Source organism: Salvia splendens, chromosome 1 (assembly GCF_004379255.2).
Source record: "Salvia splendens isolate huo1 chromosome 1, SspV2, whole genome shotgun sequence".
Taxonomy (NCBI): Eukaryota; Viridiplantae; Streptophyta; class Magnoliopsida; order Lamiales; family Lamiaceae; genus Salvia; species Salvia splendens.
The window spans coordinates 8,862,881-9,118,335 of NC_056032.1; the positions used below are offsets into that span (position 1 = coordinate 8,862,881).

At 39.1% G+C, this 255,455-nt stretch overlaps 18 protein-coding genes, 1 long non-coding RNA gene, 1 other non-coding gene and 5 pseudogenes across 27 annotated transcripts in view; 14 read left to right on the forward strand and 11 right to left on the reverse strand.

Annotated features, from left to right (window-relative positions):
- The window catches only part of LOC121740876, an 11,495-nt gene extending 9,458 nt beyond the window's left edge, over positions 1-2,037 (reverse strand). The window contains exons 1-6 of the mRNA XM_042133527.1: positions 1,784-2,037; positions 1,599-1,688; positions 1,227-1,331; positions 826-927; positions 623-707; positions 95-164 (exon numbers count right to left, since the gene is read on the reverse strand). Of these exons, the coding sequence (XP_041989461.1) occupies positions 95-164; positions 623-707; positions 826-927; positions 1,227-1,331; positions 1,599-1,688; positions 1,784-1,876 (545 nt within the window). The 5' untranslated portion in view covers positions 1,877-2,037. The remainder of the gene's footprint in view (positions 1-94; positions 165-622; positions 708-825; positions 928-1,226; positions 1,332-1,598; positions 1,689-1,783) is intronic.
- Positions 2,038-10,482: 8,445 nt separating this feature from the next.
- LOC121740883 (transmembrane protein 205-like) lies at positions 10,483-17,271 on the forward strand. Its single transcript, XM_042133536.1, has 3 exons — positions 10,483-10,811; positions 11,322-11,541; positions 16,891-17,271. The coding sequence occupies exons 1-3, from the start codon at positions 10,606-10,608 to the stop codon at positions 17,104-17,106; spliced, it is 642 nt and encodes a 213-aa protein (XP_041989470.1). The 5' UTR covers positions 10,483-10,605; the 3' UTR covers positions 17,107-17,271.
- Positions 17,272-20,100: 2,829 nt separating this feature from the next.
- Positions 20,101-23,328, reverse strand: LOC121795325 (annotated as a pseudogene).
- Positions 23,329-53,373: 30,045 nt separating this feature from the next.
- On the reverse strand, positions 53,374-56,856 carry LOC121798862 (annotated as a pseudogene).
- A 934-nt stretch (positions 56,857-57,790) lies between these two features.
- LOC121770611 lies at positions 57,791-61,830 on the reverse strand. The gene is made up of 4 exons (XM_042167686.1): positions 61,711-61,830; positions 60,889-60,989; positions 60,173-60,502; positions 57,791-58,052 (listed from the first exon to the last, which is right to left on the reverse strand). Exons 1-4 carry the CDS (start codon positions 61,828-61,830, stop codon positions 57,791-57,793), a joined length of 813 nt encoding a protein of 270 aa, XP_042023620.1.
- Positions 61,831-74,840: 13,010 nt separating this feature from the next.
- Positions 74,841-76,425, reverse strand: LOC121795333. The gene has a single exon (XM_042193861.1). It carries the CDS (start codon positions 76,059-76,061, stop codon positions 75,090-75,092), a length of 972 nt encoding a protein of 323 aa, XP_042049795.1. The 5' UTR covers positions 76,062-76,425; the 3' UTR covers positions 74,841-75,089.
- Positions 76,426-83,388: 6,963 nt separating this feature from the next.
- LOC121740894 lies at positions 83,389-89,652 on the forward strand (annotated as a pseudogene).
- A 4,139-nt stretch (positions 89,653-93,791) lies between these two features.
- LOC121771520 lies at positions 93,792-94,238 on the forward strand. The gene has a single exon (XM_042168643.1). The coding sequence runs from the start codon at positions 93,792-93,794 to the stop codon at positions 94,236-94,238; it is 447 nt and encodes a 148-aa protein (XP_042024577.1).
- An 11,684-nt stretch (positions 94,239-105,922) lies between these two features.
- LOC121772299 lies at positions 105,923-108,131 on the reverse strand (annotated as a pseudogene).
- A 2,426-nt stretch (positions 108,132-110,557) lies between these two features.
- Positions 110,558-114,398, forward strand: LOC121740901 (importin subunit alpha-1-like). 3 transcript variants are annotated; one of them, XM_042133558.1, is made up of 11 exons: positions 110,558-111,063; positions 111,336-111,432; positions 111,547-111,638; positions 111,720-111,851; positions 111,980-112,165; positions 112,258-112,421; positions 112,541-112,619; positions 113,044-113,172; positions 113,380-113,507; positions 113,587-113,964; positions 114,076-114,398. In XM_042133558.1, the coding sequence occupies exons 1-10, from the start codon at positions 110,854-110,856 to the stop codon at positions 113,960-113,962; spliced, it is 1,593 nt and encodes a 530-aa protein (XP_041989492.1). In that variant the 5' UTR covers positions 110,558-110,853; the 3' UTR covers positions 113,963-113,964; positions 114,076-114,398. The 3 variants fall into 3 exon arrangements, with proteins under 3 accessions (XP_041989492.1, XP_041989509.1, XP_041989499.1); XM_042133575.1 differs by having other exon boundaries at positions 110,927-111,063; positions 111,283-111,432; XM_042133565.1 differs by having other exon boundaries at positions 110,930-111,063; positions 111,273-111,432.
- A 3,038-nt stretch (positions 114,399-117,436) lies between these two features.
- Positions 117,437-118,424, forward strand: LOC121803295 (GATA transcription factor 15-like). Its single transcript, XM_042202977.1, has 3 exons — positions 117,437-117,685; positions 117,779-117,886; positions 117,972-118,424. The coding sequence occupies exons 1-3, from the start codon at positions 117,665-117,667 to the stop codon at positions 118,227-118,229; spliced, it is 387 nt and encodes a 128-aa protein (XP_042058911.1). The 5' UTR covers positions 117,437-117,664; the 3' UTR covers positions 118,230-118,424.
- A 6,700-nt stretch (positions 118,425-125,124) lies between these two features.
- Positions 125,125-126,442, forward strand: LOC121773313. Its single transcript, XM_042170490.1, has 3 exons — positions 125,125-125,867; positions 125,967-126,147; positions 126,348-126,442. Exons 1-3 carry the CDS (start codon positions 125,817-125,819, stop codon positions 126,440-126,442), a joined length of 327 nt encoding a protein of 108 aa, XP_042026424.1. The 5' UTR covers positions 125,125-125,816.
- A 21,137-nt stretch (positions 126,443-147,579) lies between these two features.
- On the reverse strand, positions 147,580-150,689 carry LOC121740921. The gene is made up of 2 exons (XR_006037701.1): positions 150,503-150,689; positions 147,580-149,511 (listed from the first exon to the last, which is right to left on the reverse strand). It is a non-coding gene; the product is annotated as an uncharacterized LOC121740921 (long non-coding RNA).
- A 7,292-nt stretch (positions 150,690-157,981) lies between these two features.
- Positions 157,982-165,742, forward strand: LOC121740929 (la-related protein 1A-like). 2 transcript variants are annotated; one of them, XM_042133594.1, is made up of 15 exons: positions 157,982-158,435; positions 159,160-159,688; positions 159,848-160,016; positions 160,322-160,412; positions 160,694-160,765; positions 160,919-161,119; positions 161,324-161,454; positions 162,768-162,837; positions 163,243-163,332; positions 163,404-163,732; positions 163,861-164,007; positions 164,141-164,204; positions 164,396-164,541; positions 164,972-165,076; positions 165,255-165,742. In XM_042133594.1, the coding sequence occupies exons 1-15, from the start codon at positions 158,166-158,168 to the stop codon at positions 165,406-165,408; spliced, it is 2,568 nt and encodes an 855-aa protein (XP_041989528.1). In that variant the 5' UTR covers positions 157,982-158,165; the 3' UTR covers positions 165,409-165,742. The 2 variants fall into 2 exon arrangements, with proteins under 2 accessions (XP_041989528.1, XP_041989522.1); XM_042133588.1 differs by having other exon boundaries at positions 160,919-161,454.
- Positions 165,743-190,075: 24,333 nt separating this feature from the next.
- Positions 190,076-194,171, forward strand: LOC121795349 (ABSCISIC ACID-INSENSITIVE 5-like protein 6). Its single transcript, XM_042193877.1, has 3 exons — positions 190,076-191,114; positions 191,213-191,284; positions 193,782-194,171. The coding sequence occupies exons 1-3, from the start codon at positions 190,443-190,445 to the stop codon at positions 193,851-193,853; spliced, it is 816 nt and encodes a 271-aa protein (XP_042049811.1). The 5' UTR covers positions 190,076-190,442; the 3' UTR covers positions 193,854-194,171.
- Positions 194,172-194,425: 254 nt separating this feature from the next.
- On the reverse strand, positions 194,426-196,686 carry LOC121795358 (elongation factor 1-beta 2-like). Its single transcript, XM_042193884.1, has 6 exons — positions 196,509-196,686; positions 196,270-196,386; positions 196,034-196,100; positions 195,480-195,594; positions 194,929-195,042; positions 194,426-194,785 (listed from the first exon to the last, which is right to left on the reverse strand). The coding sequence occupies exons 1-6, from the start codon at positions 196,592-196,594 to the stop codon at positions 194,622-194,624; spliced, it is 663 nt and encodes a 220-aa protein (XP_042049818.1). The 5' UTR covers positions 196,595-196,686; the 3' UTR covers positions 194,426-194,621.
- A 4,150-nt stretch (positions 196,687-200,836) lies between these two features.
- Positions 200,837-202,980, forward strand: LOC121795372 (probable E3 ubiquitin-protein ligase RHC1A). Its single transcript, XM_042193893.1, has 2 exons — positions 200,837-200,962; positions 201,658-202,980. Exon 2 carries the CDS (start codon positions 201,733-201,735, stop codon positions 202,696-202,698), a length of 966 nt encoding a protein of 321 aa, XP_042049827.1. The 5' UTR covers positions 200,837-200,962; positions 201,658-201,732; the 3' UTR covers positions 202,699-202,980.
- Positions 202,981-203,586: 606 nt separating this feature from the next.
- LOC121740942 lies at positions 203,587-207,514 on the reverse strand. 2 transcript variants are annotated; one of them, XM_042133607.1, is made up of 2 exons: positions 207,324-207,514; positions 203,587-205,703 (listed from the first exon to the last, which is right to left on the reverse strand). In XM_042133607.1, the coding sequence occupies exon 2, from the start codon at positions 205,677-205,679 to the stop codon at positions 203,763-203,765; it is 1,917 nt and encodes a 638-aa protein (XP_041989541.1). In that variant the 5' UTR covers positions 205,680-205,703; positions 207,324-207,514; the 3' UTR covers positions 203,587-203,762. The 2 variants fall into 2 exon arrangements, with proteins under 2 accessions (XP_041989541.1, XP_041989546.1); XM_042133612.1 differs by lacking the exon at positions 207,324-207,514 and adding an exon at positions 206,059-207,291.
- A 1,638-nt stretch (positions 207,515-209,152) lies between these two features.
- LOC121798831 (dr1-associated corepressor-like) lies at positions 209,153-211,976 on the forward strand. Of its 2 annotated transcripts, none has more exons than XM_042198044.1 (6): positions 209,153-209,319; positions 210,056-210,128; positions 210,282-210,375; positions 210,490-210,603; positions 210,691-210,748; positions 211,231-211,976. In XM_042198044.1, exons 1-6 carry the CDS (start codon positions 209,287-209,289, stop codon positions 211,705-211,707), a joined length of 849 nt encoding a protein of 282 aa, XP_042053978.1. In that variant the 5' UTR covers positions 209,153-209,286; the 3' UTR covers positions 211,708-211,976. The 2 variants fall into 2 exon arrangements, with proteins under 2 accessions (XP_042053978.1, XP_042053987.1); XM_042198053.1 differs by having other exon boundaries at positions 210,309-210,375.
- A 7,153-nt stretch (positions 211,977-219,129) lies between these two features.
- On the forward strand, positions 219,130-226,623 carry LOC121740955 (protein DGS1, mitochondrial-like). The gene is made up of 14 exons (XM_042133622.1): positions 219,130-219,500; positions 219,877-219,991; positions 220,082-220,285; positions 220,521-220,658; positions 220,778-220,939; positions 221,486-221,680; positions 222,557-222,657; positions 223,661-223,750; positions 224,670-224,742; positions 224,812-224,840; positions 224,928-225,051; positions 225,782-225,892; positions 226,047-226,147; positions 226,229-226,623. The coding sequence occupies exons 1-14, from the start codon at positions 219,247-219,249 to the stop codon at positions 226,347-226,349; spliced, it is 1,818 nt and encodes a 605-aa protein (XP_041989556.1). The 5' UTR covers positions 219,130-219,246; the 3' UTR covers positions 226,350-226,623.
- Positions 226,624-226,757: 134 nt separating this feature from the next.
- Positions 226,758-226,830, reverse strand: TRNAA-UGC. The gene has a single exon. It is a non-coding gene; the product is annotated as a tRNA-Ala (tRNA).
- A 2,561-nt stretch (positions 226,831-229,391) lies between these two features.
- LOC121795379 (G2/mitotic-specific cyclin S13-7-like) lies at positions 229,392-231,892 on the forward strand. Of its 2 annotated transcripts, none has more exons than XM_042193903.1 (7): positions 229,392-229,675; positions 230,055-230,236; positions 230,328-230,552; positions 230,638-230,760; positions 230,848-231,258; positions 231,353-231,534; positions 231,601-231,892. In XM_042193903.1, the coding sequence occupies exons 1-7, from the start codon at positions 229,639-229,641 to the stop codon at positions 231,743-231,745; spliced, it is 1,305 nt and encodes a 434-aa protein (XP_042049837.1). In that variant the 5' UTR covers positions 229,392-229,638; the 3' UTR covers positions 231,746-231,892. The 2 variants fall into 2 exon arrangements, with proteins under 2 accessions (XP_042049837.1, XP_042049845.1); XM_042193911.1 differs by having other exon boundaries at positions 229,393-229,675; positions 230,331-230,552.
- Positions 231,893-232,438: 546 nt separating this feature from the next.
- On the forward strand, positions 232,439-236,233 carry LOC121740964 (cyclin-dependent kinase C-2-like). Of its 2 annotated transcripts, XM_042133635.1 has the most exons (13): positions 232,440-232,640; positions 232,779-232,916; positions 233,236-233,317; positions 233,473-233,563; positions 233,670-233,699; positions 233,839-233,948; positions 234,070-234,142; positions 234,218-234,338; positions 234,428-234,545; positions 234,765-234,904; positions 234,987-235,044; positions 235,305-235,375; positions 235,479-236,233. In XM_042133635.1, exons 2-13 carry the CDS (start codon positions 232,807-232,809, stop codon positions 235,996-235,998), a joined length of 1,524 nt encoding a protein of 507 aa, XP_041989569.1. In that variant the 5' UTR covers positions 232,440-232,640; positions 232,779-232,806; the 3' UTR covers positions 235,999-236,233. The 2 variants fall into 2 exon arrangements, with proteins under 2 accessions (XP_041989575.1, XP_041989569.1); XM_042133641.1 differs by having other exon boundaries at positions 232,439-232,916.
- A 252-nt stretch (positions 236,234-236,485) lies between these two features.
- On the forward strand, positions 236,486-239,120 carry LOC121774194 (annotated as a pseudogene).
- Positions 239,121-239,153: 33 nt separating this feature from the next.
- On the reverse strand, positions 239,154-243,536 carry LOC121740977 (pre-mRNA-splicing factor CWC22 homolog). Its single transcript, XM_042133652.1, has 7 exons — positions 242,370-243,536; positions 242,085-242,274; positions 241,218-241,321; positions 241,002-241,104; positions 240,616-240,926; positions 240,145-240,450; positions 239,154-239,758 (listed from the first exon to the last, which is right to left on the reverse strand). The coding sequence occupies exons 1-7, from the start codon at positions 243,444-243,446 to the stop codon at positions 239,411-239,413; spliced, it is 2,439 nt and encodes an 812-aa protein (XP_041989586.1). The 5' UTR covers positions 243,447-243,536; the 3' UTR covers positions 239,154-239,410.
- Between the last annotated feature and the right edge of the window lie 11,919 nt (positions 243,537-255,455).

Sequence of the window (255,455 nt, forward strand, 5' to 3'; positions counted from 1 at the left end):
ATCAATGTGACAGAGAGCTAAAATTTACTATAGTAAATCAAATATTCAATCTTTATTCTATTTTTGGATTGGTGATTGTCAAATTTGGACATACCAACTTTCTAGCCAGAGCTGGTTAACTAGCTTTGCGAATCCTATCTTCTTGGCAAGCTCATATTTTTCTCCTGAATAATTCAATTTCTAAGTGCTTATGGAAATCACAGAAATACCTGGACTAATCAAATGGAAATACATACAGAAGTATGTAAAATTGCAAACATGTAAGCCTTTGAAGATGCATTTAGTGCAAACATGAAGTACAATGCTATATTCTCGATACAAAAAAAAAACAAATGAAGAACTATACTATGCCATCATGATCATTAACGGAACAAGCACATACAGCAAAGAACTTAGGAAAGGTTAGTTCGATGGGTTTCCAAACATCTGCTATCATAGATTGCATACACTTTTCATAATTATACACATCATTTACTAGATAGTAACTACAAAACAGTCATATGCTAACAAATATGACAGTTTTGAAGATCCATAGATCATAGATGCACATATAAATAAAGTGAAAATAACAGTTGGCACCAATATCTTGAGCAACAAATTAAAAATAAATTACAAAACTTACCTTCACACTTGTAGCATATCAGATGAGTAACCTTGTTAGCTATCAATGGTTTTGAAAAGTTGGCACCCATCAGGGAAACCATATTCTGTGCAAGAAGCCAGTTCAAGATAGAATGAGACGACACAGTTTTAATGGAATTTAAAAGAGTAGAACTTTTGCATTTAGGTTCAAAAGGAAGAAGAGATTAAGTAAAATGTCTGAACCATGATATCATCTCGCTCCTGTCTTTGATATCCAGTCAGGCACACAACCAGAGACTTAGCTCCTGGAATCCCATTCAGATCTCTCATTGGCCAATACAAAACCTGTGAGGAATCAGAATAAGAACTTAGAACAGAAAAATTGAAAGTGTTCGAGATATATTATCTTTCACTATCAGGGAACACAAGAAAGTAGAATTTCCAAGAGTCTCTACACTTTAATGTTCGACATTAATGCATGCAGAAACCAATACACTTGAACATGGATTATGGATACAACGAGCACTAGTACATTGAAGCATGCAACTTGGACTTTAAAAGCCAATTCTAGCCTAACACAATAGATGCATCTCTCAACTAAAATACGCAAGACAACTGAAAGATGATGTACACGAGAAACATACACGGGTAGGATCAACAGGCATTCCCGAATCATAACTGTGTTCCACCCAAAGTCCATTCACCAATACTTTGCCATCTCTTCGTGCAGCAACACATATGGGATCATCCTGCATGACATAAGAAAACAGAATTCATGCAACTATTTCCATTTCCATACAATTAAAGCTATTGGAATCAAAATCAATACTAATATTAATGCTGTTCTATTCCGTAATGAATGAAAGCATATCCATTTCCAACTAAAAGCTTCAACTGAACACTGATCAACGGTATGAAGTGAGAAAGAATCCAAAACTATAGAAACCATAGTTACAATATAACCATACACTAAACTTAATTCATAAAATGCTCAAATTTAAAGATGCAAAACTCACAAAAACAAGCTTATCGACAATCACGTGATTGCAATACGGTCCATAATTCACAGTATCAACTCCCCCTCCTTCTATAAGCATGGACCGCACCTGAAAAAAAAAATGAATCCCAAATTAAAGTAAAAGCTTTGTTCTTCAAGTGACACCCAAATAAATTAAAAAATAAAACTCCATTGAAATGAAACCTCCTCTTCACGAACTGCATCGAACCCGAATAGAACAAATCGAATCCCTACAAATGCTTTGGAGGGGTCATCGTATGCTGAACTTCCCAGCATTGGATACAGTTGTACGCCGATTGTACGAACTTGAGGGTAAAACACCGTAGGGGCTGCAAAATCAGCCTCGAATTATCTGGATAATGGAAATTCGGAGTGGAGAGTGTAAATTTTCTTCATTGATTTTTGGCGTAGTTATTTGGTAAAAGCTTGTCGAGGAAGGAGAAGGGCAAAATGGGGATGGAGAAATAAGGGACCATTGATTTTACGTTTTAATTTTGGTGAAGTGGCGGGAGCTCAAAATCTAGGCGGTAAGAGCATCTCTAAAATTCATAGCTCCGCCACAAACTCCTCCTGCCACATCATCAGCACTAAAACTCTTCTTGTCATATCATCTGGACAAGAAACGGGACAAGCAATAGCTCAGTCATAATAAACAAAATTATAAAAATAACAATCACACAAAATACGAAATTCAACTTACGACACAGATATGGGAAAATGCAATAATTTCATTTAAATTAAAAAATGTACATTAAAAAAATTACAAAATTACAAAAAAAAAAACTAACGTCGTGCAGTCCTCCGCGGCCACAACTCTTCAATTAAATCCTTTTGGAGTCGAATATGAGCTTCCAATTGGCGCATGTCGGCATGTGCTTGGAGGCGATCGGCTTCATCGTGAGGTACCCCACTTTGTACGCTGGGTGTGGCCACGTCGTGGCTAGGATCGGCTTCATTATCGTCGTTGGCCCAACTAGTCAGTTGTACACCTTCATCTTCGACAATCATGTTGTGCATGATAATACAAGCGTACATTATATCAGCAATGCAGTCGACATGCCACAAACGCGTTGGACCCCTAATTTCCGCCCATCGAGACTGGAGCACACCAAATGCGCGCTCCACGTCCTTGCGCTCCGACTCCTGCCGTTCCGCAAAGTAGGCCTTCCTCTCATCTGATGCGCAAATGATCGTCTTCACAAAGACGGGCCACCTAGGATATATCCCATCGGCCAAGTAGTAGCCCATATCATGCTGGTTCCCATTGGCGACAAAACTGATGGCCAGACCGACGCCCTGGCACTGCTCGTTGAAAAGGGGCGACGAGTTGAGGACATTGAGGTCGTTGTTCGACCCGGCTACCCCAAAATATGCATGTCAAATCCACAGCCGGTAATCAGCTACGGCCTCGAGGATCATTGTGGGATTCTTTCCCTTGTAGCCGGTCGTGTAGAACCCTTTCCAGGCAGCGGGGCAGTTCTTCCACTCTCAATGCATACAATCTATGCTGCCTAACATACCCGGAGACCCATGCTTCGCCCCGTGCATCTGCATCAGCTCCTGGCAGTCTTCGGGGGTAGGGCTTCGAAGGTACTGATCACCGAATATTTCAACCACGCCCTGACAGAAATACTTCATACATTCAAGGGCAGTCGACTCGCCGATGTGAAGGTACTCGTCTCACATGTTTGTCGCACCTCCGTAGGTCAACTGTCTGATTGCCGCAGTGCACTTTTGAATAGGTGTGTGGCTGGGTCTGCCAGTGCATCGTGCCTGAAGCGGAAACACAGATATCGACGCTCCAAAGCGTCAACAATACGCATAAACAGTGCCCTGATCATCCTAAAACGCCGCCTGAAAATGTTGGCGTTAAACCGCGGCTCCGATGCGAAGTAGTCGTCAAATAGCCACTGATGTGCAGCTACGTGATCCCGATCAATTACTGCTCGGCAGTGAACAACGGGTCGAGGTCGAGGTACCGCCGGCTGCAAGGCCCGTTGTATCAGCCGGTCGATCTCTCGGGACGTATAGGCCTCTAACTGTTCGTTCAAACGCCGTTCGAACTCCTCAGCATCCCCACCACTACCACCCGTGTTACTCATTTCGCGTTGTTGATCTTGTACAGAAATTAAGATAGAGAGAAAACTCGTTAAAAACAAGTGGTGCAAATGAAAATGACGTGCAGATCGCGTATATATAGTGTTTAAAAAATTAAATAAAAAAAATCTCGTTCGCCGATCGCTCGCCGATTGGAGCTTGCAATGGCGGCCAGGAGATCGACGAGCGCTCGGGAATCGGCGTGCGCTCGCCGTTTTTCTCGCCAATTTGGCGCTCGCCGGCTGCAATGGTTCGGCCAGCGGACAGGTGAGCGCCAAGAATCGGCTAGCCGGTGCGCTCGCCGCTATTGGAGATGCTCTCAAGGACACTTGTTTTTTCGGGCTCTACTCGTTTTCAGATTAACAACAAAATTTTAATTTGGTCTTAAATTCGGTATCAAGTGATCTTTTTAATATAAAATTTAAAAAATAATACTTTATTCAATATCGCGAAGAGATAAATAAGAAGAGAGAGAACAGAGTAAGGGTGGGAGTATTTGTATTTTTGCCCGATCCGATCCGAAATCTATGAAAAATGAATCTAGTCACATTTGAATTGTCGACAAACTGAATCGGAAATATAAAATCTGATCCGATCCGAAATATCTAAAAGTGCATAAAATATAAAAATCCAATATAAGAAATCTAAAAGTTCAGTACCAAAATACGAAAATCAAATACTCCATATTACTATAACATTGTTCACAAATGTTTTTTTGGAGTAATATATTTCGGATTTCGAATTACTTTGAATTTTGAAATATCCGATCCAAGCATCCGAAATTTTTGAAAAACCCAATCCGAACAGTACTTTAAATTTTGATTTAGTTCATATTGAACTTTTGAATTTCGGATATTTTACTCATCCTAACTTTTCAAATTATATAACAAACACAAATTGACAATTCTTTTCCTTGAATAACTAGAATATATAAAGTAATTGAAAACTTTTTAAAAATTTATTAATAATTGAGTGTGTGTATTTATATAGAAGCAGGATACAAACCTCTCTAATCTGAAACTGCTATAATACAATTTGTTCTCATTTCCTATTCATGATGTAGCAAACACAACGTTGGTGATCCATATAAATCCATGTCTTTTTACGCTTCTGTTTGTCTCAATTGCACAATTACTCTATTTTGTCACAACAAAGTCAAAAATACAAAGAAAAAAGTACTCATAGTTTTATTTGGGTTAACCTCACATTATTCATCATTATATAATTGGGCTTACAGTCAAGAATTAGTATATAGAGTATAAAATTAAATTAATAATTTTGTACTCCTTTCGTCCGCCATTAGAAGTCGCATTTTCTGATGGCACGTATTTTAAGAAATGTTAAGAAAAGTGGGTGGAAAAAAGTTAGTGGAATAGGAGTCACACGTGTATATGTTAGTTTTAAATGAAATGTGAGTGGAATGAGTTAGCGGAAGGTGAGACCTATTACCATTTATGGTAAAAGTGAACCGGGACTCCTATTCGCTGACGGAGGAAGTATAAACTATAATACTCCCTCCGTCCCAAGGAAGATGACACCTTCTAGGGACGGCACGGAATTTTATGCATGCTAATTTTAAAGTGTTTATAAAGGGAGAGAGAAAGTTGTTTGGTGTTTAAAAGTAGGAGAGATGAATAAAGTAAGGGGGATAAAAGGTTGTTGATGTTTAAAAGTAGAAGAGATGCAAAAAGTAAGAGAGAGAAAAGGTAGTTGGGTGTTTAGAGCATCCACAGTGGAGAGGACGATAGTCCACCCGATGCATCGGGCGTGCTATCGTCCGCCACTGTAGCAATGCGACGATACCCGATGCATCGTCCGCCACATTGCGGGCGACGCGGACGATGCAATGCGTTTTCTTTTTCTTTTTATTTCATTTATCTATATATACTTCACTTTTCATTCCATTTTTCCACACTTTTCTCTCCCATCTCTCATCAATTATATTTTCCCACACACCAAACTTTCTCTCACTAAAAAAATGAGACCCGACGACGATTGGAGTACATCGGAGGGCATTACTCGGGCCTTGTTCAATTGCGTTCATTAGGCGGCGGCAGAATGCTTGGCCGAAATGGATCGCGAGCGTGAAGCTGCAGAGCAGGCCCAAGCGGAGCAGGTCTAGAGGTCGATTCGCCGTCGGACGTTTGTCCGCCGCGAGCACAACCTAGCTCACCAACGTCTGTTCGCAGACTATTTTTCGGAGAAACCACGGTGGGGCCCAACGGTTTTTCACCGCCGGTTTAGGATAAGGCGAGATTTTTTTCTCAGCATTGTCCATACGTTGGAGGCACGTGATCCTTACTTCCAATATCGGGAAGATGGCATCGGCAGACCCGGACTTACGCCGTTACAGAAGTGCACGGTTGCGCTCTGGCAGTTGGCCTACGGCACCACGGCGAACATGTTCGACGAGTACCTTCACATCGGGAGAGACAACTGGCCGCGAGTGCCTGAAGAAATTTTTTAGGGAAGTTGTGGAGGCTTACAGCGACACATATTTGCGAAGGCCGACTACGGACGATTGCCAGACCCTGATAAAGATGCACGAGACTGTGCACAACTTTCTTGGAATGCTAGGGAACATAGATTATATGCATTGAGAGTGGAAGAATTGTCCAATGGCATGGAGAGGCCAATTTACTAGTGGATACAAGGGCAGCCACCCGACGATGATCCTCGAAGCCATCGCTAACCATCGGCTCTGGATCTGGCATGCTTACTTCGGTAAGACGGGGTCGAATAACGACATCAACGTCCTGAACTCCTCATATCTCTTCACCGAGCAATGCAACGGCAACGACCCAGCCATCGAGTTCATAGCAAACGGACGCCAACATCATATGGGTACTACTTGGCCGATTGCTTATACCCGAGGTGGGCTATAGTGAAGGGTCCGGCGCGGTTCTGGTACAAGGATGTCATCACCGATGTCATGTATGCGTGCATCATCTTGCATAACATGATAGTCGAACACGAAGGTGGGAGAGTCACCGATTGGGGCGATGATGAAGCTGGATCTAGCTCCAGCACAGCGACCCCGCCCCACGTTCGAGGATTACCGGCGGGCTACAATGAGGTTCTAGCTAGACAAGCCTCAATGTGCAACCAACAAGACCATGCTCGGCTCATGTCCGACATGATTGAAGAAATTTGGAATTGTAACGGCCGTTGAATTTGTAGTTTTTTATTTCGTACTGTACTATTTGAACTTTCAATGAAAAGAAGTTTTTTATTCAAATTTTATAGTGTTTATTTATTCAAATAAATAAAATACAATAGGGATGACTATTGATGCACTTCTTATTAGCACTATAAATACCTGCACGTATACAGAGTAGGAATAGTATAACTAAATGTTAGTACCGGATATCGATCACGGAGAAAACAAACACAGACTGTCTATCATCTGCTAAAACTCAATTACTATTTGGAAAATCGAAAGATTTCAGAATTTTTGAAAACAAAGAACAATTTGAGAGCAATAAACAACTAATTGCAAATAAATCACGGAGATAAAAGTATAGAGATAAGGGAATTACAGGGATGTGCGTTCACAGTTATGGTTATACAAATTTCAACTACAACACCCTAGCATAGTTCTTACTTTGATAGAACGAGTCACCTAGCTTATGCTCATGCGATGCAAGCGTTGATTACAAACATTAGGGTTGTCAATCCTAAATACGTAACTCCTAAAAGCTTCTAAGACTCTTGAAAAGTCCTCACTTTCAATTAACAGTGTCGTTTTAAAGTAAGCTAATTGTAGTGTCTATTAAGTGGACCTAACTTGTCAACCTCCTCTCACGATTATATAGCAAGTTATATTAATTTATCACAGAATGTGTCACTCAAACGTGAAGCATTATCCCACAACTTAAGGAAGAAACAAAGTAAGAACAAACAGATATTAAATAGAAAAAGGAATTGTATAACCAAAGTCGTTACTAACACATCCCTAGAATCCTATGAATTTAGTTACACATGATAGAATAATCTAAAAACATAGATTGAAGGGAAGACAATGAAAACATCAAACTAAAGCAAATAAAATCCAAAGGTTGAATCCTTGTCGCTTTGATGATCTTGAATCCTTCTTCAACTCCTTGCACAATGAAGTACTTTAACTTTTAATCTCTGGAAAATATGTTGCAAAAAGAGGATCCTAATGATGAAGCTTGAGGGGGTATATATAGCTGAAAATTCGCCCCCTTCAAATAAGGAAAAGGGTTGCAAAATATGGTAAATCTTGGAGAGAAAGTAGGGCAAATTTTGGTCGCCGCTTTTTCCCAGCTGGCCGTTGCACCTTGGCCAGTGGTCGTTGTGGGTTGTCCGAGGCTTCTGACTCTTGGCTGGCGGGCCGCTGCACTTGTTTCAGCGGTCGCCGGCTATCATCCCGTAACTCTCTAGACTCTTTGTAGCGGTCGCCACACACTGCCCAACGGTCGCTGGGCGTGTTCTTCATTCCATACACAACTTTCCCGGAGCGGACCGATGTTGACTTGGCGGTTGCTGGGCGCCGTGGTGTTGCAGCGGCCGCTGGACGCACCCAGAATCTCCAGATTTCCAATCTTCGCGTTTTGACTTCCTTTTTAGGCTCAAATATGCACATTTCTCACAAAACATGTCAAAATACCAAAATAGATAAAAATATGCAAATAAGGACATGTAGTGCAACTTTGACATTCAAAACGGACCAAATAATGGTCTTAAAACCGTACAAAATCCGAGCGTATCAACTATAGGGCGGACTATAGGGCATCCCACTGCAGGTGAATGGGTAGGAGGATAAAATGCGGATGTGGCGGATGATAGAGCGCCCTATAAGGCGTTCCATTGTGGATGCTCTTAAGTATGAAAGATGAATAAAGTAAGAAAGGGAAAAGATAATTGAGTATTTTAAATATTTCCTAAATAAGAAAGGGGTCATCTTGGTTGGGACAGACGAAAAAGGAAAGCGGATCATCTTCGCTGGGACGGAGGGAGTACTTTCTATTCAAAATTATGATTCAGAATACTATGAGAGCATGTTGGAATCGTGTGCTAGGTTAAAGGGTTTTGACCAAGAATAAATGTGACGAGACATTTAATATTGTGAAATTAAATGACATCACATCGACATTGATCTATCTTGTCTTGCAAAAAAAGAACTCATTCACCGGCATATTACTTCTACAATTTTATTGTTTTGTTTTAGTTCAGTTCCTTTCTAAATATTGTAACTTTTTCATTCTTCTTTTGAGTTTTATTAACGTCCGGCTATTGTTTTTGTATCCTCAACTTCTAACAGAGCATGCAGAGATGTACATGTAATTTGATAGAAATCCATGAGTTCCATCCTAAAACCAATTGGTGATAGGAGGAGGGATCCATGAGACTTATATAGTGATTTCAGTTCTCTTTGTACACCGATGAGGTATAGTTGTATTATATTTTTTTAGTTTCAATTGCCAACACCATCCCTTAAACCCTTCAAGTTGAACCTTGGAGGGGCTGGACTTTTTTAATTGGTTGGACTACTAGCCCATTTTTTCCGATCGGTTGGGCCACTAGCCCAAAGTTTAAGTCAAGATATACTGTTGGGTCAGTCATTTTTTCGGTTTTAGCCCAAATATACTGTTGGATCAATTAAATTTGGCCACAGTCGGCGACCCGCTCTACCATGATAGAAATCCATAGGTTCCATCCTAAAACCAATTGGTGATAGGAGGGGGGGTCTATGTGACTTATATAGTGCTTTTAGTTCTCTTTGTACACCGATGTGGGATAGTTGTATTACATTTTTTTAGTTTCAATTGCCAACATAATTAACATCTAAATGACCTAGTTTAGTTCTTTATACTCATCCGTTCCTGAAAAATATGAACTATTTTTAGTCCGATCCTGAAAAAATATGTATTTTCTAATTTTAGAATAGTTAAACAACATATTACCCCTACATATAATTTTATTTACAACTTATATTATTACACTACACTACTAATGATGTGGGGTCCACTTTCAACTACGTCACTTACACTACCATTTATGCCTTTATTAATTTACCAACCGTCCCATTCAATATGTCCACATTTCCTTTTTAGTTTGTCTCACTCAAGATGTCGATTCATTTTCTATATTTGGAAATAAACCTCTCTCTCCTCTATCCTCAGTAAAATATTGAACTACTTTTTTTTCTCTGCTTACTTCACCATAAAATCCCGTGCGACTAAAAAATATGGACATATAGAATGAAATGGAGAGAGTATTAAAATTTGGGTCAAATTAAATGTTTATATTTTTTATGGACGGAAAGAATAGTATTTCTAAAAAAAGTAACAATACACGAAAAAATTACCAAATGAAATGAAATTATTAATTGATGCAACAAACACTAAATATTTCCTTCTGTTAAGTAAAAATATGCGACTCTTTATTTTTGTCCGTCTCATAAAAATATAGATATTTTTTTATGGAAAGTTATCTCAATTATTATCGATATACACAAGTTATTTACAACTTATATGACCATTAAAATATTAATAATAATGTGGTCACAATATCCACTAATACTATTTTTCCAGTTGTTTCACTTACTTTATCAATTTTATCTTAATTCTTATACCGTATCATATATTTATATTTTTATGGGACGAATGGAGTAGCAAAAGACGAAGAGCGGCGCTCTATTAATTTAATGTGTCGATTTAGCCCTCGACAAACGCTGTAGATTCTAAACCGTGAAAAGAAAATTGGAGTAAATCGAAAGGGCAATCCAGTCAATTAAAGCCGGTTTCTTATTCATTCAGGAATCCAGACTAGAATGGTGAGGTTTCTATAGAGAGGAAGGTGAATAATTTCCAATCAGTAGTGAGCAGCTGCAGATTACACTTCATTTTTACCTGAATTCTGATTCAGTCAACCGGTTAAAGATGGCGTGGCTGACTAGATTTCTCACGGTGGTGGCGTTTTTGGCGATCGGCGTAGTTTTCTCGCCAGAAACCTTCGGATCTAAATCGGACGGCCAGCACTCGCAGTTGCTCCTCTCCTCGCTGAAATTGGCGCACCTGCTCTGCTTCTCCACCGCCTGGGGCGCCGCTCTCTGGGTTACCTTCATCGGCGGCATCATCATGTTCAAGTAACTACTCTGCTTTTCTTTATTTTGCTTTTTCTCATTCGGAAAGAGTCAAATAACCGTTTGTTCGTTGTTAATTGATGCTATTTATAGCAATATGAATTCATTTTGGTAGCTGATTTCAGAACGTATGCGCTCTTGTTTTAGAAATTTTTAACTGCTACGCCTTGTTTTTGTTCATTGAAACGGTGTAGTAATTGAAAGTAATTTTAATCTCTTGAGTGTGTGTAGTATATATACGCCACTCATTTGCGAATATAGTCTTGCACATGTTGTTATGTAGGATTATCAATTATGCTAAGGATAATGCATATAGCTTTTGGTATTATGTTGATTATGCATCTCTCTATTTGGTAAGAGAATCCAATTAGTTTTAATGGTTGATTGTCAGCATGGGGTGAAATTGGCGAGTGGAATTATATGTTATTAACTTAGAAATGAGTTATACTCTTGACTAATGCTTGTGAAATTATTCCTATAAAACTCAATTTTTGGTTTTATCTTTTTTGTAAGGAATCTGCCTAGGCATCAGTTTGGCAACTTGCAGAGTAAGATGTTTCCAGCATACTTTTCCATGGTGGGAGTGTGCTGTGCAGTGGCAGTAGGGTCTTTTGGATACTTGCACCCATGGAAGACGTCGGGGTCGACTGAGAAATACCAGCTCGGATTCCTTCTTGCTGCCTTTGCTTTCAACCTGAGCAATCTTGTTATTTTTACGCCCATGACCATTGAGGTACAAACAATTAGCTTCTAGGACTGTTTGCAATTTGCTTTGCTAGACTTGATTGACCTTTTTTATTTGTGATTTTGTTTATGTCTCAAGTTTCCAATGTTTCTTTTGATAGTGATGTAGTATATGATTGGACTCAAGACCTTAAACATGTTTATTATATCTAGGATTCTAGTTGCATCTAGCCACGGGGGAGTATATGATTAGTGCAAGAATTGCAATTACTGGACTTGATTGACCTTTTTGCTTTCTGATTTTGTTCATGTCTCAGGTTTCTGTTGTTTCTTTGATAGTGAGTATGATTAGTGTCAAATGGTGAACATGATCGGTAAAGAAGGATTTCTCTTATTCATTTATTTATGTATTTTACATTAGGCACTCATATATAGGATTATGGCAGACTATACAAGGAAAAAGATAATTAATTACATTGATTTGGTATCTCCTATATTTGGTAGTATATAATTCTCCCACATCTTCAGTAATTTGGAGAATATCCTCCGTGATCTTCGTGATCTTCTCCAACACTCCCCCTCAAGTCAAGTAATGGGATTTCCGATACTTAACTTGCACAATACTTCTCGAAAGGACTTCGAGTTCACTGCCTTTGTCAATATGTCCGCCAGCTGATCTTCGGACTTGACATAAGGCATCTCAACGATCTTAGCTTCAATGTTGTCTTTATGAAGTGCCTATCAACTTCCACATGTTTTGTACGATCATGTTGAACTGGATTTTCAGAAATGCTTATCGCCGCCTTATTATCACAGAATAGCTTGCACGTTTGAGACGAAAAGAGTTCTAACTCCCTCATAAGCTTCCGCAGCCATAGTAGCTCAGTCAGTCCACTCTTATTACCGCGAAACTCTGCTTCCGTGCTAGAAAGTGCCACCATATTTTGTTTCTTGCTTCTCCATGTCACAAGGTTACCTCCCACAAAGGTGAAGTACCCTGCTGTTGACTTCCTATCATTTGGGTTTCCGGTCCAATCAGCATCAGTAAATCCATGTATCTGTAGGTGCCCATGTTTCTCAAACAGGAGCCCGTGTTCGATGGTACCCTTCAAATATCGAACAATCATCAACATAAGCAATATCTGGTCTTGTATGTGATAGATAAATCAACTTCCCGACCAATTGTTGGTATTTCCCTCTGTCAGCCTGCTTTGCTTCTTTCTTCATCCGCAGTCCGTGGTTTTGTACCATTGGAGTATCTGCGGGTTTACAATCTATCATCCCAACTTCAGCAAGTAAATCCAGCACATATTTCTTCTGATTTATAAAGATTCCCTTCCTTGATCGCAGTACTTCTATACCCAAAAAATACTTCAACGGCCCCAAATCTTTCATTTCGAATTCGCTGAATAGATTTTTCCTCAACTCCGTCATTTCTTTGGTGTCATCCCCGGTAAGAATCATGTCATCCACATATATAATCAGACACGTGATTTTATCCTCTCTTTGCTTTATAAACAACGTATGGTCAGAATTGCTTTGCTTGTACCCATACTTTTTTATCACCTCTGTGAACCTCCCAAACCAGGCTCTCGGGGACTGTTTCAGTCCATATAGGGTCTTCTGTAGTCTACCCACTTCTCCTCCTTGGAACTCGTCAGTGAACCCAGGCGGGGGGTCCATAAAGACTGGTTTCGGCAATTCCCCATGTAGAAAGGCATTTGTCACATCAAATTGATGAAGTGGCTAATCCTCGTTGGCATCGATCGAGAATAGAACCCTTACAGTGTTAATTTTTGCCACGGGCGAAAAAGTTTCAGCGTAGTCGACGCCATAGGTTTGGGTGTATCTCTTTGCCACGAGTCTGGCTTTATATCTCTCTATTGTGCCGTATGACCTTCTCTTTATTGTAAACACCCATCTACAACCAACAGTTCTGACTCCATTGGGCAACTTATCTTTGACCCACGTGTTATTCCTCTTTAGTGCTTGCATCTCAGTAAGCATGGCATCTCTCCAGTGTTTATGCTTCATTGCCTCCTCGGCTGACTGCAGAATCTCTTCTTCGTCATATAGGGCAGCTTCGAATACTCTTGCCATTTTTGCCAGATTTCCTTGCACAAAATTCGCCACTCCGTACCTGCTTTTCTTCCCAATCTTTTCCGGGGAATATCTCTTTGGTGGAATTCCTCTTGTGCTACGGGGAGGAAGAACATATCTCCCAGTGTCACTGTCAACTGTGTTGTCTTCTTCCGATGTTTCTGCATTTGCCGGGTCAGTATCAACCGTATGGATGTTCCGTTAGTAATTACCTCGGATATCGGCGGAGAAGGATCGAGTGATCGCGGTTGAGAAGACTCGCTTGACAAGACATGCTCGGCGGTAGTGACAACTGGTTCTGTTAGGTCCTCAATCGAAGAATTTGGAAGTGACACAACCCAACTTAGATAGTCCACAGAATTATCTGACTCATTCTCCCCCTGACTACTAAACTAAGGTGGGTGTGGTAGAAAAATTCGGTCTCTAAGAAATTACAATTCATGGTAGTGATGATCTTTTTGGTGCTGGGATCAAAGCATCGATAGCCCTTTTGGTTTACCCCGTACCCAACGAAGACACATTTGGTAGCACATGGGGATAATTTGGTTCTCTCTTGTTTGGCAATATGAACATAGACCGTGCAACCGAAGATCTTGGGTTGAAAGTTCAAGTGTTGGGGAATTTTAGACAGAGATGATAGGATATCAAGTGGGGTCTTTTTGTTTAGGATTTTCGTAGGTAGGCGATTCATGAGGTAGACGGATGTAGTTATGGCTTCTGGCCAAAAATGTTGAGGGACTTTGGATTCAATCATTAGGGCTCAGGCTATTTCCAGAATTGTCCTATTTTTCCGTTCGGCTACCCCATTTTGTTCAGATGTATAAGCACAAGAAGTTTGATGGACCATTCCCTTTTCTTGGAAAAATTGTCATAGGACCATTAATAAATTCCCTCCCATTATCGGATCGAAGAGTTTTGATTGAAGTATGAAATTGGGTTTGAACCATTTTAGAAAACAAGACAAACTTATCCATAACTTCAGACTTATGTTTCATGAAATAGATCCAAGTCATCCTAGTGCAATCATCAACAAATCTAATGAAGTATCGAAAGCCATTCCCTCCAGTAAACGGTGCAGGACCCCACACATCAGAATGTACCAAAGAAAAAATAGATTGCACACGAGTGTTTAAGAGTTTAAACAACTGTCGGTGGCTTTTAGCCAAAGTTTAAAGTAACAAGGGGAAGGATGTCCTAGTCTTTGGTGCCACAGCCAAACCTCTTGTTTCGTGGACCCGTGAGCCAGCATCGCACTACCAGTTTGAGCTATCTCGTCCACGTAGTAGAGTCCACAATTCTCAGTGCCACGCCCAAGTATCCTCTTCGTCCGAATATCCTGTAAAATGCAGAAATTTGGGTGCATCAGGAGAGTACAATTCAATTCTCTTGTAACGTGACTGATAGACATCAATCGCTGAGATAAAGTTGGAACATATAAACAGTTCTTGAGACGCAATGTAGGAGATATTTCTACAGTGCCAGATCCTTCAACAGTGATCAATTCCCCACTAGTTGTCTTAATATAAGTCTTGGTAATCTTACTCATATTAATAAAATCATTCCTATCTGGGGTCATAGTATCTGTGGCCCCACAATAAAAAATTCAACCCTTCGTCATATTAGCCTTTTTATTTACATAAAATGCATCAGAAATCTTTTCTAAGGGAGCAAACGGTTTTTTTGACACAAAATCACCTATATGAGGGCTAATATCTGAATTTCTATCAAAAGGAGGGTCAAAAGCTAATTTCAAGTAGTCTGGGGGTTTTCCCTTCAAAGAATGGGGTTGAGTTTTTAATTGGGCATAATTTCGGGGAGGCTGGCATAATTTAGGAGAGATCCTAGGGTATGGTTTAAAACCAAACCTGTTACCTCCTGAGTTCGGCGCCGCTCCTTCCCTTCCGGCAAAATTGCCGGCTCCCCGGGCGTCGAAAGTGTCGGTTGGGCCCCTCCAGATTCACCGCTGGTGCACGACCGGTCGTTCCCCCACGATTTCCATTCTGATTTCGTGGTTGTCCATCCTTCTTTAATTCAATCGGAACCTTTTCATGAGTAAGATTTTCTGTATCTTCACCAAGCTTCCTGGTATTCAACGAGGTACTGCTGGAAGCAGCTCTGTTCGACCCCGCAGTTGCCTTTCTGACGGTTTCGATCTCAGCTCCGGCCCGGCGGGCGGCGTTGACGGCTTTCTCATCCTTGCGAGCAGCGGAGGTCGGCGCCCTCTTGCGGATGACTACCGGCTCCCAATCCTGTGTGAATCCTGACATTTTTTTCAATTCGAAAGCTCTGCTAATCGATGAAGATAGGGGAAGAATTTTTGGGATCTTTCTGCCTATTTCTCTCCCTGCTCCCCACCAGTCGTCGGCCGGAGGTGGTGAAGGTTTGGTGCCGGAATCGGATACTACTTCGGCATAAGACGGCGGTTGGCGACGTGAGACAGCGGTGGTAAGTTCCTTCCCGGCTTAGGCAGCCGCTGGCTCTCTCCTAGCGGCGGCAGCTGCTGCTCTTGTTCGGTGGCTGGTTCAGTTTCAACTTCTGGCTCACCAACTATGTCTGGTGTGGCATCTTCAGGTTCACTCCTCTTCTTCTTGTCCTTGTCATAAAACTCAATCTTCGGTTCTCCTTTTACAGAACCAGCAGACCGACTTAGTTCTTTGTATTGAGCAATCAGCTCTGATATGTATTCAAGGAGTGATTCAGAATCGAGAATCTGGGGTATTTGGATTGTGTTCATGATTTTTGTATTTGTGAAATTTTCTGCTGAAGGTGTCAAATGGTGAACGGGATCGGTAAAGAAGGATTTCTCTTATTCATTTATTTATGTATTTTACATTAGGCACTCATATATAGGATTAGGGTAGACTATACAAGGAAGAAGACAATTAATTACATTGATTTGGTATCTCCTATATTTGGTAGAATATAATTCTCCCACATCTTCGGTAATTTGGAGAATATCCTCCGTGATCTTCGTGATCTTCTCCAACAATTAGAGTCGTGACCTCAAATGTGTTTGTTATATCTAGCATTCTAGTTGCATATTTGTAACCACAAGGAGAAGGCATTGTCGGAGGGAATGGATTTTTTTTAATATATTTTAATTCCCCTTCGGTGCTGTTGGCTGTTGCTCTGCTGCTTCATGTGAAGAAAGTTGAAATTTGTGATTCATTTAGCTATAGTTTTATTTTATTGATGTGAACAATATGATAGGAAAGCACTAGGCATCATTATATCGTGCATCTTCTGGTTAGTGTAGCTACCAGCATGTTGAATGTGATTTCATTTGTGGTGCAAGCAGATGATGAAACAAAGGCACAAGATTGAGAGAGAAGTAAATATTGGGGAAGAAGTTGGTTGGACGAAGAACCAAGAAGTTGCAAAGAAAAGTCCGAAGCTTGCTGCCATGAACAAGAAATTTGGTATGATCCATGGATTATCTTCTCTTGCTAATATCTTCGCATTTGGTAGTCTTGCCCTCCACTCGTGGTATTTAGCTGGTAAACTCAATCTGTAAATATGCTGCATATCCATTTCATTAGGGGAAAAAAATGCTTTGCTGTTGGTGTGACTTGTGAGTGTTGAATTGGTGAAGCCGATATGTTTAAATCTATTAGGAGCAGTTTGGTAGGGAAGATAGATAAACAAAAATCATAAATAAGATCACACAATTTTTAACTTATTATCTACCCTATCGCATTAGATTGTGTGTTTTTGGTGATGATGGATGCGGAATTGGGTAATATTACAAGTGCATAAATTTTCTTGTTTTATATTAATAGTACTATTTGTTTTGACAATATGTTGCTTTATGGTTGATATTGGAAGTTGAGATTTTTGTGATGAATCATGTCATCCACATCCCTCTCTCAATACCGTCTCATCCTTTAACTATTCATGGGTCTCACTGCACTTTTCATCTCATCTTTTAACTAAGAGACAACACCTGCAACCCTCCATCTTTTAACAATCTCATCCCTTAACTATTCATTCAATTTCATTTTTTTATTTTTGTTTCCAACAAATTCAATTAATATTTCATTGAAATATTAAATTAATACTAATAATTCATAAAATCATTAAAAATCATGAAAATTACAACATCCGAAAATACGAAAAATAGATAATTGAAATCCTAATATTACAATTTATTGAAATCTGCATAATCATGTAAAGTGATGCGGTGATCGTCTAACGGTTGCCAAAATTTGCCTAAATGTGCTCCATTAGATCCTCCTGGAGTTGGGCGTGGGCGATAGAATCACGTGTCCTTGCCTGAACACACATTCTCTTTTGCGAAGAATGATGCACTCCACTGCGAGGTGGCTTCCCCTCGGTCACGTACCAACCTTGCGGCAGTTTCCTCTCGGTCATGATGGATGTATTTTCGGGGTCGCTTTTGACGCGCCGCGGCTTCCTCCTCCTCCCTACGTCGATCTGCTTCTAGCGATTCTTCCATCATTCGACTCATTTGCTTAAATGGATCCATGAATGGATTCAATTTGGGAGAAGAATAATGTTTTGAGATGAAGAATGTAGAGTGTTTGAGTGAGAATAGAGAGTTTTTTTATGGTGGATAATTTGTGGGAATGATTTGATATTTATAGAAGTGATTGAGGGCTTAAAAAAATAGAAAAAATTAAAATATTGGGAAAACCGGCTAGTATTTTTGGGGGGATTTTTTTTTTAAAATTTTTTGATTTTTTCGAAATTTTAAAAAAATACTTTTTTCAACGGATATAAACGACGCCCGCTCGCGGGCCGGCGAGTGGGCGTCACGGCCGCACAGGAGCTCGCCACGTGGCCAACGCGACGCGACTGATGTTTGCAGCATTGGCTCGATGCTTGCTCGTCTCGGCGAGACGAGATCGAGATGGCAACGAGCCAGCGCTGCAGATGCTCTCAATAAATGAGGATATGATCAAAACATGTTTTAAGTGAAGGAATGATGGATTGTGGGTGATGTTTCTTGATAAAAAAAAAAGTGGTGGAGCTTATGAGCTATAAATAGTGTACTGAATAAATTGATTTTAAAGAATGGGTTGTAGATGACATGCAACCAACATTAGAAATATGTTTGCTCAGTTTTTAAGTTCGCTGGTGCATAGTGAATTTGAGGTGTCTCTATTAGAGCATCCGCATCGGTGCTTGTGGGGAAGGACGGTGTCTGTGCCATCGGCACGACATGCCCCTGTCCGCCGTTGTGCTCTTGCCAACGACATGGCTCTGCTCGATGAATCGAGCACGTTCGTGTCGCTGAGCAGGGCGACGTGGCGCGTTTCTATTGGCCGTTGGTATTTTTATTTTTTTTAAAATCGAAAATAATACCAAAAATTTTAAAAATATATATTTTTTCGGATTCCCAAAAATATAGCCGTTTTATTACCGTTTTTTTGAAATTTTTTTAAAAAAATTTAATCCCAAAATCATCTATAAATCCACACATTCATCATCCATTTGAGAGAAATTCGGCCACGAGTAGTGGTTTTTTTAATTTTATGAATTTAATTATGTAATTTTTAATTTTTAGGACTTTAATTATGAAATTTTTAATTTTTAGGATTTTAATTATGTAATTTTTAATTTTTTAGTAATTAGTAATAGTACTTTGGGTATTTTTAATTCATTTTAATATTGTGGAAATGTTTTTATTTAAATTGAATAATAGAATGTAGGGACCTTTAAGCATGTCCTTGCGAAAGAGCATGTATGTGGGTATTGTGTTCTTGCCAAAGAGCAATGAGTAAAAAATAAATAAAAGTGAGTCCGGGCCCAAAGAGAATGGATGGGGATGCTCTTACTTTCGCTCCGTGTCTTCTTTTTTTATATCATGACCGGCCCAAAATAAAATGACTGAAATTTTCCTATAGTTAGGTAAGAATTTATTTTCTTGGAAGTATTTAAATAGTCCATTTAATAGACACATTTCTCACGTCAAGTTTGGAAATTGCAGCAACATTCTATTGCCATTCAAATTAGATGTCATTGAGAAACAGTGTTACAACTGTGAGGTTGAAATTTATTTAGGTAGACAACTATTTTTTTGTAAGTTTCTGTTGCATGTAGCGATATTGTCAGTGAAACCTTAAACGTGTATTTTGCCTGCAAACATTGATATCGATGTTTTGACGAGCCTTTTTATCGTTCGGAATATTTCAATCAATAAATATTGGTAAAACTCAAAATAATAGTACTATTTACTAATTACAAAATCGTCATTAACCATCACGTTAACCACTTTTTGTGTGTTTCTATCTTGTACTTCAGTTCTCTTTTTCCCATATACTTCAACTCAATTTCATATAAAAAGGCATGTTGTTCAATATTAATGTTTTTTTTATTCGTAGCAAATTGGTCATGACAATGCCCTATGTGACAACCTCATAATGTTTCTCTTTCTCTCCCATATTTTAACAATTGCATGTGATATCTTACTTCATTCAAAATTCGAGCCAATACACTATCATAAATGCTAATGTAAATTAACACAACAAAGTCATCCAAATCGAAGTACATATACATAAATAGATATTCATATATATAAGACCAATAACCGTGTAGATTTCCATCACGTCTGCAATTTCCCAACTGCAAACCAAATTATTGCCCTTCTATTGATAAATTGAATAAAAAATCATCTACTTCTATTATTATTGCAAACCCTTGTGAAAAATCATCACCAAAAGTTTGTAAAAGGTGTTTTCGATCAATTAAAATTGACCAAACTAAAGGCTCCCAATATCAATAATCTAGCAGGAAACAAGAACACCACCAGCCGATGCATGTGTTGAGAAGCAACTAACCGACTAAACCGTTTCAACGACTCCCGCCAGTATGAACGATGCCGGAGAAGTTCAACTGCCCCTGCCTGACCATGCTGCTCGGCCTAGTAACTATGATGCCGGCATTTATCCCTCCTGGTGCAACGAGCGGCCACCAGGCTTTCCTGCGGCGCTCTCTCCTCACCTTCCTGATGCGTTTCAGCTCAAGCTGGATGACGTTCCTGACAGATTTGTAGTAAGAGTTCATGTTGTGGTCTCGTTGGATGGAGCCACCGGAGCCGTATGCAGCACGGTCGCTCAGGATCTCGAGAGGGTGAGGTGAGTTCAAGAATACGGCCTGTGCAGCTTGGATCTGCTTCTCTGTTTCTTCATCATCGTCTGCTTCCCGACAGGTCAGCAGATAGAGGCCGCTGCCCGAGGGGAGGAGGTCGTGGCTGGGTGAGAATTTGTCGTCTGGTTGGAGAATCAAGAAATCCCCCATTGGAGTGTATAACACCTTCTGTTGATGGAAAATGTGAAGACAAGTTAGTTTCATCATCAAAATGGATCAACATTGTTCGTGTATCGATTAAAATGCTCTTAAACAGTAGTTCGTGCATATATATATACCTGTTTGTTGAGGCATGAAAGATTGCGGAAGTTCTTATTCACAGCCTTGAGAAATTCAGCAACATGGTTGGGGTAGTTGCATGAGAACGCTCGTGGAACGATGTCCCGGTGCATCGTGATCGATTTGACATGATGGCGAGGCAGCCCCAGATTGCGCAGCATGCGATCCCCACCACACATGATTGACGGTGACCCAAAAGTTATCACAGGAAGTAAAGAAGAACGGGGCACTTCGCCCCTTATCAGCAACATGAGATTTACTAGCAACGACAGACTTCCACCGAGTGAGTGACCTGAGAAATGGAATCTGGCATGTGCACCGTGAGATTTGAGATGCTCGCGGATTTCAGGCAGCATTTGCTCATAAATCCCTTTTGCTGCCTCGTAGATACCTCTGTGCACGAGTACGTCCAGACCCTAAAAAGACGCAATGCATCAGATTTTCAATGTCACGAAACACACATCGATGAACAGTGATTATAACTAAGGGCTTACTATAAAGCAAATTCTCAGACATCATCATATACCTTTGAAGGCCAACAACTAGAAATTATAAGAGAAATTTTGCGATATGGTTAGTTTATGTATAAATACCTCAAACTGAATAGGCTCAAACAATAGATTAGCTTTCCACGAAGCCAGCGACTCCGACCCCTGAAAACGACAGGTTTGGAGAGTTCAAGTTAGCAACATTAACATATAACAAGCTAGTCACACCGTGGATAAACCAAGGACAGCATCACACCCCTACCTGTATGATAAAGAATCTCGTGGCATTTTGATCATCATCACAAACTAACCACTCACAAGGTGAGGATTTCGTGGAGTTGAGATCATCTGCAACGGCCTGCTTTATTTCCTCCTTTGCAGCAACAACTGCAGTGACTGAGTCTGTGGTTGCCATCAACGAGGCCACATCCTCATTCATGCTTTCCTCAGCCAAGTCCTCGTCATTCACTGCCGATTTGGATGATTTCAACCGGAGAATGCTTCTGGTGTGTGAGTGCAGATAGGAAGCCGCAGTGGCTGCAATTTGATAGGCAGCATACAGTCTTATTCCATCAGCCTTCGCCTCACCAACATCTCCACTCTCTGTTCCATCGGATTCGTCATCCTGAGCTTCAGATGCAGTCTTTAGTTCTCTTTGCCTCTCTTCAGCTGACATCTTCTCTTTCTCGATTCTCATCGCTTGTTCCTTTTTCTCCAACGATGAAGTCACAAGCCGTAGTCCGTGGTGTCTCAGCAGATGTCCTGGCTGCAACACCATTCCACAGAAACCAATCAGCACGACGGAACTCAACTATGAATCAACAACTCGAACAAAAAACAGAGCTAGGATTCAATCTATGATATAAGTACGTCACAATTATCAACAATAAAACACTTAATTATCACAAAGCTATAAAACTCTACAACCCTAATTTCTACTGGAGAAAGCCTCAAGAATCAAGACTAACTCAATAAAGAAGATCAAGATTAGCCCAAAATCCCCAAAACTGCTGCTTCATGAAATAGTCATCATACAATTCAATCACCATCCTACATTGATAGATACATAACAAATAAGTAACAGATATACCTTAATTTGGGATATTGAATAAGCCAAACTCCCCAAATAAGACATCTGCGAATAAAATCTAGCTTCAGCAAGAGGCACCTTTCGCAGCAATTTCGAGAACGATTCTCTATCAAATTCCTTCTTTTCTTCGTCATCATCATCGTGGTAGCAGCAAACATCGCAGCCTTCATTCTCTCCACCGCAATTTTTGCCATCTTCTTCCAATTTCACCCCCAACTCCTCGACCAGATCACTGTGTTTTTCCTCCTCCTTCCACAGAGACCTCACATGCAAAATCTTAAAAACCCAATTCCTATTCCCATTCCGCTCCTCCTCTTCGATTTCTCCGACGCCATCCCTCTCCTCCACCAAAACGGCGTCGTCGACGGCGATTGCCGGTTCGCACCGGTTTTTTCCGCCGGGCCATAGAGATCTGAGGGGGTGCCGGAAAGTGAATCCCCAGGGCGAATTCTTCGGCTGCACCGCGGAGATCGACGGCCTATAGCTGAGGCGGAGATCGGCGGCGGCGATCGGAGGCGCCGCCATGGCGTGGATCCCCGCCTTGAACCACAAAGCATCCATTATCGAATTTTGTTGGCGTTTGATCTTCTAAATAAATCTTGCTCTGTGAATAGTAGTAGTGTACAAGATTATTTGTGTGTGAGTATGTATATATACGTCGGAGAATGATAACGTCAGCCACAATCTTTCCTCTCAAGAGGTTAGAGAGAGTGCAGCTAAAAGAATACAGATACAGACGACCAAACTAGTATAAACCTCTGTCTCTCTCCCTCCCTCTTTCTTTCTGTAATTTGATTTCTTTAATGCCAGCCTGCAACTATAAATACTCCACTTTTCCTGGAAAAGGGCATAAAATTAATTAAATAATAACTGGAAACTTAGCAATCAAACGACGTCGTGGCTCCACTTATCAATTTTTAATATTTCTATGCCCTTATATTTTTTTTCTCTAATTATGTCTTAACTAGTACGTCCCAAGAAAGATGACCCCTTCCTTTGATGACACGAGATTGCAGCTTTATTTTGTAGATTAGGTGGAGAGAGTAAAGTAAAAGGAGGAAATAAAGTAGAGATAAAATGTGTTTCCAATTTTAGTAAATGGTCATCTTGATTGGGATAATCTAAAAATGAAAGTGAGTCATTTTTAATGGGACGGAGGGAGTACTATACTTTAATGTTATTTAAAATATAGATAATCATACTATAAAAATTAATTTAAATTTATAATTCTTATTCAAAAAGATTATATATTTATCCAACTCTTGATAATTACGATCAAATATTTTGTATAATAGAGATATTTAAATCTCAAGCTGACTTTTATAAGATAGTTAATGTGTAACATGTGAAAATGTTTTGATCGTACACAATCATATTGCTTAGAAGATAGGATCTCAAGACTCAAAACAACATGTTTAACATGCCTACCATGGAAAAATAGGATGTATATTTATTCGATTTTATTAGCTATTATTACTGAGGGTAGTGATTTAGAGACATAATGTCTCTATGCCACCTTAGGTCACTTTGCCATAAGTATAATTTATATTTTGACTTATATAGCCTAATGTTATTTTAGAAAGATAGCATAGATTATGAAAATTAAATTAGCTAGTATTTAATGTATCCATAGTTTTAGTTTTAGTTAGACTATTTAACATCTTAATTATAATTTATGAAATGGTGCGACAATTTGACTTTTTTTATTCTTTAATAACTGTATAAAATTTATTAATTAAATAATAATTTTCAAAATACACATATGTTGTACGAGAAAGATCTCATATAATTTTTAATATATAAAATTAAAATTGATTGCTCTTGAAAATATAATTTACTATTTTATTTATAAAAGTAACTCTATTACTTTTATACATTAAAATTACTCCATATGACTAAAATTATAATTCTTTTGAGTAAAAGTTAATGTTTTTTACTAAAAAGAGTTATTCTTCTTACTAATAAAATATATTATTTTAATATATAATACTATCATTTTGAATAAAAATTATTCTATATTATTTTTGTGAATAAAAATTATTGTTATGATCAATGGAAAGTATTGCTTTTAAAAGATCAATAGTCGTTTATGGTCAATGGAAAGTATTGCTTTTATAAGATCAATAGTTGTTATGCATTTAACATATGATGTTTCAAATTTCAAACCCTTAACCTATTGAATGGGAGTGTGTTACCAATTAAGCTGCACTTTGATACGAGAATATCTCTACGAATATCCTCAAATCTCTCTTATTTAGTTTAATATTGATTCAGCATATATTTCCCATATATTATTAGGATCTTTATTTTCTTGTTCTCTAAGTCAGGGTAGTCTTATAAATAGGAGGCATTGTATTCTTCCCATTCATTCAAGAAATATCAATTATCCATCTATTTTATTTTCTCTTACTCTCTTTTCTTTCAAACGTGCAAAACGCACAAAACCCTAATTTTGACGCCGGATTGATCGACGGGAAAAAGCTCCCGCGTCGTTTGACGCAAAATCTACGAGTTAAGGAACTTCATCCTTAACAATTGGTGCTTTCATCGTGATCTCTTCCTCCGAATCGCTGTCTACATGTCGTACAGCTACACCGGATATCAACTCCGGCAGGCGGATTACCACCCATGGCAGCCCGTCGTATCTCAACCTCTGCTCCATCCGTGCAGAGCGTTAGAGCATCCACAACCGTGCTCTTGCCCGAGGCACGGTTGTGGGCCCGGGCGATACTATTCATGCCTGCTTTCTGGCAAGAGCACAACACCCACAACTGTGCTCTTCCGCAAGGACGAGCACAATTAATTTAAAATTCAATTAAACAATAACATTTCAATAATATTAAAATTCATTTAAAAACCACAATAAATATTACAAATGACAAATAAAATTAAACATTACATAATTAAAATCCTAAAAATGAAAAATTACATAATTAAAATCCTAAAAATAAAAAAAAACACTACTCGTTGCCGAATTTCGCCCATATGTGGTTGATTAGGTCTTCTTGTAGTTGATTGTGGATTCGAGTATCGCGCATTGTGTGTCTTGTCTCGATCCTCTGGCCAACCGTCGTATGCTCGCCTCGGCGTGGGGGAGACCTCGCTGTTGAGCTTCCGGCTTCGTCCTCGTCGTAGAAGCTAGCCGCCCTTGGTGAATTGATGTGATAAATGAGTGATGAATGTGTGTATTTATAGATGATTTTGGGAAAAAAATAAAAAAAAAATCAAAAAAATTCAGAAAAATGGGAAAAAACGGCCATATTTTTGGAATTTGAATTTTATTTTTATTTTTTATCATTATTTATAATTAAATACCGATTTTTTTAAAAAAAATAAAAAAAGTTTAAACACAACGGCTATGCCGTTGACGAATGGGAGCGCGCCACGTGTGCGTCCGCTGGCACGGACGTGCTCGATACATCGAGCAGTGCCGTGCCAGCGGCGCGAGTGCAGCGGCGGCGGATGGTGTCCGTGCCAGCGGCGCGGACGGCGGTGGCGACGGACGCCACCGCTGCGCATGCTCTTAGATCAGCAACCATCATATCCATATCCACAGGATGGGAGACTCCACCCACAACACCATCCCTACCAAGCCCGTCAACCCACTTCCTGGGACCCGCCATGGCTGCGCCAGGAAACTGCGTATCGGCAACCATCGTCCTACGAGCCAAATTCGTACTCGCCACCACCGCCCTCTTGTTGGGACCCGCCAAGGTTGTGCACGCAGCAGGGATACTCTCAGCCTTATCAACTGCCTCAGCAGCCACGCCACACCGCGCTCAGACAGCCCACTTGCTGGGACCCGCCATGGGTGCGCACGCAGCAGAGTTCTTCGACCTATGATCAACCGCCGTTGTTATACCCGCAACCTCCCGATCAACCGGATTGGCAATGTCTCCCAACGACTAATGATGTCGGCCATATGGAGCCTCTCGACATGCCACGTGATCCAGTGACGGCAGAGTCTAAACCGAGCCTAACGGTGGCTGACTTGGCTTCACGTAAACGTTGCCTGGGTGATCCACACGCCGCGATACGACCTCCACCAGACCCTACAACCAGCGTCATGGACACGAAGCCGGTATCGTGTCCCCTACCTCAGATGATGACCGCCGCCCCAGCCGATCTCCATCACGATCCATCTAGAAGCTCGCTGCCTGTTGTCGTTGCTAGCCCACCTCCACCAGCCTCGATATCTCTATCGTGCCACTCCAATTTTGGGTATGACTCAATGGAATTAATTGCCGTTGATAATGATGAAGCAGTAGAATCTTGTCCAAATACTACAATTGATCGACTACCTAAATGTGATCAAGTTGGAGTGGAAGGGGTTTTGTTAGACCATGAGGAAACGAATGGATTTCTAAAAGCTTCATCACGGGGTATGACTATACAGGAGTTTTGTTTCCAAGCTCAACGTGAAGCGCTGGAGTGCATTCCGGTGGGATTGGATTTCTGTGAGACGTTCTGTAGTTATGGCGTTAAGGCAATGGTGATGTATTGTCCACGGCGACCGAGAATGCGTGTGATCGTAGGTATTCACGAAGTTGATGAAGGTGCTATCAATGCTTTAGCGGTGCATCATCATATTTGGATTGATATTGGGTTTATTGAATGCCGAAAGGTGGGCGAGACTTCCCTAGGAATTATTGCTTCGCTTTCTCCTAGTCGAGTAAGTGCAAAGCAACGGTCGTGTACGTTTGATCCAGGAGGGAGTATTTCGCGACACTTTGCTCGTGATTGTAAAAAGATTGAAGCATTTGATGGCTGGGAAACAACAACAATTCTGATGTGTTATCATCCACACAAGTATGTTCTTAAGCTCGGGACTTCTGTGGGTGTCCTTGCACTTCATCAACTTTGTGCGATTCTTGAGGATTTGCATACATTTGATCCGGGTGGGGATACCTCGCCAAAGCTTCTAGTCGCGACACTCTTCGTTTTGTCATGGTTTTCACCTTGAGGACAAGGTGGATTTTAACGGGGGGGGGGGGGGTTGATACGAGAATATCTCTACGAATATCCCCAAATCTCTCTTATTTAGTTTAATATTGATTTAGCATATATTTCCCATATATTATTAGGATCTTTATTTTGTTGTTCTCTAAGTCAGGGTAGTCTTATAAATAGGAGGCATTGTATTCTTCCCATTCATTCAAGAAATATCAATTATCCTTCTATTTTATTTTCTCTTACTCTCTTTTCTTTCAAACGTGCAAAACGCACAAAACCCTAATTTTGACCCCGGATTGATCGACGGGCAAAAGCTCCCGCGACGTTCGACGCAAAATCTACGAGTTAAGGAACTTCATCCTTAACACACTTCAACATAGTATAAAAATTAATCCAAAAATTAATATTTTGTCCCTGGATTAATATTCAATTGCAATGTTCTAAATAATAAGAATTAAAAGAAATTAGAGTTTTAAAAAGTAAATACTCCCTTCGTCTCCAATAATTTGTCACCATTTGACCTGACACGGGTTTTAAGAAATATAATAGAAAGTGGGTTGAAAAAGTTAGTGACATGTAACTCCTACTTTTATATATTAATATTATAATAAAATGTGGGAATGAGTTAGGGACGGAGGGGTCCACTACAAAAAATGGTAAAAGTGAAATGTGACAAATTTTTAGGGACGGATGGAAATGGAATTAAGTGACAAATTTTCAGGGACGGAGGGAGTAGTTAAAATAAAAATTGTGAAATTCTTAAAAACAAATACATAAACTCAGTCTGTATTAATATATCATTTATCAAATTTTAATTTGTTTCATGACATTAAGAATTGACCTAAGAACTCTAATATTTTTATAGCATAAAAAATATTAATTACATAGCTTTAAAATATTAAATAAATGAGTTAAAAATATGTGATTATTTTTTTTTTTATCAAAGTTCAACTGTAACGCTCTAAAAAGACTTTATAGAAATTAAACTTTTAGAATGTAAAGAATTCAAATCAAAATCCTAAACTCAATTAATATAACTAAAGTCATCAATCAAATTTTAATTTGTCTCATAATGCAGTAATTGAGCTAAGAACTCTAATACTCCTCTATAAAGAAAAAGAGAAAATAAAATACTTATAAAATTTTAATATGATAGAGTTATTTTAAAAGATATATCCTGGACTAATTAATTATTTTGATTAAAAAAATTCATATATGACTTTATTAATTTATTTCATTTTGCATGGTATATCTTCAGTTAACTTATTATTAAATGTTTTATTGTTTGTATTTTTTTTTGTTAATATTAGTATTGGTTTTATTAATAATACTAAACCAAAAATTAATCAATTTAACTTATTAACATTTGCGAATTTTAAGTGAATCACAATCAATTTTTAACCCATACAATTATCAAATAAAAATTTGTTGTAACTAATTAGCTAATTAAGAAAGTGTTAGGAGTATGCCATAATTATAGGGATAGCAAATCTCATTCATGTTAATTAAAAGAGAGAAACGGTTGTAGGGACAGAAATGTATATTTACAAAATATTAATTTAATAAAAAATGAAATACTATTTAAAATTACTAACTTAGCCCCATTATGGCATTGCCATTATGTCTCTAAATCATTTCCCTATTACTAAAACGATTCCTTTTCTTTATATATCTGGAGGAAAATTTTAGAATATGAGTTTTTTTAATGATTTGATACTAGTTTAACATTGATTCTTTCCATCTGTTTTCTAGTAGTTTAAACAATTAAGAAGGGACCACACGCAGTGGCGGATCCAAGATTAGAAAATGGAATGAACGGAATTTATATTATTAGTTTGATTTAAGATGGACATGGCTATTTTTTTGGCAAACGGACAGGCAGACATGACAATCTTATCTCCAGATAAGAAAAAATTAGTCGTTTAAATTTCTGCGGTACTAATTTTTAATATGTTCAAATGTCAATAAAAATCAGTTAATAAAGATTTTGAATAAAAAATAATCATAATCTCGGTTAATATAGTAAAAAACAAAATATTCATTATGATATTTATTGCCACGTCATTATGGTACGGATGAACTACCAAGATCGCGTGACGTGTCGGTAAAGTGTCGCGTTAGGTTGCCGGTGGCCGGTAACTCAGTTTTCTTTCGGTGTGGAATTCATTCGGGCACCCACCACCGATCGTTCACACGCAGTGGCGGATCCAAGTCTATTTGTGGTGAATATTCAAATTGTTCGTACTATCCGAAAAATACTTGGATTAGTCATTATGATTAATGCTATCGGAAAAATAACATAAAGTAAAGTAAACCAAACCATGAGGCAAGATCTATGATTAATGTTATTTTATTTTGTATGTGGAAGTTTCTCTTTTTCAACAACAATGCTAAATGTAATTAGACTGTCGTATCATCGTTGTAAATTAAGAAAACGGACAAATTATTCACCATACAAATTCATTTGACATCCACGAAGGGGAGAATCCCACGATTTGAGTGAAACAAATTTGAAATTGGAAATATATTTTGTGAGCACCTATTTTCAAATCATACTTTTCATAAAATTTAAACGATGGGCCATGAGATTTAGTAATATTTAATTGTCCAAACAAATTTCCACATACTATATCAACTAATCACAATTTCTGAAAAATATATTTTGAGATTTCTATACTGATAAATTTTGTTTTATTAGTTAATTGCACATATTTTATTTTTAAAGGAGTTAATATTCTTTAAAAAAAACTGGTGGTCATGTTCAAAATACTATTAGTCAATTTAAGATATGGAGTACAAGAGTAGTAGCTATATATTACCACGTTGTGCACATCGAAAACGAACCCTATTTGAAGTTAAAGTATACAAGACAACTTACACAAAAAGACTTCACCTTATTAAGCACTTGAACTTCTCCAAAATTTCACTCGTAGTGAACGATCGACAACAAGACTATGACTTGCTATCCAAGTGCGAACACAACCCATTCACCATGTGATCCCTCTAGCGTAAAATTGAAATATTGTGAACAATGTGTGATGTATGTTGCTCCAATGGGCTGACAATTTTGACATGGCACGAACACATAAAGTTAATGGGTTTGAGTCCTTATTGGTTTGACCAAATAACAATCTGATGATTTCGGGTTGGTTCAGGTTAGGCTCTGGGTAACCCATAAAAAATAACACTATTATTATTTTAATTATATTTATTGTCTTAAAAATTATTATACTTTAGTTTTATTGTTTTAGATTTAAATCGTGATAAAGTTTTACTCGTTGTGTTTTAATTGTATATCATTTTATAGTGTACAATCAAGTTTTAATTGTTTAATATCAAATTCTGGTTGTTACGTGTTGTGTCAGTTCGAATGTAATGTATCGTTAACGGTAGGGCTGAAAATTTTGTGATACAATACAAAAATTTGACACGAACACACACGAAATTAATGGATTTGGGTCAAGCCTTACTGAGTTTGGGTCCTTATCGGTCGGCCCAATAAGAATCCTAGGATTTCGAGTTGGATTTGAGTTAAGCTTTATTGGGTTAGGTCGATATCAGTTGGCATCCAATAACAACCTAACTCACAAGATTTGCCAACCCTAATATATTAATTTTAATGCCAAAGATCTCGGGTTCGGGTTCGTTGTCACATAGCCTTTAAAAATTTCTATTTTTTTCTTATCTATTGATGAAAAAAATGAAGTTTATGAACATCACTCTTGATGCTTCCTCTAAAACACTAAACATAAATTAAAGTTGCAAGAAACTCTCGCACATGAAAATCACGTAAAATAACGATGTGCGAGTTTTTGAATTGCAAGGAACATAATACTCAAAAGGTGACAACTTGAAATGAAAAGACTTTCTTAATGTGTGTTGGTGCAATTGCAAAGAGTAATTTTTTATGTTAGACAAAGTTCGGATTTATTGGTATCACATAATATATTATTTGTCCGCATTCATTCAAGTAGCTCTTGACAAAATTACGAAATGTAAATAAAAGCACGTTCTGGTAAAGCATAAACCTTGGAAATGAATATTTACAAAACGTGATTCATGCATTTTAAACCTTTAGATATATTTTGTCTAATTTATAACACTGGTAGGGGGCATTTACTTTTTCGGATTAATCTAGATGCTATAAATAATTTATACAGATTAATTCATTGTTTACAAAAATAGGTCTAAATTTTGAGATATCCCAATGCCTATTATAAAATCTACTAGCTAGTATCATTTTTCCTATCCCGTTTAATTAGGATAAAAAAAATTCAATTATATAATGTCATACGTATTATTCATAAATATTTAAACAGCACACCTTAGGGCTTCGAGGATGAAATATAGTGAAAACGACAATTTATCAACATGAAATGTCATTGTAGTATCAGTATATAGTTATGCAATTAAAAATGGCATTCGATGTATACTTTGATACTCCTACTATTATAATAATATTATTACGTGGTGTTCGATTTCCAAGATACAATCTAGGATTGAGTTGTGAGAGCATCCGCAGCGGTGGTCGCTGGGACGGACGGCGTCCGTGCCGCTGGCACGGCGCTGCTCGATGCATCGAGCTCGTCCGTGCCGCTGAGCAGGCGACGTGGCGCGTTTCTATTAGCCAACGGATTATCCGTTGGAATTTTTTAAAATCGAAATAATACCGAAAATAATACTCCCTCCGTTTCATTATAGTTGAGTCATTTTTTCATTTCGGAAAGTTTCTTCATAGTTGAGTCATTTCCATATATGGTAACTTTTTTCTCTTTCTTACTTTACTATGTCTTACTTTATTCTCTCTACTTTATTAACTTTATACTTTATTCTCTCTACCTTTTCCTCTCTTTTTTTAACTATTTATTTAACACACCCAACATCCCTTTCTTAGACTCCGTGCTCAAAAGTTCCGCCTCAACTATAGTGAAACGGAGGGAGTACCAAAAATTAAAAAAATATATTTTCAGATTCCCAAAAATATAGCTGTTTTATTACCGTTTTTTTGAATTTTTTTTGTTTTTTTAATAATTTTTTAAAACCCCAAAATCATCTATGAATTCACATATTCATCATCCACTTTTCACATCAAATTATCTCTCATCCATCCTTTTTCATACAACTCATCTACGTCTTCTTCTACATCTTCCTCTCTCACTCAAACCCTCTCTAAAAATGAATTTCACCGATATCATGGCTGAAGCGGAGCGCGAAGAATAAGAATACTATGAACAATATCGTGTCTCCTATGAAGCCTATGTCGCCTCCACCACCCCCGCCCCTCCTCCTCGACCAACTAGATCAATTCACCGATACATACCTCATGACCGGGAGGGAGCCAACGAAAGGCTCGTTGCCGACTATTTTTCGAACCAGCCGCGGTTTCCGGAAGATTACTTCCGGCGCCGTTTTCGCATGTCAAAATGGTTGTTTATGCGTATTGTCAACACATTGTCCGCTCGTGTTGAATACTTTCAATCAAGTAGAGACGCAACCGGTCGGCAAAGTCTCTCGGTGTTGCAGAAGTGTACTTGTGCCATCCGACAACTTGCTACTGGACAAACGGCTGACCTCTTCGACGAGTATTTGCATGTGGGTGAGTCAACTAGAATCCTATGCCTCAAAAATTTCTGAGACGGCATTCGTTCTGCTTTCGGTGAGGAATTCATTCGGGCACCCACCACCGAAGATTGTCAACGGTTGCTTCATCTTCACAAAATAGTCCACGGTTTTCCCGGTATGATTGGCAGCATTGACTGCATGCATTGGAAGTGGAAGAATTGTCTGACTGCTTCGAGGAGGCAATACTTAAGCGGCCACAAAGGCGGAGGCCCAACGCTTATCCTTGAAGCGGTCGCCGACTACCGCCTATGGATTTTACATGCATATTTTAGTGTTACCGGATCCAACAACGACTTGAACGTGCTCTATTCTTCACCACTCTTCAATGATGTTTTGAATGGTGTAGCACCGGCGATCGACTTCACCGTCAACGGAAATGCATACCACATGGGTTACTGAAGAGAGGTTTTCTGTTTTATATATATCGAGTGTGCACAGAAATAGATCACTGCAAGCGCTTGGTCAAGACACCACGCTCCTTAAATCCACTAGAGCACAAGGTCTAGGAACTTAAGAGAACATAAAGTGCTTGGTCGTTGGACACACATCGACTCCCCTTCAAAAAAATATAAATCCCTCAACCCGAATACTATGAATTAGTATAGGGAAGTGGGGTCGATCCCACAGAGATGGACTCGCAAAGTAGTGCTCAGAGACTTTGGACAGACAAATGGCTGCTGCCACGCAACAAAAGGGTTGAGAATTTTAAACTAACTCTAGACCTAGGCAGAAAATGTAAATGCTAGACCTAGGACATGTTAAACTTGTAAATTCAGACTTCGACAACAAGAAACATAACCACTTCCTAGACAGTGTAAACAACTACCTAATCTAGCTAAACAGAATATGACGGAAGGTGGGGACCATAATTCCAAAAATGGCAAGTACGGAAAGAACTGCAGATTAACAAACTGAGCAAAAAGCGAGATTCGAACAGAATATAGAGATTTGGTCGTCGTTATCTTGCTGCAACTCGGAAACACATCAGATCTGCGTACACTAGACGGAATGAAAGAAAATCACGTAAACTAAGCATGAAAATCAGATCGAAACTACTCAGATTCACGTCAGAATGCTTGATCCACTCCGGATCCAAGACATCCGAACCCAACAACCAACAAATCCAGCAAATCCAACCAAAATTCTTCCACAATCCAACTCCAATCTCCCAGATCTGACCATTAACCTGCAATAACTCAGTAAACAGCTGCGAAACGCATCCAACTCAGACAAATTAAAACTCCAAAATCTCAATAAGCGAAACGATCAAACCAGAAATCAACACAATCGCCATAACGAAAAATCAAACTTGCATTTAAACCAGAAACTATTCGGTGAAAACAGCGAACCGAGCTTCGAACAACGAAGCTCGGCAGAGTAAGCAAAATGCGGAAAGCGGAAAATAAATTGTTTCTTCGCTCCTAACAAGAGCGGTGTTACACCATTTCGGAAGCTAAGATGAAACCCGGACGTGCGAACTGAGATCTCCTCAAAACTAGTATCAAGTGTGTGTGTGGGAAAGTGAACTAAGCAACAGGCTGTGGTGAGGTCTCCCCCGGGAAGATCCCTCCAGCTTGCATGCTTCTGCCTTTTATAGATGCGGAAATAGCCCTTGAGTCTTCGTAGAAATCTCTATTCTACCCTTCAACTCTGGAGCTTCCTCCGTCGAGCAATTCTCTTCATAATTGTTCACTAAATCGCCAGTTCCTCGACCTTGTGATTTTTTGGTCTTCTTTCCTGGACCTGGCGAATTCCTTCACACACCTGGCTTAAAACGTGCGTTAGTCCTAGTAAAATCACGAATTAAATCCCTAGACCCATGCATGAAATTAGCCTTATCAAACTGCTCACACTTAAACCATGCTTGTCCTCAAGTATGAAAGACAAGAAAAAGAAATAAGGCGAATTTCAATGCACGGCCCTCCTCCAAGTACTTTTCTACAAACAAAACAGACTCCTAGACCTAGACAACTACAACACGAAACACATAAAAACCACAAAAGAAAAGAAAACACATAAGCGCATAAACTGGTATTTTCCTAGCAGCCATCCCCACAAGTTTAAGGTCAATCCAAGCGTTTACAGCCTCAGATTCCTTCCCTTCCCTTCTTCTATCTAGTCGAGTTGTCAGTTCGTCAAGATAGCCTTCTGACTTCCCAATTGTTAGATTCACTCGATCACTCATTCCTCACCAGGGATGTTAGGATCGGATCGCTCTTAAGTTAAAGTTACTCCACTGATGCATCGGGTTATGAGAGTTTCTCCTTCCTACCGTCTCCTTTTTATCCCTGGGTCTGGTTACTACTGCTTCCTACCCTAAATTTTTTTTTTTTTTTTTTTCCTGGACTTCGTCCAGCTTATACCTCCGGTTTTATTATTTTAACTCCTCCCCTGGACTTCGTCCAGCTTATACCTCCGGTTCCTGGACTTCGTCCAGCTTATACCTCCTTTTCCTGGACTTTGTCCAGCTTATACCTCCAGAAACCCCTTTTTTTTTCGTCAGACTCTTCTCCCTAAGCATCAAGTGGTAGCCCATTCTTTTTACAAGTTAGCTCAAAGTGTATAGGCTTATAACTCGCTCTTATAGTAGGGCTGCACAACTGGGTTATCTAAGGCATCCTCTATCGTTCTCACTTCATCCAACTGACTTTGATTTATTAAGAGAAAAGGATTCACAATTTAGCATGTATTTTCTCTTCAATTACTCTCCCTAAGGGGCTTTTTGCTATTTATTGTACCAGTTATGCAAACACGAAACCTAAAAAAAACTTCTACAAACTCCTAGACCTAACAGAATATGTACAAGACACTAACTGCACTAACTGCGTCCCCCCTCCCACTTCATTTATGCTTGTCCACAAGCAATCCGTATGAAGTGGAAAGCAGGCCAGTTAGTGGCGACATGAAACGAACTCAACAAAACACAAACTTCTCACACTTAGACCAAGCATTGGGCTAAGTGGGAGAAGGAACAATATACAACACAAAACATGCTATGACATATAACCCCTTCTCACACTTAGACCAATGCCTGGTCTAAGTGGAAGGGTTCAACACATATATACAGAACCTAGCATGCTGACAGGTAAAACAGAAATAAAACGAAAGAACTGTTAAATAAAAGAAAGAAAAAGTTACTTGGGTTTGAGGGGAAATTCAATTCGGTGTCTGGCCCCCGTGGGAGCCAAACTTTGGTGGCACCGTCGGCTGGGTCACCTTTGCTTTCTTCCTGGCCGGCATCTCCGGCTTCACTGGTCTGTCATCAGCAGGTCGGGGTATGGCTGTCCTCAGGACCACGGGTCTAGCGGAAGAGGGGGTGATGTGAGGCCTCGGGCCTTGTGATGGCTTCTGCGCGGATACACTTCCTGGACTTAGCGTTGTAATGTTGCCGCTAGACCCAGGAATAGTTTCTGATGCATCCGGGAACTTTTTGTGCAGCCATTTCAGCATGGTCGTCATCAAAGCAACACCCTCCGCCATCCTGTTGGTTTGCTCTGTTGACGAAGCCACCCAATCGGTGATTCGTCCCCTTAGGACTGCGGCCTCTTCCCTGCTTTTTCCGAATTCCCTTCGGATCTCAGTCATTTCCTTGCGTACCCCGTCGATTCCTTTCCTTACCTCCTCAACCTCTTTCTGAACTCCCTGAACCATCAACCTGACTTCGTCCTCAGTGGCTTGATCCTTTACCTCCACACCATCGGGTTCCTGCTTGACTTGTGCCTCTGACTTACCGACCTCATAAAAACACACCTCCTTCCCTCGGGCGATCAGCAACCCCTTGTTGAAAAAAAAGTCGAAATTGAAGACTTCCGGGGCTGAGCACATCTTTACTACACGGCAGGCCTTGCTGATTTTAATTACAATGTTGCGCTGCAAATAGGCCCCGAGAAGATGGCACGTGTACAGATGCCGGGACGGGTTGGAGGTGACTTGATGGCAGGCTTGGGCTAACCAATAACCCAAATGAACTCGTACTCCTGTGGCCATGCACCACGTAAAGTATAGGTCGGCGGTCGTCAGGGCGTTGTTGGCAGTGCCCATCAAGTTGTAGCTAACAAAAGTTTGGGCGAATCGCAGGACCCGATTTTCTATATGGTGTGCCTTCGACCAACTTGTTTTAAATTGACCCACTCTTGAGTGAGTCAAAAACTCCCACGCACCTTGTGCCTGAAATCCTGGCGTCAACTTCGGCGGACCAACCATTCTGTCGTTCCACAGGCCCTCATCATCTTCTGTTCTCGTTAGCAAGCCCATCCGCAGCGTCCACTCCCGGATACTCATCCTATGTTCTTCATTAAAAAGCCTGAAAGCTATGGAATCCGCATCCAAATCGGCGGTCGATTTGAACCGGAAGGTGGAAAAGAATTCACGGGCCGCGTCGACTGGGACTTCGAAAGTGCTGTGCTTTAGTAACCAATCAAAACCGATTGCATCTATATACCCCCTGAACTCATCGTTAGAGCTAATATGTTTGAGTTCCGCCGGGTGGTACATTTTTCCGGACTTCGCCACCTTTCCCTCAGCACTCTTTTCCTTGTATATGGCCACACGTTTTGGATCGTCAAATCTTCTCATATTGTCTAACAGCTCGTTTTAATCCAAATCTCCGTCGGCTCAAAGTTCAGTACATCCTCGTCTTGCTCCTCCTCGGAATCACTGGACCTGGCAGGATTCTCGGGCTCTGTGGCGTATGGTACCTTGGCGGGTGGAGGAAGTGGAGATTCAGTAGATTTCCCCCTCTCCTTCTTGGTCGAGGAGGAAGCAATTTGTTTCCCTTTCCTCTTCTTAGCCCTCGCGCGGCGCCCCTCTTCGTCACTCTCCCTTCCACTCGGCCTGGGGGAGTCTTCCTGCGCAGACACGGCTGTCGCTAGGTCCAGCGTATCCTTTTCCTTTTGTTGGGCAGAAACGGCAATGTCATCAAGAATACTCCGACGTGTCCGTCTCCTTGTTTCCCTTAGATTAAGCTGCGAATCGGCCTCCTCAGAGACCTCAGTTAAATCCACTATCATGTGGAGTCCTGCATCGACAGTTTCTTGAGCACCCTCAGAATCGAGTGCTCCACTTTCCTCTGCTAACAATGGGGTTGCCCCCGTGATATAAACAGGGGTTTCTAACCCCGTAAGATTTCCTTCAGGTTGGGCTTCAGTGCCCACAGATTTTTCGGGAGTCCTTCCCGCATCAACAACTTCCTCAGTAAATTGGGCTTCATCGCCCCCAACTACGTCTAGGGTTTCCTTTTCTACATCCTTCTCAGAATTTAGGGCTTCTCCGCCCACTTGAACATCATCATCATCAACAACGGCATCCCTCTCAACAGACGCCTCCAGAACAGGGGTTTCCCCCTCAACCCTACTAACAGTAATAGCGGTGTCTTCAACTACCGCAACAAGAGCATCTACCCCCCCAACAACACTCTCCACCAAATTCACAGCAGAAATATCAAGGTTTACTCCCTCTGAAACACCATCACCTCCAAACTTTAAAACAGGGGATTCCTTCTGAGAATCAGAACCTAACCTGGGTTCACTTACGGCCAATAACGTCAGTCCCGCGGCCAGATCTGTCTCTACTTCGCGAATCTCCGCAATGGGTGATCCTGGAACGTCGGGCACTGCATCGTCCTCCGGCCTGGTGGCGGTTTCTGGGACTGTGTCCTGGGCAGAGGTGGTTTCTTCTGGAATAATGGTAGCAGCCTCCGGTGCGGTTTCTTGTACAGCAGTGGGTGGTGTCTCGACAACCTCCGGTTGTGTCACGGTGGTTGTTGGAACGGCTGGCATGGGTTGTCCATTGCAAACATCGCGAACGCTTGCATCGCTTTATCGGCCCCTCCGAACTTCTGAAATAGTTCATTCATGAACTCCGCCGCACTCTTCTCGGCGGATCCAGAAGCGCTGCTGGTTCCTTGTTGGTTATCCATGATATTCTGCAGAAAATTTTGAAAAGAACTTGGGCGAAATTTTCAGATTAGGGTTAGAGAGAGATTGAAATTTGGGGTTTTTGATTTGGGAGAGAGAATATTTGGAGAGAGAATGAGTAATGAAAAAAATAAAAAGGCCAAAACCGATCATAGTGTAGGCATTGGAGAGGACAGTTTCCTTTTGCAGGCGGGTGCAGGTGGTGACGCTAGCGACCGTACGCCTCCCCATAAAGTGCTCTTTGAAATCCGGACCGGTGCCAATTCCCTCCAAAACTCTTTTACCCCACAATTCCTTGCTCAAGTAAATTCCTTCTGCCAAAACGCACTAAAAGAAAACATCAAACTAAAAAAAAAAAAATATGAAACGCCAAACTCCCCGGGTCTAGGATATGACAGCATCAAAAACATTCCCGATGGGTCTGGTGTTTCGAAAATATTTTTGGAAGAATAAAAATTTTTTATTTGTTTGGATTTTTCTTGATTTAAAGAAAGCAATTAAATATTTACAAAATTGTTGTCAAGTGTTCTCAAAATTTCCTGGATCAGGGTATGGTTAAACTTTATATTACTAGACCCAGGAGATATTTAAAAACACTTCCTTCCTAGACTGGTTAGGTGATATCAAAGAGTGCGCGTAGTGGCACTTCGTCCACTACACACAACTCTGAGCTATCCCTAAAGACCTTTATCCTATGTCCATTGACAAGAAAAGGTATGGAATTTGGTGCACTCCCCTGGATTTCAACTGCTCCGTTTGCTCGAAGTCCCATGATGATGTAAGGCCCAATCCATTTAGACTTTAACTTTCCAGGCATCAACTTGAGCTTGGATTGAAACAAAAGGACTTTCTGTCCTACCCTGAGTTCCTTGACCCGGAGATTTTTATCATGCCAAAGCTTAGTTTTTTCCTTATACCACATGGCAGATTCATAAGACTCAAGCCGTAACTCTTCCAGTTCTTGGAGCTGCATCTTCCTCTCTTCCTCACAAGCCTGCGGATTCATGTTGATCTCTTTGACCGCCCAGTATGCTCTGTGTTCGATTCCCACGGGTAAGTGGCACATTTTTCCGAATACCAACCTATATGGTGACATACCAATAGGTGTCTTATAAGCTGTCCTATAAGCCCATAATGCATCATCCAGTCTCTTACTCCAATCCTTCCTAGACGGGTTCACCGTTTTTTCGAGAATGGCCTTTATCTCCCTATTTGATATTTCTGCCTGGCCATTGGACTGAGGATGATAAGGTGTAGACAACCTATGGTGGACTCCGTATTTCTTCATGAGAGCCTCTATTGTACGGTTCTTAAAATGGGTTCCTTGGTCTGAGATGACAGCCCTAGGGATCCCGTACCTGTTGAAAATGTTAGACCGCAGAAATTTGGCTACTTCCACAGCTTCGCAGGAGGTCGTAGCTTTTGCCTCTATCCATTTCGAAACGTAGTCCACCGCCACAAGTATGTATGTATTCCCATATGAAGATGGAAATGGACCCATAAAGTCCATACCCCAAACATCGAAAATCTCACAAACAATCACCGGAACTTGTGGCATTTCGTCCCTTCTAGAAATTCCTCCAATCTGCTGACACCTTTCGCAATTCTGGCAGAATTCGAATGCATCCTTATGTAATGTAGGCCAGTAGAAACCACTGTCTAGAACCTTCCTTGCAGTCTTCCTAGGTCCAAAGTGACCCCCACAAGCCAAAGCATGGCAATGATTCAGCACATCCCTTTGCTCTCACTCCGGAATGCATCTCCTAATTACCTGGTCAGCTCCCATTTTCCACAAATACGGATCGTCCCAAAAGTAGTATTTGGCTTCACTTTTTAATTTCATCTTCTGGGCCCGGGAAATTTCATCGGAACTGGGCACTTCTCTAGTGACCAAGTAATTTGCTAGATCAGCGAACCATGGCTCTGCATTCGCCTGGCATTTCCTTTTTTCAGCATCTCCTGGACCTGTTGCTGCCATTACTTCTTCCCAATTGATAGGTCTAGGAGAATCGTTAAAATAATAAAGATGTTCTTCCGGGAACGCATCAGGTATTGCTTCATCCGTCTCACCTTGGTAAATGCGACTCAGGTGATCAGCCACCTTGTTCTCCGTCCCCTTCTTGTCTCTGACTTCCCAGTTAAACTCCTGTAACAGTAACACCCATCGGATCAACCTTAGCTTAGACTCCTTCTTTGCCAGTAAGTACTTTATCGCAGCGTGATCTGTGAAGACTATCACCCTCGACCCGAGCAGATATGGTCGAAATTTTTCAAAAGAGTACACGACTGCCAACATTTCCTTCTCCGTGGTGTCGTAATTTTTCTGGGCTTGATTTAGCGTTTTTGACGCATAGAAAATCACGTAACTTTTTCCATCAACTCTTTGACCTAGCACCGCCCCTACTGCATAGTCACTCGCATCGCACATGATTTCAAACGGCAAACCCCAATCAGGTGCTCTGATGATGGGGGCAGATACTAATCTGTCCTTCAGCAGCTGAAAAGCCTTAATGCACTCCTCATTAAAAACAAACTCAACATCGTTATGCAACAGATGAGTGAGTGGCTGAGCAATTTTGGCAAAATCTTTTATAAATCTCCTGTAGAATCCTGCGTGACCTAGGAATCCCCTCACTTCCTTTTGATTTGTCGGGTGGGGCAGTTTCGATATCACGTCCACTTTTGCTTGGTCCATCTGTATGCCCCTTTCCGATACTACATGCCCCAGGACAATTCCTTCAGGGACCATGAAGTGGCATTTCTCGAAATTCAAAACCAAGTGCTTCTCTTGACATCTTCTCAGCACTACATCCAAGCTCGCCAGACATGAATCAAATGAGTCCCCGTATACAGTGAAGTCGTCCATAAAGATCTCGATGCAATCTTCCAGCAGGTCTGAGAAAATACTCATCATACATCGTTGAAAAGTGCCTGGTGCATTGCAAAGGCCAAACGGCATTCTCCGATATGCATACGTTCCGAACGGACACGTGAAAGTTGTCTTCTCCTGGTCCTCGGGGTCCACGTAAATTTGGAAATACCCACTATATCCGTCCAAGAAACAGAAATATTGCTTGCCTGCTAATCTCTCCAGCATCTGGTCAATGAACGGAAGGGGAAAATGGTCTTTCTTGGTTGCCTCATTCAATTTTCTGTAGTCAATGCACATCCTCCAACCGGTGACTAGCCTGGTCGGTACCAACTCATTCTTGTCGTTCTTGACAACCTGGATTCCCGACTTTTTGGGTACCATGTGTACTGGGCTAACCCATTCACTGTCTGGTATGGAATAAATGATTCCTAGGGATAACAACTTCAATACCTCCTTCAATACCTCCTCCCTCATATTGGGATTCAATTTGCGTTGAGGGTCTCTGCAGGGTTTCGCTCCTTCATTTAATCGAATGTGATGCATGCACAGATCAGGGCTAATCCCTACCAAGTCAGAAAGTGTCCAACCAATAGCGTTCTTGTTCCTTCGGATGACTTTCAGCAGCTCCTCTTCCTGTTCCTTGATCAAGTTGCTGTTGATAATCACCGGAAAAGTCTCATTCGCCTCAAGGTAAGCATACTTTAGGCCTGGCGGAAGTGTTTTCAACTCCTTCTTGGGAACATCTTTTTCCTGGGGCAGGGGGTTCTTTTCTGCAGCTCCAGTCGTCATCCCCTTAGTCGATCCAGGAAGATCTTCCTTGCTTGCCCCATAAAGTGTCTCCCTCGATCTGGCTAGCTCGGGCTTGGTGCAAAATTCCAGAATTGCTTCTGCTAGCTCTTCATCTGACAACTTGCTCGTATTCATTGCTTGGCACCAACTGGCCACCTCCTTATCAACAGCATGACTCATCTCTGAGTTCTCAATCTGTCCCTGCATTAATTCAGTCTCGAGGTATTCCTGGACCAAGGGGTTAATGATATCTACAGAATGCATATTTTCAACATCAAGTGGCTTCTTCATTGCCTCATCTATGCTGAATGTATATTTATCCCCATTGTAATCGAGACAGATAGTACCATCAAAGACATCAATGATAGTCTTAGCAGTTCGTAGGAAAGGTCTCCCCAATAATACTCCGCCAGACTCTACAGACTCATTATCGCTCATCTTAATCACATGGAAGTCAGCCGGGTACAGGAAGTCGTGTACCTTGACTATTACGTTCTCGAGCACTCCTTCAGGGCAGATGCATGACCTGTCCGCCAATTGGATCACAACCTTCGTATCCACCATACCTACTCCCACTAACCTCTTGTATATGGACAGGGGTAACACATTTATGGATGCTCCCAAGTCACACATAGCATGCTCAATTTTTACATCGCCGATGGAAATAGGCAAGGTGAACATACCTGGGTCATTGCATTTCGAAGGCATCCTCCGCTTCTGAATTACCGCGGACACATTCTCGCCTATCAAGATTTTTCCACTAGGTCTAGCCTTCCCAGCTATAAACTCTTTGATGAACTTGCTGAAAACTGGCATTTTCAAAGCCTGTAAGAAGGGTAGATTTATCTCCAGTTTCCCGAAAATATCCATAAGATCCACTGGCTCATCCTTCTTTTTCTTTGCCTCTCCTCGGTTTGGGAAAGGTTTTGGTCGTTTCCCGGTTCCGGAACATTCACCTGCTGAAGATTCATCGACTCCTTTTTTCTCTACCAATTCCGGTTCTGGATCTAGGAAAAATGGTTCGATTGTCCTGGGCAGCCGTTTCTCTAAATCTCCTGCCTGAAGTTCATCTCTAACTGCAGGGTTGCTTTCAACCGAGTTTCTTGATTCAGTGGTTTTTTCCTCTGTTTCCTTATCCTTAATGGGGGTCGTGACCTCTCTGTACCTCATGACCGGCCCTTCGTACTCCTTCCCAGATCTCAGCGTGATCTGGCTAATATTGGCTTTGTCAGGTGGTCTGACCGATGCAGGAATCTTGCCCTCGTTTCCCCGCATATCACTCAAGGAAGTAGCTATTTGAGACAACTGTTTGGCCAACATATCCATTGCCGCCTTCTGTTCTTGCTGCGCATCCTGAAGCTTATGGACCACATCATTGTTCGACTGTATATTGTTCTGAATGTGCTGCTGGGAACTAACGAGGTCGTGAACCATCTCATCAAGGTTCCTTGGTCTAGAGCTTGGCTGACTAGGGCCTGGCCCTATATTTTGGTTTGTTCCACTTCCTTGGCCTGGGCGAATGTGCCCTTGACCTCCTGGATTGTTGTTGAAATTACTTCCTTGACCTGGGTAAGGTGCTTGGAAATTCCTTTGATGTGGTGGTACATAAGAATTCCCTTGATAATTTTGATTCTTGTTTCCCCAGGTCGAGTGATCTCCTTAATTACGGTTGTTCCAATTTCCTTGCCCCTCATGATTTCTCCAGTTACCCTGCCTCTCGGGCTGCGGTGCGGACTGTATACTCAGTTGGGGTGCTGGCTGGCTTTGCTCGTTTTCAGACCATCTAAAGTTCGGGTGATTCCTCCAGGGTGCATCTCTTTGTCTTCCTTGGTTCCAACTTCCATCAGGATTCCAACTTCCCATCGCGTTCGCCTGGGCCTGGTAATCACCTTCCTGAGGTCCGTAATATTGCTGGGGTTGATTATCTACTGGACCTAACAACTTAGCCGTTTCCCTGGGTGCGGCTGTATTAGTTTTTTCGATAGCATTCAGCAAGGCTTTCTCCAGCCTATCAATCCTTGCTTCAACTTTGTCATCCTCCTGCTCCCTTAATGCATTCACAGAGCCTTTTCTCACAGCATTCCTCGTACTGTCATACGCCTTCTTGGCGTCGATTAATCTTCCCAAAATCTCTCTTGCCTCACTTCCTCTCTTTCTTGTAAAATTCCCCCCGCTCGAGGAGTTCATCAAGTCCTTAGACTCGGGAGTTGCCCCTTCATAAAACAGAGAGTAGGTCTCTGCCTCTATCATCCGATGATTCGGGCATGCGTCCAGCAATCCCTTGAACCTTGACCAGTATTGGCTCAATGACTCATCGTAATCCTGCTTGCATTCCACTATCTCCTTCTTCAGAGCGTTCGTCTTGTTGGATGGAAACAAGTAATCTAGGAACTCCAATTTAAAGTCCCTCCAGGTGCGGATAGAATCCGGGGGTAATCTCAACAACCATGTATTTGCCTCCCCCTTTAGAGTGAAAGGAATCGCGCGCAAGCGATAGTCCTCCTCTGTCGCATCATTAGGCCTCCTTTGAATGCCACATAACTTGCTAAACTCGTTCAAAAACTCGTACGGGCATTCACTCATTCGCCCAGAAAACGTTGGCAAGACACCTAACACATTCGTTTTGATCTCAATAGATCTCTGACGTGGGTTCATCACTATTGCGTGTGCTGGTTCTCCATCGAGATGAGCCGTTAGTGACCCTATTTCTGGATCTGGGTCCGCTACGTGTGCCATCTCAACTTCCTCTTCCTCCCCTGTTTCTGACTCTGTTTCCGATTCTGGTGGGGACTCCGGATCTGTTCGTCCTGAAGATTCCCAAGATTCGTCACTCAAAAACTCAGTCGGGAACGGATCTCCCGTCGTGAACCCTGATCTGGTAGTCACAGTGGAGGCTGTATCCTTGATCTTCCAAACGAACTGACCGTATTTCCAACCAGACGAGTTACTCCGGTGGAAGCTCCTGCTCATGTACTACAAAGAAAACAGAAAGAAAAAGTAAATTAAAATTATTCACACCAAAAACTCTAGGCACTAACACAAAGTACGCCATCCATCCCCGGCAGCGGCGCCATTTGAAGAGAGGTTTTCTGTTTTATATATATCGAGTGTGCACAGAAATAGATCACTGCAAGCGCTTGGTCAAGACACCACGCTCCTTAAATCCACTAGAGCACAAGGTCTAGGAACTTAAGAGAACATAAAGTGCTTGGTCGTTGGACACACATCGACTCCCCTTCAAAAAAATATAAATCCCTCAACCCGAATACTATGAATTAGTATAGGGAAGTGGGGTCGATCCCACAGAGATGGACTCGCAAAGTAGTGCTCAGAGACTTTGGACAGACAAATGGCTGCTGCCACGCAACAAAAGGGTTGAGAATTTTAAACTAACTCTAGACCTAGGCAGAAAATGTAAATGCTAGACCTAGGACATGTTAAACTTGTAAATTCAGACTTCGACAACAAGAAACATAACCACTTCCTAGACAGTGTAAACAACTACCTAATCTAGCTAAACAGAATATGACGGAAGGTGGGGACCATAATTCCAAAAATGGCAAGTACGGAAAGAACTGCAGATTAACAAACTGAGCAAAAAGCGAGATTCGAACAGAATATAGAGATTTGGTCGTCGTTATCTTGCTGCAACTCGGAAACACATCAGATCTGCGTACACTAGACGGAATGAAAGAAAATCACGTAAACTAAGCATGAAAATCAGATCGAAACTACTCAGATTCACGTCAGAATGCTTGATCCACTCCGGATCCAAGACATCCGAACCCAACAACCAACAAATCCAGCAAATCCAACCAAAATTCTTCCACAATCCAACTCCAATCTCCCAGATCTGACCATTAACCTGCAATAACTCAGTAAACAGCTGCGAAACGCATCCAACTCAGACAAATTAAAACTCCAAAATCTCAATAAGCGAAACGATCAAACCAGAAATCAACACAATCGCCATAACGAAAAATCAAACTTGCATTTAAACCAGAAACTATTCGGTGAAAACAGCGAACCGAGCTTCGAACAACGAAGCTCGGCAGAGTAAGCAAAATGCGGAAAGCGGAAAATAAATTGTTTCTTCGCTCCTAACAAGAGCGGTGTTACACCATTTCGGAAGCTAAGATGAAACCCGGACGTGCGAACTGAGATCTCCTCAAAACTAGTATCAAGTGTGTGTGTGGGAAAGTGAACTAAGCAACAGGCTGTGGTGAGGTCTCCCCCGGGAAGATCCCTCCAGCTTGCATGCTTCTGCCTTTTATAGATGCGGAAATAGCCCTTGAGTCTTCGTAGAAATCTCTATTCTACCCTTCAACTCTGGAGCTTCCTCCGTCGAGCAATTCTCTTCATAATTGTTCACTAAATCGCCAGTTCCTCGACCTTGTGATTTTTTGGTCTTCTTTCCTGGACCTGGCGAATTCCTTCACACACCTGGCTTAAAACGTGCGTTAGTCCTAGTAAAATCACGAATTAAATCCCTAGACCCATGCATGAAATTAGCCTTATCAAACTGCTCACACTTAAACCATGCTTGTCCTCAAGTATGAAAGACAAGAAAAAGAAATAAGGCGAATTTCAATGCACGGCCCTCCTCCAAGTACTTTTCTACAAACAAAACAGACTCCTAGACCTAGACAACTACAACACGAAACACATAAAAACCACAAAAGAAAAGAAAACACATAAGCGCATAAACTGGTATTTTCCTAGCAGCCATCCCCACAAGTTTAAGGTCAATCCAAGCGTTTACAGCCTCAGATTCCTTCCCTTCCCTTCTTCTATCTAGTCGAGTTGTCAGTTCGTCAAGATAGCCTTCTGACTTCCCAATTGTTAGATTCACTCGATCACTCATTCCTCACCAGGGATGTTAGGATCGGATCGCTCTTAAGTTAAAGTTACTCCACTGATGCATCGGGTTATGAGAGTTTCTCCTTCCTACCGTCTCCTTTTTATCCCTGGGTCTGGTTACTACTGCTTCCTACCCTAAATTTTTTTTTTTTTTTTTTTCCTGGACTTCGTCCAGCTTATACCTCCGGTTTTATTATTTTAACTCCTCCCCTGGACTTCGTCCAGCTTATACCTCCGGTTCCTGGACTTCGTCCAGCTTATACCTCCTTTTCCTGGACTTTGTCCAGCTTATACCTCCAGAAACCCCTTTTTTTTTCGTCAGACTCTTCTCCCTAAGCATCAAGTGGTAGCCCATTCTTTTTACAAGTTAGCTCAAAGTGTATAGGCTTATAACTCGCTCTTATAGTAGGGCTGCACAACTGGGTTATCTAAGGCATCCTCTATCGTTCTCACTTCATCCAACTGACTTTGATTTATTAAGAGAAAAGGATTCACAATTTAGCATGTATTTTCTCTTCAATTACTCTCCCTAAGGGGCTTTTTGCTATTTATTGTACCAGTTATGCAAACACGAAACCTAAAAAAAACTTCTACAAACTCCTAGACCTAACAGAATATGTACAAGACACTAACTGCACTAACTGCGTCCCCCCTCCCACTTCATTTATGCTTGTCCACAAGCAATCCGTATGAAGTGGAAAGCAGGCCAGTTAGTGGCGACATGAAACGAACTCAACAAAACACAAACTTCTCACACTTAGACCAAGCATTGGGCTAAGTGGGAGAAGGAACAATATACAACACAAAACATGCTATGACATATAACCCCTTCTCACACTTAGACCAATGCCTGGTCTAAGTGGAAGGGTTCAACACATATATACAGAACCTAGCATGCTGACAGGTAAAACAGAAATAAAACGAAAGAACTGTTAAATAAAAGAAAGAAAAAGTTACTTGGGTTTGAGGGGAAATTCAATTCGGTGTCTGGCCCCCGTGGGAGCCAAACTTTGGTGGCACCGTCGGCTGGGTCACCTTTGCTTTCTTCCTGGCCGGCATCTCCGGCTTCACTGGTCTGTCATCAGCAGGTCGGGGTATGGCTGTCCTCAGGACCACGGGTCTAGCGGAAGAGGGGGTGATGTGAGGCCTCGGGCCTTGTGATGGCTTCTGCGCGGATACACTTCCTGGACTTAGCGTTGTAATGTTGCCGCTAGACCCAGGAATAGTTTCTGATGCATCCGGGAACTTTTTGTGCAGCCATTTCAGCATGGTCGTCATCAAAGCAACACCCTCCGCCATCCTGTTGGTTTGCTCTGTTGACGAAGCCACCCAATCGGTGATTCGTCCCCTTAGGACTGCGGCCTCTTCCCTGCTTTTTCCGAATTCCCTTCGGATCTCAGTCATTTCCTTGCGTACCCCGTCGATTCCTTTCCTTACCTCCTCAACCTCTTTCTGAACTCCCTGAACCATCAACCTGACTTCGTCCTCAGTGGCTTGATCCTTTACCTCCACACCATCGGGTTCCTGCTTGACTTGTGCCTCTGACTTACCGACCTCATAAAAACACACCTCCTTCCCTCGGGCGATCAGCAACCCCTTGTTGAAAAAAAAGTCGAAATTGAAGACTTCCGGGGCTGAGCACATCTTTACTACACGGCAGGCCTTGCTGATTTTAATTACAATGTTGCGCTGCAAATAGGCCCCGAGAAGATGGCACGTGTACAGATGCCGGGACGGGTTGGAGGTGACTTGATGGCAGGCTTGGGCTAACCAATAACCCAAATGAACTCGTACTCCTGTGGCCATGCACCACGTAAAGTATAGGTCGGCGGTCGTCAGGGCGTTGTTGGCAGTGCCCATCAAGTTGTAGCTAACAAAAGTTTGGGCGAATCGCAGTGCCCATCAAGTTGTAGCTAACAAAAACTCAGTCGGGAACGGATCTCCCGTCGTGAACCCTGATCTGGTAGTCACAGTGGAGGCTGTATCCTTGATCTTCCAAACGAACTGACCGTATTTCCAACCAGACGAGTTACTCCGGTGGAAGCTCCTGCTCATGTACTACAAAGAAAACAGAAAGAAAAAGTAAATTAAAATTATTCACACCAAAAACTCTAGGCACTAACACAAAGTACGCCATCCATCCCCGGCAGCGGCGCCATTTGAAGAGAGGTTTTCTGTTTTATATATATCGAGTGTGCACAGAAATAGATCACTGCAAGCGCTTGGTCAAGACACCACGCTCCTTAAATCCACTAGAGCACAAGGTCTAGGAACTTAAGAGAACATAAAGTGCTTGGTCGTTGGACACACATCGACTCCCCTTCAAAAAAATATAAATCCCTCAACCCGAATACTATGAATTAGTATAGGGAAGTGGGGTCGATCCCACAGAGATGGACTCGCAAAGTAGTGCTCAGAGACTTTGGACAGACAAATGGCTGCTGCCACGCAACAAAAGGGTTGAGAATTTTAAACTAACTCTAGACCTAGGCAGAAAATGTAAATGCTAGACCTAGGACATGTTAAACTTGTAAATTCAGACTTCGACAACAAGAAACATAACCACTTCCTAGACAGTGTAAACAACTACCTAATCTAGCTAAACAGAATATGACGGAAGGTGGGGACCATAATTCCAAAAATGGCAAGTACGGAAAGAACTGCAGATTAACAAACTGAGAAAAAAGCGAGATTCGAACAGAATATAGAGATTTGGTCGTCGTTATCTTGCTGCAACTCGGAAACACATCAGATCTGCGTACACTAGACGGAATGAAAGAAAATCACGTAAACTAAGAATGAAAATCAGATCGAAACTACTCAGATTCACGTCAGAATGCTTGATCCACTCCAGATCCAAGACATCCGAACCCAACAACCAACAAATCCAGCAAATCCAACCAAAATTCTTCCACAATCCAACTCCAATCTCCCAGATCTGACCATTAACCTGCAATAACTCAGTAAACAGCTGCGAAACGCATCCAACTCAGACAAATTAAAACTCCAAAATCTCAATAAGCGAAACGATCAAACCAGAAATCAACACAATCGCCATAACGAAAAATCAAACTTGCATTTAAACCAGAAACTATTCGGTGAAAACAGCGAACCGAGCTTCGAACAACGAAGCTCGGCAGAGTAAGCAAAATGCGGAAAGCGGAAAATAAATTGTTTCTTCGCTCCTAACAAGAGCGGTGTTACACCATTTCGGAAGCTAAGATGAAACCCGGACGTGCGAACTGAGATCTCCTCAAAACTAGTATCAAGTGTGTGTGTGGGAAAGTGAACTAAGCAACAGGCTGTGGTGAGGTCTCCCCCGGGAAGATCCCTCCAGCTTGCATGCTTCTGCCTTTTATAGATGCGGAAATAGCCCTTGAGTCTTCGTAGAAATCTCTATTCTACCCTTCAACTCTGGAGCTTCCTCCGTCGAGCAATTCTCTTCATAATCGTTCACTAAATCGCCAGTTCCTCGACCTTGTGATTTTTTGGTCTTCTTTCCTGGACCTGGCGAATTCCTTCACACACCTGGCTTAAAACGTGCGTTAGTCCTAGTAAAATCACGAATTAAATCCCTAGACCCATGCATGAAATTAGCCTTATCAGTTACTATCTCGCCGATGGTATCTACCCAAGGTGATTTACTTTCGTGAAGACGTTCAGCAATCCGCAAGACCCGAGATGGGTTCTTTTTGCGCAGCGTCAAGAGTCTGCTCGAAAAGACGTCGAAAGAGCTTTTGGGGTCCTTCAAGCTCGATTCAACATTGTGAAGGCCCCGTCTCGGCTGTGGTACGTTAAGAATATTGCTGACATCATGTACACGTTCATTATCTTGCACAACATGATTATAACTGATGAATGACCAAGGGCGGCTAACTTTTACGATGAGGATGAAGTCGGAAGCTCAACCGCGAAGTCTCCCCCACGCCGAGGTGTGCATACGACGGTGGGCGAGAGGATCGAAACAAGACACACAATGCGCGATACCAGAACCCACACTGAGCTACAAGAAGACCTAATCAAACACATTTGGGCGAAATTCGGCCACGAGTAGTGAGTTTTTTAATTTTATGAATTTAACTATGTAATTTTTAATTTTTAGGATTTTAATTATGTAATTTTTTATTTTTATGATTTTAATTTTTTGTAATTTGTAATGGTATCGGATATTTTTAATGCATTTTAATATTGTGGAAATGTTTTTTATTTAAATTGAATATTAGAATGGTGGGATCCTTGAGCATGTCTCTGCGGAAGAGCATGAATGTGAGTGTTGTGCTCTTGGGGAAGAGCATGGAGTAAAAAAGTAATAAAAGTGGGTCCGGGCCCACATCCGTGCTATTTGGAAAGAGCACGGATGTGGATGCTCTGAGATTATTTTAGTCATAGGAGGTTAGCTATGACTAGTTATCCCATGATTATCCATCTAGGATTGAGTTGTGTGATTGAATCTCTTGAACCAAATACACCAAAGAGCACGTATGTGGATTCTCTAAGATTATTTTAGTCACATGAGATTAGCTATGACTAGTTATCCCATGATTATCCATCTAAAATTGAGTTGTAAGATTGAATCTCTTGAACCAAACACACTACAAAATTAATCCCGGATATAATCTTGCAAACCGAACACTAGTATATAAAATGGATTGATTGTTCATTTACCACATCTACTTAGTACTCCCTCCGTCCCGGGCTACTCGCTCTTTTCTTTTCCGGCACGGAGATTAAGGAATGAGTGTATAGGAAAGTAAAAAATGACGGCTGTATGTGAAAATTTTTACTAAAAATGGAAAGAGTGCAAGTAACTTGGGACGCCCAAAAAGGAAATAAGTGCGAATAGTGCGGGACGGAGGGAGTACAAAATAAATAGCACATATCATTACCATGTACTATTAGATCTCATAGAAAGCTAAAAAAGTTAAACTAGGCCCCCATCTACTAGTACTATAGTAGACGCTATAAGCATTTGATTTCCTCCGCAAATTTATGCAGGCATTTGTCAAAACTTGACTATACATACATCTAAGTCTACGATAAAAATCTAGCGATAATAGTTATTTAAATAATGAAGTTTGATCAGATTATAATTTATTCCATACATTCTGAAATTATAATATTAAATTACAAAGTTTCATTTTTTTTTCTTAATTGTCTCAATACAAATCGATGTCTTTTTGTGATGTTAAAAACAATAATGTTTCAATAAAATACGAAGAGAAATGAGAAAATAAATAATTATAAAAGAAAAATACATATTAATTAAACACGTCGTTTTCAATATCGTTAAAAGATGACATTTTGTGCATAGATGGGACAATTGAGAAAAATTGAAACTTTATGATTTAATATTTCAATTTCAAAGTTTATGGAATAAACCAGAATTTGACAAAACTTCATAATTTAAATGGCTATTAACCCTAAAAATTATGATCAATTAAAAAAAATGTGATCCATAAGTCAGTGATAAATTTAATGGTCATTATCTGTAAAATCTACAAAAATCCGAATTACTATAATCTGGATATTGAGTTCGAGAAAAACTGGTTTAATTGTTTAGGCCCGATGATATTTTTTATTTTAAAGGCGTCAACAAATTAACCTGTCCAAATCGTTTTCCCAAAGCCCATGAATTCGAACCGAACTGCGAACCCGGTCTGGTTATGGTTCCACTCCCCTTGGAACCAGAACCGGCGGCAACACTAATTGCATCCCGGCCCCAACCACCGAGCAGGTCACGGGCTTGTAGTCGCAGAAGTTGAGTTTTCAGTAGCACAAGGAAGAAAGAATCAGAATGGCTACATCTCTCTCTCCACAGAGGATCTCTACAATTTTAACAAAATTGTGAAAGAGTATGAAAATAGTTCCAACAGCAAAAGATTTGTAACACTCAATCATGCTACAATATAAAAATGTTATAAAGCTACGCTAGTATTTCCTTGATCTTTGTCTTCTGCTCATCCGTCAATGAGGTCGGGAAAGGCCACGTATAAATCGCCCTTCTTGTTATTAAAATGTAACGGCATGCCTTTGCCTTTAAACTTCCTCACTTGCTTCGGTTTTGTGATTCCCTGTTATAAAACTCAGATGATCTTCATCTTTTTACCTTGGAAATCAAAATGCTCAACAATTCATGATCTTATACGAATATATGTAAATATTGCGGCTAAGAATGTTCATTCACCTTGGAGCTGATGTCCACTAAATGCTCATCCAGTTGTGTTTGACGGTCCTCAAAACCAACAAGAGCTTGAACCTGAGATAGAGAGGGAGTTTTAATTTGGAATTACATATTACCTTTGAGAACAACAGATTATGTAAGTTTCTCCAAAATGGAAACATTACCAAAGTAATAGTGAATGTTGTATGCAGATCATTGCCTTCCCTTCTGAACCGGTCATGGGGTGCAGTACGTATGCGAAACTGCCATATAAGATTCAAATCGTCAGAAAGAAGAATGAAATTAAATTATGAGAGTCAGTCAATCTACAGCCTGTCTGCCCCAATTTTAATAAAATGAAAAATATGAATCAAACCTTAAGATCTCCCGCTTCGCCATCAGTGATTGGTTCACCTTCTCCATAAAACACCACTTCCTGTCAGAAAATGAGATCTGTCTTGCTTTAGTTGACAATTGACATACTCAGCAAAAAAATGATCAAAGCTGCTGATCGTGTTTACTAGAGAAGCTTTTCAAGAAAAAGGTGAAGTTTGTTTTCACTGCATATTCATTACTAGCTGAACTTAAGGTTAGCTAATCTAGTTTGACTCTATACAGGCATCTAAAAACTTTGGAGACTAGTGCTTAAAGAGATTGGAATTGATAATTCATGAAATGAGAGCAACGAAGGTAAAGCCAGTCGAGTAAGACAGATTTTTTAGAAGCCACGTTGAAACTTGGAACTAAATTTAGAACTGCTGGGGGATTGCTTACTTGTCCATCCTGCATTCCTTTCTCGATATCCACAGTAATAAAATCACCTTCCCTTTCATACTTCACATTTGGGCACTTTTCACATACCTGGAAAAGAAATAAAACAGGATTGGTGAGTGACATCTTGCACTTCAAAACGTGATTGCATTTGCTCATTGGCGAAAGATATACCTGCTTTGTCATCTGCTGAAACATCCCAAGACCAATTTGTTTGTGGTAAACCTCATTTTTACAGTTGCAGCTCCTCTTCCCTGGAGCTGGTTTTATTACGTTTTTTACCCTCCAAACCTGATAGATTGCACACCCCAAATATTTATGAGCAGCCATGCAATTGTTATGAAAATCCAAAATTTTATAGTGTTTTGCAAAAGTTTTTTATTTATTACTATAAGGCATAGGCACGTCAACATTTCATGCAGATGAAGACATATAGAACCAGAATGAATCAAATACATCAAACATGCAATAGGCATATTCAGACTATGAGCAGTTCAAAAAAACATAGTCCTTTTCCTTTTAAATATGTGCTGCAAAACCATAGCTGCAAGCAAACTTTCATCTCCATAACTCAAATAAGATCAGAAGGTGGAAGATACAGCAGCCAACTGAGTAGTATAATATTCTATTTGCATATTTATAGATATTATATCATCATCTCTTCATAAATTTCAAATATGTTTGTAGAGGTATATGTATATATTGTTGTTTTAACATTTAGTACCTTCAAAGTACCCCCCATATACAGGTCTTCAAGTGTAGCATCCAAATCAACAATTACATCATCAACTTTCACAACCCTCTCTTCCTCTTCCATGGGACCTCCACCAAAGAAACTAAAAAGTGGTTCATTATCAGAAAATTATCTCATGAAAGCATGAACAATTTTCAATTTGCATAACCAAACAAGGGATAAGGTTATGCATGAACAATTCCAGAAAGCATCAACACTACAACATGTCGACATATTAGCTTAGTGGACAAGTATCAATTTGATTCAAGTTACTCTTCATGGTGAACACAGATTACTGAAGCAAAGTTCAATAAAATTACCTTAGACGACAAACACAGTATTGCACAAATTGATTATCAACCTACAAATACAGCACTATGTGATAGGATGGGGTTCACAGATACCAATGTTCATGGAAAAACTGAATAGCCATGTTAGAAACTTTGAATTCAATATAACATTGATAGAGCAACAGCTAGAAAATGTTCCTTCATTTTCAAATTGAGAATAATAAATTCAAGCAGCTACAACTGATGGAATGAACACACAAGGAAACCAGCAAAATATTCAAAACGAGAAGTTAAAATAAACATAAATATGTAATCACTTATGAGCTAAAAATATCTTGAATATTCATACCGCCTCCTCCTCCTCTCCCACCACTAGCCGCATGCTGCTTGAGACCTTCCTCGCCATATCTATCATATATACCTCTCTTTTCGCTATCCGACAAAACCTCATAAGCTACAGATTCGGACGATGCAAAACAATCACAATCCTCGGAATAATTCATTAATGCCGAATGATGATAACACCTTTTTCCCCAGACAATTCGATTAACACAAAATTCAAACAAGAAGGAAATCATGACCAAAAAAATGGAATACCATTATTGATTTCCGCAAATTTCTTGTTCGCCTCCTCGTTCCCTTGATTTTTATCCGGATGATACGCACGCTTTATTTGCTCATCCGAGGCGCCTTTCGGAACTTGGAGCACATCATAGTAGCTCTTCCTGTTAGATGTGAAAAATCAGTAAAATAAATCAAACCGGAGCTTTCAATCTATTCACAACAGAATCGAAATCATAACGCTTACGCTGCAATGGCGATCAGGCAGTATGCCGCGAAGCATAAAAACAGCAATAACTTTGATCTCCGATATGCCATGACACGAGGCACGGAAATCAAAATCACAAAATGGAAAAGCTAGGGCTTCCAAACAGGACTTCACGCCAGCAATGCGAACACAGCTTGAAGAAATCACCGAATTGTTGGAATCAGTACTATTACTATACTATAAACGATTGGAATTTGGACATATATGTAAGAAATGGAACACTACCAAGAGATTTCTCTCTTCGCGAGTAACAGAGAGAAGCTGTACCTCGGAAGCGCATGAGCTTTTCATATGTGCAGTGCCGACGATAGTTCGAGTGACGAAGGATTCCATACACAACGTGGTCATGTGAGAAATGGCCAATCAGCTTGCACCACCAATCAGAACCGTTAATTTATTTCGTGTGGTTTGGGTCGAATGGCGATTTTTCCACAGCCAATTCAATCGAATCAGTGGGAAAAACCGGCTGTCAGTTTACTCCCGTCAGCCATTTAAAGACACGTTTTGACTCGACGCATTTTGGTAGTATTTTACCATTGAGCTTACTTATGCTTCTTTTAAGTCTTTTTATATTGATCTTGCTTGTATGATTGTATTGTTTCTCAATCACCATTTGCGGCATTATGAAATTTATTGAAGCTTACTTCAACCATTGTGTGTTGTTATTCGCATTTACATAGAACCCATTCCCATAGAAAGGCCCTTTCTTCAGATTACATGGATTTGATCAAGTCCTTGCCTGATCTTCTACTACTGATAACAAGGAGTCGGTAGCATGTCCAGATCTTTAGATTGCAGGCCATTTCCCTAGATTGCAAGCTTTTGCTAGCTTGCTTAAACTCTAATGAGTTTATAAGGTAATCTTCTGTGAACTCTTCTCTCCATATTGGCTTGCAGGTTCAACATACGAAACGCGAAAGCAACCACCGGTCTACTTGTGATCCTCTTGAGCATATCTAACTCATCTAAATAACGCTTATATAAATTCAACTTCTATAAAAACAAACTAAACAGACAGGAATGGATGGTATTTCGTGAAGCCAATTATAGGGTAATGCAACTGTAAATATTAACAATCAAGTTAAAACTGAAACTAAATAAACCATAATCACATTTATCCACTAAATGTGGTCTTATATCAGGAAAGCTGCGAAGATGCGAATATGTACACGCAACTTTGCTCTTGGCTTAAAAGATGCATCTCTTATCACATACAAAGACCGAATCAAATTTGGTTGGTTCATTCCCAGATAATATGTTAGTTAATAAGCCATGACTGAGATCATAAAACATAGATGATAAATTTTTGTCGCAGAAGCATAACCTGAAATGAAGCTGATCGATGATGATCCAACTGGTATGCGAAGTGGCCATATATCAATGGGACAAGAGATTATTTCTCTGATCTCTCTATGTCGGGTGAGACTACAAAACATATCAAAAGCCAACCACCAAGTGCCACTGGGTAACATTGTTTTCATTCATTCGCCAGCAGATTCGTCCTCCTTCATATCCATGCCGAGAGCTCCACAAGTCTTCACTCTCCGACATGCTCAAAGGTGTAGATTCAGCGATAGGATAGTCCCCCCTCTCATCAACTTCGAGCTTCAAGTAGGAACACGGCCGTTCCTCAACTTCTAAATTGTTACCGGACTCTTGTCCGGGACTAAGCTGCATTTCAAATTGAGCCAACCCTAAAAGCATCAGCAGTGGTGTGGAATTCCCAAAAACACCTCCTGCCACGTCATACGGACTTCCCACTGCACTGCCACGTCATAAGGAATTCCCACTGCACAGTGGCGGACATCCCGAAAGACTTCTCACAATTAAAAAAATTCACAAATTCACAAATTAAACAATTTCCGGAAGTAAGAAATTTACGGAATTAAATAACACGAATACGGAGAAAATGCAACCACTTTATTTAAAAAAAACATACTTCATTATAAAAAAAAATACATAATTACTAAAAAAATTACATTATTAAAATAAAAACCGGCTTCTCACTCCTCGGATTCCCCGTCGCCGTCCCCGCCGCCGTCACCATCCGACATGTCTCCGAACCCCAAATCGCGCCGCATACTGTTAATGAGGGGTTTAAGCGACCGCTTGTAATGGGCGTCGGTCCATTAGCGCCATTCAACCATTGCACGTAACAAGGTTTCATGTGCCGTGATGCGGGCGAATGAGGGGTTCTCGGGATCGTTTTGGGCGGGTGCTGCCGATTGGGCCTCGGCGGATCCGTTGGTGCTTCCCCTCGCCATCCGCGCCGCGGACTTTCCCCAACCGGGCGACGGCGGCTGGCCGACGATGTGGGTGTCGGGAATTCTGCCTCGGCGGGGGGAGTTCCGCGGAACCGGCACTGCTACTGTACTCTCAGGAGTCGTTGATCTTCGTCCGCTTCGGCCAGCCTGATTCAACACCCGCGGTGAACGACGGCGGCGGGCCGACGATGTGAGTGTCGGGAACTCTGCCTCGGCGGGGGGGAGTTCCGCGGAACCGGCACTGCTACTGTACTCTCCGGAGTCGCTGATCTTCGTCCGCTTCGGCCAGCCAGATTCAACACCCGCGGTGAACTTGGCCGAAGACTGCACCACAAGATACACCGCCCAACTGAGTGTCGGGAAACTGCTGATGAGACATGAGCTTCATATCCTCGGCAGACATGCCGTTGGTTGCCGTGCGGAGGTTGTTTGTGTAAATGCCGGCAAATCGGCTGAGCTGACTCTTCAGCCGATCCCACTGTTTCCAGCATTGCTCTCCGTTGTGAGGCTTCCCCCTAGCGGTTTGAACTGGAGGTAGCTTTGGCTAATGCGCCACCACATCCGATCGATGTGCTGGTTCGCCCCGACGTAAGGATCCTCCAATACACTGATCCACGCATTCGCCAGCGCGACGCACTCGTCCATGATCCAGACGGTCCTCCTGTTCCCGCTGGATCCCTCCCCCACCTCAGCGGCCCCCTCATCACCACCGTACATCGGGACGCCCCGTCCCCTGCCCCTCCTTCGCCTTGTCCTAGAATCCCGGATCGGAGAAAGCCACAACTCCTCGAGCGAGAATGTGTCATTGCCAGTGAACTGAGTCTCGAGAGGAGAACTCGTCGGGTTGCCCGTCGACAGTAAATCCATATAGGGCCGATAGACGTTGTCCACCGGCGATTGGGGGACCCCCTGCCTACTCCCCCCGCAGCGACATGGGATCCCTGCATCATCCCAGGCAGCATCATCCCCGGCATTTGGGGCATCATTCCGTGCATCATCCCCTGCATTCCGTGCATCATCCCCGGCATTCCGGCACTCGCCTCAGGCATCTGGGGCATCATCTCATACCACTGTGGGTACATATTGTAGTACCCGGGCATCATTCCCGATGGCATTTGAGATTGGGGCATCATCCCCGGCATTCTGGGACTCCCGTCGACGAGAAAATAAAGCGTCGGTGACTCGCTAGTGGCGGGAAATCGCTATCGTGGTGCTTCATTGTTCTTCGAAAGAAAGGTATTTTTAGAGAGAGAGATACTCGTTAATACAAGTGGTGCGAATGAAATGAAGTTCAACGTGACGTATTTATAGAAATTTAAAAAAAACATTTAATGCAATAAACGGGAATTCCGCACTGACGTCCGTGGGAGTCAACGAAATGGCGGACGTCCGCGCAGCGTCGCGACGGAATTCCGCGTAAACGCCGCAGAACTGCGGTGTCCTCGGTGGAATTCCTTATCCGTGCCTACCATGCACAATGGCGGACGTCCGCCGCGAAATTCCGGCACGCCGGTCGGAATTCCGCCGGGACGGGTGCTATTGCTGATGCTCTAAAGTCTGCGCTCTCATTTGGACAGATCGTAAAAGAGGAGCCCGTCCCAAGTCAGCTGAGTGGTATATGTCACTGGGCGATGATGGGAAACGACCCTCGGTATCAGAACCACGCTGGCGAGATTGTGGTGAAGCTGAAGAAGAAACGATGGATTCATGGGAAGGATATGAAGTGGTAGCAGGTCTTGGCACGAAGGGCTTTTGGCATCTATAAGGAGATACGGGGCTAGTGGGAGCACTCTCAGGCTGAGAAGAACAGGTGTTAGAACTCTCGTAGTACCTCGAGTCATCTGAATCTTCAGACATTGGTGAATACTGTACAGATGTTTCATCCCTGAAATCAGATATGACTACAAAAATCAACTTTCAAGGTTGTGGATGCATGTCAAAGCATTAGAAGACAGAGAAATATAGCACTCTCAAACCAACAAAAAACTACATTGACTGTACTTACCCTCACCAGACAATCAACATCCTCACATGAAACCTTCAAACATCAAGATGGAGCAACACTTAGTCGACACCTTAGTGTTTCAAAGTCTTCTTTTAGGAGTATTAATGCAGACTTAAAGAGTCACCGGTGATTTAGTTGATTTCTAGTTCCAAGTCATCCTAACCGAAATATTACTTGGATCCCAATCGTGTGACTTTACCAAACAACTACCCAATAAGACACATGCTGTGACTATATACAACACCAACAGAAGAAACCATGCTCACCTAAGATACGGCATCATCGTATCAGACCTTACAGGAGAATCCATTATATTGTCAGACAGTGTATCTCCAATGGTCAGCCCGTTCAAACTTGAAGCCATGATCTGCAAGAACCAGATATGTGCAACGCCACATTCCAGCACAAAAATGCACACAAATTACACCTCATACAGGAGCATAGCAAACACATGAAGAACCATCATATGAGAGGTGGAAAAACAACAAGTTCTATCGACCTAGGGCATTGGTTGGATTCAATCTATTAGTTCAATTGACTTAGGGCATCGGTCGGCTTCATAGACAATGACAAGGTCATCTACTCCACCAACTAAGCTAATGACCTTTCTGTGAGGAGGTCTCAAATTCATGAACTAGACTGCATACAAGAGGCGAATTCCCAACAACAATATCTATTTTCAGCCACAATTCTAGTCACACGCCGATCACAATCCCAACAGCTAAGCAAAATGAAATGAACACACATGTTGAAATGCCATAAAAAAGCGCATAAAATACGAAACTAAATTGCCTCAATTTAACTTGTTCGTACGAAAATATCACTTTGAAATCAGAAAAACTCAAAATATTCTGCATAGTGTTTAACTCAAAAAATTGCAACGGAAACAGCTCAATTTCCTGCTCGAAATTCCCATGGATCCATAATTGAAAAAATAATTTTCCTGCATAAACTTTCCATCGATCCATAGTTGGAAAGATATATATTCATAATAACTCACTAGAATATGCAGTCAAGGAAGCTAGACGCGGAAACACGAAAAAGAGAGAGAGAGACCACCAGAAGAAAAATAGAAAGAAAATTCAGACCTCACTAAGATACCGCTTGTGAGAGTTGAGATTATCAATGTAAACCCCATCTTCCGGATCTCTGCCTCGTTTAGCGCTCGGTGGCGCCGGCGAAGCGGCGGAGCTACCTTCCGGTCCCATTTCTCACAATAATTAATTTATTTCACACACTCCCGTCACTTCATAACATCCCCAAAAAATGAAATTTAAATCAAATTGCAGTGCGACAAAAAAAAGCAAATTTTGCATTTGACCCTGAAAAAAGTAAACTGATTGGAAGAAGAGATAAAAAAAAACGAAAAAGGGCCGCCGGACGATCAGTCGTTCACTTTTTTAACTGCTTCGGGAAATTTGGAATTTCGGAATTTGATTAAATTGAATTAAAATATTACTACTCATATATTTTGTTTTCCAATGTTGGTCGGGTCTTAAAGATGGTAATCGAGAGAGGCATTGTATTGAAGGTAGAACATGGTGGCAAAGGTAGAAGAATAGCTTAGATTGTATTTTTCTGTTGTATTTGAATAGGTTACTCATGCTCCCTTTTATAGGGGAATTACAACTCTAGGAAATACCTCCATCACTCTAGAGACTACCACTAATTAAAAGTATCTAGGAAAGTTCACTCATTTATTGTAATAACAATTACCAAGTTATGGGTACTTGGTACTAGCCGTCTTCTCTTCTTTTTGACACTCCCCCTCAAGTTGAGCAATGGTATCTCCGATGTTCAACTTGGCCAAAACTTCTCTAAAAATTCTGGGATTCACTGCTTTGGTTAAGATATCAGCCAATTGTTCCTCGGATCGAACAAACGGGAATTCTATGACTCCACCTTCCAATTTTTCTTTGATGAAGTGGCGATCGACTTCAACGTGTTTGGTTCTGTCATGTTGTACTGGGTTTTCTGATATGCTGATTGCTGCTTTATTGTCGCAGAATAACTTACTCTTTCGATTTGGGGGAAAACCGATCTCAGTAAGTAATCTCCTTAGTCATATGATCTCCATGAGTCCACTCTTGATACCTCGGAACTCTGCTTCAGCACTTGATAAGGCTACAATCTTTTGCTTCTTACTTCTCCAAGTAACTAGGTTGCCTCCTATGAAGGTAAAGTATCCACCGGTTGACTTTCTATCGACTGGATTACTCGCCCAATCAGCATCTGTATAGCCATCTACTTCAAGGTCCTTTCCTTTTCTTAAGAACACCCCATAATTTGTTGTGCCTTTGAGGTACCTTACTATTCGTAAGGCCGCGTTCATGTGTTCTTCTTGCGGTTGGTGCATGAACTGGCTGACAATTCCTACTGCATATGCAATATCTGGCCTGGTGTGTGACAGATAGAGTAATTTCCCAACTAACCTTTGATATTTCTCTCGATCTGCAGGTTCAGCTCCCTCAACAATTTTTAGCCCATGATTCGGTATCATTGGTGTGTCAGCAGGCTTGCAGTCTAAGAGGCCAGTTTCTGCCAACAGGTCGAGGACATATTTTCTCTGTCTTAAGAATATTCCATGATTCGATCTGAGCACTTCTATTCCTAAGAAGTATTTTAGAGGGCCGAGATCTTTCATGTCAAATTCTTTAAACAGATTGGTCTTGAGGTTGTTGATTTCTTCTGTGTCATCCCCTGTGATGATCATATCATCGACATAGATGATAAGACAAGTTATCTTATCTCCTCTCCTTTTTGTGAAAAGTGTATGATCAGAAAGACTCTGTTTGAACCCATGCTTGACCATTGCTTGGCAAAATCTTCCAAACCAGATTCTTGGGGACTGCTTCAAGCCATATAGAGTTTTCTTCAATCTGCACACTTGCCCGTAACCAAATTCAACCTCAAATCCAGGTGGAACTGCCATATAGACCTCCTTGTCTTCACCTAATTCTCCATGGAGGAATGCATTAGTCACATCAAATTGATGTAGCGACCAATCCTTACATGCTGCAACTGACAATAATGCCCGGATCGTGTCAAGTTTAGCAACTGGGGAGAAAGTTTCGTCGTAATCAATTCCATACACTTGAGTATATCCTTTGGCCACCAATCGCGCCTTATATCTCTCGATTGATCCATCTGCACGTCTTTTGATGGTGAACACCCACCTACATCCGACTGGTTTCTTCCCTTCTGGTAGATTACATTTTTCCCACGTTCCATTTTTGATCAGGGCATCAATTTCCTTCTTCATGGCTTATCTCCAATGTTTGTGCTTAACAGCTTCTTGGAAAGATTGAGGAATTTCTTCTTCTTCATACAGGGCAACCTCAAATGCTCGGGCCATCTCTGTGAGGTGTCTTCGAGCAATGTTTGCTATTGAATATTTTGTTTTCCTTCCTTTCCAATATGGAGAGTATCTTTTGGGAGGGATTCCCCTTCTACTTCTTTGTGGTAGTTCATACCGCTTCTCACTGTCCCCTTCTTGACCTCCACTGTCAGTGTTAGTGATTTCTAAAGGAACTGTGTTGAGTTCAGCAAAATCGTTTACCTCAGGATTCGAAGACGGAGTTGATTGTTGGGTGATGTCTCCAAACTCTGCGGCCTGACTAGTGGATTTTGATAGCCGTTGGCATGGCTTGTTTCCTCGACTGGATCAATTTCTGTGCCAAGGATGGGTCCATTTTCCCTTGACTCATCTCCCCCTTGCTCGGTTTCCCTTGGTATAGGTTCCGGCTGATGGATTGTGTCCTTTGGGATGTATAGCCAATTTAGTGGGTCGCTAATTGGCCTATGTGGTTGACTCTCCCCCTGACCGCTAGATTGGCTGTAGTAGTACTCACCCTCAACAAAATCACAGTTCATGGTAGTATACATGTGTTTATTTATAGGATCATAGCACCGGTAACCTTTCTGATTGACCCCATACCCGAGAAAAACACATTTAACGGCACAAGGAGAAAATTTGGTATGGTCATGTTTTGGGATGTGGACAAAGACTGTACAACCAAAGTCTTTCGGGTCCAGGGTGAGATAGGTTGGTTTCTGTATGACTTCATGGTTTATAAATGTATCGATGGGAGTTTTGAAGTTGAGGATACCTGTTGGAAGACGGTTCATAAGGTACACAGAGGTGGCTATAGCTTCTGGCCAAAAAGATGTGGGGATTTTTGACTCGATGAGGAGAGCCCTGGTGATCTCTAGGATATACCTATTTTTCCGTTCTGCTACCCCATTCTGTTCAGGTGTGTATGCACAAGAAGTTTGGTGGATAAGCCCTTTGTCAAGAAAGAAGGTTTTCATGTTGGCATTTATATATTCCCCCCCATTGTCGGACCGTAAGACTTGGATATTTTGTTTATACTGGGTTTGGACCATGCTGTAGAATTGGGTGAATTTTTCAAAAACCTCAGTCTTATTTTTTAAGAAGTAGACCCAAGTCATACGAGAAAGGTCATCGATAAACAGGAGAAAATAACGGAGACCCTGACCCCCATTGATTGGGGCAGGACCCCAAACGTCAGAGTGAATCAAAGAAAACGGGGTAGACACTCGAGTATTATTTAGTTTAAAAGAATGACGATGGCTTTTGGCCAAATGACAAGTTTCGCAATCAAGAGAGTGCACACTAGAAAGCATCGTAGGGAACATTAATTTCAGATATCCTATAGAAGGGTGCCCTAACCGACGATGTAAAAGCCAAGTCTTTGTTGTAGTTGCTTCACGGGTTAGTAACGCCGCACTTTGTTGGGCTATCTCATCCACATAGTACAGTCCGCTTCGTTCAGTGCCACGCCCAACTATCGTCCCCGTCTTGATATCCTGTAACACGCAAAAACGAGGTTGCATTAGTAATTTACAGTTTAACTCCTTTGTCACATGACTGACGGATAATAATTTGTGTGAGAAAGTTGGGACAAAGAGGCAGTTAGAGAGGCGGAGAGTTGGAGAAATATTGATAACGCCTGCCCCCTCGACTCGAGCTAAATCCCCCCCAGCAGTTTGGACATAGGTTTTAGTCAGTTTAGATATTGTGGAGAAGTCATTTGGATCGAAGGAGATCGTGTCAGTAGCCCCACAGTAAAAAATCCATTTGTTCTCCTTTTGTTCGACTATGGTGGATGAGGTAAATGCTAAGGCTTTAAAGGAGTTGTGACACGGGATATTAGGTTGAAAGGACAGACCGTCTGATTTGTCGGGGACATCTTTGGAATATTTTGGGGCATTTTTAGGATTTTTGGAAGAGTTGGGGTGAATTTTGGATATTGTGGTGGAATTGGGGTGCTTTCGGGTAGGGTGAAAAACGTGGGGCCTGGGGAGGGATTTGGGAGAGTTATGGTGGGGGATTTTGAATTTAGGAAAAAACTGGGGGGGAATTTTAAATTTAGGAATTTTGAATTTGGGGATATGAGAACCCCCGTCAACCCTAATTCTACTCGGCGCCTCCACCCCTTTCTCCTCTCCAACTCTCAATTCTGCCTCCCTCTCTGCCGACGTTCCGTCGGTGCCGGTGATCGTCGACGCCGGGTTACCTTCCGACCAGACCCTGGCGACCGAGACCGATGCGACGGCTTTCTTCTCCTCGCCGCCGCGACAAAACCATGGCGACTGGGACCGGGGAGCTGCCCGCCGCCGTTACCCGCCGTGCTGGTCTGACCGACGTTGCCCGCCGAGTTCTCGGTGTTGGTAGCTCGGTCCCCAACGGTCACTGCCGCCGTTGCTCTGCCTCCTCCGCTCCGATTCCGGTTCTGTCTGTTTTTCTTCATGTCTTCCCACCAATCGGGAAATCCATGGAGGTGGAAGCATGTATCCACCGTGTGCTTCTTCCCACCACAGTGGTTGCACGTCATTTTGCTCTTGTCGGTCGGAGTTGCAGAGAATTTGGGTGGCGGTGGTGGTCGGCTGCGGTTGATTGCTGCTAATCCGGCACCTATTCCGGCTCCCTGTGAATCTCCAGAGGGTTTGTAGACCCGCTCATTAGCCGATTCGCGTCTCACCAATCCGTAAGCACTTTGTACAGTGGGAAGTGGATCTTTGTTTAAGATTTCTCTCTTTAATGTATCGTATCTTTCATCCAAAGCCCATAGAAACTGATATAATCTATGCCTCTGAGTGTTGCTGTTGTATTTCTGAATAGTTGATGGAGTATCCATCGGATTTGGATCCATTTCGTCGATGGAAATCCAGAGCTTCTGGAATTTATTCCATAAATTTTCAAGGCTCATATTCCCCTGCTTCATGTTGTATGCTTGCCTGTGCAGATCCGAAACTTGGAACGGATCAGTTCCACTTCCGTATGTAATGGCCAGACCCTCCCATAGGTCTCGGGCCGTTGCGTATTGTGATACTTCATTGACAAGATTGGCTTCGATGTTGTTTATAATCCAGTTGAAGCAGCAATGATCTCTCTGCTTCCATTTCGGATAACCGGGATCACTAGTTGGAGGAGGATCTGTAACTCCATCGATGTGAGACGACAGACCCTTCCCTCCGATTGCGTGTTCCATCAGGGTCGTCCAGAGGGAATAATTGTCGCCATTCAATTTGGTTTGAAGATGTATCTCCCCCAATGATTCTGGTTGATTTGAGGGTGGAAGGGCTGTTCTTGAGCTTTTGGTGGTATATTGATTTGCCTAAGGAATTCGGCCAATTGGGCAGCGAACTCCCCTGAGAAATTCATCAGTGGTTGGTTGGTGTTTGTAGCTTCTGAGTCAGATTCTGACATGGCTATTTTTCTGATTTTGCAGGTTTAAAAGAAAAGGGCCGGGAAAGGTATATCCGGGACGGTGATGAGAATTTTCTGAGTCCCACCGTGTTGCAACCTGCTCTGATACCATCTTAAAGATGGTAATCGAGAGAGGCATTGTATTGAAGGTAGAACATGGTGGCAAAGGTAGAAGAATAGCTTAGATTGTATTTTTCTGTTGTATTTGAATAGGTTACTCATGCTCCCTTTTATAGGGGAATTACAACTCTAGGAAATACCTCCATCACTCTAGAGACTACCACTAATTAAAAGTATCTAGGAAAGTTCACTCATTTATTGTAATAACAATTACCAAGTTATGGGTACTTGGTACTAGCCGTCTTCTCTTCTTTTTGACATCGGGTTCTGTTTCGGTTTACGGGTTGGATCAATGTATTGGAAATGGGTCGTGAATTGGGTAGGGTGATGTTAGAATTCAATGGTCCGTTTACTGTAATGGGCTCGTATAGTGTAGTTGCATGCAGCCCACATGATCGTTCATACTATATACTCTCTTCTTCCATAATAATTTGTCACAATTTGATTCGGTACTAGTTTTTAAAAATATAATAATAGAAAGTGGTCTATTATTTAAAATAGTAAAAATAAAATTGATAATTTTTTTTAAATAGACAATAATAACAATAAGTGACAAATTTTCATGAACCATATAAGCAGTTATATGTACTACTATTATTAAGTAACAAATCTTAATCACAAATTTTGGTAAAGAACGCACCTAAATCTAAAATTTCAGTTTATCAAGAAATGACTATTTTACCACTGAAAGGGTGTGCATTTTTTTATTTGTAAAAAATTTAAAAATAATAACATTAGTTTTAATGGGGCATATGTACCTAATAATATACTCCCTCTGTCCCGTGTTACTTGCACTATTTTCCTTTCTGGGCGTCCCAAGTTATTTGCACTATTTCCATTTTTAGTAAAAATTATCACCTGCAGCCGCAATTGTTGACTTTGCTATACACTAATTTCTTAATCTCCGTGCCGAAAAGTAAATGTGCGAGTAGCCCGGGACGGAGGGAGGATGTTTTATAGGTGATGTGGGAGGTAATCCCAATTCACAAATTAAAAAGAGAGAGCAAAGTCATGGGGGCAACTTATAAATTTGCTCTATTTTTTTATCTTTGTAAATAGGACAAGATATTTTATGAAATTTATTATAGTGATGTTGCATATCATCCCAACTAAGATGCTAGTACAATAGCAGACAGGAAGAGTTGTAAATTAAGCTAGATATTAACAAAAAATAAATGGTTAAACACTCAAATCTAGCTTTGCAACGTTGATACAATCTTAAATTTTCTCTCAAATCACGAGTTCAAATTGAGGGGACCAATGCACATTGAATTCAATGAATTTGGGAGTTCTATAAATCCATGAAGCAGGTAGTTTTATGCTGGAGACAGTTTGACATGGCTTCACGTGTGGTGATACTCTATATTATTCGAGATATAAATAGAATTCAGATCGCAAATTTAAAGCATCCGCCCTAGGCCGCCCGATGCCTCGGGCGCGCCATCATCCGCTCACTATGGGTACGCGGACGATGCATCGCCCTATAGATCGTCTGCCCTATAGATCGTCCGCGGACGATAGGGCATTGTCCGCGCCATCGTCCGCCCTATAGATCGTCCGCGGACGATAGGGCATTGTCCGCGCCATCGTCCGCCCACTGTGGGCGACGCGGACTATGGCGCGGACGATGCAGCGCGTTTTAGTTTTTTTTTTTAATTCCGAAAAATTTATTTATATAAATAACCCCTACCCCACCTTCATTTGTAACCTTTCCATTCACTTTTCCATACTCAAATTACACTATAAAATGGATTCTGGTGAATACCTAAGTCCGAATAGTCCGATGTTTGGGGGTGGTGCACGTTGGCCGGGTACAGACCCTGACGAATATCGGTCGTTCGACTCCAACACGCAGTACGATCCCTAATTCAGTACGGATTCGTACGGTCTGTCTGACATGGAGCCGTCTCCAACTCGCCCCGCCGCGCCCTCCTCCGCCGCCCTTGCCAGAAAGAAACGGAACCGGCACTGGGCGTACAAGGTGCCACCTCCGGAAACGAATGAAGAGTACGCCCCCGGGAGGACGAACTACCAACTGAATGAAACCCTTGTCTTGGCGAGGTGTTGGGTGGATATTTCGGAGGACCCGGTATTCGCGAACAATGTAGAGTAGTCAACTTTTTTTTCATTTCTAATTCGTGTAAAACTTTTTTTTAATCAATGTAGGATTTGCCGTTTTTAATTAATCGTGGTATTTTTTAATTATTTTGCATTGACATATTTGAAAACATTTAAATTAATTAACAAAACAATAGTGAAACCTATAGGGCGGCCTTTAGGGCGGCTTATAGGGCGCCCCACTGCACGTGGAAGGATAGGAGGATAAAATGCTGACGTGGCGGTGCATAGAGCGGGCTATAGGGTGTCCCTTAGGGCGCCCCACTGCTAATGCTCTTAATCTACGGGTGAAATACTTAGAATTAAGTTGAAAATAATACTACTTGTGTTCTACGTGAAGAAACATGAATTTGAAGATAAGGGTTTAATTTGTTGTACAGTAATATTTAAGTTTGATCGATTTTGATTACAAATGTTTTGTCAATGGCTAAGAGTTTGAATACCTAAGGGTATCCATTATGGGGAGCCCGCGGCTATAGCCGCGGGTTGGGGCGGAGGGCGGGCGGGTTATAGTGGAGAAGTTGTCCGCCCGCGGGGCGGACACCGAAATGGGGGCGGTAGGGGGCGAACGGGCTTCAGCCGACTCCGAGACGAGGACGCGGCGAAATGGGGGCGGACGCGGCTATAGGCGCGGCGCCTATAGTGGCGGCACCGACCGCCGCGGCTATAGCCGATTTAATTTTTTTTTTTTACATTTCAATTTTAAATTTAATTTTAATTTTAATTTTAATTCTACTTCGTATAGTCATGTTCTTCTAATTACGTATAGCCCGATAAATTTGTTCATAATTACTTGAAACATTATAAAATGAAAGTTGATTATAAAATTTGGGGGCTATTGGGGAGGTGTCCACTATAGTGGCGGACACAAAATTTTAGGGCTATGGACAACAAAAATTGGGCTATGGACAAACTAGTGCGGGGCTATTGGGCGTGTCCGTCTTATAGTGGACACTCTAATATACAAAGATTGGAGCAAAAACGAGGGACGGACAACGCCCATCGGTTTGTTGAGTTGGGCATCACTGAATTCAATGGTCTGCTGATGAGTCGGTTAAGATTATCCGATTTCGTAGAATTTAAAGTTATTTTACCATCTGAAATCCAAACATGTCCAAGTCAGAGAGGACAATTTTGAGCCCTATATAGTACTCCCTTAGACCATCCACTACGCTGTCTCTATACCGTCCCTTAACTACTATTTGACCACTATTTGAGGGCCCCACTGTCCTTTTTTCCTCCATCCCTTAACTAAGGGACGGAACCTGCAACGCTCCGTCCCTTATTCCGTCCCTTAATTACTATTCATTCAATTTCATTTTTTATTTTTTTTACAACCCAATTCAATTTAAACAAATACAATTCATTAAAATTAAAACAACATTACAACTTAAACTTAAAAAAAAAAGAAAAAAAGACATAATTAGAATTCAAAAAAAATAAAAATGACATAATTTAATCTTCTCCGCCAAAGTTTTCCCAAATGTGCTCAATTAGATCCTCTTGGAGTTGGGTGTGGGCGCTAGAGTCGTGGGGATGGCGCGGCTTCCTCCGCCTCTCATCGTCGATCTTCTTCAAGTGATTGTTCCATTAATTGACGCATTTGCTCAAAATGATCCATTTGTTTGAGTTGATTTAAGATGAAAATTGGAGTGATAGAGAGGATTTGAGAGGAATAAATGTGTGTTTATGTGTGAAATGAGTATGAAATAGGATTATTTATAGAGTAAATAAATAAAATAATAATAAAAAAAAAGAAAATAAAAAATTAACGGTAACATTACCGTTTGAAAAATAATTTTTTTTATTAAAATTCAATTTTTTTTAAAATGAATTATTGCGTCATCCGTGACGACGCCCACTCGCGGGCCAGCGAGTGGGCGTCACGCATGCATCGGGGCCGCGCCACGTCGCCCGCGCGCGTGACGGGCCGGCGCTTCCCTTGTCTCGCGGATACGGGCTACGGGACGGGCTGGGGACGGGCTACAGGACGGGACGAATGTTGCAACGCGTCCCGCGGCGGAACCGTCCCTCCGAAACGGAACGCGAGCCGCGCGGGACGCGTAGTGGATGCTCTTAATACACATTCAAGACTATAAGGCCACCCTCAACGCATCACGCGGGTGGCTCGAAACCCGTCACGCCGGGACGAGACGCGTTGCAGCAACCCGTCTCGTCCCCAGCCCGCCGAGCGTCCCGCCCCGCCAAGACGGATGGCGAGCCGTCTCGCCACGCGCCAGTGCGACGTGGCGCACACCGGCGCCATGCGTGACGCTCACTTGCCGGCCCGCAAGTGGGCATCGTCTCGCTGACGCAATAAATCATTATTTTTAATTCGAATTAAAAAAAATAAAAATAAAAAATCGAAAAACGGTAATATTACCGTTATTATTACCGTTTTTTTTCTTTTTTTTCTTTTTTTATTTTATTTTTTTACTCTATAAATACTCATAATTAATTATCGTTTCACACACAAATACACATCTATTCTTCCCAAATCATCTCCATTTCCTCTCCAATTTTCATCTGACCTCTTATCACAAAATGTCCGGCGACGGAAACTATGGCGGTGGCGGCTCCGGCGGGTTTGACATCAACGCGTTCGGTGACTGGGGGCATGTACAATGTCTTGGGTGGTGGTTCCGGTTCGTCGACGCCGGGGGGTACCAACCACCCCATTTTTATGTGGATGCATACGTCCGTCCCTCCGCCCCGATGTATTCGCAGGGATTATCCCAGATTCGGGAGGATTATTCGGCTGAACCCACTCCGGAAAGAGGCCGAGGCGGTGGAGGCAGCCGAGGCGGTGGAAGCTCCAGGGCGGAGGCGGAGGAGGAGGAAGATGATCTAGGCCGGCATTCATACAACCCCAAGGAAACGCTGGTTGTGTACAACGCCTGGATGAGCGTCTCGTACGATCCCATCGTCGGGAATCAACAATCCCGAAAGTGCTTCTGGGAAAAGGTCACCGAGGCCTACCACGAGATTAAGTCGAAGGGGTCATGTCGCCGCATATTTAAGATGCTCCGCGCTCACTTTGACCAAGTCGACAGAGAGGTAAAAAAATTTTGTGCCATCTACAAGAGTGAAGCGGCTCATTACCAAAGCGGAGCCACGGGAGCTGACATTCTGAGGTCGGCTTTGCGAGTCTACTTCGACGACACCGACAAACAATTCAAACATGTCGATGTTTGGGAGGTCGTCAAAGACGAGGAAAGGTGGGCAGGCGGTGTCCGGTCCAGCTCGACCTCGACCTCGAAGCGCATGAAGTACACGATGGGTGGCAAATACTCGTCTAGTGAGAGCGGTTCGGGCAGCGCCGCACAAGAGTTTGCCTTGCAGGAGGTTGAGGGCAAGGTAGACGATGCCGAGGGGTCCTCCCATGGGCGCCGTCGGCCGCAAGAGAGAAATGCGGCGAAGGCGGCTAGAGGGAGGAGGGGCCGAGCCGCATCAAGCCAGGCGGGCTCTGGCTCGGAGGCACCCTCGAACTCCCTAATGTCCATGTACATGACCGCCATAATGGCGGATACTTCCCGCATGACTCCTCCCCAATACCAAACCTATCTTTCCGGAATTTAGTTTATGGCAAGACAACTTGGTATTCCGCCTCCAGGTGGCTTCAGTGCACATCCACCGCCTTCGGTGGATGATTCACATTTTCTATAAAATTGCATTTTAAATTATGCAATTTTTATTTTTTAGAATTTAAATTATGTGTTTTTTTAAAAAAATTTGAATTTTAAGTTGTAATTTTATTTTATGTTGTAATTTTATTTTATTTAATGAAGTGTGTTTTTATTAATTGAATTTGTTGAAAATAAAAATAAAAAATGAAATTGAATGAATAGTAATTTAAGAGACGGTCAAGGGACAGATAAGAGATGGAGGGTTGCAGGTTCCGTCCCTTAGTTAAGAGATGGAGTAAAAAAGTACAGTGTGGCCCAAGAATAGTAATTTAAGAGACGGTTAAGGGACGAATAAGAGACAACATTGCAGATTACCTAACTTAACATCAAATATTAATAATTAGCGTAGATAAAGAGATCCAAAAAAATTCAAAACAATGAAAGTAGGGGTGAGCAAAAAAACCGGAAACCGAACATCCGAACCGAACCAAACCGAAATTTTGAAATTCGGTTCAGTTTTTTCGGATTTTCGGTTCGGTTCGGTTTTAAAAATAAAAAAAATCAGTTTTTCGGTTCGGTTCGGGCGAAGAAAAAAACCGAAAAACCAAAAAACTGAATTATATATATATATTTTATTAATTTAATATATTATACATTATATATAATATATAAATTCTTTTAATATATTCTACTATATAATATATATTATATGTATTATTAATTTTATATTATATATAAATATTCTATTAGTATATATAAAATAAAATAAAATTCACATATATAAATATATATTTATATTATATTTATTTTTTTCAGGTTTTTCGTTTTTTTTTTCAGGGTTTTTCGTTTTTTTTAAGTTCGGTTTTCGGTTTTTCGGTTTTTCAGTTTTTCGGGTTCGGTTTGGATTTTGAACTAAATTCGGTTTTGGCAAAAACCGAACCGAAACCCGAATGCACACCCCTAAATGAAAGTAAGACTGAAAAATCCAATATTCAACCAACATATTTTACTTATCTTATTGTTTATAATATATTACTATTATTATGATGATTTTTCATTTTCCTCAAATCTTGGTGATGATTAATTGATGTAGTAAAATAAAATTAAAGCGTCTTATAGTAATGAATAATGATTCAGTAGCTTGACATATTGCTACACAGGGGGTTTAATAGTTTTTTTTTCCACTTTTCTATGTTATAATTGTGATTGATTGAAGACACATCAGGCGCCAATATATCTGTATTACCAAATTTTCACGTGCCAATATGTCTGAATTACCAAATTTTTACTAGTTAGTAATAGATCTATAACATTTTTTCCATACTAACAAAATTACCTAATACTATGAAGAAATAGACTTCCAGTAATATATTTATAAATGGAGTATGTAATGGTATTTTCATACTCCAAAATATACAAAAGTACCTAATATAAAGGTTAATATTTTGATACTCATTATACAAAAGTACCTAGCTAATAAAATGAAATACGCTTACTTATATTGAAAGAATTAGCTTTCACGAATACAAATATACTGAGATGGGTACTATTCAAACATGCACATCTATCATATATGCCCAAAACATACATTTGTTTCAAATGAAATGTGATAAATACTCCCTTCAGCAATTTTATTATTCAAACATTAATTATAGTATTTGATTCAGCAAATTTGGACTAAATAAATCAAGCCACATACATCCATGGGAAATGAATTGGAACAAAAATCACAAATAAAAGTGATTATCAGCATCTCCCCGCACATAGCAGCAATGTTTTCTTTTTTCTTTTCCATGGAATAGGAAATTTAAACATCCCACACATACTCTACATTTGATAATAATTATTGTGTGAAGTGGATCGATCGTTCTCAACCGGATGAAATTGGATTAAGTTTTCTGGTAAATCCAGTGAAGGCGCCATAGCTCTTGGAGCTGAACCCCAGGCACCCAAACAGGCCTTGCCGGTACGGCAGAAACGTCTTCTTCTTCATCTCCTCCGCCTGCGCTCTATTCGCCGTGTAATGCAGCTCGTGCGCCGACGGCCTCCGCCACACGCCATTCGCAGGTTTCCCAGCCGCCGGAGCCTTCGCTTCTCTCTTCGTCTCAACTCTGCCTTTCTTCTCGTCGCGGGAGGCGGTCGCCTTCTTCTTCTCCTTCGCCGGAGAGAACGAGATAGGCGACCAGAACTTCTCCTTGCTGTTCGCTCTCCCCTCGCTCATGCTCCGGTGCAGAAGATCCTTCAGAAATATCCACTTCTTCGAGTTCCTCCCCGACGACGACGACGACGACCGCGACGATGAAGCCGAGCAGGACGGCGTCGTCTCGGCCGACTCATTGATCTCCTTCGCCTCGCTCTCCCGGACTCCGCTGCTGAAGCCTTGCCACTCGGAGCGCAGCGGCGACATGGATCTAGCTTTTCGGTGCGAGTATTTCGCAGCTTCGCGCACCTTCAGATCTCCGGCGTATTTGCCGCCGCACAGATCCAAAACCGGCCTCGGAAAATGCGACGACTGCCTCATAGGCCGGATCTGACCGTTGAAGAACAGCTCGTCCGCCGACGTCATCGAGCCGCTGCCCAAACCGGTAGGAGAAAACCTAGATGAAAACTCGAACTCGAATGAACCGGAATCAGACGTGAGAAACACGGGCGCGTCGTAGTCCGGCTGCGATGATTTGATTTTGAAATGCATGGGGCTGGCAGGAGCGCTGTGGAAGTAGCCAGAGGGCGGAGCATGGGCGGGGCTGGAGGGAGCGCTGACGAAAGGAGTGGAGCAGGAGCTGTCGATGTCGTGGCTGAGGCGCGGCGGGTCAGCGGCGGAGGGGAGAGGAGAGAGAAGCATTATTGGAAAGAGAAAGGAAGGAGGGGAGCATGGGGAAATGGGGATTCTGAGGGAAAGACTGACTAATCTTGTTGGACACGCAATTATTGTACGCAGTTGCAGAGAGGGAGCAGGACCAGGGCAATTTTTCTGTAGCCTTGGGTCTTTGGGTAGTTGCGTTTGCCTCAACTTTAGTTTATTCTCCCTCAGTCCACCGGAGAAGGAGAAAAGTGGGGAAAAAAGTCAGTGGAATAGGGTACCACTGTATAATAGATTTAAATGAAATACTCCCTCCGTTCCATAGTAGTGGGGGCATTTCTTTTCGGCACGGAGATTAAAAAAGTAGAGAGATGAAGAGAGAATAAAGTAAGAGAGAGTAAAGTAAGTGAGAAGAAATGTGTTAACTTTTACTGAAAAGGGAAATGACTCCACTACTATGGAACGTACCAAAATGGCAAAATGACTCCACTACTATGGAACGGAGGGAGTATGAGTTAAATGAGTTACTGAAAGGTGAGACCCTATTATCATTTATGGTAAAAATGAACCGGGATTCCTATTCGTGGACGGATTAAAATAGAAAAATGAGACTCCTATTCGCGGACGGAGGGAGTATAAAAGAGTGAACTATACCTAATCTTTAACTTTCGCATATAAATGATACCTGATTTTTATTTTGTATCGTTTTTGTACCTATAAATCACATTTTTGATACCTAATGCAATTTTCTCCCCAAAATATCCTCTAAACAAATTCATTTTTCTATTTGTGTCATAAGGCCATCCACAATAGAAATAGCCCAGCAATAGCCCAGCCATAGCCTAGCCACTGCCACATCATCAGCACTAAAAATCCTCCTGCCACATAATCAAAATAAGCAAATAGCCCAGCAATAGCCCAGCCATAGCCTAGCCACATACTATCCACATCACCATTAACAAATATATACAAAATGCAATAATTAACAATAACGCAATATACGACATTTAATTTACGAGACATATACGGGAAAATTCACTAATATTAATAAAATTTAAAAAGTACATAATTAAAAAAATTACATAATTAAAAAAAATTACATTAATTAAATTTACAAATGAAAATTTAAAATAACATTACAACTTAAAGTTAAAAAATAAAAAAAAGACATAATTAAAATCTTAAAAAAATAAAAATGACATAATTTAAAATACAATTTTATAGAAAATCCTTGAATGAGATTGTCCCACATCGAAAGTGGAACATAAAACATTCAAGGATATCTCTCTATAAAAGAGAAACATCCTTGAATGAGATTGTCCCACATCGAAAGTGGAACATAAAACATTCAAGGATATCTCTTTATAAAAGAGAAACATCCTTGAATGAGTTTGTCCCACATCGAAAGTGGAACATAAAACATTCAAGGATATCTCTCTATAAAAGAGAAACATCCTTGAATGAGATTGTCCCACATCGAAAGTGGAACATAAAACATTCAAGGATATCTCTCTATAAAAGAGAAACATCTTTGAATGAGATTGTCCCACATCGAAAGTGGAACATAAAACATTCAAGGATATCTCTCTATAAAAGAGAAACATCCTTGAATGAGATTGTCCCACATCGAAAGTGGAACATAAAACATTCAAGGATGTCTCTATAAAAGAGAGACAACCAAGAATGAGTTTCATAAATTCGCAAGCCCATTAAATATATATGTGCTATTACGAATTTCTAGTATAAATTTATTTATAAAAATTGATTTTTATATATAGAAAACAATTTTTATAAATAAATAATATTTTTTTATATTTGATTTTTTTTTAAAAATTCGAATTTCAAAAATTCGAATTTAAAAAAAAATCGCGCTGGGCGATCCGGGCGTTGCAATAGCGCCGAGAGGATCGCCCAGCGCCACGAAACCGCCCAGCGCTGCGCGGTTTCTCTCTCCAATCGTCCGCTGGGCGACTGCAATAGACCGCCCAGCGAACCGCCCAGCGCCGGCGCTCGGCTGGGCGGTCGCTGGGCGCCTATTGTGGATGGCCTAAAAGATATTTTGGTCATCGATAAAACTAGTACAAAAAAATGATATTGTAATATTTTCTCCCCAAAATATCCTTTATACTATTATTATTATTATTATTATTATTCAATATTAGTATTATTATTTCGATGTTATAAATTAATAATTAATTTATTTTTTAATATCGTTTATACTATTATTATTATTATTATTCAATATTGGTATTATTATTTCGATGTTATGAATTAATAATTAATATATTTTTTAATATCGTTTAAATATACTTAATCATAATTATAATTATATTTAATTATTATAATAATATTATTGTTATAATAGTAAAAACTAGTAGTAATTAATAACTTATAATAATTATTTTATATTAAATTAATAATTAATCAAGTCTTAATCAAAATTTAAAATGGTGAATTGTATTCATGATGATAAAGAGTTGAATATTTTTGGTTAGGTGTTTCAACTAGGGATGTCAATCGGGCCAGCCCACCGGGTTTCGGGCCAACCCTAGTCGGGTTGCGGGTCAATCGGGTGCAGGCTAATCGGATTGTTATTTTTTGGGTTATAAAAGTTCAATCTTAATCCTAAGAGCTCGGGTTTCGGGCTAGCCCATCGGGTTAATCGGGTTGCTACCGATAAAATTAACATGCGATCAATCCAATAAATAATGGTGAAAATTAGTTATATTTATAAAATGTAAAATATTTAATTATGATATATTTGAGATATATGCTTAGAGCATGAATAACGCAAGGGGCCGGGCCGCATCTCGCGAGTCCCGGCCCGTCCCAAGCGTTGGAGGCGGTGGAGTCACGGCCCAGGCCGGTCCCGGGGCCGCATTTGCTGCTCGGTGATGGTCCCGCGTCCCGGCCTGGGCCGGCGTTGGAGCTTCCGGGGCGAGGGGGTTCGGGCCGCAATTTCTAAATTTTTACATTTTGGAAGAGGAAGAAGAGGGAGGGGGAGAGGAAGAAGGAGGAGGAAGAAGAATGAGGAAGAAAGGGAGAGGGGCGATGTGGGCAGATTTGCATTTTTTAATTTTTTTTTTGCATTTTTTTAACATTCTAATTTTTTAATATTTTTTAGGTTATAATTTATTGTATTTGTATTAAAAATGAAATTCTCGAGTTATAAATGAAAATTTTCGTGTTATAAATTTCTGGCGTTTTTTATTTTACGTGTAAAATATGTTGAAGTTGTGAATAGTGTCATTTATTAGTTGCGTCCCGGGTTGTGGCCTGCAGGGTTAGAGTAGTTGGGGCTTGAGCCGCAACTGTAGAAGAATGATGGCGTGGAGGGGACTTGGGGCCGGAAATGGGGACGGAGTTATTTATGCCCTTAAACTCAAACATAAACATGATCAAATACTAATATTTGAGATTTATGCAAAATAAAACATAAACATCAAGAAATTTTAAAGCTTGTTTAGAAATTTAAATATATTTTTTTAGTGAATTTGAAGTTTCTAATTCATTTATCTATTAATATATTAATAAAAACTTAATATATGATTTATATATTTAATATATAAAATGGAAAGTTATTTTTTCAGTAATCTATATTATGAAATAATCAATGAAGTGTCGAATTAGAGTCAAACAAATAGAACAATATAAATTTTATCGGGTTTCTGGACCAGCCTATCGGGTTTTCGGGTTTGGCCCTAATCGGTTGCGGGTTAATCGGGTGCTGGTTAATCGGGCTGTAATTTTATCGGGTTGAAAATTTTTCAGCCCTAACCCTATACATTTGGCGGGCTATAATTTAATAATTTAATTAAAAATAAGTATAAATAATTTAATTTAATTAAATGAGTATAAATAATTTAATTTAATTTAAAATTTTTCAGCCCTAACCCTATACATTTTTCAACCCTTAAATGAGTATAAATAATTTAATTAAAAATAATCAATTCATTTAATTACTTTAAATAATTAATTTAATTAGGTGTTTTGTTATTGATTTATATTATAATGCAATTACATGTATGTATAAAACACTAAAAAGAAAGAAGAAAAAAAAGAGAAAAGAAACAAGAGGAAACATAAACTAAGGAGAAAAAAGAAGAAGAAAGGAAGATATAATACTAAAAAGAAAGAGGAATAAACTAAAGAAGAAAAAAAGAAATAAGAAATGAAGAAAAAACAATCACATATTTGGTTCAGTTTAATTGAAATTTCTAAAAATATCCTTCATAACAAAAAAAAATCACATGCTTGGTACCAAGGGTTATTTTTGTCATGTGGTACTAAAATGATATAAAATAAAGATCATGTACCATTTATGTGCGAAAGAGAAATATCAGGTACCTTTTATGTAGCTCACTCTATAGGAAAACTACAGTTCATAGTTCCTACCTTCATTTATTTTTTATAATTTAAATTTTAGGTTCTACAGTTGATTTTTAAATTTGCTAGACATATAATAATTTTAGCAAATTTGATTATAGATAGTAGGAGTATTCACAACGATGCTCTCCGCGGCGGGACGAGACGCTATTGCGAGTGGCTCATTCTAAAGGGTTGTTCTCCGCAGATTAACAAACTTTATTATATTGATAAAAGGATAATATTGTACTCAGAATGATGCTCTCGCGGCGGGACAAGATGCTGTTTCAAGTGGCTCGTACTGGAGGGCTGCTTTCCGTAGAGGGCTCATCATCTCTTATTAGTGAGACATCGCGCCCTGCCACATGGCGCGCGCCTAGCTGCGGGGTGATGCCCACTCGCCTCCCGCGAGGGGAGTCGATTTTCTGACCATTTTTTTTAATTTCGAAAAATAGAAAAATTTCTCACTTACTCAAATAATACCATTTTTTTCAAATTTTTATTTATTTATTTTTCTCATTTTTAACCTCTAATTCATCCATAAATCATTTGTAAACACTTATACAAACACTCATTTTTTTCACACAAAAACACTATCTCTCACTCATTTTTCTCTATAAATTTTTTTATTTGCATTCTTAATTGAAGTATTGTCTAGAGGCAGGAGACGAGACAGACGAAACCAATTAAGCGACCCCCAAACTTCCACAACTCTTTTAGTGGGAATGTTATTCTCCGCTGTAACGACAGACTCTTCCCATATGACGCGGTCAAAACGAGCGACACATCACCAAACAATTCCGCTCCCCATGTCTTGTTTGAACATGCCGCCACTGTCGGAAGAATATTTTTTTATGGTTCTTTATTTTTAAGATTTTAATTAGGGCATAAATAGCGCTGCGGGCCGGACCGCACTTGGGTCCCGGCCAGCGTCACCGCGCGTTGGAGGAGGGAGATTCGCTGCCTGGGCTGCGCCCGGTGACGTAGTAGCGTCCCAGGGCCGCGCTCAGGTCCGGTCTGGCCCGGCGATGGAGCTTCCGGAGCCGTGACGGAGGTCTCATTTTTTCATTTGGAAGAGGAAGAAGAGGGAGAGGGGCGACGGAACCCCGTTTTTCTGATTTATTTTTTGCATTTGGAAGAGGAAGAGGGAGAGGAAGAAGAGGGAGGAAGATGAAGAAGAGGGAGAGGGGCGACGGAGCCAATTTTCTGATTTTTCTGATTTTTTATTTTGTTTGCATTTTTTTATGTTATGATTTTTAGTTTTTTAGTTTATAATTTATTATTTTTGAATTAAAAATGAATTTCTCATGTTATAATTGTTCAACGTTTTCAATTTTTACAAGTAAAAATTGGTCGAAGTTGTGAATAGTGCAATTTAATAGTTGTGGCCTGGGATTAGGCCTGCAGGATTAGAGTAGTTGTGGCATGAGACTCAAATTTAGGGAAATGATGACGTGGAGGGACTTCGGGCCTGAATCCGGGCCGGGGTTGTGGATGCTCTTATGTACTCCCTTCGTCCCCCAATAATTGTCCACTTTAGTTCCGGGAGTTTTAAGAAATATAAAAGAAGGTGGATTGAAAAAGTTAGTGAGATATGAATCTCACTTTTATATTTAGTATAATAAAATGTGAATAAAATGAGTTAATGGAATATGAGATCTACTTACCATTTATAATAAAAAAAGTTAAACTAGACAATTAATGAGAGACAGGTGTAGTAATTTTTAATTTTTTATACTCCCTCCGTCCCGTGCTACTCGCACGTTTGCTTTTCGGCTCGTCACAAAGTCCTTACACTATTTATAATTTAAGTTAGAATTAATGCATTTAATTAATATGTTAGTTTAAGTTAAGAGCTCTTTTATTAAGTGATGTCTCATTACACCTAAAATTCTTTTTTAATTACACAAAAAAATCAATCCCAAATTTACGGCCTAAAATGAAAAGTGCGAGTAGCATGGGACGGAGGGAGTATTTAAATTATGCAATTTAAAATTTTTAGGATTTAAATGATGTAAGTTTTTGTTTTTAGGGATTTGTAATATCATTTTGAAGTTTTTAATGAAATGTTTTAATTAATTGCGTTTTTAAATTGCAGAATAGAACAATGGAACTTATGAATTGTTAAGAAGTGAGATGAATTATTGTACGTGTTATTTCTTAGTTAAGAAATGAAATATAAATAGTTAAATGTGAAATGAAGCTCGTGATAGTTAAGAATTGACTCTACGCAAATATCACTATTGTGGATGCACTAAGTATCGGTACTAGTTACTCCTATTTAATTTTTTTTCATATATGCAACAAGTCCACTATAGTTTCACTCTACTTGTTTTTCTCATGCTTGGTGCGACTGATGAAATGACAAGATAAGCTTTGCCCTATTTATCATGTCTGCGCAATTTTGGAAAGAAAATGACTTTTTATCTGTAGTGTGATCCTCCATTTTTTTGAATGGAATATTATGGGGTAGATTGATTAAATGAGATAACAAGTGATAGACGTATAAATGTAGTACTAACTAGTATTCTTTTTCGTCAAAATTTTCAATGACCAAAATCATACTCCGTGTGACCAGTTGTTTGTGTTAGTTTGATGCATATATGAACTAATTTTTTAGCATTAAATATTATGACAGACCCAAATTTATCAAACGTAGTCATATTTGAATGTACAAATTCAATATACTCCAGCTATGAAGTCATCATTTAAATATGGATATTGTATGTTACTTGTCCCGATATGGATGATATGGATAATTTTACTACTAGTTCTCGACTCAAGTCGGTTCCTAAAATTGTGATTGTCAAATTATGACTTGATAAACTGTAATCGTTTTGATTAATAAACTTAAATTCCATACCCGCATAATCCTATTTATTAGTGGTTACAAATTTCAAGAGTGGATGGAGATGGGGCACATGATTTCCACCTTCTTTGCTGTTTTCTAGGTCTCATAATCTTCATTGTTTGTTAATTGCTTCACACCCATGTTTCCCCCACTCCATTCTAGACTTTTATTTAATTAAGAAATTTTGCTAATGTATTTACCGACATTTGTTGATTTGATATCTAATTTAATATGGCTTGAACAACTGGAATGTTTACTACTCAGATTCTTGTTTATGGATTTGCTGTTTTTATAAACTTTTTTATTATATATATCAAATATTATACATTTGTAGTGAGATTATTTTTGTTAGAATGTACATTTTGTTTTGTTGTTTCTGCTGAAGTCTGAACCTGATCATTGCTATAGTGCATTTTTTTTTGTCGTTTAAACTTAATTTTTTCCTCAAAGATGCGTAAACATGAATGTGATATGTAGAAGATCAGGGAAGAGGAAAAGAGAAGGCCATGGCCACGTTCAAGTCCATTGAGGCATATGTTCAAGATAAAGTAATTTTCATAATAATTAAGTGATAATCAATGGAGTATAATTGATATTTTTATTAAAATCTATTTATTTTCAATTGGACATAGAGTATGATATTAATTTAAATAATTAGATTTACAATTTTTATGGTGAATGGCAATGGGTCCAAAAAAATCTTCATTTCCACATTTCGCCAATTCTCAGTTTCAAAGGTTTTAGAAATTAGGGCTTTAGCTTTTTTAACTGAAAGCCGTTGTGGAACGGAAACAGGGGAGGGCGTTGTTTATTCTACGAGTCCCCTTCCCGCTCTTATCTCGACACGCCGAATAATCGATTCAATATTCGATTCCTTCCTCGTAGACCACATTTTTACAATTGATGGGAAAAAAACAGTTTGAAATGAAGTATGTTTTGGTCACCGGAGGCGTGGTGAGCGGCTTCGGAAAAGGCGTGACCACCAGCAGCATCGGCGTTGTGCTCAAGGCTTGCGGCTTGCGCGTCACCTCCATTAAAATTGGTGTGTTAGTTATTTTCCGAGTGAAGATTGTGTTTTTTATATGTTAATTATTGTTTATTTTTTTGAATTTCCTGCTGTAATGGCGTTAGCTTGGACCTTGGATTTTGAAAATTGGATTTCGAGTATATTCATGAAGTAATTCCTCCTGAACGTAGTTGCATGAGGCATTTATTTGTTCATTCAATTTTTCTTGAATAGTATTTCAGAGTATGGACGTGATGTGATGATTGATGTGTTAAGTGGTTGTTAGGAATCGAGTTGGATTTGGTCAATTCAGATTTGGATGAGAATGAACATTGGTTTTCTCGATACTTTATTGCATGCTAAGTGCAATGAAATTTCGGTTGTAACGTTGTTATAGAAAAAAAAAGCTTGAAATCCACTGCATAACGTATAAGGAAAATTGTCGGAAAAACCATGATTTTTTTTGTCGAATTCTGGGTTCGTCTGGCAACTTTTGAAATTGGTTGTAAAAACCATGAAATTTAACATTTGTCTCAATTTTCCCATCGAAAAATATTTCGGCTGCCTATTTGTAATATATCATTGATGTGGCGAACATTCAAATTGACGACATGACTAAGTGATGTTCTAAATGCATGCATTGAGAAAAATGATAAAATTCACCTTCTGGTGTTGTCTAATTATAATTTTTTGGATGTCATATTCTATACATTTTCATTCAAATTCGACCTCGTGGGAAAATTTAGAAAAATGTTTAAATAAATGAATTTTTCGGCCGAATTTTAAAGCTGCGGGACAAACCATAATTTGACCAATATTAGTTTCATTAGTTGTATCCCTGCACGGTCTGTATAACTTTATATTTTCTTTCTTCAGTTTGGAGTTCCATTTCGAGATTAATGTGTTTTCCTGATATTTCTTGATTTGCATACTTTCTATTGATAGGCATTTCTATTGTTTGAGAAGATTGATTCTGGCATCATAATTTTTTTTGTATAACCCTGTTACGTAGTCTTGTTTGTATATTAATCTTTTGGCATTTCAATTTAAGTGTTCATTCAGTAATATGGACTTTTTGCACTCTTTGTTAATTGGTGCCTGCTTATTCTCTAGATATGCTTGCAGATCCTTATTTGAATACAGATGCTGGTACGATGTCCCCGTTTGAGCATGGGGAGGTTTTTTGTTCTCGATGACGGAGGAGAGGTATTCCCAACCTTGCAAACCAAAAGTATCAGCTTTACGCTTGCATTAAACTTGTTAGACACTATCCGTCTCACAAGAATTATACATTTAGTTTAGACTTGTATGTAAAACTAACTAGAGACAACAATATTACTACCGGAAAGATATCAGCTTTACGCTTGCATTAAACTTGTTAGACACTATCTGTCTCACAAGAATTGTACATTTATTTTAGACTTGTATAAAGTTTTCTTGTATAGTCTTTATGTGGCTTCGTCCTGCTTAATTGAGAGGCAGAGCTAAAATCTGAGTTTCCTTTTTCGGCAACTTCTTTGGTATGTGGATCTTGATTTAGGTAACTATGAAAGGTTTCTGGATGTAAGACTAACTAGAGACAACAATATTACTACCGGAAAGATGTATCAGGTACTAGTAATGCTAGGTTCCTAGTGGACATGATTATATGTTTTTTCATCGAGTTTAAATTTGAAATCCCTTTTCAGTCTGTCCTCAAACAGGAGCGAAGAGGGGATTATCTTGGGAAGACAGTTCAGGTTGTTGTAATTTTTTAGGGGTAATTTGTTTGGCCAGATCGGGTGATGTTGACTCTTACTGTAGTGCTTTGTTATGTTCTGGGTTGAGTTCAGGTGGTACCCCACATTACTGAAGAAGGTCCTGCAGATGTTTGTGTTATAGAATTGGGTGGAACTGTAGGTACAGATTTTTCTGGCCAAGATCCTAATTCTTTATTTTAAGTCAATCTTCATATTTGTTTTCTCTCAGTAATCTCAATGTTCCTTTTCTAGGTGATATTGAGTCGATGCCGTTCATTGAAGCTCTGTGACAGCTACTTTTCTCTGTGGTAAGACTGCATGAATTATCTTCATGTGGAGCATAATATTTCATATATTATATTCCTTCTTTTTATTACTAATCATTCATTTCTTTCTTTTTGCTTAAGAGTTAGACACCTCCTTATGAGTCTCATAGTCTTAGTTTATTCACTACAATTTGGTTGCTTCTATTTTAGGACCAAATAATTTCTGTCTGATTCATGTCAGCCTTATCCCTGTTCTTGGAGTTGTTGGCGAACAAGTAAATTTTGTGTTTTTTTATTACTTTTTACTACTTCTATACCACCATGCTGTTTACATGCTGTTTTGAAAGCTAAATTCCTGTCTTCCCACATTCCACCGTATGCAGAAAACTAAACCTACACAGCATAGTGTACTCGAGTTGAGAGCATTAGGCTTAGCATTTTCTGGCTTGCCGCTCAGCCGAGGTATATTATTTCTGTGGGAAAGATTTTTTCCTTTATAAGCTAAAATCTTTAAAGAGAAGTTGGAGACTTGAAAGTATGCAAAAACTTGTAGAGACCACATCTCACTGGTCTAAATCCCACAGACAGCACCCACACTGAAACCCATACCTGGTGGCATTTTTGTAATTTTTATGTGCGATGATATGTATAGGTTGGCAATATACTTAATATCCACGATGTGCCAAATATTTGGCACATCCCTCTACTGCTTCGCGTGGGTATTTCTTATCCTAGTAAAAATGTGCACTCTCAATCTTTTTTCCCTATTCAGGTCTTGATTTTTTAATCCTCTGCAGAGTCAAAATGTTCACAATGCCATTCTAACGCATCTGGACCTACAGAGGTGAGTTAAATTTTTTGCTTTTAGCATCACATTCTGCTGTTTCCATGTCTCTTTGCAAGATATATGTTGTTGAGACAGTTGTTTGATTGGTCTATGTTCTCTATATCTGAAACAGAACTTCATTTACAAATTTTGTATCTTAAAGTACTCGAAAGAAGGGTTGCATAAGATATAAGATGAATGAGTGCTGTTTCATGGTGTTGGTCTTTGTTTCAGTGTTGCCAACCCTCCTAATTTACAAGAGTGGACTGATAGAGCTGAAACCTTTGACAATCTCACAAACTCTGTTAGCACCGTACCCCTTTAGTGTGTATACTAGTTATGTTCTTTTCGAATATCAGAATTAAGAATCTCAGTGCTATTACAGGTAAGAATTGCAATGGTTGGGAAATATGTTGGAATGGCAGATTCTTATCTGTCAGTGGTCAAGGTAGGTTCCTCATTCCCCCCCTCTCTCAATAGAGGTGTTTTCACCATTTAATCTATCATGAGCTATGCAATTTAAACTTGTTCAAGCATGCATCTCTTGGCATAATGGTAATATTTGTAGTCTCACCTTAATATAGTAGTCTGTTATCTGGAAATCCCGTTATTTACTAGCCTTGGGCTGTGAAAAATGCATCTTGATTTCATATGTGTGGTATTTAATTCTCTTGCTTTTGTCGCAGGCCCTTTTGCATGCTTGCATTGCCTGTTCGTTGAAGCCAGCAATTGATTGGATTGCAGCTTCAGATCTTGAAGATGATAATGCATTATCTGTATGAATATTTGAAATTTTCGTTCAATGATAATCTACCTTGCCATAATTTGATTTGAGAACCCATATCTCTGACAAGCGACAAGTTATACTTTTTCAATGCAGACACCGGAAGCTCATGCGACGGCTTGGAGAACTCTTCGGGTATTGACTTTTCACTTAGCTGTCCTTTATTTGCTCCATTAATTGTTACACCTGTTATAGTAAACACTGTTTATAAGGTCTAATATGGTTTACGTCTCTTGGTTTCATGATTTTTTGTGGAAATTTGTTAAATCAAGCTATCTATATTTTCTAGAATGCTGCGTGTGTCTTGGTTCCCGGTGGGTTTGGAGATCGGGGTGTCAAAGGTATGGTCCTGGCGGCAAAATACGCCAGAGAGAACAGGGTTCCATAACTTGGGATATGTTTGGGTATGCAGATATCCGTGATTGAGTTTGCAAGAAATGTAAGATATACCTTAATCATCTTTGCCTTTCTTATGACCACATTGTGGAGATACGGACTTCATTCCATCACATGATATTCAGGTTTTGGGCATGGAAAGGGCAAACAGCTCTGAGTTTGATAAGGATACCCCAAATTCTGTTGTGATATTCATGCCAGAGGTAGTTGGCATTCTCATTTTTATTAATGGTTTATTCCACTTTGAAACATTCTCTTATTTGATAGATGACATGTTCCTTGTTGCTAGGGTTCAAAAACTCACATGGGAAGCACAATGAGACTTGGTAGTCGAAGAACACTATTTCAGTCCCCAGACTGCTTAGCCGCAAAGCTGTAACTGCCAAACCATTTTTATCTCCCTAAAATTGCAAATCTATGGATCTTCTTTGATCCCTAATTGTTACACCAAAATTAGTAAAAAAATTGTTATGCCTATTCATTTTGGTAGTTTTTTTTACCAGAATGGACTCTAAGTGCTAAATTGACATGCACATATTTTGCCATTCAGTTTCAGTTTATCTTCCCAAATTAAGGCCATACCAAGTACTCTACCTTGCAATCTTTCATTAGTAGAGCCACTTAGCAGTGTTTCATTTCATGCTTGAGATATTCTAACTATTTATTTTCTTTTACAGATACCACAACTCAGAGCACGTTGATGAAAGACATAGGCATCGATATGAGGTTAACTTGTTAGAAATTACTGCAATTACTTAACTACTTATCTTAAACTTTCAAACCCATCATTATTCATTGTGGTCGTTTGCAGGTGAACCCAGAAATGATCAATAACTTTGAAGAATCTGGCCTAAAATTTGTTGGAAAGGATGAAACTGGAAAACGGATGGAGGTCATCTCCCTGCTATATTCCTGTCTATTGATTACTTTCTAGCATTTATAGTATTATTAATTTGTTTTATTTTTGACTTGCTCTATTTAACAAATACGTGTACCTTTGTTTTATGTACAACTGATTGATAATGCCCGTATATCTTCAAATCCATCCTTTTATGTAGATTTTGGAGCTCACAGACCATCCGTTTTATGTTGGGGCTCAATTCCATCCAGAGTTGGGAGGCCCTCACCACTATTCTTAGGTACTGGGACTGCAAATCTTATAACACTCTAAATACATAATATGAATATGGTTGTGGGTTTGTTTTACTAAGTTGAGGCATTGATTTTTTTATTGTAATGTTCAATTACTACTCTTAGGTTTGATTTTAGCGGCAATTGGACAGTTAGAGCATCCACAATGAGACTGGACTTCACATAGCCCTCACACAGCCTTCACACTGCCACATCATCAGCACTAAAATTCTCCTGTCACATCAGCTTGCCACATCAACTGGACATCAAATAGCCCTCACATAGCCTTCCCACTACCTATCCACATCACTAATAACAATTATATAATTTAATTTACAATCGTATCAACATACGGAATTTAATTTACGAGACAAATACGGGAAATTCGAATAATACTATTAAAATTTAAAAAGTACATTAATTTTAAAAAAAAGTACAATAATTTAAAAAAAAGTACAAAAATTAAAAAGTACAATTAAAAAAGTAAAAAAAAATCACTCCTCGTCGTTGTCCTCGTCTCCGTCGTCGCCCAGCCCTTATTCACCGTCGTCGCCGCCGCCTCTGTCGCCACGTACGCCGCGGCTATTCCCGTCGGTCTCCCTCCTCATCGCCTCTAATTCTTCACGCTGGCTCTGGAGCAATACACGAAGATAATCCTTCACCTCGGGGTCCATCGCCGATTGGAAGTCGGCTAAGGTCTTCACCATTTGAGCGTGCGTTTGTTGGCGCGCGAAGAATTTGAGCTCTTCGGTAGACCTGCCGAGGGGTGATGCCGAATGGACCCCCTGGGAACTCGGGGTGCCCGCCCTCGCAACCTGTTGCGCCCGCCTTTGGCCAACCGGGCGAGGTCGGCGACCGAACGAACGAGGGGTCGGGACCTCCTGGGCCGTCTCGGGGAGGTCTGTCGAACCACCGCTGCTGCCGCTATAATCTCCGGTATAGTTCAGTATCTGCTTCTTCGGCCAGCCAGTGTCGACACCTGCCCGGAATTTCTCTGACTCGTTGAGCACAACGTAGCAGTTCCAGTAGGTGAACTCATAGTACTTCTGCGGATCGGGGTAGGCTCTCTCCGCAATCCTCCTGCAGTCTTCCTCTGTTTGGCCACTGGTCTGCATGCGGAGGGCGTTGGCGTACAAACCCGAAAATCGAGAGACGCCAGATCTGATTCGGTCCTAGCACTTCCGGCACTCCTCCCCGGTGCGCGGTCTCCCTTCAGGGCAAAATGCCTTGTAGGCTGCGGCTATCTTGGCCCACAAGTTGACGATCCTCTGGTTGTTCGAAACGAGAGGATCGTCGCAGACACTCACCAACGCCTTGGCAACCGCAACGTTCTCCGCGTCCGTCCACTTCCTCCGGACTCGGCTATCCTCCTCCGGCTGCGACGACTCGCCGACCTTCTTGGCCTTGCCCTTCTTCTTACCCCGCCCTACTCCCTGGCTTTGAATGAGAGTTTCCGGAACCTCGTTAATATCAAAACCCAAGTCCGCTAAGGAGAAGGTCTCCGTATACTGTGCATCCGTTGGGGTCGATGTGTGCGAAGAACCAGTGGAAAAATCAAAAGTCGGCCGATAGGTGTTTTCCCCCCGGATGTCCCCTGCGGCGGTGGAATCATCTGCTGCGCCGGTGGCTGCATCCCGGGTGCCCACCCCGGCATCATCTGCTGCCACGAGTACATGTTGTAGTACCCGGTTATCGGAGGCCAACCACCTCCCCTAGGAGTCGGGGGAGTCTGAGACCCTACCCCGGGAGTCGGGGGAGTCTGAGACCATCCCCCGGGAGTCACTGGAGTACCTTCGTAGTTGTTCTCCATTGCTCGTTATTGATCATGTACAGAAAGAAAGATAGAGAGAGTACTCGTTAAAACAAGTAGTGCGAATGAAAATGACGTTCAAAGCGAGTATATATAGTGTTTTCAAAAAAAAAATTAAAAATTAAAATCTGATGCCGGTCTGACGCCGATCCGGGGCCTACAATGGTGCCGTGAGGATCGGCGTTAGAACCGGCGTCATCACACAAATCGGCATGGCCACGCCGAAGTTGACGCCGATTTCGCCGACTCCGGTCGCAATGGTTCGGCGTCAGAACCGGCGTCGGCGAAAAATCGGCGTCGCGGTTTTGACGCCTCCATTGCTGATGCTCTTAGGATCTTATCATCAAAATCCACATAATGGAAACTTGTAGGTGTTCTTGCAGACAAGGTAGTACTAAATTTCAAGGTATTGAAATTGCTAATTGTTAGTCCCATTTGCTATATTTTTTATTTAGTTAGGGTTAATATCATGAAAAGAAAGCTATGTTATATAATGAATACTATCATCCATTGCCTATTGAAGCTATATTGAGAAGAATGTGTTGGTGTATTGTTGTTTCTTACTATAATTTTTTGTAGTTTTGGTGCAGGGAAACAGTCAACTCGACGAGTTATGCTAATGACGTTTGGTTGATATTAGTTTATTTTGTTTTATGCTATTGGTTTTTATACAAGTCATTTATGGCAATTGTAAGTATGTGTTCCTGGTATTAGTTTGTACCCTGGGCATATGAGGTTGTACTCGGAGACGAACATTTATTATATTGCCGTTGGTTAGTTAATGCATTATCGCTACGATTCCCTTTTTTTTTTTTCTACTTTTCCTTGTTAGCTGTCTATAAAGTTTTTTGTCTCTTCGATCAAAAGAGAAACTGTGCTCTTCTGTAGTGAAAGAGGTTAATCACTTGAAATATCATATACTACAAATTGATAGTATTAAAATTTTGAACTTTTTTGCACTATGTTTACAAGTTACAACATTGAAATTACAAAGCAATCGTTTAATCCAAAAATGTTGGAAAATAGCACACAATCATCCGAAAATTAATTAACATTGGTGTTGGTTGCCCAGTTCTCTACAAAAGTACAAAATATGGTGTGCACAAAATTAATAATAAGGTAAAAACCTAAACAAGCATAATCATAAACTCAATACAATACCTTCAAGCCCATAGACTCCCATTCTAATCCTTATTAAACATCACAATACGTAAATTTTCACTCGCTTGAATTCATCGCAACCTTCATCCCATTCTGCAAGCTTGGTGTTGCAATATCACTAGATATCAACCCTCATATTATTGTTCTTTCACCTTGACGCAGACATCCCATTTTTTTTTTTTTGCAATGAATTAGTATCATTTGTTTTTTTACACTTATTATTGATGAATTAAATCTATTTTTGCATCGAACTTATTAACTATAAACTAAAACATGCACACTCATTATTTGAATTTGCATTTATTTAGTTAAAAACCGTCATTAAACGTAAATAAATTTATAAATAATGCTAAAAAAATTAAAGGATATTAGCATTCACACATAACACTAAGATTAAGTTATATAAATTCGTGCTTAGTAGTAGGAGTAGTATATAACAAGCGATTATGTAAGTAATGAAAAGTAAGGAGGGCAAGCATATATTGTGTGTGAGGGCGATACAACATCGGCTCACCATTATTCCCGCGAAAAGCACTTTCCCTCTCTCGAATTTAATTTCCCATTTTACCCCCAAGACTTTTGAGATGTACGTATTCTGAGGTCAAGATTGGAGGGTAATTACGTCAAATGAGATTATATATACTAGTCCATATGCATCCCCTAAACTCATCTCATAAGAGCATTAGCAATGTGGCGCCCTAAAGCCCGCCCTATGCACCGTCACGTCAGTATTTTTATCATCCTACCATTCCACCTGCAGTGGGGCGCTATATAAGCCGCCCTAAAGGTCGCCCTATAGGTTTCACTATTGTTTTGTTAATTAATTTATATATTTTCAAATATGTCAATGCAAAATAATTAAAAAATACCATGATTAATTAAAAACGGTAAATCCTACATTGATTAAAAAGAAGTTTTACACGAGTTAGAAATGAAAAAAAGATGACTACTCTACAAAAGTCCCAACTTGCGGCGCAGCTCATCCATCATCCCCTGGAGGTATTCGGCTTTGGCCGGGTCCTGACATTGCATGTTGGAGTCGAACGACCGATATTCGTCAGGGTCTGTACCCGGCCAACGTGCACCACCCTCAAACATCGGACTATTCGGATTTGGGTATTCACCGGAATCCATTTTAGAGTGTAATTTTGAAATTTAAAAATAAAAACAAAAACGCGTTGCATCGTCTGCGTCGCCCACAGTGGGCGGACGATGCCCTATCGTCCGCGGACGATGCATCGGACATCGTTCGCGCACCCACAGTGGGTGGACGATGGCGCGCCCGAGGCATCGGGCGGCCTATCGTCCACCCCATTGCGGATGCTCTAAGCCTTTTCTACGTCTCTGTCCAGCATTGCAGGGAGAGAGAGAGACTACTGGGCCATAGCCACACACATACACATTCTACTGTGTGTTATACATTTATATATATATATAATGACGGGATCCAATCCGGCCTACGACATCCTGCCGCCTGTGAAAGCGGAAAAGAGGCAGCAGCGGAAGAAGAAAAAGAGAGGCGCGTTCGGCATATTCAAGGCGGCGCTCTACATGCTGCGCAAGCGCCCCGACGAGAAGAAGGAGAAGAGCGGCGGCGGAGAGTGGAAGAAGATCGTCCATTCGATGCGGCCGCTGCACGTGCAGGAGATGCCGGCGTCTCCGCGGGTACACGCCTTCGGAGCGGATTCCTCCGGCACGATGAGCCAGTACGCGTCGGCGAATAATCTCCGGGATCTGTGCAGGGAGGATGAGGTGGAGCGGCATCCGGATGAGGTGTTCGATGCAATTGAAGGAGGTGAGATGATCGACACCAAGGCGGAGGAATTCATCGTAAAATCGATTCACCACCAGAACTCAATCCATCGCCAAGATAAGGGAGTTTAAGCATCCATCAACATTACTTGAAAGAAAAGAGACGAAGCCATATTGGTAGGTATATAGAACAGTAGCTTTCTTGAAAGAGATGTTATGTTGATTTTTATCAATGTATTACAAGCTTTACATCCATTCTATTTATACTAGTCTATGGAAAGATCTAGATCAACAGTCTTAACCTAGCTAGCTATCATCCAAATACTACTACAAGACAAAGTGAAGTATCTGAAAGGTAGGGAGCATCTGCTTTCATACGTGCTGTCGGCCAGCTGGGTTGTGGTCCTTTTCTTTACCCTTGACCAACTAAGACATCCTTCCAGCTCAATGTCAAGCTATGTGCTGGAGCCGGCTTTGTCGCGTTGCTACATATTCCAGCACGACTTAGGTTGACGACTTTATTCTCACGCAGCTCATGTTTTCGATTGCACTCTTCACCGAGCTCTTGAATTGCAACGCTAACATTACTCATATTAATGATTTTTACACATAGGCATGTATGTGCGTGGCTTGGTGGATCACTGTATTTAATTTCACATGACGTAACATTAATAAACGCGCTCACACATTATATCCCCATACATAGGTTAATTCATTATATACTAGCTAGATTAAAGTTTATAATCCTTAATATTTCACGGTCAATAATATATTTAACTAGTTGTGGATTGTTTTTAGATAGGGAAAACCAAAGTAAGTTTGGTGGTGATTAGCAACATTCACAACAAAAAATTTGTTTAGCCGCCTATAGACTTTGCACTCTGCTTCTCGTTTACTCCATCAATATGAATAACAAATAGACTTAAGCGGCCAACAGGAAGGGTTTGAGCACTAAAAGCCCTCAAAACACGGCAAACTGTTAATTTCATATCGTGATAAAATATAATTGGATAACTCTTGAAGATGGTAACCGAGAGGGATAAGGGATAAAAGGCTAGGCATGGTGAATTGCAGAGAACAAGGTTTATGATTCTCTTATTTCTGTATTTCTGTGTGTTTTACATTGTATACAATGATCTCTTTTTATAGGAGAGAAATACAAGTATATTTGGAAACATATCAATCTATTCTAGGTATAATCACTAATTAGTATTCCCCTAAAATAGATTTATTTCTTTCCTTGAATTGTGTCTTCTAGGGTTTGATACTCCCCCTCAAGTTGAGCCGCGGCATCTCCGATGCTCAACTTGCCAAGAACTTCTTTGAACACTTTAGAATTCACAGCTTTAGTTAAGATGTCTGCCAGCTGATCCTCTGACCTCACAAATGGAAATTCTATGACTCCTTTTTCTAGGTTCTCCTTAATGAAATGTCGATCTACTTCCACATGCTTAGTCCTGTCATGTTGCACTGGATTTTCTGAAATACTGATCGCCGCCTTGTTGTCGCAGAATAACTGACTCTTCTGTGTTGGAGGAAATCCTATCTCCGTAAGTAACCTCCGCAACCACATAATCTCCGTTAAACCACTCTTGATTCCTCGGAACTCTGCTTCCGCACTAGATAAGACAACGACCTTTTGTTTCTTGCTTCTCCAAGTGACCAGGTTTCCCCCTACGAACGTGAAGTATCCTCCCGTAGATTTCATGTCAACTGGATTGCTTGCCCAATCAGCGTCAGTGTATCCATGAACCTCCAGATCTCCTCTTTTTTCTAGGAGTACTCCGTATCCTACAGTCCCCTTCAGATATCTTACAATCTTCAAGGCAGCCTCCATATGGTCTGCTTGCGGTTTGTGCATAAACTGACTGACTATACCAACTGCATAGGTAATATCTGGTCGAGTATGTGAGAGATAGATCAACTTTCCCACCAATCGTTGATACTTCTCCCGGTCTGCTAGCTTTGCTCCTTCTTCTATCTTCAATCCTTGGTTGGGTACCATAGGAATATCTGAGGGCTTGCAATCTAGTAAACCAGTCTATGCTAGTAAATCCAGTACGTACTTCTTCTGTCTCAGGAAGATTCCCTTCTTCGATCTCAAGACTTCGATTCCAAGGAAATATTTCAGTGCCCCCAACTCTTTCATCTCAAACTCCTTAGATAGATTCTCCTTCAGATTCTTGATTTCCTCTTCATCGTCTCCTGTGATAATCATGTCGTCCACATAGATGATCAGACATGTTACCTTGCCGTCCTTCTTCTTAATGAACAATGTGTGGTCAGAGTGGCTTTGTTCATACTCATGCTTGAACATTGCCTGGCAGAATCTCCCAAACCATATCCGGGGAGACTGTTTCAGTCCATACAAGGTTTTCCTCAATCTGCACACCTGTCCGTCTCTGAATTCTCCAAGAAAACCTGGAGGGGCTTCCATGTAGACTTCCTTATTTTCTTCCAACTCTCCATGTAAAAAGGCGTTAGTGACATCCAGCTGATGTAAAGGCCAATCTCTAGATGCAGCTATAGACAGCAGTGTTCTAACTGTATTTAGCTTGGCTACCGGAGAGAACGTCTCTGCATAATCCACTCCATAGACCTGAGTGTATCCCTTAGCCACCAGTCGTGCTTTATACCTCTCGATTGAACCATCTGCTCGTCTTTTGATTGTGAAGACCCATCGACATCCTACTGGCTTCTTTCCCTTTGGTAGAGTACACTTCTCCCATGTTCCATTCTTTATTAAGGCATCTATCTCTTTCTTCATTGCCTCCCTCCAATGTTTGTGTTTCATCGCCTCCTCAAAGGATTGAGGAATCTCATCCTCATAGAGGGCAGCTTCAAAAGCTCTAGCCATTTCTGTGAGATATCCATGCACAAGATTAGTTACAGAATATTGGGACTTTCGTCCTTTCCAGTCTGGAGAGTATCGCCGAGGAGGAACGCCTCTCGTACTCCTTAGCGGTAACTCATAACCCATGTCTGCTTGTTCCTCAATTTCCTCATTCTCCCTGTCACTATTAGTTTCGTCCACAGGAGTAATATTTCCAGAGTTATGACTATTTACCTCAGGATCCCTGACTGGGGTAGATAGCGAGGTGTCGCCGAACTCCTCGTCCTGCACATTGGAACTTGACGGCCCGGCGTTACCGCTAACTGTCTCTGGTGGACCGACGTTTAGAACAGGTTGACTTGGACTCGTCAAGTTTCCCTCCCCCTGACTGTTGTGATTCTCTTCCTGGTTTGGTGTAGGCTCGGGTATTGGTGTAGGTTCGGGTACGGGTGTAGGTGTAGGTGTAGGTTCGGGTATTGGTGTCGGTAGCCAGCCTAGTGAGTCATTTTCCGAAATTTCTGGTCGACTCTCCCCCTGACCGCTAGGTTGGCTATAGAAGTATTCTCACTCAACAAAGTTGTAGTTCATGGTGGTATACATGGTTCTTGTTTTAGGATCATAGCATCTGTAGCCCTTTTGATTCCGGCCATACCCTAGGAAAACACATTTAACAGCACAAGGGGAAAATTTAGACCGCTCGTGTTTGGGAATATGGACAAAGACGGAGCACCCAAATATCCTAGGTTCTAGACGAAGAGATGATGGGATAGTGGCTTGGGCAGATAGGATGCCCAAAGGTGTTTTGAAGTCCAGGATTTTGGTAGGGAGACGGTTTAGAAGGTAGATAGCAGTGGCTACGGCTTCTGGCAAAAAAGATTTTGGGATTCGAGATTCGATTAGGAAGGCTCGTGTGACTTCTAGAATATATCGGTTTTTCCTTTCTGCTACCCAATTCTGTTCAGGAGTATGTGGACAGGTGGTTTGGTGGACTAATCCCTTTTCCGTGAAGAAAGACTGCATTTTAGAATTGACAAACTCCCCCCCATTATCGGATCGAAGGATTTGGATATTGTGTTTGTATTGAGTTTGTACGAAGGTATAGAATTGGGTGAACTTGTCAAAAACTTCAGATTTTGTTTTTAAGAAATAAACCCAAGTCATGCGTGTATAATCATCAACAAACAACAAAAAATAGCGAAAGCCAGATCCCCCAGTAACAGGTGCAGGACCCCACACATCCGAATGAATTAATGAAAAGAGAGTTTTCACTCTAGTATTGTTTAACTTAAACGAATGTCTATGACTTTTGGCCAAAAAACATGTTTCACAATTAAAGGTAAAAGAAGAATTCAACTTAGGAAAAAACAGACGGAAATATCCTATAGATGGGTGCCCTAACCGGTGATGCCAAAGCCAAGCCTGCTTATCGGTCAGTCCGTGAGACAGCAACACAGTACTCTGATGGGCCACCTCATCCACATAGTACAGTCCCTGTCGTTCAGTGCCACGCCCAACTATCGTCCCCGTTTGGGTATCCTGCAGTAAACAGAAACGAGGCTGCATTAGTAACTTGCAGTTCAATTCTTTAGTCGCATGACTAACTGACAATAATTTGTGAGATAGTGACGGAACAAATAAGCAATTCGAGAGTCGAAGGGTTTGGGAGATAGTGATGGTTCCCGCCCCCTGAACAGGTGTCAGATCTCCATTCGCAGTTTGAACATGGGTTTTATTTGACTTGGAAAACTTTCAAAATCAGACATGTCAAAAGACATAATGTCAGTTGCACCACAATCAAAAATCTAATTTTTATTCTTTTCTCCTATTTCTGACGTAGATGACATGGCCAAGGCTTCAAAGGAATTTTGGCATTTTATTGTGGGATGTATCACAAGATTTTCACAAGGTTTAGGGGTTGGAATGTGTTTATGAGGAATTTTGGGGAGTTTAGAGGAGTTATTTTCGAAGTGGGGTACGGGGTGCAATATGTGAGGAGTTTTGGGGCTGGAAACAATAAGTCTATGGGGATGGGGTAAAAAACGTGATTTGGCAGAACTTGGAGGGTTCAAATGAGAGAACCCCCATTTACCTTCACTCCAAACCCTAGACGGGTCCGCCGTGTTTGCTTCTCCTCCAATCTGCACTCTCGCCGCCGTGACAGTGGCCACGACTTTCTCCTCCCCACGTCCGCCATAATTTCCGGTGGTGGTTGGAGTACCGAAGCCACCTGCCGCGTGCTCGGCGTAGGCGGCTTGGCCTCCTACTGTCGCTGCTGCTGATGCCGATACCCTCGGTCCGCCGCGATTCGCCGCCCTCTGGAGCTTGGATTTCTTCATTTCATCCCACCATTCGGGATACCCATGAATGAAGAAGCAGGTATCTTTTGTATGCCTCTTTCCTCCGCAATGGCTACAAAACAATTTGCTTTTATCTTCGTCGCCTTTGCGGTGATTGGCTGGATACCGGGACGGCGCCGGTGGTGGCGGTGGAGGCTGACTGGTCCTGTTGCGGTCCAATTCCGGAGCCTGGTTGTTCGGTAGGTTTCAATATTCGCGCATTGTCGGAATTGCGCCTCACCATCGCGTATGCCTCTCGAGGAGTCGGTAATGGCTCTTTGTTGATGATCTCCTTCTTGACTGATTCATACCGTTCATCGAGTGCGGTAAGAAACTGATACACCCTCATCCTTTGGGTCCGTTGATTGTCTTTCTCGATTGATGGAGGATGGTCAATCGTGCTTAGATCTTGGACGTCTATGGATATCCACAGATCCTGTAATTTTTGCCACAATGCTTCCAAGGTCATTCATCCTTGTTTGATCGTCATACATTGTCTGTGTAGGTCGTACACCTAAAATGGATCTCTCCCGCTGCCATACGTGATTGCCAGGCCCTCCCAAAGGTCCTTGGCGGTCGCGTATTGAGAAACTTCGTTTACAAGGTCGGATTCGATGTTGTTGATAATCCAATTGAAGGTGCAGTGATCTCTCTGCTGCCACCTCGGGTAATTTGGGTCGGTTATCGGCGGTTCGGGTCTGAAACTCATATTATGTGAGAGGTCAGCCCATTACCGCCAATAGCCCTCTTCATCAGGTTGGCCCATAGGGGATAGTTGTTCCCGTTGAGCTTTGTTTTGATGGTTACTTCCCCCAGCGATTCTGGCTGGGTTGAGGGGTTTTTCGAGCTCTGCCCTGATGAAAATTCCTTAAATTTCAGGAATTAGGCAAATTGTGCCGCGAAATCTGGTGGAAAATTGGTTTGGTTTGAAGTGTTTGTGTTATGTGAATCTGTGTTTGAACTCTCGGTGGTTTCTGACATTTTGTTTGCTCACAGGGTTAAGGACAGACGGTCGGGAAAGGTAGCCTTGGGACGGTGATGAACTCTCTCTGAGTCCCTACCTTAATAACCTGCTCTGATACCATCTTGAAGATGGTAACCGAGAGGGATAAGGGATAAAAGGCTAGGCATGGTGAATTGTAGAGAACAAAGTTTATGATTATCTTATTTCTGTATTTCTGTGTGTTTTACATTGTATACAATGATCTCTTTTTATGGAGAGAAATACAAGTATATTTGGAAACATATCAATCTATTCTAGGTATAATCACTAATGGGTATTCTCCTAAAATAGATTGATTTCTTTCCTTGATTCTTTCCTTGAATTGTGTCTTCTAGGGTTTTGACTGTCTTCTAGGGTTTTGACAATAACGAGTTAGATTTCCATTAAATTGTCTTATCTTGAATTTTAGTACAATGTATTTCGGAAATGTCGTTAGTACAATGTGTACTTATATGATTTCAGATGGATATATTTTGGAATATATCAACCTATAGCAATTAATTATCAAACTCTAAAATATTGGCAATTACAACGAAGCTTTTCACTATGCAAGATTCAAAATTCCTACTAGTATTTTCTAAGCCTGGAGATTGTACACTTTTATTACAGTTAAAAAGTTGTATACTCCATAGGTTAAATATCAAAATATTATCAGAACCGTACACAGTATTAATATATAGTACTCCATAGTATATATATGCATGACAATTGCACATGATCACATGTTGGGATTTTGAATTCGGTAGAGGAGGTGGTATATAAAAAAGATTCTTGTGAGTTTCAGTATTTAATTAAATATAAAAAAGTGCTTGGTTAATCTTAGGTTGATCTCAGAAAGTCAGAATTGTGCAAATTGTTTTATGCATGCACACAAATTTTACCATAGATAAATTACAAAAATTACCAAATTGATGGTAATATAACTGTTCTACTGCACAGAAATGAGAAATCTCAGTTTTATAGTTGTCCATAATTTGTACTCCCTTGTTAATTCAGTCGTATTCGCGATCAAAATTAACACCATCTTGGTCTGATGATTTCAGCAAATTATCATACTAGTACAGTAGTAGTATAATTTCTGTTTCCGTTTGAAGAAATCACATTAAGCCAAATGTACAAATTTTCCTATTTCTCAAATGTTGTAGTAGCAAACATATATATGTATCATCTGATCCGTTAGTGTTGTTTTCATTTTCACTAAAAAATTAAAATAGACTTAAGTTTTGAAACTGATATAAATTTGAATATAAGAAACAAGTAAAATCAACATAAATTAAGAACATTTATTTGAAATGATTTTTCTCGAGTTACAGATACATAATTAAGTAATGGTCAGTCGATTTATCCGGTCGAACCAGATAATTTGAGAGCTCTATATATATGTACATATAAAATCTAATTATGAATAAAGCAACTTTATCCAGAATATGTTTTTAGCATACTAATTACACCCTTAATTACTATCACAGATTCGGATTTTATTCAGAGGATGCAACATTTTTTAGGCACACAAATTCAACATTTATGTAGCCTTGTTACCAAAGCCCACAAATTAGTGTAAAAGCAAAATACAGTTATAGGTAATGATGAAATGTTTCATTGGATACAATATTTGTATCTTACGAAATCACACACTATAATGTGTAAATGCGACAGATAAACGATGATTTCCAAACCGAAAAAAAAGGAATTAAAAAAAAAATTATCTAAGAAATGAAGTTAATTAAACATTTCGTCATGAGCAGTTACAAAAATAAAGGGGTAAATGAAAAGAATCAAATCAGTAGCCATGGATGATTTGGGAGCATTTATTTTTGATCCAACGCAGACCGTTTCTGAAGGAAGCTTTAACCCTACCTTCAACAGTGTACACTTTGTATTTAGCTACTCGCTTCCGCCGCTTCATCTCCGGGTCTCCAAATCCCCACGGCAGCTGACTCGGCACCGGCGGCGACTCAGGACGGAAAATCGTCGCCGGCTGCATTTGGTAGTTGCCTCTTCCGCTCACTATTTCCAGCCTCCTTTCTCCGCCCACCGATCGGAAACTCGGCCGCCCACTCTCTTCCATAAGTACTATTGTAGAGAGAGAGAGAGAGTGAGGTATGTGTATTGAGTACAGTATGTGCTAATATTCTAACTCCCGTTTTTATGCAATAATTTTCGGACTATTGAACACGTAAATAGAATTGGTAATATTTTATTCGACATAAAATCATTTTTAAATGAGGAACAAAATCAAAATGTGTATATATTTTTTATCACCAATAAATATAAAAACTTTTCTTATTATGTTAATTAGAAACTGAATTGTATCCTTTATTCTTTGTACATGTATAATCTACTTTAGAGCATCCGCATCAGTGATGGGCACACGTCCGTCCGTCCGTGCCACCGGCGCGTCACCGCCTACTCGCAGTTGCGCTCTTGCCGCTGGCGCGGCGCTGCTCGATGGTGATGGACACACGTCCGTCCATTCGTGCCAGCGGCGCGGCACCGCCTACTCGTAGCTGCGCTCTTGCAGCTGGCGCGGCGTTGCTCGATGCATCGAGCACGTCCGTACCAACGAGCAACTGACGTAGCGCGTTATGATTGACCAATGACATTTCCGTTGGAAATTCACTTTTTTTGTTTTTTTTAAATCGAAAATAATACCAAAAATTTAAAAAAATATATTTCATATTCCCAAAAATATGGCCGTTTTTTTACTATTTTTCTGGAATTTTTTTGCTTTTTTTTTTCCCAAAATCATCTATAAATACACACATTCATCATCCATTTTTCACATCAAATCATCTCGCATTCATCTCCCATTCATATTTTTTCATACTTATCTTCATCTTTCTCTCTCACTCAAACCCTCTCAAATGGATTTCACCAATCTCATTGCGGAAGCGGACTGCGAAGAACAAGAATGCTATGAACAATATCGTGCCGCCTATAAAGCTTATGTCGCCGCGAATACCCCCGTCCCTCCTCCTCGACCAACTAGATCAACTCGCCGCTACATCCATCGTGATCGGGAGGGAGCCAACGAAAGGCTCGTTGCCGACTATTTTTCCGACCAGCCGCGGTTTCCGGAAGATTACTTTCGGCGCCATTTTCGAATATCAAAACGCTTGTTTATGCGTATTGTCAACACATTGTCCGCCCGTGTTGAATACTTTCAAACAAGTACAGACGCAACCGGTCGGCAGAGTCTCTCAGCGTTGCAGAAGTGTACGTGTGTCATCCGACAACTTGCTACTGGGAAAACGGCTGACCTCTTCGACGAGTATTTGCATGTCGGTGAGTCAACTGGAATCCTTTGCCTTAAAAAGTTTTGTGACGGCGTTCGTTCAGCTTTCGGTGAGGAATTCCTTCGGGCACCCACCACCGATGATTGCCAACGGTTGCTTCGTCTTCACGAAATAGTCCATGGTTTTCCCGGTATGCTTGGCAGCATTGACTGCATGCATTGGAGGTGGAAGAATTGTTCGACTGCTTGGAGGGGGCAACACTTAAGCTGCCACAAAGGTGGCGGCCCAACACTTATCCTTGAAGCGGTCGCCGACTACCGCCTATGGATTTGGCATGCATATTTTGGTATTGGCGGATCCAACAACGACTTGAACATGCTCTATTCTTCGCCACTCTTCAATGATGCATACCACATGGGTTACTATCTCGCCGATGGTATCTACCCAAGGTGGTCGACTTTCATGAAGACGCTCAGCAACCCGCAAGACTCGAGACGGGTTCTTTTTGCGCAGCGTCAAGAGTCCGCTCGGAAAGACGTCGAAAGAGCTTTTGGGGTCCTTCAAGCCCGATTCAACATTGTGAAGGCCCCGTCTCGGCTGTGGTGCGTGAAAAATATCGCCGACATCATGTACACGTGTATTATCTTGCACAACATAATTATAGCTGATGAAGGACCGATGGCAGCTAGCTTTTACGACGAGGATGAAGCCGGAAGCTCAACCGCGAGGTCTCCCCCACGCTGAGGTGTGCATACGATGGTGGGCAAGGGGATCGAAACAAGGAACACAATGCGCGATACCCGAGCCCACATTGAGCTACAAGAAGACCTAATCAAACACATTTGGGCGAAATTCGGCCACGAGTAGTGGGTTTTTTTTTATTTTATGAATTTAATTATGTAATTTTTAATTTTTAGGATTTTAATTATGTAATTTTTATTTTTTTTGTAATTTGTAATAGTATTTCGAATATCTTTAATGCATTTTAATTTTATGAAAATGTTTTTATTTAAATTGAATAATAGAATAATGAGACCCTTGAGCTTGTCTCTACGGAAGAGCACGAACGTGAGTGTTGTACTCTTGCCTAAGAGCAGAGAGTAAAAGTGGGTCCGGACCCACATCCGTGCTCGTTGTCAAGAGCAGGGATGGGGATGATTTTAGGTTTTGATAGTGAATTGCAAAAATAGTACTCAGGAGTCAAACATTGAATTTGAAAAGCACCTGAACAGAAAGCGCAGAATATATAGCTGTAATTCTATCTTTTTGTAATCATAAAAAATTATGTGGGGAAATGAGATTGGTTTTATGTAGTCGATGAAGCATGATTCCACTTTTTCAAAGCATCCGTTTAAAGTTTATTGCAAAAGTTTATATTCTATCATATCGTCACAACCTCGATTGCATCGATCTGCCTCCACTTTCTCACACCACTCATTATAATTTCCTTCACTTTCATCACACTAATAAACGAATGCATCTTACAATTTATTGATTGGGCCGAAATATTGTGTCAATACTCATATTATTACGTATATATATAAAACCATTATAGTGAGTACTACAATATAATCTTAATAACATTAAATATACAAAATAAATTCAAATATCAAATAAGTAGTATTACTACAATTTTTATGGAATTTTTAACACAAAACAAGTTTAAGTTAATTTAAACCCAAAAGTAATAATACTAGTATTTAATTATCTGTTTTACTCTTATTTCCAACTTGAAGGTTATGCAACTCAAGTCATCAAAGACTCGAAGTCACAATTGGTATTTACGAAATTCACTTTTTTTTAAAAATAAAAAAAGGGTTCGATCGTTTACTGGTTCATAATCGAACTAACTACTTTTTCACTTCATAGCAGCCCAATTATTTAACAGTTTTCTATGTTTAAATCGGACCATTCAATGAACCGATTCACGACCAAAGCAATCAACATCCAAATTTTAAAACAATACATTTAATTTCCTCATTTGCTTGAAAAACACGTTTTCCATGAACACAACAAAATCCTTTAATATTTACAATGTACTCCACTATCTTTCTTATAATTTAATTTTATATATCCGTGCTTTATACTAATATATATTCATAAAAATTTATGAAAGTTGGCCAAATTTTAGTATTTCCCGTGATTATAAATTAAGGCTGAAAACCTATTAACATTACTCGCATTTATTCCACTTACTTTGATTTGGGTATGTGATAATCAAAATTTAAGTTTATATCTTCATTTGAATCTTCACTTGTGGAATCCTCATTAGTTTGACAACATTTATAATTAATAAACCACATCACATATTAGTACATCTCTTAAACCACATCATCAATTCAATGGCTGAAAAGGAGAGCCTCCAACACAAATTGAAAATCTTCAATACAAAAACTGATTTGAAAATCTCAAAATTTACAACGCAATACATGCTCAAATATCTTGAGACGGCCGTCACCCTCTGCAAGCTCGCTGATCTTAGCTGAATGCTTCTGATAGCGTCTCGTTACTTTTGCAGAATGCAAATCTGATATATCTCCGACTGCAACACCCATCGCCATGGAAAAAACCCTGCCTGCTTTATCAGCTCCTTCACATATTCAACCTGCAAACACTCTCAATATCAGCACTCACATCAGATAGAGAACACGTTTCAGGAAGCTCTGCAAACACGAAGATCGAGCCCTGAGGCTTGAACACCACCTTAATCAGCAACTCCAAGATACAATCTCTTTTCGACTCATAATCCTGCATTATATGATTTCAGTTTCATTCCAAGCAGACTGAAATAAATTACTTTGATAAGTTCTTACACTTCCCAATGTTTCGAAATATGAAGGAGGGCTTCTCAAAGCAGTTAAAGCAGCTTCCTGGAAAGGCACAGGAGCACAGTCTGTGAGTCTGACATGAATGTTTCTGATAGCCGAGGCAATGCAAGGAGGAGCAATCGCCCATCCCACGTTCGTCTAAAAATCTTAGGTGTGAATGCTCACATGAGGCTTTCTGCAGGGATGAAAAAAACATGATATAACAAACAAGCAAAAAAGATATGCACCAGTAACACTGTAAGTCTTCGACAAGGAAGATGTGATGACTGTGCGCGACTGCATTCCAGGAAGTGAAGCAAGTGACACGTGACTTTGACTGTCATAAGTTATATGCTCATATACCTGATGAGAAAATTAGGAGACAATGCAGAAATGAGAAGTTAGTAAGATCATCAAATGAAAATCTGGTTGCTTTTCTGTAATTTCTCATACAAACAACAATCCAGAAACCTCTATAGACAATGAGCTACGCAGTCATTCAATAATCAATTTGCTACGTGATTAAACTTCCCAACATAAGAAACAATAGAGCTTAAAAAGCATAACATGTCTAATCTTGAGTATCAGTGACATCCCGTCTCGTGCACACCTCAGAAATGACCTCTAGCTCATCCTTGGTGAAAACTTTTCCTGTGGGGTTGTGAGGGCTGTGCCAAAGGAGAGGTCTAAAACATGACTTCACAACAAATGTACATATCTTAACTGCTTGTGCAGTTGCATTACAACACAACTTTATCCATTTACTCTTTTGAACACGAATGGCCTATTCTTGTTACATTGCAAGTTCAAATTAGCACACAACATGAAAATTTAGCCTCAAATTTATCGATTATTACCCTCACCTGTTCAAAACTACCACCTTGGTTTTGTCGGTGAAAGCCATCTCCAGTTTCTCTGGATCCAATATCCAATAAGGTGGATCAAGGCCAACATAAACCTGGCATTTTTTCTTAATCGTGAGAAAATCATCATTCTTTCTATCTCTCTCTCCAAACACACACACACACACAAAAACCAGAAAAAGATGAAAAGTGTGACCAAGGCAGCTTACAGGGACTCCTCCAGCAAGCTTAATACAAGTGTCATAAGTTTCATACGATGGATCGAAGACTAGAACCTCATCACCGTGATCAATAACTGAAGAGAAGAGTATCACTAACAGAGAAGAACAACATGAACAAGTTTGCATGAAAGCATTCAAAGAAAACAATGTTTTGATAAATGGAAACCATACTTGCAAATATAGCTGCAGCAAAGGCCTCAGACTGCCCACAGCAAATCACAATTTCTGTGAGAGGATCAATGCTCATGCCATGCATTTCCTTCATCTTTTGAGCCACGTAATCACAAATCCCTTGAACGTGCCTTTAATATATGGAATACAATTAAATTAAATTCAGCATCTTTTATTTCTTGTTTTTCAGTTTTGAGAGTAAACAGCATGAAGTAAGTGGGAATTTGAGAGGTGTTTATGGTTATATAAACATGATAATTCCATACTAATCTTTGTTTAGACTTTAGATATAAATATGGTTATCACTACGATACTATAAAAAAATAGTACTCCCTCCGTTCCCCAAATTTTGTCATAGTTTGACCGCACACGAGTTTTAAGAAATGTAATATAAAGTGAGTTGAAAAAGTTGGTAGGGTTTTTGACGTGGGCAGGAGCGACGAAATCGGGAAATCCCTCGGCGAGGTTGATGGCGTTACATCGTTTTGCCAGGAGAGATAATTCTTGAATTGCAGATGGTTGAATAGCCTTTGCCACACACGATAATTTCTCCATTTTTTCTTATTTTTCTATAGTCACATTATCTATCTTATTGAAGTTGCAGGGGAGCTCTCGGTTCGGGCCGATAAGCGGATATAATTACAAGGCCCGTTTTATATAAATTGTCCAACAAATGGGCCTTTAGAAAATACAACGGCTCAAGGCTTTGTTAGTGTAGTTGGATCAAATTCATGTCCTTTACCTATATTCACATACTATTATTTGTAATTATGTTAATGTTCGATTATATTAAAATCTATATCTACATATCTACAGTGATATACTCCCATTTTATAGATTTTAATGTTGCTGGGACCTTAAGCACCCCCATCAAGTTTTCTTTCTAACTAGTAACTATATTACAAGTTATATTTTATAGTAGATCTTAATTAAAATACTTTGTTGCCAAAATATTGGACTTTAGACCTCCTAGCTCTTTAACATATATCTTTAAAAAAACTATTTACACAGTTAATATACTAAACTCATAATATGCAGACAAAAATTATGATTTTGGAAAATCAACAAAGTGAAAATGAATCAAAACATGTCTTGATTCTTAATTTTTTCGAATTAAACAATATCAAGGTTACTCTTTTGAGGATCCATAGCCTTATAGTCTATATCCCACGATTGAGAATTTCTATCAAACAAAAATTGGCGTGACAAAATAAAAAAAAACCGAAGAAACAAATGAATATCTCAAAACGGTATCATTTTAGAGGAGTCTATGCAACAATTTAAGTTTTTTTTCCTAATTGAGTGTTGGAGAAGCCAATGTATTTGAAAAATTGGAGAACTGAATCAACGGTTTATTTGGCTTCTAATACAGGTGCGGCAAGGAAACTTTCCAAAATTAGAAAGTACACATTTTTTATAGAACAAACTAAAAAGGAAAGAGTGCACACTAGAACGTGTTGTTCCTCACATTTCATTATTTTATTTATAAAATAAAATATTAATTTCTTTTTTTATAAAATACTATTAATAAGATGTGAGAAACAACATCTCTGTTGTGTTTCTCTCCACATTAGGGGATCCGAACCCCTTAGAGCATCTCCAATGCCGGCGTCAAAATCGCGACGCCGATTTTTCACCGACGCCGAACCATTGGAACCGGCGTCGGTGAAATCGGCGTCAAAATCGGCGTGGCCATGCCGATTCGCGCGATGACGCCGGTTCCGACGCCGATCCTCACGGCGCCATTGTAGGACCCCTATTCGGCGTCAAACCGGCGTCAGATTTTAAATTTTTTTTTTTTCGACAGACCTCCCCGAGACGGCCCAGGAGGTCCCGACTCCTCGTTCGTTCGGTCGCCGACCTCGCCCGGTTGGCCAAAGGCGGGCGCAACAGGTTGCGAGGGGGGCACCCCGAGTTCCCAGGGGGTCCATTCGACATCCCCCCTCGGCAGGTCTACCGAGGAGCTCAAATTCTTCGCGCGCCAACAAACGCGCGCTCAAATGGTGAAGACCTTAGCCGACTTCCAAGCGGCAGTGGACCCCGAGGTGAAGGATTTTCTTCGTGTATTGCTCTAGAGCCAGCGTGAAGAATTGGAGGCGATGAGGAGGGACACCGGCGGGAATAGCCGCGGCGTAGGTGGCGACGGAGGCGGCGGCGACGACGGTGAAGAAGCGCTGGGCGACGACGGAGACGAGGACGGCGGCGAGGAGTGATTTTGTTTTACTTTTTTAAATTAATGTACTTTTTAATTTTTGTACTTTTTTTAATTATTGTACTTTTTTTAAAAAATTAATGTACTTTTTAAGTTTTAATATTATTATTCGAATTTTCCGTATTTGTCTCGTAAATTAAATTCCGTATGTTGATACGAGTGTAAATTAAATTATATAATTGTTATTAGTGATGTGGATAGGTAGTGTGAAGGCTATGTGAGGGCTATTTGATGTCCAGTTGATGTGGCAAGCTGATGTGGCAGGAGAATTGTAGTGCTGATGATGTGGCAGTGTGAAGGCTATGTAAGGGCTATTTGACGTCCAGTCTTACTGGAGATTCTTATGCAATGGATGGATGGAGTATAACTTTAATATTCATAATTTTTCTTATCAACTTTTAAATTTGTAAAAGTATCAAATCTAGACCAAAGTTTGTGATTTAGAGAATGTTATTTAGATACATTAACTTGACACTTTATCTCAACTTAGCCCCTTCAAATTTCAACTTACCATATCATTTTCGATTTCAATGAAAACATAAATTATTATACTTTAGGAAATTAACAATAAGATCAGCGTTCAAGATTTTTTACACCAATTTTGAAATTCACGAAAAAATTATAATCTTAGAAATAATATGGCAAATGCCTATGAAATACTTAATAAAAAACGCATGTGATGACAGTTATTAGTTTGGTTTAATTACTTTTGAGGAAAATATTTGGAGATAGTTAAATAAAGAACGCAGAGCCAAACCACAGCGCCGATTCCTAGCTATCTGAAACAGTGATTCTCACAAATCATTAGTAATCTAGCAAATTGAGTGGCAAAAATTAAAGAAAGAGGCGATTTTCCTTCGAATCTTCTTCGGCCCATTCTCAAATTCTCTCTCTACTCAACTCATACTCATGCTCATTTTCTCACTCTAGCGGAAAAAGAAATTCTTCAACTTCAGAAGGCTTTCGTCCGTATCCGAAAACATTCTTCCACACTCCCATTGCCATCTGACACAAAAGAAGCCACGCAATTATTGATTTGAATTTTTGCTCCTTCTAATTTGATCGATGTCGTTGAGGCCGAGCGCCAAGACGGAGGTCCGCCGGAGCCGGTACAAGGTGGCGGTGGACGCTGATGAGGGACGGCGGAGGCGGGAGGACATCATGGTCGAGATCCGGAAGACTAAAAGAGAGGAGAATTTGATCAAGAAGCGCCGGGAGGGGCTTCAGCCTCAGCAGCTACCGTCTGCAGTCAACCTTCCGCAACTTGATAAGAAGGTAATACTACTTGATTAGTGGTTCTTCGATTGTTTCTTTTGCTTTAATTAGCACTTCAGTTTGGATCTGATCGAATTGGATTAGTTCTTGATTGCTGAATCTGTTGTTATTCAATTCATTGAGTGTTCTGATATTTGTAATTCTCATATTCCAACTGTTAATTAGTTTGGGCTCATTGCATCAATAGGACTCATACAAACTTTGTGTAGCTATTTGTAGGATGCTTTTAGATTGTAATTTTGAGTTGTGGGTTGCATGCCGTGCCTTTTTAGCTAGAAAGTCTTCCGGCGATGGTTGATGCTGTTTGGTCTGACGATGCTACGCAACAACTGGAGTCAACAACTCAGTTCCGTAAACTTCTTTCAATAGGTAATTCTTTAAGCTCCTTGTTTAGTGATACAGTTTGGGTTTCTTGTCTTCCCCTTCCATTTTCTTGCTCAACCTGAATTGCTTTAACATGGTTTGTTATGTACTCCATAATAGAGCGAAGTCCGCCAATCGAGGAAGTAATACGGTCCGGAGCTGTTCCTAGGTTTGTGGAGTTTCTTGCTAGGGACGATTATCCGCAACTTCAGGTATAGTTGTGGTGAAGTAATATTTGCTATGAGCCTCTATTTTTTATTATGTAATGACGAATGACTTCTTTCTTTATTCAGTTCGAGGCCGCATGGGCACTCACGAATATTGCCTCTGGAACATCTGATAACACCAAGGTTGTGATTGATCATGGGGCTGTCCCAATATTTGTGAGACTTCTTAGTTCTCATAGTGATGATGTTCGTGAGCAGGTATGCATACATAGATGTAACTATATCGTTATCTTTATGCTTGTATTGCTGAGTAGCATGGACAAATACTATATCTGTTGAACTAGTTATTTTTACATCTTTTCATTTTGTTTGACTTTCTTATACAGGCAGTCTGGGCTTTAGGAAACATTGCAGGTGAATCACCAAAATGCCGTGATCTGGTTTTTGGTTATGGGGCCTTAATGCCATTGTTGTCGCAATTCAATGACAAATCGAAGCTATCCATGTTGAGAAATGCAACATGGACACTGTCAAACTTCTGTCGTGGAAAGCCACAACCCCATTTTGAACAGGTTTGTCATTCGGTACCGTTCAGTGTCTGTACATCTTTTTGCTGACAATCCCATTAAATAACCTATAACATGTCATGATAACCATTGAGCAGCTGAAGCCCGCCCTCCTTGCTCTTACTCTTCTTATTCATATGAATGATGAGGAGGTCCTAACAGATGCATGCTGGGCTCTTTCGTATCTATCTGATGGTGTTAATGAGAAAATTCAAGCTGTGATTGAGGCTGATGTTTGTCCTCGTCTCGTTGAGCTTTTACTGTAAGTGGCAGAGTGTCGTCCCAAATTTTTGGTTTAGTTATATCCTTTGGTTATTTAGTTTGCTCCTTTAATGATTAACTTTTATATATCCATTTATTCTTTTTTTTTTGGTTTCTCAGACACCCATCACCATCTGTTTTGATACCTGCCTTACGAACTGTTGGCAATATTGTGACTGGTGATGATGTCCAGACTCAGGTATTTTGACGGACATCTTACTCTGGTCAGTGGTATATTTCCCAACATAATTTTCCGTCATGTAGGGATACATTGACATGTGATAACTAAAGCAACCTGTTAGTGATATTAAAGTTGATATTCACTGTTTATCATTGATTTATTTTGGAAAGACAATAATTTTGTTGTTAGTCTCTAGTGGCTTTCAAATTCAGTTTATAATTTGTTAAGAAATGTATAATTGTTTTCTATATGAATAGTTTCTATGTGATGGGCCATTACAACATTTACCGAACTAGTGTGTGTCCTCGTTTGAGTTAGATGCACACAAGTTGACTGACTGTGACATCTAATATTAGATTCTACTGTTGTCTTATGGATGTATTTTGTTTTAGATTCTACCCCATGTTCATGCAGACACTCAGATCTTTGCTATCATTTTCAGGCAATCATTGAAAAGGGGGCTCTTCCTTGCCTGCTTAACTTGTTGACTCAAAATCAAAAGAAAAATATCAAGAAAGAAGCTTGTTGGACCATCTCAAACATAACAGCAGGAAATAAGGACCAGATCCAGGTACCCACACTTGGAGAAATGAACTTTCTCCAATTCCATTGTTACTAATCACCATTCCTGCTCGGACTTGTGGATATGGACATTAAATGTATTTTATTACATAAATTGCCTTTATGGACTAGCTGTTGATTCTCCTTCCCAAAAAATAGTGATTTCTCCGCTTTATGGTATAATACTGTAATTTCTGAGGCTTTTAATTTGATTTAGGCTGTGATTGCGGCTGGTATTGTTGGCCCTCTCATTGCTCTGCTTCAAAGTGCTGAATTTGAGATAAAGAAAGAGGCTGCCTGGGCTATTTCAAATGCTACTTCTGGTGGAACTCCTGACCAGATCAAGTAAAAAAAATTGCAACCTCTTTTCTGGTCATTTTGTTTTGTATAATATGTGGCTTGAAAATTAATCCAACATCTATAGGTTTTTGGTTGGTGAGGGATGTATAAAGCCGATGTGCGATCTTCTAGTTTGTCCTGATCCAAGAATCATCACGGTCTGCTTGGAAGGCCTTGAGAACATTCTTAAGGTTGGAGAAGCTGAGAAGAACCAAGGTAAGACCGGCGATGTGAATGTGTATGCTCAGATGATTGATGATGCAGAAGGTCTGGAGAAGATTGAAAATCTTCAAAGTCATGACAACAATGAAATCTATGAGAAGTCGGTGAAGATCATTGAAACATATTGGTTGGATGACGATGATGAACAGGTGATGTCTGGAGATGGTACACAGCAATCTGGGTTTAACTTTGGAGGCGGTGACCTACCTGTTCCAAGGGAGGGCTTTAAATTTGTTTGAAGGTGAAGTTAATGTTCTCATTTTGAGATGTTTAGCTTGGTCTGAGTCTACATTGTTGGGCGTGTCTATCTTTGTTTATATGTATGTAACATCAAAACAGTTGAAATTTACAGGAAGGTCATGAGGATGTTGAATGAATGTCCTGTGGATCTCTCTGGCTCGGCTGTTGTGTTTTTAGCATATGGTAATCCCAGATGTGGATGAGAGACGAGGTCGGATACGAGATACCAGAAAGGGATTGTCTGGAGGTGTATCTCACATGTTTTTGTCTGCGGAGAACCATATTTGCAAAATACGAGTCCTGTTTTTTGTAACCTTACCTTTTTTTTGTCTGCAAAGGTAGGATGAATCTCATGTAGTAGGAGTACATTTTATGGTAAACATTTTCCATGACCACCAGAGTAAATACAGTTGAAATCGAATCGTTTTTATGAGATTTGTATTTGTATTTGCATATTCTTTCGCAGTTGGCACGGCTAATCAGCAGGTAACGCTTCTACTCGCATTTTCACGTGTCATGAAACAATTGGATCAACTCTTTTTTTTTTATGCCAAAAAATGACAACTAGTATGTGTATCTGTATTTCGTCTTCAAAGTAGAAGCTACACTGCAGCAGATATTTATACTCAGACCGTATCAGAATCTTGGCATGGCTACTGTATTTTGTGTAAGTGTACCTTTTAAAATAGTTTAAACTTTAAATTTAAAATAATTAGTAGTAGTACAATATTTTTTCAGTAACACTGGCGCACCAGGTGGACTGTCAGTCACTGTCAAATCAGTTTAATTATTCTAAATTGTGATAATTTGGACGATATTAAAATTTAAAAGGTGTATACTCGTAGTAAGATACTCCAGTAATAGTTTAATTTAATACTCCCTACATCCATAAATTATATACCACTCTTATCGAAAAATGAAGATTTTCTTTCTCTTCTTTACCCACATTACATTTTGTTTAGCTCTCTCGTCTCTCTTACTTTACTAATTTCTCATCCAGACTCGTGTTATCCATTAATTATTTTTGATGGGCGGAGAAAATAGTAATTTTAGTCTTAGACATTAGTATTATACTCCCCTCTTTATCCAATTACTAATACACAATTTTTACTAATTCTAGATCAAAGTTCATTTTTTATTTTGAAACTATGATCCTTTTTTGTGAATGTTTAACTCTTTGGATCTTAACATTACAAATTAATTAATTTAAGTACAAAAGTTGATATTAATAAATAAAAAAAATAGTACTTCCTCTGTCTCATCTCAAGTGATCAACTTTTTATTTTGAATTGTCTCAATTCAATTGATTTTTTTAGCAGAAAACAACATTTTACCATGTATTATTATTATTTTTTATTTGTCTATCATACTCTATTTATTCTCTTCACTTAACTCAAGTATTTACATAGGGAGTGTGGCGGGACAACCCCATCCGTCCCTTGTATGGTGATAAGGGGGGACGAGACGTTTGTAATGCGTCCCGCCCTGTCTAGTCTCTTGGACGTATGCGAAAAAATGTTGAATTTGCGTTTTCACTTCAAGTTTTTGTTTTCATGTTGTCTTACAAGGACACATATAAATTATTTTAAAAAAATTTGAATAGAGCAGTACTGCTATTTTAAAGTCAAACAAATGATATAGAATCCAAAACAACAAGGAATTACTACTAATATTCGTTTATAAAAGTACAAGCACCTGCAGCATATTCATATATTTAGATGCTTCTGCAAGAGTGCATCATAACATCATCAGCTTTATTATTTGTACCATTCTTCGTTTTGTCCTATATCTACTTATTTGATCTTGTATGACTACTTTTTTCTGCGTTTTTGGATTCTTGATTTTGCCAAAACATTACTATAATTGATTAAGCCATTTGTGTTGGTTTTTTTGGGTTATCTCTCTCGTGTTGTACTCCATAAATGATTAAGTTCAGTATCTCCTATATAGTGTTGAGTTGCTTCGAAGTTCAGTCGACATTACATTTCTTTTTTTACTTTATCCGTTCACAAAAGTAGTCTTACTCTTATTTGTAAATGAGGTGATTTTAATACTATGTATGTAATTGGTAAAATATGAGAGAGAGGTTTTTCATAAATTAAAATTAGATTAAATTTGATGGACAGATATAAAAAATAGGACTATTTTTATGAAACGAATAAATACTTCCTCCATTAGAGATACTTTAATCACTTTTTTATTTTATCTTTTATTTAATAATCTCTCATACATTATTAATTATATATTATTAGTACTTTTTAGGATAAAAGGAATATTAAAAGGGTTTATTGCATTAAATATCCATAAAGAAATGGCCAAATAACATGACGTCCGTTCACAATAGGAATGTATAACGATAACCACTAACCACACATAAATGCATGAATACTAGTCTAGCACTATTATAATGTTTTAATAGGTTTCAATTCATCAATGTTTAATCATAAAAATCATTATTTCACTGCCCCAAACCGGCTATGCCTATTTGACCTTAGTTGTTAAAATAAAAACATTATGAAATTATCCACACAAACATATCATTAGTTTTATAGTACTCCCTCTATTATGACTTTTACCTCGTGCCACAATTACAATATATATAATGAAAATCAACACACACACATACCCATTTATGGGAGGGATCAATTGCTACCTCATCATTTAATTGTTAACTACAATTAATTTAAAACCATAGAATTTTAGAAATCTTGTGGTCTAAAATTTGCCACGTGTAATTTTCGTTTTTATTAATTAAATCGAAAAAGATAAAAAAACTATCAAATTAGGGTTTTGAATGAAAATGTTAATATAGTGTTTCAAAAATATCAACACAATGCTTTGAGAATGTTAACACATTGCTTATATTGACATATTTTATATACTATATTGACATATGCAAGTGAGATCTCGTTAGAATCCTTATGAAATCATCTTTAATTTGATATATGTTGTGCGATAACATAATTTAAATCGAGAAAGTTATAAGCGTTTTAAAGTTATGAGATATTTTTCAAAAGTTAGTTATAACTAATTTGTTGTAAATTGACCTTAATATCGTTATTGACATTTTTTTATCGTGTTGATATTTCGGGGCTGATGATCTAGGCCCTTGATTTGAATATCTAATGACTATTATTTAATCGTAGTTAGCAATTAAATATTGAGTTAGTAATATAACACTCCCCAACACACATATAAGTATATAGTTAAATAAATAAAAAATAAAATAAATTAATAATTAATAAACCAAATACTCAAATATAATCACTAAATCACCAATAAGTAATAAATTACTCCTGCACGGATACGATCATGAGGGAACAGCGAAATCAAAGGCCCAGATTACTCCTATGCATTTCGAATTTTGAAATTATGAGGGGCATTATTGTCAATCATAATAAATCCAGGGCAAGCTAGGGTTTCACGTTTCGCTGGCATTCCTCCATTTTCTGTCAACGGATATATAAAACGATTAGCTCAGCCCACAGAAACACACACTCGGCCCATTCACTCCCTAAACCCTCGCCAAAAATCTATTCCTCTTCAATTTTTCTCCTATTCTGATTTATTTTCACAAACATTTCTTTTTTAGTTTCTTTTTTCTTCCATGTAATCATCATGCCATTTTCTGGATAAATTAAACTTTTCATCATCCCTCCCAAATCATTCCTCTAATTTTCATCAATCCACGCTCCAATCACATGGATCTGAAAGTAGATAAGGTGAGAAACCAATCGATCGCATCACTATCAATTTTTTTCTCGGTTTATCAATCACCAGCAACCAATATTTTACATTTTACTCAATTGTTTCAGAAAGCAGATTTTGGGGAGAAAAATGGCAGCATTTCTCCATTGAAGAGCTGCAGCGGCTGTCACACTACGAGAACTCCGCTTTGGCGCGGTGGTCCAGCCGGACCAAAAGTAAGTATATGAAAACATTTTTAAAAATTTGTTCAATTTGATTTGATTTTGCAAATTTTCGTGCTAACGCGTGTTTGTTTTGCAGTCTCTATGCAATGCCTGCGGGATAAAATACAACAAGAAGAGAAGGCAACTCTTAGGATTGGAAACAGGGAAGCCAAACAAGAAGAAGAAGAGAACGAGCGTTGTGAGGAGCAACGAGGTTAGAGAGAATTTGAAAATGCGATTCAAGAGCGAGATTGTGTTTCAGAGATCGGGGAAGTTGTTGAGCAAGTTGAGAGAGGAAGAGCGAGCGGCGATACTGTTGATGGCGCTCTCATGTGGATCATCTGTCTACGCTTAGTGGAGTGGTACCTCCGCGCTCTGCGGTTGTACCCTGATTTTCTGAAAAAAAAAATTGGAGTCTCCTAACTTAATGATGTGTTAGTTTGAGGAAAAAAAATTAGGTTTTAATTTTATTTTTCTTTTTAGGATGATTCGCTGATGTAATCAGTCTAATGACTAACAATGATTGATTTAGTCATGTTTTTCCTAGTAATAGTATGATTAATTTCTTAGATTTTGATTTCTGACTTTGTGTATATAAGCTGTTTTGATTTATTTATTTTTCTTTTCTCTGTTTAGTATTGTGTTATAAGTAGTGCAAGTGGCCTTTTCGATGTCTCGTGAAAAAGTGGGATTTTTTTCGAATTTACCTCATCTAACATGATAGATCCTTTGTTATAAATAGTTCCAACTTCCAACACATTTTTTTTTTCAAAAATAAAATTTCCTCAACTGATCAAGGCATTTTGAACTTTTTGAGTATTCTAGTTTTGCCACTTTGAAGTAAAAATAATAAAGTGAAAGTCTAAAACCACAAAATTTCATTCATTGGCTGAGACAATTGTAGGATGAGATTCTGCCAAATTTTGAGTCATTACATAATTAATTTGAAAGCATTAAAGAATATAATTATGCAATAAAACAACAATAAACTTACTTCATCGTATACACTTAATTATAATAAGTTGAATGTATTTCATTAAATATATAGAATTTATATTATTAGGGGCCGTTTGGTAGCTATGTTACGGCTAGATAAGGGGATTAATCCAGGTTTATTTGTGCATTTGGTAGCTAGTTAGTAAACTTAATAGCCCGTGTTTTGTATCCGGCCCGCACAAACCCCATTGAAAAATCTATGTTTCAATGATATATGTAACCACCCATTTTGCCATGTTACATATCAAGAATACCTAGTTAATTTTACAAAATACATTTTTACCCATAATTTAAAATTTTCTAAACCTGATCCAAAATAAACGCCTCACTGCACAAAAATAATCCACACTTCAAAAAAATTGGGACAAGAGGTTCTTACACAATACTCTCATTCTGCCTCCCTCCATTTCTTCCGGCAACTCAAACATCCGGTGAATCCATTTCTTCCGGCGACTCTATTTCTGAATCAAGGTTAGGACTTTTGCAAGTATTCTTCAAGATTTACCTGAAATACCTTGAAAAAACCCTCAAATCTCTTGGCCTATTTCAATGCTAATTTGTTGGACTATTTCTCTAATCTCTAATTGTGTGACTATATCATCTCCGGACACATTGCAGCTACTGACATGGTGATTTGCTCATTTGCAAATTTTTGTTAAACTTGGCCTCTTGAGCTTGTTCAAATTTGATACAGATCTTGACATTACGTTGCAAAGGATTGGGTTTGTCCAACTCAGAGAGTGGACACAGAGAGAGAGAGAGAGCACGATCCAGAGAGAGAGGGAGACGAGGGGGAAGGGAGAGGGAAGGTGGTGGCGCCATGGAGAATCGCCAGTGCGTGGAGAGGAGATTGGGGAAGACGGTAGTTTTGGGAATTTGGAGAAGTATAGTAGAGAGAAAATGAGGAAGATGGTGATTTTGGGATATTGGAAATTTGGAGAAGTGTAGTAGACAGAGAGCCGTAGAAGAGAGAGACAACAATTATTCTTTAAGGATAGTTTAGGGATTAATTTAAATTAATGAGGATACTTTTGACAATCATAATTTTATCCTTATTTGTAACTTGTTGTACCAAACACTTAAATATGATAACTCGTAATTATCTTAAGCTATCAAACACCCAATCAAGGTAAATAAATAAATTGAAACTATGATAACTATCACGAATTGTATCATGTCTAGTCGAAACATGACATGGCTACCAAACAAGGCCTTAGTACTAATATTGCAACATGCCTTATTAGTTATTATATGCAAATTGTTCAAGTTAGTCATATTCTTTAAATTATTTTGTCATTTTAAACACTGAACGTGGAGTATACAATAAACTTATATTATTAAGAAGACTGCACCTAAATTACAAAATTCTGTTATATGCATTCGGATTTCTTAGAATTTTCATAAAATTATATTTAATTTATTATATGATATGTTGAAAATATAATACTCCTATAAAGGAAGAGAATTATATAAAATTTATTTTTTTAGACACTTTAGTATTTTTAGTTATTAGTGAAATGGCATTTGACTTCCACACTGGAAAATGAGAAAATAGTCGCCAAAATCATAAACTTCCTCCAAAATCTGCTAGGATTTTCCACCTACTTTAAAAGTGGTGGGAAATACCATGAAATATGGACGAGTGTCGATTTTCTATTATGTTAATTTTGCAGCCAATTTTACCTGACGTGGTTAGCAAGATATCCTACGTGTAACACCCGAAAGGTGAACAAAACGCACCATTTTTAAAATAAGAAAACGTCGTTGTTTTGACCGCTATTGTTTTTAAAATCATCATTATACAAGGCTTCTTCTTCTTTACAAAGGATTCGAAACAATGATATTTTCTTATTTTACAGAATTAGGGCTCACCTTCCAGGGTACACGTAGGACGTCTAGCAAGCCACATCAACTAAAATTGGCTGAAAACTTAACTTCATGGGAAATCGATGCATCATCCAAAGTTCATAGTATTTCCCACGATTTTTAAAATTCGTGATAAATACCAAATCTAAGAGAAAGTTCGTGGTTTTACGACTATTTCCCTTTATAAAAATCTATAACATTATAATATTAAATTTACTATATTAAAAATACAAAATCTACCTCATCATAACAGTAAATATACGCATCATACGTCAAGCTACCCAAATCATTCGAATATTGCGAGAATCACAAAATTATCGTAAGTAATTGACTATGATTTATCACATTCGATCAGGAAATCAATTACTATAACAATTTTATATTTTAATCCTACGACTTGATAATTGATTTTTAGTTCGAATATAGTAGAAACTTGTAAATATGACTACTTGAATGTTTTCAAAAAATAACTACGTCCTTAGAAGCTAACAACAACTAAATCTGGATAACACAATTATAAATCTCGCTGCCGAGAGAGGTCGTCATGTGTCACGATCAAATATAGGAGGACAAGGGTATATGAGACTTTTTTTTATCACAAATCTAAAATACCTTAAATTATTAAAATTGACGTAACTTGTTCGATTTAAATTAATTTTTATATGTTTCATACCAAATTAAAAATAATTTTATAAGAATTTTAACGTTTGTTTTATATATATATATATTATGACAAATTTTTATACAAAAGTACTAAAATTATGGTATCTACTCTATAGAAAGTCACACATCAAGGAGTAATATACTTATTAGGAAACAGAAATCGTACCGTTTTAATATCAAAATCAAACTATATTTTGTTAATGAGAGAAAGAAATAGTGCAACCACACCAATTTACATTAAATTATAAACATACAGTTAACCTCAATTTGTGGAAATGAATGAGAGGAAGAAATAGTGCAACCATGGCAATTTACATTAAATGCTTACTGCCCATGCTATAATTCTCTCACCACCCACACCAGATTCAATTATTTGTTTCGGCGTCCAAATTTCCATTTCTTGGGTCACATAAATGGGTTGTCCAAACAAATTGAGTTCACATATTTTATGATATAGGCCCACAAAAATACCAATCTAAATTTATTATTGCCATTATTATTGCGAGCCTAAGTAGCAATAGTAGCGCATTTAAATATTATTGTAGTCTACGAACACCAAAAATGACTAAATGTAATGAAGTATTTTATATGATTAGTGATTAAGTAAAAAAAATAAAATATTTCGATGTTTTACATGGCATCTACATAATCTTATATTTTCATTTATCTAAATTCTTGATTTATGTTTCAGTTTCATATTTTATGTCTAATCTTCTTGTGACATTCCACTTTTATCTAAGAATAATCATTGCGTTAATCTTTTAATATTTTAAGCAAGTAGTGCTTTGAACTACTACATCGTCGTAACAATCGTTGCTCCAATTATGGGAATGCTCCTACAAAGTAAAAAGGAAGTCTGTAAATACTTTTACCGTGAGGTAAAAATGCATAGTGAATAGTAAATTAAATGGTGCGTGGAATAGTAATGTTGGTGTGTCCTCTTCTCAACGACCTGCCACTCCTCTCTTGCTTATGCATGTGCAAAATGAAGAAGTAGACTTTGTTTTGATTTCATGAGCATTGCATAGCAGTAAAAAGATTTTAAATGTTAGATGTATCATTGCACGAACGCATTTACAGTGTGCAAAGATTTCTCATTAAAAGACAATCTTTAGTTTATTTTAAAGTTCACTGCAACACGGCAAAAAGAAGTTTTCCAAAATCTTCATACTTATGTTCGAAAGTTTTAGTATAAAAAGGGTGTTTGGCTTTCTATCACTAGCACACAAAAATGCACTCTCTCATACTCACCCAAAATCTTGAACTTTCAAGTCATAAGGCAGAAAGGAGGTTTCTGCGGCATTTTATAGCTCACTCTCACGTTTCCACATTTTTTTCTCCCTTTGAAGTAAGTTTCTCTTTCAAAGCTATTAGTTCAAAATATGCATTATCACGTAGCCCTCCTGATCAAAATAAAATTCAAGGATAGCCTCTTCCAAAACTAAAGTCAAGCTTGAACTTTTCGAATTTCTTGGTTACTCTTTCAATTTTAAGGTGTTTGAAAAGAGGATAAGTGAAAGAGAGAGGGACGCATGGTTAGAATGAGTGAGAGTAAAGAGTGTATTTTCTTTTAAGTGCTTGTTTGGTAGGAATAATAAGATATCTAAGATAGATAACTACGATGGGCTTCAAGATACAAATCATGATAAAAACTAAGATAATAATTTTAACATGAGTTTGGTACATTAAGATAAAATTTAAGATAATGTATAAAAAGACATTTATGTATTTATGTCCTTAGTAGTGCATGTGTTCTCAGAAATTGTGATTAGCGATATATTTATTTTAATTAATTATGGTTACTAGTTATGGTTTCCCACAAATTAAATTTAATTAAATAATTCGTACCCATTTATGCTGCAAGTCAATATATTTAATTATATTAATTGTTAGGGATGTCAGTGTAGCCCGAACCCGATGGGCTGGCCCGAAAAACTCGCTAAAATTACAGGGTTAGGGCTGAAAAATCTCAACCCGATAATGAATCGGGCTTAACGGGCTAGCCCTATATGGCTATCGGGTTCTATCGGGCTAGCCCGACGGGCTACTGGGTCAGCCCATCGGGTTATATAAAAACCTAATTAATAATATATATATTAAATATCTGGTATGAGTTGTATGACTCTTAAAATTTTATTTCTTTTTTAAATGACTTTTCACTTCCACTTTCTGGACCACACGATATTCTCCACTTTTAGCTTCCATTGTACTCAACATCCTAATTCCTAAATTCACTTTCACCTCCACCGTCACACTTCACTTTCAAGTTTCATAAGGTGTTTTCACAGCTTCACCTCCACCGTCTCACTCCTCTTCCATGTTTCATCGGGTGCGTGCTCTCTCTCTCTCCCTTCTTCTTCTTTTTTATTTATTCGTGTATCAGTGCATGTCAGTGTTCATATAAATATGTTTGATAATTTAATTTCTACAGTATTTTAAAAGTTCTATCCGTGTATATTAATATACTTATATATCTATATACCTGCAAAAGTGAATTTTTTTGTTAGGATTTAGAAATTGGATTTATACTTTTTTGTTAAAACCCTAATTTACCTTATTTGTTTAATTAGTAATTTATTACTTTTGTTTTTTAGCTACTGTTTGATTAGTTGCTTCAATACAAATTCACATTTTTTATTAAATATTGGTAGCATTTACTTTATATATAGTATGTGTTTTAGAACTCTATTCTAAACAAATATAAGTGATAATTGATTACAACCGATGCAAAACAGAGGCATTTTAGTTAGTTTATACATTGGTTATACATGATTATTTGATTAGTAATTAATCAATGCTAATAATATTTATATTTCTGATGCAGATTTATAATTGTTAAAAATGGAAGATTCTTCTCCAACAGTTAATATTGAAAATATGGAGATTCTAGGTGATTCCAAGCCTAAGAAGAGATAAAAGACTTCCGATGTTTGGAATAACTTTACAAATGAAGAACCCGACAAAAATGGGAAGAATGTCAAGTGCAATCATTGTCTTCAAAGATGGAAATATGAAGGTACGAAAATGGGAACTTCCACTTTTAGTCGCCATATGTTGGTTTGTAAGAAGAAACCGAATTTTGGAGATGTGGGTGCTATGCTTCTTAATCATGATGGCAAGTTAAAGGTTAGGATAATGTAATAGACCCAAAAACATGCCGAGAATTGATGATTAAAGTAACAATTGCACATAATCTTCCATTGAGGTGGGTTGAATATAGCGAAATGCGAGTTTTTTTGAAGTATTTGGACCCGGATATAAGGTTTATCTCTAGAAATACGCATGCCTTGGATGTGATGAATTTGTATGAATCTGAAAAGAAAGGATTGAAGATAAGATTGAATAGTGTGCCTGGAATATTGTGCTTGACTTCTGATATTTGGACTGCTTGTACTAATTCGGGATACATTTGTTTGACTACACATTTTGCGGATGAAACATGTAAAGTGAATAGCAAAATACTTGCATTTTGTTCAATGCCTCTTCCACATACTGGAGCTGAATTAGCTCAAAAGATTTCTGACATTCTGGTGGATTGGAACATAAATAGGAAAGTTTTTTCTTTGACTTTGGATAATGCTTCTGCTAATAATTTCATGGTGAAATTGTTGAAAACACGACTTCAGTTGAAAAACTCATTATTGTGCAATGGGAAATATTTTCATGTGAGATGTTGTGCACATATCCTGAATCTTATTTTACAAGAAGGGTTGAAAGTAGCTAGTGATGCTTTAGATAAAATTAGAGCAAGTATCAAATATGTAAAAGCATCAGAAACAAGAATGATCAAGTTTAAGGATTGTGCACGAAAAGTTGATATTGAATTTACTACTTCATTGTGCATGGATGTGCCTTCACGTTGGAATTCCACGTATTTGATGCTTGTCAGTGGAATTAAATACCACCGAATATTTTGTATGCTTGAATGTGATGATTTAGCTTATAAGCATTGCCCAACAGAGGAAGAGTGGGAAAGAGGAAAAGTGATGAGTGAATTCTTGGAGCCATTTTATGAAATAACTAATTTATTTTCTAGTTCATCCTATCCTACTTCCAACCTGTATTTTATGGAAGTATGGAATATTGCTCAATTGTTGGAGATGAATTCTAGAAGTCACGATGAAGTGGTATGGTCTATGTCTCTTTTGATGAAATCAAAGTTCGAGAAATATTGGGAAGATTATAGCGACACTCTCTCCATGGGAGCCGTGTTTGATCCAAGAATGAAGTTAAAACTTGTGAAGTATTGTTACTCAACACTTGATCCTGTTTCAAGTCAGGACAAAGTCAATAGGTTGAAGATAAAATTGTATACTCTGTACGATGAGTACCAGAAAAAAAAAGTGTTGATGCATCTTCGATTAAGATTCCTCAATCTAATGGAAGTTCTAATTCCGAAGTTGGAGAGTCTAAATTCATGGAAGGGGGAGTAAGGAAAGCATTGAGAATGAAATCAAGAGTACTTGTTGTAAGTAATCTTATTTTCTTAAATATTTGTTTGTATTATATTTGTATCTAAAGTAATTTCATTTATCTTTTTTACTTACATTTAATATTATTGCTCTAGGGATATAAGAGTTATAAAGGTCTAACTTCTGATACAAAGTCAGCATTGGATGTATATTTGGAAGACCTCCCGATGGATGAAGATGCTGGAATCGATTTGCTTAAGTATTGGAAAGAGAAGTCATCCCGTTTTGGAGTACTTGCTAGGATGGCGTGTGACGTGCAGTATTCCTATAACAACGGTAGCATCCGAATCTTCCTTTAGCATTGGAGCACATGTCTCAAATAATTACCGAAATAGACTCCTTCCTGAAAAAGTGCAAGCTTTAATTTGCACACGTAATTGTTTGCATGGATATTCTAATGATAAGATTTTACTTTTGTTATAAAATTCTAAACTATCAAAATATATTTTATGTTAACATAGTAATTTTGTTAATAGAAGATGGAGATTCTGAAGATGATGAGGAGGAAGCTAATGCCCAAGCTGAAGTGTCAAAGCTTATAGACTTGGAAGAATGTCATTCAAATATTTAGGTTTATTTTGAAACATGGATTTTTTTACTTGAAAGAATGTCATTCAAATATTTAGGTTTATTTTCAAACATGAACTTTTTTTAGAACTTGTGGTTAAATAGTGTATCTTTTTGTTATCTTAGATTATGTCATGAATATTTTAGATTTTAAGTCAGGAATATTTTAGATTTTTAATATATTACTTTACTTATATGATAGACTTATATTTTATTTTTTATATAATAATTTGTTATGGAATATAGATATAAGATTCTTAAAAGTTAAATAAGTGTTAATTTTAATTATTTGCTTAAAAACTTGATTAGCCCGCTGGGCTAGACCGAAACCCGAAGGTTTAGGGTTAGAGTTGAAATTTTAGAACCCGATAAAATTTCAGCCCGATAAACCCACACCCGATAAGCCCACAACCCGAGTAGGACTGTCCCGAAACCCGCTGGGCTGGCCCGATTAGCATCCCTATTAATTGTGACTATTGATTATGTTTTAAACACATTGAAAAAATTTACAAAAATAATATTGTTATAGAAGGAATCTGAAAAATCAAAATAAAAAAAATCTAAAAAAAACAAAAAATTGCTGTAAAGAAATAGGAGTAGAAAAAACACAATAAAAAAAATCAATCTAAAAAAATTACTCCCTTCCCTATGTAGCAGAGACATTTCTTTTCTGTACGAGAGTTAATAAATTGTGTTAAAAGTGAGTTAAGTGGAGGAAGAATAAAGTAGGAAAGGAAAATGGTAGAACGATGAAGAGAGAATAAAGTAAAAGAGAGTAAAGTAAGATAGAAGAAAAGTTATATTACTTTTTATCAAAATAGCAAATGACTCCGCTACGATGGAGCAACAAAGAAGGAATATGAAGTATAAAAATAATGATTAGCTGTAGAAGAAATCCACAAAAACCAAATGAAAACTTTTTTTGAATAATAGAAAATCAACAAAAACAATGAATTGTTGTAGAAGAAAGAAATCTAAAAAAACAAAATCGAAAAACTCTAAATCAAAATTAGGTTATAAGAAATTGGGCTCAGGCTAATTGCAAGAATTCGGATCCAATTCTGATGCCAATGGAGGACATCGGCTACCACACCATCCATAGAGAAGAGTCGACGCCCATGGAGGACCTCTACCGCCGTACTCATCGCGATTGACCGATGAAAGACAAGGGGAGTGAAGAAGGTAATGAGAGAAGAGGACCGAAGGGGGAGAGAGAGAGATTGGGGGGAGGATCGAGAGGAAGGGGGTGTTGAGAAAACCGGCTAATTTTTCTCTCAAATAGTGAAATGAACCGATTCAGTAATTTCAGAGTTAACCCAACGGGGTCTACTCGATAAAATTACTTCTCCAAATAAATTCTTTGGAAAGACTGGCGGGGACACTGTGCCTCTTAAATACCATATTCCTAACATAATTTATCAGTCGGTGTATTTGTCAAAATATAAAAACACCCAAAAGAACAGTACAAAACACTACTACCAAACCCACAAATAATATTGAATATAATATCACAACAGAAAATAAACCCAGAAATAAATGCGAAACAAAATAAATAATAAAGAAAGAACACACCCGAGACTTTGATAACGGAGTTCGGCCAAATTGCCTAAGTCTCCGAGCACCCTATGCAGAGCCCACTTATATATAGACGAAGAAGAGAATACAAATGTTTGAGGATGATTAACAAATGAGGGAGGAGTGCTCCTTTTATAGGTTGCAACTCCCCCCAACTATTGCTAACCCACCGATGTGGGATAGAAATTTAGGCAAATTTCAACAAATCTCCACCTTGACAAAATTTCAAATCCCACCGAACACAAATCTTCTCCACCCAAACAGACGACTCGCGGTGCTTTCATATTGGCGCAGTCAAGCGCCAGCTCCAAATCGCAGAATACTAACCCAGTCCAAACAATGTTCAAACTTGACTCTCGTCACCACCTTGGTCAACATATCTGCAGGATTCTCCAAAGTTGGAACCTTTCTGATGACAATTTCCTCTTCTTCGAGAATTTCCCGCACAAAATGATAGCGATCATCAATGTGCTTCGTCCTTGCATGAAAGACCTGATTCTTTGCTAAATGAATAGCACTCTAGCTGTCAGAATATACTTCAAGTTGTTTCTGACCAACCCCTAATTCTTTCAGCAACCCATGAAGCCAAATTGCCTCCTTCACAGCTTCAGTAATGGCCATGTACTCTGCCTCTGTCGTAGACAAAGCTACCGTTGACTGCAAGGTAGACTTCCAACTAACTGGCGCACTCGCTAAAGTGAACAAATAGCCCGTAGTAGATCTTAGCTTATCTAAATCACCAGCATAGTCGGAATCACAATATCCAACTGCAAAATGACCAAGTGATTTATCCTGCTCAAACAACAAACCAATATCTACAGTATCTTTGATATACCGCAGAATCTATTTCACAGCTTGCCAATGACCCTTTCCTGGATCATGCATGTATCTGCTCACAATACCAATGGCCTGTGAAATGTCTGGTCTTGTACACACCATTGCATACATCAATCTTCCAACTGCGTTAGCATAGGGAACTTTCGCCATATATTCTCGCTCATCTTCCGTTTTTGGAGATAACTGAGAACTAAGTTTCAAATGAGAAGCAAGTGGGGTACTTACAGATTTGGAATCATCATTTACACCAAAACGTTGTAGTACTTTTGTCAAATACTGCTTCTGTGTCAGCCAAAGCCTGCTTCCCTCTCTATCCCTTGTAATCTCCATATCGAGAATCTTCTTGGCTTCCCCCAAATCCTTCATCTCGAACTCTTTACTCAACTGAGCCTTCAATCTGTCAATTTCAACTTGGCTCTTTGATGCTATCACCATATCATCAACGTATAAGAGTAGGTAGACGTAGGAACCATCTTGAAGTCTGCGCAAATACACACAGTGGTCGTATTTGCTTCTTGTGTACATCTGATTCTTCATAAATTTGTCAAACCGTCTGTACAACTATCTTGAAGACTGCTTCAATCCATACAACGATTTGTACAATTTGCAAACCCAATTTTCTTTACCAACAACCTTGAATCCCTCCGGTTGGGTCATATAGATTTCCTCCTTCAGATCACTGTGTAAAAATGCGGTCTTCACATCAAGTTGAGATAGCTCCAAATTCAACTGCGCTACCAAAGCCAACAAAATTCTAATTGAGAAATGTTTAACAACAGGAGAAAAATACCTCATTGTAATCAATTCCCTCCTTCTGGGCGTAGCCTTTAGCTACCAATCTTGCTTTGTAGCGAACATCATTTTTGTCAGGAAATCCCTATTTCTTTGCAAAAACCCATTTACATCCAATTGTCTTCCTGCCTTTCGGCAATGGCATCAGCTTCCACGTCTTGTTCTTCTGAAGAGATTGCATCTCTTCTTCCAAAGCACCTTTCCAACCATCGCTTTCTGAACTTTCAATAGCTTTCGAAAAGATACATGGAACATCATCAACAAATGGAAGCGCATATGCTACCATATCTGCAAATCGAGCAGGTTTCTTATTTTCCCGCCTCGTTCGCCTGACTGCAATTGGTTTTGATTGCTGCGAAGGTTCTTGGGGTGGAACCTCTTCATCATCTGACTCTTCTTCTTCCGTAGGAGAGTCATTTGTGGTGTTCCTAGTTGGGATCACAACTGCTTCTTCGAACTCCACCTGCTTCGGTGTATACTCCACCTGCTGCGAAGTATCACTACTATTTGGATTTACCTTATTCAACATGGAAGATTCATCAAAGGTAACATCCCTACTTACAATCGTCTTCTTAGACTCCAAACACCATAACCGATATCCTTTAACACCAGCACTAAAACCCATAAACAAAGCCTTCTTTGCACGTGGATCCAACTTTGATTCAGTCACATGATAATATGCAATAGAACCAAAAATATGCAAAGAATCATAATCAGTTGCAGGTTTATCGGACCATACCTCTAAAGGAGTCTTGCCATCAATGGCAGAACATGGCAAACGATTGACAATGTGTTGAGCGTATGTGATGGCCTCAGCCCAAAATTTCTTGTCTAGCCCAGTATTAAACAGCATACAACGAACTTTCTCTACTAGTGTTCGATTCATACGCTCTGACACTCCATTCTGCTGTGGTGTATTTCTCACTGTAAAGTGCCGAACTAGGCCACACTCCTAGCATACATCTTGGAAAGGATCACTCTTGTATTCTCCACCGTTGTCAGATCGGAGAACCTTGATCTTCATCCCCATCTGATTTTCAACTTAAGCTTTCCATTTCAGAAAAATCACAAGGACTTAATTTTTGCTCTTCATAGTGTACACTCAAACTCTCCTGGAAAATTATCAACATAAGTGACAAAATAGTGTCTACCTCCAAGTGACGGAGTCATGGCAGGTCCCCACACATATGAGTGCATGTAATCCAAAATTCCCTTCGTATTATGGATTACAGTGCCAAATTTCACTCTTCATTGTTTTTCCATAACACAATGTTCGCAAAACTCTAATTTGCAAGACTTCGTACTTTTCAATAATCCTTGCTTGGCGAGAATTTGCAATGATCTCTCACCAGCATGTCCCAATCGCAAATGTCAAAGCTTCGTCGCCTCTGCATCCTTCTTGTTACTCGAAGTTGCAGTTGCTACTGTTCCAACAACTGTACTACCTTGATAGTAATACAAATTGTTCTTCCTCACGCCTTTAACATCATCAATGCTCCTGAAGTTGCTTTAAGAATTCCATCTCGCATCATCACAACTAGGCCTTTAGATTCTAAGGCCCCCTATGAGATGAGATTCTTCTTCAACTGGGGCATGTACCGCACATCCTTCAAAATTCTGGTGGATCCATTCTGATTCCGTAGCTTGATTGAGCCTATCCCGGCTGTCTTTTTTTTCATTTTTAAAGGGGGATCAACAATGGTTCCCCATCTACCCCCCGAAGTGACTCGGACCCCCGGTCTAACGGTCGGAGGTGAAGCGTCTTACCACCGAGCTGCGCTTCGTTGTCGGGTTGGGAAGGAACGAGTCTGTATAACCAACCTCCCCCAAGCACGGGTCCAGGCGACGCCATGAACAGGCTACCTCCCCCAGCGCCTGGGTCCAGGCCAGTGACTCAAGAACCCCCCCAGGGGAAATTAATCCCCAAGATGGGGCATCAGGGGTCGAACACGTGACCTCCAGGATGGCGTGGTATCCTTACCCCTTAACCACTTGAGCTAAGGGGCTTGGATATCCCGGCTGTCTTACATGGACTGTCATTCCCCATGTAAATAAATTCGCCATTGAGTTCTTCGAAATCAAAGAACCACTCCCTGATGGGACACATATGATAGGTGCAACCTGAATCCAATATCCACTCGTCTGGATGCGATGTTGAAGGTGAAACCGTCAAAGAACAATCTGACTCCGCATTATTTTTGCATTCAGCAAAATTTGCATCTTGCGAAGCCTTTTCTTTCTTCTTCAACTTTGGACAGTCTTTCTTCCAATGTCCTTTCTCATAACAGAAAGCACACTCATCTTTGGCAGCTGGCCTTTTCGATTTGGACCTTCCTCTTCTCTCCTTTGATCGGCCTTGTTGACGACCTCTTGCCACTAATGCTTCATCTATAACTGCTTTGCCTTTCATTTTATCTGTCTTTCGCAATTCATGACTATACAAAGCAGAACACACAGTCTCTAAAGACACATTCTATTTACCGTGGAGTAATGTGGTCTCCAGAGTTCAAATTCATCAAGTAGAGACGACAACAACATCAATGGCAGATCCTCATCCTTAAATTTCACATCTAAATTTAGTAGGTCTGCTACTAATTGGTTAAACAAAGTAATGTGTTCATTCATAGTGGTACCTGGTCGGTATTCAAATCGGAACAACCTTTTCGTCATAAGGAGGTTATTCTGACCACTCTTCTTCAGAAATTTGTCCTCCAGTGTCTTCCACAATCTATGTGCAGAAGTCTCACTCTTGACAGCATACTTCTGCTCCCTGGACAGACACGACCGAATTGTACCACAAGCTAACCGATTTATGGTACTACAATCTTTATCATCTATATCTTCTGGTTTCTTTTCTTCAATGGCAATGTCAAGACCCTGCTGGAAAAGAGAGTCTAGAACCTCCCCCTGCCACATACCAAAATGGCCAGTAACGGCAAATATCTCCACCGTTAATTTCATGTTTGACAGTGGAAACCTCGACCACGATGACGAAGAACTAGCCTTTGTTACTTGATCATTCCCCGCCATTACTGACTCAAAATAAAGTATTCAATATTACAAACAAATAGAACCAAGGACGAACCTTGGCCCTGATACCACTTGTTGAGAAAACCCGTTAATTTTTTCTCAAATAGTGAAATGAACCGATTCAGTAATTTCAGAGTTAACCCAACGGGGTCTACTCGATAAAATTACTTCTCCAAATAAATACTTTGGAAAGACTAGCGGGGACACTGTCCCTCTTAAATACTAGATTCCTAACAGAATTTATCAGTCGGTGTATTTATCACAATATAAAAACACCCAAAAGAGCCGTACAAAACACTACTACCAAACCTGCAAATAATATTGAATACAATATCACAACATAAAATAAACCCAGAAATAAATGCGGAATAAAATAAATAATAAAGAAAGAACACACCCGAGACTTTGATAACGGAGTTCGGCCAAATTGCATACGTCTCCGAGCACCTTCTGCAGAGCCCACTTATATATAGACGGAGAAGAGAATACAAATGTTTGAGGATGATTAACAAATGAGGGAGGAGTGCTCCTTTTATAGGTAGCAACTCCTCCCAACTATTGCTAACCCACCGATGTGGGATAGAAATTTTGACAAATTTCAATAGGGGGTAGAGAGAGAGTGGGAGATTACATACAGCTCGGGGAGAGAGAGAGTGGGAAATTGTGAGGGAATTACAGCTCATTTGGGTAGGGGTGGAGGGATATTTTAGTCAAATGCATTATACAGATAAGTAATCACACCCTATTCATCAATGCGATTGCTTATCATGAAAAGGGAGTTACTTTGGCGAGCCTGGTTCGGGCTGATTAAAGAACACAAGCCATAAAGTGAAGTAATTTGACTACCAAATGCATGTTAAGGGCACGGTAAGTTAGCTATCTTGGACTCATCAGGCCTACCAAACAGCCACTAAGGGTTTTATTTTAGGTTCCTTTTCTTAAAATTGTTGGGCCTCTTTTATTTAGTTTATGTAAGATTTTGGACTCTTGTTTGTTTTTTTTTTCTTTTGAATAAGGCTATTAGAATCCAATGTCTTGGGCCGAAAATTTATTTTAGTCCTAATTTATTTTTTGGAAGATTCATTTGTTACTTTTTGGTTTAGCTTTTTGACCTCCGATTAAAGATTTGTTATTTGTTGTGAGTGAAATTAAATCAATTACTTGGAATTTAGTATTCCTTGAAGTAATCTAATTTTGGGAAAGTAAGCTTGTTTAAGCAAATCCTAAGAATTTATTAAGTAACTAATCTCTTGATTAATTAATTTCTATGTTGTAATGCAAGAAATTGTGGTTGAATGTATAAGAAATTGTGGTTGAATGTATAAGGTTCATGTCTTCATACATGAAATCATTTTTCATCTTGCTTTCGTTGTGTTGTTGAATAAGTTGAACCTTGCAGTTTCCTTAAGACTTTGATGTTTGATATGTCGTATTGTAAGAACCTCTAACTCGAATCTTCATGAATCGAGTGTATCCTATTTGTTGTCTAGTATTTTGTTAAGTGTATGATCGTCAATTTATCCTTCTCCATTTCTACCCCTTCCTTTTTTTTCCCACCCCTAGTCATGGATTATCGAGCTTTGCTATCCTTAGTAAAGTGCGATCGTGACACTTCTACTTCCTCAGAAGTCACAGAGCCGAAACTATTTATGAAATTTTGTCAAACAAAAATTATATACTGGTCTTCGATGATCTCATTCTAATAAAGAAATCAAACATAATCACGCAAGATTCTTCTCTTTTTTTCTCCTATACGGTTCTGACAACATAAAAAGATGGCAGTACCTCTAAGATTATGGACAGATTGTTTTATTGAATTAAACCTCTGCAATTTTTGTGTTTGATTTTAATTTTTGTGCGGCCATTGAGTTAATGAGCTTGGTCGACAATGGAGGTTGTGGATTGCTTCATACTCCGGATATTATTTCCCTGAATTCAATAAAAAAAGGTTGCAGGATGATTAAAATTACAAAAGTGGACTATAATCCAAAACATAATTATAGTTTGATTTTATTCTCAATATTCTAAGGTATCGAAATTTGAATTTTGCTATATATATTCAAAAATAGAAATTGTAACGATAACAACAACTTACTATAAGGTTCACAAATTTATTGATTTGGAGACAAAATCTCCAATTAATGCGTTCTTTTGATAGGTATTTGAAACACAAAAACAAAACATTATTATTAGCCTTATTTTTAGAAGAAACTTTTTTTAATTCCAATAGTATCTCCAAATTACGCCTCAATATATTTTATAAATGCACATGAAATTTTCGCACTTCTTCACACCCACTTGGCATTCTATTTTGCCTCCTCAATGCTTCTTCATCTCTGACCAACTGCAAAAATATTGAATTTAAATAACAAGTTGTAACATATGCAATAAATATTGAAAGTTGAGTTTAATTACATTGAGCTTTTTGCAATGGTTCGCCACATTCGCAGCGATTCTTAATACAAACAGGCGATTTGGGGATAATCCTTTCGCAAATGATAAATAGATAGTTGCAATCTTTAGAGGATTTGCAAGGCTTCTTTACAATAAGACTTGATGAACTCGCTGTGTTTATAAAAATACTGTATTAAATAAATAAGTCTAAACACTGTAATATAGATGCGCTCCAAATGGGATAACAATGTTAATAATTATGAAGATAATTTTGATATTAGAGAAGAGATGCTAACCCACGACAATCAACAAAAGAGTGAGAAACAAAACCAACTTTTGAGAAGCCATCGTATTCTTGAATTGTTTGACGTACTATTTTTTTCCTTTTTTATATTTGTTGTTGTAGTGAGGATTGAAATCTCAGCAACTCACTTTATATAGACGTTTACATTTTGACAAACATCAAATGCAAGTTGTGGAATAAATTACACATTTCCATATTTTGAATGATAAACTGATATAATTCGTATAACCGCAACACTCTTAATTGTGAATGCAATCCGATTGATTTTTGAACAATATCCAGATTTTGACAGATTTCCAAAAGATAGATACCTTACAATAACATTTAGGAAATAAATATATTTCATTGATGTGAAATTGTTAAACAACTTCATTAATTATTATTTATATAATAATAATAATTTAAAAATCCATCTATTTAATCAATCTAATTTAACTATTTAATTCTATAATAGTTGTAGCAAAATAGTAATAAGTATCCAATTCATTTATTATACTATCTTTTATGAGTTTGAATTAGTTATTAAATATAATTCTTACTCGTGTTTTGGTTTCAAAATAGTAAATTGCCGTGATATATGATGGATCTTAGCCATCATACATCGTTCATAGGGGGCTAAATTTCTTCTATTTCCATTTTCAAATTTATTTTTGATATCCTAGTTTACGTTTTTCTTAATTTGAATTCATAGGGTTTCGTAGCTAGTTTACATGTTTCATTCTATAACACGTTTGCACCAATGAATAATGTAAATATAAGATTTAAATATATTTCCATGTATATAGGTGTCGTTGCTCTAATAATAATTGATACGCACAAACATGCTAACAACTAAAACACTACTATTTGTATGTAGATACATTCATATACTTTTGTCCGTAAATTTCTTTTATTTAAATCTAAGTCTAATTATTTTAATTTTCAATAAAATTTTTCTACTATCATATTCAAGCGCAATTTATATAAATTGTGATGCTTTTATTTGTATACCGAATTTTGCATCAAATCAACTCAAATATGCAAGTTAAAACTACATCCAAATTGGTCTTCCAATACCAATGAAAATGGTCCAAAACCGTAGTACTACATATATTCATCAAGTTATTCCATTTCAATTTTCATATGTTTACAAAAAAATATACTCTCGCTCTCCCTCAAGAATATACACTTTGAGTGTGACACGGATTTTAATGCACAATTGATAAAGTCGAAGAGATATAGAAAGAAAAAGTTATTAAAATATTGTTAGTGGAAAATGAGTCTCACCACATTAGAGAGAAAAGAGTTTCTAAAATTTGAAAATGCATATTCTTGTGGGACGGACTAAAAAGAAAATAGTGCATATTCTTGTAGGGTGGAGGGATTACTATTTAATATTCTTTAGACAATATAATTTATATACATTTTTTATATTATCTTTATTTACTGTTCCATGTATTATAATCATAGACATTATTAAATAAGATTATTTAGTATGTGAAAACCGTAGGGTAATTAAAATTAAAAAAAAAAAGAATTATAATTCGGGATATCCTTATCAATTAGTACTAGAGACTCGAACTATTTGTATGTTCAAAGATCACCCACAAGCGTACGGGGTTTTGTAGGCCGTGACAAGTAAAATTATCGATCTTCAAAGACTAAAAGTCGGTTTGAATATTACGATTGGACTTTGAACTATTTATACTAAGGGAAGTGTTTTTTTTTGTTTTTATCTAAGTTCTAAATGCAATTTAACCAACAAATGAAATGAACAAAGCAAGTAATGAACGAGTTTCACACAAGATAGAGAGGATATGGTTTTTGATCCGATTGCAAGATTACGGGATTTCACCTAGGGAACATGCTTATCTATATGAACCTCACTCATGGCTAGGAAAGTCGCTGCAATTGGCTAGACCATCTCTTGAGTGCACCTAACATGTGGATTAATCTCTAATGTCAAATTCTCCTCCCTACAATTCGAAGCTAACCTCATAACTCTAAAGAGTCAAAACCCTCTCTCTAGCACTTGCTTCTCTCGAATGCAAAATGTCACGTAGTTGTTATAACACACCTAATCATGCATCTCTCGATTACGATAACAATACAATGAAATTCAGTTGGTAGCTACACAATTGAATTTCACTCCCTCCGTCCTACTTTAGTAGTCCCAATTTATCATTTTTGGTGTCCCACTTTAGGAGTCTCGGTTGGAATATTCCATGGTCATAGGCCTCACATGACACTAACATTTTTCATCTCACATTTTATTAAAAAACTAATATACTACATTTCACTATCTTTTTTCATCAACTTCCTTTATATATCTTAAAACACGTGTCGAACTCAAATGTGACTCTTAAAATGAGACGGAGGGAGTAAATGCACAATTAACCAACAAAACCATGAAATGAGATAGATAAGCATCAAACCACAAGAATAATCCACACAATCCATTAAATCTTTACCAAAACCCTACCAAATACTTAGCTACTCACAATAGCATCCAAAAACAAAGACAAATATCTGAAAACAGAAGAAAACATGGTAAACAAAGCAATAGCTACTCCCAATGGGTGGAATTGGTGGTGGGAAGTCTTCTCCTTCTATCTCTTGGGTGGATGAAGCTTCTTGGCCTTCAGTTCACCTTCCATATCTGATTCTCAACCTCAATTGTGTTTGTCAATGGGCAAAATTAGGCGTCAGGGGTAATCGCTCGGTCGGGTAGTACGTAAGTTGTCAAACGCCCGACCGGGCGAACTCACAGCACCCCTACTCTCTGTGTCAAACGCCCGGCCAAGCGAAATCTCTGGACTCCCTGCGTTCTTTATGCAAAACGCACGGCCCGAGTGTTCTCACTGTCTTGGCTCCTTGAACTTTGTTTAAGCTCGTTTTAACATGTTTTCACTTCAAAACTTCGACCAGCTCATTAAATCACCTAAATAGCAAATAAGTGGGTGAAAATCTATACTTAACACATCAATTCACTCAATAACTTGTGTTAATCACCCACAAAAACATCCTAAACTATGAATTTGCCAACTAATTTATATTAAATATTTATTTTATCCTCAATATTTTATGGTCTTCCATGAGTAAGAATTTGCTGGGGTTTGGTGCCCCTTGCACAACGGAAGACATGCATAAACAAATAAATCAGATCTACAGATCTATTTGACCGATTATGAGATCAATTACTCACATGTTAAACAATTAATTGCATACACACAAATTAAATCATGCTCAGGAAATACAACCCTAATTCATGATTTCCTACGGATTAGAATTACCGAATGGATTCTCCAAAGAATCACCGATTGCTTGTGCCTTCTCCACGTGATGTTCTTCATACTCAACCACGAACCTTCTAATTTGTATCCCGAACTCAGATAATGACCTTTGGGTGGACAAAGCTTGTCAGAATCGAAAAGAGTTTGATTAGAAAGAAACAGAACTTTAATTCTGTGAAGAACTGAAGAAACCGTCCACTCACAAAGGGAGGAACGAAATTAATGAGTTAAATCACTATTAATCTCCTCTCTAATCTACTTTTATATAGAGTTATGATGTGCCAGATTAGGAATCCATGAGGTTGGACTTGGGCTCCAATTGGTCTTTTACTAATTAAATTGAGCTCTAATTTAATACAAGTCCAAATAGAATATTATTATCATCCACTATAGTATAATAATATTGACTGCTCGTCCAATCCCAAATTACGAGTAATCCGGGTATTACCTATTTAATTGATTATTTCCTGTGTTTAAGATATAAGTATCCATTAATTAATTTAAGTTTGTTATTTGAATTTAATTAAGTAATATCTTTTTCCAAGAGTAGTCTAGTTCAAAATCTTTATTTATTATTCTGGAATAAATTTCAACGGCCGTGTTTCTGAATTATAAAACCTTTTTTCGAACACCTCTTGAGGATATTATCAAACTGGACTCACCCAGGACACGATTCATTGCAATAATAATACTAGCACCTTTAGACAAATGATCACCACTACCCAAGGTATCAGGATTCTTGGATTGCGAAAAATTCGCACCATTTGATAAATCAAAGTAGTTCATAATCAATATCGTATGCTCAATGTTATGTCAACAATGATTAAGAAATAACAATCACCGAGACCTCGTCTTTCAGTAAATAGCAAGAACGACTTATCTCAACTGTCAAATCCTTCAGTGCTATACCACACTAGTGTCGTTTATTTCCTAAGGTAAAGAAACATGCGGACTGGCACTGCAATCTTTCACGATAGGTAGCCAAAGCCTATCTAGGTTGTGAAATTCTATTTCTCTTCTACAAATGACCGACTTGTCACCTTCTGTGAACGTCGTCCACGACCAGTCTACTATGCAAAAGAATTAGACATTTTTTGCCACTTATACATTTAAATGTTTGATAAACATATTATAAATGCATAAGCAAACATCAATGCGATAAAATTACTTCTTCTCGCCTTGGGTTAAAAGTGGATTGTAGAGTTTATTGTATACAAGGAATTCTATCCGTGCAACATGCTCGAAATATGTTTTTCACTATACCAATCCTAAGAGAATTTACTTTGCTATCGAAGTTAAATCTCTTATATATATTCGAATAAAAAATATAGTTATAAAATAGACTAACACAATCATATAACAACTAACAAATTTATGGATTTGGAGAGAAAATCTTCAATTTATAAATTCTTTGATAGATATTAGACACCATATAAATGACTAATAAAATTATTGCACTTTTTAAGAAAAAATGTCTTTAATATATCACTTTCTATAAGTACAATACAACCTTAGTAGCCATCGGCGAATATCTAGAAAATACATTTAATATTTTTTGGGAAACATTATGTATATGCAGATTTTATATTTTACCTTTATTTATTGCTCTATATATTATTTCCATAAGCACTAAATAAGAATATAAGGTTATTCAATAAAATAAGGCGTTGGATGATGAACTACAATCCAAGCCACAATTACAGTTTGATTTTTGATTTTGTTCTTAATATGTTATGACCTCGACAAGTAATGTTTCTCTTCTCTATCGAAATTTGAATTTTTTGCAATATACTATTAGGGACGGGTAGTACGGTGTACCTTACCGAAATGATCTTACCGTAAATTCGATATGCGAAAAAAGTCATACCTTTACCTCATACCTTTACCTTACCAATATTTTCGATATACTCGGTATACCTTATTTTTGGTATGACGAATTTTCATACCTATACCGTACCTTATTTTCAGTATACCGTACTTTTGCGGTATATACGGTATAGCTTACTATCAACATCACTGAAAAATAGATACTTTGAATTTCGAATAATATTTATATTTTGTAATTTAAAAAAGATATAAATATATTTTATTCATAATTATATTTATATTTCACAATAGATTTTATAATTTAAAAATATATAAAATATATTTTATACTCCCTCCGTCCCATAATAGATGTCACATTTTGCTCTTTAATTTGTCCCACAAAAGATGTCACATTTCCTTTTTCAGAAAAAACTCTCTCTTATATTTATATTTTATGGTGTATACCTTAATTTACGGTATATACCAAACTTCGGTATGCAGCAGTATACCGCGGTATATGAAAATTTATAGCGTTACATTATCGAAATCTTTCGGTAAGGTATCATACCGTACCGAAAATCAAGGTATACCAAAAATTCGGTATTTTCTGTATTTTTGGGTACGATAAGGGCTATAAGACCGATATTTCGGTATTGCGGTATTTTTTCCAGCACTATATACAATATTCTAAAATAGAAAGTATAACGATAACAACAGCATATTTATAAGGCTCACAAATTTATTAGTTTGTCGACAAAATCTCCAATTAATTCATTCTTTGATAGGTATTTGAAACCAAAACAAAACTATGTTAGGCCTTTTTTTAGATGAAACTTTTGTAATTGCAATAGTATCTCCTAATTACGCCTTAATATATTTTACAAATGCACATGAAATTTTCGCACTTCTTCACATCCACTTGGCATTCTATTTTGCACTCATCAATGCTTCTGCATCTTTGACCAACTGCAAAAATATTGAATTTAAATAACAAGTAACATATACGATAAATATTGAAAGTTGAGTTTAATTACATTGAGCTTTTCGCAATGATTCACCACATTCGCAATGATTCTTAATACAAACCGGCAGTTGGGGGGTAATCTTTTCGCAAATAGGAGCTAGATATTTGCAATCTTCAAAGGATTTGCAAGTCTTATTTACAATGAGCTTGCTGTGTTTATAAAAAAAATACTCTATTAAATAAAATAAGTCTAAACACTATTATAAGGATATGCTCCAAATGGAAAAACAATATAAATAATTATGAAATTAATTTCGATCTTAGAGAAGAGATGCTAAGTTGCTAACCCACGACAATCAACAAAAGAGTGAGAAATAATAGTGACTTTTGAGAAGCCATGATATTCTTGAATTGTTTGGCGTATGATTTCTTTTTTCCTATGATATTCTTGTTGTAGTGAGGATTAAAATATTGTAACTCACTTTATATAGACTTTTACATTTTGACATATATCAAATGCAAGTTGTTGAATAAATTACACTTTCCACATTTAAATTGATAAATTTACATAATTCGTATAAAAGTAACACTCATTAATTTTGAATGACCCTTATTTTTCAACAATATCCAGATTACGAGATTTCCATAAGATAGATACCTTAGGCCATCCACTATGCGTGCCGCCGCCAGCCCGTGTTCCGTTCCGGAGGGACGGTTCCGCCGCGGGACGCATTGCAGCGGTGCGTGCCGTCCCCAGCCCATCGCCATGCCGTCCCGTAGCCTGTCGCTGCGCGACGCGGGATGCGACGTCTCGTCACGCTCCGAGGCGACGTGGCGAGCTCCCGATGCATGTGTGACGTCCACTCGCTGGTCCGCGAGTGGGCGTCGTCACGGATGACGTAATAATTCATTTTTTTAAAAAATTCGAATTTTAATAAAAAAAAATTCAAACGGTAATGTTACCGTTTTGTTTTTGCCGTTTTTCAATTTTTTTAATTTTTTTATTTCTTTACTCTATAAATACTCCTATTTCATACTCATTTCACACACAAACACACATCTATTCCTCTCAAATCATCTCTATATCCACTCCAATTTCCATCTCAAATCAACTCAAACTAATGGATCATTTTGAGCAAATGCGTCAAATAATGGAACAATCACTTGAAGAAGATCGACGCCGGGAGGCGGAGGAAGCCGCGCCGCCCCAACGACGCTCCCGGGCGTACATCCATCGTAACCGGGAGGAAGCCGCCGAAAGGTTAGTACGCGACTACTTCTGCGATAACCTGATTTGGGGAGATACCTACTTCCGTCGCCGTTTCCGCATGAGTAAACCGCTATTTCTCCACATCGCGAATACTTTGGCGGCCCGGGAAGAGTTCTTCCGAGAAGGGTTCGACCCGGTCGGCCGTCCCAGCCACACGACGCTGCAGAAATGTACTGCAGCAATCCGTCAGCTTGTGACTGGACAAATGACCGACATGTTCGACGAATACCTCCACATCGGAGACACCACTGGGCGCACCTGCTTGCTCAAATTCTGCAAAGGCGTCCGGGCAGCCTTCACCGACGAATTTCTCCGGAGGCCAAGCACGACCGATTGTCAGTTCCTCCTCGACCTGCACGAACAAGTGCACGGATTCCCCAGGATGCTTGGCAGTGTCGATTGCATGCATTGGCAATGGAAGAATTGCCTGGTGGCGTGGATGGGGTCCTACACGAGCGGCCACAAAGGCACCCACCCAACCGTTGTACTCGAGGCCGTTGCGGACTACCGACTTTGGATCTGGCACGCGTACTTCGGGGTCCCTGGCTCGAACAACGACTTAAACGTGCTCCACCAGTCCGACCTCTTTACCGAAGTTTTGGATGGTAAAGCGCCAGCCATCAACTTCGTCGCCAACAACCGGCTGTATAAAATGAGGTACTATCTCGCCGACGGCATCTACCCGAAGTGGCCGACCTTCGTGAAGACGTGCAGCAGGCCTGCGAACCCAAAGCAGACTCTTTTTGCGCAGAAGCAGGAGGCTTCTCGCAAGGATGTGGAGAGGGCTTCGGGGTTCTCCAAGCGCGCTTCAACATCATCAAAGCACAGGCTCGTTCGTGGTTCATGGAGAGCATGGTTGACATCATGTATACGTGCATAATCTTGCACAACATGATTGTCCAAGACGAAGGACCCGAGGCGAGACATTGGTTCGACCCCGAATCCCCCAAAAGCTCAACCGCAAGTAGTCCGCCGCGAAGTGGAGCGCATCCGTCTATACAAGCACGGTTGTCTATTCGGGCAAGGACACGCGACTCTAGTGCCCACGCCCAACTCCAAGAGGATCTAATTGAGCGCATTTGGGAAAACTTTGGCAGAAAAAATTAAATTATGTCATTTTATTTTTTTAGGATTTTAATTATGTCTTTTTTCTATTTTTTTGAATTTTAAGTTGTAATGTTGTTTTAGTTTTAATGAAGTGTGTTTTTTTAATTGAATTTGTTGAAAAAAAAAAATTAAAAGTGAAATTGAATGAATAGTAATTTAAGGGACGGTTAAGAGACGGTTAAGGGACGGAGCATTGCAGGTTCCGTCTCTTAGTTAAGGGATGGAGTAAAAAAGTACAGTGGGTCCCTCAAATAGTAGTTTAAGGGACGGTGGGGGACAGCGTAGTGGATGCTCTTATTACTTATTAGTAACATTTAGGAAAGAAATATTCATTGACGTCAAATTGTTAAACAACTTCACTAATTAATTAATTATATAATAATACTAATTTAAAAATCCATCTATTTTTTCAATCTAATTTACTTATTTAATTCGATAATATTTTTAGCGAAAAAATAATCATCATATTTATTTATTATATCTTTTATGAGTTTGAATTAGTTATTAAATATTTCTTACTCAGTGTTTTGGTTTCAAAATAGTAAATCGCCATGATGGATTTTGGCCATTATACATCGTTTAGAGGACTAAATTTCTTTTACTGCCTTTTCAAATTTAATTTTTATATCTTAGTTTAGGTTTATTTTAATTTGAATTCATAGGATTTCGTAGCCAGTTATTAATAGTGAATTTTATTGTTATGAAGTCAATGTTAAATATAAATAACATATTTCGTTTTCAAGAAATGAATTTTTTCTGATTAACTTTCTAGTCCAGCGTTCTAGAGCACGTCCTGCATCAATGAGTGATGTAAATATAAGATTTAAATTTTCCCATGTATAGAGGTGTCATTACTCTAATAACAACAGATACGCACAAACATGCAAACAATTGAAACACAACTATTTGTATGTAGATACAGATACTTTTGTTTGTAAATTGCTTTGATTTAAATCTAAGTCTAATTATTTTAATTTTGAACAATCTTTTTCCAATATCATATTCAAACGCAATTTATATAAATTGTGGTGCTTTTATTTGTATGCCGATTTTCGCATCAGAAAAACTCGAATATGCAAGTCTACATCATCCAAATTGGTCTTCCAATACCAGTGAAAATGGTAAAATATAATACTGTACTACATATATTCATCAAGTTATCCATTTCCATTTTCATATGTTTACAGAAAACATATTTAATATTCTTTAGACAATATAATTTATATACAGTATATTTTTTATTTTATCTTTATTTGATCTTAGAAAAGAGATGCTAAACCACAACAATCAACAAAAGAGTGAGAAATAAAATTGACTTTTGAGAAGCCATGATATTCTTGAATTAACACTCATTAATTTTGAATGACCCCTATTTTTGAACAATATCCAAAATAGAAGATTTTCAAAAGATAGACATTTTATAGCATTTAGGAAAGAAATGAAGTATATTTTATTGATGTGAAATTTATAAACAACTTCACTAAGTTTTCAATCTAATTTAAATCCTTCTAAGTTTTCAATCTAATTTAAATATTTAATTTTCTATAATATATTTAGCCAAATAATAAATGTCTAATTTATTTATTAATAAAGTGTGACATTACTTCAATTATCATTTTTTTCCTCACATACGCACTTTACTAATTTGCATTAGAATCAATCACATCTCCAAAGTGTTGGAAATTTGGGCTTCCACGTGACTAATTTAATGTGTATAACTATCTTTCAGTTGTCCAATTAAAGTGATCCTATAAAGATTAAAGTTTGGGCTAAAAGTGTGAAATAAGCGTATATACCATATGTGATTTTCTATTTGATGAGGTACCGGATAGAAGAATGTCTCTGATCGTTTGGAAGATCCATAGCTTCCGTTCTACCGTTTTTGCTCCTTCTCCGTATATAATTGTTCACTCAATTATTCCAACAAGTGGTATCAGAGCCACTCTATCGATGATTATATGAGAATTTGGAAAAGGAGAATTAAGATTTTATACATCTGTATTTTGGAATTCAAGAATTAGTTTTCTTGATATTAGGGGTTTATTCTGAAAGTATATACATATAGCCGCCGTTTTAATTGATTGTTTATATATACTCTAGTACTTTGGAATTGATCTAACGTGAATTCAAAATTTGATATATACTGGAGTATTAGATTTGATAAGGGTTCTGTGCGGTCTTTTGAGACTTTGATTGTATGAATTGATAATTCATTGCTACGGAAAATTTAATTACATGTTTGAATATGTGGAATTACATGTTTGTCGAAAAACTTGGCTATTAATATTGATAATCTCGGTTTTGCTTTGTGGGTTTGTGGAATATGAATTTTTTGCTTGGTTGACCTTTGAGGATTAGGAATCACATGTACATGGACCTTTTTGGTTGATGATTGAGAATTCGTTGAGAATTTTTTTATGTGATGGTTAATTATATTCTTGACTTAGCGTGACTTAGCGTATTCCGCGTTTTTGGCTGTTGCTGTAAAGTTGCATATATTTGGTTTTGTTCTTGCTTGTTTTGGTGAATCCATAAAGTTTAAAATTGTGTTTTATGGATTTGTTTGACTATTTTGATGTTGTTTTTGGTCGTTATGTTAGTTGGTTACGATCTTGGGAACATCAAAATTCAGATTTTTTATTGATTTTTGTGAAAAAAATCGGATTTAGAAAAATTATACGAAATCTCGTCAGGAGTCAGCGATTCGCAAGGTATGCGAACCCAGTGGCTCGTTGGCTAGCCACTGTAATCCGGAAAGTTATTAACGACTTGCTTGCGAGCGTTTAAATTCGGTTTTAAGTTTTATTTTTTAAATTCAAATTTTTGGGTACATCTCATGTTCCTTATTTTCTACTAATGAGTGTGTATATTAATGCGGATATTAGTCGGCCAAAAGGAAGATTAATATTTGGCACGAGATACACATGTACTTGTGGTAATAAATACATGACAATTATTCAGTTTTCATGTGAGTACTGTGATGCCAAAAGGTGGACGCTACTTAACATGATCTTATTACCAGTGTTTAACCACTGTAAGGAGGTTGTCATTTACAAGTTCATATTACTGTCAAAAGACTTGATGTGGATGTTGTGCTCGGAATCTCGTAATGTTTTACTAATGTTCAAAGTAGATTAATCGAAATATGACGTTGCAAAAGTAACATCTCTTGTCTAGACTTCTTTATTGCGAATGTTAGGACGGTATGTGTGTGTATTTTAATGCGGATATTAGTCGGCCAAAAGGAAGATTAATGTTTGGCAAGAAATACATATATATCTGTGGTGATAAATTCGTGATAATTATTCAGTGTTCATGTGAGTAGTGTGATTCCAAAAGGTGGACACTACTTGACCAGATCTTATTGTCAGTATTTGATCACTACGATGAGGTTACCAATTGCAAGTTCATATTACTGTCAAAAGACTTGATATGGATGTTGTGCCGGTACCTCGAGATGTTACCTTCTTATTTGGATTTTATTATGTGAGCATGACAACTATTTTGGTTTTGTTCTCTGTTCAGTTATGATGTCTGCTTCTGCAGTTTCTTCCAACATGAACAATATGTTAGTGTTGAATGAGTCAAATTTTAAGGATTGCAAAGATTATATTTTGATTGCTTTGGGTTGCATGGATCTGGATTACCGCGCTAATGATTGAGCAACCTACTTCTCCTACGGACGGTAGTACTTCTTGTCGAAGGTGAAACTACGTGTAACACCCCCTACCCGATCGGCGAACGGTCGAATACGAAATGTCACAATTACGGTGCCATAAATTATGGTCAATTAAAAACCAAACTTAATTCATTAACTTATCAGCAAAAGTTCCAACACTATTTACAAACACAGCGGAAGCTATTACAAATATTCAAATACTATACATGCCACATCTAACATAAATGGACACAAACGCCGCAAGCAGTGATCAGTGACCCACCGAGTATGCAGTGCTGGCGAAGAAACGAAAGAAATATCCAAAGGAATCCACGATCCAATTAACCTGTAGCACACTCAACACTTCAGCCACAATTCTCTAACAATCAATAATCATACAACTTAAATTCTTATTATTATATTTACCAATCATTACCGCATATATCATATTATTATTGTCTTATTAATTTCTAACATAAATTGGGCAGCATCTCCTCTATAACCAACACATGCCCAAAACCCAACAATAGACAATATCAAACCCAGAATTTATCAACAGTCATCAGCATTTATATGAAGCATCTAATATTCCAAATGATATCCACACATTAACATAGACAAATCACAGACGTCATCACACGTATCAACATACCCGTACCAGTAGTCAAATCTTCGTCCACGACTTCAAATTTCCAAACTATGTCATCAGAGGAGTATAATAATACAAAACTTCACATGTCATAAACTACATCTGCAAGTCTCAGATTTTCAATATTTATAATAAAACTCAACAGAACCATGTAACAGAATCCATTTTCACGTATAAGATATTATCATATCAAATTATAACAGATGTTTCACACAATCTCATATTATAACTCATATGTTGTCATACACATATTGTCACATATATCATCACGAATATTTTGATCGACATTATCACATAATTTCACACATGGCCCCTTAATGTGCTTAGTGACAGACTAGGGTACACGGACCAAATCAGAATCAGATACAAACGCGGATTTTGTCCTCGAGAGGACTCTGCACAGACCACCCAATTAGGGTGCAGACAGATAATCAGACCATCCATTTCGGATGCAGACAGATAATCCCGGGAACAGACCACCCATAGGGTGCAGATCAGACAGATCAGATAACAGACGATCCTCGCTTCGGTTATCCAGAAGACGAGAGATCACAGATGATGCAGCGCTGCTGTCCTATGGCATGCCAATTGTACCCACAGAATACACTCAAGCACGGGGCGTAAACACCATCAAATTTACTCATTTTCATCTCAATACATATTCTCAATTATTTCTAATATAACACATCAAGAACTTATTTTCACACCATATCATATCGAATTTATAGATTAAATTCCGACATTCTCAAAATCATCCCAGATTCCCAACAACACAGACAGATCATACCTCATCACAGATAGATAGATAGATAGATAGATAGATAGATAGATAGATAGATCAAGCATCATCACATTTAATCATATTTGTATACATCTCATCATCATATATCATTTATCATATCCTTCTTAATGCTCATTTCCACATTATCTACAGTCACAACCATATTCATCCCTTTTCACATCTCATTACCAAATCTTTCAATAATTCATCATATTCTCATGTTTTACTTCACAAGTCTTTTATCACATAATTACTCATAATATACTAAGATAATAATATATCAACACAGACAGACAAATCAGACCTCATCACAGATAGATAGATCAGACATCATCACATTTAATCACATTTATTTCCATCTCCACAACGTATACTCTTTGCACATATTTCATTATCAAATCAATCAGCAATCCATCATATTCTTATATTTTACTTCATGAATATTTTATCAAGTAATTAATCATAAATTATTTAGACAATAAGTCACGTAATAATCACGGAAAAACACGTAAGAGAATTAGGCCATTTAAGTGTTGAGCATGCTACCTGGATGACGTTATTTCCAAACCTTTCCATTCGACATTTCTTCTTTCGCCGATCCTTTTTCCTTTCATTTGCTAACATTTGGGTGTAGCTACCTCATAGAATTATAACACAAATTAATTTATCGAGAAATAATATTACTATAAGCTAAACTCTCCCCTTTATCCTCATCTAATATCCTAGATGAAAGTAATTCCATGATCTACCAATTTACTTTTAATATGTCAACTACATTGGACTGTTTTCTCGTTAATTTAAAAGGCTTTAGAGGCGCAACCTAGTATTTTCAAATACCCTTGGAAGTTTAGTTTACAAAGCAACAAATTTCACTTGAAAATTCCTAATGGGTCGAGAGATATTCTCCTTTCACCACAGACTACCAAAATCGAGCAGTTTTGGCAATAGTTTCTACACAATTTTTATAAATAATATTTGTACTCTTTAATTAATCACAAAATTCAGAGAACAACTAAACACCTTATAGTTAATTTCGAAATTATGGAATCAAGTTTTCATCGACTTAAATTCCCTGAATATTTCGGATAACACATACCAAAATATGACAAAGTACCAGAATTTTGACAGTTCGTAGCTGTATTGTTATACCAATTTATACACATAGTAAACGAACTCCTAAATTCTCCATACGATTCAGGGATCCTCTAGACGCATCATAGTTATTATAGAAATTGTTAAACCAAAGATTTAACATATATAAACATGTTTAATAATTCAAACTAGGAGGCGGTAGAACAGAGGGTTTGATTCTCATCAAGATTTTATCTCAATTCATATTTAATCATCTTTTAAATATTCATTTCATCTATTGGGAACATATAACACCCAAAATCATATACTTAAGGTATATTTTCAGTTCCATTAGCAATTCTAAAAAAAATATTTCATAACTTCAAAATCAAGGATAAAACATGCTTTAGGGCGTCTAAACGTAACATATTCAACACTAATACAAGAATTGAACCATCATTTGTTCAAACACCTATCAAGGAGGATCCCTAGTAGTTTCAAAGTCCAATATATATATTTTCAATCTTCAAAAACAACATAGAATGAAGAGCTACCTTGATTTAACACCGATTGCGCGATCGAGTATTCAATACGTTGAGAAACGGAGCTAAAATTTGAAGATGAAAGCTTGGAATTCCTTGGCTATGGAGGACACGACTTTTGGGATGAAAATGAGGATAAATAGTGTTATTTTTGGTTTATAAAAGTGTCCCAAATTATTAATTAATTTCATGGTATTTTTGGTGTACAAGTGGCATTCTTCAAATCATGCATAGTTATTTTATTTTCTCTAGAATTTTCTATTAACTTTAAGGCATATTTTGAAGTCAAACATGTCCAAAATGCTGGAAATTTCGTGCCCTATGATTTAAACAAGATATTTTATTTTATTTCATGTGAAAAGACGATTTTGCCCTTCTACCGTATTCTATTTATGATTCCCGATTCAACTCCGATTTTCTTCTCATTCTCACCCTCACTATACTTCTAATACTTACTTTTAATGCTACTTTATTCCTTAATCCTTGTTACTTATTTGGCTCTTTTTTTTGTTATCGAATCAACCACATATAATTCGAAATAGACAATTTTAACACAAACCTTATCTTATTTATAATATAACTCATATATTATTTCTAATAAATAATTCTCATCACCTTTTATCCTTATAAAAATTATCAACTATATTTTATCGACTATCATTATTTTCAATATCGATTTATTCGTCGAAAGCCCTGAGTCATCGATTTCTTAACCTGAACCATGAATTCGTCTAGAGTCATTTTTGGGATGTTACACTACGAGAAGCAAGAATACTCAAATCGTGCAAGTCTACTGATCATTGGGTTTAGTATCCCAGAAGTCTTTCGAGGCACTGCATCTGAGTATATCACTAAGGCCAGTGAATACCTTGCCAAAATTAATGATAAGGTTGAGACAAGCATGCTTGATCTCATTAAAGTATATAAGGGCAAGGGCAACATAAGGGAGCACATTATGCAAATGTCTCACGTTGCTTCACTTAAGCTTGAATTCTAAAGACTTGCTTGTGCATTTGGTGTTGCACATTTGATCAATAGTAAAGGACATTAAGAAAAGGTGTATTGAGAATGCTGCTATGGATAAGGGTTCATCATAAAAGAAACAACATAAGGATAGATAGTTGTTTCTTTTGTGGTAAACATGAATATAAAAAAAAGAATTGTAAATATCACGTATGGCGTGCAAATGAAGTTACAATTCTTGTTTTGGTATGTTCTGAAGTTAATTTAGCTTCAGCCCCTAATGATATTTTGGTGGGTAGTTTTTGATACTACTACTCACATAAGGTTATAAGGCTGTCTGAACTGCCGAAAGTCAATTAATGGTGAAAGATACATCTAAGTGTGATATGACAAATCGGTGGAAGTATAAACTATTGGGCATTATAGATTGTTATTAAAGACTGGAATTTTTCGGTTTTGAAGGATACTTTATTGTACTGTCTTTTAGACAAAATTTGGTTTCTATTTCTGCTTTGGATAAATTTGGTTTCTCTTGTTTATTCTGAAATATTAAAGTTCTTCCTTCAAATAATTTTAGTATTGTGGGCATTGTTTCCTTAAGTACATATAACAATCTTTGTATGCTCAATTATGTTACTTCATATTCAGAAGCTTTACATGTTGAATCAAAAGGGACTATACAAATTAAATAATGAAAATTTGGTTAATTTATGACACAAGTGTTTTGGTTATATCTCAAAATAAAGGATTGTGAGACTTGTGTCAGATGTTATATTGAATACACTTATCTTTTCATAACTTGATTTGTGTGTTCAATGTATCGAGGGAAAGCAGACCAAACATAAGAAATTATGTGCCAATAAAGCTATACATTCTAGAATTGATATATACGAACATTTGTGGTTCATTCCCTTCGGTTTCTTGGAATGATCAACAATATTTTATATCATTCATAGGCGAATATTCTTATTTTGGGCACCTACATTTAATCTATTAAAAGTCTGGGGTTTTAGACAAGTTCAAAATATTCAAGGCTGATGTTGAGCTCCAACTCAACAAAGGCATTAAGAAAGTCAAATCTGGCCGTGGTGGCGAATACTACGACAGAAATGACGGCTCAGATGAACAATGTCAAAGACCTTTTGCCTTCTATTTGGAAGAGTGTGGGATCGTCCTTTAGTACACCATGCCGGGATCGCCTAGCATGAGTGGTGTAGCTGAAAGACGAAATAAAACTCTTACGGATATGTAAAGGAACATGATTTCTCATTCTTCCTTGTCACATTCACATAGGGGAGAGGCATTATAGACTGTAGCATATATTCTCACTTTGGTCATCCAGAAGAATTTAGGGGTTTTTAAAATTTTATGATCCCACAGAATGAACTAATTTGAGACGAGATATATAGTATTCCTTGAGGATGTTGAGTTTGAGGGGAAGAATGTGTTAAGGAACATTACTTTTGAGGAGGAGTCTGTATAGACACTTACTACTGCTTCTGACAATGTTCAGGTATCAATTACTATCATTGAAGAAGAAGCAGATTAAGAACCTCAAGATGGTATTGTTGTAAACATTCAATCTCATGTGGGTGATATCATTTAAAGTCAATCTCAACAACCTCAATTAAGACTCTCGTCAATGGTACCACAAATTTTATGAAACAGTTCTTTCATTTGGATTCAGAAAGAATGCTATTGATGGTTGTGTGTATCACAAGTTCAGTGGGAGCAGATGGATCTTCTTGGTATAGCATGTCGATGGCATATTGATTGCAATTAATGATAAGGAATATTGCACAACACCAAGAATTACTCTCGAAGAAATTTGAGGTGAAAGATCTTGGGGGAACCTCTTTTGTATTTGGAATCGAAAGAAATAATTTTCGATTGTCACAAAAGGGATATAGTGAAAACATGCCTAAAGTATTTAAGATGCATAATTGCAAGTAAAGAGATACCCCGATGGCTAAGGGAGACAAATTTAGTCTCATTCAGTGCCCTAAGATAAATCTTGGGATTTAGAAAGTGAAAAAAGCTCCATATGCTTCGGCTATTGGGAGCCTAATGTATGCTCAAGTATGAATTAGACCCAATTTGGGTTTTATTGTTAATATTGAGCAGATATCTCACTAACCCGATATGGATCATTAGGAAGCAACAAAGCGGATTATAAGATATTTACAGAGAACTAAACATTACATGCTCACATACAGAAAATCAGATCATTTGGAGAGATCATTAGGTATTCTGATTCTGATTTTTGTTAGATGCCAATAAAATGATCCATTTTAAGTTACGTGTGTCTGTTGGCTGTGGAGCCATTTCGTGGAGATGGGCTGAACAAACATCTGTAGTTACTTTTGCCATGACAACGGAATTCGTAACTTGTTTTGGGCATCTAGTTCTTGAATATGACTGCAAAATTTTGTCACTAGGCTGCATATTGTTAAAGGTATTGAAAGACCACCTAAGTTATGTTGTGACAATAACTCTGCGGTATTATATTCTAAAACAACAAGAGTTTCCTAGTTGTTAAATAAAGTGTTCGGAATGGACAAATACATATAGAGCATAAGGGAACGGATTTGATGATGACAAATCCGCTCATTAAGGGACTATCACCCAAGGTCTTTCATGAGCTTATAGCCTAAATGGGAGTTATGTTGTTTAAGGATACTTTCGTTCAATGGGAGTAGTTTTGGTTATTGCTCTATATCGTGTTTTTGAATATGCAGTTATAAAACTCATGTTATTCTCTGCAGAAATAAAGTACTATTATGTTTTGTCCATTATTTGTGTAATTTGGTTTTGGTTTAATCTCATTAAGGATTTGGGAGGACCAGTTGGAAATAGGCATGTATGATCACCTTGCATGAAATTTTCATGCTACACTCCATAATTGATCTGTTGTTAATTATGTTTGCATATGTGATTACTGATGGGTTTAATCATGAAAAAATATGGTGACTGTCTCTTTAGTCCTATGCCGATATGGTTGACAATAAGGTTGTTCGAAAATACACCATGTGATAGCATATTTGAGCGCTCATTCGGTTTGTACACATTTATTTGGTGTCATGTGTTGCCCAAGTGGGAGATTGTTAGAAATTTGGGCTTCCACATGACTAATTTAACGTGTATGGCTATCTTTCAGTTGTCCAATTAAAGCGATCCTATAAAGATTAAAGTTTGGGCTAAAAGTGTATTTATTTGTTATGGAAATAAGTGTAGATATCATATGTGATAATCTATTTGATGAGGGACCGAATAGAAAATAAAGGGGTTTATATTTTATATAAATATAAACTAGGGTTATGGTCCCCATGCGTCAGAAGAACATTCGATATCTTTGTATTCTCTCGGCAGACTATTGCAAAGAATGTCTATGATCGTTTGGAAGATCCATAGCCACTACAAAACAATTCTGCCGTTCAATTCTAGATGGATCAAGGTACGCTTCCGTTCTACAGTTTCTGCTCCTTCTTCGTTGTTCTTGGTTAATCATCATAGAGAGCTTTATGTAATTGTTCACTCAATTATTCCAATACAAAGTACATATTTTTAATAGACAGAGGAAGTATTGATTGGACACACATTCACAATAAACCATGTAAATTGAAATAAGTACTAGTGTTTTTATTATTAAGATACTTCATCTGTCATTCAAAAATTATTTTATTTTGGCATGTCTTTTAAAATTATGCTCTTTTTATTTTAGAAAAAATAATTCTCTAATAAGTTTGAGATGTATTTTCACTAAAAATATTTTAATTATTTTTTTAATCTTATTTATTTTATTATTTATATTAAAACTCGTGTCATTTGAAAAAAATGTTATTTTTAGAAAAGGAAATGAGAAGTATTTGTTTTATACGGCTTTTAGAATAGTGATAAATATGTGTGTTAATCTTTGATAAAAGAAATTAGGTTGGGGATCCTGCTATGCATTTTTGCACAACAATCCCGGCTATTTCTCAAAAGATAATAAAATAATCAATAAATGAATTAAATAAATATATATTTTATTTATCTAATTAAAAATGAAATGTTTTTCTTTTTAAATTATTCTATTAAAAATGAAAAGTTTCTTAAAATGAAAACAACACCCTCTCTAATTTTTATTCTCTCTTATTTTACTCTCTCTTATTTTATCAAAAATCAAATGTTTCATACTCTCTCCGTCCCACAAGAATATACACTCTTTTCTTTTTACTCCGTCCCACAAGAATATACACTCTTTCCTTTTTAATCCATCTCATAAGAATATGTAATTTCTAATTTTGAAAAGTCTTTTCTCGCTAATGAGGTGAGACTCATTCTCTATTAATAATATTTTAATTACTTTTTCACTTTACATCTCTTTTATTTTATTAATTTTATATTAAAACTAATGTCGAATCTAAAATGCATATTATTTAGAGACGGAAAAAGTATTTATCACTAAGGTCTAAGGAGGGAGTATTGTTTATAGATTTATGAGGAACAATAGGGCTGATGTGCAAAAATGGACAACCAAGGATCCCCACCCAAGAAATTAATCACATTTTTTAAAAATTTAAGGCCATCCTCAACGCGTCACACAGGTGGCTCGTATTCCGTCATGAAGGAACGAGACGGCGGCGTGACGCGTTGCGGCGCCCCGTCTCGTCCCCAGCCCGTTCCGTATTCCGTCACGGCGTGACGAATGGCGAGACGTCTCACCACGTGCCAAGGCGACGTGGCGCGCCTCGGCGCCATGCGTGCTGCCCACTCGCCTGCCCGCGAGTGGGCATCGTCACGCTGACGCAATAAATCATTTTTTTAAAAATTCGAATATAAACAAAATTTTAAAAGTGGAAAACGGTAATATTACCGTTTATAGCCGTTTTCCTTTTTTTATTTTTTATTTTTTTACTCTATAAATACTCCTAATTCATCATCATTTCACACACAACTACACATCTATTCTTCCCAAATCTTCTTCATTTCCTCTCCAATTTTCATCTAACATCTCATCACAAAATGTCCGGCGATGGCGGCTCCGTCGGGTGGGATCTCAACGCGTTCGGCGACTGGGAGAGCATGTACAACACATTGGGTGGTTCCGGTTCGTCGACGCCGGGCACCCAGGGTTCGTCGATGCCGGGGGGTACCAACCACCCAATTTTGACGTGGATGCATACGCCCGTCCCTCCGTCCCGCGGTATTCGCAGGGATTATCCCAGATTCGGGAGGATTATTCCGTTGAACCCACTCCGGAAGAAGGCCAAGGCGGTGGAAGCTCCAGGGCTGAGGCGGAGGCGGAGGCAGATGAGGAGGAGGATCTAGGCCGGCATCCGTACGGCCACAAAGAAACGCTGGCGGTGTAGAACGCCTGGATCAGCGTCTCGTACGATCCCATCGTCGGGAATCAACAACCCCGGAAGTGCTTCTGGGAAAAGGTCACTGAGGCCTACCACCAGATTAAGCCGAAGGGGTCCCACCGCCGCACATATAAGATGCTCCGCGCTCACTTTGACCGAGTCGACAGAGAGGTCAAATGATTCTGCGCCATCCACAAGAATGAAGCAGCTCATTACCAAAGCGGAGCCACGGGAGCCGACATTCTGAGGTCGGCTTTGTGGGTCTACTTCGACGACATCGGCAAACAATTCAAATATGTCGATGTTTGGGAGGTCGTCAAGGACGAGGAAAGGTGGGCCAGCGGTGTGGGTCCAGCACGGGCTCGACCTCGAAGCGCACGAAGCACACGGCGAGTGGCCAATACTCGTCTGGTGAGGGCAGTTCGGGCAGCGGGCCACAAGAGTTTGCCTCGCAGGAGGTTGAGACCCCGGCAGACGATGCCGGGGGGTCCTCCCGTGGGCGCCGTCGGCCGCAAGGGAGAAATGCGGCGAAGGCGGCTAGAGGGAGGAGGGGTCGAGCCGAATCAAGCCAAGCGGGCTCGGGCTCGGGGGGACCCCCAACTCCCTTATGGCCATGTACATGACCGCCACAATGGCGGACACTTCCAGCATTACGCCCGCCCAATACCAAGTCTGGCTTAACAGAATTACGTTTATGGCAGCACAATTTGGCATTCCGCCTCCTCACGGCTTCAGTGCACCTCCACCGCCTTCGGGGGATGATTCGCTGGCGGAGTAGTTTTTTTTATTTTCTATAAAATTGTATTTTAAATCATGTCATTTTTATTTTTTTAGGATTTTAATTATGTCTTTTTTTATTTTTTTGAATTTTAAGTTGTATTTTTATTTTATGTTGTAATTTTATTTTATTTTTAATGAAGTGTGTTTTTTTAATTGAATTTGGTTGGAAATAAAAATAAAAAATGAAATTGAATGAATAGTAATTTAAAGGACGGTTAAGGGACGGAGAGTTGCACGTTTCGTCCCTTAATTATGGGATGAAGTAAAAAAGTACAGTGGGGCCCGCGAATATAATTTAAGGGATGGTTAATGTACGATTTAGTGACGATGTCGTGGAACTGCCTAAGGAATGAATTTTAAGTTTTTCGGACAAGAAGTCAATCCAGTCAACATTATTCTAACCAGTTGATAACCCTAGCTCACGCCCCTACTCACTCTCACTCCTACCTCGCCTTCCGCCACCCTCTCTCTCTCTCTGCCGCCTTCACTTGCCCTTCGGAATTACCAATTCCGGCGCCTCCTTTGTGTCTCCATAAATTTACCTTCATTTCTGTTTATTATTTCATTCAGCTCAGTCTCTCTTAGGGATGGGGGACAATGGTGCTACTCATGTTGGTGATCACCCTGAGAATTTAACCGAAATCGTCGCCGATTCTCATCCGAGATCTCCGTGGAAAACTTCCGCCGCCGCTTCTCCGGCGCCCGGTGCTGATTCGGAGTCTTGGCCGGCACTATCCGATGCGCAGCAGCGATCCAAGTGTAATGGAGGTGCCGATTCTAACCCTCCCAACTCTCCTCCCCCGCCGATGGAGGCTGGGACCGATGCTTGTGCTGATCCTCCAACGCATTCTGCGCCGGTGGGTGCTACTTATGTCGATTTTATGATTTAATTTGTTGCTTTATTGTGTGTATTAATGCACTAGCTACATTCTAAGCCTGATTTTTTCGGTTGTAAAGATTCTTACTTTCTATTGCAAGTTGAGGGGAGACCGTAAGAGTAAGATCGCTGGCGTGTAAGGCAACACACAATTGATTTTAGATAGAATGATAGGGCACCTCAGATTATGGAACACTCATTGTTTTTCATATACCCGAAACACCTCTGAGATTCTTAGCATGGAAACTATGCCTAATTTCCTGATATGAAAATTTGGTATGCAGTTTTAGTTAGTTGATGGATAATAGGATTTGTCAATTTTTTTATCATTGACTTAATTCAATGTTACAACTTACAACAACACATGAGAGAATAGACAACGAAACTATTATTGGAGGAGCCTCTGTGCTGGTAAAGTAATAAAGAAATAATCTCCCTAAGTGTTTGAAAGATGACCATATGAATTCAATATGTTATTCAATTCACTCATTCTCTCAGTTTTATCATGTTTTCAACTACCTTAAGTAGGCTTATTGGCCTCTTATCATGTTTCTTGGTTTGACATGACATACTAAAAATCTGTTTCTTGGTTTGGGATAAGATATTGCTAAATGTTCTGTTTAAGAACTATCTATGTATCTGTTTGAACTAGTATACTTTTGTTTAAATTGGTAGCTTATCTTCCAGTTCTTGTGGACATCCAGGTTACTGTTGAGCCGCAGAAATTCAATGGCCGTGGTAACTTAAAATCTCCCCGAAGACCATATGCAACACATCATAATAAAAACGGCCCCAAGCATGGCCCAAATAATATACCTCCATTTGCTGTTCCCTTACCTTACCATCCGCCAACAATAACCCCAGTTTTCCATAATATGTTTCCAATTTCACCAACTTCTGTTCCTGGATATGGTTATCAGTTTCCAGCCAGACCTTTTCCTAGAGCTGATGCTCAAATGCCAAAGTCCGGTACTGATCCTGCACAGACCTATGTTTCACCAATGAATCTTAATATTCAACCTTCAGCGGGTGCTGATTCAAGTGGCCAGGATTCTGGTTCTGGTGGAAGAAGGCGTAATACGAATGAGCAATATGGACCAACGAATCCTTCCCGCAACAATCAACGGGCTGCCTCTAACAACATCTCTATGCAACAAAATGTGGGGCCAAGACATTTGATAAGGCATCCATATTTTGGGCCTGCGGGTGTTATTGACGGGCCAAACTATCCCGGTATATGTGCTACAATGTGGAAGTATATTTGACATATTGTTTTATTAAGTTGACATCATATATTCTCTGTTTCATTTTGTTCACTTTCTTTTCATTATCCTCACTTTTTCATCTATTATTATTGGAGAACAGTTATCGAATAGAGTTTTCGTTATACAGGTCCACCAGGAGCTTTCTTTTACTATCCTGCTGCGCCCCCAGGCTCTGTTAGGATTCCTTATCCACCATTTTTAGTTCCATATCCATTGAGCCCTGGTGTTCCTGTATCACCCACGCCAATGATAACATTGAGGGCCAGCATTGTTAAGCAAATTGAGTATTATTTCAGGTGAATTATTTAAACTGATCTCATGCTCTGAAATTCAATCTACACAACAGGAGGGTTGGAACTAGTTCTATAAGAACCATAACATGTTTTCAAGCCTACTGTTGTGTGTGCATCAACTGCATTCGTAAAAATTGATGTTGATCAGCTTTGATTTGAAAAACTTCATACATCGTTCTTTAGTTTTTAGTGGTATTTCAAGAACATGCTAATGCTTCTAATTTTATTTGGTCATGTTTGAGATTTTTTAAACTAACAAAGGGACTTATCCTGATAACTATGCATTGAATATTAATATACTTTGGCAGTGATGAGAATCTGCAGAATGATCCCTACTTGATCTCCTTGATGGACAACCAGGGCTGGGTCCCTGTATCGAGTATTGCAGGCTTTAAAAGGGTAATATTTCATTATTCATTCTCTGAGCTTGGGTCCATGATCTTTGGAGAATTCCTCCTCTCCCCTCCCTTCCCCTCCCCCCAATTCACAAAAGAACTGAGGGAGAAAAAGCTTTTGCTATTCTGTCTAATAGGTTGGTAAGCTTGGTTGTTAGGGTGCATGATTATATAACCTAGGTCTGCTGCAAATCCATTGTCTCTTACACTTGACTTGCTTCTCCTGGGTGAGTTGTTTCTGTCTGAGTCTTTTGCTTCTAAAAGCTTTCATGGAATGGGTTTCAGGTGAAACAAATGAATGTAGAGATACCATTTATCATAGACGCATTGCAAACATCGGAGTCCGTTGAAGTGCAGGTTCAATAAATTCCCTCTCCTTCGCATTTTTCAGTCAAATGTCTTTTCATCTTTTGGTGATTGTACAAAAAGCTATTTCTTATGCTTTTGTTTCATATTTTCAGTTCCTTTCTTCTGAACTCTTTCTTGAATGTGTGATCTCATTCTCTGCAGGGTGAGAAGATGAGAAGACGCAATGAGTGGTCTAAGTGGATTTCAAAATCTGTAAACAGTGAGCCTAAATCCACAGGTGGAAATTCCATAAAAAATGATGATCAGAAAGAGAATAAGAGAGATAGTCCTGATGGAACAACTGGGTTGCTTCCTCCAGATGAAAGCTTAGTGGATTCTCTGCCATTGGCTTCAGATACTCTGGTAAGCACCATTAAAAGTTCTACAGAACATTGCAAGGAAAGTGAAGAACAGAGAGTTGCTTTAGGAAACAGTAATTTGAGATTAGAGATCTCTAAGAACAATGCAAGTGTACATAGCGGTGGATCAAATTTCCAAGCAAATTCACTAGGAGCTGATTCTGTGAAGTCAGTCATATTCGAAAACAGTGAAAACAAAAAAATGCAGGCTCTTTCGAAACCAAAAGTACAGAACTATGCTGAGTCATCTGATGATTTTTCAAGCACATTTATGCTTGATGAAGAGCTGGAATTGGAGCGGAAAACGACGGGGCATGACCATCCGTCTACTGCTGGAAGGTATTTTAGGTTTTCTTTCTGCTTGATTTATCTAATACTACCGTTGTCCCTTAAAAATAGAAACTATTTCCATTTCAGTCTGTCCCTTAAAAAATAGAAACTTTCTATTTTAGGAAGTGGACCCAACAATCCACTAACACTACTTCCTCTATTTTTCTCTTCCTCTCTCCTACTTTACCCATTTTTCTCTTCATCTCTCTTACTTTACCAATTGGACATTAAAACCCGTACCATTTCAAAAGTTTCTATTTTTCAAAGATGGTGGTAGTATTGTTAGATGCACCAATCTGTTTCTTTACGTGTAAAATTGTTCAAATGGAAATGCATATGCTTGTGATGGACATGAAAATATTGGTAGCTGTAGCTCATATTTGTAGCAGAAATGTACAATGAATCCAGTATGTAGCATTTATACAATGAAACCAGTATGAAACTCGTCATTTTGACAGAAACAGGGATGTTACTTAGTGATTTTGGTTATGCAAACATCTATGGTTCCATACTAAATTAAGTTATACATGTGTTCTTACATTATATTGAGTTGTTGATTTCTGATATTCGCATAGACATATTATTTCTGCATTTATCTGCCTTCCTCTGTAAATGATTTAATTATTTTCATCTCCCTTGGACCCACTTTATACATTTTGGCTATGTCCTTTCTCAACATCAGAGGTAGAGTTTCAATACATGAATTTCCAGTTGTCTGCTTCAATTCTGGCAATGCTGTTGAGGTTATTAGTTCCTAATCATGTAGATGTGGTATATTATTTAATATAATCCTTCTTTCCTGTAGTTACATAGTTTCTCTGTTTCCACTCGACTCAGTAGTACAGTTCTGCAAGTAATAATTCTGTAAGCAGTTGATCGGGGATATTATGGAGTATGGACAATATCACCAACTGAGGAGCTATAAAATCATGTGTGTATTATTGCCTCATTTGCAATAATTGGGTGATCATCGTAGAAGTTTTCTCCATTACAAGACCCCCTTGATGTAATCTTGTGCAAATGTTTGAACACCTACTGTTCAGGCTTCATTGTTAAATCTTTCTACAAGCTTTTGGACATAACGTTGAATCTTTCACATCGATTTATTCTAATTGTTACCTTTTTCCATTGCCAGCAGATTGAACGCCTGTTAAATTTTAGTACTGTAGTGCCTATTAAGTTGTTCATTTCCATCTCTCAGCCTACATCCTTCTGGTATCCTGCTGTTTTTTGAAGTGCTTGTTTTTTCTCAGTCCCAGCTGCATGTAAGCTTCATAATATGTGCTCAGTGCATTATCTTTTTTAATTGTGGGTGTCTGCAGGGTTGATGATGAAGATGATGAAATCAGTATTAGTGATCAAGCTGTTGAGAGGCTTGTAATTGTCACTCAAGTGAGACCATGATTCCTTGCCAGGCTTGTTTGAGTCATTCTGTTAGCCTGTTATTTAAAATATTCTTTAAATATTCTTCTAAAATGCTTATCGCTCTGCTGATGTTCTCTGGATCTATTCGGTTTCTGTAACTCTGCTATTTATTTGAGGTTCAGTCATAGGGTAAAATAGATCTGCGGTACATGATTGATCCTATCCCATTGATGCATGTGTATGAAGTATTCAATTTCTCTTTATCATCAAATTTGTTTTGTTAGGCTAAGGAGTCTATCCCATTTAAATGTCTTTTGTCCAATGTCCATTAAAGACATGCTTTGCTGGTAGGATATTAATAAAAAGTTGCAATTGAAAAGTGTTATCAGCTGGATTCTTTAAGTTAGTGAATAACTAGGTTCTACAATGCAGAATAGTCGAATGAGAGCCGGGGAGAAATCAAAACCATTGTCCAGTGAGCATGCTTCCGAGATAAATGATGGCCTATACTATTATGAGCAGGTTCGCATATTTGTTTACACATAATATTGAACGGAAAGCAGTTGTTACTAATATTATCACTCCATTTGCAGGAACTGAGCTTAAAAAGGTCAAATTGTAGACATAATCAGCCTATTAGTGAAGGCAGGGATGACAACTCCAGAAATTCTGCTGAAAGTGCTGCAACATTAAACTCTAGGGTTCTTGATCATTCCACAATAAAAAGCAGCTCCGAGGGGCCTGGACATTCCTACTCCCGTAAAAAGCAAAATAAAATCAACTTGAAGCAACAGCAGCGACTGTCGTATGGGAATCTAAAAGGTCATGTAAGTGTCCGGAACTCTATGGGAGCGATATCTGGAAGTCCACCTAGTGATGCAGTTGGTTTTTTCTTTGGTTCGACGCCCCCAGATAGTCATGGGTGAGTATCACAACATTACATTCTTTAAGATAAGCACTAATGGATCAGCTGTCCACGGGTGAAACATCTAAATTTTATTTAGATTTGTTGGTTTTTTTCCAAGGTCCCATGACAACCTTTTTTTTCAGGTTCAGGCATTCAAAGTTGAGTGCCTCACCTCAAAGCAGCAATCTCTCAGGAAGTAGTCCTCCAGTTGGTTCAGTACCAAAGCCATTTCCTCCATTTCAGCATGCAAGCCATAAACTTCTGGAGGAAAATGGTTTCAAACAGCAGTTGTAAGAAGATACAATTAAAGGAATTTTATGCTATAGTTGCTTGAGTGCATGCCTAATCAAGGAAGGACTAGTTAATTGGCCAGCTGAATTGTGTCCCTATTATATATTAAGCTGGTAAATTTTCTTTGTCCAGGTACAGTAAATATAAAAAACGCTGCCTGAGTGAACGAAAGAAAATGGGCATTGGTTGCAGTGAGGTATCTTGGAAATTATAGATGAATTTCTCTTCGAACAGCTTGAAGATATTTTTTCATTAGATTTTAGATCATTGATGTAATGAATGTTTCCTCCTTGCGGTTTTGGCTAATAAATAATCTGGTTAAACTGCATTGGGTTTTGGTGGTACCGTATTTCACTGAGGCTGATGCAAACCGCTTTTTACTTGCAGGAGATGAACACATTATACAGGTTTTGGTGTTTTTTCTTAAGGAACATGTTTGTCCCTTCCATGTACAATGAGTTCCGTAAGCTGGCGCTAGAAGATGCAGCTGCTGGTTACAATTACGGAACAGAATGTCTATTCCGCTTCTATAGGTACAGTCTTTGCATGTGGTGTTGTTTTTCCTGATGCTTATATTTTTTTATTCTTCTCATCTTCTCTTCATGTCCTCTTTCTTTCACATAGCCTCCTTTCCCAGTTGGGATCCTATGTCCCACAATTTTTTGTGCCTCAATATGTCCCACTATTTTTTGTGCCTCAGTATGTCCCACTACTATTAATTTCACTATTTTAATATCATGTAATATAAAAATAGAATAATTACTGTACATGGACCACTACTCAGATTATTGAAGCCTAATTTGTAACTGTAGCATTAACCTAAAATACTGGAAGTTGAAATTGAAACAAAAATACTATTAAAAATATTAAAAAATGATATTGAGATAGACTATACAAAGTGTATCTTTCCTACCCTTATCTTTCTTCATTTACAATTACCTAGATTATAATTTCTTTTCTCAGTTATGGCTTGGAGAAGGAATTCAAAGATGATCTTTATGATGACTTTGAACAGTTAACACTTCAATTCTACAAAACAGGGAACTTGTATGGCCTGGAGAAGTACTGGTAATTGTTGTCTCTTATCTGTCATTGTGATTTCAGAAACCACAATTAACTATTGAGTCAACAGATACAAGATACTTGTAGAAAATCCAACATCACGAGACAGTATAGTTTTTCGATTCTACACCCTTCACCATTTCACTTTCTTTTGTTGTTGACAATTCTCACTTTGACCTATCAGGGCATTTCACCATTTCCGGGAGGCACGGGACGAGAAAGAGGCAGTGAAGAAGCACCCCGAATTGGATAGGCTGCTGAGAGAGGAATATCGTAGCATGGAAGATTTCAAGCGTGCTAAAGCTAAGAATGCAACCGTAAAAGAAAGCAACCATTAAGCCACATAGGCCGTTTGACTTGGCAGTTTCAGTGAACTGACGATGTCTCAGATTTTGAAAGGAGAATTATTACAGTCTATAGAGGTAAAAGCTGAAATTGGTGGCCCATTTTTCGGTTATTGGGTAGTTTTCTACTTTCTTGTACATAGGATGTTGACGACATCCTAGTGTCGCAACAAAGAATGTCAAATATCAGGATGTTTTTTTTTCTTTTTTGCTCTTTGGTTTTTGTGAGCTGTATATAAGAATATTGGTGGAAAAAAAAGGTTAATAATGACGTGAGCTTTGTATAACTTGGAATTCATGTTTATTGAGTCATGTTTCATAATGGTAATTCGTGTAGTACTTCATATACCTAACTACCTATGCCTAGTCTGACATGTCAGTTGATAACTTAAAATGACACAACATTAATTCATGTATATAATGTGTTGATGGGAATGTTAAGTAGGAGGCGGTGTAGATCAAGGTGTAGTTCGTATATTTACGATGGAGAGAGGCCATAATGAGATAGAGATGTTGATTTTAGTAGGTGTATAAATATAGGTGTTATTGATAATAGGAGGGAATGTAGGTGAAATGTGTAGTTTGTGTTTTATAGTGGAGAAAGAGTACAATAAGGTGGGGATGTGGGGCAGTTTTGTGGAGGAAATGTTGCATTATGAGTAAGTAGTGATTTATGTGTTGAGAAGAGAGCTTGTATTTAAACTAATTCTTTCGAAAAGTGTACATCTTGTTATATTTAACTAATAACTCCATAGTTGACCCCAACTTCTATATTTCTCTTCTAAGTTGGCAAGATAATTTTGGATCTAACATCAACTATTAACAACTTTGGTACTAGTGACTGGCATTAGTTATAATGTACTAATTTTAAAAAATCTCATATTAGAGATAATTGGTAGTTACAACATTTCTCATTTCGATTATGTAATTTTTAAAATTTTAACTAATTATTTTAATTTTAAGAATACGTAATTTACAAAGTTTACTGAAATTAGAGAATAATAGGAAAATTAATGAATTAAAAGTAATCGACTGTTTGGTTGGACTGTGGTCTCCGGTGCTAGCGGTATGGTATGATATGATTTGAGATGCCAACAATTGAATATACAAATTTCTTGCTAGACTTAGCCCTTAGTTTTGTAGTGGATAAGCTTACAAGTTACAATAAACAAGAGAGTGATAGTTTGCAGAAATATTACTACTTTGTAAGCCTTATTTTATGCTAAATAACTTGTTGGAAATATTGCAGCCTTTACACGGTCAAACTCTTGCTATTACATAAGAACAACAAACTAGAAGGTAAATAAAACAAAGTAAATGTAATAAAAGAACAAGATGCAAACTATGGTTTTCTTCAAGTCGAGTCGAGGTATCCCTCTCTCCGCAAGACGAGATACGCCTCGGCTAGTGCTCATGGATTGGCGCAACGTCCCCAAAGATGAAACGACTTTCCTCCTACCGAGTTGAAGCACCTCAAACTCGTAGGCACCGGCGAACTTGAATTGGAGGCGAGAACCGAGCAATGCAATGCCCCTAATGCGCACACTAGAATGCTTGAGCTAGAGAGAAGAGAGAATGATTTGTTGGTGTGTTTTCCATCTCTCAAATCCACACCTATTTATAGGATAGGAGTAACCATATGAGAGGTCTTTGCATTAAGGAACCTCATAAACATTTTAGAGGTTACCCTAAAAGTGAAAAGCCAAAAGACTTAGAAAATGAAAAGCTTAAAGCTCTTCAAATTTCTCACGTTTTCAACAATCCCCCACATTGGTTAGAGCGCTGCAAGCTCAAACCAACACCAGACACAAATGCATGTATTCAGACTCTTTGCTCAGTTCTCAAGAAACGATATTGTATTTGGAGAGATAACTTGTGATTTTGAACCTTCCATAGTCAACACTATCGGACATACCGGCGGGCTAGTGGACGCGATGCCTTGAACTATTCCTCCTTGGTGTATGCCTAGTCAATAGCATCAACACAATATTGTCTCAACTCTATCAGTTCTCACGTTTGTGTCCGTTTCGGCCGTGGAACACCTCTTTGGAATTTATAAGTGACTCACACACACGAAGCGGCCTCACTTCTCACTTACATAGGTGATTCTTTCATGAGTATCCTGCCATACTGCATCTCTTTGAGATTTCAAGAATCATTAAAAGTAAAAAGACTTAACCTCTTACCACGTGCAGGTTACAACACTCAATGCTTTCTAAAGAATGGACGACGATTAAAATCTTCTGAGTGTTACAGCTAGATTTGTATAGCTTCGTTTTCCCATTGAACCAATCCCATGGGATCTCCAATCGTATGGTTGGGTTACCACTATACTCATCTTTTAAGATGAGGTTTTCAGTCTCATTCCTTTTAGCAATTTATGTATTTGATCACGGTTTAAACCTTTTGTTAACGGATCCGCTAAGTTATCCGCTGACTTTACATAGTCAACTGAGATAATGCCACTTATGATAAACTGTCTTACGGTATTATGTCGCCGACGAATATGTCGAGACTTACCATTATAAAAGACACTTTGTGTTCTACCTATAGCTGCTTTGCTATCACAGTGTATCAATACTGCGGGCACTGGCTTCTTCCAACATGGAATACATTTTAGGAAATTTCTGAGCCACTCGGTTTCTTCCCCTACTTTATCCAATGATATAAACTCAGATTCCATGGTGGAACGAGCAATACACGTCTGTTTCATTGATTTCCACGAGACAGCACCACCCCCCACAGTGAACACATACCCACTTGTCGAGAATGAGTCTTTTGAATCAGAGATCCAATTTGCATCACAGTACCCTTCAAGTACTTGGGGATATCTTGTGTAATGCAACCCAAAGTTAATAGTATACTTCAAGTATCTCAAAACTCTACACAGAGCTTTCCAATGTTCCTTGCTTGGGTTGCTCGTAAATCGGATCAACTTGTTTACCGGACAAGCAAGATCAGGTCGAGTACAGTTTGTGATAAACATCAAACTTCCTATGACATTTGCATACTCTTCTTGAGCAACAGAATCACCCATATTCTTGCTCAGATGGACATTGAGCTCCAAATGAGTCTCTGCTGGCTTACAATCAAACGAGTTGAATTTCTTAAGCATTTTCTCAACATAATGAGATTGCGTTAAGGCAATTCCCTCATTGGTCCTCAATATTTTGATTCCGAGAATCACATCAGTTAGACCCATATCTTTCATATCGAAATTTCTTTTCAACATGTTTTTTGTCTCGTTAATAATGGCACTATTGCTGCCCATTATCAACATATCATCAACATACAGACACACAATAACAAACCTGTTATCTGTGTTCTTAATGTAAACACACTTATCACACTCATTAATAGTGAATCCATTTGCCAACATCACGTTGTCAAATTTCAAATGCCATTGTAACTGTGCTTGCTTCAACCCATATAATGACTTTACCAGTTTGCATACTTTACGCTCTTGTCCAGGCACAACAAACCCTTCGGGTTTTTTTTTAATTAAAAAAATTAACTTCATATATATGAAGGAGGAAATTACAAATTAACTCATATAACAAGGAGGAAAGACAAATTACGCCACCCAGGGTTCGAACTCGAGACCTCCAGGATGGACGCGGTATCCAGTACCCTTTACCGCTAGGCCAAGGGGCTTGGATAACAAACCCTTCGGGTTGTTCCATATATATTTCTTCTTCCAGATTGAGCAAAGCAACAATCGCAAGAAGCACCTGAATGGAAGTGATTCTCGTAACAGGTGAATAGGTATAAAAAAAGTCATACCCTTCTTTCTGCTTAAAGCCTTGGACAACTAGGCGAGCTTTGTACATATCTATAGTACCATCAGGCTTATATTTCCTTTTCAGAATCCACTTGCACCCTAAAGCCTTACAGCCTTCAGGCAAGTCTACTAACACCCAAGTGTTATTTCTCATAATGGATTCAATTTCACTGTTGATAGCTTCTTGCCGCCACGCTGCGTCTGGGCCAGATAAAGCTTCCGCCAATGACTTTGGTTCACCATCCAACATGAAAGTTATGAAGTCTGGACCAAAAGTCTTAGCAATTTTAACTCTTTTACCTCGTCTTGCTTCTATATCCTCAGGACTTGACCTCGTCCTTTTTGGAGGATTAGAACTAGTGGATTCTCCATCATTCTTTCACTAGAACGATCCTCCTGCTTCTTGCAAGGGTACACATTCTCAAAGAATATAGTATTTCTTAACTCAATTGTTATTCCTTCAGCCACGCCAGACACAACTGACCTATGGACTAGGAAACGATATGCACTACTATTAAGTGCATGGCCAATAAAGATGCAATCGACTGTTTTAGGGCCTATTGCAACTTGTTTCAGAGGAGGCACTTCTACCTTCGCTAAACACCCCCACACTTTGAGGTATGTATATGAAGGTTTCTTTCCCTTCCACAATTCATAAGGAGTCACATCCCTATTTTTTAGTGGAATTTTGTTCAGGATATGATTCGCTGTTAACACAGCCTCCCCCCACATGTTCTGGGATAAACCAGAATTAATCAACAGAGCATTCATCATCTCTTTAAGTGTTCGCTTTTTTCGTTCAGCAACTCCATTTGACTGTGGAGAATATTGAGCCGTTGTTTGGTGAATTATACCACTTGCATGACATAATTCTGCAAATGAAGCTACATACTCACCACCTCTATCACTTCGAATAGGGGTGGGTCGGTACGGTATACCGTACCGACCGTGTCATACCGCATACCGTACCGGAAAGTACGGTATGACAAAATTCAATACCGATACCGTATCGAATTTTCGGTATACCGAAATTCCGGTATACCGGAAATTCGGTATGATATTTTTTGATACCGTTACCATACCGTTATTACGGTATACCGTACCGTGTTTCGGTATACCGTAATAACGGTATGGTAACGGTAACGGTATACCGAAAAATATTTGGTTTCTTGATTTGTTCATTTACTAATTGGTTTCTCGATTGTTCATTATTTTTTGCTATCGGTAATTCGTCCATCACTCTATTCAATTTTATATTTTGGTTAGCATGTTATCAAGTATCATATTATATTTGTTGTTGCCGATGATGTTGATCTTTAAATATCTTTTAATATATATTTATGGATTATTTTGATTACATATATTCAGAATTTTATCACATAATCGTGGTTAATGATGAAATGAAGGTACTTATTGATTATTTTTGGCTATTTAGACCAATAGTAGTAATAATTGGTCTTATAAATAAAATCTCCAAATAGATTTACAAGTGTAATGATATAAAGATTCAATTTTTTCCCCCTAGACTTTAATTTCAATCTATCATTATAAACATGCATACAAATTCCCAAAAATATTAACAAGGCACGGTCTTCCTTTGATTTGAATACATTTTTAAAATACTAGCAAATAATATTTTTTTAATGTGAAAATACTAAAATTCAACATATATCAAAATTTGACTCATTTGTTGGTTATGATGAGTATATTTTAAAGTTAAGGGTTTAGGATTTAGGTTCCAAGGTTTGGGTTTTTAGTGTATAGGGTCGCTATATTGCAATGAAATGAATCTCGACTAGAAAGTGTCTCACCAGTGCAATATTAAATTATTGCAACGTAAACTTGCTCCTACAGTTATAACTCAACGGTTAATTCATATTTTCACAGATTAAAAATGCTTTTTAATTTTAAGTCTGATATTTAAATGTCAAGACAGTTTATTAAAATGTCAACACAAATATGTGTTGAAATTTTAATATGATTGTACTGACATTTTTAAGAAAAGGTAGCATTTAAACACACTCTTGTGTCTATGTGGGGTTAATGTGATTGAAAAAGTATAATCCAAAGTAAGAGGATGTCGAATATTCTTTTGTTTATCATTTCGCAACTTTTATTTCGCAAAATGAAATAAATATGAAGAAATTAAAATGATCCGTGCATCGCACAGGCGTGACACTAGTTAGTAATTTAAATTGGACATTTATTTCTCTTTAAGAATTAAAAATGACTGATTAGTATCCTATTTATTCATCCTTCAATTTAAGTAGTATATAAAATAAGATAACATACAATGAATTAAACACTAATTAAACGATTTGATTCATATTCAGCTGCACATATTTTTAATTGACATTTTATGAAGTGGGACGAAGAATAAAACAAAATTTTTAATTACTTTGTATATTTGGAATATGACATTACACAAAGAATCATATACTAAATGGTGTGAGTTAATACAAATTCTTTCAAATGTGCTCTGTTGAAACATATTCCTGATATCGTATTTCCAATCTTCTTTCGGTGTTATGTGCTATTGTGTTTATTATATTTAATAGGATGAGTTGATAAAAAAATAATTCTTGTTAATTTTGAATTTGTTTGAATAAATTATCATTTGAATGTTTAATTTTATTGTATTAATTGATGTATTAATTTTTTTTAATATAATATATATATAAATGTAATATATATTACAACATATTTAATATTAATATATATATATATATATATATATATAAAATAATCTATCGGTATACCACGATATACCGAATCTTCGGTATATATCGAATATTCGGTATACCACGGTATACCGGTATACCGTGGATTCGGTATATACTGAAGTTTCGGTATACCGTGGTATACCGGTATACCGTGGATTCGGTATACCGCGGTATAGAAAAATTGATACCGTTACCGTACCGAAACACTGCGGTACGGTATCATACCGTACCGGAAACTGCGGTATACCGAAAAATCGGTATTTTCGGTATTTTTCCGGTACGGTAAGTCCGGTATTACGGTATTTCGGTATAATTTCCCACCCCTAACTTCGAACACACTTAATTCGACAATTAAGTTGATTTTCGGCTTCATTTTTGAAGTCTTTAAACGCTTCAATTGCCTCATCTTTATTTCTTAATAAGTAAATGTAACAATACCTTGTGCAATCATCTATAAATGTGATGAAGTATTTTTTACCACCTCTAGTTTGCACAAATTTTAAATCACATACGTCTGTATGGATTAACTCTAGAGGTTTTGTGCTCCGTTCTACCGAGCGAAACGGTAGCTTGGTCATTTTTGCTTCAACACAGACTTCACATTTCTTTTGTGAGTTAAACTCGTGAACTTTTAGTAAATCAAGATTCACTAATCTTTTTATAGCATTTAGATTTACATGTCTCAATCTATTATGCCATAAATCAGAGCTTTCAAGCAAATAAGAGGATGTGTCATCTTCCTTATTGCTTATTCCTTTTCCACGGTGAATGACCGTAACATTCAGCTCAAAAAGCTCATTCACTAGGTGACCTTCACCTATGAACTTTTCATTCTTGGTCAATATAACCTTTTCACACTCAAATTCTAGTAAAAACCCATGATTTACTAGAAGTGAGCCCGACACCAAATTATTTCGGATGTATGGGACATGCAGCACATCCTTAAGGGTAAGAACCTTTCTTGATCCTAATTTTAGGAACACATTACCCACACCAACCACCTTAGAAGAGGCTTGGTTTCCCATACGTACTTTTCTACCTCCAACAGATTTGTAAGTAGAAAAAACGCTTCTCTCGGAGCACACATGACATGTGGCACCAGTATCAACAAACCATTCATTTGGATTATTACCATGGTCCATGTCGGAGACCATTGCGACCACCTCATGATCTTTGTTGTTTATAACAACACGTTCAAATAATTTGCATAATATTGTCTCCATTAATAAGTACAGAATTATATTGAATCATATGTGCATTGGTATATTCAATAACCTATGCATCCCAATTATTACTACCAAGTCTAAATTGGTCTTGCTTGTTAGATGACAAACGATAAACACCATTCTCAAGAGAATAGATCTCAAGGAATTAACCACTCCATAGCGCATCGACATGATTTCAGCAAGAGTACAATATCTCGTATTGCGATTGTTGGAAATATTGCAGCATTTACACGGGCAAACTCTTGCTATTACATAAGAACAACAAACTAGAAGGTAAATAAAACAAAGTAAATACAATAAAAGAACAAGATGCAAACTATGGTTTTCTTCAAGTCGAGTCGAGGTATCCCTCTCTCCGCAAGATGAGATACGGCCCTGCTAGTGCTCACGGATTGGCTCAACGTCCCCAAAGATGAAACGACTTTCCTCCTACCGAGTTGAAGCACCTCAAACTCGTAGGCACCGACGAACTTGAATTGGAGGCGAGAACCAAGCAATGCAATGCTCCTAATGTGCACACTAGAATGCTTGAGCTAGAGAGAAGAGAGAAGGATTTGTTGGTGTGTTTTCCATCTCTCAAATCCACATCTATTTATAGGATAGGAGTAACCATATGAGAGGTCTTGACATTAAGGAACCTCATAAACATTTTGGAGGTTACCCTAAAAGTGAAAAGTCAAAAAACTTAGAAAATGAAAAACTTAAACCCTTCAAATTTCTCACGTTTTCAACATAACTGAATATTGGAGCCTAAAAACCTTGATCCTAACACAAGTGACTAATTATTTAGAAAGGAATAAGTAGCTACTGTTTTATGATCTGCTCAGCTGTGTTTTCTGAGTGAATTTAAAGGTCTTCGAGCTTTCCATATACTCCCACAACATTTAAAAAAATAAATATGACAAATATATATATAACGTTTTTATATCAAATTAATTTATGCATAATAAATCCTACTCCTAATACTAATTTGTTTTTTCATACATCTTCAACAAAACAGTTTTTTATGGAGTACTTGTATTGCATGTAATGAAGAAATCCTTTTGTCCCCCTAATTTAATTTAATGAGATGCTAACTAAGAATTTAAGAGTTGCCCTAGAAACTGCTGACTGGAAATCAAGGGCTTAAACCTTGATTATATGGATTTGGTAGTAACAAAATCAGATCTTTTACATTAAATCTCAATTTGATGGAAACCAAGACATGAAGTAGAACCTAATTTCAAGAATTAAGGATGAAGAAACAAGAAGAATATGGAGCAAGAAAGGTGAGCAAAGAGCATACATACATAGTATTAATTGATATGTGTTGTGACAAAATAAAGAAATTGTAGGAAACAGCTATGAGTTATAGGAGTCTTCTTCTTCGGGCGGCAACAAGTTGAGATCGAAGCGGGCAAAGGCGATGGAAGCGAAGGCATCTGTAGCGTGGTGGTGGTTTGGTTTAGTTTGATGCTTTTCCCTGGATTTTACGAGCCACCATCCTATTTATTGTAGGTCTGAGTGTAGCCGTAATATTTTACGAACACGATTCTATTAATTATGTTAAACATCTAATTGTTCACGTGCTTAACTAGCGGCGCACATTACACTCTAAAACTTGGTTGAGTAATAATTATGCTCTAAAATTCTAAATAAATAATCTTCATAAAATATAGTACTAGTACTGAATACTTGACCAAATTATGAAAATTAAAAAATCATACTGTATGGTTAAATTTTAAAAATATAATTACAATAGTGTTTTTGAAAAGACTAAACTAAACTAAACCTGAGATATTTTATAATTGTAAAAACCAAAAAACCGTAGAAAAAGAATTTTGGAAATCTCAATTTTATTAAGACTAGAGATGAAATACCGACCTGCAGCGCAGTTTGCAGTCGTCACATTCTGACGGAACATGTCGTATTGCAGCTAGATACCTTAATTCACAGCGGGCCGCCGGCGTTCAGCGTGCCGTTCCGCCGGAACGACTTTGCAGCGGAACGCGTTCCCATGCCGTGCCGGGTGCCGACGGCACGACTCGCGGCACGGTCTGTGCCGCCACGCGCTTCGGCGACATGGCTCTTCCCGGCGTCGTGCGTGACGCCCACTCGCCGGCCCGCCACGTGACGCAATAATTATTTTTTTTTAATTCGATTTTATAAAAAAAAATTTAACGGTATTATTACCGTTTTTTTTACCGTTTTTTATTTTTTTTTTTTTTCTTATTCTATAAATACTCCTAAGTCATCCTCATTTCACACGCAACTACACATCTATTATTCCTAAATCAACTTCATTTTCTCTCTAATTTTCATATTCAATCTCTTCACAAAATGTCCGGCGACGGCAACTACGGCGGTGGCGGCTCCGGTGGGTGGGATCTCAACGCGTTCGGCGATTGGGAGACCATGTACAACACACTTGGTGGTTCCGGTTCGTCGACGCCGGGCACCCAGGGGTCGGCGACGCCGGGTGGGTACCAACCACCCACTTTCGATGTGGATGCATACGCTCGACCCTCCGCCTCGCGGCCTTCTTAGGGATTGTCTCAGATTCGGGAGGATATCCCCGTTGAACCCACCCAGGGAGGAGGCCGAGGTGGTGGAAGCTCCAGGGCTGCGTCTGAGGCGGCCGAGGAGGAGAAACCGGAGGATCTGGGCCGGCATCCGTACAGCAACGAAGAAACAAAGGCGGTGTACAACGCCTGGCTCACCGTCTCGTACGATCCCATCGTCGGGAATCAACAAGCCGCCAAGTGCTTCTGGGAAAAGGTCTGTGATGTCTACCACCAGACTAAGCCGAAAGGGGCCCGGAAGCACAAATATACAATGCTCCGTGCTCACTTTGGCCGAGCCGACTTACAGGTCAAAAAATTCTGCCGCATCTACTCGGCCGAAGCGGCGCACTACCAAAGCGGAGCTTCGGGCGCCGACATTCTGAGGGCGGCTTTGCGCGCCTTCCACCAGGACACCGGTCTACAGTTCAAATTTGTTGATATTTGGCAGCTCGTCAAGGACGAGGAAAGGTGGGCCGGCGGTGTCCGCTCCAACTCGGGCTCAACCTCAAAGCGGACGAAGCACACGGCGAGCGGCAACTACTCGTCTGGTGACACCGGGGAGGGCAGCGAGGATGAACCGCAGGTGTTTGCGGGTACGGCCAGCGAATACGGGGGATCCAGCCGTGGGCGCCGTCGGCCGCAAGGGACGAAGGCGGCGAAGGCGGCTAGAGCGAGGAAGGGCCGAGGCGAATCAAGCCAGTCGGCCTCGGGATCGGGCTCGCGGGGAGGCTCGGACGCACTTATGGTGGCGTACATGACCGCCACAATGGCGGACACTTCCCGCTTCTCGTAAGCCTAATTCGCGGCCTGGTGGAACGGAATTGTGCATATGGCAGCACAACTTAGCCTTCCGACTCCCCCTCAACCTCGACCGCCTCCGGAGGATGATTAGCCGGCGGAGTAGTTTTTTTATTTTCCCACGTTTAATTTTGTGTTTTTTATTGTATGTTTTTTATTTTTTTAGGATTTTAATTGTGTGTTTTTTATTTTTTTTAAGTTTAAGTTGTAATTTTTTTTAATGTTGTGTGTTTTTTAATAAAGTGTGTTTGTTTTAATTGAATTGGGTTGGAAATAAAAATAAGAAATGAAATTGAATGAATAGTAATTTAAGGAACGGTTAAGGAACGGCTAAGGAACGGTTAAGGAACGGCTAAGGAACGGAGGGTTGCAGGTTTCGTTCCTTAGTTAAGGAATGGAGTAAAAAAGTACAGTGGGGCCCGCAAATAGTAATTTAAGGAACGGTTTAGGAACGGTATAGGAACAACGTTGTGGATGACCTTATTGCGTGAGATATTAAAATGTGAATTCTAGTGTGGGGGAAAGGATATTCACCGCATTTCATTTTCTGCATTCAATTTTAGAAAAATAATGATAAATGGTTAAAATAAATAAATAGTAAAATGAGAGATAGAATAATGTAGAGACGACTCTTATTTTAAATATTCTTTTTTTCACTTTAATCTTTCTTCACGGTAATCATTTATTATTTTTTTTCAAAATGAAATGACTCTACTAATATGGAACAGATGGAGTATAATTTATAATACTCCACTGTAAAATCGACAAGTTGAGTCCAAATTCATATCCAGGGCTAAAAATATATTCTCAATAAATATCACACTACTTTTGTTCGGATTATGTCAACTCTTTTTAACAAGAATGTAATAGTATTAGTTAATTATCCTTAAAACTTTTATTACGGAGAGGCTTATTATTAGAATTAGTCTAGTAGGTTAAGTAAAAAAATGCAATTATTTTAATAAAATAAAAAAATAAGAATATAAAGAAAATAATTTTGCCTCCCTTTTATATTTTAAAGCAATCAACATAGAAACTTTATATAAATGTACATATGGTAATTAAGCTGAGTAGTATTTCTTTATCTTTTTTCTCTTTATATTTTTGTTGGATTTACCTTTTTAAGAAAATATATTTACTTTTTTTGAAAAAATAAATAAAAAATATATCTTCCCAATTTATCTATTTTCTTTGGTGTTAGCTCTTAGATGGTGTTTAGCTATGCTTAATTTGAAAGAGCTGTAAACGTATTCAGATAGTTAAACGTGAGTATCTTATTTAGTGTTAGAAGCTTAACAAAACACCCTTTAATTAAGTCTTTATAATTGTTTAACGTCTTCCATATCATATCGCGTGTCTCAGTAGTATGTTTTAGACCTAAAATTAAGTGCGATTCTTGTTCTGCCCATATTTCCTTCTAATTTATCAACAAAGGCAAGATTTCGTATTTCTTTTATCCATGGTATGATTTGTTTGTGATATGCCTTCTTTTAATAAGTAATTATCAACTATAAATAATTCTCACTTCTTTCTATACTCTCAAAAAGATTTGAATTCAACGCCGGGAGAATGTATAAATCTTACTCCATATCCCATGCTCCTCGTGCAAAGATTGGAACATTCATAAAATGTTTATAAACTTAATTGAATTTGCAGCAATTTTTTAGATTTAATTTACAGGTCTTTTTATTATTAACAATACAAAACTGTCTTAATTCCTCTTGGAGTGGGGAAACAAGTTCCTTATTCAATTTCAACATACTTAAAGGGAGTATTTTATATTTTAACATAAAATGATAGAAAATTATATACCAAAAGTGGCTAAAACAAATAATTGAGTTCTCAAATGCAAGTTTTTTTTTCTCTCAAAACATAACTATGTAAATGTGTTCCCTTTCTATTTTTGTAGTAGGAGTAGATTACTCCATTTATTTTAAGGAGTAGTTTGGACATGTTGTCGTTTCCGCAACGGTATCTTTTCCTGACAAAAAAATAATCATCGTTTTTCTCATTTTCGCACAAACCAAAAGGCAATCTACACAATTCCGACACCTCTACCAAATTGCTTACTTAGTTTCTTTTTTTTTTATTATGTTTCTTTTACCTCTAAAGAAAGTCTGAATTGCAACACGTGGATCCCTCCAACGCCCACAAATACAAAAGGAATCTTGTTCTCCGGCAACAAATCATCAGATCCTCTTCTGCCCCCATGTAATTTATGCTTCTATTTGTGATGGGGTACGGACTAAACAAGCCCAACAGCACCAACGGCCCATCAGCCCAAAGCCCAAGGAAGAGTATGAGTTCGGCATTACCAAAGAGTTCGGCCTCAGCCTACAGCTCGGCAAAAGCCAACCAATCAAGCTCTGCTCTCAGGTCGGCATCAAGCTCTACTCTCAGATCGGCAACCAAAGCAGTTCGGTCTCAGTATTCGACCGAACAAGGAGTTAGTGGACCCATGCAGGATTTCCACAACTTCCAACACACCCACTACCACGTGGTGTCAACTCAGGCCACGATCGTAGGCCGTCACCTACGCTACATCCACGATCTTAGGCCACGATCTCCACGACATCCACTACCTAATAAATGGTGCTGCATGCCACGTTCTTGGTCCTTTATATAAATAGAACTTAGATCTGGTAGAAAAAGGTTAAGCACTCTAGAGATAAAATCATATAGCAAGTCTGTGTTGTAAGCTGTAATCCCAGATCAAGCAATGCAATCTTGCCCTCCCTTCTTCCCGTGGACGTAGATTTACTTCAGTAAATCGAACCACGTAAATTCTGTGTGTTGTAGTTTTCATTCTCTACCAGCTTTTACTAACATCAGAAATTCGCGGATCCATCACTGGCGCCGTCTGTGGGAATCAGAGAACAAAATTTGTGATAAAGCGAATTTTTGATCCATTTTTTTCCACCCAAAAAATGCATGCCAGATCGCAGAGTACCCGTATTCCTGCCCGTGAGAACCAGGAGGAAGCCAATCCATCCCATAGGTCTGGAAAACAGCCTAGGGATAAATCCACCACCAGTTCTCATGGCGAAGGAACAGGCCGCTCCAAAAATCGTCCCACTGAGTCTTCCCAGCAGCCTGATTTGAATGAGGCTGTCAAGCTGTTCTTGGCTGAGAAGCAGGATGAGTTCTTAGCCTTCCTGCAAAAGAGCCAAGAGCCGAAGACGAAAACGGAGGATTCTCCTTCCTCATCCAGACATGAAAGTCACTACCGCAGTAGTGCCGTGTCTTCCAGGAAGAAGAATCCTCAACCCCGACATATTCCTGTTCTTCCTCGGTACCGGAATCACAGGAGAACTCAATCTCCTCCATACCGACGAGATATCGGATTCGCCGTGTACGGAGCACTGAAGACTCCGTTCTCGGACGACATCACCCGAACTCCCCTACCACAGAACTACCGAACTCCGTCGATGACTTACGACGGGCTCGTGGACCCTCACGATTTCTTGGGGCGCTATCAGTATAACATGGCGAACCAGGGTCTCAACGAGGTCCACATGTGCAAGCTGTTTCCCGAGCTGCTCATCGGGAACGCGAGAAGGTGGTTCGATAGCCTCCCCCAGGGCAGCATCAGATCTTACCGAGATCTAATGGATGCCTTCCACAGGAGGTTCTTTCAGAAAGCGGAAGCCCGAATCACTTCGGCTCAGCTGCTTTCCATTCGTCAAGGTCGCGACGAAAAAATCAGCGACTTTATGACAAGATTCCACAAGGAATGCCTGCAAGTAGACGATCTCAACGATCTGCTTGTCATCTCGGCATTCCAAAATGGAATCTTGCCCGGAGCTCTCTACAGGAAGCTCGTTGAGTGCGGTCCGCAGACAGCTCAGGAAATGTGGGACATTGCGGACCAGTACTCCCGGGCCGATGAGGCAGACCGTCGCAAACGGTCGTTAGACAGCTCATCGTCCCGAGGAGACAGGAGGAAGCCCGATCATAGCGATCAGGGACATCCTCGCCGAACTCCTTTTGGCGATCAGGGACATCCTCGCCGAACTCCTTTTGAAAGGATTCAAAGGACTCCGGTGCAAGACAGATTGGGACCCCGTCTCAATCCCGAGAAGCCGCCCGCTCAGTTCGTACCGCTGAACAAGCCGAGAGCGGAAATTTTCGAACTACACTCTGACCTGTTCGAAAAGCCAAAGCGGATGACGAAATCTGCCGCGCGCCGACCCCAGGATAACTACTGCTCCTACCATCAAGACCACGGTCACGATACCGAGGAGTGCAGAAACTTGGCTGCAGGTATCGATGTTCTTGTGAGGGCAGGGACATTGAAAAAATACCAAAGCAAGCAGTCAAAGAAGAATAAGAAGCAGAGAGGTGCGAACTGCGCTCCTCAGGATCCGAAAAGGCAGCCGGATCCCGAAGACGATGACGAGCCGCAATATGATGGAGTAATCCTGACTATTGACGCTCTCCCTGCCGGGAAGACCAAGTCGTCCCTGAAGTCAGAGCGCAGAGGCTCCAATCGAGAAGAGCCAACGCATAAAAGGCTGAAGCAGGACGAAGTGATTACGTTCTCGGATGCTGATCCCGTCCCGGCCATCTCTCCTCACCAAGACGCCATTGTCATCCAAGCCGGAGTGGCAAACAAACTGATCCACAGGGTGTTTGTGGATACAGGAGCGTCAGTCAGCATTCTTTTTAAAGAGTGCTTCGACAAACTAGAAGTGGACCCAGCTCGGCTCAGCCCGGCTCCGCTTCCCCTGAAGAGCTTCGCCCAGGAGGACACCCGCCCTGAAGGTATTATCAGCCTTCCGATCACGGTGGGGAAAGCGCCTACTAGCTCCAGTACGATGATTGAGTTTTTCGTGGTGAAAGCTCGGTCCCCGTACAACGTCATCCTGGGAAGAGACTGGCTCAACACAGTTCGGGCCATTTGCTCCACTTATCACCTCACCATCAAGATCCCTACTAAAGGAGGGATAGCGGTCATCCGAGGTGACCAAAAGAGAGCAAAGGAATGTCTGCAAATTGCGCTTAGAAGTGCCGAGCAGTCAGATCGGCACCACCAAGCATAGCAATCACAGCAGCCGGAGTCAGAGGCAATGACCGAAGTCATACCGGAGCCGAATTCGATGACAGTTCAGCTGTACGAAGACGATCCATCCAGAACGGTTAAGATCGGCTTCGCGGGAACGCCTCTACTTCGGGAAAAAACCATCCAGCTCCTCAAGGAGTACAAAGACGTCTTTGCATGGTCTCCGTTGGACATGACCGGAGTGCCCCCCGAGGTAATCACTCATCGTTTAAATATTGATCCTTCGGTCCGGCCGATAAAACAGAAGCAAAGACTCTTTGCGGCAGAACGAAGTCAAGTCATCCATGACGAAGTCCGTCAATTATTGAAGGCGGATGTGTTATTCGAAGTGGAGTATCCTTCGTGGGTGGCCAATCCTGTCATGATCAAGAAAAAGGAAGGAGGATGGCGGATGTGCATAGATTTCACCGATCTAAATAAGCACTGTCCCAAAGATTGCTATCCCCTTCCGAACATAGATAAAAAAGTAGAAGCTCTGATAGGCTTTGAAATTTTTTGTTTTCTTGATCTATACAAAGGATACCATCAGGTTTTAATGGATGAGATTGACGCTTCAAAAACGGCCTTCATTACTGATTTCGGCATTTTCGCTTATAAAAAGATGCCATTCGGTTTAAAGAATGCCGGAGCCACTTATCAAAGGATGGTAGACAAGCTTTTTCGGCACCTGATTGGAAAGGAGGTCGAAGTATATGTTGACGATATAGTCGTCAAAAGCAAAAGCACTTCGGAGTACGAGCACAACCTCAAGTCCACTCTCAACGTGCTCAAGAAAGCCAACCTCAAACTTAATCCCCAAAAGTGTACCTTTTTGGTAGATTCGGGAAAGTTTCTGGGTTGTTGGGTTTCAAAGGACGGACTCAAGGCAAACCCCTCAAAAGTTCAAGTCGTTCAGAACATGGCAATGCCGAAGTCCATACATGACGTGCAAAGGCTAACCGGATGTCTAGCCGCACTGAATCGATTCTTTTCCCAAGCAGCCGAAAAGCAACTGCCGTTCTTCAAGGTGTTGAAAAAGGCACCAAAGTTCGAGTGGGGAGCCGAGCAGAAAAGGGCCTTTGACGAGCTCAAAAGTTATCTAGCCGAGCTTCCTATTCTCTCTGCTCCAACCGAAGCCGAAGTAATATTCTTATACTTAGCGGCATCGGATCAAACCATCAGCGCGGTGCTTGTACGAGAAGAAGGCCTAAAGCAGCTTCCCATCTATTTTACAAGCCGAGCATTAAGAGGTCCAGAAACCAGGTATCAACCTCTGGAAAAGATTGCTCTAGCATTAGTAAATGCAGCAAGGAGACTGCGGCCATACTTCTATGCTCACAAGGTATGCGTCTTAACTGATCTGCCACTTCGGCAAGTGTTGACCAAACCAGAAGCATCAGGCAGAATCGCCAAGTGGGCTATAGAGTTGGGAGAGCACACAATTGAATATCTACCTCGGAAAGCCATCAAGGGACAAGCCTTGGCGGATTTTCTTGCAGAAGCGAAGTTCGATCAAGCAATTCCCGTTATTGCCGAACAGAAGAATTCTGCCAATGCCGAACTAGCACAGCCCTTGGAATCCGAAGTAGAGCCGCCGGACTGCTGGAGCGGATTCGTAGATGGAGCTTCAAACAAGATGGGAAGTGGAGCTGGTATTTTACTTGTCGCTCCCGACGGACACGAGGTAACCTACTCACTTCGTTTCCTATTCCCCACTACTAATAATGAAGCCGAGTACGAAGCCCTCCTGGCCGGACTCCAGTTAGCGCAAAGTCTGCTCGTCAAATCTCTCAAAGTCCATTGTGATTCACAAGTCATAGTAAATCACATGTTGGGTACAAGTGAAGCTCGTGACGAGAGAATGAAGAAGTATTTGGACAAAGCGCAAAGCATCAGCCGAAGTTTCTCCTATTTTCGGATAATCCGCATTCCCAGAGCGGAAAATAGCCGAGCAGATGCCTTAAGTAAATTGGCCTCAGATCCGAGCTCAAAGGCGGAAGAATTAATGCATCAAAGCATTGATGAAGCCGAGGTACATTCAGTATCCAGCTCGCCGAACTGGATGACGCCGATCTTGCAGTATCTGGATCAAGGACAATTGCCCGAGGATAAGAGAGAAGCTCGGAAGATCACGTGCCGAGCTCTTCGGTACGAACTTCATGAAGGAGTCCTCTTTAGAAAGTCTTACCTCCAGCCGTTATTGCGGTGCGTAGGACCAGAAGAGACGGACTACATCCTCAGAGAAGTTCATGAAGGATCGTGCGGTAGCCACATCGGAGCCAGAGCTTTAGCTAAAAAAGTTCTGAGATGGGGATATTATTGGCCAACCATGGTACAAGAGGCAGTGCAGCTCGTCAAGAAGTGTACGAAGTGCCAAATTCATGCAAATGTCCCAAGGATGCCGCAGACCGATCTATACACTATGCAAAGCCCTTGGCCTTTCATGCAATGGGGCATAGACATAGTGGGACCACTTCCTCAAGCTCCTCGGCAAATGAAATTCCTTATCGTTGCCGTGGACTACTTCACGAAGTGGGTGGAGGCTGAACCATTAGCTACAATAACGAGCTCAAAGGCATTGGACTTCGTCTGGAAGAACATAGTGTGCCGATTTGGCATACCCCACATCCTCATCTCGGATAATGGGACTCAGTTCACCGACAAGACGTTCAAGAATTGGTGCCAAGAGCTGAACATTCAACAGCGGTTCACTTCGGTCTCCCATCCCCAAGCAAACGGACAAACGGAAGTAACGAACCGGATTCTGGTGAAAGGGTTAAAAGCTCGGTTAGAACAAGCCAAAGGACAATGGGTAGAAAATCTCCCTCAAGTCCTATGGTCCTACCGAACTACACCCAAAACCTCCAACGGTGAAACTCCGTATAGTCTGGTGTACGGCACTGAAGCCGTAATTCCAGTGGAGATCGGCGTACCCAGTCCCCGAACTCTAAATTTCTCCTCAGAAATGAATGACGACGGACTGAGAGCAGAACTAGATCTCGCCGAAGAAAGAAGAGAATTGGCGTGCATAAAAGCAGCCAAGTATAAGGAGCAAGTAGCCCGGTATTATAACCAAAGGGTAAAAAAGCTTCAATTTCAAGTGGGAGATCTCGTCTTGAGAAACAACGAAGTAAGCCGAGCAGAAAAGCTGGGCAAACTCGAACCCACATGGGAGGGTCCATATCGGGTGTCAGAAGTCCTCGGCAAAGGGTCTTATAAATTGACTCACATGTCAGGAGAACAAGTACCCCGAACATGGCACGTCTCCAACCTCAAGAAGTTCCACTTGTAAGAGACAAAAGTCCGGTCAGTCCGTCTCGTGTCTAGTTCGGTCATAGGGGTATGTGTTTTTATTTGTTTGTTTTTTACTTGTACCTTTTACTTGTCGTTTTTTAAAAAAAAAGGGTTTAAAGTTTTTTTCCTTCGTCCTTTTCATTTTTTCTCTATGTGTTTTGTCTCTATGTGCTTGTCGTCTCTTACAAATGGTACCAAGGTATATCGTTCTTTAAAGACTGATCTCCTTTTTAGATCGATTATTAAAGACTATTGTGAGTCCAAGCTTCTACGGAGGATATAGGACCACAATTCAGCTTAACAAGCAGTCCGTCTGAAACGAACTGCAATAAGCCAACGATCGTGAGTCCAAGCTTCCAAGGAGGATACAAGACCGCGATTCAGCTTAACAAGCACTTCGTCTGAAACGAACTGCAATAAGGGAAAGTCCGATCCACGCGATGAACCTCGCCGAATTAGGACGACCAAGTTCGGTCAAAGAAGTTTACCTCATAAGACCGAGGACGACCATGTCTAGTCAAAGAGGTTTACTGCATAAGACCACTTCGGTTAACTGGGAAAGTCCGATCCACGCGATAAAACTCGCCGAATTAGGACAAGGGAAAGTTCGATCCCGGCGACGAAAATCGCCAAATTAGAACACAAAGACGAGTCCGGTCAAAGATGTTTATTTCATCAGACCAAAGACGAGTCCGGTCAAAGATGTTTATTTCATCAGACCAAAGACGAGTCCGGTCAAAGATGTTTATTTCATCAGACCAAAGACGAGTCCGGTCAAAGATGTTTATTTCATCAGACCAAAGACGAGTCCGGTCAAAGATGTTTATTTCATCAGACCAAAGACGAGTCCGGTCAAAGATGTTTATTTCATCAGACCAAAGACGAGTCCGGTCAAAGATGTTTATTTCATCAGACCAAAGACGAGTCCGGTCAAAGATGGTTATTTCATCAGACCAAAGACGAGTCCGGTCAAAGATGTTTATTTCATCAGACCAAAGACGAGTCCGGTCAAAGATGTTTATTTCATCAGACCAAAGACGAGTCCGGTCGAAGATGTTTATTTCATCAGACCAAAGACGAGTCCGGTCAAAGATGTTTATTTCATCAGACCAAGGACCAAGTCCGGTCAAAGAAGTTTACTTCATAAGACCGAGGACAAGTACGATGAAATTTTTTTTTTTTCGCTAAGCTGTAAATACAGAGTGTTAGAAGCGAAAACAAAATTTCATTTTTCAAATCTTGTTCGGCACACAACTCCGCTACCCTACGAGATGGCGTTACGCTATTACAAAGGACTATTCTACTGTCCAGGGTTGCTAAAGTTGAGCCATCTATTCACAAAATCCTCGTGAAGCTGAGTTCGGGCGCTCCAGGCAGCCGCAGAATAAGCAGGTCGACGAGATGCTCTAATCGACCTGCCACCTCTTCTCTGAGCCCGGGAAGTCCTAGCACCTCGGCGGCGAAGAGTCTCTTCACGAAGCATTTGCCGATCTTGCTCACTCATAACCACAACTCCTCTGCGAACTTCAGTCCGTCCTCGACTTGACGTCTCCGGTTGTCCCTGAGTTCGTTGCTGACTTGGAGTAGGGTTTTGAGCAAGTGAATCAGAGGCTTGAGCTGGAGTACTAGCATCTGTTGGCGGGAAATGCCGGAGGAATCTCTCAATTGAGGGACGCCGGGCAAGAACTATGTCGTACCGAGAGGCCCAGCGCCGCAATGATGTCACGACTTGTTGGCAAGCCGAGCTCTCCAGCGCATTGTTCCTCCGGAGTACATTATATTCCTCCCACAGTTCGTCAACTCGACTCTGAACATCTGATATAGTCATTCCCCCGCGCACACGGATGTAATCCTCGTACGCAGTCCTCTCAGCAATGGTCGTATTCAGCTCGGCCTCCAGATCATTCTTATCGGACTCTAAGTCCTTATTATCGGCATCCAGCTTCACTAAACGAGCCAGAAGCTCGTCATTCTTCGTCTGATCGGCTATAGCTCTTTTCTCAGCTTCGTCTAAAGCCGAAGAGTACAGCCGTTTCCAGTGAAGTATCTCCATCTCCTTGAGTACAAAGCAGCTATATTAGTTCGGCAGCTGTACCGAGCAGACAGTAAAATACAACAGGAATAAAGGCGAGTACGAAAAGCTATACGAAGACAAGTGTAGAGAATTTTTCATTCACAAGGAAAATTTTTTACACTAAGAGGGCTTCAAGGCCACCGTACAAGGAAGAAACTAGACTAAGAGAAGGGAGACGAAATCATACTCCGCCAGCTTCGTCTCCGGCTCCTTGGTCTGGTTCAGCTTCTTTCTCCTGAGCTACCTCAGCCTCGGCCTCGCATCCTGCCGGCCTCGCCTCCGCCTCCTGATCGGCTTCCTTCTCCGGATGCCCGGCCCGCTCGACTTCGGCCTCCCGCTCCAGCGGCTCGGCCTCACCCTCTCCGTTGTAAGTCGAAGCGGGTGAAACGGGTCCCACGGAGGCAAAGATAGCCTCCAGGTTCTCGTCCCGATCAGCTCGACAACTCCGGACTCGGTCTGCAGAAAGCAGGACCGAGGATGAAGCGAGCTCCTCAAGGAGCGGCAGATTCTGAAGCCGAGCTGCTATCTCTCGGCTGTACAGAGGCAGCACGACGTCGGCCCCCTGCTCGCCCTTATCGGCAATTAGCCTTACCAGACTACCGACAAAGGCCGAGAACTGGCTGCTCAAAAAGAGTTTCTCCGTGTAAACACGGAGAGCCTCCCCTTGGGCAACCACGGCAGCAGCATCCCTCCGTTTCGTCTGCTCTCGCTGGATGACGAGCTGGTTTTTGGCAAACTGAGCTTCATCCTGGGCCGAAATCCTAGCAGCTCTGGCCTTCTCAAAGTTAGCCTCAGCCTGTTCGGCCCGATGACAAGCAGCCGCCAACTTCCTCTGCATCTCAGCATAGTCATTGGACGCTTTGGAGAGTTCGACGGCGACGAGCTTGGAGAGCATATCGTTCCTCTGAAAATGAATAAAGAAAAAAGTCGACAAAGGGGCCACAAAAAATACAGGAAAAAAAAGCAAGGCCAGAAAATCAAGAAGAGAATTCACCTCGGCGAAGTCCGTGGGCCATAAAAACGGCTCACAGATATGTTCCGAAGGAGGCGCCAAGACCACGTCTTTCTCTGGCGCTCTCGGGGGCTTCTGGGCCTTCCCCCTCCCCTTTGTCGAAGTCGACTCCGGCTTCTTCGGATCCGAAGAGGTTTTTTGCCTTTTCGGAGTCCTCTCGGCATCAGACGCCGAGCTGGTGGTTTTCGGCCTCTCCGGCTCCTTGGACTCCGAAGATTTTCGGGTAGCCTTGTTCAGCATGTACACTGCCAAAAAGCAAGAAAGCAAGGTTAGTTTTCTTCGTTAAAGCAGTAGAACATAAAGGTAAAGAGAAATCCTCACCCTCGGCCTCTTCGTCCGAAGACGAGATGTCGAACACGACGTCGCCCTTGACGAGCTCAGACTCCGTGTATTGTTTCCTAACTACGGGAATCTTGTTGAGCTCGCCATCGAGCTCGGCCAATGGTTCTAACCGAGGATGAGGAATCACGGACTTCGGCCCTCTCCAGGGGAAGCCCGGAGCCGCTGTCCTATTATAAAAAAAGAAGCGGTTTTGCCATTTCGGCCACTTGGTTTTGCAGAATGCCCTAAAAGGCTGTAAGGGGATCAAGTAAAACCAAGATCCCTTCCTTTTAAATTGGAAAAAATTAAGGATTGCCCGCAGAGACAGATCCTTATCTAGCCTACGGAGTTCGGCAGCAAAAGCCGACAAGTGCCTCCAAGAATTCGGAGTCACCTGACCTAAAGGGAGTTGAAAAAAATCAAGAAGCTCTACAAAAGGTGGGGGAAGAGGGAAACGAAGCCCGCATTCTAAGCAGGCTTCGTAAACGGTGGCATAACCCTCCGGCGGGTCGTTAGCCCTATGATCATCGTCGGGAACCACCGCCTTCCCCCCGGGAAGAAGATATTTTTCGTGTAGAGATATCACGGTGTCCTTACTCAAGACGCTGTGAAAGTATTCTACAGTCTTCTCTCCGGACTCTTTCCGGCTAGAAGACCCCTTGCCCCCTTTCCTACCGCTACCTAACTCGGAAGAAGAAGAAGAAGACATGGTTCTTACTCTTTGCAAAATCTGAAGAAATTCTGAAGAAATTCTTGAAAGCGGAAGGAAATTTTTACGCAAAGGAGATAGAGTGCAGAAGAAGCAGTCGCAAAAGTGCTTCAAGGATGAAGAAAGGAGGTATTTATCAGATTCGGCGCAGATTTCAAAATCGTCGCACCGTTTCGAATCCCACCTTTTCGGGATTCAACGGCCGGATTTTACTGTCGCATTTAATGCAGTCACGTGCAAGGCACGTCCCCTGACGACAGCCTCCCCCGTACCTTTATCCAGAATGCCGAAGTGACTCTCTTCGCCGAAGTGATTCACTTCGTCTTTCGGGGGGGGTAGTGATGGGGTACGGACTAAACAAGCCCAACAGCACCAACGGCCCATCAGCCCAAAGCCCAAGGAAGAGTATGAGTTCGGCATTACCAAAGAGTTCGGCCTCAGCCTACAGCTCGGCAAAAGCCAACCAATCAAGCTCTGCTCTCAAGTCGGCATCAAGCTCCCAGATCGGCAACCAAAGCAGTTCGGTCTCAGTAAGAGTTCGGCCTCAGCCTACAGCTCGGCAAAAGCCAACCAATCAAGCTCTGCTCTCAGGTCGGCATCAAGCTCTACTCTCAGATCGGCAACCAAAGCAGTTCGGTCTCAGTATTCGACCGAACAAGGAGTTAGTGGACCCATGCAGGATTTCCACAACTTCCAACACACCCACTACCACGTGGTGTCAACTCAGGCCACGATCGTAGGCCGTCACCTACGCTACATCCACGATCTTAGGCCACGATCTCCACGACATCCACTACCTAATAAATGGTGCTGCATGCCACGTTCTTGGTCCTTTATATAAATAGAACTTAGATCTGGTAGAAAAAGGTTAAGCTCTCTAGAGATAAAATCATATAGCAAGTCTGTGTTGTAAGCTGTAATCCCAGATCAAGCAATGCAATCTTGCCCTCCCTTCTTCCCGTGGACGTAGATTTACTTCAGTAAATCGAACCACGTAAATTCTGTGTGTTGTAGTTTTCATTCTCTACCAGCTTTTACTAACATCAGAAATTCGCGGATCCATCAATTTGCAATTACTGTTTATCTGTTTCTGTAATTGCACTTTTCTAATCACAACATGCTACTGCTGCTCAATTTTTAACTGCTTATTGGTTTTGTTTAATTTGAACAATCGGAATTGCCTGTTTCTTGAATAGGATCATGGGTGTCTCTGCCTTTGCTCACTTAGAATAGTTTCATTTTTTTCTCAACATTTCATTGTGAATTTTCTTGTTTTTCCATTTGACTTTGTCAGTGGAAATTTTTGTGTTTTGATTGGTCCTTTCTGGCATTATTGGATGGATTTTCTTACACGCTTGCTTCAATCTTGGGTTTGATCTATCCTTGTTCAGGTTTTGAGGTATCTTGAGAGAGATTGGATTGGTTTCTGAAACTTGTACAATGAATCAAGGATAGTTGAATAGGTTATTGAGGGTTTCAATTGGTACAAGTGGAGTTGAAGTGTGAATGGGGATTCAGACAATGAATTCTCATGTGAGTGGTGGTGGGCAGCAATCTCATGTACAACATCCGCTGCAACGCTGCAACTCGTGGTTAGGCCTAACGCTAGGCGAAGTGGAGAGGCACTTGCTAGGTAATTTGGCCAAGCCATTAGGAAGCATGAACCTCGACGAGTTGCTCAAGAAAGTGTGGACCACTGACACTAGCCACTCGTCGGGAATGGAGGGCATCGAAACATCCCCTGCAGCATCACTGCAGCGCCAAGCTAGTTGGTCGCTTGCTAGGGCTTTTACCGGGAAGACAGTGAATGAGGTGTGGAGGGATATACAGCGAGGGTATAAGACGAGAAATGTGGAGGGCTTGAGTAACCAGGAAAGAGCTCCGACCCTTGGTGAGACAACTTTGGAGGATTTCTTGGTGAAAGCAGGGATGTATGTGTCCAATGCCTCCACTGTTTCTGTTGAACCCATGATGTCCTTGGATAGTGCACTCAAGTCCCATAAATTCTTGTCTCAGACGGGGTCGTTGTCTCCTTCACCTTCAATGGATGAGTTGTCAGATACGCCATTGCCTGGCCGGAAGAGGATGACTGGGGATCTTGAGAAGGCCATTGAGAGGAGGCTAAGACGAAAAATTAAGAACAGGGAGTCCGCTGCACGCTCACGTGAAAGGAAACAGGCAAGACTTGAAATTTTTCCTTGTGTTATATATTTGCATGCTGTTGGTGCATTTTGAATACATTGGCACTGGGATATTTACTAGTATTGTATTCACAGGCCTACCACAATGAGTTGGTGACCAAGGTCTCGCAACTTGAAGAGGAAAATTCAAAGCTTAAGAAGGAAAAGGCAAGTTATACCTATTTGTATCCTTCTTTGATAAATGCGTTCCCGTAGTGCATGCTGGCAATATATGTGACAGTGAGTAACTTACCAAATACTCTGCGTCTTTTCCCGTTGAATTTTTTGTCTTGGGTAATAATGGTTTATATTAGTATTTAAGTTGGACTTCAATCAGCTACAACTCAAGTTTTAAATAAAAAGTTATAGGAAAGTACATGTGTGAGACACCACAAAGATGTACTGCACAAGGTAATAGTCGTCCGAGTGTTGGATTCATTTTTAACTTTTATGTAATAAAATTTTCCAATTATGATGATGGAGGTTGAGCTACTAAACATGAAATTTTACCGTATGTTATAGAATACCTTAGTCGCTCTAAGTGGCTGGATGTCGATAGAATCCAAAGTAATTCCTTTTTGGGATTGAGATTTTGCTGGATTTTTCTTAAATTCTAGCATGCTAAGGGCCACCATGAAACTTTGTAACTCTTCAATAGGCACGCTGCATACAGGTTCAATGTATATGCTAAGTTCATCATTTCCAATCTTACCCTATTTTTGTCTAATTTTGATGGGTACACCTGCGAGTGGTTTGTAAACACATGATCAGGTGGTTTGTAAACACATGATCTAAAGGGCTTGTACAGTCTTGAACCTTAGAATTTTGTAATGTACAATAAGAGCATTTGCTTTTACGTTCTCCCAGTAGGGTTTAACGGACTGAAACGTGATGAACCTTATTAACTTATCTGCAATCTTTCCTATTATAAATATATAGTAATTCACGAGTTAATTAAGAAAAGTAACACTGAAAAGTCTCAAGTGGATAGTCCTTGTTATATTAAGAATTACTATAATTAAAGAAATTGTAGTCTGCACAAGTGTTTGCAGAAGGATATGATGGAGAACCATATGTAGCTGAAAAAATTTAACAAGATAATTTAGCAAGGTTAATTATACACTTTTTCAGAATCCAGCTTTTAGTTAACTAAGTGTGGGCATCCAGCAGCAATATGTCTTTTTGTTCCTCACATTTTGAATCTATAGTATGGGTTGGCAACTTGGCATTACCTATAATGATCCGTTAAATGTTTTTGAAGACCGATGGATCTAATTTATATTCAAAATTCTGGTGGTAGTGGCTTGGAAGCTAATGCACTAGAACCATTCGTGTGTGGTGGAAAGTGAAGTAACTCCAAGTAGTGAACAACTTAACGCTAAGATATCAAGAATAGCAAAGGATCTAAGTGAAACAAAAGAAACCATTATCACACCTGACTACATACCTTGTGTATCAATTACTGTGAGCTTATTGGTTTTTTCTTTTCATTGGCGGGTTTATCAACTTATGTCATATGAAAAGAAGCAAAGAATCAAAGATTCGCATCAAACTTACAGAAGAGTAGATATGAGGAACTTTGCATGTAGTGATGTCTAGCTGCAACAACAAATATGAACTGAAAAAATAGTTGGTTACTTAGAGAGATAGTCTCAAGAATTTCAAAAATATGAGCCACCTTCTGTAGCTAAAGGAAGATGGCTTGTGTAGCTACACCAAATCAGCTTGAAATCGACAGAATCTAAGATTTTGCTGAAGATAGGAGTCGAAGAACCTTTTCTTAGCCAGTATCGAAAATTGATGCCTGACTTATTAGGAAATATTTGGTAAAATGCTCTATGGATTCTATCCATATTGTTCAAAGCTCTACTTATAATTACTTCTGCATTTCACATATGTAAGTCCAATTGATTTCAGGCATCTAATATATTTTGAATGTGAATCTGTTTTGAGTTTTGCAAAAGCTACTGAATAACCTGTTATATGATTGAACTGTAATTTTATCATGACTACAAAAATTGTGATAAATTGATATTCTCTCTTCCACATGTGGGCTGTGAGCTTTACTGCTTTGTCCTTTTTTTACATAAACTTGTAAAATTGTGGCCTGCTGTTCTTTGATTTTTAATGACAATTCAGAATTCTCTACCTTCAAATATGCCTCGTTCTGTAATTTTTTTGGCTTAGACATGCAAAGTGAGCATGCTGATTGGCTGATATCTATAATAGTTGGGGTCTCTCGTGGACTGGTCCTATTAGTCCATTCGCCTCCCTTTATAGGCTTCAATGGGAATATTTCTCTCTGCCAGCAGCTTATAAAAGCTTTCTTGTTCCTCGGATCTACTTCCGCTGTGAATGCTGGTCTCCTACATGCATAACTAATCACTATCAGCTATGTACTTTCGAGTTAAGCCATCATAATTCATGCTTTATCACCACATTAACAGCTAATTGGCTAAAATCTGCGGCTTGAACATCTCCCTTTTGTTTATCAATCAAGTTTGTAGATTGATAGGCATTGTGAATAATGGAAAAAACTGTCTCAACATTTCCTTGGACATTAGTCAGTGTATTAAGTTTCAAATAATTGTTCCATTTGTTACTTGTGCCTTTTCTATTTTGATGCATTTCATATAATATTTCTGTTTTGTTTTGTGTGTTGCAGGAATTCGAACAGATAACTTGTTACGAACCCAACACCGTAAGGTACCAGCTGCGAAGAACTTCCTCGTCCTAATACTATGTGGACAATGTTTTTGCAGTACAAGGTTGAATTGGTTAATGCAGTATGTAAAAATGTAACTCTTGTTGTAGGACATTAAGCCATAGATGCTCGTTGTTGCAAAGAAATTACCATGACAACACGTCAACACCACCCAAACGTATAGTTGTTTTTAAATCTGCTAGGGTGTGTTTGATACAATAGAATTAAGGACTTGGATTTGAAATTGGAGCATCCACTTCCAAGTACTCCATAATGTTTAGTACAGCAAAAATATTTGTATTTGGAATTAACTTACAATTATCATTTTGGTACCACAAAAATGTTTGTATTTGTAATTGTGTTATAATTATATATATTCTGTCAATTTAACAGAATGAGTTCAATACTGAAAATAAATAAAATTAGAATCCAAATATTTAGGGGACATCTCAGTTTCTCTTAGTTCTCAGTTCTCACACAGAAAATGTACCTGCTCGACCCTCACTTCTGAGTTTTAGTTTTTTCTTCTTTTATTTCGTTTTTTTCTTTTTTTTTTTCATTTTCATTTACTGCGGCAGAATGAAATGCAAAAAAAAAGAAGCAAATTTTACAAAACACAACCTAATCAAATACGCAAATGGAATGTTTCAAGCACATTCAAAGAAAACACATCCTGTTAATACCTTTAACAATGAACCTAGTATAAACGAAAACAAGCACTACCTTTAACAATGAACCTAGTATAAACGAAAACAAGCAAAAGTGCTAGGTTATGGTGAACAACAAAATTATTGCCATGACTCAAATCTTGTTGAAGGCAACAATGTCGCAACTTTGGATGTATTCGTTCAAAGGCTCCACTGTGAGCTGCTCCTCTATCATAGTGTCAACAGAGACAAGATCATCAACAATGGTAAGCATGATTTGAAGCTTCTTAATTCCATAACCAACAGCGACCAATTTGGCTGCACATGGAAAAGCCATACATAAAGCTCAATAAAGCACCAAATGCATAAATAGTAACTGCTGTAATGCTATTAATAGTATATAATAGTATTAGAAAGAAGATACTACTCCACAAGACTATAACAAAAAATCAGAATCATACATGCTCCCCATAAGAGGCCTGGCATCTCAACGCTTCTAACAGCTTCTTCAAGCTTCTTCATGTCAGTTTCATCATCCCAAGGCTTAATATCCATGAGAACAGACGACTTCCCACCTGCAAGGTAGACACCTTAGAATTAAAATGAACACAAAATGTAGAAACACAAGGGCAAATATTTATAGAAACATATCTCGGATGTACAGAGAACAGATACTGTAGAAACACAATGACAAAGATTACACAAGCATACCTCAGAATTAGAATGAACACATAATGTAGAAACAGAACAAAAATATACACAGATATGACTTTCCACCTGCAAGGTGAAGACCCACGACACCTTATAGAATTGCAATTAACACAAAATGTAGAAACACAATGACACAGACCAATCAATCTGGACACCCTAGTCATGTGGAGTTAGGTTGCAGCAACTTTTGAAATGACATTGGCAAACAGAATCAAAAGAGCCAAAACCATGAAAGAGTCAATTTTTGCTCAGTGGAATTAGAGTTAAAAATGTTAGACAATAATATTTAGCTGCTACATACTTTCTTTCTTTTTAGCAGGCGCCTTGGCTGCTTCCCTGGCTTCTGCAGCCTTTTTTTCCTCCTCTGTCTCATCGCCAAATAGATCGAGATCATCATCGTCGGCGGCAGCCTCCTCCTGTATGAAATTAAGTTAACAACAGTTATTAACTGGTCCCAATACACCAACAAAGACAAACTATTATTAAAATTAGTAAGCATAAGAATGCATCTAATGCTTTTCATAAAACATAAGCTGACCCCTAAACTGTAAAGTGTAAACCATATTGTGTTGACACTTGCAATGCCAATTCCAAAAGTTTCCAAATCACCTACAATATCATGGCAATCTGAATTGAAAAATATCAATATATTATAGAACCACGGCACCTCTATGTGCAAGTAACAACCGAAAAACTTCCTACAACACAACTAGCTTCTTGCTGCATAGAGTTTAGGATGGCAAGAAGGGGAACTGAAAGAAGCCATAGTAGTGAACTTTACACATACAACGTGTTTGGGTGAAGTTGACATCCATCAAAAGGTCACACTTTGCACAATTTAGATATATGCCATACCTGAGCTTCAACAGCTGCTACGGGAGCTTTGCCTCCGATTTGTACTCCAACAGCTTTGCCGGGAAAACTACACCGAAAAAAATTGCAAGTCCGCATTAATTACTTCAAGAATCATAAACATCATCATAATATACACTAAGGCAATATATAATTATCGGCATATATGAATTTGCAAACACAAGCACGGATGAAAGTGGAGAATTGGAGCTAATTAATTGTGAAGTCGCAAAAAGTACCCGGTCGCTAGCTTCGCTGCAACAGCTTCGTACCACTTGCTCGCATTGGGGTAGAGATCGGCACTCGGCTTCTGAACGGAGGTGTAAACTTTGACATCGTCTTTGTTTAGCTGACTTCTGAAATCACAATGACAATTCACGCTAAGATTATTAGAACTAGGCGATGAAATTATGGCAGAATTGAACATTAGTAAATAGTAGTAGCAGAAAAGAAAGATGAAAGTGAAGAAGTGTGTTACCCAGATATATAGGACTTGCCGGAGAGGAAGGCGTCGAGTGCCTTGAGGCCGGATTCAGTGTGAAGATCTGAGAAAGTAACAGCCATAACAGACTTTGTAGATAGAAGAGCGAAATGTTGCAGTGGACTGGAGAGTCAAGAGAGAGAGTGAGATGAGAGGGGCGAGCTTTTATATGCCGTACTAATAACAACCCTAGATCGAGTAATAAAGAGAGGGCATATTAATATTTATTCCTTTCTTTATCTTGCATTTATTAAAAAATTATTGTACTCCCAACAAAAATATCTCACTTTCTCGAATGAACAATAGGTTTAGAAATTACTCCTCCATTTATATCTGCCCAAGGCTTACTAACCGGCGGTTAAAACCGAAACCGTAACCACTGATTATGGTTCCGAACCGAAACCGAGAGAATTTACCCGAACCAAAACCGTCGATTTTTTAGCCGTGGTTCGGTTCAGGTTCAAAAAATTTTAAACAAAAACCATGCCGGAACCGCGAAAACCGTAAAACCAAGCCTGAACCTCAAAAAACCGGCGGTTCGAAACCGTAAAAAACCGCCGGTTGGGAACCGAAACCAAAACCGTAACTGCGAAACACCCTCACAGTTCGGTTCCGGTTCAGCAATTTCCAAAACCGGAACCGGCCGTTCCGAACCGTAACCGCCGGTTCCGGAACCGTGGGTACCTCTATCTCCATTCCTTGTTAAAAGAGGCAATTCTTTTCGTTACAATTTAAAAATAGTGTATTAAGTAGATAGTGAATAAAGTAAAAAAGAATAAAGTAAGAGAGACTGCATTTGCTTTCGTCTATCAAACGATGGAATCACATTTGCGTCTTCTTTCTAACCATGCTATTTTTTATTTAATTTATCAAATAAATTAAATCCTAAGACCATCCACAACGCGTCTCGCGCCGGGCTCGCGTCTCGTCTCGGAGAGACGAGACCCCCCGCGAGACGCATTGCAGCGCCCATCTCGTCTCTATCTCGTGCTCGTCTCGTCGCGTAGCTCGTCTCGGCGAGACACGAGACGAGATGGCTCGTCACGCGCCAGGGACACGTGGCACGTCCCCATGCGTGTGTGACGCCCACTCGCTGGCCCGCGAGTGGGCGTCGTCACTGATGACGCAATAATTCATTTTTTTAAAAAAAAAACGATTTTTAATTAATTTTTTTTTTCAAACGGTAATATTACCGTTAAATTTTTATTTTCATTTTTAAAATTTTTTAATTTTTTTACTCTATAAATAATTCTATTTCATACTCATTTCAAACACAAACACACATCTATTCCTCTCAAATCCTCTCTATCACTCCAATTTCCATCTTCAATCAACTCAAACAAATGGATCCTTTTGAGCAAATGCGTCAATTAATGGAACAATCACTCGAAGAAGATCGACGACGAGAGGCGGAGGAAGCCGCACCACCCCCACGACGCTCCCGGAAGTACATCAATCGGAACCGGGAGGAAGCCGCCGCACGGTTAGTACGCGACTACTTCTGCGATAACCCGATTTGGGGAGATACCTATTTCCGTCGCCGTTTCCGCATGCGGAAACCGCTATTTCTCCACATAGCGAATACTTTGGCGGCCAGGGAGGAGTTCTTCCGAGAAGGGTTCGACGCGGTCGGTCGTCCCAGCCACACGACGCTGCAGAAATGTATTGCAGCCATCCGGCAGCTTTCGACTGGACAAACGACCGACATATTCGACGAATACCTGCACATCGGAGACAGCACTGGGCGCTTGTGCTTGCTCAACTTCTGCAGAGGCGTCCGGGCAGCCTTCAGTGACGAATTTCTCCGGAGGCCAACCACGGAGGATTGTCAGTTCCTCCTCAACCTGCACGAACAAGTGCACGGATTCCCCGGGATGCTTGGCAGTGTCGATTGCATGCACTGGCAATGGAAGAATTGCCCGGTGGCTTGGAGGGGTTCCTACACGAGCGGCCACAAAGGCACCCACCCAACCGTTGTACTCGAGGCCGTTGCCGACTACCGACTTTGGATCTGGCACGCGTACTTCGGGGTCCCTGGCTCGAACAACGACGTAAACGTGCTCCAACAGTCCGACCTCTTTACCGAAGTTTTGGATGGTAAAGCGCCGACCATCAACTTCGCCGCCAACAACCGGCGGTATAAAATGGGGTACTATCTCGCCGACGGCATCTACCCGAAGTGGCCGACCTTCGTGAAGATGTGCGGCAGGCCAGCGAACCCAAAGCAGGCTCTTTTGCGCAGAAGCAGGAGGCTGCGCGCAAGGATGTGGAGAGGGCGTTCGGGGTTCTCCAAGCGCGCTTCAACATCATCAAAGCCCCGGCTCGTTCGTGGTTCATGGAGAGCATGGTCGACATCATGTATACGTGCATAATCTTGCACAACATGATTGTCCGAGACGAAGGACCCGATGCCGGAAATTGGTTCGACCCCGAATCCCCCGGAAGCTCAACCGCAAGTAGTCCGCCGCGAAGTGGAGCGCATCCATCTATACAAGAACGGTTGGCTATTCGGGCAAGGACACGCGACTCTAGCGCCCACACCCAACTCCAAGAGGATCTAATTGAGCACATTTGGGAAAATTTTGGCGGAGAAGATTAAATTATGTCATTTTTATTTTTTTAGAATTTTAATTATGTCTTCGTTTTTTTAATGTTAAGTTGTAATGTTGTTTTAATTTTAATAAAGTGTGTTTGTTTAAATTGAATGAATAGTAATTAAGAGACGATATAGAGACGGTTAAGAGACGGAGCGTTGCAAGTTCCGTCTCTTAGTTAAGAGATGGAGGAAAAAAGGACAGTGGGGCCCTCAAATAGTGCTCAAATAGTAGTTAAGAGACGGTTTAAGAGACGGTATAGAGACAGCGTTGTGGATGGCCTAAGGGTTTTGAAGTTTATAAATGACTACTGCATTGTCAAATGTGCATTGATGTTGAAGGCTCAAGTTTTTATTGTGTTTCAAAGTCGATTCGGTCTAGTGATTTGTTTCTGTTGATTCTAGGCGATTGCAACAAGAATTAAAACAAGAATCACAACACCGAAATTACGTGGTTCAACGTAAAAAGTCTACATTCACGAGAAAGTACTTCTTACTATATTGATTCTTGTTCGAGGTGAATATTACAGAAACAAGGAAGGAAAACAGTAATGACACTAGACGAAGAAATTAAGAACTCGTGCTCACAAAATGCAGTGTGAATCGATCAACTCTAACACTCTAACCTCCCCTTGGACTGAGTTGCTAATCTTTTCCCTCTTTTCCCTCTTTTCCCTCTTTTCTTCTCTCTGGTTGCAGTTTTGGGTAAAAAAACGAATCAGCTCAAAATGAGCTACCCCCAATTCTTATATCTGAGATCAACGGTCCAGATTACAAGATCTAATCCGTCGCATCTCGACCGTCCATTTCCAACAGCCCTCGGCCAACCTAGCTATTGGAATTCTTCCAAAATAAGCAAAACTTTGACGCTTCCACAGTCAAACCATTTTGTAATCACTTCCTTAACAGTTTCATTTCATATTTCTTGGTATTTCTCATATTTTATTATTCCTATATTTTATAATCAAGGATCATTTAAGTGGCATGATGTTAGGCCGTCAATTGCATATATTGAAAATTTTCTCAAGTAGTACAATTAATTTTGTACTATCATTCTAAGACTTGAGTATTGATTTTTTATATGTATGCAGAATCATCCGCATTTAACTATTTTAAGAAGTATAATTGGTCTTGTATTGTTATTTAGCTAGACCATCCATATGTTTAATGTTATATTAACGACTTTAATATGTCACTATAAATGCTAATCAATAGAACAAGAAAAAATGTCATAGATTAAATTTTGAGTTTAGTCAGTAAAGTCTCGTTAACGACTTATTTAATGAAGAGATATTCTAAATATATATAAAAAAAATTATAAGACGATAACACAAGAGAGCATATATAACTGAGATTTAATATAGTAGTAGTACTCCATGTTAACAAATTATTTTATGGAGAGAGATTCTAAATATTAAAAATGAGAAACACAAGACAATAAGGGAGCATACAACAAAATCGATATATTACTATTGAGTGTTTTTTCTTCATCACAATAATTTATTTAATTACAATTCTTTTGAATTTATACTTATCCTTTAAACCATTACTAATAGTTTTAATTTTCTTGATAGTGGAAGAAAGCATAATTTGATTTGAACATAAATTAAATAAAATAAGAAAAAGAGAAATGTAATGATTTTATCGTAAATTAAAACTGAAAAAAAAAATGGAGGAGGAATTATCGTATACATACAAAAATTGTAAAAGAAAATTCAAAATGTACGTGCGCAGAGTAGAGCGCATATTGGAATACGAAATTGACTGAAACTTTGTAGAACCGCAAAATTTCAATCCTACCCCATTTCTCTCCTTCTCTCCACTTTTACTTTCTCTCTCATCTCCTCTGCACCCTCTGGTAAGTCGTGACAACTCATGCGCCAATAATTTCGCTTCCTAATCTCAACCCCCAAATTTTGTTTTTAATTTTTCTAATTTTTACTCGATTAATCGCTTTCAGTTTATACAACTTCGTTTGCTTGGTAGTTGATTTTTCCCCTTTTTTTTGTTAATTGTTAGGTGTGTTGTATGTCGGTTCGTGATTCATACGATTCTTGTTGTTTGAAGAGGAATTAGTTTTGTAAGATATTTTTCTTGAAAAAAAAGAAAAAAAGTTAATGCACTTCTTCCAATTCAGGGTTGCTGATGCTTGATTGCTAATTTACTCAGGAACTTAGTAATAAACATATTTCTTCGTTGCCTAGTTTTTTGCTTTGAGTTGAAAAATTCGCAGTGTACATTTTTGTTAGTCCAGCAATCAGCATAGAGTTTTATGCATACTGGTAACTTGCTTATGTATACTCTGGTTTCCCCTTACTATTCTCTATATTTAGAGGATTTAATTATGTGGAGCAGATCTAAATCATGTAAATCTGCACGACGAACTGAACCCTACATATTTGATTGGATGTTATCCAGGCTTCATCGGGAGATCTCATATTCCTTGTTTGTTTCAAATTGTTGATTTTCTATAACTGCTTCGTAGTTGATTTATTTTCACCCGAAGCTTGTGAACTTGTGTTATGGTTAAATCATAGATGTGTGGGTGTGCAGGAAGCGTTCGGAGGTTGGAGATTTGTGGCTTAGGTTTCTTGTATAAGATAATATTACTGTAATAGCCAAGAAAGAATGTCAAGTGGTGGAAATACTCATTGGTGCCACCAGTGCAGTCAGCCTGTACGACCTCGTGGCCGTAACTTGGTTTGCCCGTACTGTGATGGAGGCTTTATACAAGAGCTGGCCGAAGTTATGGGTGCTCACGCGGGTGATGATTCCGGACTTGGATTCATGGCTCCCCAGCAAGATCCGAGATTTGGTATTATGGATGCATTTGCTGCCCTAATGAGGCACAGGATGATAGGAAGGGACCCAAACTTTGATGTTAGAGGACGACCTGCCATGCTTAGTGAACGAAGTGTGGGTATTGGTCAAAGGCCTCCTGGCCAATTATTAATATTACATGGACAATCTCCAGTTGCTGTCGATCCATTTGATTTCTTTTTTAGTGATGGACATGGAGTGGGACAGAGACGAGCTGATTTTGATGATATCTTTATGGGGCATGGATTACAGGAATTGATAGAGCAGCTGAGTATGAATGATAGGCGAGGTCCTCCTCCAGCACCTCGTTCTGCAATTGATGCTATGCCTACCATCAAGATTTCCCAAAGGCATCTCAATACTGATGCTCACTGCCCAGTGTGTCAAGATAAGTTTGAATTGGGCACAAGAGCTAGACAGATGCCATGTGATCATATTTACCATTCAGATTGTATTGTGCCTTGGCTAGTCGAACATAATTCATGCCCTGTCTGTCGTGTTGAGCTTCCTCCACTAGGTTCTGCAAATGCCCAGTCTAACTTGAATCAGAGAGCAGAGAACACTAATAGTGGTGGTGGCAGCGGCGGCGGCAGCAGCAGCAGCAGCAGAAGGGACAGTAACTCTCAGAGTCAGGGAAGGTGGAATCCATTTTCTTTCCTGTGGCCTTCAAACTCATCAAATCAAAACACTCAACGCCATTCAGGAACCGAAGGAAACAGTGCCGCGGCTCCAAATGAGGAGCATGGCAGGATGCGCTGGCCTTTTGACTACTGATTTTGATTATGCAGCTTCGTATTCTTCTCCAATACTCCCTCTTATTTGTTTCAGTCGTGTTTGTTGTTGTGTGCCTCAAAAAAAATTGGGTTACAGTTTCTGGTTGTTAAATATTTAGTAAAATCGCTTTTGGAGTTAAAATGATTTCCCCGCTTGTATGATGCTACGCTTACACCACCTGTGAAAAGATCAACCATGTGTTCTTCAAAACTCGTATCTCCATTTGTCTAAGTATCGGTCTTGAATTTTTGCTCTGAATGTTACAAAAATTGTTCGATGTTATTTGTCTGTTTCCCCTTGATTTGCAGAATATTGCACTCAGAATAAGATATTGATGATATGTCACAAGTTCTTGTGAATAGATGCCACTGGATTCTGTCTTTGTTTTGCGTTCTGATTTGGTTCTTTTCTCACATTTTAGTAGCTTTGCAAAAATATGGGATATTTCGGGGCCGTGGATTTGAAGTGTGGCATATTCTTCCTGATTTCAATTGTTATGTTGCTGTTGAAATATGGTTTTTTTGAGAATATATCCTCCTCCATTCGGGAAAAGCTTATTTCTCATAAAATTATTTGTAGCATCAAACTTCTGTCGTGTACAATACAGGCATGCTAAATGGGGTATTGTTTCCTTGAGCAAGGACAATTAAAAGAAGATAAATTCGGTTAAAATGTCACTTCAAACAAAAGTCAAGTCATAATTGATAATCATTTTCCAAAGTATATTCTGTTTCAAATTAAATTTATACATTTGCTATTACAGTAAAATTAATCGTGGCTGTCGGCTGATAACCTAGGCCTAGCTATATTTGTTACTCTATAATGTCAGTACATAAAAGTTGAGTTTTAGCTGATGCTTTGTCGAGAAAGCAATATAACACAAGAGAATGAATCAAAGAAACTGTAATGCTTTTCCGATTAAGATTGTCACGTCAATTCACATTAAGCACCAGCACCAACACCAACACCAACACCAACACCAACACCAACACCAACACCAACACCAACATCAACACCAAGTGCATGGTCCTTTTTCTTTATTCATGAAATACGTCGCCATTCACTTACAGTGTAGGAGAGGATATAACCTGTCTGGGTAAACTGAGAAGGTCTTTCTCTTCAAATGGAGAAATCCATTCCAAATAACCAGTAGAGTAGTTAGGACTTCGCCCATCCATTGCTGCAGCATTCCCATTTGACAGACCAGGCCTCCTTATAGACGTCAGAACCCCACCATAAGCATCATGAGGCTGAATGTTCTGATTGTAGTTTGCCCCAGTCCACAGACTGTCAGGTTTTGGCAACACCGACCCACTATCCAAGCTCCAGTCTACGTTGGTGTAATCAAATTGCAACATTGAGCTGCCAGTGCTCCAGTCCACCTGAGATGAAGTCCCTGATGCGCCACTGGTAACATTGCTGGAGAAGAGTCCTAGGGAAGAAGGGACAGCAAGTGCTGGTGATCCGCCTCGAACCCATAAACCACCGCTGACTCTTTTAGTTCCGGAAGATTCCATTGGGCCATTACTGGACATAAATTGCTGCTGTGATGACTGGTATTGATGTCGGCCATACAACTGATTTAAGCTAACATTGTTAGGCACAGTAACAGATGGCACAAATCCATGTGGCTTTACTGGTTCAACATAACTAGGATACCAACTCATATCCATAGGTCCAGGAGGAGATGAGCTACTACCTGCACTAGGAGCCTGGTTTGCATTAATAGATTGAGGTCGCTGCATGACGATAACTGGTTCTTTGACTGATCCAAGCTGCAAAATCTTCAAATCATTTCCAACACCAGCATAGCGGACATCCATCTTGGTTGGAGTTGGTGAAGGCAGAGAATGTGATGCTAAAGAAAATGATGCAGAAGGATCTGATCCTGCACTTACCCACCTTTTCTCTGCTAGCACAGCAATCTGCTGTGGTTTTGCCGAGTCAGCTTTAGGTGGTATTTTCTTCAGCACCTGCAAGCTTTTGGCCGCAGGATCCGCTGAGGACCCCACTGTTGCTGGAACTTTGGTATGGTTGAAATCTTTGTCATCCCTTTCCTGCTGTACAGTGGTAGCCGATGTAGACTTCGGTTGCATTCTTAATGAATTCTGACTAATCGCAACTGCGGGCTCACTAATTGCTACAGTAGGAGGATCACCATTTTCATCAGGCTTAGATGGAACAGCAGGAGGATCTTCCTTTAGTATCATTATTGCTTTTTCAGCCCTGTCAATATCACCCTCACAGCATACCACAGCTCTTTCCACCTGTTGTTTGGAAGCCTTATATCTAATCTCCATATCAGTAATGCGAGCAAGCTCCTCTGATATGTCAATTTTCATACTACGTATACCCGCAATATAGTTTTTAAATTTCTTTTCATCACCACCTTCAAAAAGCCATGATACCGATTCCTCTAACCTACCTTCATTCATAATAAGAGCCATTGTTGCCGGCTCTTTGGAGAAGCCCATAGCTACAAGCTGCTGTGCTAGTGCTTCCAGCTTCCTCGACATGAGAAAGCCACAGCACCGTTCATGCAACTCTTGCGCTCGCCTCTCCTTTTGACGCTGATGCTTCTTCTCATTCTTCTGCCGTATTTTCTCTCTTTTGTCATTGTCAGCTCCAGGTATTATATCCTGGCATGTAAGCTGTTGAGATGACTTTTCTTTATGGTCTTCAGAGTCGCCAGACCAACTGCCATTATTGGAAATAGAATCATACTCAACACCAGTCCCCGATGAACTTCCATTATGATCATCTGTGTCGTCTATATTACGGAAACAACCATTAACATGAAGCGGACTGGCCGAAGGCACTGGTCCTGATTCAAATGTATGAAATGTTTTCAAAACAGGATTATATCCACTTGATGGGGTCGCACTACTGGTGTTAACATGACCCAAAGGCTTCAGAGAATTTTTTGGAGCTTCTTTGCCAGCCTTTTTATCTTTGGACTTAGATTTGGATGATGGATACATGTCTACAACTTCAAGTTCTAATTTCTGCAAAACCAAAGAATTCGAAACATTAGTCAGTGAACAGTCCCAGGCTCGGCCAAACATGTGTATTATAAATATGGACATTGATTGTCTTCTTGGTCCATGACTTGGTTAGAATAGAACATGAGAAGATAATACATTTTCCTATTGTCAGATAAAGCACCCAATAAGTGCAAATGATCAAACTCTTCCCCATAAAGAACTAAGATCTTGGTCAATAATAATAAATTTTATGTGCATACCAAAGTATTAATAGGATGAAATTAAACAAGGAAAAATATAATTAGTAAATGATTGTATTCAAGCTTGACCTCTATCATGGAACAAAAAGTACAAAGATGGAAGCTGTAGTACTAACATGTAGTACCAGAATCCTGAACCAGCAGTTTACAAAATATATGTGAAAACATGGCTCTGCATGGATTCAGTTCAACTCCAAAGAGAAAAAGTGCATTACAAAGAAGATCGGTCAGAGAAGGAAGATGATATCAGGAGTACAACATACATGCAAAAGAGATCACATAGAGTAGAGAATATGATATCTTATTCACGAACGAACCTACAGCACAAAACAATATGCAAAAGCTAACTGAGTATAGCATTTTCCTATCATTAGATCATACATAAACAGCTTTCACCAAGAATTCAAGTGGGGAAACAATATGTGTGCTCCCATTTAGCAATACAAATATTTCCATTTGTTATTAAGCTTACCCTGCAAGTATTCATACTTCCAAATACCAGTCATAAGAAGCACAAATCTCTTGCTCACTTATTCAGTTCTGATATCCTTCTTTAATTACTTGCAGGGTTGCAGTATTCTAGTAGTCAGACCATTGCTAGGATTTCCTTAATGATTGGCATATAGTAATTCAATTATTCATGAAAGCGGTTGTGTAAACATAAATTCATCTCCACAATACTTAGTAGTTACCTTAACATCATCTTTCAGAGTAACCGCTGAGTCCAAATATAGTATATGCTTAATTTTCTCACTCACCATAACACATCTAAAAAGTTATTGCCCAATACCCATACAACAAAACTTTCCAGCTTGATGTTTGCTGTTCCACTAAAAAAAAAACTAAAAGTCCTCTCAGCTACAGCAAGGCGGCAACAGAAAAAAAAATATGGGAAGATAATCAATCATCTTCGTGCAATCAGGGCACATTACTGCCTAGTTGATATTAAAATTCCAAAATGCAAAAGGCTAATCACAAAATGATTACTGACTTTAAAAGAAGCACGCACACACGCGCATCAAATTAGAACATGTTTCTTCCAAGGGAAAATCACATCTATCAATTAAATATAACTTCCCCAACACAACTTTAGGGAAACCGCTCATCCACACTCAAAACCAAATTCAGACAACCATTCACCTGTCTGCATTTAACATGACAAGTATGGGGGGTGGGAAGTAACATCAGTCCGTGGATCGATCTATCAGAAAATTAAGAGAGCAACATGAGAATTTACAAACCAAGCCCCCATCAGATTCATCTAATCCAAGGCCAATGCAAAGACATTCCAAATCTAACTAAACAAAATCAGAATCACGCCGCAGCCCTAGCTTCCGCCGACGGATCATCGAAAAAGCGAAGCATCGAATCAAAGCCTCACCTTAACGGATCGATGCGATCGATTACAATATCGAGCGCCGCAGAGTCAGCTGGTTTATGTACGAGGATGGAGGATTGAATTTAGTGTCAGAACAGACGGAAAATTGGCGAAATGTTTGAGATTGCAATATACAGTATATATATGTATATTTGAAGGGAGTGAGGGTTGGTAATGCGAGGCTGACAAAATAAACAGAGTCGACAACGATTAGGGCTTTTTTCCACGTTTATAAAGAAGCTCTATTCAAAAAGTCAAAGGGAAGCAGTGTTTTTATCCTTTTAATTTAGGTTAATAGCAATTTAAATTACTACGCTACTTAAGTTTAGTTAATTCCATGAAATTAGAAATCCGAATATTAAATTATGAAATTTTAAATTTAATAGTGTGGAATAAATTGGGTGGCTCGTAAAAGTCTAAAGACCAAATGCCTCTAGAAATAAACACATCCTAGATCTAACGGTCAGGAGTGGCGACCCGAGTGGAACGTTGACGTGACAGCCAAAGTAAATGATACGAAGACGTCTTCCACTCTAACTAAATGAGACAACAAAGAGCACTTGATTGAGGAAACAAAGATGGTGACGTGCATATTTGACAACTCGAAAGACCTGATCCTTGGCAATAACTGAATAATTTTGAAAAAAAATGGGATAATGCTGCCTCGAAATCAACTCGAGGCAATGATTATGATTATTTGTGCAAGAACCAAGTCCGAGCGTAGACCTTTGTCACCAAATTCATCGTTACCGATTGCAAGAAAATGTTGTCCAATGACCATAGTTGGGATGTTTTCACCAACAAGCGAATGCAATTTTACTTGGGGTGAAGAAATGAGGTTCAAGTATGAGGAGTCCGAGCAATTTTCCAAAACCACCATAAATTTTTGGGTGCAATTACGAGGCTTCTATTACCCAAAGAGAAGCAAGATTTCGCTTCTTACCGATTCTCAGACCATACTATGCTACATTGGACAAGACCAGCGACACAATATTAATAAAGAGTGCTAGATTGAACATGGACGCGTCGATGATGATCGAATCACAACTAAAGCGACATGGAGATCTACTTGAACTAATTCAAGACAAATTATTTTTGAATAAATTTAGGATTTAAATTATGTATTATTCAATTTTTAATTTAGTGATTTAGAAATTTAAAATAATGTAATCTTATAAATTTGTAATTAAGTAATTTTAGAAATTTTAACTAAGCATCTTTCAATTTTAAGTTATTTATTTTCACTTTACAAATAACGAAGTAAATATATAAAATTAAAGAATAATTATGCTAAAAATATGATTGTGGTTTGATTTGGGGCACAAAACGAGCTTGAGTTGGTGATGTTATTGTATTGCCAAATCCACCCTCGTCCACAACCCATTGGCTTTTAAAGATTAAATCTTATAATTTAATAATATAATCAATGAGATTGAATTTTAAAATTTAATCCTAAATAATTAAATAATAATATGTCATAATTACATTTCTAATATCTGTACAATTTAATTATAGATAGACAATTATATGATAATGAGTCTTCTAAACCAAACATCTTATAATAAGGGCTAAAAGGTTATTTTTGAACTTTACTTTTCTATTAAATGATTATAATAAGAAAAATGAAAACTATAAAATAAATAAAAATATGATAGAGTGCATATTTCTTTTATAACTGCGGGATAATTGATAAATCATTATTAATTATGTTAAGTCGAAATCACTAAGGTCTCGTAAGAAAATCTACCATTAATATATTCCCTCGTTTTCTTTAATTATATAAATAATTATACTACGATTTTATCGTAACGATTTCCAACTTTATACAACAGAGTTATACTACATACTTTTGCGCTGGGAAGCTTCGTATATACACACACGATACATTACATGCATATGTTTGCGCCCACTGTGTATTGGGAAATTGTTTTGAAGCTAGGGTTTACTAAATTGGAGTTGCTGAGCCATGAGAAAGAAGCTTGACACTCGGTTTCCGGCGGTAATTAGTGTTTACATGTTACTGTTTTCACTTTATCCGTTTATAATTTTTTGAGTTGTTTAAATGGTGTCACCTTTTTTGCTGTGCTTAAATTATGCAATTTGTTTGTATCTGCAAGCCTGAATTGAAATTTAAATTTCAGATTCTGTTTGCTACTTATAAAATAACTATGTCAGTTTTTTTTGTCTCCCTGTTTTTATTGATTATTACTGAATTCAAAGGAATATCAAGGGGTAGATGTGCGACTAGGCATCTGATACTGTAGAGTAACACTGTCTTTAGCGAGGAACGAAGTTCGATATAGTTGTTCTTATGTTGGTTTTGTGCGAGATTTGAATGTAGCAGTTGGCGGGTAGGGGCTGTGGCGGTAGCTTTTGTAAAATTTATATATTTTCCCTTGGAAAACGAAGGATTATTTACCCCTAAATTGCAGGTTTGCTACGCCATTATGTTAAACAATCATTTGTAGTAAAATTCGCACCAGTTTGACAAATCTTGATGTATCATGTATGGAATGTTATTAAGCGTTCCGCGGGAAAGGAAACTCCTTAACCCTACCCAGACATGCCTCAGCTATCTGATGGGTTTCCTGGAAATTGAACTATGATATATAGAATATTGATTCTTCAAGTGGATCTGATGTGTGGTGAATGAGTCTATGTACCATCAATACCGCTATGTACTATCTTGATCAATAAAATTGTCATATTTTGTGACTTGAAGATTCATTTTGCAGGCTCGAATAAAAAAGATAATGCAAGCTGATGAGGACGTAGGGAAGATTGCGATGGCTGTACCACTTCTAGTATGTATGTATCATCTCCTATTTGTTTCATACTTGCCATCTACTTGCCAATTTTTGGGATATATGTGTGACAGACTAAAGTGGGTTTTCCATGTCATGCTGGATTTATTTTTGCTGCCTGTTAAATGTTAATATGTACGTGCACATGAACATTCAGCTAAAGCTCTGGAACTGTTTCTGCAAGATCTATGCAACCGGACTTATGAGGTTACCATAAAGCGGGGGGCGAAAACTCTAAATTCTATGCATTTGTAAGTTTCTTGTAGAGCATCACATTTCTTTCGGGGTTTGACCTTTGAAGCATGTTGTCTACAAACACATCATCACTAGACTTTATCATGTAATTTTACTCCTTTCTCTTGCAGGAAGCAATGTGTACAAAGCTTCAACATGTTTGATTTCCTGCGGGATACTGTAAGCAAGGTATCTGACTTGGGTGGTGTAGATGCTGCAAACGAGGACAAGTCTACTACAAAAAGGTTGGGATGCATATAAAATAGCTGCTTCTGGTTTGAGAAAAGAAATTTGATGATATAAATTTATGTGCTATATATTATTTCATGCAGGAAGATTTCATACGATGACAAGTGTGGTAATGAGCATGGCTCGAAAAGGATACGCATGGTACGTAGTTTATGAGATTACTTGATCTTGAATTTTAGCATGTAATCAAACATGAAAACCAATATCTTTACCCAACATGTATATCTATAACCTAGGAACATTTATAGTTGATACAACAAATACTTTATCCACCTCTATATTATCCATGCATATTGTACCATTTTTTCATGTTTTGTCTTGGATATCAACTTGCTATTTAATGGTGAAGCTTATGATCTATCACTAATAATTGCTTCTGTAAACCCGACCGGTCTTGTTCTACAAAAGGCTAGTCAATATATTTAAATTACTTGTTTCTGTGATAGAGTATTCTTCCCTACTCACTTATTTGGATGTTTCAATGCTCCCTGGAACTGAAAGTCTCCCACAGTGAGAAATATACTTTTGAGTGCATGTTCAACTTGTAATTTCATAGTTTTTGTCCTTTTTGGTGGAGTTGTGTTATTAACATTTATTGGTCCTTGGTGGATGCTTATTTGTAGCATGAGACTAGCCAAACGAGCAGCAATGAAAGAAGCAGGGGCAGGGGTAGGGGTAGGGGCAGAGGCAGAGTCAATAAAAAATTGCACAGAGAATCACTTGATCAGTTTGAAAGACTTGATTATGATTCTGACGTCTCTAACCAGAGTGGCAAAAACCAGAATGAAAACCTGGAGAGGTCATGTAGTGTTGTAGCTGATACTACTGCAGATTCAAGAACTACAGGCGGAAAAGATGCAGATAAGGCAGTATTTACTTTTGACCTCAATGTCGAGTTAGACAAGAATGGTGATTCCATCCTTTTGAATGATGGAACCCCTTCCGACTCTTCCGAAAAGACATCGCCTGGAACAAGACACGAAGATATTCCTGGGTGGTCCCTAGATAACATGGAAATGCTGGGTTTTGATGTGATTCAGCTTGCCAGTTTAAATAAGAGAATGGATGAGGAAGATGAAGATTATGATGAGGAAGGATGATTTACTGCAATGTTCTGGTTATGTCGCATTTTACCTGCATCTTGTACAGCTTAGTAACTTAGTTTGCTAATAATATGGCTAGATGTATATATGTATGTGACTAGAAGAATGAAACTAGGTGGTGTTAGAGTTTAACAGATAGGCGCAGAGCATTACAAGTTTCCTTATTAGTGATTCTATACAATATGTAACAGCAACCAACTCCTCACTCTCTCTCTCTCTCTCAGTTCTATTTCGCGTGATTATAAATTTATTAGTCTGAATGTGCAGGTATGGTTTGAATGTGCATTCTTTAGATTGGTGTTCATCAATATTTAATGATGGGAGAGTGCTTATTGTTAAATTGTATAGACAACATATTTAGAGAAGAAAGCAATGGGAGAAGATAATTGTATTTGATTGAATGATGAAATGGTACTCAACACCCATATATTTATAGGGATGTTGGTGACCTTTGAGATCCTACAATAAATGTATATTCATGGAACTACACTATTATTGAAACATGCACATCTTCAATGCTTCTTGGAACTCCATTCTTGGAACTCTATTATTCTTTAATGCTTATTGATACTTCCCCTTTTCTCAACACTCCCCCTCAAATTGAGTGGTGGGATCTCCAAAACTCAATTTGGAAAGCACATCTTCAAAGCTCCTTGAGTTGACTGCTTTAGTTAGGATGTCGGCAAGTTGATCCTCAGAGCGAACAAAAGGGAGTTCGACAATCCCATTCTCAATGTTTTCTTTGATGAAGTGTCTGTCAACCTCCACATGCTTCGTTCGATCATGTTGTACTGGATTTTGTGAGATGCTTATAGCGGCTTTGTTATCACAATACAACTGGCACTTGCTTGGAGAGAGATTAATCTCTTTCATCAATCTCCTTAACCATAAAATCTCGGTCAACCCACTTTTAATCCCACGAAATTCTGCTTCAGCACTTGAAAGAGCCACCACCTTCTGCTTCTTGCTTCTCCATGTTACCAAATTACCTCCAACAAAGGTAAAGTAGCCTGCTGTAGACTTCCTATCGTTTGGATTCCCTGCCCAGTCAGCATCTGTATAACCATGAATCTCAAGATGCCCATTTTTGGCGAACAACACTCCATGCCCTGGAGTTCCCTTCAAATACCGACAAATCCTAAGTGCTGCCTCCATGTGATCTGTCTGCGGCTTATGCATGAACTGACTTACGACCCCAACTGCATAGGCAATATCTGGCCTAGTGTGCGAGAGATATATGAGTTTTCCGACCAGTCGCTGATATCGACTACGGTCAGCCAACTTGGCTCCTTCTCTGATTTGTAATCCGTGATTAACTGTCAGAGGAGTGTCTGCTGGTTTACATTCCAGTAGGCCAGTCTCTGCTAGGATGTCCAAGATATACTTCCTTTGTCGCAGAAAAATTCCTTTGGTTGACCTTAGCACTTCAATCCCAAGAAAGTACTTGAGATTCCCCAAGTCCTTCATCTCAAATTCCTGAAAAAGATTTTTCTTTAATTCCTCAATCTCTTCTAGGTCGTCACCTGTAATAATCATGTCATCAACATATATGATTAAACATGTGATCTTATCACCCTGCTTCTTAAAAAATAGCGTATGGTCTGAATTGCTCTGTGTATATCCATAGCTAATCATTGCCCCAACAAACTTCTCAAACCATACCCTTGGAGATTGCTTCAATCCATACAAGGTCTTCCTCAATCGGCACCCTTCACCTGCTTTAAAATCTGTTGCAAAACCTGGGGGTGCCTCCATGTAAACTTCTTCTTCCTTCTTCAACTCTCCATGTAGGAAGGCATTCGTCACATCAAACTGGTGTAATGGCCAGTCCCTATTAGCAGCAATGGATAACAACACCCGAATAGTGTTCATCTTAGCTACTGGAGAGAAGGTCTCAGAATAGTCAACTCCATATGTCTGAGTATAGCCTTTTGCGACAAGTCGTGCCTTGTACCTTTCTATCGAGCCATCAGGTCTTCTTTTGATAGTGAAGACCCATCGACAACCCACTGGTCGCTTCCCTTCTGGTAGAGCACATTTCTCCCATGTGTGGTTTCGAATCAGTGCATCAATCTCTTTCTTCATTGCTTCCCTCCAATGCTTGTATTTCATAGCTTCTTCCCATGTCTGTGGTATTTCTTCTTCCTCATATAGAGCATTCTCGAAAGCCCGAGCCATCTCTGATAAATGGCCTTTGGCTAGGTTCACAACAGAGTACCCTTTTTTCCTGTCAATCCTCTCTGGTGTATACCTTTTGGGTGGAACTCCCCTGTTTGACCTTGGTGGAAGTATGTACCTCCCAGTGTAAGGGTCAACTTCTTCGACCTCGACTTCCTCAATTTCCCTTTCTTCGGTCTCAATTGAATTTTCTTCTGCACTTACAGTGTTAGCCAAACAATTATCTGTATCCACAGGATTACTTACATTGGATAACCTTAACGGAGAAATATTTGAGGCGATGCCACCTTCTACGATGGACTCTACCACATCAGAGACTTGCTCAGCGGAATTGCTTACTGTTTTCTCTGATAGATCCGCATCAGGATTGCTTGGCGTTGGCAGTGGCATTGATATCCAACTTAGCGGGTCCGTATCATTGTTATCCCTAACATTACTCTCCCCCTGACTGCTAAGATGGGTAATGAAGTACTCAGTTTCAAGAAAGTTGCAGTTCATTGTAACAAACATCCGGTTGGACTTTGGATCGAAACACCTATACCCCTTTTGATTTACCCCATATCCTACAAAAACGCATTTGATAGCGCATGGGGATAGTTTAGTTCTTTCATGTTTAGGAATGTGGACAAAAACAGAGCATCCGAAGACGCGAGGTTCAAGAGTCAAGGGCGGAGAAATTTTTGTGAAGGTGGACAAGACTTGTAGAGGAGTTTTGTGTTTGAGAATACTTGTGGGCAATCGGTTTAAGAGATAGGCTAAGGTGGCAATGGCTTCTGGCCAGAAGTGTTTCGGGGCTTTTGACTCTATAAGCATAGAACGAGTCATTTCGAGGAGAGATCGATTTTCCTTTCTGCCACACCGTTTTGTTCGGGAGTATGAGCACATGTGGTTTGGTGTATAAGGCCTTTGTTTTGGAAGAATTGTTTCATGGTAGAATTAACGAACTCCCCCCCCATTATCTGATCGAAGGACCTGGATGGTTTTGTGAAACTGAGTTTGGATAAGGTTATAGAAATGGGTAAAGTGTGACAAAACTTCAGATTTTTGTTTCATGAAATATATCCAGGTCATGCGAGTGCAATCATCCACAAAAACTAAGAAATATCGAAAACCTTGCCCCCAATAACTGGTGCGGGCCCCCAAACATCAGAGTGTACTAAGGCAAACGGGGTTTCAACACGAGTATTACTTAATGGGTAAGAGTTTTGATGACTTTTGGATAAAAGACAAGTTTCACAGTACATGTCATGCTTAGGAATAATACTAGGAAATAACAATTTTAAGTAACCGATAGATGGATGACCCAAGCGCCGATGCCAAAGCCAAGCTTTCCGGTCAGCTGATCCGTGAGTTAACATGGCAGTCCCTTTTTGAGCTATCTCATCCACATAGTAAAGCCCATCACGTTCAGTGCCACGCCCAATTATCTCCCCGGTTCGGATATCCTACAACAGACAAAATTGTGGCTGCATTAGTAACGTACAATTCAATTCCTTTGTGACATGACTAATGGATAATAACTTATGAGACATCGAAGGAATATATAGACAATTTGATAACTGCAAAGTTGGGGAAATGTTAACGGTTCCAGCCCCCTCAACCACTGTAAATTCCCCATTGGCAGTTTGGATATGAGATTTTAGAGGTTTCTGAAGGTTGGTAAGGTCTGAGGCATCATATGTTATGGTATCGGTTGCCCCACAGTCAAAAATCCATTTATCATTTTTCTCATGGCTATTAGATACTGCACACACAACTCCAAGCTTCTCGAGATGCTGAAATCGATTTTGGCAAGTAGTTTGGGATATTATGGATTTTTTAGGAGATTTGGGGGCTAATTGTGACTGAGAATTTTGGTGGGGTAAAACCTGCAATTTCCCAAAGATTTGGGGCTTCCAATAAAAGAGTCCCCTAACCCTAATCTACCTGAATCGGGCGCCGCCTCTTCCCTCATCAATTCTTCACTCCAATCACGAATAACACTCCCACTTCCGCCGGTGACGAAGTTTGCTGCCCCGGTTGTGTTCACCGGCTGAGCAGCTTCATTTCCGGTCCTTCCTCCTGGCTGGAAAGCACCGGCGGTTTGCGTGACCCCCTGCACGGCGTTGCCACCGTCGCCTCCAACTGCTGCGGCGGTGTGCCCGCCACGGTTCCAGGGTGTTTGAGGTTGCGGCGGCTTGCCGTGCTTCTCTTCCCACCAATCTAGATACCCAATTAGTTCAAAGCATGAATCTTTTGTGTGTCTTTTCCGTTTGCAGTAGGAACACACCAATTTTGACTTGTCTTCTTCATCACTTTGCCGATTTCTGCCATTGCCGCCGCAGCGACCACCACCGTTGCTGCCGCGACCGCCACCCCGAGAGCTGCCGGTAGGGTTCTGCCACCCTCGGATGGCGAGGCCGGTTCCGATTCCATCTGTGGCAGCTGCTCCGCCGGTGTTTGCCTGTTGTAACACTCGGAGTCGTGTCTCCTCCTGCTGAATCAAGTTGTACGCATAGTCGACGGAGGGAAGCGGGTCCATTTTCAGTATCTCCCTCTTGGTTGTTTCATATTTGCTATCAATTGCATATAGAAACTGACATACTCTCTGATCTTGTATGAATTTGTTATGAATGTTCATATCCTCTGGACATTTCATTGGGTTCGTCTGTTTTTGATCAATTGAAATCCAGATCTCTCCCAACCGGCTCCATATTTCTTCTAATGAACTGATTCCTTGTCTTAGTGTGGTTGCTTTGAACTGAAGGTCATACACCTGGATTTTATCTCTTCCACTCCCATATGTGACGGCCAACGCATCCCAAATATGCTTCGCCGTCGGATGTTGTGAAACTCGACTAACCAGTCGAGGCTCGATGTTTTGTATTAACCAAGTGATCACACAGTGATCGGCTTGTTGCCACTGTGTGAAGGCTGGATCGGTTCGAGGTGGGGAAGGAGGCACTTCGGTGACGTGAGAGACCATTCCCACCAATGTGGAGGGGCTGCGTGTCGATTCTGAATGGCACGACAGCTATTTCTGGTGGATTTGGTTGGTTCATCGCAAAACTATTGCGCATAAAATTGGCAAACTGCCGGGCAAATTCATCTGCCATAGATGAATCTGAGGTTTCGGTTACTATATAGTTGTCATTTGACATTTTGGCTTATGGTTACAGGTACAACGGAAAAAGGAAAAACAAAAAAAAAACGAGAAGGGGCCGAGAAAGGTATCAAGGACGATGATGATACCTTATCTGAGTCCAAACCCGCTCTGATACCATGTTAAATGGTATAGACAACATATTTAGAGAAGAAAGCAATGGGAGAAGATAATTGTATTTGATTGAATGATGAAATGGTACCAACACCCATATATTTATAGGGATGTTGGTGACCTTTGAGATCCTACAATAAATGTATATTCATGGAACTACACTATTATTGGAACATGCACATCTTCAATGCTTCTTGGAACTCCATTCTTGGAACTATATTATTCTTTAATGCTTATTGATACTTCCCATTTTCTCAACACTTATAACCCCCATATTTCTTTTCTTTTTCCTTTCCTTTCCTAATATTTGGGTGGCGAAACCTTGGATATTTCTACTGTTTCTACCCCCTCAAGCAGGTGTTGACTCTTTGCTGCTAAATAGATGCTGTTCAAACTAATCTAGCACCTTTAAAGCTTTTAACTAAATGATTCTATTCTTTCTACATGTAGACCTCAGCCGTTGACTGCCAAAACAACAAATTCTTCATAATACCTTTCACCTTATTCATTCAATGCCCTTCCAAGCTGTATTTTTTAATTTTAATTAATCAATATAAAAAAGATTTAATGAAAACTGAAATAACAAGCTAATCCGATCATGTTTTTAATCCTAAGTGGCAGAAGTATCTCGAGTGCTATTACCACTTGGAAAATGGGATCTAAGTGTTATTAATTTGGATTGGACTGGACTGGACTGGACTGGACTGCTGAAAAATTCACTTATTCGAGTTTAAATTGACACATGATTAATTGAGATTAATTTTATCACTTATGAGCTAAGAGCATCCGTAACGCCATGGGCCGGGCCGCAAATCGTGAGTCCCGGCCGGTCCCATGCATTACACGGAAGGGCGGCACGGCTCAGGCCCGTCCCGGGGCCGTGTTCCCGGCCTGGGGAGCTTCCCGCGTTCCGGCCCGGGACGGGGTTGCACGGTGACGGGCCGCATGTCCCGCGTCCCGGCCCAGCGTTACACGCTCATCGGGCCGGGCCGCAAATCCATTTTTTTTTTAATTCGATGTCTATAAATACGAGCTTGCGTTCCATCCATTTCAATCCCGCGTTCCATTTCAATACTCTATTATACCCTTTGTTTCGGCGAAGAGAACCAAAGTTTCCGCCTCCGGAAACTACTCTTCGAGCGAAGGAGGTCCGACGATCGACCTCAACGTGACGGACGACGATGTCTTCTGCTCCTCTCCTAGCATTCAGAGCCGCCCGATAGGAACAAAGGCGGCCAAGAGGAAAGCAAAGGGGAAGGCAGCTGCGAGCAACTCCGCTATGGTGCCACCGCCGACCAATCCGTCTCTGGATAAGATGGCCGACACTTTGTCGGAGATGAATATTACATGGCGGATGAGCCAGCTGACGGAGTTGACATCGAGGAAACATCGAAGATGTCGGACGAGGAGATCGAGTTGCACCGTGAGATGATCGCCTACCTTTGCGCCCAAATGAAGAAGTAGTAGTCGTGGCCCGGGTTTCTTGTATTTCAAATTTGCTTCGTCTAGTAATGTAATGTTAATTTCTAATGAACAATGCATTTTCCCGATTTCAATTGTTCAACGAATTGCGTTTACGAGCTAAATAGGTTGGAGTTGTGAATAGTGTCATTTATTAGTTGCGGCCCGGGCCGCAACCTGCAGGGTTGCAGCAGTTGGGGCCTGGGCCGCAACTGTAGATGAATGATGACGTGGAGGAGACTTGGGGCCGGAAATGGGGACGGGGTTAATGATGCCCTAAGACTAAGTGACAATGTCTCGAGATTAAGTATCAGACTCTATTTTACGTAGCTCCAAAACATTCACAAGTCTTAATCTTACAACTCATCGAATCCAACATCAAGGATGTCTAATTGTTTTTGAGAAATGATATAGAGAAATTTCCAAAAATTATAGTAGTGTTCTGGATCTTGCAATCAAAGTAGAAAGATGATATGATTAAAATATTTAATCAAATTAAATAAGAAAAAAGGCCCTTTCTAAATTAATTTTTTCGACAGAGGAGACGACCTTTAATTTCCCTTTGCAACGTCGCACCTTCAGTGTGTGTCCCTCTCTCTAGAATATTGGAAACTTTCTAGCAAGCTCGGTGCGCTTCAGCAATGGAGGTCTCGTCCGAGAGTGATTCCCCACCGCCGGCATCAAACAGTTTCAAAGCTCTGCTCGCATTTTATTCCAACTATCTCCACAACCGCCTCCGCGCCTTCTACCCTTTATCGGCTATTTCTGTCGACAGTTATCTATTGAGGAGGATCGCGAACTTATACGGCACTACGCGACGGAGGAGCAGGAAAACTTGCCTTCCCCTACCTTTGCCCTCTGTCGCCTCCATTACTTCTCTCGACCGCGCTTCTACGTATGATTTTCTACTATTTAATCGGACAATAGGATGATTTTTATTGTTTTGTTTTGCGATATAGTTTTGCACTTTCATTAGATAAGGTTGGCATGGAAGACTCGGGGAAGAACCTAGAAACTTGTTGTGCAATTTTTTTTTTTGCGAAAAATTCTGTGCAATACATGCTATCACAGTTTTCCTAATGGAAAAGCACATTATGCTCTACTGATTACATCGGACGATCAGGGTAGATAGTTTTTGTTAATTATTCGAGCAAAATTTTCATTTCTGATAGACAGTGCTAGCTGGCCTCATCAATAAGAAGATGTAGTTTAGTGGTAATTATGCAACCGTTGTTTGTTACTGTACATGCTGTTACATTCTCCACTTGCAGGATTACATCTGAGGGAAATAGAATTTTTGCTGTGCTGGATGATATCATTGACCATACACTTCGAAATTTGCACATTGTTCAGAAGAATTTGTTGTTTTGGCAGTCCACAGCAGAGGTCAGCATAAAAAATGTTTATTATACAGTGGTGGTAGCTAATAGTATTGCGACTGGTGTCAATTTTGAGCTTGTTGATGTGATGTTTCAGTTTTCAAATACTCGTAAAGCATACTTCATGATATGCCAAAGAGGGCCTGGTGCATTTATTGATGGTACTCGTCAAATGATACATGATTCTCTTGCTGATGGTGCTGGCTTCCAGAAGCTCTATTGCTCAGCATCTTCTCATATATCTGAGAGGATTAGTGTATTGACTTCTTTGAGATACTCTTTAGCTACATTCTTGGCCAAGGTTAGATATTCTGATTTGTCATATATGTGTTGGATGTATCTGTTGGGTACCCCTGTAATGTTGTTGAAGCCATCCTGGTATCATAAGTTTAGGCATTTTATACTTTTGAGAGATCAGAGTGAATCAATATTTCAGTTGCAACTGATTAGATTGTATCATGGGCAAGTATCAATTGAGTCAGTTCCATTTTCATTAATAAAAATACATTTTCCTGACAATGGAGTGATGGACATAGGTCTATATGGAGGTCGACAAAAGTGGAGAGAATCTGGTTAAGGATCTGGAGAACTCATTGCCCTCATTATTGGTTGCTATAAATGAAATATTTATTAATCTGGAAGCATCCATTGGCCATTTTCATGCTCATCGTCAAGTAAGTAAAGCATTGTTGTACATATTTTTCCCTTCGAACTCTGTTTTATGAGGCACATATGTCCTCACATATCCCTCTAGTGCTGGTTCCAACAAAATCTTTGTACAATATGCTTGCAGACTGGCTCATCAGTGGATGGAAGTTATTCAATTCCTTTGATTTTTGCACAACTTCCAGAAGTTAATCAGGAGGGTTCCCAGTGGACTGAGTGTGTGGTCAAAGATGCCATCAATTTGATTTATGGAAATCTGCAGAAATTGGACTCATATTTGTCTGTGATTGTAAGAAATATCTTGATATAATTCTTGTTGATGTGTACTTGCTATTTCTCGTTGTTCATTTTAGTTTCCTTGCACCTGCATGTTGGCATATGTGGAACTAAACTGTATGTCAAATATAAATATTCCTTTATCTAGAGGATACTGCAACTTTTGGAAGTATATTATAAATAGCATGTAGGTACCCCAGAGTTAAATCTTATGAGAACAAGGGACTCAAATTTGAATGGAACTTGTAATTGATCTCTTCTATAAAATTGCCCCGTTTCACCCCATTTATTTTTTATTGAAAAGGAATTAATATTATGATGAGGCACAACCAGGATTGCAATAGCAATCTACTAACTTACATCTATCTTAAAACCACATCCATTTACTGATGCTGTAACTCTTCCTCACATGCTATTAGGATTGTTAGGATGAGATAGCAATTTAACTGTTCTGTCATGAGAGCTCTTGTTGACTATAATGCAACACATGTCTTGCATTTTCATTGTGCCGACAATGTACTCTGAGGCTTAAATCTCTATATGCCTCAACTTCATTTAGGTTTCTAAACATCGCAAGCCAAGGAAATTAACTTTATACTGGATGCGCTATAGCTGTGGAGCTCTGGGAATATCTTTTTGCTCATTGTGGCTTCTTCGTCATAGCAAGTTAATGGGAAGCCCTGACATTGACAACTGGATCAAAGAGGCCAAGGATTCAACCCTAAGCTTTTGGAATGATCATGTAGAGCAGCCAGTAAGACTCCCTGAACCCTCTTGGTTTATTATTAACTGATCTTTTGTTTTGATTCATGTTAACTGAGCACTGATTGTGAGTCTTATTTCCTGATAACCCAAACTTAAAATATTCAGTGACTTTAATTAAAAAATTCTTCCAACTTTTGTGGAAACGTTGTATTTAAATGTCTCAGGGTCTCTAAGCAGTAAGAGGAGTTTATGGAGATGGTACTTGATAAGGAAAAATCTATTCTCCCGTGAATAATACAGTGCTTCCAGTACATTGTAAAAAATATTGATTGATTGGTGACATGTAGAATTCTTATTTTTTGTTTTCTTTCAATTGCGTAAAACATGAATACATGATTAGGAATCTTCATGGATCTGTATACACTCAATTCAATGATAATTCATCCAGGTCACATCTATGTTGAAATCAGATGGAGTAGTAAAAAATGTAACTTTGGCTTAACATATTGCTTGTGCTTTATGTATCTTTAGATTATTTGGACAATAGTATCAGAGTTCTGCCCTCTGTGGTCATCCATTGCCTCTGTTATTCCTTTAATTCTTCCTGTGTTAATCCTAAAATGCTAACTTTGATCACGCTCTCAGCAGTACTTTGGAGAAATAGTATGCTGAGTTATATTTCCTACAAAGTAAATCTTTAGGTATGATGTGATGTAATGTTTACCCCCCAAAAAGAAAAGAAAAGTAAATCCAGGGCTAATAATTTATGGGTGACTTTTGTATTTAGTACTTGGTTGATTGAGTTTTAATCATATGTATGCTCCTTCTACTGGGATTGTTTCTTAAGGAAACTGACTTGGAAATGGTGCATCTATATTCGACATGACTTCTAAACTATCTTTGATTCATCAATCTTGCTAACCAGATTTTGGCTATAAGGGATGAGCTTTTTGAGACCTTCAGGAAAAGGCAGAAAGGTGTAATGGAGCGTGAAGAAGTACAGTTGACTGCTGACTCTCTGCATAGGTTGGCTGGTTCAATACCTTGCTAGTAGCTCATGATAACAATAAAACTTTATTTGTTACTATTAGTTTATCTGAATACCAATAACTGTTTAATAATTTACATCCTGTACTTACTGCATTTCATGCCCTTACACATCAAAGTAGAATTTCTAGACTGTATACTAAGAGCCACTAAACAACTCACTGAAGTGTTTGCTAGTAATGTTTTTTAGGATTTGGTGCTCCTATAATAAAGGTATAGGACCTTCTTAACAACTTCACTTCTTGTTTTCATGTTCTTTCTTTTGAGTTCAATGCCTGGTACCTGATACCCCCTACTTTGAGATTCGTGATTATAGTTCATAAAATTTCTTGTTAACCAGTAACTAGTTCTGGAGTTACCCTGGCTAAGGTTGTTTATTAAGCATCTGGTGATTTGCAAAAACAACAATCCAAACTGCGTTTTGAGAAAAATAAAATAAAAAATGCTATGCTTTAAGGTTTCCACTGTTTGATGTACCTGCTATAGTGGTTTATTTCATGCTACTTACTCACTGCTATGCCACCTTTTATTACCAAGTAGTCTTTTTGCCTTCTCATATGAGTAATTATAGTAAAACTGTTCGCTGTTGGTTCTTCAATTTTTTTATGGGATGGATGATTGCTCTTTAGCAGGCTGAAATGCAAGAAACTGAACTCAAATCCTTTCATTTTGGTTTACTATAGATTTAGTGATAATGGTTTCTGTTATTGTGTAGATTGTTGACATGTTTTTCGTTAAACTGATAATGCATTTATTATTATGCTTTTGTATTAGACCCGGATCTTGTGCATCTTCAGTATGCTTCTGGAGAACTGTGTTCCATGCTGTAATGTTGTACCTATTGACTTATTTATATATAGATAACCATGGATGTGAGCATGGTTCCAATTCAATTAAATCCATTTTATATTTTATTCTATTATGGCTGCTTTCTTCCTGATCTTTCTACCACATGGCATTAACACCTGTTTCTCTTTACCAGAATGCTGCTAGCTTTTAGTGAGCAGACGGCTGCTAAAAAATTTCCAGAGAATGCATCTGACCAGGAAATGCTTGAGCTTGTAATGGTCAGGTAAAAGTTCTTTCCAGATCTTATATCTTAAACAACCGGACAATAGGCGTTAGTACTGTAAACTAAATTATTATAATTGCTTATAGGTGAATTTGTAAGATTTTATAAGGACTTTTCTTGGTTTTCCTTTAGTAAGAAGTAAGAACCAGTTTATTCAATTTCTTGCATCAATTGCAACAAGTTCTTGTAGAAACTTTCTTATCTTGCATCCCCTAGTGAAACTTGAACTGAGAATGACACATAAATACAAACTACGAATGCATAAAGAAATTCTCGAATAATTCAACACTAGTGGGACTCACACCCAAGTGCTTGTTCGCGAATTTCTTATGTATGGAATTTAAGGTGCTTATGCATGTGTGATTCGTATATATGCGTCATTCTCAATTCTCACGAATATTTATCATTCTTGTTTATGTTTTTTTGTCCAGTAATTTTGTAGGTTCTGTATTTTATTTTCAAACTAGGTTTTTAGGGATCCACAATGAATTTCATTCATCTTATGATAGAAATGAATTTGATAGATACTCTGTTGAGGGAAAATCCTTAATTAATGTATTGGTTATGATGTGGCGTTTCCTTTTTCATTTTGGAAGTTCGGCAATGTTGTGTCCAACACTATGTGTGGAAAATTCAAGGTTTTGGTTTATTCGTCTATTAGAATGGTACTCCAGTAAGCAAGCCTTGACATGTGATTGTATGTTGATCAAATGAGTCAGTCTAATTCTAAATTACATCCCTTCTCGCACTCTAGAATCATCCACACATGCCATGTGTTTGAGGTTTCATAAATATGCACATGAGATATGAAATGCAATGACATTTGGAACAAAGGAACCCAGTTGTATGATATTTTGTTCTAGTGCTTGCACTTTGCGTTTCATCACAAACAGATGACCAAAGTAGTCAAAATTTTTAGGTATGAGAAAGAACTTATGCATCCAATTCAGGGTCTTGTGGGTGGGGAGCTTGTTCGAGCTCTTCTCATTCAGGTAACATACTTGACTTCAGTGCAATGAACATTTTTTGGTCTTAGTCTTGAACTAACTTTTTCCCCACAGGTTCAGAAGTTGAAGCTGGATATAGAAGAGTGAGTGAGTTAACTGATACTTTTATTAAACAAATAGACAAATATGAGGTTGCTGAAATAAGTTGCTTATGATCACTTTGTACACAGAGCGATGCTTGAGCTAGATCAGATCTTGAGAGCCAATGAAATCAACTTTGCTATTCTAGCTGCTTTACCTGCGTTTTTTATCTCCCTCATTTTAGCCATGTTGGTGCGAGCATGGTTTAAAAGGGTAAGCCATTCATCCCTTAACTTTATTGTTTGAATGTGGTGCTAGGAAGATATTCTCTGGCTAGTTACTGTAGCAGCATATGATATTACATGCACCTGTGTACCTGCTTGTTCTATATGTTTTTGGATGCATTTTCCAAATATCTTTCTGATAGTATTAGTATAATATGCTTTTTACATACGCCTGTATACCCGCTTGTTGTGTTGATAGATGCATTTTCCGGAAATCTTTCTGATAGTGTAGGTATAACAAGGATCTTTTTAGCTATTGCAGATGTGTGCTAATAGTGTTATATGAAAAGTTAACTTATTTGTATAAATTTCAGATATGTTCACTGAATGGTTAAAAAGCCTATGTTCATTGGGTATTGAGGTGACATATAACTGATCAATTATTTTAACTGGATTTAAAGGAGAACACTAAGGCCTCGTTTACTATGATTGAAAACAGAACATTGCTAGAAAAGTTTTTAACTGCCTCCAGTTTTTCCTTTTCTTGGTATTAAATGCGTGTATGACTACAAATTGTGTTTTTTTAGGTTTGAGTGATAAAAGTGTGATTTGTGCCCCACTAATTCATTGAAGTATAAATTGGATGTATTTATTAATCAAGTCATATCCTACGTTCAGTTGGATGTGCCTATTTGAAAGTCTTTGATGTAAAGAAGCCTTAAGTATGTTTAGTTATTAGGTAAGTGGTATTTTGTTAAACCTACTACTTGTTATATCAGGACACCAGAGCTGAGGGGAGAGGACGAGTTGCTCGTGTTCAAAGAAGGCTACTGCTTGTGGAACTTGAAAGAGCTACGATGCAGTTTCAGAGTTGCAAAGATCAAGGATTGGTATGGAGCTCATTTGCCAATACCTGTTACTTGAACTTCCTATCTAGTGATTGTATTTATAGCATGGGTCAACTCTTAAGTGATGCTTGTATCAGTATGCAGGCTTTATATCTCCTTTTTGTAGGAGCATAATTGTTGGTCGATTTTTTTGTAGGAAAATGATGCTGATTGCATGTACGGTTTGGTATTATGTTTTCTTGATTCCCTGCACTGTGCAGTGGAAGGACACGCGAGAGAAACTGGTGAATGGATATGGTTAGTTTGTTTCTTGTTTGTTTGTGTGCGTGGTGTATGATGCTTGCAGATAATTTATCTAACGATTTAGCATATGATCAGTTTGAGACAGGATATTGTTGATTTGGCAAAGCCAGGCCTCCAAACTGCGCATAAGCTAAGCATTGTGTTGCGCATGGAACGGGTGTACGATTGCTTGCTCCCATCAGCGAAACGCAGCTAAACACCTTGTCGGTCATAAATTTTGTTCTCTTTTGAGGGTTTTTTGTTGAGCGGAGATGCTGCCAATGAATCCTGATTTTATTGACAGGGTTGGTAACTTGATGATGATAGATTATATCCTTTTCCCCAATTTGTATTGATTTTCTCTCAAATTGAAAGAAAGCGAGTTCGCTCAGCTACAATTCTGCATAGAAACGAGGGTGGATTACTGTAATATTAGAACGATAAGTTGTTGTCTGTCGTAGTTTTTGGTTATGCACAACATGAATTTTTAATGCGTTTTGTTCTAGCATTGATTGATTCCAATAAAATAGTGATTAAAAATAGACAACAAAAAAGGAAATCAATTAGACTTGGATACTAATAATTGCCACGTTTAATAGTTAGTTAAGATGAAAAAACAAAGGAGTGGAGATGCGGGGGATCGAACCCCGTGCCTCTCGCATGCAAAGCGAGCGCTCTACCATTTGAGCTACATCCCCATGTTGCTTTCCTTATGAAGATAATCCCAATACTATTAATATTAACACAATTAATGTTTATTGTGTAAAATTCCTCAAACATTCTTGAATTCAAAATGTAATCTTTATCCTTTGATTAACTATTAAATACGGCTAAATAACCATTTGCACTGATTGCTATTCTGAATTGACTATTTACACATTCAAAAAATACATGGATTGCGACGATTACAAAAACTTTACTATGTTTGAAAATAAATTAAGCAAAATCAGTTTTAACCTTCAGCATTGAGTAGAGAAAAATGTTTGAAATTAATGTTCAAAATTTAAATAATTTTTAATTTAGCAATTACGAAATATCAATCCACAAAATATTTCGTGAATATCCAATTAGCTAAAAATGAAGTTTACTTTAATATTTTTTTTATAACAACAAGAATATATGATCATCGCCACCTTGTCAAATTCAAGATGAAAGTTAGAGCATCTCCAGCGGCGGACGTCCGGCTCGGACGTCGGCGACGGGCGACCGGACGTCCGCCATTGTGGCAAAAGGGGTCGGATACGCCCATCAAGGTAGGACGTCGGACGTCCTCGGATATCCGAGGGACGTCCGAGTGGACGGGCGCCATTGTGCGGTGGGGGTAGGACGTCCGGTCGGTCGTCCGGTATTTTTGATTTTTGATTTTTTTTAACTCTATATATACGGCTCGTTGAACTTCATTTCATTCGCAGCACTTGTGTTAACAAGTTTCTCTCTCTACATCTATATTTTCAAGTATATCTAGAATGACTAGTGACAGTGATAGCGAGGATGAAATCGAGGTCGTTGTGGAAGGTGCGATAGATAGGCTGCTACAGCAGAGAGAGCAGCGGCGACAGCAGGCGACGGTACCTCGTCCGATCTATCGTTGAACTACAGTACCCCGTGACCGCATTGCTGCACATATTCGGTTGTATCAGGACTACTTTGCCCCGCAGCCGCGTTTTGGGGATGCCTTATTCCGGAGGCATTTTAGGATGCATCGTCCGCTGTTTATGCATATCGTGGGTGCTTTAGAGAGAAAATACCTGTATTTTAGGATCAGAGAGGATGCAGCGGGCAAACCCGGACTCACGCCCTTACAGAAGTGCACTGTCGCAATCAGACAACTGGCGTACGGAGGCGCGGCTGACATGTTCGACGAGTACCTCCACATTGGCGAGTCGACAGCCATCGAGTGTCTGCATAATTTTTGCGCGGGCGTGAGAGCGATATTCGGGGAGCGGTATCTTCGTAGTCCGAGCCCCGAAGACTGCCAGAGCCTGATAGATATGCATGGGTCGGTGCACGGGTTCCCTGGGATGTTGGGCAGCATAGATTGTATGCATTGGGAGTGGAAGAACTGCCCCGCCGCCTGGAAGGGGATATACACTACCGGCTTCAAAGCCAAGCATCCCACGATGATCCTTGAAGCTGTAGCTGACTACCGGCTGTGGATATGACATGCTTATTTCGGAGTCGCCGGGTCGAACAACGACATCAACGTCCTCCAGTCGTCGCCCCTATTCAACGATCAGTGCAATGGCGTTGGTCCCGCCATCAGTTTCGTCGCCAACGGCAACCAGCACAATATGGGATACTATTTGGCGGATGGGATATACCCCAACTGGCCCGTCTTTGTGAAGTCAATCAAGCATCCGCTCGGAGAAAAGAAGACATACTTTGCGAGCCGTTAGGAAGCAGCGCGCAAGGATATGGAGCGGGCATTTGGTGTGCTCCAGAGTCGATGGGCGGTAGTGAAGGGTCCTGCACGACAGTGGTATATTCCCAATATCGGCGATGTCATGTACGCATGTATCATAATGCACAACATAATTGTCGAAAACGAAGCTGAGGAACTGACTCAGTGGACCAATGAAGATAATACGGGTACAGGTCCAAGTCACGGCTTGGCCACCGCGAATGTGAATATGGTGGTACCTCATGGAGAGGTTCAGCGGTTGCGTACATTTGCCGACATGCGGCAAACAGATGCCCATGTTCTACTTCAGCACGATATTATCGAAGAGGTTTGGGCGCGGAGGGGTTGACGTTGATGTATGTTTTCTTTAAATCATGTATGTTTTTTTAATGAAGTTGTTAAAGTGTTTTTTTTAATGAAGTTGTTAAATTTTCCCGTTCGTATTCGTGTTGAAATTTTTATTTCCGTAAACGTAAATTGCATAATAATTTGTGAATTTGTGATTTATTTTATTGCGGGAAGTCCTAGTGGGAAGGGCGATGGGAAGGGCGAATTGTGCAGGGGAAGTCCTAGTGACGTGGCAGTGGGATGAGAAGTCCTAGTGACGTGGCAAGAGGTATTTTTGGGAAGTCCTAGTGGGACGGGCAACCACTGGAGATGCTCTTAATACAAAGTTCTTCAGGATGGGTAAAATAAATAAAAATAAATTAATAACTTGTAAAGTTTGGCTCTCAACGGCTAGTGAATTTAGTGCCGATCAGAACCGTACGATGAATAAAGATCCAACGGATTAAATTCGAAGCTGAAGAATATGACCGTTGTTGCGAAAGCAGTATTTTACATCGCCCGCTCTCGTAGAATACCTCTCTTTTCCATTGACGCTCTTCCATCACCGACCACGCTCTCAGACAGAGAGATTTCTGGAGAGATAAGGCCGAGTGTAGTTTTGTGCATTGTGGCGACGGATAACGCTGAAGAAGGAGGAGAGACGCGCAGCGGCCGTCTCGGAGTGCTTCTGTCATCGTTTTGGGCCAGTCTTGGAGGGGCTTTCGCCGTCCGTGAAGAAGAAACCGAAAGCGAAGAAGAAGAAGAATTAGATTTGGAGATGGCTTCAAGAATTGTTGCTCCTGAGCAACCCATAGGTATGTAAATTTTTTTCCTTTCCGAGTCATTTTTTCCCACTTATTACTGTTTTCGATTTGTGTATTTTCTTAAAAGTTCTTCTGAAATTAGGTTTTTGATATATTTATTTATCTTTATCTATTTAGTTTTTAATCTGATTGTGAGGGATGATGATATGCTGTTACATATTTACATTCTGTTTCAGTTAAATTCATATATTCCCTTACATAGCCTAAAATGGTTATTTGTTGGTAGATGGGTCTTGGACACTGTGTATGTTGTTGGAAATGTATGAAATTGTGATATGCTGCTTATGCAGAATTTTTTCAAAGAATACATTTTTTCTTTCTTTAATTTGATGAGTAATCATACAAGCATTATTCTTAATTTGGTCATCAGTTGGAGGAGGGAAGCAGAAGAATCCTCAGCCAGAAGCGAGGAATAGGAGGGTCTTGAGAGACATCGGAAACTTGGTTCCGGCGCCTCTAGCCGAAGGCAAGCCACATAACCAGATCACCCGTCCTATAACTAGGAGATTCGGTGCTCAGCTCTTGGCAAATGGCCAAGCCCAAGCCTGCAAGGCAAGACCTGAAAATTATGTCTAATTTTTGTGTGTGGATGTTGCTTTGTTTCCTCTATCTAAACCCACAACTAATCCTCGTTGATCATCAGCAGAAACAGCAGCCAGAAAATGCCAATGTTTTAGTGGGAAAAGATGGTGCTGCAAAAGCTAATAAAGCAGCCATGAATCGGAAGGAGGGTGTTGCTGTTGTTAAGCCAAAGAATGATGCTGTGATAGCCATAGACCCTGACTGCAAAAATGGTGCTAAACTGAGGGAGGCATCTGCGAAGAGATCTGCTAAAAGTCTCACTGCAATCCTTACTGCTCGAAGCAAGGTGAGGCCTAGCTAATTCTACTTGAGAAATTTTGCATCAACATCATATTGTGAACTTGTTCTAACGATATCTTGGTTTGTTCTAGGCTGCTTCTGGACTGACAACAAGGCCAAAACATCTGATAGACATTGATGCAGTTGACGTGAATAACGAATTGGCAGCAGTGGAGTATGTTGAGGACATGTACAATTTCTACAAGGAAACAGAGGTGTGCAATACACACTATTTGGTTTGATCATCAACATGCCCCTCCTTGCTGTTTGTGTAACGAATTTCAATCCTTTATCTTATTCAGGAAGATGGGAGAGTTCATGATTACATCGATTCACAGCCAGAGGTGAACTCTAAAATGAGAGGCATTCTGGTTGACTGGTTGATTGAAGTTCACAGGAAGTTTGAACTGGTGCCTGAGAGCCTCTACCTCACCATCAACATAGTGGACCGGTTTCTTGCAGTGAAGGCTGTCCCGAGAAGGGAGCTTCAGTTGGCTGGCATAAGCGCCATGCTGATTGCTTGCAAGTATGAGGAGATATGGGCTCCGGAGGTGAGCGACTTCATAGCCATATCGGATAATGCTTATGTGAGGGAGCAAGTGCTGATCATGGAGAAGGTCATTCTTGGGAAGCTTGGATGGTACCTGACTGTTCCAACTCCGTACGTGTTTCTTGTTCGATACATCAAAGCTTCCGTCCCTGCTGATAAGGAGGTAAATTCAGATTCATTCATCAAAACAAATTTCCACATATTGTTGCAGTAGAAGAATGTATGTGATTACTGAATATTTGCTTACTTTGTTGTAGACGGAGAACATGACATTCTTCTATGCTGAGCTTGGTTTGATGAGTTACACGACAATCATAGAGCACTGCTCTTCGAAGATTGCAGCCTCTGCTGTATATGCTGCACGTTGTGCGCTTAACAGGAGCCCTTCGTGGACTGAGACGCTGGAGCATCACACTGGCTACTCTGAGGATCAGTTGATGTATGTGTCAATGATTTCTTATACTAATGTGCATCTACTAATTGATTTTTGACGTGGTATATTCAGGGCGTGCACGAAGATGCTGGTGAGTTTCCATTTTGGAGCAGCGGAGAACAAGCTCAAGGCTGTGTATAAAAAATACCTAAATCCAGAAAGAGGAGCTGTGGCTCTCATTCCTCCAGCATCTGCTCTCATTCCAATTCCATTTTGAAGCTGCTGCTGTTGCTGCTATTAGTAAATAGAGGCGTTTACTATATAATTCAATGCTTGAAGTCTATTTTAGAGATCATTTGACTAGCACGATCTCTTTTGTACTGAATCTACTGATGAACTAATTCAATTTAGTGTTTATGTTTAACTCGTGTGTTTTGTACTTCTGTACTGATGAACTACGTATTTTTTTTTATTTTTTTGTATGGAATCAAAATCTTATTTTGAAAATTTTAAAAACAGTTGCAGACTCTGACTCAACTACGTTCTTCCAGATATGTTCTACAGCATATACTAAGTCGTAAGCTTTACCTTTATTTTTATCTTTCAACCATATGATAAATTAATTATTAAGGATTGGAAAAGTAAATGATAATTTAAAAAAAAAAAACTAACCCATCAAAATAAATAGTAGCAGACTTAATTGAATTACTATTTTTTATCCATCCTATTGCTCAAAATAAAAATCCATTTGAATTCATAAGATTTTCATATTTTCCCTCAACTGAAACAGTCCCACTATTAATAATTCTCCTTTACTAAATTAGAAAATAAAAACTGGTTGTCTGGCGAAACTTTACAGTATTAAATTAACAAATTTTATCGTTACCAAAAAAAAATAAACAAAAGTGATCAATAAATAACATATAATATCCATAATTAACCATTAATATTAGGCAAATGAAAAACCATTCTTTTTTTGGAAATACTCCGATACATTCCCAATTTCGTTATTGGTTTATCTTGAACTACTTTCTTTCTTACAATTATTTCTCTGCACAAACCACCGCAGATCGCTGCTCCTCGCCATTACCCCGCTCCGCTCCTCTCCTCGCGACATTCCCCCATACTTTCTTTATCGCGAAAAAAGCTCTTTTTTTGTGTATTTTCGAAGGGTAACACCCTTTTCCCCCAATTAATTGAACCCTAATTCCAATGTTCTTTTTTCTGGGTGCACGATTTAACTGCAATTTTAGGTAGTACCGCTTAATTGTATCCCGAAACCATGATCTGATTGTGTTTTTACTTTGAAGAATCAAGAAGAAACTCGGGTTAAAAGAAATGGCGATAGCGGCGCCGGAGCAGCTAAACACTACAGAAATTCCTGCTTGGGGCTCTCGAAGTGTTGATTGCTTCGAGAAATTGGAGCAGATTGGCGAAGGAACTTATGGGTACATTAATTTCCTTAGATTTCCTTGCTATGGTGAAGCATGGATTTTTTCAATTGAGGCATGAATCTTTCATGTGATTCTCAAGACTGAGCTATCTATGCTCAAATGTTCTTAAATTTGCTATATACAACTATTCAATGGCGTGTCTTTAAACACTAATGTGGATGGGTGTCTTGTTTGGGGTGGACGATAATGGATATTTGTGACCTGTGTCTAAAAAGTTCATACTATTTGGGTACAAAATTATATGATCAGATGACCTAGTTTTAGGAGTTGGGTTGTTTCTCTTACTACCTAAGGTGGGAATTTGTACTTGCAGACAAGTTTACATGGCAAGAGAAATCAAAACAGGGGAAATTGTTGCTTTGAAGAAGATACGGATGGACAATGAAAGAGAAGGGGTATGCTTTTCAGCTTGGTGACTCTGCTGATGGTTTAGATTATTGGTTCTGTTTGAACTGATCCCTATTATTATGTCGGAAGATGACTCTAATTGTCTTTACATCAAGTAGAGGTCCCAGGATATGGTTATTAATTTCCCCACATATGCCTGCAGTTCCCCATAACAGCCATCCGTGAAATTAAAATATTAAAGAAACTTCACCACGAAAATGTCATCAAGCTAAAAGAAATCGTCACCTCTACTGGTAATCTTATGTTTTTCCTTTCCTTTTCCTAGATTATATGTCAATTAATTCTCTATGCCCCACATTGTTGGAGTTTTTATATCTGCCTTTCGTATTATGTATCCAGGTCCTGAGAAGGATGAGCCACCTGCACCAGGTAAAACTTCACAATTTTAACTGTATATGATGTATACTTCTTGTTAAACTTACGTAGACGATGTGAGGAGATACATGAAGTTTGTTCTGCTGCATCTTTCAAGGCTGATAGCTTGCATATTCACTTCTTGATTCTCCAGATGGTAACAAGTACAGAGGTGGGATTTATATGGTCTTTGAGTACATGGACCATGATTTAACTGGCCTTGCTGATCGTCCTGGAATGAGATTCTCAGTGCCGCAGATTAAGGTATTGGAATGGGTGTAATATAGTGGAAGAATATTTAGTTTATTGGCATTTCAGATACTTCTGGTGGACAAAGAAGAGTGACAATCAGATGAATGATTTTCATTTTCTCCCTCTTCTTTAGTGCTATATGAGACAGCTTTTGACAGGGCTGCACTACTGTCATGTAAATCAAGTGCTTCACCGTGATATTAAAGGTCTACATTTAAAATCAGTATTTAACTGAAGTTACTTTCTGTGTTTTATGCTAATTTTGTGTTTTTGTGTTGCAGGTTCAAATCTTCTGATAGACAATGAAGGAAACTTGAAACTTGCAGACTTTGGTCTTGCCCGGTCATTTTCAAGTGATCATAATGCTAACCTTACAAATCGTGTGATTACTTTGTGGTATAGGTAAGATATGGCATCTATATGATTTAATATCATCAGCTAGTTTTTAAATGCATGTCTGTATTTAATTGGCAATCTGCTCAATACTTTAGGCCCCCAGAGTTGCTGCTTGGCACCACAAAGTATGGCCCTGCTGTGGATATGTGGTCAGTGGGTTGCATATTTGCTGAGCTTCTTAATGGGAAACCAGTATTTCCCGGGAAAGAGGAGGTAGTTTATGTTCACTATCATCTAAATACTGATGTCAATTTGAAAGGGGTTTGAAAAGTGGGATTTTGATCTGGATATCGCAAATATGGCGTCTAAGTTAATGTACCTCATTGAGAAAGTTAGGAGCTGTTAGATAAATTGATAGTTTTCTTCAGTTTTTATCTTTTTCTTTTACATCTTTGTTATGTCTTCCTAATGTGGTTTTGTTTTCTTCTGTAGCCGGAACAATTAAATAAAATATTCGACATCTGTGGCACTCCCAGCGAGGAAATCTGGCCTGGAGTCTCAAAGATTCCTTGGTATAACAATTTCAAACCTAGTAGAGTTATTAAAAGACGACTTAGAGAGCACTTCAGACAGTAAGTTATTGGCATTTGGCTCTTTTTATTTGCAACTTGCCACTGTAAATGAACATGTGAATGATGAATCTGTTATTTCTAGCTTTGACAGGCATGCATTGGATTTATTGGACAAGATGTTGACTCTTGATCCATCTCAGGTATACCTGATTGAGTTCTTTTTCCTGTACTTCTTATCTCATACCTCTTTTTCTCCCCTAAGAATAGAATATCTTACTTTTGTCAGTTTTGATACCTGTTCTTACAGTAGCTTTGCATATTCAGTCTGCTCATTTCATATACATTCTACTATAGGATTTTGAAATAGTCTAGCAATGCCGTTTTTACAAAGCAATTGAGGATTTCTCTTTACATTCATATTTTCACAGTTGTTCTTCCCCTTTATTCTTTTTGAATGAAGAGAATATCAGCAAAGGATGCTCTTGATGCTGAGTACTTCTGGACAGATCCATTACCTTGTGATCCGAAAAGGTTTGATCTTCAAAACTTTTCCTTCTGTTGTTTATTTGTAGAGGCTTTAGAGTTTTGATTTGTCTGTTGTCACATTTGTTTGAAATGTGAATCTATCCATCAGTTTGCCCAAGTATGAATCTTCCCACGAGTTCCAAACAAAGAAAAAGCGCCAGCAACAGCGCCAGCAGCATGAAGAAAACTCAAAGCGCCAGAAGCTACAACACAATCAGCAGCATTCGCGACTCCCACCAATTCAGCAGTCTGGGCACGCGCATGCTCAGATGCGAGCAGGTCAAAATCCACCTGCGCATGGTGGACAGCCTCAGGTAGCCGGAGTACCTGGCCATCATTATGGTAAGCCACGACCTTCAGCTGGGCCAGGAAGATACCCACCGGGTGGAAATCCTTCTGGAAACTACAACCATCCCAATCGTGGTCAAGGTAGTGGAGGTTATGGCACGGGTGCCTATCCACCTCAAGGGCGCGCTCCCCCATATGGCTCTAGCGCCATGCCCGGTGCTGCCCCTCGAGGCCCTAATTACCCCCATGGCGCTCCTCCATATGGGACTTCAGCTGCAGGACGTGGCAGCTCGAACATCATGTCTGGGAATCGCAACCAGCAATACAATTGGCAGCAATAATGTATTGCATTTGCATGATGACCTTTGAGTGTGCTTTATGAGGTTGTATGATAGAGGACATGAATTGTATAATTGTGGAGGAATGTATCTCTTCCAGGGTGTATGATTAAAACCTAATTACTACGTAACAAGGTTGTATGATAGATTACATGACTTGTATAATTGTGGAGGAACGTATCTCTCTATTTTGTAAGGTGTTAGGATTTGTGATATCGAAATTGTTCTTTACTTAAAATTTTCTTCTAAAGATGCGTTTCTTTTTATCTGCATTCAAGTTGAGATATCACAAAATGGACAACCTGCCTCTGAAAAATTCAAATTAAGTAAATAAATATAAAATAGAGGACTTCATGACAAAATGAATACATTATAATCTAGTTTGAAAAGGATTAGGCCGGCATGCTACAACAAGAAATATAGCTCCAACAAAGATTACATCATCAGCCAAATAAATAATCCAGAGAAAAGACAATAGTAAAATTCAAGAATGGTCATAAAGAGATTTTTTTTTTCTGAGCTTTACGTGAGTGTTTAGTCAACTAAGGTGTTTGGTACAGATACACTTAGTAGTATTATACTACTAAGCAGTTGAAAGTGTGGAGCACTGAGCACTTAAGTTTTGTCTAAACATTATGAAAATGTACAGAATAACTTGTTGCCTTGGAGTGATCAGCCTATGGGGAAAACCTCAAAGAATTAGTAGTCTTGTTATCCAGTTATGTCACACTCACAAACACAAAAGACGACGAATTGCTGCCCAATCATTACTCTATAAAAGTTCTCAGTCCTATTTTGACATCACACACACACAGGAGTAGCAATGCATAAGCTTATTGCACACCTCTTCTCCTTGCTCCTCTCCTCCACTCTTTGCAATTGCCAATCAGCAGACTCATCTTTTGAGAGCCACAAGACCACACAGTTTCTCTGTTTCCGATTCTTGGCTACAGCGCGAAAGAGATGCATTTGTTGCACCTCAAGATGGACTAATGCAAGCAGACAAGATCACTCAGCTGCCAGGGCAGCCTCATGGTGTGGATTTTGATCACTATGCAGGTTATGTTACAGTTGAGCCCCAGGCAGGAAGAGCGCTGTTTTACTATTTTGTCGAGTCTCCAACAAATTCTTCCACCAAACCTCTGGTCTTGTGGCTTAATGGAGGTAGAGAAAGCTTCATAATTTTCAAGTCATGTTAACTAGGACTAGAAAATGAAGCTAACGCATTGCAACCTAGATATAGCTCATTAGAGCTTCCTTGCATTTGCTTCGATGACAAAATGAAATGTATTGACTCCTATAACTTAATCACTAGGCCCTGGATGTTCATCTTTTGGATATGGAGCCATGGAGGAATCGGGACCTTTCAGAGTGAGCAGTGACGGAACAACTCTATTCAGAAACAACTATGCATGGAACAATGGTGAGTGGCTGAGGTTTTTCAAACTCCCAAATTGCATAAAATGTTAATGCAGGCTTAGGAAACTTTTTGAAGCTGTGTTGTTATTTACATAATCAATATTTTGAAGTGATTATGAGTGGAATTTTGTAGTGGCGAATGTGATCTTCTTGGATTCGCCTGCTGGTGTTGGCTTCTCGTATTCAAACACAACTGCTGACTACAACAACACTGGTGACACGAGCACTGCCACAGATGCCTACACATTTATAGTGAACTGGCTCGAGAGGTTAGTACAAAACCCAGGATTTCTACATCACTGGGGAGAGCTACGCCGGTCATTATGTGCCTCAGTTAGCAAATACTATATTGCTCAGAAACAACAACAGCAACAGTCTAACTGTTATCAATCTAAAGGGTGTTGCTGTATGTTCATATTGCTCAAGTTTTTATCTTTTAATTTCAATATTTAAGTCAATACTCCTCTCAATTCTTCAATCTTATCAGATAGGGAATGCATTGATAGACGATGCGAGCATGTCAGCAGGGTTCTATGATCATATCTGGACGCATGCCTTGATCTCAGATGAGATACACACAAAAATCTTCAATTCTTGTGACTTTGCAAATTATTTAGCTTCTGATCAGTGCTATGATTACGTGGAGAAGTCCTTTAAAGAGCTTGGGAACATTGACATCAACCACATCTATGCACCAATCTGTTTGCAACATGTGCTTAAGAAGGGCTCAAGTGATTCTGTAGTAAACCCCTAGTACCAATTTATAAATGGCCCGAGTTTGTTTCCTGCTGCATATCTAAGGGAATACCCCTTTTCTATCTTTCAACAGGGCGAACAGGTTAACTACTTCGATCCCTGCTCGGATGTGTATGTTAAGTATTACTTGAATACTCCTCAAGTCCAAGATGCTCTCCATGTGAAGCCCACAGCTTGGGACTTCTGCAGGTGACTAAATTTTTTCTTGCTAAAAGGCAAAAGCAGATTATGCGGATACCGTTGATGTTGTTGTATGAAGCTTACTTGTTAGATTTGTGCAGAACCTTTGATAACTGGACAGATTGGGAAAGTAGTGTTTTGCCAACAATTGAGAATCTCATGGCAAGTGGGCTGAGGGTGTGGCTGTACAGGAAAGCATATATACTTAAACTGTGCGAGTGTGAGTGACAGACATAGATGGATTATTCTAACTAGAACAGGCTGCATTGCAGTGGAGACATAGATGCGAATGTACCAGTTACAACCACAAGGTATGCAATTAACAGGCTAAAGCTTCCAATCGAGACTGCTTGGCGCCCGTGGTACTTTGAGAATGAGGTAAGAACCATACAGTTTTCTTTTGCATTCTCAAATAACCGAGGTGGTGTTAAAAAAATGCATATAAGTAGTTCTTGGTTGTTTTGAGCAACTGTGGGATTTGGAATTGGGAGAGTTGAGTTAATCAGTTTCCAACTTTCCCATTCATTCACCTAAAAGAGCAAACAATCTGCATGATTTCATATTTATTCATCTAATCTAAGGTTGCATTACTGAAGTACTATATCTAAGAATTTGTGAAACTGTGACAGGTTGGAGGGTATGTTGTGGGATACAAAGGGCTGACATTAGCAACGGTGAGAGGAGCTGGTCATCAAGTTCCCAGCTACCAGCCTCTCCTCATGTTTACCTCCTTTCTTCAAGGAATTCTACCTCCATCTTCCTAATAATAGTGTATTGCAAACTCAAATGTAACACTACCACCATTTAACAAATTCAAACCTTTTGTCACCATTCAATTAGAAATACCAGATAACAGATAACAACAATCTCATGTCACATTATCAGTAGATATATAACGCAGAATATCCTAAACAAAACTCAAGTACAAGAAATGCAAAGGATAATCATTAGTTCTCCTCTTCCTTCGCCTATTATCCCTGTCACTTTCACTCTCGCTTGACTCGGAACTTGATGATCCCGATCCACCAAATCAGAACCAGAAGTATCAGATTCAGAATCATTAGTTTCTCCTCTTCTTTCGCCTATTATCCCTGTCGCTTTCGCTCTCGCTTGACTCCGAACTTGATGATCCCGATCCATCCGAATCAGAACCAGATCCAGAACTATCAGATTCAGAATCAGACTCCGGTACAGCCTTTTGTTGTTGCATGATGAGCCGAGGCATGTTCTTGAGATATTCTCGCAGGTTTTCTGTGATCCCGCCAAGCCCAATGGAAGTGAAGAAGTTAATAGCAAACCTAGTGTTTTTCGGATTGTCTTTGGGAAAAATGGACTCAAATGAGTCTTGCATGCCCGGGTCGGTTAGACGTTCATTTAGCAAGCGAATTCCCAAGTGTTCTGACAATTCCTGCAACAGAAAACCCATAGAATTTGAGGTTTGACATTTAGAGAAGAGGGGGCTAGACAACGTAAGCAAAAATCATGCAGATGGTTAACGAAATGAAAAGGGCACAAGTGCATGGACGGTTTATGTACTCTTAAAACATAGTATTTGTTTGATGTTTCAGTAAAATTTCTTTCTTGATATATTATGTTAGGAGTACACATGAACTAGACACACAGTATATCAATAATATGCACCAGTAACTTAGTAAAACCCTGTCTAAACTGCTGCAATTACAGCACTGGAAAATATTATTAAAATGAGAGCATAAAATGATTAACACGAGGTAAGGCTTTCAAGATGTTAAAGGACGAATTGAGAATACTAAGAGACCTAGGTAATTTTAGTACCTGGAAAAGAATCTTAATGAAGATTCGAGATGAAGAAGTAGTATCCTCTTCTGTCAACCGTATATATGCCAAAACGTGCCAGGGCAATGCATCCGTGCCAAGTAAATGTGCAAAGAACTTTGCAACATTGCGCAGCTTATTGGTCTCCAGCCGGTGAATCATCGAGTACTGTTGGACAAAGCACTTCTCAAAATTCTCCTGATGGATTCGGTTTATCATACAAAACCTCTGGCCAAGAAGTCCATAGTAGCGAAGGTACGTCCTCTCCTGGCTGCAACACTCCAAAAGCATGATGCACAGTTCCATCTGGACAGGCAAAACCAATCACAGGAAACACATTAAACAACAAGCTCATGGTGTAAATTAATAGCTCATCATACCAATCCGCAAGAACCAATAAATGGCAAAGTCTTGTTCAAACTGTTTTCAACCAGAGAGAAAAAATATCACACACGAGATTGTGATACTCACCTCCTGACCAGGCTCTAGTTTGATCTTTAATAATTTATGCCCTGCTTCTTCAAAATCAACGCTGGACATAATTGTCAAGTAGATAGTTCTCCGAAGATTAACCAAGTTTGTCTCAGTCTCATCCTTAATTTTCATTTGTTCTTCGTCCTCTTCATCGTCATCATCTTCATCTTCATCATTGTCACCAGAATCTGAATCTGAGGCTAAATCTGAATCTGCTTCTTCATCAGAGTCTTCACCTAGTATTTGCTTCTTTAGGTCTTCATACTTCTTCTCGTTCTCCACAAACTGGGGATCCGGCCGAAAAATATCTGCAATGGAAATATATTAGCCACACTGAATTTTAGAAGAAGACAGAAGTCAAGTCAGTCCCAACCACGCTATACCTAAAGTGTTTTCAGCATTTATCTCATCCAAAAGAGAAACTTCATGAGTTAATTGGTCTTCCTGCTCCACTAGGTCCAGTTCTGGACGGACAGCAGGGTACCCCTACATCAGGTGGCATTAATAGGTTAAGATTTAACACATAAAAAGAATCATGTTAAGAAGAAAAAAATATTTAATAAACTAAGTTTTCCTATTCTGCTAAAAATGAAGCTGACCTGAAACTTTGCTTTTCGTAATGCAAAGAGGCCTTCTATTAAGAACTGTACACGCTTATCTATTTCCCCTTCATGGAGAATTCCACGGAATCGCTCAAAGATACCTGCGAAATTGAAAAGCCACAGTATTTCAGAAAGTGACAATGGAGCTGTCACAAGAGAGAGGAGGGGAGATTCTGCGAATCACCAAATGAAATGTGAAATCTATGTTTGCTTAAACAAATCAACATCCACACAGGTGCACACACAAGAAGATAAGTCATGCAAGTCATATCTACTTTTCCTAAAACAGATCTTCTGCACCGCCCATATTCACTCGCAAACAAGAGAGTATAGCAGTGTGAAAATTTCAGTAAATACATAATTCAACACCACAACAACAGCTTTCCGGTAAGGAGATGGTCAGATTTATAGATGGAAAGTAAACATAAAAGGAAATTAATCCTAAACCCTAAACCTAAAACAGATCTTCTGCACTGCCCAGGTTCACTCATAAACAAGAAAGTATATCTATTAGCAGCGTGTAAATTTCAGTTAATTCAAAATTTGACACCACAACAGCCCAGGAGATTATCAGAGTTATAGCAACTTATAGATGGAAAAATAACATAAAAAGAATGAATCATCTCAGAACAAGTTAGGAATAATGCAGGTCAAAAGAGCAGTGTCATAGATCCAATTAATCCAATTTCAGAGCGAATATTTTTATGAAAATTTCCCCCTAGCTTCTACTGTCAAAAACTGAAATACTCATTGAAAGAACAAAGAATAACCTAACTTGTGACGTCAGATCCATCAGAAGCTCTAATACTAGAAATCAAAGTTTCTCCTAAATAACAACAATAGTGAACAGAGTGCCATACTCACCATGCAATCCTCTGGGGGAAAGATCCTGCAGCAAGGATCCACATTCCGTAACAAAGCCGACAGCTACTTCAACACTATCATCGGTGGGCTTCTCCAGAAGCAATGTCAGCAGCTCAAGAGCAATAAGCTCATGAACTATCTGCTGGTTCACCAGGTGAGCTATAAATTTGACAGCTGCAAGTAGTTGTGGCTGCCACAAGATTTTCACCAATAATACACAATTAAGTATAGGTTACAAATATCAAGGAGCTTATAAGTAGTAACAAAAGAATTTAAGATACAAACCTTGTCATTGCGTTTATATGCCCTCTGTAGCTGTAGTATGATCCTCCGCAACAAAAGATCCCCAACTTCAGGGAACTTTGTATTGACCACAGAAACCAAAGCTGCAAATACATCAGTGAATCCTGGAGAGGCCATTTGAGACTTCATACAGGATCGACAAAACAGACCCCGTCCTCGTATCAGATTTTCAGCAAACAGCTCCGGGATGATGTTCTTGATGTTCGTGGCATTCACTTTGTTCACCAATCCATTGATGCTCTTCCTCAGGGCGTCCCAGGTCATTCTTTGATATTCGAGGCTGCTTTTATCCTCAATTTCCTTCAGCATTCTAGCCAACTTAAATGGAGGAATGTACACTCCACCACTCCTTCCCATATTTGCCACCGGGTCAACAGCAACATTCCCATCCCCCTTTGTTTTCAAATCCACAGTTTCGCTCCTCTCATTCTTAGAGCTCTTATACCTATCAGCATTCTCGTCATGTCTCCTATCTCTATCCCTTCTATCACCATTCTCGACATGTCCCCTCTCTCGCTCTCTATCCCTTCTATCATCTCTGTCTCGCCCTCTATTTCTTCTACCATCTCTTTCTCTCTCACGATCCCTTCTATCATCTCTTTCTCGCTCACGATCCCTTCTATCATCTCTTTCCCTCTCTCTATCGATTGGCCGCTCTTTCCGGCCATCTCTTTCTCTATCCTCTTTCCTGCCATCCTCCCGGGCCCTGTATTCTCCTTCTTCTTCCTCCTCATCGCCTGATTCCCGTCCCCTTATCTTATCACTCTCCGAATCTCGACCGCGCTTCCTGGCATTCCTTTTATCATCTCCAGCATCATCACGTTGAGGTTTTTCACCTTTCCAGCTCTTACGCTCAATCCCGTCAGACCTCCTATCATCAGAGTCACGACGCGATTTTCTCTCAGATGCCAAATCATCTCTCCTACTCTTCCTACGCTCAGGATCCGAATCCTTATCATCTTCCCTACTTGTGCCCTCCAAATCTAGATTGGTTTTCCTCCTTTCTCTCTCCTCCTCATCCTCGCTACTGCTAGAATCATTGCGACGCCTCCGAGCCATTGAATGTACCCCCGAGATATAGAGGAAGTGAGATTTGAAAGCAAAGACTCCTTCTACATAAACCCTAAATTGCTTTTGCCCCTCACTAATTTAGATTGCTTTTGCCCCTGACTAATTTTCTCTCCGTTATCAGTGTCTATGATTAAGTTGTGAGATTATTTTAATTGGAGGGGGACTATGACTGATTATGAGACTATCCATTTAGGATTAAGTTAAAAGTTCAATCTTATGAACCAAACATGATACATATTTAATTATGAGATTTAATCTTGTCAACCGAACGCCCCGTAAAAGATAAAATATGTACATTCTTTTCCCGTGTTCCTTTTTCTTAGACTCGTCGAGGATATATCTGTAGGCATACTACTGTTCAAAATCAAGCTCTAATTGGCAATATTATAATTGCGGAAAATTAACTACTGGCAATGTTATTACTGCAGAAAATTAATGGCTTACGTTTCTAAAAATCTGGCACTGCATTAGTTTTTGTTATTCTATATTCTAATTAAATTAAATATTTAATTAAAATTTTAAAAATGATATAATTTAAAGTCTATAATTACATAATTAAAAATTATAATTAACATACCGGCTGCCCTGCACCGCACGTACACAAAAATAATGATTGTTAGAGCCATGAAGTAAGACCATCCACAATAGCGCCCAGCCGAGCGCCGGTGCTGGGCGGTTCGCTGGGCGGTCTATTGCAGTCGCCCAGCGGACGAATGGAAAGAGAAACCGCGCAGCGCTTGGCGGTTTCGTGGCACTGGGCGGTGCGCTGGGCGATCAGCTCGGCCCTATTGCAGCGCCCGGATCGCCCAACGCACCGCCTAGCGCGAAATTTAAATTTTTTTTTTCCGAAACACTATATATACGCGCGTTGCTCGTCATTTTCATTCGCACCACTTGTTTTAACGAGTACTCTCTCTATCTTAATTTCTGTACAAAGAGTGAATTGGCACTCCTTTTTATTATTGTATTTTTTTTAAATTAATGTATTTTTTTAAATTATTATACTTTTTTAAATTTTAATAGTATTATTAAATTTTTCCCGTATATGTCTCGTAAATTAACTTTCGTATATTGTGTGATTGTTAATTATTTCATTTTGTATATATTTGTTAATAGTGATGTGGATATTATGTGGCTAGGCTATGGCTGGGCTATTGCTGGGCTATCTGTTTATTTTGATGATGTGGCAGGAGGATTTTTAGTGCTAATGATGTGGCAGTGGCTGGGCTATTGCGGGGCTATTCCTATTGTGGATGGCCTAAAAACAATTGTTCACAAGATAGAGGCACTGACTGCACCGCACGTACACAAAAACACTATACCGCATGTTAGGAAATACATAATCACATATACTCTTAGTTCTATTCAAATTTAAAGAATAATTTTTGATAAATCTAAGAATATTCTTTAATTATATTTGACTTTGTCTGATAATCTCATCCTGGTTATCTAATTGATTAATTTGTCCAAGCTCTAAAATAAACTAGTATATTTATATTAATGCATTTGGAGGAAAACATAACTATTGGTCAAACATTGTTGGGTATCACCATTATCCAATAGTTTAATATAGAAAAATTAGCTTCTAAAAGAAGTTTTAAATCTCTATAACTAATTTGTTCATATATTTCATGTGGGTGTGTTATTGATAAAATCATTCAGAAAATAGTCAATTATTATGGTTTGTTGACATGAATTTGTTTTATGTTTTAATTATATTTAAAGTTGAAAATACTATTAACAATAATATTTATAATATAATAAATAAGATTAATATTTTACAAAAATAATAATAACATGATCAAATTATAATAATGATAAAATGCTTTATATTTAATGAATTAAAATAATAATATTTTGAAGATCTTAATACTACTAACCAATTAAATTTTACTGTTAGCTGATTTGTAGCATTTCATTTGGATTTTGTCAAGATAGTTGAGTCATTTGTTTTTTGAAAAAAAATATTTTCACATTTACTTTATTATCTCATACTACTACTTTATTATAGTATTTGGTAACCCTTTAATTAAAAATATGAGTATGCGAAAAATAACAATTATGATAAATACTTACAGTTTAAAGCTATATTTTATAATTTTATTGGTGTTTTGTAAATCAAATTTATTACTGTGTACTTAAATTGTTGCTATACACATCTATAGATATAATAATCTGTATAATAAAATTATGGCTCATATTTGTAATGATATTGATGGTATTTTTTTATTCTATATATTACTATCGTAAACTATAATATTTTCTAAACTTTATAATATTAATAGATTATTGTGATGACATTTAAAATTTTGAAATTTTTTATGTATATTTAAAAGTAATGTGTATTAGATAATAGCAAGTTAATTATATCAAATAAGATTAAGTATAATTTGCATCATGATTCTCCTATCATTAGTGTAGCTACACGCAGAAATCGTGCATGCTCAATATCGAAAATGCATTTGGCCTCTGGCTATGCGTCTTAGGTTCAACTGGGGCTTCAAATTAGAGATGATATAAAAGTCGTCAACTGGGATGTGGTTATTGGGGGTCCAAATATTGGTTGTGATATTCTATAATTTAACGGAAATATCCAAATATTTGCATGATTTAATAGTGATATCCAAATATTTAGTTGCAAATACAATCTTTTACGTACCCATTTAAATGATTAAACTATAAAAACAGTTCGTAGAAAATAGAATTTGTATTTCAGTAGTCCATGATAAATTTTTATTTGCATTGATAGATCACACATATAGTAGTAATTATATATTGAAGTCTTTTTACAATCTTTTTGGACAGGGGTTCACTCAATGAACTTTATTTGTACATGGTTATAATCAAACTACATTGCTGATAATTAGTTTTTCATTAAATGTCTAAATATATTGAAGTTGATTGCTATTTCGTCCAAGAATGTATTTAGAGTTAGACGATTATTATTAATCTTTTACTTCAGTGTTACGATATCTTTGCAAAATCGTTAGCATTGTACCGAGATAGACATGATCGATAGGGGTGTCAATCTAACTCGAAACCCGTAGATCGGCCCGAATAGCCCGATAAAATTAGCAGGTTAGGGCCGTAATTTTTAAACCCGAATACAAAAAGGGTTAGCCCGAATGGGTTGGCGGGTTCGACGGGTTGGCCCGAACGGGTTGTGGGTCGGCCCGACGGGTTGCAACTTTTAATTAAAAAATATTAAGTAAGTTTTAGGGATTTTTTATATTCTTTTATTTTCATGCGGCACAATCATTTTTCTTCTTTAATCATTATTCTTCTTCAATCTTTCATTCTACACTTTTTCACTCGATCTCACACTATCAATTTTCAAGTTCCACCTCGACTCATTATTCCACCATCCCATCATCTGTCACTACTGTCTTACCACCACCAAAGCCAATCAATACAAAGTTAAAGATTAACCCATCAACATCTCAATATATTTATCATTCATAAAGAATTAATTATGCACATTGCCAAAATAATGACACGAACACAAACATTAATTAAAAGTGATTGATTTAATTTTAATTTATCTTTGTTTATGTTGTAGTTGTTCGAGATAAAAGGCTTATCTATTGAGGAAACTATGAAAATTTGAATATTTTATGATTCTAAAACTAAGAAGAAAAAATATCTAAAATTTAAAATTATTTTATAGAGGTAAATTTTGATTACAATGATTTATTTTCGAAAGTTTTTAGGCCCAATGGCCTGATGGGTTAGCCGAAACCCGACGGATTAGAGTTAAGGTTGAAAATTTATGACCCGAAAAATTCATAACCCGAATGGCCCGCATCCAAATAGCCCGGCAACCTGAGTGAGTTGGCCCGAACCCAAACAGGTTAGCCCGATTGATATCCCTAAATTCATCGATATATACACTCCAACTGGAGATGGAATATTATAGAATAAGTATACGTATCGTTCATGTTTTCGTAATCATGCCTAGTGTCTTTTACTATAGAGTTCACTAACAATAAGTTTGTGTAAATTTAAAAATATGGTTTTAATTAAAATTATATTAAATCAATGTCTATATTTTAATACTTAACTTGAATTTATGTATCGAAACTATTTTTATAAGATTTGAATAATTAGGAATGGACATAATCATGTGGATGATGAAAAAAAGGAAATTAAATACTACTACTAGATTTCAAAATTATAAAACTACTGTAAGAGATACATCAAGACCATGTTTATTTGAAGGGAAAGTCTAGTTGACAGGAAAAATGATTTTTGTAACACCCCTTATTCGGTTAGTTTTAACCAAATAAGTGGTGTCACATTTTAGTACGATCGATAAACAAAAACCTGTCTATTAAACCTGCATAACTTTTTTTTCCGTTTTGCAAACACTCGACATACAACACTATTATATACTAAGTAACTAAACCTGCTAACACAACCATTTACTACTATACAAAACAAAAATAACATTAACCTGTTTCGATAGATATATACAACCCCACTAGCAAAAAGAAGGTTACAACCTTACATTTGCAACCAACTATTTACAATCAAAAGATAACCTAAGCATGCCACATGAGAACTCCAACTGTACCAGCAAAAAGGAGGGTAGTGACTTGACACGTGCTGCAAACTCTAGATCACGTGTGGAATAAGTTCTCTCGCATGTTTTCAATTGCCTAGAAGCATAAGCAACTACCTTACCTTCTTGCATCAGTACACAACCTAAACCATTATGCGATGCATCACTAAATACAGTATACTCCTTTTCCGATTCAGGTTGAATTAACACATGTGCCTCCGTCAAAATCGCCTTTAGTTTTTCAAAACTTACCTGACATTCATCGATCCAGTTAAATGGCACATTCTTCTGAAGTAAAGTAGTTGTTGGCTTTGCTATAATAGAAAAACCCTTCATAAATCTGCGATAATAGCCTGCCAAACCCAGAAAACTACAAAACTCTGAAACATTTTTTGGAGACTTCCATTCCACAATCACTTCAATCTTCTTCGGGTCCACTCGAATTCCCTTTGCTGATATAATATGACCCAGAAAAGCAACTTCTGTCAGCCAAAACTCTACTGAGCTTTGCGTACAACTGCTTGTCTCTCAATACTTGCAAGACTGTCTTCAGATGCTGTTCATGATCATTCCTGGTTTTAGAATACACTAGTATGTCATCAATAAACACAATTACAAACTGATCAATGTATGGTTGAAAGACCCGATTCATCAAATCCATAAAAGCAGCTGCGGCATTCGTCAACCCAAAAGGCATAACTTTGAATTCATAATGGCCATAACGAGTTCAGAAAGCTATTTTAAACACATCATCATCTCTCACTTTCAAGTGATAATAACTTGATCGCAGCTCAATCTTCGAAAATATTGCTGATCCCTTCAGTTGATCAAATAAATCATCAATTCTAAGCAAAGGATATTTGTTTTTAACAGTTACCTTGTTCAACTGTCGATAATCGATACATAGTCTCAAGGATCCATCTTTCTTTTTCACAAACAACATTGGCTCTCCCCAAGGTGATACACTCGGTCGTACAAACTGTCGATCAAGTAATTCTTGAAATTGAGCTTTCAACTCTTTCAATTCTGTCGGAGCCATTCTGTAAGGAGCCATTGATATCGGTGTGGTGCCTGGTGTAACTTCAATAGAAAATTCAACTTCACGTTCTGGTGGCAAACCTTGTAACTCTTCAGGAAACATATCAGGATATTCTGACACTATAGGTATATCCGTGTATCTAGAATATAGGCTAAATATGCATCACAACCACCGTTTCCCACAAGCTTACGAGCTGTAGTAGCAGAAATCACATTATCAAGGTAGTCGGATCTCTCACTAACCACTATCACCTCATGGTCATCTAGTGTGTACAATGTTATTCTCTTCTTACAACAATCCACTAGAGCACGATGAACATACAACCAATCCATTCCCAGAATAATGTCAAATTCACGAAACGTTAACTCCATCAAGTTGGCTAAAAAGAGAGACATCCTTGGACATTTAGAGGAAAATTTCTATAAACTCGATTCACTACCACACTCACCCCAAACCTTATAAGTTTAGAGTTAGAGATTAGATTTTTAATTAGTACATGCTTTTATTAATGGGATTAGAAGTTAAATAAAATAGAAGATAGGAAAGAAAATAGAATAAGGAAAAGAAAAAAAAATAGTAATAGGTGTGGTGGAAGGTGTGTGATACGTGTTTTGTTGGTGGAAAAGGGGAAAAAAAGAAAGTCAAGAATTAAGAAATAGAATTGAGTCATCTTTTCCTCACCCTCTCTCTCTCCACGCTACTCCCTTCTTCACTGTAAGATTTCACAGCTCTCATACTCTCTCCGTTCAGCCACCACGTCTCCACCGTGACGACTCCGGCCACTCCACCACAGAACATTTAGCACACACCACGAACCCCAAGTCCCAATATTCATTAGCTCTTCTTAATTTCAAAATTTGAGTAGTTAAACCCACTTCCCAAATTGTTGAAATTAGAGGTTATTTTTTCCACAACTTCCTTATTCCTATTTCTAAGTGTAATATTGATGTCAATTAAGGTGAATTCATGCCCAAAGTTGAATAGGAAGGAGAACCAATTTTGCCTTTTGTTCTAGCGTTGGAATTTATGACTTTTAATTGAAAGTATTGATGAAATATAGTTTTATTATTGATTCCTTGCTTGGTTTGGGTATGAAAACAGAAATTAATTGTGGTTTTTGTAGGAGTCGAAAATTAGGGTTCATAGAATTGGGGGTTTTGTAGTTTTGATGCTTTTGTGTAAATTGACTTTGAAAATATGCAATTAAGGTTGTGTTATGATATAGTTTGTATGAAAATGATGGAAAAATATGAGTTTGAGGGTAGTATGTGACCTTAAGGTCTTGATAGTGATTTTAAAGTTACCTTCTTGATGGTTTTGATATTGTATAAAGTTGGGACTGCCTTGTGGTGAAGTTTGATGTTGATTTTTGTTCCATATTCAAGCTGAAAATTCATAAAAAGGATTTGATGAAAGAGGTTTAGGTGTTGGTTGTTATCAAAAGGTTTAGAATTGAAGTTTTAGCTTCAAGATGTCAAAAATTTTGAGTTTAATTTTGAAATAAAGTTGTTGTCCATATTTTCAGAATTAATTAGGTTTGTTTTTATGGAGAAAAATGAAATTATGAGGTTTATGTTTTTGGGACAGCAGGGTACAACTTTCATTTTCTGAAGTTATTGAATAGTATTATCGAATTACTTCGCTTCTTTTTGCTATAAATGTAGTTAGGAATGTTTTAACTTGTATATATGTTTTAGTTGACTTGTTTTGTGATGAAGAAAATAGTATAGAAAGTGAAAGAGATAAAGGTGACGATTTGGTTTTACTTGTGTTTTAAGTGTGTTTATAATTTGTATATGTGTTTGTTTGAAAAATTAGGTGAAACGAGTGCAAGCACAAGTGATAAGGGAAATGGGCAGATGCAGGGTTGAGTAAGCAAGTAAAAGAATTTTTGTTGACGTGTACATGTAGTGTACGCGTGTCCTAGAATTTAATTCCTTTAACTTTGATAAATATTACTACTTGTTTATGTGATTCGCATGCTTATTCAACTGAACTTAAAAATAATTGTGTGGATTGAATACTCCAAGGTAAAGTGACAGAAACGGTGATATTGAAAGATGAGATACTGAAATTGTGGTTTGGTATCGAAGCCCATATTTAGGCGATTCTCGGGCTTTTGTTGAGTCTTTAATATGTATAGAAGCATGCCACATAGGTTTGAAATGTCTGTGACTTGACACAACTGCCATTTTAATCAGGATCGAGATGTCAGGTGACGAAGCCTCTAGTCCTTTACAGGTTTCTTCTAAGTCTGAGTCTGAAGAGGTTCCTTTAGCCGACGTTGCTGTTCCTATGGCGGGGTAAGATGATATATTACGCACTATGGTGACTGCAATGCAACAGATTGCTAGGAATGTGCCACCAAGTCAATCTTCAATCATTAAATAGATGCATGAATATCACGCTGAGAAATTCAGAGGTAAACTAGATGATAATCCAACCAAGGCTGAGTACTGGTTGGAACAGTTAGAGCGAATATTTGGCTTTCTGACTTGCACGCCAGATCAGAAGTTACAATGTGCAACTGTGCTTTTGAAAGAAGAGGCTCACAGGTGGTGGGCAAGTGTGGCTCGTGCTACTCTTCCAGAAATGTTGTCGTGAGATTTCTTTCTGAATAATTTCGTGAGTGCTATGTTGGGGAACAGTACATAGAAGATCGACGACAACATTTCTGGAAGAGTAGCACGAGCCACACTGGCCCACCACCTGTGAGCCTATTCTTTCAAAAGCGCAGTTGCACATTGTAACTTCTGATCTGGCGTGCAAGTCATAAAGCCAAATATTCTCTCTAACTGTTCCAACCAGTACGCAGCCTTGGTTGGATTATCATCTAGTTTACCTCTGAATTCCTCAGCGTGATATTCATGCATCTGTTTAATGATTGAAGATTGACTTGGTGGCACATTCCTAGCAATCTGTTGCATTGCAGTCGTCATAGTGCGTAATATATCATTTTACCCCGCCATAGAAGTAGCAACGTCGACTAAAGGAACCTCCTCAGACTCAGACTTAGAAGAAACCTGTAAAGGACTAGAGGCTTCGTCACCTGACATCTCGATCCTGATTAAAATGGCAGTTGTGTCAAGTCACAGACATTTCAAACCTATGTGGCATGCTTCTATACATATTAAAGACTCAACAAAAGCCCGAGAATCGCCTAAATATGGGCTTCGATACCAAACCACAATTTCAGTATCTCATCTTTCAATATCACTGTTTATGTCACTTTACCTTGAAATATTTAATCCACACAATTATTTTTAAGTTCAGTTGCATAAGCAAGCGAATCACATAAACAAGTAATATTTATCAAAGTTAAAGAAATTAAATTCTAGGACACGCGTACATTACATGTACACGTCAACAAAAACTCTTTTACTTGCTTACTCATCCCTGCATCTGCCCATTTCCCATATCTTGTGCTTGCACTCGGTTCACCTAATTTTTCAAACAATCACATATACAAATTATAAACACACTTAAAACACAAGTAAAACCAAATCATCACATTTATCTTTTTCACTTTCTATACTATTTCCTTCATCACAAAACAAGTCAACTAAAACATATATACAAGTTAAAACATTCCTGACTACATTTATAGCAAAAAGAAGCGAAATTATTCGATAATACTATTCAATAACTTCAGAAAATGAAAGCTATATCATGTTGTCCCAAAAACATAAACCTCACAATTTCATTTTTCTCCATAAAACAAACCTAATTAATTCTGAAAATATGGACAACAACTTTATTTTAAAATTAAACTCAAAATTTTTTACATCTTGAAGCTAAAACTTCAATTCTAAACCTTTTGATAACAACCAACAACTAAACTTCTTTCACCAAATCCTTTTTATGAATTTTTAGCTTGAATATGGAACAAAAATCAACATCAAACTTCATCACAAGGCAGTCCCAACTTTATACAATATCAAAACCATCAAGAAGGTAACTTTAAAATCACTATCTAGAGCTTAAGGTCACATACTACCCTCAACTCAAATTTTTCCATCATTTTCATACAAACTATATCATAACACAACTTTAATTGCATATTTTCAAAGTCAATTTACACAAAAGCATCAAAACTATAAAATCCCCAATTCTATGAATCCTAATTTTCGACTCCTACAAAAATAACTATTAATTTCTGTTTTCATACCCAAACCAAGCAAGGAATAATAATAAAACTACATTTCATCAATACTTTCAATTAAAAAGTCATACATTCCAAAGCTAGAACAAAAGGCAATATTGGTTCTCCTTCCTATTCAACTTGAGGCATGAATTCACCTTAATTGACATCAATACAACACATAGAAACAAGAATAAGGAAGTTGTGGAAGAATCTAACCTCTAATTTCAACAATTTGGGAAGTGGGTTTGACTACTCAAATTCTGAAATTAAGAAGAGCTAATGAAAATTGGGACTTGAGGTTGGTGATGTGTGCTACATGTTCCGTGGTGGAGTGGCCGGAGCTGTCACGGTGGAGGCATGATGGCTGAACGAAGAGGGTATGAGAGCGGTGAAATCTTACAGTGAAGGAGGGAGTAGCGTGGAGAAAGAGAGAGAGAATAGGTGAGGAAAAAGATGACTCAATTCTATTTCCTAATTCTTAACTTTCTTTTTCTTTTCCCCTTTTCCTCTAACAAAACACGTATCACACACCTTTAGGGGTGGGTCGGTACGGTATACCGTACCGACCGTGCCATACCGCATACCGTACCGGAAAGTACGGTATGACAAAATTCAATACCGATACCGTACCGAATTTTCGGTATACCGGAAATTCGGTATGATATGTTTTGATACCGTTACCATACCGTTATTACGGTATACCAAAACACGGTACGGTATACCGTAATAACGGTATGGTAACGGTAACGGTATACCGAAAAATAATTGGTTTCTTGATTTGTTCATTTACTAATTGGTTTCTCGATTGTTCATTATTTTTTGCTATCGGTAATTCGTCCATCACTCTATTCAATTTTATATTTTGGTTAGCATGTTATCAAGTATCATATTATATTTGTTGTTGCCGATGATGTTGATCTTTAAGTATCTTTTAATATATATTTATGGATTATTTTGATTACATATATTCAGAATTTTATCACATAATCGTGGTTAATGATAAAATGAAGGTACTTATTGATTATTTTTGGCTATTTAGACCAATAGTAGTAATAATTGGTCTTATAAATAAAATCTCCAAATAGATTTACAAGTGTAATGAAATAAATATTCAATTTTTCCCCCTAAACTTTAATTTCAATCTATCATTATAAACATGCATACAAATTCTCAATAATATTAACAAGGCACGGTCTTCCTTTGATTTGAATAAATTTTTAAAATACTAGCAAATAATATTTTTTTTAATGCGAAAATACTAAAATTCAACATATATCAAAATTTGGCTCATTTGTTGGTTATGATGAGTATATTTTAAAGTTAAAGGTTTAGGATTTAGGTTTCAAGGTTTGGGTTTTTAGTGTATAGGGTCGCTATATTGCAATGAAATGAATCTCGACTAGAAAGTGTCTCACCAGTGCAATATTAAATTATTGCAACGTAAACTTGCTCCTACAGTTATAACTCAACGGTTAATTCATATTTTCACAGATTTAAAATGCTTTTTAATTTTAAGTCTGATATTTAAATGTCAAGACAGTTTATTAAAATGTCAACACAAATATGTGTTGAAATTTTAATGTGATCGTATTGACATTTTTAAGAAAAGGTAGCATTTAAACACACTCTTGTGTCTATGTGGGGTTAATGTGATTGAAAAAGTATAATCCAAAGTAAGAGGATGTCGAATATTCTTTTGTTTATCATTTTACAACTTTTATTTCACAAAATGAAATAAATATGAAGAAATTAAAATGACCTGTGCATCGCACGGGCGTGACACTAGTTAGTAATTTAAATTGGACATTTATTTCTCTTTAAGAATTACGAATGACTGATCAGTATCCTATTTATTCATCCTTCAATTTAAGTAGTATATAAAATAAGATAACATACAATGAATTAAACACTAATTAAACGATTTGATTCATTTTCAGCTGCACATATTTTTAATTGACATTTTATGAAGTGGGACGAAGAATAAAATAAAATTTTTAATTACTTTGTATATTTGGAATATGTCACTACACAAAGAATCATATACTAAATGGTGTGAGTTAATACAAATTCTTTCAAATGTGCTCTGTTGAAACATATTCCCGATATTGTATTTCCAATCTTCTTTCGGTGTTATGTGCTATTGTGTTTATTATATTTAATAGGATGAGTTGATAAAAAAATAATTCAGGTTAATTTTGAATTTGTTTGAATAAATTATCATTTGAATGTTTAATTTTATTGTATTAATTGATG

Excerpts from the sequence above, each read along its gene's own strand:
- LOC121740883 (XM_042133536.1), top strand. The coding sequence starts at position 10,606 with ATGGCGTGGCTGACTAGATTTCTCACGGTGGTGGCGTTTTTGGCGATC. Across the intron at positions 10,812-11,321 it reads GGCGGCATCATCATGTTCAA|GAATCTGCCTAGGCATCAGT; the intron begins GTAACTACTCTG and ends CTTTTTTGTAAG. Across the intron at positions 11,542-16,890 it reads TTACGCCCATGACCATTGAG|ATGATGAAACAAAGGCACAA; the intron begins GTACAAACAATT and ends TGGTGCAAGCAG.
- LOC121770611 (XM_042167686.1), bottom strand. The coding sequence starts at position 61,830 with ATGGGACCGGAAGGTAGCTCCGCCGCTTCGCCGGCGCCACCGAGCGCT. Across the intron at positions 60,990-61,710 it reads ACAAGCGGTATCTTAGTGAG|ATCATGGCTTCAAGTTTGAA; the intron begins GTCTGAATTTTC and ends TGGTTCTTGCAG. Across the intron at positions 60,503-60,888 it reads ACGATGATGCCGTATCTTAG|GGATGAAACATCTGTACAGT; the intron begins GTGAGCATGGTT and ends ATCTGATTTCAG.
- LOC121795333 (XM_042193861.1), bottom strand. The coding sequence starts at position 76,061 with ATGCTTCTCTCTCCTCTCCCCTCCGCCGCTGACCCGCCGCGCCTCAGC.
- LOC121771520 (XM_042168643.1), top strand. The coding sequence starts at position 93,792 with ATGACGGGATCCAATCCGGCCTACGACATCCTGCCGCCTGTGAAAGCG.
- LOC121740901 (XM_042133558.1), top strand. The coding sequence starts at position 110,854 with ATGTCGTTGAGGCCGAGCGCCAAGACGGAGGTCCGCCGGAGCCGGTAC. Across the intron at positions 111,433-111,546 it reads CCGTAAACTTCTTTCAATAG|AGCGAAGTCCGCCAATCGAG; the intron begins GTAATTCTTTAA and ends ACTCCATAATAG. Across the intron at positions 112,422-112,540 it reads CGTCTCGTTGAGCTTTTACT|ACACCCATCACCATCTGTTT; the intron begins GTAAGTGGCAGA and ends TTGGTTTCTCAG.
- LOC121803295 (XM_042202977.1), top strand. The coding sequence starts at position 117,665 with ATGGATCTGAAAGTAGATAAG. Across the intron at positions 117,686-117,778 it reads TGGATCTGAAAGTAGATAAG|AAAGCAGATTTTGGGGAGAA; the intron begins GTGAGAAACCAA and ends CAATTGTTTCAG. Across the intron at positions 117,887-117,971 it reads GTGGTCCAGCCGGACCAAAA|TCTCTATGCAATGCCTGCGG; the intron begins GTAAGTATATGA and ends TTTGTTTTGCAG.
- LOC121773313 (XM_042170490.1), top strand. The coding sequence starts at position 125,817 with ATGGAAGGGGGAGTAAGGAAAGCATTGAGAATGAAATCAAGAGTACTT. Across the intron at positions 125,868-125,966 it reads TGAAATCAAGAGTACTTGTT|GGATATAAGAGTTATAAAGG; the intron begins GTAAGTAATCTT and ends TTATTGCTCTAG. Across the intron at positions 126,148-126,347 it reads GCAGTATTCCTATAACAACG|AAGATGGAGATTCTGAAGAT; the intron begins GTAGCATCCGAA and ends TTTTGTTAATAG.
- LOC121740929 (XM_042133588.1), top strand. The coding sequence starts at position 158,166 with ATGGGGGACAATGGTGCTACTCATGTTGGTGATCACCCTGAGAATTTA. Across the intron at positions 159,689-159,847 it reads TGACGGGCCAAACTATCCCG|GTCCACCAGGAGCTTTCTTT; the intron begins GTATATGTGCTA and ends TTCGTTATACAG. Across the intron at positions 160,413-160,693 it reads GTATTGCAGGCTTTAAAAGG|GTGAAACAAATGAATGTAGA; the intron begins GTAATATTTCAT and ends AATGGGTTTCAG.
- LOC121795349 (XM_042193877.1), top strand. The coding sequence starts at position 190,443 with ATGGGGATTCAGACAATGAATTCTCATGTGAGTGGTGGTGGGCAGCAA. Across the intron at positions 191,115-191,212 it reads GCTCACGTGAAAGGAAACAG|GCCTACCACAATGAGTTGGT; the intron begins GCAAGACTTGAA and ends TTGTATTCACAG. Across the intron at positions 191,285-193,781 it reads CAAAGCTTAAGAAGGAAAAG|GAATTCGAACAGATAACTTG; the intron begins GCAAGTTATACC and ends TGTGTGTTGCAG.
- LOC121795358 (XM_042193884.1), bottom strand. The coding sequence starts at position 196,594 with ATGGCTGTTACTTTCTCAGATCTTCACACTGAATCCGGCCTCAAGGCA. Across the intron at positions 196,387-196,508 it reads GGCAAGTCCTATATATCTGG|AAGTCAGCTAAACAAAGACG; the intron begins GTAACACACTTC and ends TTGTGATTTCAG. Across the intron at positions 195,595-196,033 it reads TAGCAGCTGTTGAAGCTCAG|GAGGAGGCTGCCGCCGACGA; the intron begins GTATGGCATATA and ends AATTTCATACAG.
- LOC121795372 (XM_042193893.1), top strand. The coding sequence starts at position 201,733 with ATGTCAAGTGGTGGAAATACTCATTGGTGCCACCAGTGCAGTCAGCCT.
- LOC121740942 (XM_042133607.1), bottom strand. The coding sequence starts at position 205,679 with ATGTATCCATCATCCAAATCTAAGTCCAAAGATAAAAAGGCTGGCAAA.
- LOC121798831 (XM_042198044.1), top strand. The coding sequence starts at position 209,287 with ATGAGAAAGAAGCTTGACACTCGGTTTCCGGCG. Across the intron at positions 210,376-210,489 it reads ACTCTAAATTCTATGCATTT|GAAGCAATGTGTACAAAGCT; the intron begins GTAAGTTTCTTG and ends TTTCTCTTGCAG. Across the intron at positions 210,604-210,690 it reads GACAAGTCTACTACAAAAAG|GAAGATTTCATACGATGACA; the intron begins GTTGGGATGCAT and ends TATTTCATGCAG.
- LOC121740955 (XM_042133622.1), top strand. The coding sequence starts at position 219,247 with ATGGAGGTCTCGTCCGAGAGTGATTCCCCACCGCCGGCATCAAACAGT. Across the intron at positions 219,992-220,081 it reads TTTGGCAGTCCACAGCAGAG|TTTTCAAATACTCGTAAAGC; the intron begins GTCAGCATAAAA and ends GTGATGTTTCAG. Across the intron at positions 221,681-222,556 it reads ATGATCATGTAGAGCAGCCA|ATTTTGGCTATAAGGGATGA; the intron begins GTAAGACTCCCT and ends CTTGCTAACCAG.
- LOC121795379 (XM_042193903.1), top strand. The coding sequence starts at position 229,639 with ATGGCTTCAAGAATTGTTGCTCCTGAGCAACCCATAG. Across the intron at positions 229,676-230,054 it reads TGCTCCTGAGCAACCCATAG|TTGGAGGAGGGAAGCAGAAG; the intron begins GTATGTAAATTT and ends TTTGGTCATCAG. Across the intron at positions 230,761-230,847 it reads ATTTCTACAAGGAAACAGAG|GAAGATGGGAGAGTTCATGA; the intron begins GTGTGCAATACA and ends TATCTTATTCAG.
- LOC121740964 (XM_042133641.1), top strand. The coding sequence starts at position 232,807 with ATGGCGATAGCGGCGCCGGAGCAGCTAAACACTACAGAAATTCCTGCT. Across the intron at positions 233,949-234,069 it reads TCTCAGTGCCGCAGATTAAG|TGCTATATGAGACAGCTTTT; the intron begins GTATTGGAATGG and ends CCTCTTCTTTAG. Across the intron at positions 234,339-234,427 it reads GTGATTACTTTGTGGTATAG|GCCCCCAGAGTTGCTGCTTG; the intron begins GTAAGATATGGC and ends TCAATACTTTAG.
- LOC121740977 (XM_042133652.1), bottom strand. The coding sequence starts at position 243,446 with ATGGCTCGGAGGCGTCGCAATGATTCTAGCAGTAGCGAGGATGAGGAG. Across the intron at positions 240,927-241,001 it reads AAATGCTGAAAACACTTTAG|ATATTTTTCGGCCGGATCCC; the intron begins GTATAGCGTGGT and ends TTTCCATTGCAG. Across the intron at positions 239,759-240,144 it reads TCATTAAGATTCTTTTCCAG|GAATTGTCAGAACACTTGGG; the intron begins GTACTAAAATTA and ends TTTCTGTTGCAG.